The sequence below is a fragment of the Budorcas taxicolor genome, chromosome 1 (assembly GCF_023091745.1).
Source record: "Budorcas taxicolor isolate Tak-1 chromosome 1, Takin1.1, whole genome shotgun sequence".
NCBI classification, from domain to species: domain Eukaryota; kingdom Metazoa; phylum Chordata; class Mammalia; order Artiodactyla; family Bovidae; genus Budorcas; species Budorcas taxicolor.
The window spans coordinates 194,738,678-195,027,035 of NC_068910.1; the positions used below are offsets into that span (position 1 = coordinate 194,738,678).

The following is a 288,358-nucleotide window of genomic DNA, read 5'->3' on the forward strand; positions in this document are numbered from 1 at the left end:
ACTCTGATGCTGGGAGGGATTGGGGACAGGAGGAGAAGGGGACAACAGAGGATGAGGTGGCTGGATGGCATCACGGACTCGATGGACGTGAGTTTGGGTAAACTCCGGGAGTTGGTGATGGACAGGGAGGCCTGGCATGCTGCGATTCATGGGGTCACAAAGAGTCGGACATGACTGAGCAACTGAACTGACTGATACAAACCATAAATAAAATTAAAAGATTAATTAGATGCTAGGAAAATAAGCATGAATAAGCAATTTCTGAGGAATAAAAACTGAAAAATAAAAAGCTTAAAAAGTCCAATCCTACCGGTGCTCAAAGAAATGAAAATAAAATAGAAATTTGATGCCATTTTCTTCACGTTTACATTAAGCAGACATTTTGAAAAAGATGATAACAACCAGGGATGGTCAAAGTATAGGAAATTTACATTTCTTATGCTGGTTCACATTTACTAGCTGGTCACAGGTATTGCATTATTTATTTAATTTTGCCCAATTACTGTTCACTTAGATCATTTCCAATTTTTTTTTTTTTTTTTTTGTCGTATGAATGCAAAGATCATCTTTGTTCATCCATTCTTTGCAACTTCGACAATTTCTTTAGGAAAGGGCCCCTGGAATGGAACTTTTAGGGCAGAGGATTTGAAATCACTTGATGCTGGATCCAAATGGCTTCCCATGAAGGTACAGTATGTTTGGCTTAACAAGGGGAGCTGGGTAAGAGCAGAGCTCAGAGTAGCCCTGGACCTGGAGAAATGAGGGTAACAAGTGGAGTAAGTAGAGCCTGGAGGCTGCCTTGCAGTTGAAGAGCATGGGGCGGGGGTGGAGGGGAGGAACTTGGGGGAGAGAGGCAGACGGGGAGAGGTGGGAGGGCAGAAGTCAGAGGATAGGGTATGAGGTGGAGCCTTTCAGACTGGTCATCCCAGGGAGGACAGTTGATGCCCAGGCCTGCCCCACAAGGGAGGCAGGGGGACCCCATGAGGCAGGTTGGCTTGGATTCCAGCACTTCACTTACTGGGGCAGTCACCCAGCTCCTCCAAGTCTTAAGTGAAGTGAACCAGGCAAAGCACAATGACTGGTAGGTGATCAGTTGCGGTCACCTATGGTCAATAAATGGTGGCTGTAGTTACTAGTCGGCACTCCAGAAGCATTTACTGATTTGATTCTGGAATTTCAGCTAACACTTAAATAAGACATTCCCTGTGCCAGCCATTGGCCTCCCAGGTGGCACAGTGGTAAAGAAGCCACCTGCTAATGCAGGAGACACAGCTTTGATTCCTGGGTCGGGAAGATCCCCTGGCGTAGAAAATGGCAACCCACTCCAGTAATTTTGCCTGTGAAATCTCCTGGACAGAGGAGCCTGGCAGGCTACAGCCTCTGGGTTCCAAAGAGTGGGATATGACTGAGCACGCACACACGTGCCAGCCATTATTCTTAAAGTGTATATATCTAATTCAAACCCAAAATCTGACAACCGAGGAAATCTAGGCACAGAGCAGTTGGGCACCTTGCCAAAGTCATCAGCCAGCAGCACAGCTGGGCCAGACCTGGGCACCCATGCTCATGGCCCCTCCCCATGCCACCCTGCACACCAGTAATATCAGAATCTCAGCAATGCCAACCGCAGAGAAGGAACAGAAGTCTGAATTCCTTAGGGGGTGGGGGGAAGTTGTCGTATTGACTCAGAAAACAGTTGTGGTGCCTGCATCAAGGGCTCCTCCAGCTCACCTTCATGTAGGGTCGAGGTGGGGTCCCAAGCGGCCCCTGGCTGCAGGCTGCTCCCACAGGCTGGAGGCCAGAGGCCCCAGACTGCACGTGGGGCCCCTGGGTCTCACCCATTGTGCTAACTGCTGGCTGGCCAGCCTTGCTCAGGAAGAAAGTCTGGAAAAAGGCAGCAGACAGGCCAGGCGGTGTCCCTGGAAGGAGGCCCAGTGCAGAAGCTCCGGAAAATGACAGTGATCTAGGTTCAAAACGCCTCTGCTGAGTCACTCAGGGGAAGTTGATCTGCAATCAGCTCACTTGGAAGAAGGCGGGGATGTGGGAGATGCAGTGAAAGATTTGCCTCAAACAAGTTAAAATTAAAAGAGGGTGGGGTAGCTGGCGGGACCAACTCATCCTTGGCGTGGAGGGGGTGGAGGGGGTGGTGGTACACAGCACAGTCTTGGGAGCCAGATGGACCCGCAAGCAAGGCCAGGCCCCATCAGCCCCGGCTGTCCCTGGGCCTCGTCTTCTCTTCCTGTAAGACAAGGGCCAGACTACCTACCTCATGGGTGCCCCAGGAGAGTAAACAAGATAATATGCACAAACAGCACAAATAGCTTACTGTAAGGTAGCATCATGAAACATTCGCTGGTAACGAATGCGTGTGGTGCATGTACCCTGTGCGGACCAAGTGATGTGGGTTGGCTGATTCAGGGTTCTCAGCATCACGTGCCAGGAACTCAAGTGCTTGGGCCCCATCCCAGACCTGCTGAGTCAGCTTTAACTAGTCTCCCAAGGGATTATGATGGTTGCTAATGTTTGAGAACTGCCACCTAACTGATAATATTAGTATTGCTGATATAGAACAAGGTGAAAAATTTTATTCTTACTAACAGGGGAGCCACTGTCCTGGTTTACCAGGGACTGTCCTGGGTTTAGCACTCAAAGTCTTACATCCCAAGAAACTCCTCAGTCACAGGCAAACTGGAAGCTTGCTCCGCCCCCATCCCCCATTAACAGTCGGAACCAGGGACTTCCCTGGTGATCCAGTGGTTAAGAATCCACCTTCCAATGCAGGGGATGCAGGTTTGATCCCTGTCTGGGAACTATGATGATTCACATGCCAGCAGGCAACTAAGCCTGCATGCCACAACTAGAAAAAGACCAGGCCACACAATGAAGACCCAGCATAGCACACCTGCCCCGACAAAAACCAAAGAGTTGGAACCATACTGTACCCTAGGAAGGGATTATGCGATTGTGGCAAAAGAAAGCCAACCAGAGGAGGGAATCTGAGGGGCAGGTGCTTAGCTGACTAGTTGCAGGGGGAGGTTGCTGTCAGAGGAGGCGTGGGTGGGATGGCAACTGGGCAAGGTGTGGGGTGAAGGCCAACTGAGAGGCCCTGACAGCCGAGGGGCAATCCTGGGGACCCCAAGTCCTCAGCACAGCTCAGAGGTGGCTACTGAGTGTGGACTTCCTTTGTAGAAACTGAGGCAGAGGCTGACCTTCAGAGGAAGGAGGCTGTGGAGCCTCAGAAACCGAGTCTGCAGCTGCCCTGGGGCTGCTGTAGGCTGGGGACCAGGGACAGGGGAGGGCAGCACAGGTCTGTCTGACTTAGGTTTGAAGGCATAGAAGCCCCTGCTGATATCTGTAAGCATTATTAATCCATTTAATAGACATGCAGCATTAGCACTGTAGCACCAGGCCTGCCCCTGGATCTGGGGTCATACATGTACATCATTGTAGCTTGGACAGACTGGTCAACAAGTTAAGCCAGGCTCTGAGAGGACTTGCTTGGGTGAAGAGAGAATTCTCATAGGCAAGTGTTGGTTTACAAAGGGTTGGGCTCCTCAACCCACTTCCTTCTTTTATTAACCAGTTTTCACTGAGAAACTATATGGTTCAAAGAATCAGCCTAATGCTCCCTGGTGGTACAGTGGTTAAGAATCCACCTGCCAACGCAGAGGACACGAGTTCCATCCCTGGTCTGAGAAGATTCCACATGCCATGGGGCAACTAAGCCCGTGGGGAACAACTACTGAGCCGGTGATGTAGAGCCTGTGCTCTGCCACAGGAGGAGCCACTGCCGGGAGAGGCCCACACCCTGCAGCTAGAGAGTAGCCCTCACTGGCCACAACTAGAGAAAGCCCGCACACAGCCAAAAAAAAAAACAACTTTGCATCCAAATTAAAAAAAAAAATATATATATATATATATATAATTAGCATAAAAATGGAACCCATCTTGTGGTCTCAACCAGGCCATCAACTGAATCCTCTGGCGAGCTTTAAAAACTCTTCATTCCTGGGCTCTGACCCAGGCCAACTGCACCTGATTCTCTGGGGCTGTGGCCTGGGCAGCAAGGATTTTTCCCCCCAAACTCTGGAAGTGATTCTAATACTGATATACAATCCTTTGCAAACCACTGGTTATGAATTCGAGATGACGACACGTCAGGAACCTTTGCTATATGCCTTACATCCCTTCTCTGAACCTGGCTTCCACCCAGGGAGGCTTGCCAAGTGATCTCATGCCATCATGGCATCCTAAGTTTCCTCTCCACTTTGCCAATTCTGCCCAGGAGGTTGGAGCCTGAGCGGCAGGTGGTTTTAACCCCAGTGGGAGGACCTGGATGAGTCATGCGTGGGTCATGCACTTAGTCACTTGGGGGATGGAGAGAAGAGGGGAGGCCACCCCCATCTCAGGATGTTGCGGGGACAATGCAGGGATGTGTGAAGAATGTTGTCAGAGCTGCACAGAAGATGGACCTTCGCTCCTTTCATTTTCTCTCCCTGCTCTTGGTGGCCTTGAAACTAGCAGTCAGAAAAGGAGGTTCAAGGGGCCAGTTCACGTTTTCACTGGGGGGGAAATCCATGACCATCTCCCCTGAAGAATGCATATGTATGCACAATTTTGCATACGGTTTTTGAAAAACGTTTATGATTTGTTTATTTTTGGCCGTGCTGAGTCTCCATTGCTGCTTGGGCTTTTCTCTGGTTGCAGCAAAACAGGGGCTACTCCCTAGTTGCCGTGTGTGGGCTTCTCATAGCAGTGGCTTCTCTCGTGGAGCGCCAGCTCTGGAGTGGGCGGGCTTCAGTAGCTGTGGCGCTGGGCTTAGTTGCCCGGCAGTATGTGGGATCTTTCCAGATCAGGGATTGAACCTGTGTCCCCTGCATTGGCAGGAGGATTATTTACCACTGAGCCACCCAAGAAGTCCCCTGCATATGATTTTGAGGAGGGGTCGAGAGGGGGTCAGCCACCCCACCCATCACCCCACAGAGCCAAGGTGAATAACCCCCATACTAGGGTTGCTGGTGGTCCCTAGAGCCCTTTAAGGGATGCTTGTTCATCAGACAGAGGAGTGAGAGGAGGATCTGGGCAACTTCCCCCAGAAAGTGGGCTGCTGTCCTGCAGATTAGAACCAAACAAGCTGCCATTATGTCCACATGGTAGGAAAGCACGCAAGGCTGGGCCTCAAGTCACAATTTCTGACTCAGTAGGGCTGATACGGGCCTGGGTGACTCGCATTTCTAACAAGTTTCCAGTTGATGCTGAAGCTGCTGGTCTGGGGACCAAATTTTGAGAGCCACTTAGCTGATTATTTTATCTCTGTTCATCAGTCCAGGTATGTGTCCCGTGATTGAGCAGGAAGCTGGTTTGAGTCAGAGTTAATGGTTTCCCTTATCATTGCCAGGATGTATGTTCTACTGAAAGCATCCATCAGTTCTTGGCTGCTAGAACTCAGCTTTCTTACGTTTAAAATTTCACATCAGCATGATAATGCGCTGTTTGCCACAATGTGTGTGTGTGTGTGTGCGTGCACACACACACTGAATCATATCCAATGCTTTGTGACCCCATGGACTGCTAGGCTAGGCTAGGACTCCATGGACCCTGCTAGGCTCCTCTGTCCATGAAGTTTTTCAGGCAAGAATACTGGAATGGCTTGCCATTTCCTTCTCCAGGGGATCTTCCCCACCCAGGAATCAAACCTTTGTCTCTTGTGTTGCCTAGGCTGTTTACCAGCTAAGCCACCAGGGAAGCCCCGGGCACGATGGTGGAACTCTGCAAAGTGAGAGTCCTGTGGGATGAGAGTATCTCTAGCTGGTACAGAACACCCACCTTTAGAGAAAGCTCCGAGAACACTGAGGTTTTGTGTGTTCTCAGCTTGGATTCAGAGCTCTGTACATTGAATGTGGCTGTCTAGATTTTCAGAAGAATGTTTGAGTGTTTGAGAAGCAAACTGGGATCCAATTTGCCTTTGTGTAAAAACTTCCCATAATTAAGGAAACCACCTGCTAGATGTGAGAACACTTCTGAGTTTGCTGCCTGGCCAGGCAGAATCTGAAAGCAGATGAGACTTCTCCTGGGTGGACTGGCTGAGCGGGCTCCCAAGGCACAAGTGCATCCAGCCTGGATTTCATTCCGATGCTGAGTTGATATCCTTTGTAGGGCAGTGATACTCAGATTTTACTGCACATACAAATTACCTGGGGATCTTGTTGAAATGCAGACTTTTTTTAGAGCCTGGATTTACTTATTTTAAAATATTCATTTATTTGGCTGTGTCAGGTCATAGTCGAGGGACACAGGATCTTTTGCTGTGGCACGTGGACTCTCTAGTTTGGAAGATTCAGGCTCTGTAGTTGTGGTGCGCAGGTTTAATAGTTCCAAGCATGTGGGGTTTTAGTTCTGTGACCAGGAATCAATCCCATGTGCCCTGCATTGCAAGGCGGATTCTTAATCACTGAACAACTAGAGTTAAGAATTTTGTCCTGATTTCGATTGAGTAGGAAAGGACTAAAGGAGAACTATCAGAACATCCTTTGCCCTGCTCAGTGCCATATACCCAGTACCCAGCCCAATGCCTGCCATGGGTGGAGTCCAATAAATCTGTGTGGAAGGAATGAATAGGCAGGCAGTCACACCACCCCTCCCCATTCTAGTCAACAGTCTTCTCTGCCTCCAGCCCAGAGGGGACAAGAAGCTTCCTCTAGCCCCCAAGTTAACCTACTTCAGCTTTCATCACCCAAAGAGTACCCAGGAAGGGATTTGGTCTCTACACCCTGGGAAAAAAGACCCAAAGTTTTTTGCCAAGTATCCAACAGTTTCAATCAAAAGAGAAAAGAAGTCACTTTATACAAAAGACAGTAACCTTACAGACTGGGGCAGGGGGCAGTTTCCATGAAAAGCAATGTCAGACAATCCACTTGGTGTCCTATACAAAGAGCATCATTCCTAGGATCTGTACAATGGATGCCCACACTTAGCTTTAGCTTTTGTCTACTTAGGAAGCACACATCATTGTCCCATTCATAGGTGAGGAAGCTAAAGGTTGAAGCAGGTAACTTACTCAAAGGCATATAAAAGTCAGAGGCAGAGCCCGAATGCAGGGCCGTTGGACATCAGGAGGCTGTGCCTCTAAACGAGTGCTCACCTGCCTTCATCCTCTGGCTCCACGCAGGATGGGGACATCACTCATAGCCACCTGTGGTTTCCTCCTCGTGTTAGATTTGCTCTGCAAGAGGGTGTCATTTTGGGCCGGACACTGACCACAAACACTATTCTCGTCGTAACTTTAGGAATATTTGAGTAAGAGGAAACCAGACAGACAAGAGTTCCTCTGCTTTTCTTTATTAATGAGTTGGGATACACAAAGACTTAATAAAAGTTACACAAAAGGCTCAAGCATCATCGAGATCTCCAGGCATCATTCGTTTCACGACAACGGCCACTAGCGTAGACAATGGCTAACACTGTGTGACAGAAGCTGGGCGCTCACGGGCGCTCAGCAATTCAAGTGTCTTTCATTCTAAGTAAACCCGATGTGGAATCCCTACTCCAATGGGGGCTGCAAAGGGAGGGGACCTGTCTCTGGCTCTGGATTGACTGTAACACGTCTGAGGGGCCTCTGAGGGGTCAGAGCTGCCATGTGTTAGTAGGTCTTGTCTCCTGGGGACGGGAGACAGGCCACACTAGGCTCACAGGCACTCTCCACAAGAAGATGGGGGGTGGGGTGGGGCGCACAAAGTCCTAACTGAAGCCATCCAGTGTCCCCTGTGAGGGGCAGTCAGTGGCCATCGCCCCAGGCGTGGAGGTGGGGAGGATGGCTCGGATTGCTGGCCCTCTAAGGGGAGAAAAGGAGCCCTCTCAGTGAGGGGGTGGGGGCAGGATGTCAGAAGGAGATCTGTGAGCGCACAGTGACAAAGGCAGGGGGTGAAGGGATTTCAGAAATGGTGTGCTCCAGGGGGCATGACGGTAGCACAATTCAAATTAAAAACCAGTAGGAACACCAGAGTGTCACCAAAGACGCAAGCCTCATTGGGCTCTGCACTCAGGGAGGAGCATGGCTACTGGTTTTCCGAACCGACCCTGCCAGGTGCCCATGTGCTGGGGGTACCCCTGGGTACACTGTAACTCAGGCCTAGGTGGAAGCCGTCACTGGCCCAAGAGCCCACAGTTCTCTAAAATGCAGAGAACCGTCTTTCAAACGTGTTATTTACCCGTCACAGCTGTGGGGGAAATGAGGTCATGGGAAATGAAGGTGGACTATTAACTCGACAGGGAGGATGCCGAAGGCCATCGTTTACCCAGTTTCTGGCTTCAGCATCGTGGGTTATGTGCTGAGTGCAGGAGAGATGCCCTGGAAGATGGGGCTGGGGTAGGTGGCACTGCCCTAGTTGGGGGAGGGCCCAGAAGCAGCTGGAATCCCCTTGTCTGGTTACATTCACAGCTAAGGGCTTCATTCTAAGTCAACTGGTCTGCTTCCAACAAGACTCCCCAGTGCCACTGGGGAACTGCAGGCTCCGCAGTGGTTAAGGGTGCTGGTGGTGGTCCATGCCTGGGGACGTTTCACAGCAGATGCTGCCCTGTGGGCAAGGCTTCCTGGCCTGCTCCACCACTCTCTCCATCACCGCATCTCCCTCCTTCCTTCATCCCTGTCTTGCCTTTTCCTCATCTTCAGTTTACGGCTGCCACCCAACTGTACCTGGGCTGCTGGATGTGGCCCAGAGGAGCATGGCAGTTGGAAAGGGCCTTGTCCTGTCGGTGTTTACAAGGCCCAATAACATTACAGGGTCTAGGGAAGATCTGAATGCCTGAGCTGAATGTTCTTTGTTATCTTTCCTTTCCAACTCAGAAAAAAAGGGCCATTTAGACAAATCACGAAGGCTAATTTTCCAACAAGTTATTTCGTTCGGCAGCAGAGTCACTCTTTGGCTGTGCCCCCACCCCTTCCCCCACGTTGCTGGTGACCTCGTTGTCAGGACCATAGCATACTTTCAAAACGAAAGAAGAATCCAGGTGTCTCAATGTCCAGCTGGGTGTTCACTTGCTCCAGAGTTTCTTTCTCCAAGTGATGGCCAGGCCACCTGCTAGGGATGTTGTAGTTTGCTTGGTGGCCTGATTTGTAACAGATAGAAAATAAGGTCACTGGCCGACTGCCTCGTCTTCTGACTCTCTCTCGGGGGTGTGCTGCGGCTCCTGCTGCCCCTCCACCCTGCCCCACCCCACCCCACCCCATCTGGCTCATACCAGCAGCACCTGAGAGGCAGGTGGGCATTGTCAAGGAGCTGGGGGCTGGCCCCTTGTAGAAACAGGTGTAGGGGAGCCATGTCACCACCCCAACCTTTCTTTCTCTTCCAATTATAGTAAAGATCCAAGAGGTTAATAAAAGCTTGTGCCAGAAAGGCAACCTGTAACACTAAGTTTGCAAATACTTCAAGGGGTGTTTGCTCATTTATTGGACTGAAGAAGTGAGTCAGTTGACTCAAAGGGAAAATGGCTTCAGGTCTTAGTGCTATTTTAGTAAGAACAGTATTGGATCATTTTTGGTGAAGACTTAGCACAAACTAGAATTTTCCAGATGGAGTCCATGTTAGACGACTTCAGCGTGGAGACCATTCACACCTGCTCAGTGTGTTTGTATGTATCAGAGGCACCAGACAGCGCAGGTGACGGGAGAATGCTCTCTCACAGCTGCTGCAAAGAACACAGAACTTAACCCACAACACGTGAAAAAGAAACGAACACTTTCACAATGCCAGTCAGCTTGCTTAATTTATACATCTCCAGGTTAAGGCGAAGCCCTTTAAAAACTGATGTGCCAGCCCCTCTCCTCAGCAAAATAAAATTTTGTTTCATAATATCTGTATCCTGAACCACAGTAAAGCCTTCTGGGTAAACACATCTCTCTTCTCTCCAGTTTACAGGCTGTGAGTGGGGTCTGTTTCTCTTGAACCTCCAGCCAGGGTCCCTGTGAACTTCCCAGTCTCTCGGTCACTCTCCTTTCATAAGGAGTTGAGTTTTGGCACGGCCGGGAAAATTCAGTTAAAAAGAAACCCACAATATTCCAGACATGATATCGGAGAGGTCTGCTGAAGACTTGAAACTTCAGCAGGCAGTGGGTACAGACCCCTTTAATAAAATAATAGTCCCTAAAATAATTTAAAAATCTACAAAAGACACCCAGGCTCAGACACTGTGGACTAGGGGTGGGGTTGGGGGGAGCTTGATCATGGCTTGTTTTTGTACGTGGAGAAACCCTCCCACATCAAACCCACACTATGGAGTTCAGAGAAACAACATAGCCACCGAGAGAGGAAGGGACCGGACTGCGTCAACACAGGGGCTCGGAGGCTGCTTTGCTCACCGCTGCCTCCTCGTCTCTGGTGAGACACCGGGCCACCTGTGCCCCTCCAGGAAAGCCAGACTCTACCTCATCCCTGCCCACCCTCCCTCTCTCCCTTCCTGTGCAAGTCCTCGGGCCAAGGGTCATGGTTAGAATGGTCTTCGATGCAGTTAGGCAGTGGAGGGTCCCGAGGGCTGGCCAGTTCCCGGTCACTGTGCCCAGGGCCTCGGGCCATCACAATATCACACACTGCAGTTTGTGGGTGCCCGTGGCCCGGTCTCCCCGCCATTTGGTTTTCTTCTTCTTCTTCTGGCTTTTTTCCGGAATCTGCTGCCTTTTGAGAGAAGGAAGGACAGAAAAGCCATGTTACAAAGGGCCTTTGCTTCTCCCTGCCTTCTCCTCCCTTGCTCCTGGTCTGTGACTGGGAGGTCAGCTCTGGTTCTGGATGGGGAGGGGTGGGGGAAGTGGGGTAGGGAGGGGACATCCTGGTCCTGGATGCTGGAGGAAGAAGGCCTGGCCTGGAAAGCATCTCTAAGGCAGGGAAAGTGGGAAGGGAGAGAGGGCAGAGCAAAACCTGCCTCCTACTGGTGAGATTTCCTGATAAGATGCTCCGGCTGCATTTATTTCCATCACATATAATATCAAGCTGTTATATGTCATACAGTGTTGCTCCTACGTCTGTGCTTCATATTTTATTTTTTTAACATTTTTTTTAATGTGGACCATTTAAAAATTCTTTATTGAATTTGTTACAATATTGTTTCTGGCTTACGTTTTGGTTTTTGGCCGAGAGACGTGGGAATCTTAGCTCCCTGACCAGGAATCAAACCCTTGCTCCCTGCATTGGAAGGTTAAGTATTAACCACCGGACCACCAGGGAAGTCCTGTTCATTTTTTCCTATGTCTAAAACCTGTCCTTGGAACTAGGAGGTCCATAACTAAGACATCACCCCCTCCTGATGTGGTAGCATCTCCTAACACCAGGCAAACACCCATGAGAAAATAATTTCATGAGTGCAAGACTCCCAGCTAAAGCATAAGGTGAAGGCTGCCAACCACAGTCCATGCTGGGGAATAATCAGAAAAGGAGGTTTTTGGGTGTGTGTGCATGAGTATGAGGGTGTGCATGCATTGGGGGTGGGGGGCTGAGAGATGGCAGGTCAGGAAGCACATGGTTACAGCCTGCATGTGATTCCACAACTCTGTGCCAGCCCTAGAGGTCCCCAGCACAAGACAACAGGCTAAATGCACGTCGTCTACAAACCACTGATTAGGTGTCTCTGCAGGTTGAGGACTTTGGAAACAGGAAAGACAGAAGATGATGAGACAGCCAAGAGGCTGTCTCCATCATCTAAGCATGAAATGATGAAGCTTTACACCTAACTATGCCAAAGAATGTACAAGAGACCATGGCTGGGGTTTCTGACAATCCTCACAGACCACCAGTGTGTGGGGACTGGTGAGAAGACACGTGTGAAAAGCCTCTCTGACTGCAGCCTAGGAATCGGATGCTGGTCGTTCAGCTAAAATGTGAAGGGGTGCTCTGACATCAGGGAAGAGGGGAGGGCCTACTTTTTACTGAGTTGGCAGCTTTGGTGTCGGGAGAGCCTGGGATTGGGGGGGTGGCAGGGAGGATGGAGGCACTGCCCAAGAGGAGTCTGAGCTGCAGGATGGAGGAGATCCAGGGAGGAGGCTGCGCTGGTACCTTGGGCAGGAGAGCACTTTGTTTGCTTGTGGCTCCATCCATAGGGAGTAGGGGAAGGCACAGGTGGGTGGGGAGGACAGAGAGAGATGGACAGAGGCATAAGAAACCCAGAACAAGGCCCAGAAGAGCCCAGCCCACCTTGGACAAGGTGCTCTGCTTCCGGGTGGCAAGCCTCACTCACCTAATTACTCTAACCAGGTCGTGGAAGGCTTTGTCGACGTTGAGAGGTGGGTCCTTGGCACTGGTTTCTATGTACGGAATCTGGAAGGCAAAGCGAAGTCACTGAGATACACAAAGCCCTTTTCTCTAAAAAATGCAAAATTCTCAGAGTCCCCGAGGAACCCTGCAGAGCCCCCTGGCACCTACAATCTCAAGCCTTGGGTGGCTTCTCACTCTTTATTTACTTACTATTGCTTTATTTAGAAGCTGTGTGGATTTTATTTTTTAAATTAATTTTTATTGGAGTATAGTCACTTCACAATGTTAGTGTCTGCTGTACAGCACAGTGAATCAGCTGTATGTTTACATACAGCCCCTCTGTTTTTGGATTTCCTTCCCATTTAGGTCATGACAGGGCACTGAGCAGAGTTCCCTGTGCGGTACAGTAGGTTCTCATTAGTTATCTCTGGTTTCTCACTCTTTAAAGTTGGAAAGTTTTCCTGACAGCTTTTCTGACTCTCTCTTTGTTCTTGGTTCAGAGATATTTTGGAGCCCCCTAAAAATAGAATGAAAAAGACCTTTTCATACACTTGAAGACTAAAAACTGTTTCATTTCTCATACTGACGTATGTTGTGATTCTATTCACTTTCCTCCCTGAGCTCTCTTTCTGTGCCCTGGAGGATCCTGCCCTCCTTCCCGGGTCCTCCCGAGGGCATGTGGGTGGGAAAGGGGATGGCCCTGGGCAGGACTCTGCACCTTGGTGATTCTGGTGGTCTGTGCAACCCTTCTGGTCTCCAGCAGCCTGCCTGGCCCAGCTCTCTGTTGTGTGCATCTGTGAGCCCAGAGCTCAGTATGTTTACAGAATGCTCGTGTCTGCATGTTTAGGACTGAGGAGTCACCAGCCAGCTGGAGGGTGGCAGTAACTAGGAGACGTGGTTGAAGGGACCTCGTAGGTCCATGCTACCCCAAGCCTTGGGCTGGCACAGCGAGGAAAACAAAGCTTCTATGAAGTCAGGACAGAGACTCCTCCTTTCATAGGGACCCCGTAAAAGCAGGAGGCACACCCCCACTTTCCTAACAAGTGGAGAGAGTGTGGGCTCCAGACAGCATGCACTGGCCTCCCTAGATGAGACGCAGGCAAGCCAGTCATGATTAGACTGAAGAACTCTGGTGTTTTTTGCAACTTTTTCCTGATTACAAAATTAAGACATTTCACTATTAACACACTGGAAAAAAACACAGTGAAGAAAATAAAAATGACCGATAGGTTAAACGCGGGGATAGGGTAAGTCGTCATCTTAGAGGAGGAGCAGGTTGTAAATGATTGCCCAGAACACATCAAAAAGCACCTTCCCACCAACGATCATCACAGGAGATCAGATGTTCACACGCTGCTGTGGTTTTGAGCAGGGGTCTTGCTCTATTGATCCAGACACAAAGAGCAGAGCACAAAGGCCAGGGCTCAGACCTTCAAAATTTCCAAACTTCCATTCAACAAATATTTGAGCCTCTGATAACCCTGAGAGGAAGCTGCCTTCCACTGAAGGCGATTAGGTTGTAGGCTCCTCACTGAGGTGACTGTGGGCTGTTTGGCCTCCCAGGTCTCAGTGTCCCCGACCTTGCTAATCCTCACGTTAACCCACTGAGGTAAGCAAATCAGCTATCTCCGTTTTGCAGCTGGGGAGACTGAGCTCATAGTGGTGATGTATTTGCCCAAGGCCACACAGCAGCCAGTGGAGAGTCAAGATCTGGACCGGGAACGCCTTCCACCTCCTGCCTGGCCTGACATGGACAGGTAGGGGTGCTGAGGTCCACTACAGAGCCTCTTCTAAGCATGGTAGGCACCCCAATAGGTCCCGGGAGCTGGAGTCCTAGTCGATCTTTTGAGGGCAGAACAGCGTTCTCCCCTGTGGACATCCAGGGGTCAGGGACCTACCCGGAGCCTCTTTGCATCCTGTAATCCTGTCAGCTTGCATGTCCCAGGTTCCTAGGGCCAGACCTCTGCTGCCTGCCTACCCCCTCACAAACATGCCAGCTGTAATATCCCCGGTCTCCAGACATGCCACCTTTTTTTCTGGGGGATTTGGCCTCTGCAGAAACACTGATGTGCATTATTTGGGTTCTTAGAATCCTAAGATTTCGTAGTAATAACACTTAAACTAGGGAAAATCATGCAAAAAATGGTAATACTGTTTGGCTCCACTGAAATCGCAGGAAATGCCACCTTCTTACATTGCGTGGGGGTGACCTGCCTTGGTCAGCTCAAGAGGAATTTGCCTTATGAGCTCGAAAATTAGGACAGGCACTAACAAGGTCATGTGGTCTAATGATAAATGAAGTTGCAGCATTTGCTGTAAAAGCAACATTAGCTGAGACACTGGAGACCTGGGTTCCAGTGGGGGTAGGTGGGGGACGCCTTACCAGACCCTGTGTCTCATTCTCTGTTACCTGAAGAATGGGGCTGCTGCTACTCCTGCACTGCCCCCTTCCCTCCATCCTTACCCACCCACCCAGAAGGGGTCTGTGAAAGCCCTCAGCATCAGCTCACTGTGTGGAGCCTGAGTCTATGGGATGGGATAGCTCCTGGCCTCTCTCTGTTCAGGATGTTGGCTGGTAGAGAGGTGGGTGCTTTCTGAGGTCTGAATCTAATTCTAAACCCAGCAGTCAGTTCAGTGCTCACCTGGAGACTTCTGAGCACACCTGTCTTGGTCAATCACTCCCTCTTCTTTGAGGCATGTCCTTTTCTTGGCTCTCAAGACCTCACTCTGGTCCTCACACATCACCGACCACTCTTGCTTTTCCTGCTTCCGCTCATCTCCCCACATGCATGGCACTGCACTGTCCCCAACCTCAATCCCAGGACTCTTGCCCTACCTACAGGGGTTTCATGACTTTTTTCCTCTTGGGTTTCAAGGCACTTTTTTCTTTTTCCATGTATATAAACATATAACTATATATGTACACATAAAATTGAGGTATGATTGACATATAATGCTAATTTCAGGTGTACAACATAATGATTTGGTATTTGTCGTTGTTGTTCAGCCGCTAAGTTGTGTCCAACTCTTTGCCACGCCCATGAGCTGCAGCACACCAGGCCTCCCTGTCTTTCACTATCTCCTAGAGTTTGCTCAAACTCATGTCCATTGGGTCAGTGATGTCATCCAACCATCTCATCCTCTATCACCCCCTTCGACTTCTGCCTTCAATCTTTCCCAGCATCAGGGTCTTTTCAAATGAGTTGGCTCTTCGCATCAGGTGGCCAGAGTATTGGAAGTTCAGCTTTGGCATCAGTCCTTCCAATGAATATTCAAGGTTGATTTCCTTTAGGACTGGTTGGTTTGATCTTATTGTCCAAGGGACTCTCAACAGTCTTCTCCAGCACAATTCAAAAGCATCAATTCTTTGGCACTCATCCTTCTTTATGGTGCAACTCTCACATCCATACATGACTACTGGAAAAGCCATAGCTTTGACTAGACAGAACTTTGTTGGCAAAGTGATCTCTGCTTTTTAACACACTGTCTAGGTTTGTCATAGCTTTCCATCCAAGGAGCGTCTTTTAATTTCATGGCTGCAGTCACTGTCCACAGTGATTTTGGAGCCCCCCAAAAGAAAATCTGTCACTGTTTCCACTGTTTCCCCATCTATTTGCCATGAAGTGATGGGACCAGATGCCATGATCTTTGTTTTTGAATGTTGAGTTTTAAGCCAGCTTTTCACTCTCCTCTTTCACCCTCATCAAGAGGCTCTTTAGTTCCTCTTCGCTTTCTGCCTTTAGGGTTGTGTCATCTGCATATCTGAGGTTATTGATATTTCACCTGGAAATCTAGAGTCCCATGTCTGGTTCTAACTGTTGCTTCTTGAACTGTATACAGGCTTCTCAGGAGCCAGGTAAGGTGGTCTGGATTTCCCATCTCTCTAAGCATTTTCCACAGTTTGTTGTGATCCGCACAGTCAAAGGTTTTAGCGTAGTTTGGAATTCCCTTGTTCAGCCAGGAGTCAGGCCATGTCTCTCCTCACTCAGAACCCGCCAGTGGTCTCCCCCTCACTCTGAGTAAAAGCCCTTAATGCCTTACCCCACTGTACCCCCCTTGCTCCGACCTCACCTCCTGTTACTCACCCGTCCCGTTCCTTCTGCTCTGGCCTCCTTTCACCTCCCTGCTGTTCCTCAAACTCCCACAGCAGGGTCTTTGGACTGCTGGATTATCCCTCTGCTGGAACATTCTTTCCCCAGATATCCAGAGAACCTACTCCCTCATCTCCAGTCAGTCCTGGCTGACATGCACCATCTAGCAAAGCTATCCCTGATCACCTATTTGTAAAAGTGTGCCCCGCCCCCGCACTCCACGTTCCCTCCCTCTCTCCCTAACTTACCTTCCCCCAGAGCATGTTACCTTTGGGCACACTCTAATTTACTTTGTTTACTTATTTTTTAAAAAGCTGGGTTTAAAAAAATTATTTATTTATTTGGCTGCACTGGCTGAATCTTAGTTGCAGCATGTGGGATCTAGTTCCCTAACCAGGGATGGAACCCAGGCCCCCTGCATTGGGAGCTTGGAGTCTTAGCCACTGGACCACCAGGGAATTCCCTGCTTTGTTTATTGACTGTCTTCTGTCACTAGAAGTCAACACCTGAAGCATGGAGTTTTGTATCCCAGGACACAGGACGGTTGAATGAATATGTGAATGAACACAGAAGGCAGAGATAAGCAAAACTAACCCACACTCAACCCTTTCCTCTACTCACAGAGCTAGGCGCACCGGGCAGAGGGAAGTGATAATTCTGTAGACTTCCCGGAAGGCTAGGTGGATGTCTACATAACTGACTAGTGAGGCCAGGACACGGCTGGGCCAATGCAGGGGATGGGTGGGAAGAAGCCCAGTGACCCCACCATCCAGTGGGTAAAGGGGCATCACAAGGAATAGAAAAAAAACCCCCAAAACTTAAAGATGTCTGCGACATGCACTGTGGGCTGGGCCAACCTGGGTTTGATCACTTCCAAGATGAAGACAGTAGCGCCTACCTCCATGTGTGGCAGCCGGGAGTAGATGCTCCCTCAACACAACGCCTGGCACGAGCCGGGCTCAGTGAAGGTGGCTGATCTGACGATTCCGAGCACAGTCAGGTGCTGGCTCAGAGACAGAAGCCAACTCTTTGCATGGCCCAGTGATGAACCTGCCGCGTCAGGGCCAGGGCCCTCCCCAGAGCAGGGCCTCTACTGACTGACAAGGACATGCTTTCTCTCTAGGTTGGCATCTTCTTTCACAAAATATCCCACACTGCACATGCCCCATCTCTATGGAATCCAGCCCATGACCTAGGAGGTCTGCAGGACCGGGACTGCAGGAGTGAGCTGACACTGACATCCCCTGAGCCACCGAGTCCAACACACACACACACACACACACACACACACACACCCCACCTACATTGTGTTTGGTCGCCATTTCTTTTCCTTGCTCCCTGGTGATTTTCCTCAAATGCATCAGATCAACCTTGTTGGCCACGAGGATCATCGGGAATGACTCCCTGGGGAAAAAAGGAACAGCAGCTTGTGAGCTTCCCCTGGTGAAGGCGGGGCACCCTCGCCTCAGGCCTGACCCAGCACACTGCACCTCCCTATGGGCCTGAGGCTGACTTCAGAGCCTTTCCTTCCGCATCTCCAGTGACGGAAGAAGGGCCTGTGGGCTGCTCGCTGCCTTGGTTTGAAGCCTCATGCCTGTTGCAAGGTGAGTGGGGACCCTCCTGGGAACCCCGTGGCTTTACACTGTCTGGGCCAGCGGCTGGGTTCTTGGGCCCACTTCCTCCCATTTCCCAGGCACCGTGACACACGCCTATGCAGGTCATCATGCTGTGGCCATCAGCAATGACTCATGAAGAGTACCAGGGCCAGGGGTGGGCACACAGCTGCCCCTCAACAATGGCAGCTACAGAATCAGGATGGCTCCCAGGAGAGTCAGGAAGGGATCTGGAGGCATGTCTGCCTGAAAGTTTCCAAAGGACACGTGTGGCCACACTCCTGTCCCAAAGTCAATGAAATGCCCATCTCACAGCATCTTTGTCAGCAGTGAGTATTTTCATTAAGAAGTTGTAATTTGATGGGTGAAAAATGGTACTTTATCCTGCTTTCTTGTACTTCTTTGATTAGCAAGAAAGTTGAATATCTTCCCACATCTGTGTCATTTATGTTTTCTCTTTAGAGATTCCTATAGTCAAGGGTTTAACCCACATTTATCTCTTAGAACTTTATGTGTATGTATGTGTACATGTATGTAAGCATCTTTATCTTGAAAAGTTACTAACACTTTGCCTTTAAGATAGGTGTTAACTGGACTTTTCAAATTTACTGAGATTTGTTCAAAACTCCTATTAGTTTGTCCTTTTGTTTTTATACTAACCTCTTTAAGAGCCGATTAACTGAAAAGACCAGTTGGACTTACAAAAATTTCAAATTATTTAACTACTCCACATTATGCTAAGGAAAACATGAGCCTTTAACTGTTGCTATTGTTTAGTTGCTAAGTCCTGTCTGACTGACTCTTTTGTAACCCCACGGACTGTAGCCTGCTAAGGCTCCCTTATCCAGGAGACTTCCCAGGCAAGAATACTGGAGTGGGTTGCCATTTCCTCCTCCAGGGGATCTTCCTGATCCAGGGATTGAACCTGAATCTCCTGCAGTGGCAGGCGGATTCTTTACCATTGAGCCATCTGTTAAGCCCAAGCCTTTAATTAGAGGCTTATAAATCTCACAGTCAAATGTGATTTAACCAATTACAATGTACACTGGAGAGAAAATTCACTTTTCCTTTGGCTGTAATAAAATTTGGTTAAATTGGAGCTGAAAAACAGATGTTATTTATGGTTGCTTGAGTCATCAGTGGGGACAGTTTAGGCAAGATGGGAGGGAGCCAGCCCCTCGAGGCCGTGGATGCATGTCGACCCCTCTGCCATGTAGAAAGGACTAGGGTGGGAGCTGGTGAGAGTTGGAGGAACCAAGGGCTGAATTCAGCTCTGCTCCTTGAACCTCAGCTTTCACCTGAAGACCTGAGAGAGATAGACAGAGCCTACTCTGAGCCAGGCATGGGGTGTCCCAGCCCTCACCTGTCCTTGACGCGCAGGATGAGCTGGTGGAAGCGGTCCACGTGCTCGAAGCTGGCCTTGTCCGTGACCGAGAAGACGATGAGGAAGCCGTCCCCTGTGCGCATGTACTGCTCCCGCATGGCGCTGAACTCCTCCTGTCCAGCCGTGTCCAGAACTGCGGTGGGAGGAGGCCACTCAGGGGCTGGAACCATCCGTCTGGGAGCCCCTGGGGCCTGCAGACCCCCAGGCTACAGCTGCGCCCCCTCGGGGTGGCTTCATGGAGCTGTCTCCACGAGGCCCCCTGGCTGTGCTGTCAGGAACCAGCAGGGCCTCAGGCACCTCAGTGTGAGGCTCTGACTGACTTATTTGTGGACCCACTGATTCTACCCCATTAAGGCTCCCTGGGCCTTAATTCTCTGTCTGAATAAAAAGCCTCATGAAGTCAGTGATCACCTCTGTGGCAGAACTCCTCAGGAGTCCCCAGACCTGGGCCTGGAGCCCTCAGCAGCCCTTACAAGCTGAGTTTATGGGGAAGTCACTGACTCTCTGAGTCCTTGTTTCTTCATTTGTAAAACAGACACAGTGCCTCTACTTGGCAGCCCCTTGGAAGGAGAGGCCTCGGACCAGCCTGCGGGAAGCCCGAAGAGGCATTCCCGGGTGAGAAAGGGTCCCCAGCCCTGTATGCAGGGGACCAGGGGACAGGGCAGCCCCCTGAGAGCCAGGGCCTTTGTCGCCAAGGATGAGGCTGCTGCAGGCCTCCTGGGGTCTGGGAACTGAGGCAGCTGAGGAGACAGAGGCTGGGGGGACCATCTCCCCAAAGGCTCTTCCCCTCACTGTCCCCAACCCCCGCCCCATAAGCCTATTCTTCAGAGATAAAGGTTCTCCCTGATTGTTTCAGAGGTCACAGCCACAGCTGAGGGGGAGGCTCTCTTTAGACCTGCAAGCCCGATAGGCTCCAGGCCCATGGGGGTTGTGAAATTTAAACCCTTCAGTGGCTTGCAAACTTCTGCTACCTGCCACCCCTCCCCATGCCCCCAGCTCTCTACCTCTGACCACACACCTCGCCTCTCCTGGAGGCTGTGCAGCAGTTGGTTACAGATTCTGAAGCCCGATTCTGGGCTGAGTCTGGCTCCTCATTCCCAGAGTGCGACCCTGTACAAATTCACTTCTGCCTCCTATTCCTAAAATGGGGCTGGTCAGGGTTGTCCTGAGTTAATATACTAAGGCCATTAGAGCAGTGCTGACACAAAGAAGTCCCTTAGGAGCGTCTGCTATGAGTATCTATCCTCTCCTGGGGCTCCTTTCCCCAGCCATTCCTCCTCCCTGCTCCTCTTGCCTTGGTGAGCTGATACTGATTCACAGAATACTGCTGCCTCAGCCCTGACTCTCCACCCCCATAGAGGCTCTTCATGGCTCTGTTCTCACTGCCCATTTAAAAGGCCCCTAGCTGGACTGTCAGTTCCCAGAGGCAGGGACCTGGTTCGTGTGTCACCCATCTACTCGGAGCCTGGCATAAACAGCACTCAACAGTAGCTGAGTGAATTAATGAATGTGAAGTCTATTCACTTTCATTCGTTCATGTATTCAAGAAATATCTGAGCATCTACTGTGTGTCTGGCAGTGTTCTAGGCACTATGCATACAGGGGAATGGGACAAAATCCTTGCCCTCATGTGACTTACAATCTAATAGGAAGACAGATAAACAAATGAATGGATGCTGTAATTTCTAGTAAAGATGGGTATATACTAGGAACAGTAGCGCCAGTTGGAGGTATCTGGTGGAAGTTGGTGTCATTTTGGATAGGGAAAGATGGCATCTCTCCTCCTTTAGGAGAAGCTTTTGAGCAGTGACTAAATGATGGGGGTGGGGGAGCCATGTGGCCAATGGCAAGAGCATTCTGGGCTGAGGGAACATGGTGGGGTGGAGGCGTGCAAAGGCAGGCTGGCTGAACTGGGTGGGGAAGTGGAGGGACTGCTGAGTGGAAGATGAGGGGAGGTGGGGCAGGTCAAGGGTGGGTGGGACTGCTGCGTCTGGGTAAGGCTGACTTCATTCACTGCAGAGACTGGGCAAAAGAGAGAGATGATCTATAGGACACTTGAAAAGTTTACCCTGGTTGTTGTGGAAATCCAGACCAAGAGTAGAAGCAGGGGCACTAGGTAGGCAGTTATGCAGTAATCCAGCAAGACAAGACGGAGAGTTGGACTGAAGGTGGGGTGAGGTGGCTGCTGTGAGAGTGGCCAGATTCAGGCCACTATCTAGGACAGAGCCAACAGGGGCAGGGTGTTCTGGAGGGAAACATGAGGATGTGGGGGTGAGAGAGAAGAGCATTGAGGCTGGTGGCTGTTTGGGGGCTGAGCCAAATGAATGGTGGTATCATATCCTAAATGGGGGAAGATGGTGAATAACAGGGTTAGGGGGCGCTTAGTTTCTGACACATTTCAGAACCTCTCAGACATGTATGTGTGACTTCAAACAGGCATTTGGAGACTTAAGTTAGAAAAGCAGAAGAGGGGCAAGAGATACAGACGTAGGAGTTGCCAGTGTGTGGATGGCCAGGAAAGCCAGAGCACAAGCTAGGCAGGACCCCCAGGAATCCACATCCCAGGCAGGACCGCCAGGAATCCACATCCCAGGCAGGACCCCCAGGAATCCACATCCCAGGCAGGACCCCAGGAATCCACATCCCAGGCAGGACCCCCAGGAATCCACATCCCAGGCAGGACCCCAGGAATCTACATCCCAGGCAGGACCCCCAGGAATCCACATCCCAGGCAGGACCCCCAGGAATCCACATCCCAGGCAGGACCCCCAGGAATCCACATCCCAGGCAGACACTGTGGGATCAAGCCTGAGATAGTGACCGTGTCCCCACAGCCCGTACCCCACACATAAGAGCCTGGGTCTCCTCACGTGTGACAGCAGGGCAGGGCTCCTGGGTCTTCAGGTCCCTTAAGTTCTGACATCCTATAATTCTTTGGTTTGGATATTAATAATAAATGAAGGGGTTAAGAAAATAAGATCTACAGCTGAGGACCAGTGAGGGGACTGAGGCACTTTGGGAGGAGGGATAAAGACTGACCTTCACCCAGAGGGAGTGAATCCCACCCAGAACTGCAGTCAACAAAACAGATGCAAATGGCATGGGTTTGACTAAAGTGGGAATGGCAAGGCCTGAACTGAGAAGACATTCAGGTAATATTGTAATTCATGAATGCACAGATTTTGAGGGCATATACTACCTGAAACAAAAGTAGAGATCTGGGATATCTACAAATACCATCATTTGGAATTTAAAAAAAAAATTCAACAGGGAGTTGAAAATCAAAATGGATCCCTCTAGAAAGGAAAAATAGTCATTCCAGACATCAATCGCCTTATAAATTACATTATGCATGCTTTCTAAAAGAATTCCTGGAGGATATACTCCAGCAAAGTGAAAAATAGATCCATGAAAAAGAAAGATGAGTGGTATTATAAATGATGCCAACAGTGGTATGCAAAAGAAACAGCAAAACCTGAGTTAAGTTTCAACACATATTATAATAAATATTATAAAACAATTTGAAGACAATGAAGGACAATTTAGAACTAAAATCTATGATGATCCATATGTGAGGGTAGGGGCTGGGAAAGATAAGTTATCATTAATAAATATTAAAGTTCTTGCCTCATTTGGGAAGGGTCTAAAGATACTGATTACATCCAGATGTTGATATAAAAATGTAAGTGTACACACATATATACAATATATAGAATAATCACCCGAGATAAAACTCAAAACTTCCTAATCATTAGAGGAAAGAAAAACAGGATAAAGTAAATGAGACCAATTCAGTGAAAGGCAAAAATAAACTATACACAGAGTTCCCTGGTGGCTTAGTAGTTAGAATTCTGGATTTTCACTGCCATGGCCTAGGTTCAATCCCTGGTTGGGGAACTGAGAGCCTATAAGCCACACAGTATGGCGAAAAAAAAACCAAAAACAAAAAACTATACACAAATAAAGTTTAAAACGTAGACATGAAATAAGATGGCAGAAATAAATCTACAACAAATGACAGCAAATGGGTTAAATTCACCTCTTAAAAGCAGATACTCAGTGCCAAATCCACTTGTCTGCTGCTGTAAAAGACATGCATAAAACAAAATGGCACAGAAGAAATTAAAAATGAAAGGATAAAAAAGGATATGCCAGTCACACGCACCCACAAAACAGAATTCAAGACTAAGGCATTAAATAGAACAAACCAGAGTATTTATAATGGGAAAAAGTATAGCATCAAAAACTGTCAAAGTCACGAGTCATAAATATGTAAGAATATTGCCTAAATTATATGTATATGTATAAAAAACTGATTTTTTAAAAACAGTAGGAACTGACAGATCCCACAATCATTGTGGGAGAATTGAACAGTCTTTCCTTAGAGACAGAACAAGTCACTCCCAAAATAATGATTTATCATTAAATAACACAATTCAAAAATGTAAACTGAGAGACTGAAAGAACAAACTTTACATCCAAACCGTAAATAAATATTTTCAAACACATGTGAAACAGTCGTAAAAACCGGCTATATATTAGGTCATAAATAAAAATGTCAACAGATTCCAGAAAGCAGAAGTCATATGGAACATCTTTTGCACTATAAGAGCAGAAATGAACATAACATGATTCTAAAAGAAACCATCCACTTGAAAAATCTAAGAAGCTATGGTGCTCTGTGGTGTGGTGGTGGTTTAGTCACGCAGCGGTGTCCGACTCTTGCAACCCCATGGACTGTAGCCCTCCAGACTCCCCTGTCCATGGGATTTTCCAGGCAAGCATACTGCAGTGGGTTGCCATTTCCTTCTCCAAGGGATCTTCACAACCCAAGGATGGAACCTGAGTCTCCTCCATTGCAGGCAGATTCTGAGCCAACAGGGAAGCCCACAGTGCTCTGCAACTCTTCAGTAAAAGAGAAGAGTGAAGCAGAGATCACAGGCAATTTAGAATTGTATAATAAACAGTAATAAGTGGCAGATGGTGACTGCAGCCATGAAATTAAAAGACACTTACTCCTTGGAAGAAAAGTTATGACCAACCTAGACAGCATATTTAAAAGCGGAGACATTACTTTGCCGACTAAGGTCCGTCTAGTCAAGGCTATGGTTTTTCCTGTGGTCATGTATGGATGTGAGAGTTGGACTGTGAAGAAGGCTGAGTGCCGAAGAACGGATGCTTTTGAACTGTGGTGTTGGAGAAGACTCTTGAGAGTCCCTTGGACTGCAAGGAGATCCAGCCAGTCCATTCTGAAGGAGATCAGCCCTGGGATTTCTTTGGAAGGAATGATGCTGAAGCTGAAACTCCAGTACTTTGGTCACCTCATGCGAAGAGTTGACTCATTGGAAAAGACTCTGATGCTGGGAGGGATTGGGGGCAGGAGGAGAAGGGGATGACCGAGGATGAGATGGCTGGATAGCATCACTGACTCAATGGACGTGAATCTGAGTGAACTCCAGAAGTTGGTGATGGACAGGGAGGCCTGGCATGCTGCGATTCATGGGGTCGCAGAGTCGGACACGACTGAGCGACTGAACTGAACTGAACTGAAGTGGTACTCAGAGGAAAATTACAGCTTTAAATGTACTTTTAAAAACAAGGAAGACTGAAAAGTAACTAAGCATTTAAACCAAAAGGCTAAAAAGAAAAAATAAAACCAAAGAAAGAAGAAATTGTCAATAAAAGTAGAAATTAAGAAAATGGGAAGAAGGAAAAAGTAGCTGATATCTAAAAATCAAAAGCCGATTCTTTGAAAACTAATTAAAAAATTTCTTTAGGAATTCTAATCAGAGGAAAAAAAAAGATATTTGGAATGAGAAAAGGCCCCTATCTATGGATATAGATAAATATTTAATTATAAGAGAAAACTATCTACAGTTTTATAGCAATACATTTTCAACTCTTTATTTAACTTAAGAAAATATAAATGCTCAGGAAAATATGTAAAACACAAATAGGCCAATACTTATCAGTGAAACTGAAGAGACAAAACTATTCTGTGAGAAGCACAAAGCTAGTTTTATAATCAACGTGGCTCAGTGGTAAAGAAGCTGTCTGCCAATGCAAGAGATGTGGGTTTGGTTCCTGGTTCAGGAAGATTCCTTGGCGAAGGAAATGGCAACCCATTTCAGTATTCTTGCCTGGAAAATCCAACGGAGAGATGAGTCTGGCTGGCAACAGTCCATGTGGTCACAAAGAGTCAGACACAACAACTAAACAGCAAGAACAATACAGAACTTTCTAGCTCATTGTAACAACCTAGCATAATCCTAATAACCTGGACAGAAATAGCACGTGGGCATGTGGTAACTGCCAGGCCCGGACCACCTTTGGGGAACAGAAGTAGCCTGCGTTATGACCCTATCTATGAGGTACAGCCATCCATTTGCCAGTTACTTTCTGAGCACTGATTTGGTGCTAAACCATTGTGCTGCTTGGTACTTTGGGTGGTTAAAGAATAAGATGCATCTCCTTCTTAGGGTACTTAAGAGGCCAGTTGGGCTGATACTTTAATAATAATACAGGACAGAGCAACAGACTGGTTCCAAATTGGGAAAGGAGTATGTCAAGGCTGCATATTGTCACCCTGCTTATTTAACTTATATACAGAGTACATCATGAGAAATGCCAGACTGGATGAAGCACAAGCTGGAATCAAGATTGCCGGGAGAAATATCAATAATCTCAGATATGTAGATGACACCACCCTTATGGCAGAAAGTGAAGAGGAACTAGAGAGCCTCTTGATAAAAGTGAAAGAGGAGCTTGAAAAAACTGGCCTAAAACTCAACATTCAGAAAACGAAGATCATGCCATCTGGTCCCATCACTTCACGGGAAATTGATGGGGAAACAACGGAAACACTGAGAGACTTTATTTTATCGGGTTCCGAAATCACTGCAGATGGTGAGTGCAGCCATGAAATTAAAGACACTTGCTCTTTGGGAGAAAAGCTATGACCAGCCTAGACAGCATATTAAAAAGCAGAGACATTACTTTGCCAACAAAGGTCTGTTAAGTTAAAGTTAAAGCTATTGTATTTCCAGTAGTCATCTATGGATGTGAGAGTTGGGTCATAAAGAAAGCTGAGCGCCAAAAAATTGATGCTTTTGAACTGCGGTGTAGGAGAAGACTCTTGAGAGTAACTTGGAATGCAAGGAGATCCAACCAGTCCATCCTAAAGGAAATCAGTCCTGAATATTCATTGGAAAGACTGATGCCGAAGCTGAAGCTCCAGTACTTTAGCCACCTGATGCGAAGAACTGAATCTTTGGAAAAGACCCTGATGCTGGAAAAGATTGAAGGCAGGAGGAGAAGAGGACAACAGAAGATGAGATGGTTGGATGACATCACCAACCTGATGGACATGAATTTGAGCAAGCTCACAGAGTTGGTGATGGACAGGGAAGCCTGGCATGCTGCTGTCCATGGAGTCGCAAAGAGTTGGACATGACTGAACTGAACTGGACAGGACAGAAAATGATACATGTTATTGGAGACCTAGAGGAGGGGTGGGTCCCTTCAACTTAGAGGAATAATGGAAAGTTTTAGTGAAGAGAGGGCACTTATTGGAAGAACAGAAACTGACATAAAAAGGCAGAGCCTGGGGAAAGTCCTTCTAGGCAGGGGAACAGCAGAAGCAAGGGCCCAGGGGCTGGAAAGGAAAGCAGTAACGAGGCCGGTGCACTGGGGAAAAGGCTTGTGCTGGAAGACGTGGGAGAAAGGGGACGGAGAGGTCAGCGGCCAGGACCTCGGATTCTAAACTAAGACGTCAGAACTTGGTGGTACTGGGGGAGCTATTGAAGGTTCTGAGAGGGAAGAGATGCAGTCACAGGAGAGTGAAGGAAGCGCTGGTGAGAGGTGGAGGAGGGGCCTGGGCAGAGGCAACCAGGGTGGAAGAGATAGAGGGTGTGTGCTTCAGACAGAGGAAGAGGAATGAACGGGGAGCCCAAGGATATGGAACACAGGGATGGGAGCCAATGGGAGACCGCAGACTAACCTTGGGCCCTAGGAGGGGAGGTCGGGTACAACTACGGAGGACGTGGGGGCTGAGCTGAGCCTTGTCTGGCTTGGGGTCCACCCCTCGCCCACCTCTCCCCCCAACACATCCTGCAAATGCCTGGTCACAGGCCCCTTCTCAGGGGCCCTGCCTCCAAGAAGAAAACAGGCAGCTGTGCTTTAAAAAAAAAAATCATGATTTTGCCTGTATCCCTCATGCCTGATGTCATGAAGGTAGGAGGACTCCTGAGACAGAAAGTATTAGTCACTGTGAGAGCGGTCCTGCCAACGTGTGCATGTGAGAGACAGACAAAGGCAGAGACAGACAGAGGCAGTCAGCCTGGAGAAGGAGCGAAGAGAGAAAGAGAGATTCTGGCAACAGAGCAGGTCAGGGCTGTGCACTCCATCTGCCCTGCTCCAGGCTTCCTACCCGGGGGTGGATGGCCCCGCAGTGTTGCTGAGGAAGATTTAAGTGGACACCCTGGAGCTGCTCTTGGATCTGGTGGACTCTAGAAGCCAAGCCCACATGCTGGCAGGGATGGGGCCCCAGGCAGGCGGGCAGCCAGCATGCAGGCAGCACCAGCCTGGGTCCCTGCTAAGCCCTCCCCTCCTAACCCCTCCCCGGTCCCTCCCTATCCCTCCCCGTTCTCCTCCAGGGCTCCTAGAGGGAGACAAACCCTTGGACAGGGGTCTGGGGGCTCTGACATTGGCCCACAGCCAGGGTACAGTCCAAGCTCTTTGGCTAAAAGTAGTCCTGCCCAGTGTGTTCCAACTGATGTCAAGCACTGCGCTGGGACTTATACACTCATCTGTCCTTGCAGTCCTCTTCATAGCCCTGGAAAGGAGGAATTATTGTCTCCCTAGTACAGATGAGAAAATTGAGGCCCAGGAAGTTAAAGGATCTGCTCAAGGCCACATGCTGGGGAGAAGGTCACCCTGACTCCCCAAGACCCAACTGCCTCAGCTCGTGCAGGCTGTCTGCTTCAACCAGAGGGTGTGGATCCGACCAGCTGTGCCTCAGATCAAGGCCCTTGCCTAGCCATGACCTCTACCAGAATGCCCACACAGGGCTCCCCCAGCAGAGCTGCAGCCCTTCTCCTTTGCTGAGGGCCCTGGCCTCTGATCTCCATCTTTGAACCCTTCCTGTTGCACGTGGCTCTGTTTCCTCCAAGCCTCTGCTCAGGTCCCCACTAGGGTGCAGCCCCAGAGGGTGCGAGTCTGGCTTTCATTTCCCTGGGTCCCCGCAAAGCTTCGGCACCCAATGAAGGCTTAAAAAATATTTGCAGAATGACTGGACAAATCATACACACACTACAGGAAATGCAGTTATTGTGTTTAAACAACCCACGCCAGCTGCAAGGGAAACCGCTAAAAACAGAGTTTTAAAGCCCTATAACTCACCCTTCAGAGTGAAGTAAGTGTTCTGGAATATGAAACAACACAGATAATTTCTAGAGATACCATGCCTCCAAGGACTGACGTCTCTCATCCAAAGGTCCACCTTGGGAGGCGGGAGGGACTGTGTCCAATTTCACAGGGCAGTCAGGCAGGGAAGCCTAGGCTCTGCCTAGGAAAAGACTCCCATTAAAAAATGCCAGTTCGTTGAGGATCAATAGTGATGAGGGTTCCCCTATGGGGTAGGCTGAGTGCCTGGCAGAGGGCTCGATGCATCAACCAGCCACCATGCCCAGGAAAAGGGCTGCTCTTTCCTTCTCCGAAGCACTGGCCCAGTATATTGAGCCAGGCAGCTCTAAGTGGGAGGGAGCTAAAATCCTGTGGCAGGCGCCGGCTGGCTCCTTGGCAATGGGGGAAGATTCCCTCTGGCAGTGGCCCCAGCCTTGACTGGCTGACGTCAGGGGAGACTGCTGGCCACCGGCCCCAGGGAACAGTCGTCCTCGCGACCACACTACTGCGGCTGGGGGCTGGGGGGACGGGGGGAGGTCTTGGGAGACGCTTTCATGAGGCCCATGAGACCCCTGACTTTGTGGGCATGTTGCATGTGAGGGGTCCCTGACTTTGTGGGATTCGAAGAGGAGCCTGGACCTCCCCCCAATCCCGCCTCAATGTCACTCTCAGGGAGGGAAGAGAAGACAGAGGGCAGAGGGTAGCAGGGGACTCACCAGTGTAACCAGGGACCCAGGAGCATCCCAGAGACAGAAGGGGCCCAGGAAGGGAGAGAAACAGGGAGGCGAAGCACTGTCCTGGGACCCCATTTCCATCTCACAACCACAGGGATGTGAGGGGTTTACAGGAGAAGAAACTGAAGCAGGCAAGGTTGCGACTCGCCCAGTTTACTGCTGTAATGAGCAGCAGAGGCAAGATCTGAACACAAGTGTGTCTGGGCCTGGCCTGGCTCTGCTCCTGGCTCTGCCTGTCTCCGTGGCCTGTGAAGATGGGCGGGCCCTAAAGGAGGGGTGAGGACAGAACCCCTGAAGTTTGTGGGCATGGAAGACAAAGGCCTGAGGGCTATGCCTCCTTCCCCATCCCCCCCTGGTTACCCCAAACCCTCTACCTGTTCCACACCTGCCCCTGGGCAGCCCCACAGAGCCAGGAGGAGAGAGCCCGGGTACACTGGCCTAGCTCCCCCACAGCAGTTCCCAGGGCATCCTTAGAGCACCCAATGAATCTAAGAGAGCCCTACCAGTCCGTGCATTCTCCAGCCACTGTTTTCCACTATGTCCTCAGTCCTCAGCTTCCACTGCAGCTGAAGGTCTAGAACAGATCAGCAGGAACGAAACTCCACAAGCTTCCAAACCAACCCGCCTCAGGGACAGCACAAGACTCACCTACTGTGGGTGAAGAAGGTAAAGGGGTACAGCCACTTCTGAAAACAGCTCGGCAGCTTCTCACAATGGTATATGCAGAGTACATCATGAGAAACGCTGGGCTGGAAGAAGCACAAGCTGGAATCAAGATTGCCAGGAGAAATATCAATAACCTCAGATATGCAGATGACACCACCCTTATGGAAGAAAGTGAAGAGGAACTAGAGCCTCTTGATGAAAGTGAAAGAGGAGAGTGAAAAAGCTGGCTGAAAACTCAACGTTCAAAAAGCAAAGATCATGGGATCCAGTCCCATCACTTCATGGCAAATTGATGGGGAAACAGTGAGACACTATTTTCTTGGGCTCCAAAATCACTTTGTATGGTGACTACAACCATTAAATTAAAAGACACTTATGCGTTGGAAAGAAAGCTATGCTCAACCTAGACAGCATATTAACAAGCAGAGACATTACTTTGCTTACAAAGGTCCATATAATCAAAGCTATGGTTTTTCCACTAGTCATGTACAGATGTGAAAGTTGGACCATAAAGCTGAGTGCCAAAGAATTGATGCTTTTGAACTGTGGTGTTGGAGAGAGTCCCTTGGACAGCAAGGAGATCAAACCAGTCAATCCTAAAGGAAATCAACCTTGAATATTCATTGGAGACTAATGCTGAAGCTGAAGCTCCAGTACTTTGGCCACCTGATACAAAGAGCCCACTCATTGGAAAAGATCTTAATGTTGGGAAAGGCTGATGGCAGGAGGAGAAGGGTATGGCAGAGGATGAGATGGTTGGATGGCATCACTGACCCAATACACCTGAGTTTAAGCAAGCTCTGGGACATGGTGAAGGACAGGGAAGTCTGGCCTGCTGCAGGCCACAGGGTTGCAGAGTCAGACACGACTGAGCAACTGAACAACAACAACACAATGTTAAACACAGTCACCACTCGACCCAGCAATTCCACTCTTACAGGTGCGTCCGAGAGAACTGAAAGCACGTGTCCACACAAAAACTTGCACATGACTGTCCACAGAAGCATTCTCCATCATAGTCCCAAAGTGGAAACAACCCAAGCATCCACTGACTGATGAATGCATAAACAAAACGTCATCCCTCCATATACAGCTGACCCTTGAACAGCACAGGTGTGAACTAATGCATTTGAGTCAGTTCTAATGAAGGGATGAAACTGGAGCCTATCATACAAAGTAAAGTAAGTCAGAAAGAGAAACACCAATACAGTATGCTGCTGCTAAGTCACTTCAGTCCTGTCCGACTCTGCGACCCCATAGACGGCAGCCCACGAGGCTCCTCCGTCCCTGGGATTCTCCAGGCAAGAACACTGGAGTGGGTTGCCATTGCCTTCTCCCAATACAGTATATTAATGCATATATACGGAATTTAGAAAGATGGTAACGATGACCCTATATGCAAGATGGCAAAAGAGACATAGATGTAAAAAACAGACTTTGGACTCTGCGGGAGAAGGTGAGGGCGGGATGATTTGAGAGAATAGCATTGAAACATGTATATTACCATATGTAAAACAGACAACCAGTGCAAGTTCAATGTATGAATCAGGGCACTCAAAGCTGATGCTCTGGGGCAACCCAGAGGGATGGAGTGGAGAGGGAGGTGGGAAGGAGCTTTAGGATGGGGGAACACCTGTACACCCATGGTGGATTCATCTTGATGTATGGCAAAAACCACCACAATACTGTAAAGTAATTATCCTCCAATTAAAATAAATAAATTAATGTGTTAGTTTTCTTACTGTTTTTTTTATAACTTTGCCTTCAAAGACTTATATTACCATACAATATGTTTGGCCCCACCCCTCTTTTCTCTCTCTCTCCCTCTCTCTTTCATAATTAAACTGCATATCAGTCTATCATCACAGGTAAGTGATTTTTTTTTTAAATGCAACAGTGTTTCCAATACTGTATTATGAATATGAGTATAATACTACATGTCATAAAAACTGTATAACCCTTCATTAGCGTAAAAACCAGGCTACTGGGAAATAACTGTATCAGTTACACCAGGCTACCAAAAGCACTTATATCGCTGCTTCTCTGTTATCAGTGCATGAATCATTATGTACGTAAGTGCTAAGTCACTTCAGTCGTGTCCGATTCTGTGCGACCGTATGGACTGTAGCCTGCCAGGCTCCTCTGTCCATGGATTCTCCAGGCAAGAATACTGAAGTGGGTTGCTGTGTGCTCCTCATGAATCATTATACCTTTACATGTATTTTTCATATCATCCTTTCATTTTTGGTGTTTAGTGTAGTAATACCTATAATATTGGCAGTGTTTTATATCCTATAAGACAAAATTGATGTAGGTACTGACAGATATAAACAGATGACATAAACTTATGGTATCAATATATACTTATGGCACTGTAAAGTATTTTCTCTTCCGTATGATTTGCTTAATAACATTTTCTTTAGTTCACTTTATTGTAAAAATACAATCTATTCTATATATATATAACATATAAAATACGTGTTAACGACTATTTAAGTTACCAGTAAGACTTTGGTCAACAGTAGGCTATTTAGTAGTTAAGTCTTCAGGGAGCCAAAAGTTATACTTAGATTTTCAACTACATGAGAGGCTGGCACCCCTAACCCCTGTATTGTTCAAGAGCCACCCATATTAGAATATTATTCACACAGAAAAAGGAATGAAATTCTGAGAACATGCTACAACATGGATGAAACTTGAAGTGCTAAGGGACAGGAGCCAGACACAAAGGTCACATATTATATGATTCCATTTATGTGAAATGTCCAGAATAGGCAAATCCATAAACACAGAAAGGAGATGAGAGGTTTGGAAACTGGAAGGTGGGGAGGATGGCTAATAGGGGTGAGGTTTCTGGAGGGTGATGAAAATGTGGATGAGATAGTGATCCAGTGATGGGTGATTTTTTAATCCACCAGAAATTTTGACTGCACACCTTTGTGTATACAATATCAGCCACTGAACCGTGCACTGTAAAAGGGGGGCGGTGGGGCGGATTTTACATGAGAATTACATCTCAATCAAAAAAAACTGTATGGGGGGAAACCCCATTTCCCTCCTCTGCAGCGCATTCTCCACCTGCCTCTCTCACGGTGGATGACTCAGCCCACTCCTGCCCAAGGCCATCCCCTCTCCTCCAGCTACATGCTGGATCCTGTCTCCCGTCCCCTGTGCAAGGACAGGGCACTATTTTGACCCCTCCCCGTCCTGCATCATCCATTTCTCTGTTGGTTCATTTCCATTAGTATGTAAACATGGCATAGTTTCTTTTATCTTAATAAAACAAAAATAAAACCAAAAAATTCAAAGTGAAAAACAACCCTCCCCTTAACCTCACACCTTCCAACGATCGTCCATTTCTCTAGTCCTTTCACAGCCACACTCCTTGACTGGCCTGTCCTCACTGCCTGCCCTTCCTCTCCTCCACCGTCTCTTGAACTCACGGTAATCAGGCCACTCTATCAAAGCTGATCCTGTCAAGTCACCATGATCTCCAGATCACTAAATCCAGCAGACACTTTGTGGTCTTCATCCCACTGGGTCACTCGCCAGCATCTCACACACTTGATGGTTCCGTCCTTTTTGAAGAGTCTCTGCACTTGGCCTTGGTGAGTCACTCTATCCTGCTTCTTCTCTGGTTCTAATCACTCTCCGAACATTGGTGGGTGCCTGCACTCAGTCCTGGGACCCCGTCTCTAACCATGTTCACTTTTTCTCAGAGGTCTCCTGTCTCATGGCTTTACATGGAAGTTCCCAAGTTTCCATCTCCAGCCTGCACACCTCCCCTTACTCCAGACTTGGACCTCTGCCACTGGCTTGACTTCTATTTGCATGCGTGAAAGGCATCTCAGATTTAACACACCCAAAACTAGACTCCTGATTTTTCCATCAAACTTACTTTTCCCAGTCTTTCTAATCTCCTTTAGGTTTTATTTTATTCAAGTATAGTTGATTTATCAGTCTTCCTAATCTTGGCAAACATCACTCTATTCTACCAACTGTCCAGTCTGAAAGCTCTTCTCATTCTCCCCCCACCCATCCCACATACTCCATCAACAAATTCTGTTATTTCCTCCTTAAAATACATCCAGACTCTAACTCCTTCTCACCACCTCCTTTACTGATATCCTATTCTTCCATCAAGAGCTTCTTAACTGGTTTCCCTAGTTCAGTCCTGGTTCCCGTCTGGTCTATTGTCCACCCCACGGCCAGATGAACCTTCTAAACATCAGTCAGACCATGCCTGTCCTCTGCTCAAAACCTCCCATGGTTTATATCCCTTTTAGGTTCTGGAAGTCACTGCCCCCAGCTATCTCCCTGACCTCTCCTCTTAGCCTCTCACTCACCTCCTCTGCACCCTGGCCTCCTATCTATTCCCCAAACACATCCCTGCCTCAGGGCCTTTGCCCCGGATTGTCTATCCAAGATCCTTTCCTCCCAGCGTTTTCCTTCAGGTCTTTGTTCCAATATCACCTCTTCAGGAAGGCCTTCCCTGCTCTGTGTGGATAAGGTAGCAACTTCTTCCGCTCTGTCTATTTCTTCAACCTTGCCTCACTCTCAGCATTCATACCATTTGGCATATTACATATTTGTTTACACTCTGTTTTCCCCATTCTACCAGAAACTTCATGAGACCAGGGACTTGACCTTGCCAACTGCTGCAACCAAAGAGCCCCAGAGAGGGCCAGGCACACAGCAGGTACCCAGAATTGTTCACAGAATGAACTAGTGAACACTCCCACCTACATACGTCTCAGGGGCTGATCCACACATCACTGGAGGGGAGTGATGGCAGGTCCAAGTCAGGGGCACAAGCCTCACTCCGGACCTCCCCAGATGCTGGCAGACAGGTGAGCGACCCCTCATCTGCATGTGTGATGGGACCTATTCTTTTTTCTTCTTTCACCTGGTTGGATGGTGCATTTTATTGCTTGCTTCTTTTTGTTTAAATTAGAGTATAATTGCTTTACAACGTTGTGTCAGTTTCTGCTATACAGCAAGTAGATCAGCTACTTCCCTCCCTCCCTCTTGAGCCTCCCTCTCACCCCACCCCCACTTCACCCCTTTAGGTCAACACAGAGCACAGAGCTGAGCATAAACGTCCCTGGTGGCTCAGACAGTAAAGAATCTGCCTGCAATGCAGGAGACTCGAGTTCGATCCCTAAATCAGGAAGATCCCCTGGAGAAAGGAATGGCAACCCACTCCAGTATTCTTGCCTGGAGAATCCCCATGGACAGAGGAGCCTGGTGAGCTACAGTCCATGTGGTCGCCAAGAGTCGGACGCAACTGAGTAATTAACACTCACATTTCTTTTTTCCCAGGGGACATACATGTCAATGCTAATCTCTCAGTTTGTCCCACCCTCCTCTTCCCCAACAGGACCTATTCTTGAACACATCAGGCCACCCTCTTCAAATGTCACATTAGGGGTCACAAAGAGTCGGACACGACTGAGCAACTGAACTGAACTGAACAATGAAAGCATCACGTGGCTTACTCTGTGCTGTGCTTCACAAGATGTCACATTCCCTCACTCACTCAACAAACAATAACAAAGCATCTGATAGGTACCGCTGGGCTTCCCTGGTAGCTCAGCTGGTAAAGAATCTGCCTGCAATATAGGAGACTCCAGTTCAATTCCGAGATCGGGAAGTTCCCCTGGAGAAGGGATAGGCTACCCACTCCAGTATTCTTGGGCTTCCCTGGTGGCTCAGATGATAAAAATTCCACCTGGAATGCTGGAGACCTGCATCCGATCCCTGGGTTGGGAAGATCCCCTGGAGGAGGGCATGGCAACCCACTCCAATATTCTTGTCTGGAGAATCATATGGACAGAGGAGCTTGGCGGGCTACAGTCTGTTCATAGGGTCACAAAGAGTCAGACATGACTGGGCAACTAAGCACAGCCCAGCACAGAAGGGGCTGCTAGCAGCAGACACACAATGGTGGGCAGTCTCTCTCCTCCAGGAGCTACAGTCTGTAATGTTTCATTTACTCTTGGCAACAACTGTGAGGCTCTATAGAGTTCAGACAGAGACTCCACCAACAAGGGCATGTGGTCTTGGTCCAGAGGGTGTTTGTGCCCGAGGGAAAGAGGAGCCCCCAGTCACTGGACCTGGGCCCTAGTGATAAGAGGCTGACAGTGGCTGCACTGGGAACTGGAGCCAGGAGCGTCACCCGACACAAGGGCAGACAGGAGAAATCTCACAGTGGGCTGGAGCACTCAACCCAGGCCAGTCATGTGACTTTCAACAGTGATCAACGAGAAGTTCCGAAATCAGGGCAGAAGCCAAAATTAACTGCAGGAGGCTAGGGCCTGACTGTGAGTAAAAGGAAACCACCCCCCTGGGGTTCGGGTTGCTGACAAGCAGGGAATGACCCCCACACTGCACTCAGACCTTCATCACTCAGCCCTGCCGAGCAGACTCTAGGTCACTGGCCAATGGCTGGTCCCTCAGCTCCCAGGCTGGCCAGTAGGGCTAAGGTGAGCACAGAGCAAGATATACTTGGCTTTGGGGTCAGAGGGAATGGGGCACTGGTCTCTCTGAGTCTTAGTCCCCGCCCCTGCTGAGGCCTGACCAATCAGAGGGCTGCTGGACGGGTGTGGGAGCAGGAGGTCTGGGAGCACTCCCAGGAGGAGTGCTGGGTGGCAGCAGCAGCAGGTTTCCAGTGGTACCGAAGGATCTTACCACCTACCCACTGGTACAGTTGTACCGGTGCATACTGGCTGAACAGCGTTTGTGCTCACTGGTAAAGTGGAGACACTAATCTCAGTGTAACAGAGTTGCTACAAGGATGAAACAAAGCAATCCCCGCGAAGCGCTTAGCACAGAGTCTGGCCAGGAAGCGCCGGAGCTACTCTACCTGTGGGGGAAATGGTGAAGTGTGGGGTTGGTCAAAAAGTTCACTCCGGTTTTTCCATACAATATTAAGGAAAAACCCAAAGGAATTTTTTGGCCAACCCAATACTTTAGTGCCACTGGAAAACTGCTGCCCCAGTGGCCACCCTGTGTCCCCAAGAGCCCTCCCCTTGGGAACCCAGACTTCCTGCCCTCCTATCTGTCCAGCAGTAGCTGCTAACAGTGCGGAGGGCAGAAGGAGTGACAGTGGCCTGGCCTCAGGGGAAGGAAGGACTTTCTACCACCAGGCACTGCCCCCAGCACCTTGGAGATCATGAGCTCCATGTTACTGGGAGCATTCAAGCAGTGATGGCTGATGGAGGCGAGATAAAGGGTCAGGCAGAGGTCTGCAGGGCTGAATTGCATAATCTCAGGCCTGTGGCCTTGCTCCTTCAGAAAGGAGAAGAAAGAGGGGAATTCCTCCCCCATCACTGCCCACAGGGAAAGGCGGGTGGTGGGGGGGACGGAGTGGGAGTGGAGGAAGGACAGCCAGCTCTGCCTGAACCCCCTCTTAGTGGGGGCCACGGAGAAGAGCCTGCTCTGCAGTTGACCTAAGGACTGCTGAGCACAGAGCCCACCACGCAAAGCCCCGGGCTCAGAATAAACTCTCAGCAAGCATTCTTGTCCTCTCGCTGCCCTACCCACGCCCTCCACCCCGACCTCCCCAGAAAGAATGTGGATTCGAGTGTTCGGGGAAAGGCCAGATCCAGTCCCCTCCGTGAAGACAACAGCACTTGTGTCTGTGGTCTGGGCAGAAGCCAGGGTGGAAACGTCCCAGCTTCTGAGGGAGCGGGAGGGGAGCCGACGCTCTCGCTCTTGGCAGAGACCAAGCCCTTGTTGAGGACAGAGTGGCTGCAAAGCAGGGGCCTGAGAGCCGCCAGGTGGGAAGGGGTGTCCAGAGACCACTGTCCTCTGTCGAAGGGAGACAGATGCCAGCCTCCAGAGGCTGGCAGGGCCGAGGGCGGGGCTGGCGGCCCTGTGGGTGGGCAGAGGATTTGGTCAACATCCTCCCCTGCAGGCCTGAGGCTTGGGCCAGAGGAGGAGGCAGGCTGACAGGACGGGATGTGCTGGGCAGAGTGAGGAGGCCCTGGGCCCGGCTCTGCCTCCAGTGAGGTCTGACCCTGGCGAGTCACTTCTCCATCGCCACCGCACTTTCCTTGGGTGTAAAGTAAAGGGGCTGATACCACACAGCTCAGGAGCCTTCCACCTCCAAGCTAACAAGAAAAGGAGGCAGGCAAGAACTCCACGACAAAGCGAGGGAGAGAATGGACTGGAGCAGATATTTGTGGACCCACATTCACGGCAGCAATGGTCACATCGGCCAGGTGGAAACAACGCAAATGTCCACGCTGGATGCGTGGTTCAGCACAATGTGGCAGACGCAGACAGAAGATTATTCGGTCTTAGAAAGGAAGGGAATTCTGACACATGTCGTACCATAGGTGAACCACTGTATTACTGCGCTCATATGCGGTACCCCAAGTACAGAAAGGACAAGGGGGGTTGCCAAGAGCTAGGAATGGGGAATAGGAGTTGTTGTAAAAGGGCTTCAGCTGGAAGAAATGAAAATGTTCTGAAAATAGATGGTAGTGATGCTGCAGCACAGTATGAATGTACTTAATGTCACAGAGCTGTCCACTGAAATATGATGAAGACTGGCACTCTCATATCTATTTTACAACATACAGACACAAACCCCACAAAGCTCCAGGACTCTGCCTAAGGCTTGGGTCTTTCTGACTGGGGTATGGGGAGTCACACAGCTCCAAGTCACAGACCCCCAAAGAGGGAGCCAGAGACCTGGGAGATGGGGAGGAGAAGCAACCCCACAGCGAGCGGTGGGCCCAGTAACGAGGGGAGATGCTCCCACGGTTGGGCCCTTAACAGCGGAAGGTGAGACAAAGGTCCTGAACACTTGTAGGAAAGAACACAGAGCAGGCTTGCTCCAAAATTAGGGAACCCCTGCAGACACTGAGGAACCTGGCTGCTGGCCCCTGAGGTCATCCATCTCCTGTCTTTTAGATTCTGGGAGGACTCCGGCAATGAGACTCCTTGAAAGAAAACAAGAAATAGGGAAGCCCCCAGGGGGTCCAGGGGTTAGGACTCTTCACCTCTACTACAGTGAACCAGGTTCAATTCTCGGTCAGGGAGCTAAGATCCCACGTGCTCTGTGGAGAGACCAAAAAAAAAAAAAAGAAATATGGAAAATAAGAAATAGGTTTGTGAGTAAGTAGGTAGGGAGCCTGTGAGACTCTTCAGTGTGGAAACCACAGAGAAGGCCCTTGAGCATCGTGAGCATCTTTGCTCTGAGGTTCAGATCAGAACCGGGGCCCCTGGCCCTCTGGAGACCTTGGGGCACGAGCTGCAAGGGCAGGTGCAGCTGTCTGTCAACCCTGATAATCCAGGCCACACCTCGTGCTCTCGGGATTTCAACTCTATTCCCAGAGGCGCAGGGACCAGCTGTGTGAGGTTGGAGAGGTTTTCCCACCCAGCCAGACTGACAGAGAGCAGAGGAGACAAAGGGAGGTTGAGATCGTTGCTGGTTGTGTGACTCTCTCTGCGCTTTATTTTCATAACAGCAGTAGCTACCACAATTATGTTTGTAAGGACGAAAAGCATGTGGCACAGACCTTCCACACAGTAATCGCCTGCAGATATCATTACTGTCTCCTCCTCTTCATCATCACTATCAAGCTGCCATGTTTTCGCTCCTTCTGAATTTGGAAGAGGAGAAACCCCAGAGTTTGGGGCACTTGGCCTGCATCCCAGGCTCAGCAGCTCCCCAGGATGCTATGGCCTCCAGGGAAGCAAGATAGTCAGGGAAAGTCCCATCCATCCCAGGGCTGCAAAGCACTCAGAAGAGTTCAGTCCCAGCAGGGGTCAGAATTATGCCCAAGCCTAAACATAACCAGCGTTTGATGAAAGTTCCCCAAATATGGGACATCCTTTTAAATGCTAGACTAATTAGAACTGAGTTGTAATGTTTTAATCCTTTCTTTTCTTAATAAGACCTGATTGAGTGGAGAACTGTGCTAACCTGGGAATCTAGTATCTACTCCTGAGGCAGGCCTGGGTAGTGTGTGCTCAGTATCTCAGTCATGTCCAGCTCTTTGCGACCCCATGAACTGTAGCCTACCAGGCTCCTCTGTCCATGAGATTCTCCAGGCAAGCATACTGGAGTGGTTTTACCATTTCTTCCTCCAGGGGATCTTTCTGACCCAAGGATCAAACCCATGTTTCCTGGATCTCCTGGATTGGCAGGTGGATTCTTTACCTGCCAATGCTTTACCTGAACCACCTGGGAAGCCCTATAGGCCTGAGTGGGCAATGCCCTAAATCAGGTCTGATTCTGGGGTCAGGATCAGAGGTGCAACCCCTAGGGGAGCCCAGGAGCTTCAGAACACAAGCTCTGCAGATTCACACTTACAAAGTAATGCCGTGGCCATGCTTCCCCCTCCCTGGCTCCACTGCTATAAATGTTATCCCCAAACCTTTCTAAAATCACTCTTAAGGAAAAAAAAAAAATTTAAGAAACAACTTTGGGTAGTCTAATACCCAAAGTTACTTTCTAAAAAGTTAGAGAGGGACTTTCCTGGTGGTACAGTGGATAGGAATCTGCCTGCCAATGCAGGGGACATGGGTTTGATTCCTGGTCTGAGAAGATCCCATATGCTGCAAGGCAACTAAACCCGTGCACCACAGCTATTGAGCCTGTGCTCTAAAGCCTGTGAGCTGCAACTGCTGACGTCTGCGCATAGAGCCCGTGCTCCGCAACGAGAGAAGCCCCTGCAATGAGAAGCCCCTCGCACCACAAGCAGAGAAAAGCCCGCAAGCAGCAACAAAGACCCAGCCCAACAACCACACAGTTAATTAATGGATTTTTAAAAAGCTAGAGAAGATAATATGGCTCTGAAGAGAAATAATATTTATTGAGCTCCATCTACATACCAGGCATGACGTTACTCTCTTACAGGCATTATGCAATGTTTTTCAGAATGTTTTCTGTGGAAATAGACCAAGAATGATGTGCAAAAAATGGTCCCTTGGGAAACCCTAAGGGCAATATATTTTTCCAATATACTTCTAACATGTTTGTATACTGAAGGTTCTTTCAAACCATGTAGTATTGAAACTGTCTATATTTCTTTAACTCAGTATATTCCACAGTGTGGTATCTATTCAAATGGGTGATGCAAGAGATGATTTTAGAAAGCGTGTAAACATAATTTTCAAACTTTACTGGTTACACATATTTATTTTGATGTCAGTTAGCAAATGTATATCGTTAACACATCAAACCTGTGATTGCACATATACTGTTCAGGACTCATTCATTTATTTCACAGACATTCACTGTGGACCTACTCAGTACTCTAGATGCTGAGGATATAGCAGTAAATAAAGTCTCTGCTCTCATAAATTTATATTTTAGTGGGAAGCAACAAAAACTCAAGTAAACAAATAAATATACTGCACATTTATAAACACATGTTCAACAGCAAAAGGTAGAATAAAGAAAAAGAGCTGGGCAGGGGGACAGAAGTGACAGGGGTGGATTGGATACGAGTGTAGAGAAAACCTCTCAGATACAGGGACACTTGAACGGAGATCTAAATGAAGGAGATTGTATCTCTGCAGGAAGAACGTGCTCAGCAGAGAGAACAGCAAACACAAATCCCCAAGGTGGGAATGCACCTGGTACCTGAAGGAACTGTTCTAAGCTCCAGGACTACAGACAAGCTCTGAAGGATGCTTTTTAAAATTAATTAAATTCTTATTCCACAATATCTGCCCTTTTAAAGTATACGTGTCAGTGCTTTTCAGTATGTACACAAAATTGTTCTATTTTTTTTTTTTAGTGATGATTTAGTTTGGGTTCTGACCAAGATGGAGTATGGGCGACCAGATTTACCTTCTTACCTGAAATAACCAAAAAACAGACAAAATATATGAAACTGGATTTCAAGACATCAGACAACAGGCAACAAAGGACAGTGACTACTGAGGGATGGGATACAAAAGAGGGCACCTATGAGCGCCCAGTTCACTGCCCTGAGCACTACCAGGCTGCAGTGCTGAGAGGGGAAACCCAGGGATAAAGAACGTCATTTTATAATATAAAAGGGTCAATTCATCAGGCGAATGTACCCATCCGAAACACTTAGCAATTAACAACAGAGTGTCAAAATACATGCAGCAAGAACTGATCAAACTAAAAGGAAAAAAAATAGACAAATCCACAATTAAACTCTGAAATTCAACACCCCTCTCTCGCTGAGAGGACAAGTAGAGAGAAGATCAATAAGGGTACAGAAAACCTAGAGAACACTACTTACAAATTTGATATAGTTGACATTTACAGAACACCACAACCAACAACAGCAGGATTCTTTTCACGCGCATGTGGAACATTTACCAAGATAGACCATATCCTGAGGCATAAAACGAGCCTCAATAAGCTTTAAAGAATTCAAATAATATACCGTACATTCTCTGACACGGTGAAACTAAAATAGAAATCGATGACAGAAAGATCTTTGGAAAATTCCTAAATAGTCAAAACTAAATAATATACTTCTGAATCACTTATGGGTCAAAGAAGATATCAAAATGGAAATTAAATGGTATTTTTAACCTAATGAAAATGAAAACATAACATATTAAAATTTGTGGGACACAGCTAAATGAGTAGTAGTTAGGGGAAATTTATAACACAAAAATGAATATCTTATTAAGGAAGAAATGTTCAAATCAATGATATCAGCTGCTACTTTAAGAAGTTAGAAACAGTCTAGAAACTCAAACCCAAAGTAGTCAGGCAAAAGGAAACAAAAAACATAAGAGTGGAAATCAATAAAACCACATGGGAAAAATCAGTTGACTAAAAAATTGGTTCTTTGTGAAAATCAATGATACTGATAAATCTCTAGCCAGTCTGATCAGGAAAAAAGACAAAACACAAATTACCTATATCAGAAATGAGAGAGGCAACAGCACTATGGATTATACAGATGATAAAAGGATAATAAGAGAATATTATGAACAACTTGATGCCAATAAAGTTGATAAATTTGATGAATTGATCAAGTTTTTAAAAGACACAAACCACAAAAATTCACTGGAGAAGAAACAGATAACCTGAATAGCCCTATATCTATTTTAAAAATTGAATTTTTAATTTAAAACCTTCCATAAAGAAAACTCCAAGCTCAGATGTCTTCATAGGTGAACACTCCTAAACATTAAAGGAAGAAATAATACCAATATTGTTCAAAGTCTTCCAGAAAATTGAAGAAGAGAGCGTACTTCTGAGATCATTCTAAAAGCCAGCATTACTCAAACATTACAAGAAAACAACAAACCAATGCTGTATATTATCACCCTGCTTATTTAACTTCTATGCAGCATACATCGTGAGAAACGCTGGGCTGGAAGAAGCACAGGCTGGAATCAAGATTGCCGGGAGAAATATCAATAACCTCAGATATGCAGATGACACCACCCTTATGGCAGAAAGTGAAGAGGAACTAAACAGCCTCTTGATGAAAGTGGAAGTAGAGAGTGAAAACGTTGGCTTAAAGCTCAACATTCAGAAAACGAAGATCATGGCATCTGGTCCCATCACTTCATGGGAAATAGATGGGGAAACAGTGGAAACAGTGTCAGGCTTTATTTTTTTGGGCTCCAAAATCACTGCAGATGGTGATTGCACCCATGAAATTAAAAGACGCTTACTCCTTGGAAGAAAAGTTATGATCACTCTAGATAGCATGTTGAAAAGCAGAGACATTACTTTGCTAACAAAGGTCCATCTAGTCAAGGCTATGGTTTTTCCAGTGGTCATGCTTGGATGTAAGAGTTGGACTGTGAAGAAACCTGAGCACCGAAGAATTGATGCTTTTGAACTGTGGTGCTGGAGAAGACTCTTGAGAGTCCCTTGGACTGCAAGGAGATCCAACCAGTCCATTCTGAAGGAGACCAGACCTGGGATTTCTTTGGAAGGAATGATGCTAAAGCTGAAACTCCAGTACTTTGGCCACCTCATGAGAAGAGTTGACTCATTGGAAAAGACTCTGATGCTGGGAGGGATTGGGGGCAGGAGGAGAAAGGGACGACAGAGGATGAGATGGCTGGATGGCATCACTGACTCGATGGACGTGAGTCTGAGTGAACTCTGGGAGTTGGTGATGGACAGGGAGGCCTGGCGTGCTGCAATTCATGGGGTTGCAAAGAGTCGGACACGACTGAGTGACTGAACTGAACTGAACTGAATATCTCTCAAGAATATAGATGCAATAATTCTAAAAAAAAAGTGAGGTTTATCTACAATACAATGTTTTAATGTTAGAAAATTTAATCAATGCAATTTACTATATCACAGACTAAAAAGAAGAACCCCAGATAATATCTCAAGAGACACAGAAAAACCATTTGATATGTGCACATGGACAAATATAACATGTAGTCCTGATAAAAACTCTCATCAAACTAGGAATACAAAGGAACATCCTCAATTCGATAAAGGATAGCTATAAAAACTCTACAGCCAACATCATACTTAATGCTCAAAGACTAAAAGCTTTCTCCTTAAGATCAAAAACAAGACAAATACAACATTAAGTCAATGAAATACAGCAAGAAAAAGAAATAGAAGCCTTCCAGATTGGAAAGAAAGAGGTAAAACTATCTTTTTTCACAGACATGATCATCTCTGCAGAAAATCCAATAGAATCTCCCCAAATCCACTAGCACTAATAAGTAATTAGCAAGGCTGCAGGTTACAATATATAAAATTCTATTGTATCTCTATACACTAGCAACAAACATTAAAAACAAAAACTAGTATCGTTTATAATACAAAGGTAGGTATAGATCTGACAAAATACGTAAAAGAACCTATGCACTTCAAACTACAAAATAACTGATGAGAAAATTAAGGAAGACTTAAATAAATGGAGAGAGATACTGTCTTTATAGATTGGAAGGCTCAGCATTGTTAGGATGTCAGTTCTCCTCAAACTGATCTATAAATTCAACATAATCTCAACCAAAATCCAGAATATTAGAATTTAACTGATTCCAAAATTCATACAGAAATGAGAGAAACTAGGCTATCCAAAACAGCTTGAAAAAGTATATAAAGTTGGAGATTTAACTATACCTGATTCTAAGACTTATTGTAAAGCTATAGTTACCAAGACGGTATGCCACTGGTGTTAAGACAGACAATACATCAAACAAATAGAATACATGGACAATCAATTTTCATCAAAGGTACAAAAATGACAATTTATTGGTGAAAGGACATTCTTTTCAACAAATAGTGCTTGGACAAGTAAGTGCATGTCCACATACCCAAAGATTAACTTTGTCCCATATCACACCACATACAAAAACTATTTCAGATCATAGACCTAAAGGTAATACCTAAAATGATTAAATTTCTAAAAGAAAACATAGGAGAAAACCTTTGTGACCTTGGGTTAGGAAAAGATATCTCAGACACAACACCAGAAGCACAATCCATAGAAGAACAAACTGATAAACTGAACTTCAAAATTAAAAACTCTTGTCTTTGAAAGACACTGTTAAGAGAACAAAAAACAAACCAAAGACTAGAAAAATATTTGCAATTCACATATCTGATAGAGGACTTGTATCCTGGTGGTTTTCAAAGCTCACCTCATCGTATAACACTCTATGGTTAATGGCTCTTTGTTTCAAGACTCAGAACAGTACAAAGTAAGGATCAGTATCACCATCACCTGAAGGGCTTGTTAAAATACGGGTTGCTGGGCCCCAACCTCAGAATTTCTGAATCAGCTGGGCCTGAGGGTTTTCATTTCTGCTAAATTCCCTGCTGGTGAACTGCTACTCCAGACCAACATAGACTAAACTAGAAACACAATGTCAAATGCAAGATTTCCCAGCCTGTCCTAGGGGCAGTTACCAAATAAACTATGCTTATTAAGAAAAAGGTTGATTTACTACTTTTTAATTAGTTAGTGCTCAGTTGTGTCCAACTCTTTGCAGCCCCATACACTGTAGCCTTCCAGGCTCCTCTGTCCATGGGATTTCCCAGGCAAGAATACTGGAGTGGGTTGCCATTTCCTACTTCAGGGGACCTTCCTGACCCAGGGATCAAACCCGGGTCTCTTGTATCTCCTGCACTGGCGGATGGATTCTTTACCACTAGCACCACCTGGAAACTTCTTAATCAGCTAGCGATAGCAATAAATATTAATCAGAGCTTCTGATCAGACAGATATAACAACCATGACATCACTGAGTCGGCATGATTCTAAGCCTTGCCTCTTTGTTGAATACATATTTTGGTTTCTACAAAGCTGTTCAGAATTCACACTGGAAAACACACACAGTCTTACACCAACCACCCCATAACAGCAACATGGAAGAAAACAGCACACCCAGCTGAAGACTGTCAACTTTCCCTAAACCTGTACTAATGCCCCACCCCCATGCAGGCCTGTCAATCTCACCGTCTAAGATGGCCCACTGATTGTCAATCTCTGTATGTTTCAGGTAGGAGTCTTCGATGGTGGGGTCGTAGTCAGGCACAAAGATCTTCTGGAAAAACTGGATGGTGAGGGCGCTCTTGCCCACACCCCCATCTCCCACCACCACCAGCTTGTACGTGGGGAGGTTGTCGCTGGGGACTGCACTCGTTGCCATGTTGCTGGTTGGTCAGACCTGGGGAGGCAAGACATATGGAATGAGGCAGGGGGCTTCCTCCTCTTTGACTTAGGGGAAAATATTCACAGGGTTTCCTTTTTTCTTCTAAAGTAACAAATACTCCCAATTGTACAAATGAAGACCTGCAAAGGAAAGTACCAACCCTGATCCCTCACCCAGAGACTATTACTGTTAAAATGATTTATTCAGTCATTTACTGGAAACCAACTATGTGCCAGGCCTGGCCCTGGGGACCTAATACTAGCAGATGGCATGGAGTCTTTAACCAGCCAAAGGCCATGTCAAACAAGCTATACCACCACTGAATTCTGCACTATGTTCCTGTACAGCTAAACACATGGGCATTGGTCTGAGCAGGGAGGGCATAGAGGTTCACCTTTCACATCGAGTCTGGTCATTGGATTGAAGTGCTGAGAAGGATGGGAGGTTTTCTGAGCTCAATGGAAAGAGGAGCACAAGAGCTTAGCACACCTGAACTCAGAGTCCTGAGCCCTTTCTGACTCTCAGAATTCAGTGATCCTGGTTCCAGTCTCTGTTTCAACTTGCCTTTGATCATGCAGAAAGTCATGTGAGAATCTCATGACATCTGGTCAACCCATCTTTTAGTTGGGGAGGAAAAAAAGGAGGATCAGAGACAAGTTTTACGTTGATGGTATGGAGTCTAGAGAAGGCAGTGGTTCTTAACCAGGGGCAAAATGCAATGCCTGGAGATGTATTTAGATGCCAAAACCAAGTGAGTGCTACTAGCGTCCCATCAGCAGAGGTCAGGGATGCTGCTAAACATCCTATAATGCCCAGGAAATTCCCCCTCCCAGCACATAATTATCCATCCTAAAATGTCCAGAGTGTCAAGGTGACTAGGCAGGGACTGGAAACATGGGACTAAGATTCTAAAAAACAATTGAGCCTGAATAGCTCAGGACTGGCTGTGCAGAGGAGACAGAGAGACACGAAGAGTGGTCTTTGGAAACTGTATCACAAAGTGACAAGGAGGAGAGGTGGGCAGGGAGCATGGAAGGAGCACTCAGGAAAACAGGAGGGAAACTAGGACCTGTCACAGTAAAGGAGGCCCAGAGTTTCCAGAAGGAGGGTGACAGCACCAAGGCGAAACACTGGTGGGGGAAACAGGAGGAGAGTCATCTAAGGAAGAATTTGGGGGTGTTGCCAGAGACCCAAGCTGCTCACTGCAGATGCTGCTGGAGGGAAGCACAAACCACCTGCGGTGGGCCATTCCCGAGTGGCTTCAGGGCTGGTAGAAGGGTGGGGGGTGGCATGCCAGGAGGCAATGCACCACTGTCCTGTTTGCATCTCTGCTGCTTGGGAATGCCACCAATTGAGCCACAGTTTCCTTACCTAATAGATTAAAGGGCTGAGTTTTCACAGTTGTTCTTAGCTCCAAGAGTCCTCCATTCTAGATTTCAACAGAAAGGGTGTTAGACACAAGTGTGGATTGTGAGGCCACCCTGATTTGCATGGGGGTATAGGCAATTGTGCAGTTACTGAAGCTTGATGTTGACATTTAGGATTTCCCTGCAGTGGCGGGGAAGTAGGCAGTTTTATACATTGCGAGTGAGAGTATAAATCTGTCCAAACTGGGCTGAGAGTACACTTGCATAAATATGTCAAAATTTAAAATGGACATATCCTCTTTTAAAGCTATACCACATGTGAGAATGCAGTCCAAGGAAGTAATCAGACAAATGTACAAAGATGTTAAGAACAGGGGTAAAAATGGAAATAACTTAAATACTGGGTAGATGGGTGAAGAGTTAAAAGTTTATCCATACAATGAAATACTAGATAGCCATTAAAAAAGGATGCTATTGACTAGCCTAGAGAAGGTTTACAACATATATTTTTTTTAAAAAGCTGCAAAACAGCAAGTACATATGACTATATTTCCACGAAGTTACCCACCTATGAATCTACATGTCTGTGTGCTTCCAGGCACAGAGAGGACTGGCAGGTAGCTGTCTCTAAGGCAGATTTGGGGCCCTTTTCCAATTTTCTACAATAAGCATGTATTCTATTTGTGTATTAGAAAAGCTGGACAATATTATGAATGTTCAGGCCACCTGGAAATGTGTGATTCCCTGTCCTTTTGAGTGGGAATTTAAGCTCCCCTGGTGCAAGGATAAAAGGACCAGGTGCCAGCTAAGCCCCAGCATCTGGCTCCCTCATCCCCCCAAAAGGTGAGGATAATGGTGGGGATAAGCTGCGGCCTCAACGCACTGAGCTCTCCCACATGACAAAGCTGGTGGTCCCAAAGGGCGAGAGGCGTGTTGAGGGAGACAGAAATGGGGGGCGGGGAGGGTACGGGCTGCTCTCTGTCTTCTCTGCCTCTCGGGGGTCAGGGGAGTCTGATGTCAGCTCCTCACTGCCTCTCCTTAACCACTGACCTAGCCTGAGGAGGGTGGTGACAGATGGGCCAGAGTGAATGTGTCTGCCTGTGAGAGGCTGTTTTTAAAGCTCCCTTCCAAGGAGATATAAACGACTATGCATAAATTAAATAAGCTCCCAGGATACAATGTATAGCATAGGGAATATAGTCAATATTTCACAATAACTTTAAATGGAATATAAACGATAAAAATTTTGAATTATTATGTTGTACACTTACAACTAATATAATATAAATCAACTATACCTCAATTAAAAAAAAAACAGAAAAAAATGAAAGCTATCTTCCCTTCTCGCTGGCAGCAACGTGAATAAAAAATACTAAGCGGGTGGAAAGGTATCAGGAAGGAAAATAGTTTCTCTTGATTTTCTTCTCAAAATAAAACAAGAAATACATCATAAATATGATAGAGGACATGAATCCAATCTTTGAGGCGGCGCTCAAACCACCCACAGCAGAATCACCTGGGGACCTGAAAAAATTGCCCTCTGCCTGCAAGCGAGGCAGCTGGCAGGAAGCAGATGAGGCTGATTTCCTTTCACAGTGCCCTGCACTCAGGGGTTGAGCCCAAGAGATCACAGGGTGGGGGGCAATTCAGAGCTCCCTCCAAACTCAGACTCAATGGAGCAGGGTTAGAATGTATGGTTAACATAAACACTGGACTGGTCCCTCATAGGGGAAAACCCTTCAGCACTTCCCATAGCAGATGGGGATTCATTGGACATTCATGGCTGACCTCTCACACTGCTCTCTCCCAAGCGACTGTGTTTTCCAGTGTACCTGAGGTCATGCGGTGCCCTTTGCCCACCCCACCCCCACTGGGGCCCAGGGAAAAGAGCCCAGGCCCAGGAATCACCTCCCATGGGCGGTGCCCCCTCCAACACATGTCCCGCAGCTCCTGGTGCAGAGGCCCCCACTACTCGTAGAGGACTTAAAGTCCTCTACACTTACTGCACATAACAGGGGAGGGCTGCATCTCATCCTTTCATCACCTGGCCTGGCACAGCATCAGCAAGGACAGTTGTTAGCTAGAGGTACCAGGGCCCATCAATGGCTTTTTAAAAAAAATTTATTTATTTGGCTGCACCAGGTCTTAGTTGCGGCATGTGGGATCTTAGTGCCCTGACTAGGGATCGAACCCGGGGCCCCTGCATTGGGAGCAAGGAGTCTTGGCCACTGGACCACCAGGGAAGTCCAAACAACCATTAGACGACCTATCACACAGTGCCAGCCTCTCCACACAGAGGGCTCAGAGGTGGCTCACTCAGCCACAGGTTGGGACTGTCTCCCTCCCCTCCCAAGCGCGACTGGTCACACAGATAAGACGCTCCTGGAACTAACTGCAAGCCTAGGAGGAAAAGAAGGTTTGCAAGGGTGTGACTGGAGTCCAGAAAACTCCCCAGTCCATAAGGTCTCTTGAGCAGAACCTCCCCTGAAATAATCCCTGACTCAAAGTATGTCTTTGTAAACAGGGAAGGCAGTCAAAATGCCAAGGGGCGTGTACCACCCTCCTACAAAGTCGGCTGATCTCACGTGGTGTGGAGAAAGGTTTCTGAAAGTCACCACAGGGTAAAAGGTTGGTTGGTGGTTAAGTAGCAAACTGCTTCCATTTACAACATCCCTCTCCTCTCCGGCCTATTCAACTAGACAGTATCTTCGACATCACTCTAGAACACTGGTTCTTCACCATTTGGGGGTCATAGATGGCCCCTCGGAGGTGGGAGGGTGAAATAAGGTGGGTCTGGGGCTGCCTTTAAAGTCTCCCCACTGATTTTCCATACCTGATACTCTCCCAACCCACCAGCTGAGTGACCTTGGGTGAGTTCACCTTTCGCAGCCTCAGTTTTTATTAATACTTGTAAGATGGGGTTGGCTAGAGAACCATCTTTTGCAGGATTGCTCTAAGCATGAAATTAAAATGTATGAGAGGAGCCCAGCTTAGAGAAGGTTCTCAGATGTCTGTTCTCTTGCCTTGTTTACTTTGCTCCCAGAAGACAGTCCCACAGACTCCCTCCCTCCACTCTTGGGGCTCAGCAATTCCCAGCCTCCTCCCCCGCCCCCATCAGAGGCCCCACTGCCACCTCAGCTGCCTTGCAGTCGGATTAAATAGGCTTGTGTGGCAACGTCACCCATCATTTAGAACATTGTTTCCATGGGAAATGGCTCTGAGGTTCCAGGCAGCCCACTCCACTCAGAAACCAACTTTTGGAACGGCAGCCACCGGGCAGAGGAGGCGGCTGAATGCTGGCTGCCATGGCAACCACCGCTCCCAGAGCCCCTCCCAGTGCACAGGCAACCCAAATTCTACCTCATATTGGAAACTTCTTCCTAAAAGGCAGTATCACTGTCTGAATGATTTTAGTGACGTGTATATGAAAACTTCAGGCATCTTTCAGCTGAGAAATAAGCTTTTCTGGTGGCTGTCTTTTGCTCCTTTTCTCTCCCCAGAATTAGCACCATCCTGCATGGGTTGAAGTTATTTCCTGAATGGCAGATTCACCTCCCCAGCAACTGGGGAGCTCCATGTGGACAACAGCCACGTCTCCTCAATCCTTTGTTACTCATGCGGCCAGGCAGGGATGTATACCCCTTAGAGTGTATTTGACTACCCAGCCCGCCCTCCCTTGGATCAAGAAGCAGGGCAAGACACCCGCTCTTCTGATAGGGGCAGCCTCGTGGCCCTAGGAGGTGTGTGTGTGTGTGTGTGTGTGTGTGTGTGGGTGGGTGGGTGGGGTGGGCTTAGGTGGACACAGGACCCCTGAATAACCTTTCCACTCAGCAATTTTCAAAGTGTGCTTGGAAGTGGGGGGTGGTTCCTGACACCTCCTGGGAAGTCTTGGGCAAAGACTCTGTTCTTGGGAGAAGGGGGAATTGGAGGGGTGTGTCAGTCATAGCCTTGGACTCTTCAGCCAGGCAGCTTGAATTCCACTCAGTGTCTCTAATATGGACTGCCTGTGTGACCGGGAGCAAGTTTCTTAATTTCCAGGAGCCTCAGTTTCCCCATCTAAAAAATAGAACAGAACCCTCGAGAATGTGTAATTACAGTCCCAGTGGAAAAAAAACCGGGGGTGGGGGTCCCCGAGTAAGGGCATATTTGCACTGATGTGGCAAGTAGCCGGGCCCCTGGGCTCCCTCCAGTGTGGTAGGCCCCAGTGATCTGGACCTTGCCCACCCCGTCCTGAAGGTGCCCGTACCGCAGAGGGCTGCTGGAGGACCCAACATAGTAATGAATGCCTAGGACAGCGGTGGGCCCCAGCAGCCCCTCAGAACAGCAGTGCCCAGTGGCTATTATCCCTCACCAAATCTGCCCCCTCCTCCCTAAGTTCCCAGTTTCTAGGGCTTCTACAGAGCTTATTTCCCAAAAGAATAGTCCAGAACACTGCCCATTTTTCCAAGTGGACACATGGTAAAAGAAGACTTTGGCCGCAGACACTGTCAAGGGGCTCACTGGGCTTCCTGGCCTCTCCATGCACCCCACCCCGCCAGCACCACTTCCAAAGTAGTGTCATGTAGTCCTGGCCAGAATAAGAGGCGCCAGGAGAAGCCTCACAGCAGTAACAACCCCCACCATTTAGAGGGCATCGACTGGGTATGGATCAGACGCCAAAGGCCAGGCTTGGCGCCATCATGCCACACTGCCTAGAATTCTTCTGGTTATTTTTGCAGCATCACAGTACATTTCTTGGACTGTCTTTGTGATTCATAACCCAAAGGGCACTCTTCACCCTCCCTGACCACAAGAACTGTGGTAGTGCTCATCCCAGAGCCTCCCCCAAAGATGCTACCAACTTAATTGAAGGTTTAGTTTCATTGCTTTTTGCTTCTCTGTTTCTAGACTAATCATTTTAAAGATTCCTTCCTCAACTGATCAGGTGAACTGCAAGTTGTCTGGTAAATAAAGCTGGAAGATGGAGACACATTCATTATTAATGCAGCTCTTGGGAGAGTGAATGGACTGTCATTCACATTGAGTGGAATCAGCCTGGGGAAGTTAATCTCATCTCTGTGATGTCTGGGTGTGCCCAGTGCAGGGGGATGAGGACACACTGCGGAGGAGGACCCAACCCATGTGGAGGAAACAGCTCTGCATTCCAGGAGCTGCCCTTCCCTTCTGCACAATTCCCAGAAACGGGCAGCTTCCCCGGGGGCTGCTGATTTGCAGGCAGTGCATAAATGATGTGCAGACCCGCCAGGGGTCTAGGCCACTTGGCATCCCTAAGGCTCCATTCTCACCTCGAGGAGACTTTGCTCCATCCTTTGTCTCCCACCTTGGCTATTCCCAGGCCAGCACTGTCACTGCATCACTCAGGCCCTCCAGGAAGCTACTGGTGCACTCAGCTCACTTAATCATTAAGACTTAACCACCTATGGCTGATTTATGTTGATATACGGCAGAAACTGACACTATAATATTGTAAAGAAATTCTCTTCCAGTTAAAAGTAAACAAGTTTAGGATTAAAAAAAAGATGACCACCAACCCAACTGTGTGTGTTGTTTTATGCTGGACAGGACCTTAAATATTATCAGGTCTAGATGGTGAGTCTATGGCATGGGTGCCCCTCCTTCCCAGAGCCAAGGCAGATATTGAAGTCCATTGTGCTCCTCCTCCCTGCTCAGTCTTACAACCCTTTTCAATGCAGCGCCCTTGGCAGCCAGAACCAGACAACTGGTCCAGAGATGAAACTTGTTTGCCATCCCAGATGGAACCCAGTCGTGTTTGACTCTTTGTGACCCCATGGACCATAGCCTGCCAGGCTCCTCTGTCCATGGAATTCTCCAGGCCAGAATACTGAAGTGGGTAGCTGTTTCCTTCTTCAGGGGATCTTCCCAACCCAGGGATCGAACCCAGGTTCTCACATTGCAGGCAGATTCTTTACTGTCCAAGCCACCAGGGAAGCTGCACTACTCTTCAGGTTCCCTCCAAAACATCCCACGGACTGGCCATCCTGTTCCACGGGAGGGGCTCAGGACCTTTAGGGGGAGCCTGCCTGGCTTTCTCTGGGGAACTCTGCTAATGGATCAGCCCCTGCTTTCCTACTCCATCAAATCCAAGTTCCTCTGCCAGGATCACACCTGGACTGCAGCAGCAGAGCAGAAATACTAGACCAGAAGTCCAGAGATCCAGGCAAAAGCCACTGCTTAAAGTCAGGTGAGGAAAACAACGCCCTTGACCTTCCTCATGAACCCCAAGTACGATGTGCTTCCTTATATGACAGCATTAACACTTGGGCCTTACTTGCTAGTCTGTGGGTGCCTCCTGACTGAGCCTGAGAGCTTAGCCATTTACAACCAGCACTATGAGTCCCAGAGTAGGTGTGCAGGAACGACCTGTTGTAATGATTATAACAGCGGCCCTGTTAAAAATAACAGGAACATTTAACTAATGTAAGCGATGTGTCTGAGACTTTTGGAAGAGTTTACTAAATTAACTTATTTAATTCTCATAACAACCCTATGAGGTATAACTTAATTGCCCCCATTTTACAGTTGAAGAAACTGAGACACAAAGAAGTAAAATAACATTTCTCTCTCTCTCTTCTTTTGCCATGCCCCGTGGCTTGTGGGATCTTAGTTCCCTGACTGGGGACTGAACCTGGGGCCCTCAGCAATGAGAATGTGGAGTCCTAACCACCGGACTGTCAGGAAATTCCCAAACGTCTTTTAGGTCATCAGCTAGAAAGCAACAGTGACAGGATCTGAAACCACGCATTATGGCTCCAGAGCCTGTGGCCAGCCCATCAGGCTAGGCATCCTCTCGTGATAGGCAGGATATTGCAGGGACAGAGTCAGGCCAGGCCAGAGAGAGAAGATCCAGAAGCGCTGGGAAGAGGTCAGCAGGGAGCCGGGGAGGTGGTGTTAGAGTCAGGGCGACCTCCATGACTAGACTGCTGCCCCCAGAGGAGCAGCTTAGCCCGTCTGCACCCAAGAGTCATCAGGGCAAATGCTAGTCTCCGGGAACAGACACGCCATCCCCTCCGCCATCCCCTATCCTGACTGTGACCAAGCAGGACACAGGGCTGGTACTGACAGGTACTCCTGTTTTGAGGATCAGAGAGGAAGCTGAGGGATCAAGTGGCTGCTCAGTGTCGTGGGAGCACCAGGGCTCTGAGACCTCATTTTCTAGCACCCTGGTTGGGACCCTCTCCACTGTGCTTGTCCCTGCCTCAGTCCATCTCTTGTGGTCTTACACACCGGTTGCTCCTTGTCCAGCTTGGGGCTGCACCTCACTTAAAACCCCTCACCAAGGAGCCTGAGCTAGGAATCACACATTTGCAAATTTTGACAAGTTACATTCTGTACCTCGGTTTTCTCTTCTGTAAAAGTGGAGACGGCAGCGTTTGACTTGTGGGGCTCTGGCTCACAGACAGTGTTCAATAAACATCAGGTAGTTACCATCATCTCTCTACCACAATGCCAAAAATTGATGCCTTCAAACTGTGGTGCTGGAGGAGACTCCTGAAAGTCCCTTGGACAGCAAGGAGATCAAACCAATCAATCTTAAGGGAGATCAACCCTGGATATTCACTGGAAGGACTGAAGCTACAGCTCCAGTATTCTGGTCATCTGATGAGAACAGACGACTCATTGGAAAAGTCCCTGATGCTGGGGAAGATTGAGGGCAGAAGGAGAAGGGGGCATCAGAGGATGAGATGGCTGGATGATTCAATGAATGTGAACTTGGACAAACTCCGGGAGATGGTGATGGAGAGGGAGGCCTGGTGTGCTACAGTCCATGGGGTTGCAATGAGTCACCCACGGCTGGGCTATTGAACAACAACAAAGTTACCATCATCAGCATCCTTCAAAATTCATCCGAAGTCCCTCCTCCTGCAGGAAGCCCTCCTGCCTCCCCAGAGTCCTTCCTGAGCTCATGCCCTGCTAACCGGCTGGTTCCACAGATGACGACTCATCAGAACTCAGCCCCTCGCCAGTCCCTCCTTGGGGCACTCTCACACCCATCTGCCAGCTGGTCTCAACACCCCATTCTCCTTGTTGGGGGGAGAGGGCAGTCTCCTGTAGCGATGCTGTAAGACATCAAGCCCCCACATGCTGCTGACCCAACAATGGAGATTTAAGCTCCTCAAAGACATTTCCCCAAATATTCAGGAGATGCTTGTTCACTGAAGAGACCACAGCAAATATCAAATTACTGGGAACTCGGCATGAGACACAGTTTCTCCCTCTTTAAATCCAGAGGTGCTCTCCATCATAAAATGTAGCCCTGCTCTGGGTTACTACTGGCTTGGCAGATTTATCCTTGGAAAGAAAAGCCTATTAGGGACACACGACAAGAGAAAGGGCCCAGAGGAGAATGAGCCAGGAGTAAAGTTGACAGACCACCAGTGCACACAGAGGCTCAGATCCGGGAGGCATGCATGTCCAGTCAGTGCTCCCAGAGCCTGAGATGAATGAGCCCCCACCCCTGGCCTCAGGGTCAAGGGGTGTGCGGGGGGAGGGGCAGACAGAGGGTTACAATACAAGAGGCTAATGAGTAGGCACACAGGGAGAGCAGGAGGGTACCATGCCCAGCCTGTGGGCACTGCAGAAGGCTTCCTGGTAGAAGCAATCCCAAAATGGGGTCTTGTAGGCCAAGTAAGTATCAGCTAAGGTGAGTGATGGAGACAAGCATATCCTAGGTGAGGACCAGAAGATGCAAAGGAGTAAAGCACAGAGGTGTGAAAAACCAAGCAGGTGCCAAGTTCTGCAAACAACACACTGTGACTGGACTGCGGGATGTGTCCTGTGTGCCATGGCGGTAGGGTGGGGGTGGGGTGGGAAGGCGGCAGTGAGGAGCACCTGCTGCTCCCTGACAACCTGGAATGTCAGTCTTTGTATCCTGAGCACTAAGCACAGAATCTGGCACGTGGTGGCTGCCCATCAGCACTGAATGATGAAGGAACAAGTGCAGGGCCGTGGGGCGAGGTAGGGGGAGCACAGGAGGCCGGGAGGCCCTGGGTGGGACTCTCCCCTCCCCACAGGGTGCCATGTAGGCTCTCTGGAAGGCTGCCCAGTCTGGTGGGCCCACAGCCCTTTCTGATGACCACAGTGATGTTTACCCAGCAGAAAAGCCCAGTGGAGACTGGATAAGTTGTGTGAGAACTAAGGGCTCCAGAGGCTCCGAGGAGAGGGGAAGCAGATGGACGGGGCTGCAGGGTCAGGTGGGAGCAGGAAGGTCACATAGGCAGAGCTGACATGGCCACAAAGGTCTCAAGGCAGAGCTGCAAGGGGTGGCATTTGGTCTCCCCACTTAGCAGCGAGGAGCAGCGTCAGGGATACCAAGGCATGTGCCCTTGGGCACAGCTGGAAGAGGGCCAAGCTGGGATTTGGCACCAAGACTGACAACTAAAAACTAAAATTCTGCCCCACTCCCCACCCAGCTACACTAGGGGAGGGTGGTCTGAGAGGCTCTCAGGACCAAGGGATTAACGAGGGCTTCAGGGTCTCAGGTCCACACTGCCCTTCAGAACCACATGCTCTGTTAGCACCCCTGGGTCATGGGGTGCTGCCACCGGCCACTTGGCCCTCACAGACCCATGTCCTCATGGGTTGGGGTCCCACCAACCCCCCGCCCCTTCTGTCCCCACATCCCACCGCCACAGGGAGGGTGGAGCTGAACCCAGTCCAGGGGTGAGGGCCAGGGCTGCCGCCCTACCTCAAGAGGCAGCGAGGAATTTAAATTCTTATTCTCAGGGACCTCCTTGGTGGCCCAGTGGTTAAGAATCCAACGTGCAATACAGGGGACGTGGGTTCGATCCTTGGTCAGGTAACTGAGATCCCACATGCCGTGGAGCAACTAAGCCCTCAACTCCAAGTGAGTCCATGTTCCGCGATGAAAGATCCTGCATTGTAGAACTAAGACCCGATGCAGCCAAAGAAAGAAAGAAATACTTGTCGTTGTTGTTCTTATTCTCAGTCCTGGAGGCCTCTCCGTTTCCCTCAGTTCAGTTCAGTTCAGTTCAGTCGCTCAGTCATGTCCGACTCTTTGCGACCCCATGAATCGCAGCACGCCAGGCCTCCCTGTCCATCATCAACTCCCAGAGTTCACTCAGACTCACGCCCATCGAGTCAGTGATGCCTGCTGCCGCTGCTGCTGCTAAGTCATTTCAGTGTGTCCGACTCTGTGCAACCCCATAGATGGCAGCCCTCTAGGCTCCTCTGTCCCTAGGATTCTCCAGGCAAGAATACTGGAGTGGGTTGCCATAGCACAGGGCAGTTCCACCAACGGCTGAGGAGGAGAGTTTCTCAGCCTTAGAGAGGCATCTGTGTGCGCACTGGGAAAGTCAGGCTGGGTGTCACCCCACTGCAGAGGGCTGACTTCTGGGCTCCCAAAGTGAGGCCCTCAGACTCCCCAAAGCCTGGCAGGTTGCTCCCATTCTGATTCAGCTGCCCTCTCAGGCCACGCCTGGAGCAAGGGCTCCTGTGAGCCCCCCTCATCTTCACATCTCCTCCTGGGAGGCCTTGGCTCAACCCCCACAGGCCCCTTCTCCCACCCTCTGCCCTGGCCCTCTGTCCTCTGCCTCCCCCATCTGCTCCAACATCCCTTTACCTTGCTTGAATCCCAGGCCAAGGCCTGATGGCACGTCCCCCTCAGTGGCTGGCTCTGCCTTGTCGCCTGGGACCCCTCCACCAGTGCTGGCCTCCCCAACTCCAGCGCTGTCCCCCACCGACTCCAGTGCTGTCATCCCTCACCTAATCCCAGGCACAGTGCTCCTGGAAAACCCGCCATGGGAGCTGGAAACTCCTCCCACAGGCCCACCTGAACTGCCCCAGCATCTGCGTCCTTAGGGACAGAGGCGGTGCCAACCTGTCAGGGAGTCTGCAAATGAATGCTATCTGCCTGCACTGCCTTTTTACCTTCCCTGCCTGTGAAAACATTCCCTCTGAGGAACAGCCACCCTGTCCCCCAGCCTCCCAAAGCCACCCCTTCCTCCCCGGCCTCTCTCACTCCCCAGGTCACCTTCCACTGAGCCACCTTGCCTGTGATGACCTGGAGTGCTGGCCAGGTGGCAGCCAGAGGGCTTTGCAGCCACTATTCCATTAGACTCATCACGGCCACCTCGCTGACAGGGCTCTGTCCAGCCCCTGAGGTCCCCGAGATTGTCTAGGCCACGCATCTCCATCTGCAAGTGACCACGAGCCCCCTTCTCGGCTGCACGGCCACACTCACTCTTCTCCCTTCAAGTCAACGAGCCAGGAGTTGTTTTATTATCACATCTCCCCTGCTAGAGTGGGGCTGGGGAGCTATAGGCTGGACCTCATATTCCTCATCTCAAGGTCACTATCTTTCTCTTGAGTGGGGTGTGTGCTCACCAGGGCACAACTTCACAGGCTGTCCCTCAGGGATGACCCAGCCTAGAGCTGCTGCCTCCCAGAGCCCAGGGCCTCCCACCAGCCCAGGAGGCAAGTGGCCCAGGAGAAGGGCAGGCATGGTGACAGCAAAGGGAAGGCCTTGGTGCAGGGAGCAGGCCTCCCTTTGTGTCAGCAGCCCCTTGCCACTGACATGGATGCTCCTTATCAGGGGTGAATTGTTAAACTCCACCCTCCCACATCCTGGCTGATCCACCATCTGAACTGCTTTATCCCACGGTAGCAGAAAGAGGAGCTCGGGAGACAAATGGATACCCCAAACTCACATGTAGGTAGAGGCGAGGTGGATAAATGGGAGAAGGGGACAGAGACAGGCAAGGGCGAGCAGTGGGGCCTGGGGTAAAGAGGAGACCTCTGGCAGCCTTCACCAGCTGACGGTTACGACAGCAGCATGTCTGCAACAGGGTTACCAGAGAGTCCAGATTTTTTAAGAGTAGCCACATATCTGAATTTTTATGTGAAACTAATTTTTTTTTAATGTTGGCTTCCCAGGTGGTGCTAGTGGTAAAGAACCCACCTCCTAATGCAGGAGATGTAAGAGAGTGATGAGGATTTGATTACTATCCACTCCAGTACTATTGCCTAGAAAATCCCATGGACAGAGGAGCCTGGTAGGGTACAGTCCATGGGGTCACAAGGAGTTGGACATGACTGAGCGACTTCACTTACTCACTTACTTACTTACTTCCGGAAGTTCCCTGGGAGGAGGAAATAGCAACCCACTCCAGTATCTGGCCTGGAGAATCTCATGGACAGAGTAGCCTGGCAGGCTATAGTCCAAAGGGTTGCAAAGAGCTAGACAATGACTGAAGTGACTTAGCACACATGCATCAATTAAAAAGTTGTATACACTATACAAGACCAACAAATCACCCTCCTGGGGGACCCCAGGCCATAAGGGCACCTGCTGCTACCCTGGCCACCCTGAGCATGCCAGCACTGAGTGGTGCGGCCACTCCAAGGCAGATAACCTTTTGCACAGCCTTGGCCTGGCCTGGCTTTTGGCCTTGACTTTGGTGTGAGGTTAAAGGAAGGGCTTCCCTGGTAGTTCAGCTGGTTAAGAATCCGCCCTCAATGCAGGAGATTCTAGTTCTATTCCTGGATGGGGAAGATTCCCTGGAGAAGGGACAGGCTACCCATACCAGTATTCTTGGGCTTCCCTGGTGGCTCAGATGGTAAAGAATATGCCTTCAATGAGGGAGACCTGGGTCCGACCCCTGGGTTGTGAAGATCCCCTGAAGGAGTAGATGGCAACCCACTCCAGTATTCTTGGCTGCAGAATTCCCATAGACAGAGGACCCTGGTGGGGGCTACAGGTCATGGGGTTGCAAAGAGTTGGATAGGACTGAGTGACTAAGCACAGATTAAAGGAAGTGACCTTCACACCAAGGAGCAGCAGTAGGGGCTGGGTGCTCAGCTCAGAGACTCTCCAGTCTGGCCATCTTTAGCTGGGAAGGGCAGGTGGGGGGGGTGGTGGTGGTGCACGCAACCACCCCAAATCCTGGCAGAGCCTGAGGAGGAGGAGGGCAGAGAGGCACATTCAAAATTGACTATTGCTTTGATTTCCTTCCATCATGTACATACAAAATGTTAAACACCATAAATGAAAAATGTGAAAAATTTTATGTTCAACCAAAAATGAGAAAGAAACAGGATTGAGGCCCATCCCTGAGGTGAGGAGAGGCAATCCAACCCCCATTCTAGATGAGTGAGCACACTGTAGAGAAAAGGGCTGGAGCAAAACAAAGGGGAGACTTTCTGAACGCGAGGCGGGCATGGCAATGAGCGCCCTGGGGAGGTGGCATGGGGGTGGCGTTCCTGGGCAAAGGGAAAGGCCAGGGAGGCAGGACGGGGGGAGGGTCCAGCTCCCTGAGTCTGAAGGCCTAAACTTGGCTGGAGGTGAGGAAGACGGACTTCTCAAGGACCCTGCCAAACTCTGGAAGGGCAGGAGACCACTTTTCAATCTCTTTCCCCAGACCTAAAGAGCAGGTGCATCTTCCCTGCCCTCCTGGCCTGGCTGGACCGCAAGCCCGGGATGGACGGAGAGCAAACGGCAGAGTGGGCAGGCCCGCTCAGTTCCCAAGCAGCAGGGGCCACCTAGAAGCCTCCATTGGCTGGGGGTGCTGGCTGCCTACCTCTCTTTCTTCTACATATGGCACTTTTATAGAAGGTTGTGAATCAAAGCATCTGCCCCCTTGGCTACGTGTGCGAACTTGGCTGGTGCAAACTCACTTCAGTTGTGTCTGACTCTTTGCGACCCTATGGACTGGAGGCCGCCAGTTTCCTCTGTCCATGGGATTCTCCAGGCAAGAATACTGGAGTGCGCTGCCATTTCCTTCTCCAGGGGATTTTCCCAGCCCAGGGATCAAACCCACATCTCTTATGCCTCCTGCCCTGGCAGGTGGTTCTTTACCACTAGGAAGCCCTGCTTCGTGTGTGACCTTAGGCAAATCGCTCCACCCATGAGCGCCTCAGCCTTCTCACCTGTTAACAACAGTATCCACCTCACAGGGTTGTTCTGAGGATGGAATGAGCCAATATGCGTGAATGCTTAGAACAGCACCTGGCACGTGAGGTGTTCATTTATTACTGTCGTCATCATCATCGTTGTCATCACTATGTTGTGGGAACTCTTGCCAGGGTCCCCTCCACCGAATTGCGCAGAAGGGTGCCTGGGGCATTCAGGGCTGCTCTCCAGGCTGCCCTGAAGCACTCAGGATGGGGCTGGAGGGGAACCAAGGGGCTGCCTTTGGATCACCTCCTTCGGCCTGCAAGCAGCGAGACCTCGGCCACCCAGTGGGATGCAAGACCACCGCTCCTGCTGCAAGTGCAAGCCAGGGCTCAACAAGGAAGCACATTTTATTCCTGATGACCCAAGGAATGACCACGACCCGTGGGTGGCTTATTCTGGGGTGCAGAGAAAGGCAGAAACCACAGCACCTCATCCCATCCGACAAGGACGAGCACAGGAGGTAAAGCTGGAGGCAGAGCAGGTGTTAGAGACACAGGAGTGAGTCCAGCGGGCCCGGTTTGGAATCCTGGCTGTGCCACCTACTAGCTGTGTGACCCTTGACAAATTAATGTATAAATCTCTCTGTACAAAACTATCACTGTTGGATGGGTAGCAGTAACCAGATGGAGCAGAAGCAGGCTGAGTCCTGTGGCCAGGGCTGTTCATCACGTCCTGACCAAGTGCCAAGCACTCACCTACCTTTTCTGACCAGCACCTCAGACAAGCTGAGGTCACTGCTCTGCCTCCCAAGACACCCGGTTGTCAGTCTTGTCAGCACTCTGCATGCTGCACTCATGGCTTCATTGTTTATGATGCAGTGTGTATCCCCATTAGACTGTCAGTTCCAGGAGGACAGGGCCCATGCTCCGTTTTATCCTCCATTGTATCTCTGGAGCCCAGCACACATGTTACACTGAGAAGATGCTCAACAAATATACTGACCTACCTCAGTTCTAATCCTCACAGCTACTAATAGTTAGAACAGTTAGAACAGTGCACACTGTTCTAACACAAAGAAAAAAAGATTAACATTTGTGTTTGCTCTGGTCATTGGGAAAGAAAGCCTGGCGGAAGACTTTGACTGGGTTCAGAACAGTGATGACAACAATCCCACAGCTCCTGCTGTGGTTCTGCAGAAGGTCACGGTGTAGGTCTGGGGTGCAGGTGCACACCTCTTGCTCAAACAAGCTCTTTAATGGCTCTTTTCACCAGTAAAAGGGTAGGATCCCAGCCTAGTCTCCATGTCATCACTTCTCTGTAGTCAAGAATAATGGCACGGAAATGCAAAAGATCCCAATTAGACACAGCAATCTTGAGAAAGAAGAATGGAGCTGGAGGAATCAACAGTCCTGATTTCAGTCCATACAGCAAAGCTACAGTCATCGAGACAGTATGATATTGGCACAAAAACAGAAATAGAGACCAAGGGAATACAACAGAAAGCCCAGAGATAAACCCACACGCCTATGGGCACCTTATCTTTGACAGAGGAGGTAAGACAACACAATGGAGAAAAGATGACTGGGAAAACTGGGACAGCCACGTGTAAAAGAATGAAATTAGAACACTTCCTAACACCATACACAAAGAAAACTCAAAATGGATTAAAAACCTAAATGCTAAAACCAGAAACTATAAAACTCTTAGAGGAAAACATAGGCAGAAACTTTTTGACATAAATCACAGAAAGATCCTCTATGATCCACCTCCTAGAGTAATGGAAATAAAAATAAAAACAAACAAATGGGACCTAATTAAACTTAAAAGCTTTTGAACAGCAAAGGAAACTATAAACAAGATGAAAAGACAACCCTTAGAATGGGAGAAAATAATTACAAATGAAACAACTGGCAAAGGATTAATCTCTAAAATATACAAGCAGTTCATGCAGCTCAACATCAGAGAAACAAACAACCCAATCAAAAAAAGGGCAGAAGACCTAAACAGACATTTCTCTACAGAAGACATCCAGATGGCCAGTAAACATGTGAAAAAATACACAACATCACTCATCATTAGACAAATGTAAATCAAAACTATAACTAGGTATCACCTCATACCTGTCACCATGGCGATCATCAAAAAAATCTACCAACAATAAATGCTGGAGAGGATGTGGAGAAAAAGAAACCCTCTGGCACTGGTAGTGGGAATGTAAATTGATACAGCCACTATGGAGAACAGTACGGAGATTTCTTAGGAGTTTTATTCTTAGAAATAAAACTACCATATGACCTAGCAATCCCACTACTGGGCATATACCCATAATTGAAAAAGATACATGTAACCCAGTGTTCATTGCAGCACTATTTATAATAGCTAGAACATGGAAGCAACCTAGATGTCCATTAACAGATGAATGGATAAAGAAGCTGTGGTCTATATATACAATGGAATATTACACAGCCATAAAAACGAACAAATTTTTTTAAAAAAGAAACAAATTTGAGTCAGTTCTAGTGAGGTGGATGAACCTAGAGCCTGTTATACAGAGTGAAGTAAGTCAGAAGGAGAAAAACAAATATCATATATTAATGCATATATATGGAATCTAGAAAAATGGTACTGATGAACCTGTTTCTCAGACATAGAAAACAGACTTATGGACACAACAAGGCAAGGAGAGAGTGGGAAGAATTGAGAGAGTAGCACTGAAACAGATACATTACCATGTGTAAAACTGATGCTTTTAAACTGTGGTGCTGGAGAAACTCTTGAGAGTCCCTTGGACTGCAAGGAGATGAAACCAGTCAGTCCTAAAGGAAATCAACCTGAATATTCATTGGAAGGACTGATGCTGAAGCTGAAGCTCCAATACTCTGGCCACCTGATGTGAAGAACTGACTCATTGGGAAAGAGCTTGATGCTGGGAAAGATGGAAGGCAGGAGGAGAAGGGGATGACAGAGGATGAGATGGTTGGATGGCATCACTGACTTGATGGACATGAGTTTGAGCAAGCTGTGGGAGTTGGTAAAGGACAGGAAAGCCTGGCATGCTGTAGTCCATGGGGTCACAAAGAGTGGGGGAAGAGGTCTGGCGCTGTTTTAACTTCTGCTCCATTCTGAGCGATGGGCCCTTTCTCATAGGCCCTCGGTGACAGCCTGTTACACACAACAGCCTTGGCACGGTGGGGCTTAGCGAGTAAGAAAGTCACACCTAGGGCACCCATGCAAAGTGTGGCGGCTGACTCTGGAGCCCAGATGGCCAGCGGGCCTGGTCCCCGCCCTGCAATCCCCAGAAATACTGCAGATGGGAAGTGTTTCCATCAATGAACGGGTAATCTTCAAAGAAAAATAAATGATACTCTCAGAGAGCTTCCACAGGGAGGAAATCTTTGTGGAAAACGAAGAACTATTGGGGAGGGCATCTCCCCACTTCCACATCTGTGGGATGAGAGCTTGCCCAGCCTAACTGGATTAAACAAGAAAGGAGGGCGGTGTGGCCAGGACATGTAAGTCGCAGCAGCCCCGTCCCTCTATCAGACATGGCAAAGGAGGGCCGAGCAGGTGGGGACTTGCCCAAGGTCACACAGAGGACAGGGAGGGGGGAGAGAGTCAGCAGGGGGGCCTGTGGCCCAGGACCCTCCCCACTCTCCTGTGGGTCCTCTGAGGACGGGAGTGAGGACTAAGGGGCCCTGAGCCCCCCTGAGGCCAGTTGCTGGCGGCCCCAGACCCTGCCTGGGCCCTCTCCTCCTTCCTTCCACACAGGGGCTCTCCCACCCTCCACCCAGCTCTCCTATCCACACACACCAGCCCCAAGTAGGAAAAAAGCCCCTGTTAAGTGCTTATGAGAATGGTTATTTTGTGGAAGCGCCAAGTGACCTGCTCCCGCTCTCCCTTTTCCATCCCTCTAGCCGCCCTCAGTTTGAGCCCAGAAGTAAAACAAAGGCTTTGTTTCTTTATTTTGATTTCCTCTTTAAAATCTCAAACATGCAGGAAACACCCACCCAGCCCCAGATAAGCGGAAAGGAGCCCCGTGGGCGGGCAGGGCGGGGGTCACCGAGTCTTAGCACCCCAGGAGCACCAGCAGGGCAAGGAGGTGGTGGTGGGGGCCACGGGGGGGGGGGCTGACTTCCTCTTCTAGAAGAGAATGGGTGTGAGTGAGCCTGTGTGCGGAGCCTAGGCCTTCCTGACTCTGACGCCAGGGGAATCTCAACCTGAGAAATGCGGGTTGGGAGGGACCACTCAGAAGACATATCTCATAGAAGTTATTTTTTTTTTAACATATGCCCCCAAGGCTTTGGGACAGTGGTTCCACCCTTTTCCATCATCTCCGGTTACAATAAAGCAGGCATTGAAAGAACATGATGGATGCTATTTTGGGCTGCCAAGCCTCCTTGTGAGAGAATGGTACTCCCCAAAAGAGATGCGTTTGCCTCTGCCTCTCCCTTGGGACCTCCATTCCCAGTAAAATCAAAATACAAAGGAGTGAGTTTGGGGTCATCTAAAAGGTGGAATTTTCAAGGTGTGTTAAAAGTTCTAACAGCTAAAAAAGAAGAAAAAACAGAACTGAATTAAAACAAATTTTGCCCTTGAAATGAATATATAATGCTTCGGGGAGGCAAGAACCTGTCCCCAGGTCCCCCCAGAATGTTCAGCTCTAAGGGGAAGATGGGTCTCCCCAGCTCTAGCACATCTTTGGCTATCTCCACACAGCACCACATGCTTACAAACACTTTTACTTTTAATCTGGGTAGTTAGGATTCAAGCGACATCCTAACATAGAGTATGTATAGCAGATTCTTTGAAAACAATTTTTTTTTAAACTTATGGTTTCTGCCATACATCAACATGAATCAGCCATAGATATACATATGACTCTCCCTCTTGAACCTCCCTCCCTCCTCCCACCCCACCCCATTCCTCTAGGTTGTCACAGAGCACAAGTGTGAATTACCTGCATCATACAGCAAATTCCCAATGGCTATCTATTTTACATATGGTAATATATATGTCTCCATGCTACTCTTTCCCTTCTCTTCCCCCCACTGGGTCTACAAGTCTGTTTTCTATATCTGAGTCTCCACTGCTGCCCTGCAAACAGGTTCATCAGTACCATCTTTTTAGATTCTACATATATGCATTAACATATGATATTTGTTTTTCTCTTTCTGACTTACTTCTTAGGCTCTAACTTCATCCACCTCATTCATTAGAACTGACTCAAATGCATTCCTTTTTATGGCTGAGTAACAAATGGCAACCCGCTTCAGTGTTCTTGCCTGGAGAATCCCAGGGACAGGGGAGCCTGGTGGGCTGCCATCTATGGGGTCGCACAGAGTCGGACACGACTGAAGTGACTTAGCAACATACCCTGAGAAGACCATAACTGAAAAAGATGCGTGTATCCCAATGTTCATTGCAGCAGTTTTTACAATAGCTAGAACATGGAAGCAACCCAGAGGGCCATCAACAGATGAATAGATAAATTTGTGGTACATATATATAATGAAATATTATTTAGCAGATTCTTTTTAAACCAAAACTTTTCTTTAAAAAGTAGGCCATCAACAGAATATGTATGTGTATTCTAGCATAAACAAATAGTTATCAGGTTTAGAACAGACTTAACTGCCTTTATTGGCACAGCCTCTGACTATTTCTATTGCAAAAGAAACCCCAACAAAGCAGATCCTTCTGAGGTCTTTGGGGTCCTGGCCTTTGCCAGCTTCTTCAGCATCTCCATCGAGTCAAGGGAAAGGATGTAGACAGTGTTATCCTTTGTTGGCAACTCAGGGACAGAAAACATTTCAACTCATTCTCACCACTTAGTAAAGAAAAGCTGGGGACCACCTCAGGCTCCTGTGTTCTATCACAAAACTAATTGAAATCTCTGTCCCCAACGGTGACTCCTTGAAAAGCCAATCTGCTTGGGAAATGCAAGGCTTTTCCAGAAGGTTTTTAAATCTTTCCTGCACAGCTTTACAAGTGGTGCTTTGCTAACTGTCTTAACTCAAGCCTGAACTACATGCAAATAGGCCATGTCAGGTTCCAGCTCAGTCAGCTGGGGTGGAAGAAGGAGCCTGCAGAGTTGGGTGAGAAACCATCTCCTGTTGTCATGGAGAGCTGCCCCCTCTGCAGCTGGAATGCTTGGCAGAGAGGAGGACCCAGGACCAGGCACACGGGAGCCTTGTTTCCAGGAGAGGGAGGGCTGGCAAGGCTGCGATGGTGTTGTTCAGTTGCTCATTCGTATCTGACTCTTCGTGACCCCATGAACTGGAACACGCCAGGCTTCCTGTCCTTCACTATCTCCCTGAGTTTGCTCAAACTCATGTCCGCTGAAACTGTGATGCCATCCAACTATCTCATCCTCTGTTGCCCCTTTCTCCTCCTGCCTTCAATCTTTCCCAGCATCAGGCTCTTTTCCCAAGGCCATGTCAGGGTACCATATCAGACTCCACCTTCCTTCCTTCAAAGCAGTCCTGCACTTTAGAACATAAAATGCTCAAGGTTTTGAAGATGAGCAGCTTAACAAATTGTCATCTAATTAGAAAAAGAAAATTGTTTTTTTTCCTCCCTTTTCCAAATATTTACATTTACTATCTGAATCACAGTTTGGTTTGGGCAGCTGTGACTAAATGATGTGCCACAGTCTGGCCTGAAACCACGATGGTCAAGGCAGGTGTGTATGTGGGTGGAGGAACTTTTTGAAAGAGGTTAAATCCCAAGATGCACACTTATCTCTCCTCAGTGTGAGTTCAGGCAGCAAAAAGATCTACTGACAACCTCGATGGAGAACCAGGTGGTTATTCATTGAATTTGCTGGAGACGTGGAGCTAAGGGAGCCAAGGCGTGGAAACTTGGGAGCGGGGCTCTGAAAGTCAGTCGGAGGCTGAGGGCAGGCCCAGCCAGCCAGGTCTCCTGAGCAGGGGACATGCTGAAGCCCTGCCAGCGTGGAATGGATCAAGGGCAGACAAAAGGGTCCCATCTGCTCAACTGGGGTAATGGATACATGGTGTTTGTTATATATCATCCTTTGTATTTTTATATCTTTGAAAATTACAAAATATGTCAAGTGCGCAAATGATGCAGGGCTTCCTGGTTGACCAGAGGATTAATGGAAATTAGGGGAAAACTGCCACCATCTAGGGCCCCTCTGCCTCTCTTGTCAACCAGCCGCACGCGCACCTCCACGGTTGCTGTCGCTTCACAGCATCCCTGTGTGTGAACTGCTCTGTCCCCTCTCCCCATGAGGCCTCTACTCCACTCCAGCACTGACTATATCTGGCCAGACCCCCATGAGCCATGCCCCACGAGCACTGAGAGAGAAGGGGGGTGTCATCAGAATGACCAAAGTCATCTATCAGTTCTGGGAGCAGCACTGTGTTACAGGTGGAGCATGCCCTCCGGGACCAAACAGACCTTGGTGAGACTCCTTCCAGGCTCTGCTCCTCTCAGCCCATGGCCGTGGGGGTGACTACCACTCTGAGTTCCTGTTTGCACATCTGTAAAGGGCCAACAGCAAAACTGTTGTGAGGCTTAGAGATGGCCAATGCAGAGCCTCTAGTCCAGTCCAGCCCAGAGAGAGGGTGGACATCCAGAGAGACTATCTCCAAGCCACGTCATCTGAAGAGCAGTTGGAGAATGCAAGGCCGCTCGTGCTGGAGAAAAGCTTGACTGTCAAGGTTCATGAGGCACAGATCCAGTGGGATAGGTTAAGGTGAGAAAGGAAAGAACTTTGCAAGGATGAGTGAATCCCAGTGGGTAAACTGATTTAAGGGGCAGCAACCTCCCTGCCTCTAGAAGGGCCCAGGTAAGATCTGCTCCTCAAAGCCTGCACAAATTTTCCCAGCCTCTTCTCAAGGGCCCATCTGGGCCAAAATGTCTACTACTGAACTATTACTGGCTTAATCTTTACCTTAAAAATCAGCATAGTTTTTAACTTAAAATCCTTACTTAGCCTTAATCTGAGCAAAACAGCCATTAAAAAAATAGGTTTGATGTCATACCTTTATTTTTAAAATATACATAATAAGTATGTACGTAACTATTAAAATATGTCCTGCCTAAAAACCATTTACCTCACCACTATGAGAAATATGCTCTCCTAGATCTGAATTGAGACTAAATATGCTCCAGGGGCCCCTTCCTGGTCTGTGATTCTGTTATCTAAAGGCTGCCTGAATACTGATCATGCTCTTAGTTCTTACCGCCCTTTCTGGTTTCCCAAGCATGTTCTCATCTGTGTATTTCATCTAATCCCCATGACAACCCTGAGGGTGAGCTAGAGAAGTCACAGATGGAGCCTGAGCCCCTACAGCGCAGGATACTCCCAAGGCTCTATGGATAGGGTCACAGAGGGCCCGAATCGGAGCTGAGGACTTCCATCCCCTGCCACCTCCTTCTATTACCACATGCTGAACAGCCAAATCCCTTCCTGTACTCTCCAAAATCTCATTAGGAACACAGCCCACATCCAAATCACGATGTTTATCCATCTAGGTGGCCAGATGCCAACTCTGTAGATGAAAATGTGCCCCTCTGAGCAAGTTGTCTTATAACCAATGGTAACCCACATTGTCATTTGGCCACCTGGCCATCAGCAGTTTCCACTGACTAAAGCTATCAAAAATACTAAAGGAAAGACTTCCCTGGTGGTCCAGTGGCTGAGATTCCACTCTTCCAACACAGGGGACCCAAGTTCAATCCCTGGTGAGGGAACTAGATCCCACATGCTGCAACTAAGAGTTCATACACCACGACTAAAGATCCTGCATGCCACAGCGAAGACGCAACACAGCCAAATAAATGAATATTTTAAAAAACATGAAAGGACAATGATAGGGACATTTAAAAGCTAAATACACACTGCTACTTCATGACTCCTACAATGGATGTAGGAGATGACTGCAGATGAGTGCAGAAAGCTGTCTTGGATCATGCCAGCGGGCAACAGACCCTGGGCTCGGTGGTGAGGCTCAGTAGATGGCCAGGGGTGGGGAGTTGGAACACGCAGCACCAGCCTTGTTATGACAGCAAGAATGTTACCTGGAAGACTAGAGATGGGCACCAAGGGATGCACGGCAGACACCAAGGCGTGCAGTGCAGATGTCCCCCTGGCCTTGACAACGTCCTCTGTTGTCTGAACAGGGGATGGCAGCACTATGCTCTCAGAGTTCCACAAGACAGATCTGCTGGCTGATTGCATGGACTTCCTCTCATGGCTGAGAATTATGCCCGTCCAGCTCCGCTACGACAGCCTGCTGGCCTGGCTGGGAGGTCAGAGCCTCAGAGCAGGTCCTCAGTGAACAGTAGTGAAGCAGGGGATCTAGCCTGGGATCCAGGGCTCATTATCAGAGATACACAAATCTCCCAAACTGTATGCCTAACTTCATACATCCAAGCAATGTTTCTCTGGGCGTCTCACTGGCATATTAAAGAAGTAGTGGCCCAAGAAGGTAAAAACCATTGCTCTGAACACTCAGCCTTCTTGGCTGCCTGTCCTATGCAAGAACTTGCTGGAAATGGCATTAATATCCCATCCCTGTATAGAGACTTCACCAGAGTTGAGAGCATCTTTGGGAGATCTAAACTCTGCTTAATCCACTACTACTTGGGTTTTGTTATTTGCAGTCAGAAGCATCCTTCTTTTCTCCCATCCCCAGATAAAGGTAACTGTACCTTCTAGCTAGTCAGATACCTGCCCCAGGCCTGGCAGGTGTGGAGCCTTTGGAACTCAATGCACACTTTTTGGATGCCTAAGAACATCCCAACTTTGCACAAGAATGTGTTCCTATATAGTTCACATGCTTGTGTTTTGTGCAAACTACATGATATTCATGAGCAGGTATGTTTCCAAGTGCTTCCAGGGAGGCATACTCCCTATGGTGCATTTCATTAGGAGACAGTGATGACACCAGTTGTGAAATATAAAATAGAGGTCATATTTCCCCATGAAATTACTTGATCCAGCAGGCTGGTCAACTTGTGAATCGAGCTGATATTAAACCCAGACACTCCAGGAACTGGTTCAGTCCATCAGAGCCCAGAAGTCTTCCCTGGTTCCACATGATCACTCAAGCTCAGGAGCCAACCCCAGGGATAATGGACTTGTCTCTCTCTAAGCAACTCAGATCAACAGAAAGTGTGAAATACCTGTGGTTAGAGCTAATAAAAGTTATACCTGTCACAAAGATATCTTAGGCAGGTGAAAACATAAGTGGTGGCAAATACACACAGAGCTGGCAGCCCTGGACAACTGTCACTTGCCTCACCAGTGTTCAGCGGAGGGCCTTGACCACCCCCCGTCCCATAAGGAAACGCTGAAGTAGGCGGGTAAGGGGCAGTTTCTGCTAGAGCTCCTGGCTTACACAACACCCACCCCACCCCCATAGAGGCTGGCAGACCCTGTAGCTTCCAAAACTCCAGAGCATCAAAGCTTCAAACCTCCTGACCTAGCAGAGAAAGGACAAACTACACCCTAATCCACAGACAGAGAAGCTAACTAGCTGCTAGGAATGAGAAGAGACTGAGGGTCAAAATCATGACCCAAAACATTTTCAGTCCCCTAGTCAACAGGGAAATGCGATTTATAGGAAATTGGGAGATTTACAAAAATGTTAGCCAGCTCAAGTTTCTTTCCTGGGATGAGAAGCAGGAGCAACTCTTAAGAACTGTCATGGTGAAAATGCTTTGTTTGCTGCAAAGTCCCTGACACGTGTCAGTTATTAATACCAGCAGCTCACCACCCCACACTTGAACCAACCAGTGAATGGCAACGGAGTCAAAGCCTAACACAGGCTGCACCCGGAGCCATGAAGCCAGGGCAGCCAGACCCTCCCCAGAGGGGCTGGAGAGCTAAGGGTCTACATGGACCCTAGATAGGATCCTGGGCAAGTTACTGACTCTTTCTAGCCCCTGTACCTCATCTGCATGGGGGTAATGAGAAGACCCTTCTGGAGTCTCGTCAAATGATGAGCAAGCATATACACGTCAAGTGCCTGGTCTGTGAAAGCCCTGCTGGCAGCTATTATTACAGTGGAGCTTCGGGGCTTTTTGGTCAGATTTCTTCATCATTCCTGCTGTGAGGAAGGTCACTCTTTTGAGGCTACAGATCTGAGCCTTGTCAGTTACCCTCTCTGGTCAGGTCCAGGACACAGTGTGAGTCTTGGAGGGACAAGAACCATTCTAGTCCAAAGAGGTTTACTAGGAGTAGGGGCTGGGTGGGAAAGGAGGGACAATCCCAGAGCGCAGGGATCAGGGCCCATATGAAGTGGCCCTTGTCTGCCTCTCCAGACTGGCCTCTGGCCCCAGCCAGCACAGACCTCAGCGCCAGCCACAGTCTATCTGGGTGTCCAGTGCCCATGCTCTGCCGGGCATCACCTCCTTTAGGAGGCCTTCCCTGACCGTCCACGCTGTCTGTTCCCAGAGCCCCTGTGCTCCCCTGATCCCAGAACCGACACACAGGGCTCACTTTGCACTCCTACCTTCCCCGCGGCACAGGATCTGGCATTGTGCCCCACACGCAGTGGGAGCCCCTGCAGGTCCCATTCAATGAATGAGCCGGGGCCCTGGTGGTGACCAGAGCCCCAAGCCCTGTGGCGCCGCAAAAGACTGTTAACGCAGCAGTCTGCTTTTTATCATTCAGACAAATTTGACAACTCTCTCAACAGATCCCTGCCCTCGTTAACGCCCCTCTAAAAATATAAAGAGCCACCACCAACCCTTCCCCATCCCACTCGAGACCCGCCGCCCACTCCCCGCGGCTTCTCGCCAGAGGAAAAAGGAACCCAAAGGCGGTTACCATGAAAGGGGCTTTTTAGGTGGTGAGCAGGCCCATCTCACTGGGGTCCCGATCGTCGCCGACTTCTCGATCGCACACAGTTACGCTGGAGCCTGAGATGGGGGCAAAAGGCCAGTCCCCAAGCGCAGTCCTCCGGCCCGGCCCGGGGCGGCCACACCTCCCGCCCGGAACAAAGCGCCCGGCCGGTCCCCTCCCTCCCAGCCCGCCCCGACCTCTCACCGCGCACTCTAGCCCAGCTTGGCTCCGGCCTCAGGCCACCTCCTCCATGCCCGCGCCAACCAGAAGACAACGCCGCGCCCTCCGGGCCCCGAGGCGGCCGGACTGACGGCTTTGGGCCCGCGGCCTGCCGGCCGCTTCGGCCGGTCCCCGCCCCGGCGCCTCCTTAAAGCGACCGCGCAGCCCGCGCGCGCCCCAGCCTAGCGCCTGGCGAGCCGCGCATTCCTTATATTGCAACAGCGCCTGCTAAAAATAGAGCGCCGCCTCCGTAGGCGCTGGGGGGGCCGGGCCCGGCGCTGCGACCCTGCCACCCCCGCGGGCCCCAGACTCCCAGGACGCGCGGCTCACGAGGTTTATGCCACCTGCGCCGAGCTCCCGGGACCCAGCAGGGCACGCGTACCGGGCCTCCCGCGCGGTCCCGCGCACTTACCCGGGTCCGACCACTGGCGCCCGGGAGGTGGCTTTAAGGTGGACGCCGAGTGGGAATTCGCCCGGGCCTCTTTAAGAGCCTCTGCGCTCCAGCCTTTAAATCTCCGCTCCCGCCCGGCCAACTTCGGAGCCTACAGACGCCTCCCCTGTCCTAGGCGATCCCAGGCCGCCACCTTAACCGCATTCCCTTCGAATCCCGCGCCGTGTTTCTTCCTAGATCCAGTCCCCAGCGTCGCTTCCCGAAGGCCCTCTCGGTGCCGGTTCTTGAGCCTAAAGTTCGTTCAGACGGAGGCGACGGACGGGGACAGGCGACACTCGCGATCCATTTCATTTTTTCAGTTCCGCTGACTCCTCTCCATCGGCATCATTTTCCCCTGATTTTAAAAACTGAGATAGAATTCACACACCAAAAAATTCCAGCTTTTAAAGTGGGCAATAGAGTAGTTTTTAATATATTCACAAAGTTGTGCAACCATCACTATTACCTAGTTCCAGATCATTTTCATAACACTACCTCCCCTTTAAAAAAAAAAAAGAAGAAGAAAAAAAACCATTTACAGTTACTCCCCATTCCCTCCTCCTACCGGCTGCTGGAAACCACTAATCTACTTTCTGTCTCTATGGATTTGCCTACTCAGGACATTTCATGAAAGTGGAATCATGCATGCGGTCTTTTGTGACCCAGCTTCCTTCACTTCACAGGATTTTTTCAAGGTTCATTAACGTTGCAGCATGTAGCAATGCTTCATTCCCTTTTGTGATTGAATAGATTGGGCTGTGTGGACACACTACAGTTTATCTTTGACCAGCTGATGGACAGTTAGATGGTTCGTACTTTGAGGCTATTATGAATAAAACTGCTATGAACATTCATGTACAAGTCTTTGTATGAACTTATATTTTCATTTCTCTTGGGTATATACCTAGGAGTAGAATTGTGGACCATATGCTATGTTTGACATTTGGAGGAACCCCCAAACTGGTTTCCAAAGCAGCTGCTATTTTACATTCGACCAACCGTATATGAGTGTTCCACATCTTCACATCCTCACCAACAATTGTTATCATCTGTCTTTTTGATTATAGCCATCCTAGTAGTGGCGATGGCGAAGTGGTATCTCACTGTAGTTTTGATTACCAGTGTCCTTTTAATGTCCCGTTAATGTCGACCATTTTTAAAGCCTTTATTGAATTTGTTACCATATTGCTTCTGTTTTATGTTTTTATTTTATTTTTGTTCTTAAGGCATGTGAGATCTTAGCTCCCCAACCAGGGATCGAACCCACACCATCTGCATTGGAAGGTGAAGTCTTAACCACTGGACCACCAGTGAAGTCTCCTATCAGTATCGTTTTTGAGGATGTTCTTTTTGTAGACAGACCTTAATGATAACTTGGAACCAGCTTTACACATCTGATAAACCCATCTGGAACCCATCCTCTTATTATTTTCAAAGCTTCACCCACCACCCCAGGCCTTTGCTATCCTGAGTCCTTCATGCTGTACTGTGGCACAGGGTTTCAGTTGGCACCCAGGTACCCAAGCCACCATTTATTTGGAAAACTCAGCAGTGGCCACAGGACTGGAAAAGGTCAGTTTTCATTCCAATCCCAAAGAAAGGCAATGCCAAAGAATGCTCAAACTATCGCACAATTGCACTTATCTCACACTCTAGTAAAGTAATGCTCAAAATTCTCCAAGCCAGGCTTCAGCAGTATGTGAACCGTGAACTTCCAGATGTTCAAGCTGGTTTTAGAAAAAGCAGAGGAACCAGAGATCAAATTGCCAACATCCGCTGGATCATGGAAAAAGCAAGAGAGTTCCAGAAAAACATATATTTCTGCCTTTGACTGTGTGGATCACAATAAACTATGGAAAATTCTGAAAGAGATGGGAATACCAGACCACTTGACCTGCCTCTTGAGAAACCTATATGCAAGTCAGGAAGCAACAGTTAGAACTGGACATGGAACAACAGACTGGTTCCAAATAGGAAAAGGAGTGAGTCAAGGCTGTAGATTGTCACCCTGCTTATTTAACTTCTATGCAGAGTACATCATGAGAAACGCTGGGCTGGAAGAAGCACAAGCTGGAATCAAGATTGCCGGGAGAAATATCAATAACCTCAGATATGCAGATGACACCACCCTTATGGCAGAAAGTGAAGAGGAACTAAAAAGCTTCTTGATGAAAGTGAAAGAGGAGAGTGAAAATGTTGCCTTAAAGCTCAACATTCAGAAAACGAAGGTCATGGCATCTGGTCCTATCACTTCATGGCAAATAGATGGGGAAGTGGAAACAGTGTCAGAATTTATTTTTTTGGGCTCCAAAATCACTGCAGATGGTGACTGCAGCCATGAAATTAAAAGACGCTTACTCCTTGGAAGAAAAGTTATGACCAACCTAGACAGCATATTGAAAAGCAGAGACATTACTTTGCCAACAAAGGTCCGTCTAGTCAAGGCTATGGTTTTTCCTGTGGTCATGTATGGATGTGAGAGTTGGACTGTGAAGAAAGCTGAGCACCGAAGAATTGATGCTTTTGAACTGTGGTGTTGGAGAAGACTCTTGAGAGTCCCTTGGACTGCAAGGAGATCCAACCGGTCCATTCTGAAGGATATCAGTCCTAGGGTTTCTTTGGAGGGAATGATGCTGAAGCTGAAACTCCAGTACTTTGGCCACCTCATGGGAAGAGTTGACTCATTGGAAAAGACTCTGATGCTGGGAGGGTTTGGGGGCTGGAGGAGAAGGGGACGACAGAGGATGAGATGGCTGGATGACATCACTGACTCGATGGACGTGAGTCTGAGTGAACTCTGGGAGTTGGTGATGGACAGGGAGGCATGGCGTGCTGCGATTCATGGGATTGCAAAGAGTCGGACACGACTGAGCAACTGAACTGAACTGAACTGATTGTGTCCCCTGCACCCACCCCCACCTGCTGTCCTGAAGGCCCTGTGGATCCCCCGAGTCCCCATGGTAGTGGGGGAGGGTTTGAATGCCATCAAGACTATTGCGTCTTGGGAGGGAATGAAAGACCCAATTGAGGAGGGGGCTTGAGGGACAGCTCTTCATCTTGACAGTCTAGTCTTGCCCTGGGACCTGCCTCTTCCCCTGCCCCTTCCATTTACCACAGGCCTTGGAGACCTGGGTTCGATCCCTGGGTTGGGAAGATCCCCTGGAGAAGGAAATGGCAACCCACGCCAGTATTCTTGCCTGGAGAATCCCATGGACGGAGGAGCCTGGTGGGCTACAGTCCATGGGGTCGCAAAGTGTTGGACATGACTGAGCGACTTCACTTCACTTCACTTCACTTTTGGGGGAGAAGGCACGGGTCTGTGTGTCCTGGTTTGCAAAGCAGTCAAAGGTTTGTCTTTTTAAATATTTTTTATATTTAAATATTTATTTTATTTATATTTCTTTATTTGGTTGCATGAGGTCTTAGTCACAGCACGTGGGATCTTTGATCTTTGTGGAGGCAGGTGAACTCTTAGTTGCAGTGTGTGGGATCTAGTTCCCTGACCAGGGATCAAAACTGGGCCCCCTGCGATGGGAATGTGGAGTCTTAGCCACTGGACCACCAGGAAAGTCCCTCAAAGGTTTGTCTTTATACCACTTTCATACACAAATCTTTAATAACCTGTTTCCCTTTAAAATGGAACCTAACCAGTTAGTACTAACACACAAGTACCTGGATTTCTCTAAGGGTGAGATTAGACACTACAGGTTGGCACTGGAGTCCCACTACAGGGCACTTGTCCCACTTGGGCTGCCTCCTCTGCTTTTTGAGCCTGGAAATAAAGCAAACAGCTGCTAGCAAATAGGAACTTTAAAGAACAAGGTCACTGAGCAGAAAAGTCAGGCCTGGGGTTGATGGTTCGTTCATTCATTCAGTAAATACTGTCAGTATACCTACTATGTGGGTTTCCCTGGTGGCTCAGACAGGTCTCCTGCAATGTGGGAGACCTGGGTTTGATCCCTGGCTGGGGAAGATCCCCTGGAGGAGGGCATGGCAATCCACTTCAGTATTCTTGCCTAGAGAATCCCTATGGACAGAGAGCCCTACAGGCTACAGTCCATGGGGTCACAAAGAGTCAGACACGACTGAGCGACTAATCACTGCATAGCATAGCACCTACTATGTGCCAGTGCAATGCATAATCCTACCTCCAAGTGCCAGCAGAGCAGGAAATGGTGTGGAGTTGAGAGGCATGGGGGCTGATGGAGCCCAGAGGAGGGGTAAGCACCATGGGCAGATTTTCTGTGAGAGGTGATGATGAAACCCGGGCTTGATGGACAAAGACCAATCAGCTAGGCTGAGAAGGGAGGGAGAAAACCTTATAGACTGAGGTATGGCTGAGTTGAAGTCTTTGCCTCAACTCCAGCAGAACCCTATGGCTGATCAAGTATGGTTGGGGCATGATAGAAGGCTAGGCTCATGGCCAAGAACCCAGGCAGGGTTAAAAGCCCACGTTTCAGGCACTGAGGTCTAAGGCCAGCCATGGGGCCAGGAGATAGTTCCTGAAATAGGACAGAGATCAGAGCTGTGACCCAGAGTAGAACTTCCCTGCTCAGCGACAAGAGCAAACATGCCTGATGGGCTGCAGTGCATCCCATGTTTGCCTCTGCCTGAGCCTTGCTGAGTGCCAGGCCTCACAGCAGACCCACACTGGTGTCTTGGGGTTCAGGAAGCAAACCTGGAGGAGGAGGGCTTCAGATTTCAGGACCTGGAGTCAGCCAAGTAAGTCACTGTGCACAACCTTCCTCCAGAACTCTGCCCAGAGCAGCCCCTGGGCGTTCTGGCAGCACTGGGCTCTGGAGCACACAGCGTGCCTCACACGGGCACAGAGACGACTTGCACACCTCCTAGGGCCCGGGGCAGAAGGTCTTACCTGCCCTGCTTTAGACATAAGAAGACCACAAGCCCAATCCCTCCCAGTCAGTGGACTGAGCATCAGGGCCTTCTGCCCACAGAGCCTCCACTCTTTCTCCGGTGTCTGGTGGCCTTGGTGGCAGATCAGTTGGTCAGGTGTGTGTGTGTGTGTGTGTGTGTGTGTGTGTGTGTGTGTGTGTGTATGTGTGTGTGTGTGTGTTTGGAAAGCAGGGCAGAGGTGAAGAAAACACCAGCACTCATCCCAGCCCTAGTCCCTTCTGGCCTATGGCCCAAATTAATCTCTTGCTGATCCTGGAGCACCAATCATGGCTTAGTAGAAGAGCTTCACCGCACCCTCAGGCCTGTTCTTCCCCTTAGCTGACCTTTCTTCTCTGCCAAGTACAAGGCCTTTCTTCCCCTGGGCCGCCCGTGATCTGGCGCCAATAGCTGCACAGAGTCTTCTCTCAGGGTTGCCATGGTCTTTCCCAAGCCAGGTTCAGCCATCTCTCATCTTTAGCATTCTCTGCCACCTGCTCTACACCTGCCACACCTGCCTCAGCCCCATTTGGGGAGGCCTCCCAAGGTTTTCTTCTTTGATGCCTATGCTTACTGATGCTTGCTGTCCATCCTTTGCATGGACTCCCTCTTGCTTTCTGGGGCCAGAAGAGCAGCTTGCGATCAGTCAACTTCCCACTCAAGGCCAAACTTCTCCCCAAAGTTGTCCACACTCAACTAACATTTGTTTCTGATCATTTATTTTTCTTCCCTTGGTGCTTCCTCTACTTAAAGTCCAGCGATTTAAAAACATTTTGGCCTGCAACCCATAGGAACAAAGAGGTTTGACATTGCAAACCAGAAGAGACACAGACACATGAAACCAAAATTTTCTGAAACAGTACTTACTGTTACTATGTGCCAGGCACTCTGATCTATTCCATTCTGTTTGGTGAGAAAATGCTAGTGAGAGCTACTGAATTGATTTCATGCTCCACAAATGGGTTGTGACCTATGGTTTGAAAATCACTGAACCACGTTTAGACTCCTGGAGCCTCAGGGTAGTAACATGATAAAAGTAGTCAAAAAAGAAAATTCTACACCAAGATTTTGAAACACATGCTGGGGACAATAATCTGAAAAAGGTTCTGAGTTTCTGCTTTGGAAGCACAGGGTCCCAACCACTGGATCACCAGGGAAGTCCAACACACAAATTGTAGAATGGCACAGGGCAGAAGGAGAGCTAGCTAGCTCTCCGGCCTCTACTTGTAAGAGTGATAACCCCATGCAGGAAGGCATCACCCTCAGGTGATTTCCTCTTCTAGGCAGGATGTGTAGGTTGTGGCAGGCCAGTTCTCCAGCAACAAAATTAGATGAGGCTCTCCAGCAGTGCCCTCTCCCCTCCCCAAGGACATTTGCTAACTGGGGATACCAGCTGATGATCACTCTTTGCCCAGAAAGAAGACTTCTAATGGAATAAAGAGAAAGTTTTTAGGGGCCACATGGTATTAGAATGACAAACTGGAAACAGGGTGCCTTAAAAACATGACCAATTTTCTCCACATGACATTGGCTGAGTTCCGGGCCTGAGAATGCATTTAAAAGACTGAAATCTTCCAAAGTACCGCAGTGCTTAGAAAATAAAGCTTTCCCAAGAAGGAACGGCCCGCCTCAAAACCAAGCCCAGTTCCACCTCCTCCTGAGATTTGCCAGATTTTGAAACTCCATGGGGACAGCGTCCAGACAGCTGGGTTGGGATTTTTTTTTTTTTTCTTAAAGAGAATGTCTTTTTTGAAAAATGTATTTATTTATCTGTTTGGCTGCGTCAGGTCTTAGCTGTGGCACGAGGGCTCTTTTGCCGGGGTGCACAGGCTCTGTGGTTGTGGCACAGGCTTAGTTGCCCCAAAGCATGTGGGATCCCAGTTACCCAATCAGGAATCAAACCCACACCTCCCGCACTGCAAGACAGATGCTTAACCACGGGACCACCTGAGAAGTCCCAGGGTTGGGAACTTCTGAAGGGTAGAGCTGACTCTTTACAGCCTTCCATCTTAGGAGACAGATCTTCAAGGCCCTCAATCAAAAACCACACATGAGAAGTAGGGGTAAACCAGGGATAGGGTGAGTCTTGCAAAACCTAAAACCCAGTCACAACCTAGCTCGATCCTTCCATGGATTGAGATGATCATGCCTAAACCTCACCTGCTTAAGAGAGGAAAGAGGGTACACTCAATGACCTAATCTGGGGTCTCTCTACCTCTTACATACAATAAGAGTCTGTGTATAGGAAAACTGGGGGCTTCCCCAGTGGCTCAGTTGGGAAAAAAAAAGAATCTGCCTGCAACACTGGAGACCCAGGTTCGATCCCTGGTAGGGAAGATCCCCTGGAGAAGGAAATGGCAACCCACTCCAGCATTCTTGCCCAGAAAATTGCATGGACAGAGGAGCTGGGCAGGCTACAATCTGTGGGATTGCAAAGAGCTGGACATGACTGAGTGATTAACTTTCACTTTTTTTTTTCCATAGGAAAACATAACTAGTCCCGTGAAGAGGCATGAATATATAATTGATAAACAACAGAAAAAAAGATAGACAAAAGACACACAAATCATTCAGATATTGGAGTCAGTAGCCAGAACTTTATAATAATGAATGGAAGACATTGTTTATAATAATAATAATAATAATAATAATAATAATAATAATAAAACAAAAAAAATAAAAAATAAAATGCAAAAAAAAAAAAATGAATGGAAGAACTGGAACTCTCACGCACTGCTGGTGGAAGTGTAAAATCCATGTATCTGCCAGAGCGCACTAAGGATACAGAAACTACACAGTACTTTGGACAGGAAATTTTACTGTGAAGAATTATTCAGGGGCTTCCTTGGTGGCTCAGCGGTGAAGAATCTGCCTGCCAATGCAGGAGACACAGGTTCGATCCCTGATGGGGGAAGATCCCACATGCTGCAGTGCAGCTAAGCCCCTGCACCACAACTTTTGAGCCTGTGCCCTAGAGCCCAGGAGCTGCAGCTACTGAGGGCACGTGCTACATCTACTGACGCCAGTGTGCCTGAGCCTGTGTTGTGCAATAAGATAAGCCACTGCAGTGAGAAGGCCATGAACTGCAACTAGGGAGAGAGTAGCTCCCGCTCTCCACATCTAGAGAAAAGCCTTCACAGCAATGAAGACCCAGCCCCCAAAATAAATAATACATTTTAATGTAAAAAATTATTAAGCATTAGAGGAGACTGTCTACTAAGGAGAAAAGATAACCCTAAAGAATATAGTTATAGCAGATGTCAGGAGTAGACTCTAGAGCTGAGGCAGAGAACCCAAAGGAGGCACAAAGCTGTATGAGTCCCAGTCCTCACCTTCTACCCCAGGGCTGAGAATCTCCACTGTTGGAGACTACGTAGCCATGACCCATGGGATGACGAAGAACGGCCCATCTCAAAAACAAGGCAGGCCCTTTGCTGAAGGTCCATGCAAATGGAATTTACTGGAAAGCATTTTCCTCTTGATGCTGAGGGAAGTCATCCATGGAAGGGAGTCACACTGTGGAAACTGCTGGAAAATTTCCCACAGGAATAATACATTGGAAAGTCAACCTCTGGGGGCTTGAAGGAAGCTGCACATGGAGATATGCTTCGTGTTTCTGACTGCCACACGCTGCAGGAACCTGTCAAGGAAGACATCAGAACCAGAAGAGAAGCCTCTTTCTCCCATGGTGGCTACCATTGCTCCCTACTGACAAACCTTGACGCTGTACCGGATGGCAAAGGAGAAATGCTGGTAGGACCCAGCTCCGTTAGAACAGGGCAGGTAACTGAGACTGGACCTGGAGGTAATAAATTGATAACTGACAAAACTGGCTTTGCAAAACTATTTAGTAGACTCTACTAAAACTAAACATACAGCTACCTTTGGACTCAAATTTTTTATTAATACTCCTAGGTATATATCTAAAGACAAATTAGTATATTCACCAAAAGACACATTTAAGAATATTTATAGCAGTTTTAGTCATAATAGCCCCCAAACTGGAGACAATCCAAATGTTTATTAACTACAGGATGAATAAATAAATCATAGTTTATTCATATAATGGAATATTCTACTGCAATAACTAAGAATAATACACAAACAGAAATGAATCTCACAGACATCATATTAAGTGAAAGAAGTCAGACGCAAAAGATAAAATATACCAAGTCCAGTAAAAAGTAAAACTAGTTGATGGTGATTAGAATCAGAATAGTGGTTTTCTCTTGGGGGAGAGGAATGAGAACTGCATGGGTGGAAAAGAAATGCTGGAAATGTTATGTATCTCGATCTGGGTGGTGGTTACAAGGATATACACTAACATGAAAGTTCAACAAGCTGAGCATGAATGATTAGTACACCTTTCACAAACTCTGGGAGACAGTGAAGGTTAGAGGGGCCTTGTGTGCTTCAGCCCACGGGGGATGTGAAGCGTCAGGCGCAACTTAGTGACTAAACAATAAGAACACTTTTCACATTTCACTGTATGTGTGTTACACAGTCATCCCCCAGTATACACAGGGGATTGGTTCTAGGACTTGATATAGATACCCAAATCCATGGATAATCCAAGCTCCATCGTCGGCCCTCCAATATCTGTTGGTTTCACATCCGTGGATTTAACGAACTTCTGGATATGTGTTAAGTCTGAAATTCACAGTAGGTGGAACCCACAGCAACCAAGGGCCAACTGTATATTTATTGAAAATAATTCATGTATAAGTAGACCAGTATTGTTCAGATCCATGCTTTTCAAGCGTAAACTATACTTTAAAAACTCATAATATCTCCACTTAGATTAATATATTGAGTAATGTAGAGGAAAAGGTATTAACAAAATAGATGGATAAAAATGCCACCAGATAAGTGGAATCTACCAAAAAAAAAAAAATCCAAAGCAATAAAAATCAAATGAGCTCTCTAGAACTTAAAAAGTATGAGAACTGAAACCAAGAAGTCATTGGATAAGTTTAATAGCAGATTGAACACTGTTGAGCACAAAATGAATGAACTTGAAGACAAGTCAAAAGAATACATTGAAGCTAAAGCACAGGGGGGAAAATGGAGAGAAAAAGAGAAACTAGCATGAGAAAGATATGTGGGGCATATTCACATGTCTAACATTCCTATCACCCGAGTTTCCAGAATGAGAGGAGAGAGAGAAAATGGAACAGAAGCAATATGGGTTTCCCCCACTATCCGAAAGTAGAGCAAATCTTTCATAAGCTGAAATGGTATAAAATGAAATATCAGTTACTTTGATGCTAATGGATGCACAAAATAAACTGAGATAAAGCAGAGATGCTCATAGACACTGTTCAAAGCTATGGTGCCTTGACGCTGAGATGTTGGGTGTAGTTCCTGGGAAAGGAGCTTGGCATTGCCATTTTTGCTGCCTGTGTAACAGCTCCCTGAAAACAAATGCTGAACGTTATTTTCAATTTTTTGCCTTTTTCCTTAAAAGTGAAAACCCTCTATGGATTTCTTTCTGTTAGTAAAAACATATACTTATGTAGTCTTTCATACAAGCAAAGTGGCTTAAAGTGAACTTTCAAAAAGTGGGAATACCTGTATTCAGGAAGACATTGGGAGAGAATTTTCCAAAACCAGTGAAAGACATAAATCCGTAGATTCAAGGAGTTTGATGAATTCCCAAAAGGAATTCATGTAGTTAAGTGCAAAGAAAACTACAGGCAGGCTCATCATAGTTATTGCTGACAGAAGAGTGAAAAATAAAATTTTAAGCATCAGACATTGAAAAAACCCTTTGATGAACATTTCCTGGCAGCTGATTAGAAGCTGAGCTTGAGTGAAAGCCATTCCCTGCCATGTGAACAACGTGGCCAGCTTCTCAACAGGAGTCAACCCCGATGTCATTCTGCAGTTCAGAGCCTGGGACCAGCATCCCAAGCACCACTTCTAAATAATTCCCAGCCCCAGCTTGCAAAATGGTAGGTAAATGATCATACTTTGTAGCCACATGTTCTCATGTCTTAGGATTTGAAGTATCCTTAGGATTTGAAGTACACCAAGTCAGAAAAGGGGAAATTGCCCTGATTTTGAAACGGAAAATACAAGATTGGCTTATTTCAATTTAGCCCAATTTTCTGAAATCCAGTAGCATCACCCCCTGTCAACAAAGAAGAATTTTAGATCTCTGATGGTTAAGATTTTGAAACACTTTTACATTAAAATAAATATGGATATGATAGCATCCTCAAATACACAAATCTTTGAGATAAATATTTGCAAAGTTTAGAGAATTCAGAGGCCATTTAGAATTAAGACTTTAGATGTTCACACAATTTTTATCATTATTTTTTGGCCCTGAGGCATGTGGGATCTTAGCTCCCCAACCAGGGATTAAACCCATGCCCCCTGCTTTGGAAGCGTGGAGTCCCAACCACTGGGAAGTCCAACACACATATTTTAGAATGGCACACAGCAGAAAGAGAGCTAGCTAGCTCTCTGGCCTCTACTTATAAGGGGAGTAATCCCACTCAGGAAGGCATCACCCTCATAACCCAATTATCTCCTAAAGCTTCACCTTCAAATACCACCCCATTAGGATTAGGATTTCAACATATGCGTTTTGTCAGTCAGTCAGTCAGTCAGTTCAGTCACTCAGTTGTGTCCGACTCTTTGCAACCCCATGAATAGAAGCACGCCAGGCCTCCCTGTCCATCACCAACTCCCGGAGTCCACCCAAACCCACGTCCATTGAGTCGGTGATGCCATCCAACCACCTCATTTTCTGTCATTTCCTTCTCCTCCTGCCCTCAATCTTCCCCAGCATCAGGGTCTTTTCCAATGAGTCAGCTCTTCACATCATGTGGCCAAAGTATTGGAGTTTCAGCTTCAACATCAGTCCTTTCAATGAACACCCAGGACTGATCTTCTTTAGGATAGACTGGTTGGATCTCCTTGCCGTCCAAGGGACTCTCAAGAGTCTTCTCCAACACCACAGTTCAAAAGCATCAATTCCTTGGCGCTCAGCTTTCTTTATAGTCCATCTCTCACATCCATACATGACCACAGGAAAAACCCTAGCCTTGACTACACAGACCTTTGTTGGCAAAGCAATGTCTCTGCTTTTTAATATGCTGTCTAGGTTGGTCATAACTTTTCTTCCAAGGAGTAAGCGTCTTTTAATTTCATGGCTGCAGTCGCCATCTGCAGTGATTTTGGAGCCCGGAAAAATAGTCAGCCACTGTTTCCATTGTTTCCCCATCTATTTGCCATGAAGTGATGGGACCAGATGCCATGATCTTAGTTTTCTAAATGTTGAGCTTTAAGCCAACTTTTTCACTCTCCTCTTTCACCTTCATCAAGAGACTCTTTAGTTCTTCTTCACTTTCTGCTGTAAGGGTGGTGTCATCTGCATATCTGAGGTTATTGATATTTCTCCCGGCAATCTTAATTCTAGCTTGTGCTTCCTCCAGCCCAGTGTTTCTCATGATGTACTCTGCATAGAAGTTAAATAAGCGGGGTGACAATATATTTGGAACTAGTCTGTTGTTCCATGTCCAGTTCTAACTGTTGCTTCCTGACCTGCATATAGGTTTCTCAAGAGGCAGGTCAGGTGGTCTGGTAGTCCCATCTCTTTCAGAATTTTCCACAGTTCATTTTGATCCACACAGTCAAAGGCTTTGGCATAGTCAATAAAGCAGAAATAGATGTTTTTTCTGGAACTCTCTTGCTTTTTCGATAATCCAGTGGATGTTGGCAATTTGATCTCTGGTTCCTCTGTCTTTTCTAAAACCAGCTTGAACATCAGGGAGTTCACAGTTCACATATTGCTGAAGCCTGGCTTGGAGAATTTTAAGCATCACTACTAGCATGTGAGATGAGTGCAATTGTGCAGTAGTTTGAGCATTCTTTGGCATTGCCTTTCTTTGGAATTGGAATGAAAACTGACCTTTTCCAGTCCTGTGGCCACTGCTGAGTTTTCCAAATTTGCTGGCATATTGAGTGCAGCACTTTCACAGCATCCTCTTTCAGGATTTGAAATAGCTCAACTGGAATTCCATCACCTCCACTAGCTTTGTTTGTAGTGATGCTTCCTAAGGCCCACTTGACTTCACATTCCAGGATGTCTGGCTCTAGGTGAGTGATCACACCATCGTGATTATCCGGGTCGTAAAGATCTTTTTTGTACAGTTCTTCTGTGTATTCTTGCCACCTCTTCTTAATTATCTTCTGCTTCTGTTAGATCCCTACCATTTCTGTCCTTTATTGAGCCCATCTTTGCATGAAATGTTCCCTTGGTATCTCTAATTTTCTTGAATAGATCTCTAGTCTTTCCCATTCTATTGTTTTCCTCTATTTCTTTGCGTTGATTGCTGAGGAAGGCTTTTTTATCTCTCCTTGCTATTCTTTGGAACTCTGCATTCAGATGGGTATATCTTTCATTTTTTCCTTTGCTTTTTGCGTCCCTTCTTTTGAAGGGACACAAAAATTCAGTCCATAATACTATACAAATATAACAATCAAGTCAGAGAAGTACTAGTGGTGTTCTTGTTATTGAGTCAGTAAGTCATGTCTGACTCTTTGTGACCCCATGGTCTACAGCACACCAAGCTTCCCTGTCCTTCACTATTTCCTGGAGTTTGCTCAAATTCATATCTTTTGAGTTGGTGATTGTATCTAACCATCTCATTCTCTGCGGCTCCCTTCACCTTTTGCCCTTCAATCTTTCCCAGCATCAGGGTCTTTCCCAATGAGTTGGCTTTTTGCATCAGGTAGCCAAAATATTGGAGCTTTAGCTCCAGCACCAGTCCTTCAGTGAATATTCAGAGTTGATTTCCTTTAACATTGATTGGTTTGATCTCCTTGCAGTCCAAAGGACTCTCAAGAGGCTTCTCTAACACCACAGTTCAAAAGCATCAATTCTTCGGTGCTCAGCTTTCTTTATGGTCCAACTTTCACATCCATACATGACTACTGGAAAAACCATAGCTTTGACTATATGGCCATTTGTTGGCAAAGTGATGTTTCTGCTTTTTAATATGCTGTCTAGTTTGGCCATAGCTTTTCTTCCAAGGAGCAAGCATCTTTTAATTTCATGGCTGCAGTCACCATCTGCAGTGATTTTGGAGCCCTAGAAAATAAAATCTCTCATTACTTCCACTTTTTCTCCTTCTATTTGCCATGAAGGGATGGGACTGGATGCCATGATCTTAGTTTTTTGAATGTTGAGTTTTAAGCCAGCTTTTTCATTCTCCTCTTTCACCCTTATCAAGGGACTCTTTAGTTCCTCTTCATTTTTTGCCATTAGAGTGGTGACATCTGCATATCTGAGGCTGTTGATATCTGTCCCAGCAACCTTGATCCCAGCTTGTGATTCATCCAGCGTGTCATTTCACATGATGTACTCTACATATAAGTTAAATAATTGGGGTTACAATATACAGTCTTGACGTACTCCTTTCCCAATTTTGAACCAGTCTGCTGTTCCATCTCTGGTTCTAACTGTTGCTTTTCGACCTGCATACAGGTTTCTCGGGAGACAGGTAAGGTGGTCTGGTCTTCCCATTCCTTTGAGAATTTTTCACAATTTGCTGTGATCCACACAGTCAAAGGCTTTAGCATAGTCAATGAAGCAGAAGTAAATGTTTTTCTGGAATTCCTTTGTTTTGTCCATGATCCTATTAACACCAGGATACACAAATATAGTGGAATAGACTAGAGAGCCTGAAACTCACACCTAACCACCAGTTGATATTTGACAAAGGTGCCAAATGGAGTAAAGAAAAGTTTTTCAACAAATGGTGCTCACACAATCAGAGGTCTGTATGGGAAAAAGGACATGAGCTGTACCTCACATCCCCCACAAAAATGAACTTCACACAGTACAACCATACTGTGGAATGGAGCCATTAAAAAGGAACAGAATATTGATACATGCAACAGCTGTAGGAAATTATGCTGAGTGACAAAAGGCCAATCTCAAAAGCTACATACCATGTGATATGACTTAGATATCATAAAAATTTTTATTTTTTATTGGGATATAGTTGATGAACAATATTGTGTTAGTTTCAGGTGTACAGCAAAGTGATTCCGTTATGCATGTAATCCATTCTTTTTCAGATTCTTTTCCCATTTAGATTATTACAGAGTACTGAGCAGGGTTCCCAGTGCTATACTAGATAATTTTTAAATGACAAAATTTTAGAAAAGGAAGGCAGAATACTGGTTGCCAAAGGTTAGGGACTAGGAGGAGAGATCCAGAAGGGAGGTGGGTGAGGTTATAAAGGGTAACACAAAGGATTCTTGCATTCAGAATCTTGACTATGGCAGTGGGTGTGCGTGCGTGCTAAGTTGCTTCAGTTGTGTCTGAATTTTTGCTACCCCATGGACTGCTACCTGCCAGACTTCTCTGTCCCTGGGAGAATACTGTCCAGGCAGGAATACTGGAGTGGGTTGCTGTGCCCTCCTTCAGGGGATATTCCTGACCCAGGGATTGAACTTACGTCTCTTAGTCTATCTGCATTGGCAGGCATTTTTTTTGTTTGTTTGTTTGTTTTACTGTTAGTGCCACCTGAAAAGTCCCCATGGTGGTGGCTACATGAACCTAAACATGAAAACATTTTATAGAACCTAATACACACATAAATGAGTACAACTAAAACTAGGGAAACCTGAGTGAGATGTGTGGATTGTATTGATGTCAATATCCTGGTTGTGATATTATAATTATACAAAATATTACCATTGGGGTAAACTTGTCACAATATACAAAGATTTTCTCAGGGTGGTTTTTACAACTGTATGAATTTACAGTTATCTCAACAAAAATTTCCATGAAAAAGTGAGTTTGAGATGGCTCATAAGCCTACATATAAATTTTAAATAACTCCTTTTATTATAATTAAAAAATAACTTCTTGGGACTAGGCAGATTCCTTAGGAAAAGATTGCTTAGGGCAAAGAAAACAATAAACAATTTTAAAAAATCTCCTCAAAAATTTAAAATTTATGGTCATTAAATCCAACCTGGTAAAACATCAATCTGGTGGCTAGGGTCAGAGTGTGGAGAATTCTACACCCAATACTTCATCACTTAGGTTGCAAAGTTACCAGGCTGATTGAGGAAAATTAATCAGAGAGCTCCATCTGGGGGCAGGGGAGGGAGCAGCCACTGTGATCCTTGACTGGGAAACTGCCTTTAGAAGGTGATACTTGAACAATACCAATAATGGCTTTGCTGTCAAGAAATTTTAAAGGACATTGTCTCTCTTCACAACATCCCCGAATGGGAGGTGTTATACTCCTTCTTTTAAAGACAAGGAAACCAAGGCTGAGGAAGTTGAAGTGACTTACCCAAGCTCATATGGGCAGTAGGTGGCAGGTTCAGGGTCCCATCCAAGCCTATGAGACTCGAAAGTTCCCAGTTCTAAGACGTCTGGCTGCCTTCCTCAGAGCAACTTACAGTAAGGAGATGCTGGTACTCATGGAGAAAGAAAACAATATCTGGGAGCAGAGATATTTGTCAGCCTAGACAAAAAATGTACATTCTTGTCTAACATGGAAAACTGGAAGTTGTCTGGGGAAAAAAATTTGCTGTGGTTTGTGATTTGCTCTTAAGGCAAGTAGGTTCATTCTTCTTTTACACAGTCACATCACAGTTCTGAAATGTTTTAATAGAGAAAATGCTCCTGGTGCTCAATTGGGATCACAGAAAGGATTTCCCTTGAGGAAACCACCACCCTGTGGCAATGATCATAACTTGCAGGACCAAGAAAGGTTTCTGTTTGTTTCCTGTCTTCCATACTCCAAAATGCAGTGGCAACACTTCAAGTTGGAAATTTTTGCATTAAACAAAACAAACAAGCCAGAAAAGTACCTTCCTTAGGAGAGGCTTAAATAAAAGAGATATCAATGAAAAAGATAGCTTTTGAGCAAAGCAATCAAATCACTGACCCATGTTATAAAATACGACAAAGATGGAAATTTCTTTAAAACAAGATACTAAAAGTTGGGGTGATCCATTTGGAGAAAAAAACTGAAGAGGTTCCATATTGTCTGAACTGTACACTTTTGAAAGTAAAAAATGGCTGCTATTAGTAATTACAGAGGACAGCAGGTATAAGGCCAGGGTGTGAATACACATGGCTCCCCTAAATTGTTTGTGTGGTTTAGCCTGGCAAAGTTGTGACTACATTTTATAGAGGCTGTGTGGTAAGAAATCTAACCCTTTTAAAGTGAATAAAAAGTCTTTATCTCTCAGTGTGCTGGCAGGAGGAGTTTCATAACTGATCTGAATTTTATTTTTGGAACTAAGATCTAAGGGAGATTTCAAACTGTTTAAGAGCTTGAGTAACCACCACCATGTAGCCCAAAATAAGAAAAACACACAAGCCATCACTTGCACCTAGTAAACCCAGTTTGTAATGTTGTGTTTAACAGATACCATTGTACAGATATAACACAGACTATTCACTCATCTATGGAAGGATATCTTGGTTGCTTTTAGTTTTTGGTGATTATGAATCAGCTGCTATAAACATTTATGTGCAGGTTTTTGTGTCCACCTGTTTTCAAATCAGTTGAGTAAGTATGTGTATGTGCTAAGTCGCTGCAGTCGTGTCCAGCTCTGGGGCTTTATGGATTGCAGCCCACCAGACTCCTTTGCCTATGGGATTCAGGCAAGAATACAGGAGTGGGTTGCATGCCCTCCTCCAGGGGATCTTCCTGACCCAGGGATCTAACCCGTGTCTCTTCTGTCTCTTGCACTGGCAGGCAGGTTCTTTACCACTAGCGCCACCTGGGAAGCCCTGAGTAAGTATAAAGGAGTTGGCTGCTCAGTTGTGTCCGACTCTTTGCGACCCCACGGACTGTAGCCCGCCTGGCTCCTCTGTCTATGGAATCCTCCAAGCAAGAATACTGGAGTGGGTTACCATTTCCCTCTCCAGGGGATCTTCCTGACCCACAGATCAAACCAGGGTCTCCTGCATTAGAGGCAGATTCTTAATGGTCTGAGCCACCAGGGAAGCCAGTTTTAAAGTACATCTATTTTTTCTTTCGTGGTTCATTCTTTTCATGTTGTGTCTAAAGTTATTGCCAGACCAAGATCACCTAGATTTTGCCTATGTTTTCTTCTAGAAATTTTATGATTTTCCATTTTATGTCTATGATTAATTTTGAGTCTTTTTTTTGTGAAAAATGTAAAGTCTATGTCCAATTTTTTTTTTTTTTGCAAATGGATGTCCGATTATTCCAGCACCAGTTTTTGAAAAAACTTATTTTTCTACATTGATTTTCCTTTGCTCCCTTGTCCAAGATTGGTTGACTACATTTGTATAGGTCTATTTCTACACTTTTTATTTTACTCCATTAATGTATGTATCTATCCTTTCACTAAAATATTGTCTTACTTATTGTGAGTTAATGGTAAGTCTTGTAGTCTTGTATCAGTTCTCCAACTTTGTTAATCTTCACTGTTGTGTTGACTATTTGGACCTCTTATCTCTTCATATAAACTCTAGAATCAGTTTGTTGATATCCACAAAATTGCTTGCTGATGTTTTGATTGGAATTGTGTTTAATCCGTAGGTCAGATCTTAACAATATTGATTCTTCCTATCCACAAACATCCTATCCAGACAGCATATTAAAAAACAGAGACATTACTTTGCCAACAAAGGTTCCTCTAGTCAAAGCTATGGTTTTTCCAGTAGTCATGTATGGATATGAGAGTTGGACTATAAAGAAAGCTGAGCACTGAAGAATTGATGCTTTTGAACTGTGGTGTTGGAGAAGACTCTTGAGAGTAACTTGGACTGCAAGGAGATCCAACAAGTCCATCCTAAAGGAAATGAGTCCTGAATATTCATTGGAAGGACTGAGGCTGAAGCTGAAACTCCAATACTTTGGCCACCTGATGCGAAGAGCTGATTCATTTGAAAAAATCCTGATGCTGGGAAAGATTGAAGGCAGGGGGAGAAGGGGACGACAGAGGATGAGACGGTTGTATGGCATCACCGACTCAATGGACATGAGTTTGAGTAAACTCCAGGAGTTGGTGATGGACAGGGAGGCCTGGCATACTGCAGTCCATGGGGTTGCAAAGAGTTGGACACGACTGAGTGACTGAACTGAACTGACATGCTGTTACTATATTCAACTATATTCATTCTCAGCTGCCTGCTGGATCTGCTCATTCCTAAAGATGTGGTGTTAAAGTCTTCAGTTATAATAGCGGTAGTGGTTTAGTTGCTAAGTCATGTCCAACTCTTGCGACCCCATGAACAGAGGAGCCTGGCAGGCCACAGTCCATGGGATTCTCCAGGTAAGAATGCTGGAATGGGTTGCCATTTCCTTCTCCAGGGGATCTTCCCAACCCAGGAATTAAACCCGGGTCTCCTGCATTGAAGGCGGATTCTTTACCAACTGAGCTACAAGGGAAGCCTTCAATTTGGGTTTATTTAGTTTTTCTTTGCAGTTTAGTCAGTTTTTGCCTCAGGTATTTGGATGCTTTGCTGTTAGGTGCATACACAAGTATTGTTATGTCTTCGGAGAAATGATCCCTTAAGCATTACATAATATCTTCTCTTTATCCCTGATAAATTTCCTTGCTCTGAAATCTGCTTTGCCTGAAATTAGTATAGTGACTCCAGCTTTCTTTTGATTACTGTAGCATGCCATAGTTTCTCCACCCTTTTACTTCTGTCTTTAAAAACAAGTAAAAAAAAACAAAACAAAACTCTTTTAAACCTGTGCTTTATATTTAAAGTGGATTTCTTGAAGACAACATATAGTTGGGCCTTGTTTTTTTAATCTCCTGGCAATTTCTTTTAATTGATGTAGATCATTCACACCATGTTTATAATTGCTTCTATTTTCTCCACTTGACTTTCATACTTCATTTTGAATTTGTAATTTTGTATTCTTTATCTTGAAGGAAACCTCTTCAGATCTGTCAAAACCTTGGAGCCACCCCTGCCCAGTATGTATTCAGTAGCAATAGAAAAGCTGCATGTCAGGCCTGGTGGGACAGAAGGGATGCAGGAATGCAGGGTGCAGCTCTACAGTACATGATGCACCAGATCTGTGCTTGGTGGGTGCAAAAGACCCAGAGAGGACAAACTCTTCAGCCAATGAGGGTTTCTACTGTCCAGTCCTGACAGCAAGAGGCGGGACACCCTCCTGCCTTTGCGCTAGCCCAGAGTGGGCGTGGCTTATGTGTACTCGGGTTCATTTCTTGGCCGCCTTAGTACCCCCTCCACCCCGCCCGCGCTGTGTTGCCATGACGACCGTGGCTGGGTCGCAGCAAGCTGTGTTGGAAACTCTCGCTGCAGGTTGAGGACCCGGTACCTGTTTGCAGGGGCTCAGTTTCCCATTAATAAATGGGAACAGTAGGGATGGCAGGGTTCTGCAGGCTTTTTCCGTCCAAATTCCTTGGCAGGCATTCCAGGGCCTGATGGGCTGCGTGGCCCGGCGCCCCTACTCGGGCCTCCGCGCGCGCCCCTCTGCCAGCTCCGGGCGGGGAAGGGACTCCGCATGTCCACAGAAAACCTTCTGGCGAGCCAAGAGCCCTCGGGCTTAAGCTCAGCTTTCTCTGTGGGGTGTTCACTTTGGATCACTGCGTTTATTTGCTGCCATTCACAATTAACTTGAAGGAGTGGAGTTGGGGAGGTGGGCGCTTTATCTGAAGGAGGCTCTAGGCTTGCAGATCTACTCAATGTTTTGTCGTGAGGCTGCGGCCAGAATGAACCCTCAGTAACAGAGCTTCTGTCTTCTTTGTAGAGCCATGGGCAGCAAGAAAAAGGAAATTGCCCTGCAGGTAAGTCTCAAGGCGAACTTGGCTTCCAGCACTTGATTGGGGTGGAATGGAGGAGGGGTGGGGGAGGATGGTCTGGAATGGGAAGTGCAGTATAAAAATGACTTCCCTGGTGGTCCAGTGGTCAAGACTCTGCGCTTCTATTGCCGGGGGTACGGGTTCTATCCCTGGTGTGGAAACTAAGATCTCATAAGCTGCACAGTGTGAGCAAAAAATTAAAATTAAAATATACTATTAAAATGTGGCATATAACAATGTTCACAAATTTGAATATTGTACCCTTCTGCCTTAAAGGAATAAAAGCTTATCTTGACCTCTAATGATGACAATTTTTTGTGTGTGCACATAAATATAAACATTAGGAGGGCATGGCAACCCACTCCAGTATTCTTGCCTGGAGAATCCCATGGACAGAGGAGCCTGGAGGGCTACAGTCCCTAGGATTGCACGGAGTCGGACATGACTGAAGCGACTTAGCAGCAGCAGCAGGCATGCAAATATAAGCATATAATCATAAACTTGGATAAAAGCTGCTTATCTTTATAATGCTTATGCAACCATGAACCTGAAACATGAATTAAAATAAAACAAAAAATAGCAAGAAGATATGAATCAGTATAATTCAATCTGACATATATTTTGTTGAGGTATAATTATGACTTGCTGAGAGAATATAAGTTCTTAGAGTCTGGGCATATGTCTGTAACTGTGCCCTTTCTGAAGACCCACTTCTCCCATCACTTCTTTCTTGAAATCATTTGCTTATTCAAAGAATGTTTTGATATTTTATGCACTATAATTTCCTTATAGAGTGCTTTACTTTGTTTGCACCTGTGACAAGGGAATTAATAAGACAATGACTACTACTGTCCTGGCCCTGGCCCAATAAGTAGTGGTTGATTCTAAAGTGACGGTTAAAAAAAAAAAATGCAGGCATGGAAGGGGATGGATGTGGGATAGAAGGCTTTATTATCATAATGTAACGTGGGTGCCTTTTAAAGTAAACTTTAAAATTTTTCATGGTCAGGCTCTAGGCACCTTTCAGTAGATGGGCAGTGGTCTCCAGGCATCTGATTTCTCCTTTATTGTTCTCTGTGGCATCAGCACTTTACATGTGAATTTGCATGTGCTTTTTAAAAAGAAGAAAGCAGTATCAGGCTAAGGATAGTATGCAGGGGGGCTGGATGGGCAGGGAAGGGAAGAGTTTTGGTCTGGAAGTCGAAGATTTAATGCAGTTCTTGACTCTTTTGGGACTTTGGATAAATCACATAACTGCTCTGGGCTAGAGCTCACCCATCTGTGGAAGGAGCATGTTGGGTGAATTATCCCTAAGGGCCTTCCAGCACTGAGATTTTAGTACTTTAGAGTTATGAGACTTTTTCTGTGTCTGTAAATCAATTCTAAGCACCTGGTCCTATCATTTATTGCTGTGAACAATGTCCTCAACCTCTCTGAGCCTCCTTGTTCTTTGTGTAAACAGGAGGGATGATACATACCTGGCAGAGCTGTGGTGATGAGACTCCTGTAGATATGTCCAGGCTTGTGGCTCTAAGCATTTTGCTCCATATGATTGTCTCTTCATGTGTCTGTGTCTGATATTCCCTTTGTAGAGTAATAACATTTGTTATCAATGTTTTTCATGCATATTCCCCAGAGCTCTGAGTTCATTGTGGTGCTCAAAGGAAGTGCTCCCATCTGCTGAGGCAGGGGGTGGGGGGTCGCTATGCACTGAGGCCTCTGTGTAAGCATTGCTTCTCTACCTGGTCAACTCCTTGAAAACAGTGTTCTGGAGTCTGCCAACCAGGAACCCTGTCCTCTCCCTAGGTGAGACTATTTAGGGTTCCTCAGTTGACCCAATATCCCAGCAATATAACTCCTAGGTATTTACTTACTGAAGACGGATGAAAGGGTGAACGCAAAAGATTTAACAAGAATGTTCCTAAGTCTTTATTCATAAGAGCCCCAAATCATCTATCAAGCAGAAAGTGATGTTGTCATACAATGGAACGTGCTCAGGAATAAAAGTGAACAAACGACTGAGATACAATTACACAGATGAACGCCCCAAATCCGCTGAGCAAAAGAGACCAGCACGAAACAGGACATGCTGTGCTGTTTCATTCATATGAAGTTTTAGAATCAGTGAAATTAATTTGTTATGACAGAGAGCAGGTTAGTGTTTACCTGGGGAGAGGAGTAGGGAGTGAGTGGGAGGAGACCAGAGGGAACTTTCTGGGGAGCTGGAATGTTCTGTATTGTGAGAGAAGTGTGGTTACCTGGGTACATGCATTTGTTAAAACTCACTCATGTGTAACAGTTCAGTTTTGTATGTCTCACTATGTATAATTCATACCTCCATAAATGTATACAAAGACAAAAAAGCAAAAACAAATGAATACCTCCTTGTACATAAATTCAGATAAATGTCAAAATTTAGTGTTGCGTAAAAACCAAATTGCAAACGGAGATCTTCAATATGATACTATTTATGTACACAAAACAATTTTACATATAGTTTTGGCAAAGTAACAAGTAAAAATTATTTTTTAATTAAAAAAATTTTTTTTTAATTTTTGGCTGCACTGGGTCTTCATTGTGGCGTGCAGGCTCTTCTCTAGTTGCTGCCCGTGGGAGGCTTCTCCAGTTCAGAGCATGGGCTCTAGCGTGCACCGTCTCAGCGGCTGCCCCACATGGGCTGCCTGGGCTTAACTGCTCTGAAGCATGTGGGATCTTAGTTTCCTGACCAGGGATCAAAGCCGTGTCTCCTACAGTGGAAGGCGAATTCCTAACTACTGGACCACCAAGGAAGTCCCAACAGTTTTTAAAATGAGATTTTTCTTAGGATAGTGGTTATTCTTGGGGTTGGAGGCAGGAGAGAGAGGAGAAAAGAAGACTGGGCAAAGAGGGCAGCTTGAGCTGTATTTGTCAGTATTTCATTGAGAAAGAGATGGAGAGAGAAGAGAGAGACCTGACTGATAGATATTAGTAGGTAACCTAGAGCAAACGCACCAAATTGCTTCCCCATGGGCACCTGCAGTAATACAGCGTCTGTTCCTCTCTGATGCTAGGTCAACGTCAGCACCCAAGAACTTTGGGAGGAAATGCTCTGCTCCAAAGGACTAACTGGTAATTTAAGATGATTTTTTAGACCCATTCTTTTCAAAATTCCTAAATGGCATATTGAACCATGGAGGGAAAACCTGCAAAGAGTATCATTTCCCTATAACCTTGAGTTTCATAAATAAAGAAGAAGGTAATTCTTTTGTGTGTATGTACATATCTGGTTTCAACATCTGTTAGTCCAATTCAGGAAACTAGTCAGTACTGCCGGATAGCAGGGTTCCCTTGTTTTAAAGCTGATTGTCATGCTCAGGGCATATTTGGTGTAAAAATTACTTGAGGCACAAAAGGGGAAGGTATTGAAAGGAACAGAGGATCTCTTGGAACTCGAGGGCTGGACTGAGAGCCAGGTAGCTCAAGAGAGTGGAACCAGGGGCTGCACAGTCACTAGGAAACAGCACAGCCTCCTGGTCCCCTACCCTCCTTGTATCAATATCTATCGCTGAGTAACAATTTACCCTAAAACTTAGCAGTCTATAGCACTCAACATTTATTATCCCACAGTTTCTGTGGACCCAGAATCCAGGGGTTGCTTAGGTGGGTGCCTTTGGCTTGGGGTCTCTCACCAGGCTGCAGCTAAGGAGTCAGACCGAGAATGTCAAGGCTCAACTTAGAGTTTAACTTACTTCCAAACTTGGTCATGTGGCTTTGGCAGATCTTCAAAGGTCATTTCCAAGTCCATTCCTGTGACCATTGGCAGGATGTAGGTCCTTACTGGCTGTTGGCCAGAGACATCCATTTCTTGCCATCAATTTCTCCATAAGGCTACTCACAACATGGTAGCTTCTTCCCCCCAGCCCCTCCACCCAAAGCAGGGTTCAGGGAGAGAGGAAAAGAGAGAGCGAGCAAGTACGCAAGAGAGGTGAAAGTCACAGTCTTCGTGTAACCTAATCTCAAAAGTAACATCCCATCACGTTTGCCCCGTTTGTTTGTTAGAAGCTCTGGGTCGAGCCTGCACTCAAGGGCAGAGGCCCACACAAAGATGTGAATCCTGGGAGACAGGGCCCACTGATGGCATCTTAGAGGGTGCCCATCACAGCTGCTCCCCACTCTTTCTTTCTCTACTTTTTTTCTTCTAGAAGGGCTCTATTTTTCTGTCTGGTCAGTTCTTTCTATCAATGCACCTGCTCTGTCAACTTGTATCTGCTCTCATCTCTCTCCTTCGCTGCCCCCCACACCATGACTTTAGCACTCAAACCCCCTCCCCCAGCCCTCTCTCAAGACTCAATTTGTCTCTACAGCCTTGTCACCCACTGTACTCTGGGGTGTGTCCTGGCCTCCAGCCTGTTTCCAGCACATGCCACTAGTTTCCCCTCTTCCTCACTCATATCCATGTTGTTCCTACTACCTGGAGTCTCATGGTCCCCCAACAAACTGTAGAAATCTTTCTCCTTCTCAGGCAGCTCTAAAGCAGCCTCCTTGGATGAAAACTTTACTGAACCTCTATGTGGTCACTTCCACCTGGTGTCTCTAGGGCACCTGGGGTGGACTCTGTCTCAGCCTTCCAGCAAACAGCCAGCCTTGTGTGGCCCCTGTGTGGCTGGGGATTCCATGCCTGCACCCAGCCTCTAGACACAGGGCCAATGTCTTTTCATCTCTATCTGGAGCACACATGTCCCGGCCTGGGCTGAGTGGGTACTTAATGAATGTGGTTGCGTTGATCCAGGATGGGATGTGAGTCTGGCCACTCTCTATTACTTGAGGGGCTACAAAGCTTTGTTGATGGTGCCAGTTCTTAACTATTTTGTCCATACTGTTTGTCTGTGCAATCAGAACACGGCTCCTGGATAAAACTTCTATATCTTTAATAACAAACTCATAAGAAAGTGAATTTCTTACTACTCATAAGTAAGAAAACCACAAACTCATCGTGTTTTGAGGATTTGCCATGTTCCAGGTACCCTATGTGACCATAGCTGCCATCTATGGAGCGTGGAATTGTTGAGCCCAGGACTAAGCGCGACATGAGGAAATCGTGCGGACTGAAGGCAGCAGGGGCTCATCTGCCTCGTTCATCATGCAGTCTCAGGAAGACATGAATCTTTCTAGAGCCAGCAGAGATTTGTGCCCAAAGTCAACCACCATCTTGGAACTCTGGTTGGCTCTCTTCCATCTGCCTTCAAACATGCAGAAGTCTATTCAGGTTTGCACACATACACACACCTCCCTTTTCACTTCTCTGCCATTTCTTCCCTCACTTCTCTGCTTCCTGCCATTCGATCTCTTCATATAGTGTCTCCCCAGTCCCCAGTCCCTTCTCCCCCTTAACCATGGGCAAGTGTGCCTTGTCCCCACCACTCCTCAGAGAGCCAGGGAGTGCGAGAGGAGATGGGAAGTTGGTACAAATGACTGGGCTGACCTATCAATGGAAATCCTGCATACAGATTGGTAGCTAACTGCGTCCCAGTTTTTTTTTTTTTTTTCACCTGCCAGAGCTTGAACCTGTTCTCCTTGGTGGGCTTGGATACACGGTCATCTGAGTCTTCCAGGACTTTTTCCCAGTATGACCCAAATGCCTTTCTCTCCCATTACTGGGGTCTACTGAAATTGCTCAACTGTGAAGCTGTTGTCCTTAAAGAAGCCCAGAGCTTCATCTTCCGCCTGGATGCTAAGGACCAAATCCCTCTCTCTTGCCCCTGCTGATGTCTAACTGCCTTTGGGACCATTTGGCTTAGACTCTCTGGTTGCTACTGGAAATGAGCATATCTGGAATCTAGTGCACTTCCCTCCCTCCCCAAACGCTCTCTCCCTGCCTTCACTCGGTTCTTTTCCTCTGCTGGGCTCAATGGTGGGTCTTCCTCACACCCGCAGGACTGTCACCCCCCTCCCCCCAGTCTTTCCACTTCCTTTTCAAAGTCTCAGGGATTCTTCCATTCCTTCCATCCCTCCCTTGACACTGCCACCCCTGTGTCTGGCTTCTCGATCCCTCCCAAACCCAGTCTGATTCTATCTCTGTAAAACTATGTAGCTTGGCCGAACTGACTCATACTCTTGAATTTGTGCATCTTCATTCTTAGAGTCATTGGAAAAGCATGAACTATGGCATCAGACAAACCTCAGTCCAAAACTTGGTTCTACTCCTTGAGAATTTTTATTTTGTTTTAACTTGGGTTGGTTATTTCATTTCTAATTCTATGGTAGGATAAAAATACCTATGTTGCTGGATTTTTTTGAGAGAAAAGCCAAGTGCAGATGGCTTAGTAAATATTAACTCTCCTTTCTAAAAACTTACTGTGAGTCCTCATTGTCTAGTAAATCAGGATGGAGCTCCTCAAACCCACATTCCTTTCTTGTCCAGTGGTCTCTGTCACCACTTCCCACAGCCCAACCCCAGTGGCCCCTGTACACCCCTACCATGCTTCCCATCATGGGCTCCCTCTCTGCCCATCCAAGCCTGGCATTTCCACAGTGTCCAATGCAAGTCACCCCTCCACTGGGTAACCTCTTCCCAACTCCTACGGTACAGTGTTAGTGCTGCCAGAGTCTATGCTAACTTCAGTCATGATAATTTAGGGAATTCCTTGGCAGTCCAGTGGCTAGAACTTGGTGCTTTCACTGCCAAGGACCTGGGTTCAACCTCTGGTCAGGGAATTAAGATCCTGTAAGCCATACCAGTCCATTCTGAAGGAGATCAGTCCTGGGATTTCTTTAGAAGGAATGATGCTAAAGCTGAAACTCCAGTGCTTTGGCCACCTCATGTGAAGAGTTGACTTATTGGAAAAGACTTTGATGCTGGGAAGGATTGGAGGCAGGAGGAGAAGGGGACAACAGAGGATGAGATGGCTGGATGGGATCACTGACTCGATGGATGTGAATCTGAGTGAACTTTGGGAGATGGTGATGGACAGGGAGGCCTGGCGTGCTGCGATTCATGGGGTCGCAAAGAGTTGGACACGACTGAGCGACTGAACTGAACTGAAGCCATATGGCACAGCCAAAAAAGGGGGGAAAAGATATTCTATACCATGCTTTATTAATAAATGTTCTCATATGATGTGAAAAATTGAAATGTGAACCTTCAAAAAGTAAAATCACAAATTGCTTGCTATTAAAACTGGCAGAGCTGAGAGTTTATAAGCAGTGTCCACACTCCCTCCCCATGACCAAGCACGCCTGCTGCTGAACAGAAATGCCCTGCTGTGTGGATCAGGCATGAACTCTGACTGCTGAGGTCTTCATGAAGACATCCTTTCTCTAAAATGTGACCATCAGGACGTCACCATCTAGCACTTATTCACGGTGTCTGACTGGGCTGGGTGGGTCCTGTGTGTGTCCGCTGCACACGTGTTGGCTTTGTTGCTTAGCTTCTCGCAGGCCTCGAGGTCTAGTGCCGTCAGACAAGCAGGTCCTTCATATCCAGTTCCTGCCACACTCCAGAGACCAGGACCAAGGCAGAAACAAGCACCCCAGTTTCCACCTAGGTCTCTCTTAGGTTCACTTTCTGGGAGAACAATGTTGATTTGATAGAGTAGGTAAAATCCCCCTTTACCCAAAGCAAGTGGCTTTTAACTTGTCAGGAGGAAAGGTTAATGCTGTATTTAGTAGCTAAGAGTTGATTGTATGCTGACAGGTCACCTACTATCCCTCTCAAAAGGGATACTTTCAGTCTAATTCCAATAGTTACAGAGGGCCTCTCTGTGCTATGCCTGAAAATTCCTTGTGGTAAAGGATGCATGTTAAGTAAGTGATTTTCACTCTACTCACTTCATTGAGTTTAGAATTTGGAACACTGAGTTCATAAGGGAAGCTGTGTTTCCACTCTCACTCCTGCTCTGCTGGGAGAATACATCCTCTTAACCAGCAAATGGGGCTTCCCTTGTAGCTCAGTTGGTAAAGAATCTGTCCGCAATGTTAAGAGACCTGTGTTCAGTCCCTAGGTTGGGAATATACCCTGGAGAAGGAAATGGCAACCCACTCCATTATTCTTGCCTGGGAAATCCCATAGACAGAAGAGCCTGGAGGCCTACAGTCCATGAGGTCGCAGGAGTTGGACATGACTTAACGACTGAACCGCTAAAGCACCACAGCAAATAAAGATGGCCATCGGAGTGGGTGGGAATGTGCTGGTATCAATTTTGCCTGACATGGCCGGGCGCTCCGGTTTCTTGGTTCCCCGCAGTTGTTGACATCTACCAAGGCTGGTGTGGCCCCTGCAAGCCCGTGGTGAGCCTCTTCCAGAAGATGAGGGTGGAGGTCGGCCCAGACCTTCTGCATTTTGCATCAGTAAGATCCTCTCTCAGCAGAATGTCAAACAACGATTGCAAAAAAACTTAAACATTGAAAAACAGGAACAGGAAGCCTGAGGGGCCTTTTGCAGATCATGAAGAGAGTATTCGTTGTGGAGTTTCTGCTGATGCCAGTTTCTCGGGCGAGGAGGTTTCCTGCCTTCCCGCCTCTCACAGTCCTGGTGGGCTTGGCCACCCCTGATGCTGGAGCAGGGACTACTTGGCCACTCTGAGGCCAGTGCTCCTCCTTCTTGTCTCCTGGACACTGTGAAGCCTGGAGTCTCACTTCCAGAGCACAGGGTTTAAGATCTCTATCCTTGCTCCTTAAAGAGGACTTTCAGCAAAAGTTTCCTTGGGTCATTGGATGGAGATGGGAATCATTTCCGGAGATGCGTATAGGAGACGCGGGATGAGCTGCAAGGGGTGAGGCTCAGCCAGTAAACACGGGAGCGACGCTCCCTCGCGATAACTCTGGAGAAGCTGGGCTTCCGGGGCTTGCCCTGCTCTGGGGAGCCGGTGGTGAGGCTTTGGTGGAGGAGCGCAGGAGGGGCCTGATGGTGGGCTTTATCCAACCTGGAGGCAGAGCTCAAGGACCCTCCTGTGTCCCAGCCACTAGGAGCAGACGTGGGATGGTAGCGGAAGAGCTCCCTTGATCTGGAGAAGGAGAAGCTGTCATTTCCTCCTTATTTTATTCCTCAAAAAACTACACTGGCAACACTTTTTACCCATATGCTGACAGGACACTTGTTAAGGTTCAGATGAAAAGACATTAGAAGGAGCAGCATGAGAGAGAAAAGCCAGGGCTCCACCTGGGGAGGGCATCACTCGTGTGTGTGTGTGTGTGCGTGTGTGCGTGTGTGTGCGTGTGAGTGAGATGTGTAATGGATGTGTGTGATGTGTGTGGTGTGTTAAGTGTAACATATGTGTGTTATGTAGTAATGTTATGTAGTAGTGTGTGTGTTATGTGTAATGTATATGTGTGATGTGTGTGTGATATGTGTGTATGGTGTGTTATGTGTAATCTATGTGTGTAGTATAGTATGTGACTTATGTGTAATGTGTGTGTGTGATGTGATATGTGTGTTATGTGTACTGTGTGCGGTGTGGTGTGTAATGTGTGTGTGTGGTATGGTGTGTGTGGGTATATAATGTATGTGTGTGCATGTGTGTGGTGTGTTATGTGTATGTAGTGCATGTTGTGTGGTGTGGTGTATGTGTTACGTGTAATGTATGTATGTGCTGTGTGTGTAGGTGGTATATGGTGTGTAGTATTGGGGGTGTGGTGTGATGTAGTGTGTGTGTGTGCGTGGAATGGGGATGAAGTGTGTGTGTGTGTTGTATGTAGGGGGGATGTGGTATGTGTGTGTGTTTTGTGAGTTGAGGAGTATGTGTGTATGTGATGTCTGTGTGTGGTGAGAGTGTTGTGTGTGTATATGTGGTATGTGGTGTGGGGATGAGGTGTAGGTGTGTGTGTGTATGTGGTATGGGGATAAGGGGTATGTGTGTGTAATGTCTGTGCATGGTGAGTGTGGTGTGTGTGTGTGTGTATGTAGCATGGGGATGAGGTATGTGTGTGTGTGGTATGTGAGGATGTGGTGTGTGTGGGATGTGAGGGTGTGTGGTGTATGTGTGTTGTGTGGGATGAGGGTTATGTGTGTTTGTGGCGTCTGTGTGTGTGTATGTGGTATGGGGGTGAAGGTGTGTGTGTGTGGTATGTGAGGGTGTGTAGTGTGTGTGGTATTTGGGGGGGGTGTGTGTTGTGTGGGATGAGGGGTATGTGTGTGATGTCTGTGTGTGGTAAGTGTGATGTGTGTGTGTGTGTGTATGTATGTGATATGGGGATGAGGTGTATGTGTGTGTGTGTGGTATGTGAGGGTGTGTGGTGTGTGTGGTATGTGGAGGGGTATTGTGTGTGTGTTGTGTGGGATGAGGGGTATGTGTGTTTGTGGTGTGTGTGTGTATGTATGTGATATGGGGATGAGGTGTGTGTGTGTGTGTGTGGTATGTGAGGGTGTGTGGTGTGTGTGGTATGTGGAGGGGTGGTGTGTGTGTGTTGTGTGGGATGAGGGGTATATGTGTTTGTGAAGTCTTTATGTGGTGAGTGTGGTGTGTGTGTGTGTGTGGTGTGTGAAGGTGTGTGGTGTGTGTGTGCTGTGTGGGATGGGGGGTATGTGTGTTTGTGGTGTGTGTGTGTATGTATGTGATATGGGGATGAGGTATGTGTGTGTGTGTGTGTGGTATGTGAGGGTGTGTGGTGTGTGTGGTATGTGGAGGGGTGGTGTGTGTGTGTTGTGTGGGATGAGGGGTATATGTGTTTGTGAAGTCTTTATGTGGTGAGTGTGGTGTGTGTGTATGTGGTATGGGGATGAGGTGCGTGTGTGTGTGTGGTGTGTGAAGGTGTGTGGTGTGTGTGTGCTGTGTGGGATGGGGGGTATGTGTGTTTGTGGTGTCTGTGTGTGTATGTGGTATGTGATGGGGGGGGGATGAAGGCTGTGTGTGTGTGTGAGATGCGTGTGTGAGATGTGTGTCCCACGCGGCTCTCCCATCACCCTGCTGACCATCCGTCTCCTTTAGGCAGAGGCAGACTGTCTTGATGTGCTCGAAAGATACCGAGGGAGGTGTGAGCCAACCTTTCTGTTTTATGCCGTGAGTACCTTTACAGTCGGGGATGGTCCCACAGCTGCACCCCTCAGGGTTCAGAAGGACACCTCTCACCAAGAGCCCACACTATTCCCAGCAAGAGGTGCCGGCTTCTCCTGACTTTATTGTTTGGCCGAGGACCAATGCCCTCAATCACGGCACTACTCGCGGGCAGAACCCTGAGGAGTCACTCTGGGCTGCAGGCCTCCTGAGGGCTGGACTCGGGACAGAGGACGATCCCCTCGGATGCCTGTGCGCCTTCTAGCTGTGAGCACTCTTGACCCAAGTCTCACTCCCGGCACAGGGTTTGGCGAGTCCCACTGTGCTCCACAGAGGGAACATGAATGCTCCACAACATGAACGCTCCTGTATTTACCTTTGCTTCATCATTAAATGTGAAGATATGCTGACATAAAGTTGGAAATGAGAAGGTCGATGCATGACAACCAGTGGTTTAGCATTTGCAGAACTGCCCGGCTGCCTTCAGCTGTGACATCCACGTGGGGCTCCTGGCCCCCGAGGGTCTACCATCTCACATCTGGCTCCTGGCTTTAGGTCACCTGCCAGGCCCTGAAGACAACGGGTTGATTTTCTCCTCCTGACTCAGTGCAGTGCTCCGTCACACAGTCAGGGAAACGGGTCTGCTCACCAGGGCCGGGGTTGTTTAGCTTGGAAACCTTCAGGCTCCTGCCCTTGGCAGCAAGTCTCACAAGTTGGAAGCTTCTGGTGAAACATCATTTGAGCTTTGGCCTTCAGGAGGGAGATTGAAGTTATTCGATGGAACCTGGTCGGGGGGATGGGGAGCGGGAGATGCTGAGATGGACATGCCCCCAGCCACATGGCGTCAGAGCTCAGTGGCAGAAAAGGCATCATTACCGCAGTGGTTTGCTTGCCTGACCCTGGAACATGCAGATTAAAGCATCAGTTATAATGGCCATGTGGGGACATGTGGCAGCTTGTCACCATCGTCATGCAGTGGTGGTCCCCTGAGGGTGGGATGGACACAGAAGGAGGACCCAGTGTATGTGATGGTCTGTGAGTGACAGGCAGGGAGACTTTTGAAGAATTAAAGATGGGAAGCTGCAGTTCCCTGCAAACAGCACCTCCACTGTGAGGTTCTCCCTGATCACCCCAGATGGAGTTGGGATTTGACTCTTGCCCCAAATCCCAAGCACCCTTATTAATGCAATGGCCTTATCCTGTTGTAGTTGTTTCTCTGACACCACTGTCTCCCTCCCCACTCCACACCCAAGTCACTGAGGGTGGTGTCTGTGTCTTTCCATGTTTCGGGTTTATGTTCTGTGCCTCTGTCTTGGTGTTGGGCATAGTAAGTGCTCAGCTGATACTTGTTGGATGAAGGAGCCACAGAGAGGCCACACTTAGTGACTCACAACCTATGGCCCTGGTCCTCCCCCACCTAACTCCCCGCTGCCCTGAAGGAAGTTTTGAAGGGAGGGGAGCATGGGGAGGGGGCAGAGAAGTGACTGGAGTCCATGGGTGTGGGGTCCATGGATCTTGACCTTGGGCACACTCCCAAAGCCCTTGGACACTCGCTAGCTCTTGAAAGAGGTTGCTGTCATGTGATCTGAACAGGACCTCTGTGCTATGTTCCAGGGAGGAGAGCTGGTGGCAGTGGTGAGAGGAGCGAATGCCCCACTGCTGGAGAAAACCATCCGCGAGCAGCTGGAGGCAGAAAAGAGGGTGTTGGCTGAAGGCAGAGAACGGAGGGTGGTAAGTGGCCAGGCCAGCAGGTCCCTCCCCTGCCCCGCCAGTGTCCTCCCTATCCCTGGAAAGCTTCAGTAAATGCCCACCTGCTCAGGGGATGTGCAAAGCCCACTAGGAAGTCTTTGAGGAAGTCATCCTCTTCATCCAGAACACTTTAGTGTCTCATCTATTTCTCGCTCATCCCCACTTCATCTCCCAACAGGGGCTTCTGTAACCCTGACAGCGAATTCAGAAATGAAAATGACGTTATGGGTCCAGGAGTGGGTTGGAGGAGTCAGCCTCAGGGGAACATCTCTCCTGATGACCTGCCCTTCCCTCTCATTCCTGGGTTTTATTTGTGACCCCAGGGGGTTCATTTCTTTAACTAGAAAGGGGTCATTACTTTGAGAAATAGGATCAGTAAGCACTAGTTGTGATTTAGGTACAGTATTTTCAGGATAACATGGACTGTGAGTTTTTCATAAAGAATCGGCAGCCTTTGAAAACTGACACCCCTTAGTTAGAAAGAAGTATTTCCTGGTGCTCTGAGTGGCTGCCACAGGAGCCTTAACGTTGTGCAGTATCCAGTGTTCAAGTTTTCACACTCAATTCCAAAGAGCAAAGCTCCGTTCAATTCCAAAGAGCAAAGCTCCGTTCTCATAGAATGGATTGGAATCAAATCATATATTTCCCCCAGAAAACTGGCAAATTTTCCCCAAGAAAGAAAACACTTGTGCCTCCTCCACAGATAAATGATCTATCTTTACTACTTCCCCACACAGTGTAGCCGGTTGCTTTCTAAATGTTTGTATTTCAGTTCTTTGTTTGTCTGCTTGTCAATTCTCTATTTCATCTTTCTTCTTCCTTAGTTTCTATTTGATGCTCATGGAAACAGGCAGGCTCTAAACCTTAAGCTCAGCATGGATTTAATTGCTCTCACCCTCTACCACCATCCAGTTACTCAAATGGACCTTGAAAAGTTTCCTAGACTGATAATCTTGACCCTCTTCTTTTGCTCTGCATTTGGAACCTTTACTTTCTTGGCTTCCGTTGGTTGTTGAAGGTCTTTGTGGAATTTTAATCAGCTGTCTACTTTCTGTCTGTGACCACTTTGTACTAGATTAAAGATGAAGCTCTTTCTGATGAAGATGAATGCTTTTCTCATGAAAAGAATGATGGTGATGATGAGGACCTGGGTGAGTACAGAACCAACAAGCAAGCAAAAGGCAGTGCAGACTCGGACTTGATGTGTTTCTTAGAAAATATATGAGTAGTAAGTTGATTGAATAATCTGAACTCTGGGAAAATAACCCATAAAACATTTCATCTCCAATCACCTGACTTCAAGCATACTGTGTTAATCTCCCTCCTGTGCTTTAATTGCATCTTGAGTGTCTTTCTGATCATGTTCAACTATAACAAGTGTGACTTTCATGACAATTACTGAGCATCAGGAAAGGCTTTCTTAGTAAACTGGAGGGGAATGACACTAATAAGGTAAAGTAATGAGGTGCTGGGGTTTCCTTAGTCCTTATTTGAGTTAAGAACTTGAGTTTCTTTAACCATTTTTCTCAAGTGTGAGAAAGTCAGCTGTACTGAACCCCTTCCCTCCCCACAGCCCCGTACCCTCTTCCTCTTAGTCCTCAAGTATCAACTCATGGATTTTACACTCCTGAGCATCACTGTTCTTCCTGAGGCTTCAATATGCGAACATCTTGACCTGACAGTGGGAAGAGAAGCTAAAAGTTAGAGAAGTTGTTGCTGGCAAGGTAGCTCCTGATGGTCCCTGAGACACCAGAGGAAACCAGGATGTGGCTCAGGAACCAAGCAAGAGAGAGGAGGAAGTTCTGATTACTGCCGGAACGAGAAAAACTGCTATTTATGTGTGGATGACGAGGACTGTCTGAGATAGATTCTAATAAGGGATGTGGTGCAGTTTAGGAGAGCAAGAAACTTCAAGTGTGAAAGAGAAGTCAGCGATTTGGCTTCTGCAGGAAACATTCGTTGTCTCGTTTACGGATTATCTCTTCTTCTCGTCCCCATTATTTTCTCCTAAATCCGGTCTCTCCACTTGGGAAACTACACGGCGCCTGCCCTGCCCTTAGCCTCCCACTCTCCCAGCTCAGCTTCCTGGTCCACACTCCTTGGGCCGCCCTCTCCTCTGTCTCTGCCCATCTGCTCCTCCCAGGGCCCCAGTGACCTTCTTGGGGCCAAATCCAGCAGGCAGTTGCCAGTCAGAGCCTATGGTGTCCTGCTGCAGGCGTGGCTGCCGTCCATAGCGTCTTCCTACTCAAAACCCTCTTCTTGAGACTTCCTTGGTGGTCCAGTAGTTAAGATTTCACCTTCCAGTGCAAGGGGGATGGGTTCAATCCCTGGTTGGGGAACTAAGATGCCCCATGTGCTAAGTCACTTCAGTCATGTCCAAATCGTTGTGAGCTTATGGATTGTAGCTCGCCAGGCTCCTCTGTCCAGGAGACTCTTCAGGCAAGAATAGTGGAGAGGGCTGCCTCCTCCAGGGAATCTTCCGAACCCAGGGGTTGAACCCACATCTCATATGTCTCCTGTGCTGGCAGGTGTGTTCTTTACCACGTGTCACCTGGGAAGCCCTGAGATCCCACATTCCTTGTGGCCCAAAACAGAAGCAATATTGTAACAAATTCAGCAAAGACTTTAAAAATGGTCTGCATAAAAACCCCACAAAAACAAAAGTACCCCTCTTCTTGTCTGATGTCGGAGACATCTCAACCTTTCTCATTTTCTTCTCATTTTCTCTGGCTTGTCCATAGCCTCCCCTTCCTCAGCTTCTTTTCTTTTGCTCTCTCTTCAGACTGGAGTTCTTGGGCTCCTGCTCTGGCCTCTTCTCTTCTCACCTTATACCTCTGTGTGGTCTCTTTAATTGGTCAATTCATAAGGGGATTTAAAGTCCAAGGATTCATAGGATGTTAGAAATAGTGCTCATGGAAGGATGAACCGATTGGCTGCTTAACATGATCAACACTTTTCCAGCCCATATTTTTTAGATTTTCAGAGTCAACACAACTGATGTGAAAGCTGAAAAGAGAAAATAGGCCATGGGGGATATAGTCTGTGGACAGCGTGCAGAGCTCACCAAGGCCAAGTCCATACACATGGGAATCTGACAGGGATGGGTTTGTGCACAGATGTGGGTTCCTCCGAGGCGTCTGTGGGCCTGAGCAGTGGACGGAGGCCATGCGGCATCTCCCTCATCACCACAGCTGCTTGACCGGTGGACACAGCCACCCAGTAGCCTGGCCAGTGAGCTCTGACTGGTGCCTGGGCTCCAAACAACAAAGCGGCTGATTCTCAGGAGAATGGGACAGAGACAGAGGAGTCTGGTAGAACGTGCCAGCCCTGAGCGGACTTGGGGCCTGGGGCAGCCACCACTGACCACATGCTAGAAAGTCAGAAAGACACACCGAGAGGAGAACACAGTAGATTGCAGTTAGAGACCAAGAATCATTGCGGGGGGAGGGGGGGGTGTTGCACAGGAAGGGACGAGAGGGTCGTGGCCTGCTTCGCTTCTGTTCCAGCTCTGTCCCCTCTCCAGGCTGACTTGGTTGTGTCTGGGTTTTGCTCCTGAGTCGTATTTGATTTCCCTCTCCACCTCCCATCCTCGCCTCCTTCCCCACACTCTCCCTCCCAGTTTGTGTCCCTTGCAGCCAGGCTGGGGGTGGGGTCTGGAGCAAGACTCCTGCATTCACTGGAGTCCAGGTCTGCAGAAGCTCAGTCAAGAGGCTGGGGGAGGGAGGCGGGGGCTGTGTGGAGCTGCACGGTCCCTGTGGAGAGCATCCTGAGAGCCTCCTGCGAGTCCAGGGTCTGACAGCACCATCCCCGGCTTGTTGCAGTGTCATCAGAGAAGGCCTGCACCTTGGCCATCATTAAACCAGATGCGGTGGTCCATGGGAAGACAGATGAGATTATCATGAAGGTAAGAGAGACAACAGGAGACTTCTGAGTTGGGAAGATCCCCTGGAGGAGGGCATGGCAACCCACTCCATTATTCTTGCCTGGAGAATCCCCATGGACAGAGGAGCCTGGTGGGCTACAGTTCATGGGGTCGCACAGAGTCAGACATGACGGAAAGACCTAGCCCAGCAGCAAGAGAGACAACATTTCCCTTACAGACTGTACTTGTGTCTTCTCTGCTGGAAAAACAGGGCTGGGGCATAGTGTAGCAGTGTCCTAGGGGGAAGAGGCATCTAAGGAGTTTAATTAAAATTCCAATGAAGGAAGTCACAATATTTCTTTATTTGTTTTTGTCTGTGCTGGGTCTCTGTTGCTGTGTGAGGGCTTTTCTCTAGTTGCAGCACATGGGGGCTATTCTTTGTTTCCGTGCCTGGGTTTCTCACTGGGGTGGCTTCTCTTGTTGTGGAGCACAGGCTCAGTACTTGTGGTGCGTGGGTTTGGTTGTCCTGTGCCATGTGGGATCCTCCCAGACCAGGGATCGAACTCATATCCATGCATTGGCAGGTGGATTTCTTAAACACCAGGAAAGTCCTAAATTACAATTTTTAAATTGAATCAGGTCAGATATGATGAGAATGAAGGTCTCCACTGCTTTTAATGTTGTTTTTCCATCACCTTTTACTTTCAATACATTGAAATGTGAATTCGTGCTTGCTTTCAGTTCAGTTCAGTCGTTCAGTCATGTCTGACTCTTTTAAACCCCATGGACGGTAGCATGCCAGGCTTCTGTGTCCATTACCAACTCCCAAACCTTGCTCAAACTCATGTCCCTTGAGTCAGTGATGCCATACAACCATCTCATCCTCCGTCGTCCCCTTCTCCTCCTGCTTTCAATCTTTCCCACCATCAGGGTCTTTTCACATGAGTCAGTTCTTCACATCAGGTGGCCAAAGTATTGGAGTTTCAGCTTCAGCATCAGACCTTCCAATGAATATTCAGGACTAATTTTCTTTAGGATTGACTGGTTTGATCTCCTTTCAATCCAAGGGACTCTCAAGAGTCTTCTCCAATATCACACTTCAAAAGCATCAATTCTTTGGCACTCAGCTTTCTTAATAGTCCAACTCTCACACATCACTACTGGGAAAACAATAGCTTTGACTAGATGGACCTTTGTTGGCAAAGTAATGTCTCTGCTTTTTAATATGCTGTCTAGGTTGATCATAGCTTTTCTTCCAAGGAGCAAGTGTCTTTTAATTTCATGGCTGCAGTCACCATCTGCAGTGATTTTGGAGCCCCCCAAAATAAGGTCCGTCACTGTTTCCATTGTTTTTCCATCTATTTGCCATGAAGTGATGGGATCGGATGCCATGATCTTAGTTTTCTGAATGTTGAGTTTTAAGCCAACTTTTTCACTCTCCTCTTTCACTTTCATCAAGAGGTTCTTTAGTTCTTCTTCGCTTTCTGCCATAACGGTGGTGTCATCTGCATATCTGAGGTTATTGATATTTCTCCTGGCAATCTTGATTCCAGCTTGTGCTTCATCCAGGCTGGCATTTCACAGGCACCCCACTCCAGTACTCTTGCCTGGAAAATCCCATGGATGGAGGAGCCTGGAAGGCTGCAGTCCATGGGGTCGCCGAGGGTTGGACATGACTGAGCGACTTCACTTTCACTTTTCACTTTCCTGCATTAGAGAAGGAAATGGCAACCCACTCCAGTGTTCTTGGCTGGAGAATCCCAGGGACGGGGGAGCCTGGTGGGCTGCCGTCTGTGGGGTCGCACAGAGTCAGACACAACTGAAGTGACTTAGCACTCTGCATGTAAGTTAAATAAGCAGGTTGACAATATGCAACCTTGATGTACTCCTTTCCCGGTTTGGAACCAGTCTGTTGTTCCATGTCCAGTTCTGACTGTTGCTTCTTGACCTGCATACAGATTTCTCAGGAGGCAGGTAAGGTGTTCGGGTATTCCCATCTCTTTAAGAATTTTCCACAGTTTGCTGTGATTCAAAGGTTTTGGCATAATCAGTAAAGCAGAAGTAGATGTTTTCTGGGAACTCTCTTCCTTTTTCAGTGATCCAATGGATGTTGGCAATTTGATCTCTGGTTCCTCTGCCTTTTCTAAATCCAGCTTGAACTTCTGGAAGTTCATGGTTCATGTATTGTTGAAGCCTGACTTGGAGAATTTTGAGCATTACTTTGCTAGCGTGTGAGATGAGTGCAATTGTGTGGTACTTTGAACACTCTTTGGCCTTGCCTTTCTTTGGGATTGGAACGAAAACTGACCTTTTCCAGTCCTGTGGCCACTGCTGAGTTTTCCAAATTTGCTGGTATATTGAGTGCAGCACTTTCACAGAATCATCTTTTAGGATTTGAAATAGCTCGACTGAAATTTCATCACCTCCACTAGCTTTGCTCATAGTGATGCTTTCTAAGGCCCACAGGACTTCACATTCCAGGATGTCTGGCTCTTTACCATATATATGTGTGTGTATCTCCTACAGATCCAGGAAGCTGGGTTTGACATTTTAACGAATGAAGAGAGAACCATGACAGAAGCAGAAATGCGACTTTTCTACCAACACAGAGCTGGAGAGGTCGGTTTTCCAGTTTCCACTTATCCAACATGCTTTCATTTCTTTCTCCTCCTCCAATATTATGTTTTAAATTGATATTAGTTTGGGAGAAACTAGACTTTTATGAAGAACAAGATTATGAACAGCAAGTGGGCCATGGAATTACTCTCAGCATAATGATTACAGGCTGTGTCAGGGAGATGTTGCTTGGTATGCTCCCAACGACTAGAGTTTGACTCTAACTTAAGTAATGAAGTAAGGAATTTATTGGGGGGATTCTCTGTGACTCCCAGAACTGAAGAAAGAAGGCTGAAGGAGTTGCAGGAGAAGGTGTGGGGACAAGAAGAACCAAGGCAGGGGTATGGATTTCTGAAACAAAACTGCACAGGGAGTCACTTCAGGTGCCCCTGTTGGCGGATAGATTCAACCACTTTTCATCTGTTTCTGCTTCTGACTCATCCACCTGGGAGACAGGGTCTCCTAGCCTGGGCCCCACCTCTCAGGTGTGGAGGGTGTGTGGGGAGGGGTGGATAGGCATTGTGGTTGTCGGCCAGACTAGGACTGAGTGAAATGGGGAAGGGCTGCTCCCCAAAGGAAGCTTGAGTGCTGCTACTTGAAGAAGAAGGAAAGGTTGCGACATGCTCAGCTGTATCCCCTGGTTTCCATGTATGTGGTGGTCTTCTAAATGCTGTCTAACTTCTTATAATTTCATGCTCAACCCCAGCATGTCATTTCAGAGCCTCATCTTCCTGCCTTTAACTTATATTTGGGTTCTCTGTGTCTTTGGGTACCACTTCCCCTTCCTGGGATCTTCCAGGGCATGCTGGCTGGTGGGGAGGCAGCTCATGGGCCCTCTCCCATCCTGTGGGTGGGATGGGCCCCTGGGGCCCCTGGCCTAATTCACTCCCTTCCCTCCCTGTGCTAGGACACATTTGAGAAGCTGGTATATCACATGTGCAGTGGACCAAGCCACCTCCTGATCCTTACCAGGACTGAGGGCACCGAGGACGTGGTCACTGCCTGGCGAACCCTCATGGGGCCCTGTGACCCTCATGTAGCAAGGAGGGAGCAGCCTGACAGGTAATGTCAGCAGCAATGGTCCTTCATGCATCTCAACACCTGCATCCGAGGAAGCTGAGAGCCCTGCTAGGGCTTCAGCCCAGAATTGTGGGTAACACAGAAGGCACTCTGATGGCCACGAAGCTCCCTCTGTTATATGCTGGGGAGTCCCTGCCCTTTGTTATGTATTTGAGGAGACCCTGACGTCCTCTCCCTCTGATCCCATCCCAGCCCTTCAGAGGTTGCCTCCTTGCTGCCTCTTCCCCTTTCTGAAGGCTGCTGTGCGTCCAGTCCTCACTGTTCTGTCTGTAGCAGAGGGTTTGTGGTCCCAGAGCCATCTGAAACCCTGACCCAGGAAGTACAGATTCCAGGGCTACACCCAGGCCTGCTGAGTCAGAGACTCTGAGTGGGGCCTAAGAATCAGCAGTGTGGACTCAGCCCCCCCACCTCTCATCCCCTACTCCATACCCAAGGTGTCCTGAAGTCCCCTAGAGTCTGAGCACCCTGTTCTGCACACAGCACTAGGCTGCCTTGGTCGGCTCCCTGGCCCCGTGTGAATGTTTAGCCTGATGCCACCACTGCCAAATCCACTGTCTTGCCTTTGAAGCTGAGAGAGGCCCTGCCAACAAGAAAGACATTAGCAAGAGACTAACTGCAGTTGTACTTTATAGTTGTGGGGAGCTGGGAACACTCATGTTTGAGGCAGCCGGGGCTGATGAAAGAGCCCAGAGTTCAGATCTTAGGTTTTCTGAGCCTCAGTTCTCTCATCTATAAAATGGGGTTGTGAGCACCTATCTTGGGAGGCTGTTAGAGTGCTGTGGTTAGAATCTCTCTTCTTCCTCTTGCTAACTGTGTGGTCTTGGGTCATCTGTGCTTTAATCCGTCTGTCTTAATATCCTCATCTGGAAAATGGGAACTGCAATGGGAAAGGACCTGCCTCAGATTGAGAGAGAGAAAGAGGGAACTTGGAACACTGTTTGAGATAAAGGAAATCTTAGCAGTATTAGTATTATTTTAGGGAACCTTGAGGGATTAACTATGCCAATTTGTATCAAGCCTTCAGCAGGGTGCTTGCCTAGCCCCCAGTAGTAACGACTACAAAATGACAGCTCCTGGGCTCACACCATGACTCATGCATATTTACCCCCTTTTAAAAATGTTTACTTGGCTGCATCAGGTCTTAGTTGCCACACGTAGGCTCCGGAGCACAAAGGCTTCAGTAGTTGTGGCACATGGGCTCTTGAGTTGCGGCACATGGGTTTAGTGACTCCATGGCGTGTGGGATCTTAGTTCCAAAATCAGGGGTCAAACCCACACCCCCTGCATTGCAAGGCGGGTTCATCATCAGTGGACCACCAGGGAAGTCCTGACTCATGCACATTTAAACTGGGGGTCATGATGGTCTCCCTAGTCTCCCTCACAGGGTTGCTGCACAAATGAAACAAGGTCAGAACACCGCTGGTTACCATCACTCTTGATGCTGTTCCTGGCATTTCCAGCCGAGAAAGCCACGTCACAGAAATGCTGCCTGTTGATGGGTAGCTAGTGGCTACGTTGCCAGAGATCAAAATATTCTTTTCAAATGAGACTGTTCTTTCTTGTACATTTTGGATACTGCTAGTCTCCGGGCTCAGTATGGCACGGAAATGCCCTTTAATGCAGTCCATGGAAGCTGGGATTCAGAAGACGCCTGTCGGGAACTGGCCCTGCTCTTCCCCAGTTTTCGGTTTTCAGACCAGATTCCAGAATCCGCCCCTCTGGGTAAGTCATCCAGGCAGATCTGGTCTGTATTTAATCCCCAGTGGGGATGGTTGGTGTGTGTGTGTGTGTGTGTGTGTGTGTGTGTGTGTATTTAATCCCCAGTGGGGATGGTTGGTGTGTGTGTGTGTGTGTGTGTGTGTATTTAATCCCCAGTGGGGATGGTTGGGGTGTGTGTGTGTGTGGTTGGTGTGTGTGTGTGTGTGCCTGTGGTTTGGGGGTGGGGGTGTTGGTTACTGATAGTAACTATGTGGTAACCACCTTCAGGAAAACCGGGCCCCTTAGGAAACTTTAGCAACTGTCCTGCTGTTTTATTTTCAGAGTAACAGTGTTGCTTCTTAATACATTACATTTTTTGCTGCATATTTCACTTTGAAGCCAAACTCTTTTTGCAAAGTTACTTTGCATTCTCCCCTGGAAACCACAGGAAAATGTAACTAACCTTCCAGAAGCCAATTTCCAAGGCAGAGGCCAGACAGTCACTGGGTCACTTCCTCTGAGCTCCGCAGGCCCCACCAAGCCTTTGATGGGGTTGCCGAGAAATATAGGGTTATACAGAAGTACCCTCTGCCTGGAGCTGCTGTGGCTTTCGTATCCCTCAGCCCGCACATTTGGGAAAAGTGTGATGGGCTTTTTTGGAGGTACCCCTTCCAAATCCGGGTGATAAAGCCACGGGGCTCAGAGCACATGTGATCTGCCCCACTCCATGAGTGGGAAAATAAGGCCCCTGCTGCCCCTGCCGAGTTGCACATCTCTGTTTGAGCCTGAGGTGAGGCGGAAGGGGCCGGGAGTGAACATGCTGGGAAAAGCAAAGGACGTGAAGGTGGCCTTCTTGGGAGAGGGCTGCCTGCAGATCTGAAATGGTAATAACCTCTGTATGCCTGCACGTTAGGGGTTTTCACCCAAATACTTCCCTAAATGTTTATGTTCATCATGGTCTCCTCAAGATCCACATCCAGCCAGGTAAGAGTACGTGATCACAAGGCAAGGAAGGGAAGGGTGAGAGCTGACCCCTGCTGGCTCTTGTTTAATCCTGGCGCGGCCTGCTGCTGGCTGAGGGACAACTGGGAGTGAGATGGAGTTTAGGGAGGAACTCTCACTCTGGTGTGGGTGGTACTGGGAAGACCAGCTTGCCTCTAGAGACCTACCCTCACAGGGAGCCCACCATGTGTGGTCAGGGGACCTCCCCATCCGTTTGGGGTAGTGACTGGAACAAGTAGGTATGACTCTGGGGAAGGAAGAAAGGCAACTGGCTGGGCAACACCGTGGGGAGAGCTGGGAGAGTGTGAGCCTGACCTCCCGTGATAATGAGCTGAAGGGTCTGGGCCTGGATCCCACCTGGGATAAGTGCACAGCTTCCCGTGGGGGTGACCGGAAGTGGCCTGGTTGGGGTGTGAGTGTTCTGCCCCTTTTCTGACATATGTGTTGCAGCCTCTCAGCCGTCAGGAGCAGAGTGTGCTTTCCGTGTACCCAGCACTTTTTCTGGGCCCTGGAGACAGAGAGTCTTGGGTCTGAATCCTGCCACTGCTATTTATTAGCAGAATAGCCTTGGGAGAGTTACTCTTTTGGACCTCAGTTGCCTCATCTGTGAGATGGAGATGATGAGACCTGTTATAGCCCCATAATCATCATCTTTCTCAGAGGGTTCTTGTGACACTCATAGCCTGGGGCCTGACACAAGTGCTCAGCCAGTGTCACTTCCTTTCCTAATTCTTCCCTAGTCCCTGACCCACATACTAGGACCTCTTTGCTGCTCTGTTCACCCTGACCCCTAGCTTCACTGTCTACCTTTCTGCTGTTCTCTGGTGGACAGCCTGTGGGTGGGGGTGCAGGACTGGGCTGTTGTAAGACCTACAAAATGCCTGTCATCCCACAGACCGTGAGGCTGAAGGAGCGGAGGGCCCCGGCAAAATGCTGTGCTCCCTGGAGGATATGGATGAGGCAGCCCATGACCAGGGTGAGGCCACAAGCTGAAGTCAGAACGCTTATATCTGCTGCACATAAGGAAACTTCCAGAACTGGAACTTCCTCTCTTGAGTACCAATACTTTCTTGATTTAGCTATCCTTCATGAATAAAAATAATGGTATCCACTTTCCTGCCTTACTAAACAGTATGAATGTGGAATATGTACTTTTGGGGGGCCATCCTTGACATTTTAGAAAATAAATGGACATCAGTCATTGAACTCTGCCGTGACACGATGTCATCTCAGGGTATACTTACTGAGCTAGAGGACAGTGTCTCCCCAGGAATAAATCTACATTATGGATGAAATGATTTTATTTTTTAGACAAAATTTTTAAAAAATATTTATTTGCTGCGCCGGGTCTTATTTGCAGCACTTGGGAGCTTCAGTCTTCACTCTGCCATGCAGCATCTTTAATTGCGGTTCTTACTTGCAGCAGACGGGATCTAGTTCCCTAAGCAGGGACTGAACCCAGGCCCCCTGCATTGGGAATGAAGTCTTAGCCGGTGGACCACCAGGGAAGTCCCACGGATGAAACAATGTTAGCGCTTAACTTGGTAGCAGTGAACTTGAAATCAGTGCAACAGGACTGGACGTGACACTTTCAGGGCTTATGGGGGCAGATATAAATCAGCTTTAATTCAGGCCATGGTTACAACGGGCAGTCCTGGAATAAGCTGATTCACCATCTGTGGTTCTCCATGAATCAGAACATGTTCACAAAACAGTGCTTGGGGGTTATATTTGGAACCAGGGTTCAACTAATTTTCTTAATGTCCCTCTCTCCTCATTTCTTGGGTTTCTGATTTTGGCTAAAGCTGAATTGTATTTTATTAAAAAAAATTTTTTTTGTTTGGCTGCACCATGGGCCTGTAGGATCTTGGCTCCCCAACCAGGGATCAAACCCCAGCAGTGAAAGCTCCAAATCCATGGGGCCACCAGGGAATCACCAAGACTAATTTTAAAACCTGAGAGCTCCTCGTGGTGGCACCAGCTTTCACTCAATTGCCTGGTTTAGTTGTTCCTTCATGGGTCACAGGAGCTGTTCAGTAACTATCACTACTCCTGTGAGTAGCAACATCCCAGCTACTCCTTCTTACCGGTTTGTTCTTTGGTTTATTGTAAATGCACTGAACCTGGGCTTACTCTTTCCTCTCTGACTTGGGAAAAGGCTGTGTTCTTCTACACCATGAGGTAAATGGCTGGTTTTCTCATGAGGTGGCTTTGTGCTTATGACCTGAAGAAGCTCTCTAAATGGACAGTCTGTGTCCACAAACTGTCTTTTATGGGCACACTACTCTGTCCTTCAGTCTGTAGCATGAGCCCTTCAGGGCTGGGGCCGGGGACACAAGGAAGAATCAGGCTATAGAGGTTGGGATCAAGGCCTGTGACACTGGGTTCAATTCAGTTCAGCCGCTCAGTCGTGTCTGACTCTTTGTGACCCCGTGGACTGCAGCATGCCAGGCCTCATTGTCCATCACCAACTCCTGGGGTTTATTCAAACTCATGTCCATTGAGTCAGTGATGCCATCCAACCATCTCATCCTCTGTCATCTCCTCCCACCTTCAATCTTTCCTAGCATCAGGGTCTTTTCTAGTGAGTCAGTTCTTCCCATCAGGTGGCCAAAGTACTAGAGTTTCAACTTCAGCATCAGTTCTTCCAATGAATAGTCAGGACTGATTTCCTTTAGGATAGACTGGTTGGATCTCACTGTAGTTCAAGAGACTCTCCAGAGTTTTCTCCAACACCAGAATTCAAAAGCATCAATTCTTCAGGACTCAGCTTTCTTTATAATCCAACTCTCACATCCATACATGACTACTGGAAAAACCATAGCTTTGACTAGATGGACCTTTGTTGGTAAAGTAACATCTCTGCTTTATAATATGCTGTCTAGGTTGATCATAGCTTTCCTTCCAACAAGCAAGTGTCTTTTAGTTTCATGGCTGCAAGTCACCATCTGCAGTGATTTTGGAGCCCCCCAAAAATAAAGTCTGCCATTGTTTCCACTGTTTCTCCATCTATTTGCCACGAAGTGATGGGACCAGATGCCATGATCTTTGTTTTCTGAATGTTGAGCTTTAAACCAACTTTTTCACTCTCCTCTTTCACTTTCATCAAGAGGTTCTTTAGTTCTTCTTTGCTTTCTTCCATAAGGGTGGTGTCATCTGCATATCTGAGGTTATTGATATTTCTCTCAGCAATCTTGATTCCAGCTAGTGCTTCAATTCAGCCTGGGATTTCACATGATGTACTCTGCATACAATTTATATAAGCAGGGTGACAATATACAGCCTTGATGTACTCCTTTCCCGATTTGGAACCAGTCTGCTGTTCCATGTCCAGTTCTGACTGTTGCTTCTTGACCTGCATACAGATTTCTCAGGAGGCAGGTAAGGTAGTCTGGTATTCCCATCTCTTGAAGAATTTTCCACAGTTTGCTGTGATTCACACAGTCAAAGGTTTTGGCATAATCCGTAAAGCAGATGTTTTTCTGGAACTCTCTTGCTTTTTTGATGATCCAATGGATGTTGGCAATATGATCTCTGGTTTCTCTGCATTTTCTAAATCCAGCTTGAACTTCTGGAAGTTCTTGGTTCACATGCTGTTGAAGCCTGGCTTGGAGAATTTTGAGCATTCCTTTGCTAGCATGTGAGATGAGTGCAATTGTGCAGTAGTTTGCACATTCTTTGGCCTTGCCTTTCTTTGGGACTGGAATGAAAACTGACCTTTTCCAGTCCTGTGGCCACTGCTGAGCTTCCCAAATTTGCTGGTATATTGAGTGTAGCACTTTCACAGCATCATCTTTTAGGATTTGAAATAGCTCAACTTAAGTTCCATCACCTCCACTAGCTTTGTTCGTAGTGATGCTTTCTAAGGCCCACTTGACTTCGCATTCCAGTATGTCTGGCTCTAGGTGAGTGATCACACCATTATAGTTACCTGGGTCAGGAAGATCTTTTTTGTATAGTTCTGTATATTCTTGCCACCTCTTCTTAATATCTTCTGCTTCTGTTAGGTCCATACCATTTCTGTCCTTTATTGTGCCCATCTTTACATGAAATGTTCCCTTGGTATCTCTAATTTTCTTGAAAAGCTCTCTAGTCTTTCCTATTCGATTGTTTTCCTCTATTTCTTTGCATTGATCTCTGAGGAAGGCTTTCTTATCTCTCCCTGCTATTCTTTGGAACTCTGCATTCAGATGGGAATATCTTTCCTTTTCTCCTTTGCCTTTAGCTTCTCTTCTCAGCTATATGTAAGGCCTCCTCAGAGAACCATTTTGCCTTTTTACATTTCTTTTTCTTGAGGATGGTCTTGATCCCTGCCTCCTGTACAATGTCACGAACCTCTGTCCATAGTTCTTCAGGCACTCTATCAGATCTAATGGCTTGAATCTATTTATCACTTCCACTGTATAATCGTAAGGGATTTGATTTATGTCATACCTGAATGGTCTGGTAGTTTTCCCTACTTTCAACTTAAGTGTGCATTTGGCAATAAGGAGTTCATGATCTGAGCCACAGTCAGCTCCTGGTCTTGTTTTTGCTTACTATATAGAGCTTCTCCATCTTTGGCTGCAAAGAATATAATCAATCTGTATTGACCATCTGGTGATGTACATGCGTAGAATCTTGGTGTTTCCCATGACCTTGGGTCACCTCTGGATGGAAAGTTGCCTGCCCGTCATACTCAACACCATCAGTACAAGCCCCGTGAGAACACTCAGTGGAGCCCTCCCTGACAGACTCTGTCAGAAAAGTTGACTCCGCCAAGGCAGATCCCCCCAGACACAGAGCCCACCAAGGGGCTCTGTTCTGACCTTTGTGAGTGGTCTCAAGATGGGGCAGCTCTGTTGGTTTGGGCTCATCTCTGAGCTGGCTCCAGAGCCCCACACTTGGTCTTCCACACCATGGGTGTTGTTTAGCTCTGAATGAGTTGCTTGGGGTACACCCAGTTGACAGCTATCTGGTCTCCCCAGAAGCTGGGATGCCAAGCTTCCATCCCTGGAGAGAGGTGAGGTGAGAAATGGAGTGACCCAGGCCTCTGAAAGCAGGGGAGAGAAGAGCAGGAGGAGGGACTGGCCTGTGTGTGTCGGTGTCTGTGATGATCCTTCAGCCTTCCTAGGATGCGGCCGGGATGGCAGGGCTGGGATGGGGAAAGCAGGAGGACGCAGGTGACACGGCTGGGGTAGGAGGTGTGGTGACACACCCCTTCCATTACAAGGGTGCTTCTTTTATCAGAGTCCAGAAGGTTCCTGGCAGAAGGAATGAGGGTGGGGTGAAGAGAGAGGAAGAGAAGCTCCTGAAAGTGGTGGAAATGTCTGCTCACCAACAGAGGAGGGAACTCCTTGGTAGACACCCCGGGCCTGCGGGGTGGGCACTGTTTTAGGCCTTAAGGCTTCTCCTGGGTGTGAGCACCCGACACGGTGGAGGGCAGGCCTAGCCCCACTAAGTCAAGGAGGTGGCCTGTCTGTCTCAGGCCCTCCACTCAGCCAGGGGGCTGACTGTCCAGCAGAGCCAAGGCCAAGGCCAGGTGCTGAAGGGATAGAGGGAGGAAGGCACTTGGAGGGCCATAGCATGGCTCCCTCAGCTTGCCCTGAAGCCAGGTCAAGACCAAAACCCTCCTCAGGCTGGGAATGGACACATGCCTCCTGCCCAGCACCCAAGGAGGTCAGTGCCAGGGGCAGGTCCGGGGCAGCACTAGCCCCACCCCAGGTGGCAAGGTCCCGGGACTTCTCTGTCAGCTCTCCAGCAGGATCAGTGGTCAGTCCCTGCTTTCCCAAGCCTTGCCTCCAAGCTCCCCCTGTGGCCGGGGAATCGCCTCCCCCACCAACCACCTCACCATCTTCCCCTCACGCTCTAGGGCAGGCATCCTTGGCTTTCCCTCAGACTGTAGTGAGGCCAAGAGACAGGTGGCATGTCCCTACGTTTCAGACACGGGGAAGGTGGCGCACTGGAAATGCAGGACATTTGTGCAGGTGGTCATCTGCTAAGCTCCGGGCTTGAGTCCAGCGGGCGCTGGCGGGGGAGTGGCATACAGAAAGAGAAGAGGAGAGGACGGAGGGGGAGCCCTGGAGTGGGCACCTGTCAGCGGGAAAGGGGGCTTCAGATGGCTGCAGAGGCTCCCGGAAGCCACAGTTACCCTAGGGCACTAGCTCATCTCTGAAATGCAGTCACTTCCCAGCCTCTCAATCATCAAGAATCTCGGGTTTTGCAAGTCAGTCCACATCATCGTCTAATGTTTCCTACTGTTCTAGATATTTGGAAAACAGACTCCTTTTTAGAAGTTGCCATGCTTTTTTCTTGGCTTTTATTAGCATGTGTTAAAATCATATTATCCAAACACTACCAGAAGAACACGTATTGTTCTGCATAAAGTGCTTAAGGAAAAAAAATGCAACTTATTAAATTGGACATTCTTTTCTAGTTCATAAATTTTGGGTTACAATCAGGGCACAAAAGGAGAAACAGAATGCAGTATTAGAGCGAGAAGCTTAGTTAAGAACTTGGGTGGAGACACAAGCCCACGTTCCATTCCCCCCACTTCCTTGCAGACAGAACACTGCATCTGCATAAAGCAGCCAACAGCTTTGTTTTAATAAATACATTTTCCTTCATTCAACTCAGAAAAGTTAATTATCATAAAGCACTTTTCCTCTGACCATCTGTTTATAGCCACAGGCAAGATTTATCCACAGAGTTTAAGTGTCAAAGTGTCATTTCATTGGGCTTTCAGCTTTCTAATGCTATCTGGGTTCAAGATTGTCTCAGCAATTCATTATTGGTTTATTTATATTTACCTGGTACTTAAAAATACCAACTCTATAGTGTTTTGTGTTACAAATGCCAACCAAGGATATTTTCTCAGTACTAGAAATGTCAGTGAGTGGGCCTAAATAAGGCTTTTACCCCCAGAACACTCCATTTTCTTTAAACTGGCTTCTGCACATAAGCACTCTGATGGTTGCACAAAACCCAAGTTCCTGTTGGGACAGATTTTAAAATCAGTAATGTTCTGAAAGAAAAAATACAACTTGGAAATCTCTGTGTTTGAATCTTGGGTGGTCATGTTGAGAACAGAAAAAATAAATGGCATTAAATACATTTTAAAAACATTCATTTGCAATCAAACATATTTAAATCTTCCAAGGAAGGAGCAGGTTGGTGATGGAGTGGCTGCACCACCGGCAGCTCCATCAGGAATGGCAGGCAGGTTTGGGAGCCCATCGGGTGCACAAACTCAGGGCAAGCTTCTGAGCATAGACCCTGCTTCCTGGCAACGGTGCCTCTGAACTTCTTATAGCCAAGGGAAAAGGAAGGTTGGTTGTACCTTCAAACAGTCAGGAGTAATCATGTTGAGTTCACCTTGAAGCTGACCCAGAAGTTGGAGCAGGTACCAAGCTAAAGGCTGCCAAACGGCAAAGCAGTCCTGACTGGAAAAAGCGGTCATCTTCGGTCCTCCCAAGGGGACCCCCTTCCCTTCTCTCAAACTTCAGTGCTTTGGGCTTCGTGCAGGAAAAGATCTTAGCCATATCATTTACTAAAATTTCCATCTCACTTTACAAAAACACACTGAATAGCAGTCCTGAGTGACAAGTATATAGGATTTGCTGAGTACAGCCAAGAGAAAAACAGCTTTCTAAACTATTCTGTTCTCTGCTTCTTCCTACAGATGCGTCTGTAGGACATTCTTTAGTTTCACAGTGATATATGCTGTTTCAGGAAGCACAAGGTGATTGGACTTTGTTTCCAGGAAGTGGTGCCCTACTTCAGCTGGAGCACAAGCTTCCATGACTGGATCTAAATCCTGCCATCTACTGCTACACCAGGGACAGGGTTTCGGGCAGCTGGGAGGCTCTTGGCGCCCAGTTCCTGCCAAGCGTAGTCCACCAGTCATGGCTGGGTTTCCACTATCAGTAGTTACATTTCCCTTTGATATCTGTATTTGTCGCCTCCACTCCAACCTGTCCATCTGACTTGGAAGCCTGAGAGCTTATTGAATTAGTCTGAAAAGAGGCTCTGTACCTGCTGATATTGACGGCAGTAAGATGCTAGCTTACTATTTTGCACAGCACCATATATCATGCCTGTTACTCAGGCCAACTATAGCCAACCTTTTCTTTTTAATTTTTTTTCTTTTTTCTTTTTTATAAAGAAAATCTATGTAAGTTGAGGTTCAGAAATGCATATATTTTTTTACTTACAAATATTCATCTGACCAAAATTCAACATAAACTTTATGGAACACTTAACAATTGTTTTGTTTTTAAAATAACATTTCATTCAAACTGTATATAATTCAGTAATTTTTTTTTTATACAGCAAGCAATGCTTAAACCCTGGAAAATCTGTAGAAAAGAGATTTTCACACAAAATAAGAAAAGAAAACTTTGAGGTATCCCTCACACACACATATTCATTCATCCTGACCTTCATCCACACACGCACACACACACACACATCTGTGTGTGTGCAGACACACATCCATTCTCACTCACAAAGTGGCTGCAGCATAGGCAAAAAACTGTAGGTCCAAAGGAAAATAACTGATTGTTCTAATAAAGAGTCCAGGTAGCTCAGAAAGAAACAAAACAAAACACAACAGTCCTCTGAGGAAATTACTACCTCAAAAAAATGTTCTCAAGATGAATTTGAGATCTAAGCCTACCAAACTGCTTTTGCAAAACAGCTCCCTGCAGTCCAAGGTGACTTGTGCAAATAGAAGGAATCAAATGAGGCTAGTTCCTGTACTTCCTTTAACAAGGATGTGGGATGCCCACAGGTGCCCGGGGTGTTCTCATCACGCCAGGTACTGCTGCAGCGCCGTCTTTGCCCTGGAATCACAGAGTTCCTGTTAGCCACCATGTCAGAAGTGTAATCAAGGCTCAAAGATGGCAGCTGGGAAAGTAAAAAAAAAATAGGTTCCCCCAAGGGAACTGGGGTGAGCCCAGCAGAGCACCTACTATATAAGGGACAGAGATCTGTGGTCAGCACACACTGCAAACTCATGCTGGCTACATCCCCTTCCTGTAGACCTGCTCTTGTCCTTACAGCTGCTGCAACTCATGAACATTCTATAGTTCTCCTTTGTCAAACCTGACCTAGGCAGGAGTGAGTAGGTGCTGATTAGAAAGTGCATAGGAGGGGCCAAGAGCTCATGGGATGAGGCTGTCGCATGGCTCAAACCTGAGGGAGGTAGGTTACGATTTTATCCTGTCCTTCACATCATGCCTGATGTGGGTTGTTATGGTGACTGGGGAAGGTAGCTAGATGAAGAGGAAACTGTGCAATGTAGGCCATGTCTTAACCTGTCCCGATCCTTGCAGAAGTGCCTTCCTTTGACCTGGGACTGAGAAGGCCTCCTTTACTCTCCCATCACGTGCCTGGTCAAGGCTGCAACTGTGGAAGTCAGGTTTTAGCAATGGTCTTTTTCCCCTTCTAAATTATGGGAAGAAAAGGCTAAAATTTTCTGTTACTATTAGCTATATAGCAAAGCAGACAAGGCATGCAAAGAGCTGGACTCAAGCACAGTTTCTTTGGTGTAGTAATGGATACAATCTATAGTCTTAAAAGGAATCAGCTCAGGGATACTCCTGCAATTATTTAAGCCTCTATAAAGATGATCATTGCAAGCAGTCCAATCCATTAGAACAGAAAGCTCCATAAAAACCGTTCCAAGTTATGAGCGAGTTGGGTTCTATGAGGTCGTTTTCCTAGGAAACAGTTTCTGAATAATGCCATAGGCTACCTCTCATTGGCCATAACTTCACAAATTCGAGGCCCTCTGAGCCTGGGGTGGAGAGGTCTAGTTGGCAATAACTCCACATCTGTTAAGTGTCTGAAAGTCAAAAGGTCACACAGCCTTGAAGACAGAAAGAACCTTAGAGATGTTGCTGTTAGATCATAAACTGTGCCATGGTGGGAATGTCTACGTGAGGGTCTTGATCAAAATTCTGCATTACTCTTTAAAACTCCCAATCAGACTCCTTGTGGATCTTTCTAAGGGTTTGGCTATGTTTGATTATATTGGACCTCAGAGACTGTGCCCCTGTGATCTTTCTGCTACCCATTACTATCTCAGGAGTCCTTCCAATGGATGGTTTTAAGGCAAGGTCACCTTTCCTTAAACGGACTGAGGTAGAGTAGCTTGGACCTTGATTCCTTTCATGGGGTCTAAGAAATGCTGAAGACATATGTACCACGCAGGTTTTGGGAAACAATACTAGACTGGTCTAAGTAATGTTAGGCCAGAGCTTAAACCTACCCCACTTCATGCTGGTGAGGTCTCTTTTCAGGTCGTTCCAGAGAGGGTTTTAAGCAGAACTATTTTAATTTCTGAACAAACACAAGAAAAGACCCTTGGAACAGCCTGGCTCTTGGCCAGAAGAGATGGCTGACAGAGTCTGCTACTGCTGCTGTGGAGGCGGAGGTTCCCACTCTCAAGGTGGAGCTCAAATCCTGCGTTAGTGCCTTCGACGGGACACTCATCTGAGCAGCAGCTTGGGGATCTGTTTTCCTTAACCCACTGGATACCAAGCTTCAGGGAGGCAAGAGCCCAACTCTGTGTGCTCTATCTGGCCTAGCCATTTACTCGAGGAGCCCTTAAACAAGTGCCTCTTCCCTTCCCTGGAGCAGATAAGCAAGCTGACAGCAAGGCACAGTGTGGTGTGTTCTCTAGGTGCTATGGGAGAACAGAGGGGCCCCTAGCAAAGTCTGGGGACCAGGGTGCAGAATGGATCTGGCAAGACTTTTCCACAGAGGTGACAACCTGATTTGAAGGATGGATGGTCACTGTCCAAGAGTTCTCTACCTTTGCTTTCAGGACACTATGTGCCCAGGTCTCTGTCTCTCCCAGTGGTTGTTCTTTCTGACCTTTTGCTGGACCTTTTTCATTCTCTTCTAAATGCTGGGGTGGATGTGCGGTATCCCAGTCCATAGTCCTTAGCCCTTCTGTCTTCTCTCCTCTTGTTTATTCTCCCTAGGTGACTCCAGGCAGCTCCATGGTTGATATCCTATCCCAATTCATATCTTCAGCCCCTCTCCTGAGTCCCTTGGATGGCTAATAGCATCCAAAAGCTGGCACACCAAATGACAACTCTTGATTCTCCAAGACTTGATTATCCTTCTCTTCTCTTCTTCTTGGCATCTTGGCAAATGATCATCTTGGTAGACCTCTCTTCAGCTGCTCAGGCTGACACTCGAGGCATTTTCCTTTCCTCTCTTTAATATCCTACATCGGATCCATGAGCAAATCTGTTGGCTCTGCCTTTATAGTAAATCTTCAATCCAACCACTCCTCAATACTCCCACCACTGCCTCCCTCCCTCCTCACCTAACACAACTAGAACAGCCTCGACTGGCCTCCTTGCTCCCATCCCTGCGCTACTGCCAACCACTCTCTACAGAGCCACCAGAACCATATCAGATACTATCTCTTCCGTTCAAAACCCTCCAATGACCTCCTATTAAACTCTACATAAAAGCCAAAATTCATGCCACAGCCTACAAGGCTCTTACTGCCTCCCTGCGTCTACTTCTTCTCACTCTCCCGCCCACTTATTTTTCCCTAGTCCACTGGTCTTCTTGCTGTTTCTTGAATGTTCAAGCTCATTCCTGCCTCAGGACCTTGACCCCCCTGTCCCTTCTGTCTGGAATACTATTCTAATCATCTGCTGGGCAGACCCTCTCATTTCACGGAGGTCTTAGATCAAATGTCACATCCTCAGAGAAGCTTTTCTGACTAATTTATATGACAAGAAACTTTCTTACTTTCCATCCCCTCATCTTGGTTATACCTTCAGTACCTCTCATTATCTGTGATCACATTACATATTCATTTGCTTATTGTCTGTCTTCTGTATTAGAACATTAGATCCACGAGGGCAAGGACTTCATCAATTTTATTCACCCTTTTATCTTTGATGCCTAAAGCAATGCTTGGCAGAGGTCAGTATTAAAAAAAAAAAAAAAGTACTTGTTGAATGAATGGTAAGTCAGAGGAGAGAGGCCTGGGATGGCAAATCTGGTGGAACAGAATGTGTAAACACATGAAGGTGTGATCCTGTAAGAGGGCAGGTGTGGCTGCAGCACAGAGTAGGCATGGGGGCATGGGGATATGAGGAAGGCAGGGCCAGACCATGGAGCACTCTGAGACCTGCTCAAGAGTCTGCAGGATGAAAGTGAGCTGGAACGTGGAGGCTGTATTAATAAGTGTTCACAGCCAGGAAAAACATTCTTGGCTATCTAGAGGTTAGAGGGGTCTCAGACTGTGACTCTCTCCTCCTCTAGTAAATGGTGAGCTCACTAAGGACAGGGACTCCCTACTGGTCACAGCTGCAGTCCCAGCAGTTAGGCTGGGCTGGCACAAGGCAGGCACTTAGTGTGGTTCTGAGCTAATGAATGCTTTTATAATTGGCCCTCATTTCTGCTCTCCAAAAGGCCACATGCTTTTCTATTCTAAAGATCAAGAGACTGAAAGGGAATGGCCTCAGGATCCTTTCCAGATTCCCATTATGGTGGTCCAGGCTCACATTCATTCACAGTGAGATGAAAATCTTTAATAATCTGCCAATTATTGGTTTATCTCTTACTCAGGTGTCACACAGCTGGCTCACAGATTACTAAAAAGGGAAGCCAAGGGTCTAACAAACTTAGAGTTTGACCCTGTGGCTTACTAAGCAATTTAAACTCTTTCATCAAAGAATTCAACATACCCCAAAGCAAAGACCTTTAACTTTGATACTCACTTGTCACAAAGATTTGAATCTGGTGACTGACTCAGTTTGTGTAGAATATCTACGATGCCCATGTCTCGTAATTTATCCTGGCGTTCTTGTGAGCCTGAGAGATGAAAGCTAGCAGGTTACTGGGAATATTACCCAGGCCATTGCTCTCTTTAATGTGCAGCCAACAGTCTGGAGCCTTATCCGTGTTCTTGCCCCCTCCATCCCCCCAAAACTGGCTCCCCCCAGTGTAACCCAATCTCCTTGTGCCGGGATTCTCCAACAGTGTTCTAACTGGTCTCTTGGACCCTGCTCCCTCGGTTCTGCTGCTAGAACAGTTTCTCCACAGACCACAGGGCCAAGGCCAGAGTCTTCAGCTGGGCACAAGGCCCTGTCATCAGGCCTCATCTTCATCATTTTTTTCTGGACAGACTTAGCCAGGCTCTTTCTACTCCAAACCAGTCTCTTTTCCCAACCCCTCTCTTCCCTCCCACTCTTCTCTGATTTCCCAGCACTTCCTGCTGCCTCTCAGACCATGGCACCTCTAATTCCACACTGCTTTGTCCTGTCTTCCAACTAGATTAGGATCTTCTTGAGGGCAGCTTGTTTCCCTGGCACCTGGGCCGGCATGTGGTCTCTTGGCCCGCACACTGAACCCAGCTCCTCCTCTTTCTGCTTTGTTCTGGACCCACTGCAAAGTGCAATTCCTCCAGATTCTCTCCTCCTCACTGAGGAGCCCAGAGTGACTCACTCATGCACTGACCTCCTTGAGACTCAGTGAACCAGAATCTCCAGGGGTGGTGCCCAGAAATCTGCATTTTACAAAGTCCCTCAGGTGATGCTCATGCAGCCAATCCAACACTGAGGCCCACTGCGCTCCTCACTACCTTGGCTGTTCATTGGAATCACATGGGGAATTTAAAAAACCTCTTGTGAGATTCTGATTTAATTGGCTGATTCTAATGCAGTCAAGGTGGAGCACTATAGAGGCCTGCTCACACACATCGCCTCCCCAGGCACGGTGTAGCTCTCCCTTCTCACCAACCACCCTCTTCTCCATTAAGCTTACCTGCCTGTGGTCCTTCTATGTGCTCCCCATGCACACAGTGAAAGGTCAACCCTCCCGCCCACCCTCACCTTTCATCTTCTTCAAGTGCATCTCACCATCCTCCTTCTCAGCTCTCTCAAGGGCAAGGGCTTCTCTAGGGTCTCCTCCAATCCCCACGCTCAGTACTCTGGAACAGTGCTGACTCCAAGGTGGGGACAACATGTTAGCTAGGCCAGCAGATTCTCATTCATACCTAGGAGACTTTGTTGGGTGCTTGGGGCCCAATGAGTAGTGCCTCTACCCAGGATTTTGAGGCAGCTGATGCCATTCCTGTTTGACACCTTCTTCTCCATAATTTTTTTCAGAACAAATCTCACCAATCTCTTACCTTCCTCGTCATTCCATACGAGGTTTGATATACAAAACATAGCGGCAAGCTGCAATTTGACATGTGAATGACCCTATTTGATGCAGAAACAGAAAAAAAAAAAAAGGATACTCTCATTTGAGGTAATTTTTTGTAACATAACACAGACAATTCCAATAGCCTAAGAGTCTGAAGCAGGGGCCTCAAATCCAAATGTCTTGAGGGGTACAAAGTTAGTGCTAATGGGTGAACAGGTTGGGCTAAAGACAACAAAGAGTGGTGGGAAATCTGGTACACCGGGGAGGAAGGCTTGCCAGGACTCCACACTCAAATTTTAGAGACCCTCTGGCTGGCCAAACAAAACACCTCAAGGGCCACAGGTGCAGTCTGCAAAACTCAACCCATACACATAGGAACACTGGCCTAGGACAAGTCTATGCTTTTGACTATTCTCTGTCTACATCAGGAAGTGTTCAGGGCCAATAAACTGGATGGATGTGCACTTAGTATTTATCTCTTTGGCTACTGAATATCTGATACAAATTGCTCCTGTTTCTTTAGCAACAGCATAAAAAACTTGACTGAGTCTCTACGATTCTTAAGGAGTCTCCTTATTCTTCTAAAACACACTCTCATTGATTTCTCTTAATAATGTACTGAAAGTACAACCATTTTTGCTTAAGTTATTATTTATCCGTATAGAGTGCTTTTTCTTAGATGAAAGAGGACCCTAAACATCTTTACAGATGATTTTTTTGGCTGCACCATGTGGTATGTGGGATGTTAGTTCCTGACTGGAGGTCAAATCTGTACCCTGCAGTGGACGCATGGAGTCCTAACCACTGGACCGCCAGGGAAGTTCATATAGATGATTTTTCAATTGGTCAATTTAAAAAATAAAGTTCTCAGTACACTTAAATAACTCATGCATATCTGGGAAATACAATGACACAATATATGCTCAACAGTTTCTTGAAGGCCGGGATGGACTCTTCTTGCCACGTAAAACTGTATCTAAACTAAGCAGAGACAAAGGACATGGTTTCCTTCATTAGAATTCTATGGCTGGTGATTCTTTTTCCCTCCTACCTGCCAAGGCTTTTACAGAGCTGTCCAGTTTGGGCTCCACTAAGACAAAACAGAATAAAACGCACCATCTACTCCCAGCATCAGGCCATGAATGAGTATTTGTTGAATAAACAAGCTTATTTATATTGCAACATGTAAGTATTTACATCCAGCATTCACTCAATGAATTTTTTTTGAGAAAACAAACTGCTTGATAGAGAAAACTGAAGGGTGAAGTTTTCACTAATTTTAAGTGAAACGTACAGAAAAGATCTCTTTAAAGGAGGCAATACTTATGCAGAGGAAGAATAACAAACAGGAAGATGCCAAGTATACAAAGATCAAGAGGCACCAAGAAGAAGGAAAAGCTCCTGAAAGGGTTTGCGGTAAGAAAAAATTGTAAAGCTACGCATATTGAGAAGGAAAAGCAGAGTAAAATGTGGAGAAGCAGGCATGGCTAACTGTGGGCCCCTGTAGGCCAGAGGAAGGATGGATTTCACTGAGTCGACAGGAAGCCCTGAAGGATTTAAGCAGTGGAGGGACAACATCTGATTTACATTTTTAGAAGATCATCCAGGCTGAAGGGATCAGAATGACAGTGTAGAGGTGTCTAGGAGGTTATCATGGTCAATAGGGCACAAGAGGGTGATGAGGGTTATGGTGACAGAAAAAAGTCAACAGCATACGGACCAGTCTTGGGGAAGGCTAACAGGACCTACTGACAAACTGGATTAATGAGGTAAAGGAGCTGGAGAAATCAAGATTGACTCCTAGAGGTGAGCAACAGGGTAGATGGCAGAGCCACTATACTGAGACAGAAAAGGTCAGGAGAGGGAAATTTAGGTTTAGGGGAGATACTTAAGAACTGATATTTAAGCATCAATGTCAAGAAGCTTCACACAGCCACATGGAGATGCGGAGGACACAGGAGGATATGTGAGTCCAGAGCTCTGAAGAGAGGTCTAGGCTGGAGGTATACCCTCCATGTGGCCCTTGGATCTTGCTCCCCTCATGAAGAAAACAACCAGCATTTGTAAAACTGTAGACACCATCGGAGTAGCTTCTTGTCAAGGCTTTTGAAGGCCATGTTGATGTGTTTTGCATTGCTTGGTATCAATGTAAATACTATAATGACTATAATACTATGATGACAGTGTAAAAACTATAATGACTAATTTATCAGAACTGACTACTGAACTGGAGCCCAGAAACCAAACAAAGAACAGAGATGACAGTCAAAGCCATGGGAGTGGATGAGGTTCCCTAAACCAATGGCTCTCCACTCTGGTTAAACAAAAGAACCACCTGGAAGTTGGTTAAAAAAAAACACTGATGCCCAGGCTATACCCCAGAACTATTAACTCAGAATCTCATGAGGAAAGGGGCCAAACAACAGTCTTCGCAAGCTCCCTCTGCTATGCAACAGAGGCACTGAACCATCAATCTCAGGACCATAAGAGGAAGAGAAGAGAACAGGGTCCAGGGCTAAGAAGGGAGGCATAATGTCATGGAAGCCAGGGGAAAAGAATGTTCCCAGGAGGAGGAAACAGCCAGCTGAGTTGAAATCTGCTGTGAATGAGGTAAGATGAGGAAAGAAAACTAGCCTTTGGACTTGGCATCGTGGAGTCAATGGTGACATTAACCAGAACAGTTTGAGTTGAACAATGGGGGCGGAGGCCAGATGAAGTGGGCTAGGTAGTGAATTTAGAGGTGAGGAAGGCGGGAGCACATTCAGAAGATGCTCTTGAGAAGTCTGGCTCTGAACAGCAACAGAGAGACAGGTGTCCTCGATGGGCGTGGGAAGTCCAGAGAAACCTTTAACAGATTACGGCAATCCTACGTGGATCTGGTTTTGGAAAGGTAGTGGAGTTTCTGGTTGAAGTTGTACTTTTCTATTCATCAAATACTTACCAAGCATATACTTAAAGGCTAGGCACTGTACAAGGTGACAGACATACAACTGTACACAGAACTGACATAATCCTTGCCCTCGTGAAGCTTATGCTCGCTAGGTTCACTAACAACCAACTATAAGGGGTGATAATTGAGCTAAGTGCTCCGAAGGGAATAGGATGCAGTAACAAAGAATAACCTGCGCAGACAAGAGTGCAGGAGGAAGTGTCAGCTGAGCTAAGATCCAACAGGTGAGGAGGAACCCCATGAAGGAATGGAGAGAAGAGTGCTCCAGGCAGAGGGGCAGGCATGTGTGTGATGGTCCCGAGGCAGGAAAGAACATGCATGGCCTCTCTGAAGAACAAAAAGTTCACTAGTGTGAACACAGGTATGAGGAGAAAGAAAGGAGCCGGGGGCACAGATGAGCCAGGTCATGCAGGGCTTCACGGGCAGCAAAGGGTGGGCGGAGGATGGATTTTATTCAAGGTGTAACAGGCAACCACTGAAGGACTTTAGCTTCTATTTCCTTCATAAAACAAAAGGTGAGGTCACCCCTAGGAGTGAGGAGGGAAAGAGAAGGTGAGGTCTAAAGAATGAGAAGGTAAGAGCCTATTCTTGTGGAGAATGGAGGTGCCAGCACGCTGGAGAAGCAGAGGGGGACACTGAGCAGTGCTGAGTGCACACGCAGGTGGGCATTTAACAAGAAACCAGTCCGTCTGGTTTTGCGCCTTTCTCTATAGTTGTTAACACTGTCATGCAGGCAAAGAGAAGACAGGTTCATCCACAGTTAGGGTTTCCCTAGGAGACACTGACAGAATGAAGAGAGGAAGCATGTCTAACGTCCAGATTTTGGCAAGGGGCAGTTTCTGGTGATGACAAGATCCCGGGTAAGGCTTTGGCAGTACATAGCTGAGGTGTCTACAGGTAGGTAGCAGATTATGATTGAAAGCAAACTGGTCAAAGAGTAAGAGCCAGAGGTACCAGAGACTAGAGGGTTCATCTGCACAGGACTGAAGCTTTGAGAGGGAAGATAGGATTAGGGGCGCTGAGAGAAGGCCAAGGGCCTAAGTTCTTCACTGCGTAAGAAGGGTGCAATCAGATGACAGGGTGAAAAATGGGGTGACGAGTGGCAACACTGCCCAGTGGTACAAGCCTCAAGGGATTAGTGTTGTTTCAGTTTTCAGGATGGAAGAGGATATCTGGAATTGGTTACAGAGGAGTCTATTCTTTAATTTCTGCACAATTTGTTTTGAGCTAGCAGCACTACCTGTCCTTGCCTTCTAATGTGCAGCTAGTGGAGTCATGCAAGGCACAAAGGCCTACCATATAATACTTGATTTTCTGCAGGATGTCATCATTGGTCATAATAAGTTCTTTTGCTGTTGTCCCATCTGCTATGTTGGCTAAGATGCACAGTGTCTGAAAAAGAACAAAGGGCGGGAGGTCAGGAAAGTTCTGAAGTCCCCAGACTCAAGCTCCTTCAAGAACCTGGGCAATTTCCCACCTGCAGTACATGTTCCCGATTCTCACACGTTCCCCTCTGAATGCCTTGATTTCTTATCCCCTAACGTCGCTGCCCAAAAAAGTAACCACACCTAAGAAAAGTCTGCCTTAGGTAGACAAGAACCCAAATGCTTCAGAGGCTTCTTTCTGGGCGTAAGCCATCACTGCCAGGCAAAGGCAACCATGGCCATGTTATCACAAAAACCAAAGGGTAAATGTAGTTTATTATTATTTTCTTGAAAATTTCATTTTTAAGAGGCAATCTTACTACTAACCCATAAGGTTTCTTCAAAGTGGTAGTCTCTTGAGGAGAAGCTTCGTAGGTGTTATAACTCCCCCTACCCCTCCTCCTAGATGCTGCTTGTTTCCAAGCCCATGACCTTCTAGATAAAGACCTGACCCTGTCCATTAGCCTCATGAGATGAGGACCTCTTGACTTTTTGGAACCCTACCAGAAGGAACAGAAAGGGAAGCAAAATGTGTGCAGGAGCTGGTGCAGGTTGGCCTAATGTGGAGGGTGGAGGGAGCCTGTGCCAGCTGGCACTCTTGAGGACAGTGCCCACCCTGGTACTGGAAAAAGAGCCTGCTCTTGTCAGCTGTTACATCCTCACAGCCAGACCAGCAGGTGGCAGGGATTAAGGTAAAGGTGAAGAGCCTGTGGCAGGGATAGTGAGCCAGTGCCAGCCCCAGCTATTCCACAAATACTGGCCGAGCACCTGTCATGTGCCTGAACTCTGCCCACTCTACTGAGCAACAGGCTGAGATAGGAACAGGACATACTCCCTAACTCCAAAGGCAAACACACAGTTACATTTCACTGTGGTGCAACTGAGGTGAAAACAGAACTGAGAAAGCACCAAGTCCATCTGTGTGATAACACAAGGGCAGGGAAGGGCCAGGGAAGGGTTTCTTGGAGGAAGTGACACCAAGTCCACGAGCACAGTAAGGAATCACTCAAAGAAAAGCGATTAGAGGTGGGCATGGGATTTGAATTCAAATATATTTTCTCCAATTTTAACCTTTTCCTTTGCTAGACTTTAGTTAGTTAAACTTACAGGTTATAGCTAATTGAGGAGGATGTTTTCTTCCTATGGCCCGGACCCCCAAATATCTTAAAGGGTATATGGTCTTATTTTTCCTGGGTCAATACCACCACAGTGTGTAGACTGTTAAGGAGTGAGTACTGAGGTTGTCCCTAGGACACAGGGAACAGCGAATGGACCATTTATGATCCAAGGCACTGGGGGACTCTTATTCCAGGGTGCTCAAATCATATAAGGAGACCCTGATATGACCCACAAGTGGGAGAGAGATGACCTGAGGAAGAAGTCAGATTCAGTGACCTGGTACATGGTGAGCCTGTCAGAAGTGTTGACAGGCACAACACCCTTGAATTTTTCAGGACTGAGGAGACAGCAAAGAGGAAAAACAGGACAAGAATTCAGATTCACCTAGGGAAGAACTACCTCTCTCTTCCCTACTAGGACAAGGGATAGAAGGGAGGATTTCAGGAAACAACCCTCAGAATAGACTAGGCCAGCAAGATAGGCAAGTGATTCCCCTTCTTGCAGGTTAGAATACACCCACGCATCCTCAGGCTTGTCCAGCATGGCATAGTGAGCTACAGTTCTGCTCTCAAGCCCACACACTCCTACTGAGTATTCTGATGGAGACAAGAAACCAAATCTTAAAAGAGACTAATTTAGTTCTTGGGCCAAGCCAATTTAACACATGAGCTAGGGAGCAGAGAGAAAAGCAACACACACACACACACACGCTTTCATGTGAACAACTGGAAATCAATGACACAGAGTAATAATTGGCAAATTATGGCCTGTAGGCTGACTCCAACCCAACCCAATACCTGTTTTGGTAAATCAAGTTTTACTGGAAGACAGCCACATCTACTTGCTTACATATTGTTTATACCTGATTTCAGGTTACAACATCGCAGTTAAGAAGTTGCTACAGAGACTGTATAGCCTGCCAACTTAAAATATTTACCTTGCCCTTTGTAGAAACAGTGTGCTAAACCCCTGAAATGGATAATGCAGTTTTAGGATGATGCTCAATAGGAGTGGTTAGAACGGAACACTTCTTGTGTTCCTGTTTTAAGGACAGATAGATATGTTCACTATCTTGATCACAATGATTGTTTCATGCCACATACATATGTCAACTTATCACACTGTATGCTTTAAATATATGTACCTTATTGTATATTCATATACCTCAATAAAATAGAAAAAGAGAATGTATCTTTGATTCTTTTGAGAAGAATTACACTTCTACCTAAAAAGCAGGCAGTTTAAGCCTCCCCATAGTCACCCACACTTCCCATTACCCAAACCTGTGTGAGCGGGTATCACTGGATTCTACCAAAACACCTTATTGTTGTTGGTCTTTTCTTTTGCCCCTATCCGAATCTTGCCTCACCTTTCTACCTTGCTTCGCTTTTCAAGTTAGTGGAATTCTATGTGAGCTGTCTTTACAGACAAATTTCTATGCTCTCCATGTAGAATAGTTTATTTTGACCACTGTGTCTTCTTCATTGTGTTCTAGAAATGAATCTCATTTACCCTAACTTCAGCGATGCCTACAAGATCATAGTTTTTCTGTGTTCAAATTTTGTTCATCAAAAAACATAGTTGTTCACTACTGAATTTCAATAAGAATCACCTAAAATGTTTGTCTAAAATCACTTTGTCAAATCTATCACCTTCTTTGCTCACAAATTCCAACAAAGCTCCCAAGTCCTACTACTCTTGCCTCCTGGACTGCTCTGCTGAAGCCTGATGAATTGCTTTAACTCAGGAACACAGAGGGTAAGGAAGTGGGCCCTGCAGTTAGACTTTGGGTCCAACTCTCCACAGATGATCTTGGGCAAGTTTCTTCCATACATGTAAGTGTACAGCTCAATGAACTGTGAAATGCACACACCCATAGAGCCAACATTTAAGTCAGAAAGTTGAACATTACCATTATCTCAGATCTTGTGTTAAAAATATGTGTGCAGGTGACTTTTTCCTTTATGACAAAATGTCATATATACTATGTTAAAAATCTTGTAATACACCCCAGGAACTAGAGAAGAAAAGTAATTCCCAAACTGTTCCCTAATGAACATCCTTATTGAACATCCTTATTGAAATTCAGCCTCTGTACTTTTATGTCTATCCTAAACTTGCTCTATTGAAACACAACAGAAAGAAGGGGTATGGGATAGAAATAAGGAAGAGGGATGTATGAGAGTAAAGAAATAGAAGATGTCTTCAGCATAAAGGGTTTTTCATCAGGAAGTTGCAGGAATTGGGTTCAGATCATAGTGATAAGGAGGGCTAGAAATGTGAACCCTGGGAAAAGGATTCACTCTAAGATGGTCAGAGGTGTCCATCCCCATACTGACAGAGTATATATAGTGCATGACACAGAGGGTAAAACTACAGACTCTGCTCGTGTCTTCTTCCATTCCAGGAGGAAGAATTCTTGAAAAGAGTTTCAGGGATGGTGGAGGGCCTTTTCCTTCAGACCCTTCCTGTGTCTATAGCACTTCTGAACTCAGCACCGTCTTTTGCAACAGAGTGACTCAGGAGGTTCCTAACTACCATTCCTCTTGGTACTCACACTCAAAAGATATTCCTCAAAAAAAGAAAAAGGGAACACATACCTGCTCTTTGACTTCAATGTTATGCTCCCCTTCCAAAATAAGGGTGACAGCTTGCATAATTTGCTTTCCATGAGTACTCATTATTTTATCTATGTGCTGCAAAACAATAGGAAATCCACAATTATCATCTGGAGAACAAAGAAAAAGACAATAGGAAAGAACAGAAGGCTTCCAAAAGTTACACAATACAGTGCAGTACACAATTGCTTCAAAGAGAACACCATGAGTACAGGACCAGAGGCCACAGAACCATGTTTACAAGTATGTTGTTGCTGTTTAGTCATTAAGTTGTGTCCAACTCTTTGCAACCTCATGGACTGCAGCATTCCAGGCTTCTCTGTCCTCCACTATCTCCCAGTTTGCTCAAATTCAAGTCAATTTATTGCATGCTGCTGATGTATTGTGGTTGGTTTTTTTTTTTAATTAAAAAAAATTGAAGGTTTGTGGTAACCGTGTAGAGCAAGTCTATCGGTGCCATTTTTCCAACAGCATTATTTTTAAATTAGACCATGTTAAAAACACATTTTCCTCTTAAGACGTAATGCTTTTTACATGCTTAACAGACTATAGTGCAGTGTAAATGTAACCTTTATGTGCACTGGAAAATCAAAAAAGTTCTTGTGACTTGTTTTATTGCAGTGGTCTGGAAACCAAAACCAGCAGCATCTCCAAGGTGTGCCTGTATTATGTTGTGAAGCTATATTTTGCCTTCAATTTTTTGCTGTTGATGACTTCAAGATGAAGATAGCAGAGACTTGGCCTGACAATATAGAACTGCAATCACTGAGGATTCTTGAGGCCAAAGATACTAAATAGAAAGGAAGCTAAAAAATGGATGGGGAAGGAGGAGAAGCCAGGGACCTGGAAAATAGGGTGTAGATTTACTAATACTCTTTTGGGGCACAAATGTACAGAAAGCACTCTGAACACAAGTGATACACGCAGAAGGGAACCAGCCATGTTTCTTTACTTGCTTGAAGGCCACTGACCCTGCTGCTTAGGGAACATTAGAGAACAGCAAGAAAGACCTCACAACAAGGCTCAGCCTCTCCTGCTCTGACATATGCCCACTGCTCTCCAGGCTGACACCTCTAGAGGTCAGTCCAGTCAATGTGGGCAAGGAGATGGCACTGAGGAGTCTCTCAAGGGACAGAAGCTCAGGCCCCAGAGAGAAGTGATTTAGGCAGATGAGAAAACCCATTCTGGCTGGCAAACCAAGTCAGAATAAAGCAACAGAGGCAGGCTCCCTGCTTCTAGCACGTAGGACCAAGAAGGGGAGACAGGACAGGCAGTGCAGGAGTGGAGGCCACATGATGAAGCAGCTCCAGAACGCCTAGGAAGGTGACAGGTCTAAATATTAGCTCCTGGCTTCTCTGACAAGGGGCACGCCTTCGATCATAAGTTCTGGGCAGATGTTGATGGGAGCAGAGAGGCAGGGCAGCGCTCTGTAATATATATGCCAGGCTAGTTAATTTGGAAACTGGGGTGGTTTTACTTACAGGGCGAGTAGAGAGTAGGTTTCTAAGAAGTCCCAATGTCTTCATCAGCACATTCAAATCTGAATCTGATAATAACCGGAAGAGCTGTTCAGTACTCAAGCTTCGCAAAATATCTGCTTTTATTTTTTGTTCAGCCTGAAATGCCATATTCTGGAAGGATTAAAGAAGTTCCAAGAATCACATCTACATTTACTTTATTAAATTATATTTTAATGGTAATTCTGATAATTTTCAAAGTATAAACAGAATCTGCAGGAAATCCTTAAGGATAAGTCACATTATTTTTCTAATTCTTGTTTATCACCTATAATTCTGTCTGTCAAGAGAAAAGTTAACTGTCACTCCTATACATACTCCTCAATGAGAAATACGACCACTTTCTGACATGGCATTTTCATGTCTTAAGATTTCTCAAATAAATACAAAATCTACTATTATAATTTTTAAAATTTCATTTATTTAGTTCAATTTATTTAAACTGTAAAAACAAAACAGTTCACCCATTTCTCCCACCCCCACCCCCACCTCTGGAACCACCAATCTGTTCTCTGTATCTATGAGCTTGGTTATTATTTTTGAGAACACCCTTCTGGCTATCAAGTTGCTGTCTGTGTACTTCAATAACAAAACGACTGCTAACGACTATACTGTGACAAGCACTTTGAGAAAGACTTCAAGCTGCTCCTCTATTATGCGTGAAAATAAACAGCAGGTTTTGTTAACTTTACTGGCACAAACCACCTACTGCATTCACAGATCTCTGTTACTGCTGATATGGTTGGCCATACCATGCAGGAGGTTCTCGGGGGTGGAGATGTACCCAAGACCAGCAGCCCCAGATGGCCAGGAGCTATTTTGCTCCTTTTTCTCCTTTCTGGACATATTATAGATTATCCTAGCTTAACCTGAGGCTATAACAACAAGTCTGAAGGAAAAAAAAAAAAAGGCAAATTCCAAATAATTCATAAATCAACTTCTGGTTTAAAAATCACTTGTAAACTAGAGACTTAATATAATATGTGGTTATTGCCCTCCAGGAACTTTTTGAAATTAAGGATCTAAGACATATGAAAGATGAAATTCCAAATACAGGCAACATGTCAGAGCAAAAAGAGTACTGGGTTAGGTGTCAAGAAACCCAGGCCAAAGAGAATTCCAAGGTTTTATATTCTGTGAAAGAGAACATAACAACTGGTAATAAGGAGATTGATGAGAGTAAGACAGTTAATATGAATTTGAAGAGTGGGGTAAGTTTAGTTTTCAGAATTAAAACTGTACTTGTCAGAGAGCCCTCAAATGAAGTCCCATTAGCCATTGAAGTGACAACCTGGGAAACAGGGAACAATTCTATCTGGATATGCATATTCCAAAGCAATCTCTTCTGTGAGGGGAGCTGAAACCATAAGAGCAGATGAAGTCCCTGAAACTATAGTGTAAAGGGAAGTGGAAACCGGGAAATGAAACTTGGGGGAATGTCTCCTGAGAAAAAGCTTGAAAACGAGGCTGAGTACAAAGTGAGGGGGAAAAAAATTCCTGGGAGTTTCAAGAAAAAGAAGTCCAAAAGCTGTTAGGTTAAGAAGAAAAAGAACTGAATCTGATACACTCAGTGCTTTCCTGAAAGACAATTATTTCCATCCCAAAATTTGGGTGAAAAGACAGCAGACACAACACAGTACCAGAGGATGAACATGGGCCGGGGACAGGCCCAGAACCTGTTTCTAGCATGTATTAGCTGTGAGGCCTAAGATGATTCATTTACCCTCTAAATTCTATTTCTCAATTGTAAGGTGGATCTATACCAATACAATGTAAAATAAAAATAACAGATAGCAAATATAAACTCTTAGGTTAGTTTCTGGCATACTGGATTGAATTATAACTGCTATAATTATGTTTAAAAAATTCATGTAGAATTATGCTTTATTTTCAATTCAATAGATTTATTTGAAAAAATTTTAAGGAAAAATGGTTTTCTGACTTCATAGTTACACAGTTTTAGAACTCAGATTATTACAAGTTATTCACTAGAAACTGCTAAGAAATGATTGAGCATGTACACCCTAACTCTCTTACCTTGTGCAAACTGTTCAACCACTCTGCTTAGTTTTCTCATCTGTAAAATACGTATACTCTAGCTTACTTCACAAAGACGTTTTAAAGGAGACACAAAACCACCCTGTAAAGTACGTAGCTCTACACAGGTATCAATGAGTTCATGATGAGGAAAACTTTTTCCCCCAAATTCTCCTTTTCATAATAAATAGGAGAACCAAGGAACACAGTGGCCAAGAAACTTGCTTATATTCAAATCTGAAAGGTGAATGAAATCTTTTAGGTCTTAAGTCTTTAGAAAACTGAGCCACAAGAGTTAAGATTTTTAAAAAAGAAAATTTCAGACATTTCAAATAAAACATTCTTTAGTTTTAACTTCAGTAACTGCTTTCTCCTCTTTGTGAAACATACCATTAAAGCCCAAATTCCATTCACTCGTAAAGCAGGATTTTCACTTTGGGTTAGTCCACAAAGTAGCTCTACAGCTCCTGATTCTAAAATTGGCTGTGATTGGAAAGGAGAAAAAACAGTTTTAAAGTCAGGTTTGTAAATGAAGTGTATATAATATACACAGCCTGGCACTCTGCCTACGACTTCTTTCCTCCTCTTACCAATTCCAAGCAACCTTCACAAGGCAGGGAGTGAGGTGGCTACAAAAATCACCTTGAGAAGGGTAAGTGTAGGGACAATGACTCTCACAGATCCGAAAGCCAAAGCAAAGCCTGTCGTCTCCCTGTTCCCTAGTCCTGAAACTCAGGAGACACCCTACTTCTGTGTGCGCTCCCTCTTGCCCTCCTGACCTGTCACCTAGCTCCACTCTCTCCCCGCCCTCCTCTGAGACAGCCACTCCCTGCTCTGTTGCAGCATGTGTCCCAGTGCTCTGCACAAACTGTGACTATGACGCGACACGGCTGGTTTAGAACAGAACTAACTTCCTTCCCAACTGTTAATCTTACTCATCAATGTGCTGCAGAATTCAGCTTTTGGAATTACTTTCAGGACTACCTATCAGTTATACAAGCAAAATAGTCTTGTACTTTTATAGTCAACTATAGGTATCAATATTCAGTCAAATATTTTAGGTATTAAATGTGATACATTTTATACCTAAAATAGCATGTGTTAGTCTGACAACTTGCTTTATTTATGATATTTGGCTGAAAATAGGTTTTGATAGTTTCTAAAAAATTCAAACCTTAGAGGACTGATTTACCATCACCAACGAATGCTTGAAAGGTCTATTTTTGAACTGGGTTCTAGAAATGTCTTAAGCAATTCAGACTTGCATACCAAGACAAAGGTCAGTGCCTTTCAAGATGACATTTTTGTAGAAAAATACACTTTACTAGTACAAGCTGTACAGTTAAAAAAAACTTTTTATTTTAAAATAAGTTTAAACTTATAAGGTAGAAAGACCAATTTAAGGAACTTCCATATATTCTTTTCCCACACTCACCAATTTTTAACATGCTGCTATATTTGTTTTATCATTATGTCTCGCATTCTACACACCCATATTCACATTATTTATCCTTTTTCTGAACCATTTAAAAGTAGAATGAAAACATCATGCCACTTTACCCTGAATACCTCAATGAGTATTTCCTAAGAACAAGGATATTCTCTTAGATAACCATAGAACAGTTACCAAATTCAGAAAAACTGACAGTAAAACAGCACTTTTATTGAAACTAGTCCATATTCCAATTGTGTCAACTAGCCCAATAAATGCTTATACCATTTCCTTCCCTTCCAGTTAGGAATCCAGTTTCCTTTTAATACTAAAAAATTAATCATGTTAATGACTCTACACCAGAGCTCACCTACCTTCCTTTCTAGCTACACCCTAAATATTCTGAAGGTAGCTGTTCAGGATGATTAAAAGTGTCACACTGACTGCAACCACATCATCCTCAGCAGAGACAGGCGCTCTGGTGTCCTATCCTGCCTCCCCTTCTTTCAGAACAACTACCAGTCTCTCCCACTTTGTCCCAAGATTTCCGCTTGCTGAATGACAGTCTCTGAACCACCACTTCATTACTAATGTCTTCCTAAATACCAGTCGAAAGCCTGAAGTATTACAGTGCAGAAAAGAACTTCACCAAAATGGGACACTAAATGCATTTAATAACGGATGGTGTCCAAACCTAGCTCATGACTAGGCAGACCAGAGATATTTTAACACTGTAAAACTAATTCTATCAGGTAACCTCTTCCCTTTATTAAAGTTTATTTCCATTTTCTCTATCATAAAAACAATTTATAAAATGCATATAAGGGGGAAAAAAATCCCAAATGTAAACCCTCCCCAAATAAGTACCATTAACATTAAAAAGATTACTTTTCAAAATAAAGCTTAAAAAAAAATTACTTTTCAGTGCCAGCAGTTATCTCCATGCAATGCCATGTAATCTTGGTTTACAAAATTGGGTCTTAATTTATTCTTTAGTAAATATAATTTGAAAACAGTCTATTACTTGTGTAATTATTTTCTATATTTACAATTTTAGACAGTTCAGATTGACTATAAGCTATAATATCTTTAAAATAAACTGCATATGCCAGGCAGAGAAGGGATAACAGAGAATGACAACTATATTTTAAAATTAATTTAATGCCCCCCAACACCCAACATCCAAACAATTCAGAAGTAGTGTTAAATCCCAAGCCTCAAATTTGAATGTCAACTACAGTGAAAATTATTTAACTAAGCTCTAGACTGGGCAGAAGTCATCTAGGAAGAGAAAATCAACACTAACCTCTTTGCTTGGAGAGAATTCAAGAAGGAGATTACATAGCATGGACGATGCTACTACTAGGATTTCATCTGGTGCATTTTGTAAAACCTATGGAATTAAAAAAAAGGATACTATTAACAGTTTGCAATCGTGCAGGTGAGATCATCAGAATAAATGAGAACAAAAACAATTTATCTTTTAATCTGATTTCTCATCTTGGAGAGAGAGGAAAGATCCACCTGACACTGAGTGAGACTTCACCTAGTGCTGTCCTTATGACTGACTAGGGCCCTCAGGTCTGTCTTGCTGGACAACTACAGCTCATTGCTACATGGAAAAGGAGATAGACACGAGTCAGGGATGGGGTGCTCTATGCAAAAAGTCTGAAGACCAGAGAACTGCTCTGAGGCAAGTTAACCCAATTGATTCCACCACATCAGGCATTTATGAAACCACAGAACTGCCCGAGGGCCTGAGCCTTTCCATTGCTTCTGGAAGGACCCATCTGAACAGGAATGTGGATAGATCAAACTACGACATAGGAAGAGCAAGGTGAAGAATTGGTTCTCAGGACTGGAATCACATAGTCCTGGTTCCAACCGTCACTCCTCCACTTCTTAGACGTGTGAACTTAAGCACATTTCTTAACCTCTCTGAGACTTCACAACACTTCCTTGATGGGAATATTTAAGATTAAATGTCATCTGCTGAATAAGGGAAGTGGCATAGCATGGAAATAAGAATGCAGAATGCCTGAATGCAAATTTCAGTTCAACTACTTATTAAGTTTATGAATTTCTTGCCTGTAAAATGAGGATAATAACAGAGTCTGCTTCAGGGATTTGTATGAAAATTAATACATAAAAAGATTTTTAGAGCAGAAACTATCACACAGTAATGGCTACACAAAAATAAGGTTTTAAAAAAGGTAACTCCTTGCCATAATTGCTATCAGGCACAATATCAGACTCATACAAGTTATACAGCAAACTATCATGGACTCCTGCTGAACTTAGAGAAGACAACACAGCCTGATGACAAAGGTTAATTGCCATTAGTTATTATCAGAACCCCTTCTTTCTAGATTCAAAGAGAGAAGGCTTCATAAGCACCACCAGTTATATGCCATATCCACTTCAAAGAAATCCTTTGCACTTGGAATCAGACCAGAATCAGGCTTATGACCCCAAAAGGAATCCTAGGAGTTCTAATTACACAAAATGGAAATGGATCATTAAAAAAAAGAAAAAATTCAGAGAGTTAAATGATTATCTGCTTTCTTCAGCTAAATCAAGTCTGAAGTTCCCATGTTAAGAACAAACAAGAATTACAAAATCAAAGCAATTCTCCTAAAATACTGTGTTTTAAGTCTCCTGTGAATTGTTAGCTGGGTGATAAAGATCAAATCTCATATACTATGGCTGGCCAATCTCTGTGTTTGCCATAATCTACTCTAAGACTCTGTTCACACTTCCTTTCCCTTGCCATGTCCTTCCTACATCTCTATCCATGCTTTAAAGTCATCTTCTTCCAGAAGCCTTCCTGAAGCCCTTCCAAAAAGAAGTCATTCTATATTCCTGAGTTCACTGCTATTGTCTGTGAGCTCCCTTAGGGCCCGTATTACTGTCCACTATTCAAATTCTTTGTGCAGCCCTGCCAATCTTCTTTCCTACTTACAAACTAAAGCTTTTTGAAAGAATAATCTATAATATCTATAGTTTAATTTATCCAGGCCTAAGTGGCACTGCACAAAGTGGGCACTCAAAGAATGCTTATGAATTAAGAGAAATAATGATTTTCTAAAATTATACTACTTAGAATCATTGAAATAAGTGAATGTCAAACAAGGCTTTAAAAAGTTGCTTTGTTTCTGGTCTATGTGTTCAGGAATTTACAATAATGTGAATTCAGGGTAGTGTATTTTGGGAGGAAGGGACATTCTGGGTCTTGTTAAGAAAAAAAAAAAACTTTCAACATGTGTAGTTTTAAAAAAAAGAACCAGTAATAAATAGTTACTACTTGTTTCACAAAGTTGCTTTACTTTTATGATTCATTTTAAAAATATATTATTTGTTTTACAGATATTCATGTGCTTTTACCAGGTTTTATTCTCAAATTAGATACCACTAAATGATAAAACAGAAGACATGCTAGAAAAATTCAAGAAATTCTTGAGAGCATTTACTCAGTACAGTATCAGATATAACACATGAAATTTAGAAGCTGACATCCAACACTGACCAAATAGAATTTCACCAAAATAATAATCCACAAATGAAAGTTTTAGTTAAAACTGAATGCCTACTCTTCTATAGTTTGCTAAGTTACTTCAGTCGTATCCGACTCTGTGCGACCCCATGGACTGCAGCCACCCAGGTTCCTCCATCCATGGGATTTTCCAGGCAAGAGTACTGGAGTGGGTTGCCTTCTCCTGTAACTGCATAGTGATACACCAATTCAACTTACTGCTATGGGGGAAAAACACCATTTAATGAGACATGAAGACAAAGCACAAACCTGACTAAGGGCACACACGCTGTGGACCACAGCACAACTATGACCAGAGCAAGTGGGGGGACGGGCGAGGGGAGAAGGATGGGTAAACTACAGCCTTGGGGGCTGGGTGGGGGGGCAGTCTGGATTGACGACGACTAAGCAGACAACAGGATGAGACAGGAAATCAAAACCAATGATGAAAGCAGACACACCGTCAGAGAACTCCAACAGCAAGGAAAACATACGGAACTGTTCCTTAACAAATACTCAGAAAGAAATCAAGCATGAAACCACAGAGAAATCGTCAAAGAATTTTAAATATCAACTAATTAGCCGATGATGCAAATTATAAAAACTGTGTCAAAAGACCACAAAATGGACTAGTTACCACTTCACAGGCCGCTAAAATGATTCACGGTTAATTTAATTATAAGCTGACTAACAATGCAGCTAACATGAAATGGGTTGTAACAGAAAAAAGTGATAATACAAGTCCAGTTACAAAGCTGAGTGTTGTACACGTGATTTCATGGGGTAAATAGCAATGCACTCACAAAACCCAAGCTAAACACGCAAGAAAGCTGGAACGTGTGCTTTAGAGCTGCACACTCGGTCACCAAAAGCCCTAGGTCGTCATCCCATTTTTAGACTCAGAAAAGTGAGGCAGCCCGATGTCTTCCCTGGGGCCCTGGGCTTTTAACCTGGTTTCACATGCTAATCAACATTTAAAAACACAGTTTGCTAATCAACATTTAAAAACACAGACAAGAAAAACGGGGAAAAGAATCAATAGACATGCAAGCAATCTCTGAACTAAGAAAAACCTAAAAGTACCTGAAATAAATCACTCATTTATTTTCAGGCTTTTAATACTATACTTTAAATGTGCAAAAATAGTAATAGTTTGATGGTAATTATACCCACATGTACCCAAGTGCACAAATCCTTTTAGACTGCTCACCCAACTTGTGCCCAGGCAGAACTAGTCAGAAACCACTTCTGATTCATATGATAGAGGGGTACTGAGCTGAGTAATCAGAAAATGGCTCCAGAGAAAATATCTGGAAGTTATTTTGGGAAATAGGAGAGCACTTTAAAAAAATCTTGAATGGACAGAATCAATAAACTAAGATGAAGCTGCTACAAAAAAGGTACAATCTAAGAACAAGGAAGAGTGGCAACAGTAAACTCCCTTTCCTGGGGAAGGCACTGGCCCAACCCTTCCAGTTGGTGCCCACCTTCCACCCGGTACCCACCATGCACCCTCCACTGCAGTCCTGAAGGCGTGCTCAGTCCTCCTTCACACACCACACGTAATGTTTCTGCTCTTCAGGCTGTTTCTCTCTAGGTAATCCTCCTGCCTTCCTTCTGCCTTCAAAGTCACTTTAGAATCTGACAGAAGCCTCCCCCAACTATTCTGACTAACTCTACCACACAGAAGCCTCTACTGTTACCGAGGCTTTAAGCTGAGGGCAAGAGCTCTGTAGTACAAATTTTTGGTAGACTTACTGTGCCTGGAGGCTTTCACAGTAGGTACTAAAAAGCAAAACAAAAAGCCAAAAACTTAGACAAAAAAATGTGCAGATCAAATGCAAAGTATACAGTTGCTTAAAAAAAAGAAAAGAAAAAAGATGGTGAGACCACAGTGACTTGTGGTTCTGTAATGTATGAGGGATAACATTATTAGCAGAAATCTGATGCATATTCTAAATCTCAATTCAGATAATTCTTTGACCTAAACCACCCTTTTTTGTGTGTGTACCCTCAAAGGAAAGACCTTTAGGTCTTAACAAAGAAGTCTTTCTGGAGTGGAGAGGCAGGAAGTAACAACTTTTAAAAAATATTAAGGGAGTGCCAAAGGACTAAGAACAGGTTATATCTGTAAATGTCTGATTCCTTTCTTTTTTAATAAACAAAAATCACAAAGATGACTCTGGATATAAGTCTAAAAAGTAACTGAAGTTTTATTTAATGAAAGAAAGCCAGGTGTGTACTTCCCTTGTCATACATGAGATGCTGACCTCAGAAACACAGTCTGCGTGTTCTAAAGAGGCTTAGAACATCAGATCTGAGGAGATAAATGTTCACAATGCTTTAACATAAAAATCAGACACACTCTTAGATCAGGGAGAGCTGTCAGCTACCTTGCCCACAGTGGGTCTGCGGGAATAGGTGTGGACTTGATGTTTTCTTCTTACCTTCATTAAAGGTTTCCACACAGCATGATCCTGGAAACTGGTTCGAAGCTGCTGCACAGATCTAGATAAACTGTGCAAACATCTACAAAGAATAATCAAAATTAGCTTCACAAGAAGCCAAAACTTTTCCTTTTAAAACACACTGCTGGGCATTGCACAATTACTAATATACATTTCAAGTTTATCTACACACATCGTTAATTCAACTACTTCAGGACTTCATGGGCTTTTCAAGCTAGCTTCTCTGTTAAATAGTGTTACACACTGTACGAATTCACCTGAGAATACGGTCAAGTAACATTTGGATTCTGTGCTTACTCGGTGAAGGTCCGGAAAGGAAAAAGGTTAAACACATGGCAAAGGATTTTTATTCAGGCCATTTAAAGCTCATACCTGACGGCAGCTAACCGCACCTTGACACTAGACTCAGACAAGCCAGTCACAATTCGGTCCATCATATTTTCAGTCTCAATGATCTGGAGAAAAAGGTTAATGCTGCATAAATAACAACACGAAGATGACAAACTTCACTGCTTGTAAATGCAAGTATGTTAATGTCCATTTTACGTTTAATGTTGTTTTTAGCAAGAGTTTTGGCCTCTGGAACAATCACTTTGCAGTGGGGGCAGACAGCTGATCAGAAAGGTGTGACTACCCCACCAAGGAACTGCCAGGCGGAATCGTAGGCGTAAAGGGCAGATTACGTTTTCTTTATTTTTAAAGACACTTAAAACAATAATTACATGTGATAAATAGTGTGGAGGCGTTGCATAAATAGTTTTGAGAAAAAGCAAGATATAACTGAACTACCACTGGGCAGCTTCCTGCCAGAGTGAATTTTTTGAAAAATCATGGTCCACACTCAGTCCTTAAAAAATCTGTGGGTTTCTGACAGAGCCATCCTGTGGCCACTCTCTTACCAAGCAAACTGAAACTAAGATAAATATTTAGAAAAGTAATCTTTACCAACTTTCATTGTAGCATTAAGTCCTGCTACTTGTAATCATTACAGTCATGAAGCTTTATTATTTTTTAAATTTAGAAAAAAGACAGCCTATGATTTTCCAATGTAGAGGCACAAAATAGTATGTGGAAGAAATTAATTTGTGTGGTCCTATGAAAAAGCAGCATAGTAGAAAAAGAGCTAATGCAATCATAACACAAATATTAACAAAAACAACTACTATTTGTTGAGCACTTCTATGTGGCAGGCATTGTGCTAATAAGTATGTTACATTCTGAGAATTAAGCCTTTTGTAGGCACTATTATTCCCCATCAGCACATTAGGAAATTGAGGAGTCTAGATAACTGAGAGTTTGCCTAGCATCACAGAGCTGAGATAGGAATCCAGGCATCAGACTCTGGAGCCCTCATGCGCAGCCACACTTGTAATACTGCCATGGTCAGAGAAGGGGTGGGTCTGAGCTCGTCAGGTAGCTCCCAGTGCAGGCAACACGACTGGAGTCATTACTTTCACCCGGGAGAACACCCGGCTGGGGAAACATGTGCAAAGATCACCTGTGGAGTTTAATAAATTCCCAGGTCAATTAAATCACATTCTCTGCACTGGGACCAAGCACCCATATGTTTTTAGAAAGCTCCTTGGTTAGAGTCTAGTGTGCAGCAAGGTTGAGGGTCACTGACCTAGACTAAAATGAGAGGCGTTAGAAGCCTGACTTCAGAAGAGGACAGGGTGGGAAATCTCAGGATGTTCAAGCCAAACGGGAAGAGAAGAAAACAGAATTGAAATGAACGGTGCCTAGGAGAAAGACCATCAACTATTAAGGACAGGCAACCACACTGCAGTCATAGGGCAGGAGGAATGCTCATTTTAAAAAAGAAAAAAAAAGTAATGATTTGCAGGTTCCAAAGTGGCTGATGAAAACATACATGTTGATCTATTTCTCACCCTAGACCAAACCTCATCTCAGCCTTACCTTTGTGCACATCCGCCTCTGTCCTCACTGTCATCTCCAGCCCCTGAACACCACCCTTCTCACTGTCTACTGATCAACCTAACCCTCATATATCTTCTCTTTGACCTGGATGTCATGCTCAGATACTCCACATAGTAGACTCCTTTCCACTATCCTCCCACCACTCAGTTCTGCTTCAGATCCCCAAATGCTGACTATTTACAATAGCCAGGACACAGAAGCAACCTAGATGTTCACAGAAAGATGAATGGATAAAGAAGATATGGTACATATACACAATGGAATATTACTCAGCCATAAAAAGGAACAAATTTGAGTCAGTGGTAGTGAGGTGGATGAGCCTAGAGCCTGTTAGACAGAGTGAAGTAAATCAGAAAGACAAAAACAAATATTGTATATTAACACATAAATATGGAATCTAGAAAAATGGTACTGATGAAAACTATTTGCAGGGAAGCAATGGAGACGCAGATGTAGAGAAAAGGCTTGCGTACATAGCAAGGAAAGGAGTGGGTGGGACGAATGGAAAAAGTAACACTGACATATCCACTCTATTATGTGTAAAACAGATTACTAGTGGGAAGCTGCTGCACAGCACAGGGACCCCAGCCTGGCACTCTGTGATGACTGAGAGGGGTGGAAAGCGGGGAGGAGAGAGAGGCTCAGGAGGCAGGCGACTTATGGATACTTAATGGCTGATTCTTGCTGTTGTATGGCAGAAACCAACAACACTGTAAAGTAATTTTCCTCCAATTAAAAAAAATAAATAAATAACCCTGCTGATATTAGAACAGAAAAACTACCAACCCTGCCTGCCTGGTCCCAGGGCACGCCACCCTGCTCACTGTGGGCCCACGAGCCTCGCACTCTGCTGCAGGAGATACCATTTTTCTCACGATGTTTATCTCCTCCTTCTAGTGCTTCTTATCTCCCTACACCCTCAGTCCCTCTGTGCTCATCTCATTCTCCAAGGACACTGCTTTCTTTCTGGGACACAAGTTGCCTCAACTTCCCTCTTCTCATTAACATGTCTCCATACTTTTCTTCACTCCTGTTGAGGCTGGGTACTTCCAGCTCAAAGCCCTTCTTGCTTCTCCACTCTTCTTGAATCTTTACTCTGCTCTACCCCACTGAGTCCCCTTCCTCTGTCTGCCCCACCTTCCATCCCCACTTCTATTTAAAAGACATAAGTGCCCAAACTTGAGACTTTTCATCCTTTCCCTTCCTTAAATGGACATGCATCCCAAAGCTCTGTTCATCCTCAATCTACATAAATGAAAAGGCTGTGACTTTGAAATCAGCTCGATATGGATACTTCTTTTTCCTGAACTCTAGCTTCATATTCCTAACTGCCTGCTCAATCCAAACTTAACTTCCATGAAGTCTAACCCCTTATGTCCCACACTGAGTTTATCTTCCCTCCTAAATGTGCTCTTTCTCCATGTCTGTCTGTCTGTCACTCTGTTAAAGGTGTTATTATTCTCCCCATTACCCAGGCGCTACATTTGTTAATTCTGATTTCATCTCTTCCTGAAAACCCAATCAAGTGATTTTGCACTCTACACCTTTTATTCCTTCTCTTACTGATCTCACTCCAATAAACTTGTTTTAGGACCTTATTATTATTTCTTTGGGATTACAGCCTTTCCCAAGTTATCTAATCTTCCGTGCTACAGCAACTGTCAAAGACTGCTTGACTAACAGGTTCCTTCAATCAAGCACTAGCCATTGTTCTTGAAAAAGGCAAGGCCAAACCATGGGCCTTTGGCACTGGAAGGAAATCAAAAGTTGGGGCAAAAATCTGGGCACTGAATAGCTAGATGCAGAAGTCTGAAAGCTCCTTCTCCATGACTTGGGAAATAATTCCTACTTAAGAATAAGAAGGGATAACTTGGGAGAAACAGTTCCCTGTATTGAGTGTAATCACATTACCAGAAAATAAAGTGTTGAGGGCTGGGGAAGGCGCAGGGGCAGGGATACCTGATTAAGCTCCCAGACCTGAGAAATACTATTAGACTGGCTCTGCTGCTTAAGAAACCTGGGCACAGTAAATACAGATGTGTAAGAGGCTCCTGGACAATATTTACTGGCCACATCCCAGCAAAGATGGAAATCTGCCAAGGCACAGGACAGGTGTAGCAATCACGTAGACATACAGATCCATTCCTGCATCTGAGCAACTCGCTTGACCTCTCTGGGCCTTCAGGAAAACAAGGGGATACAGCAATAATTATTTTAACTCCAATTCTTTGCAGTCACGGAAATAAAAATCATGTAAGTCTGTCTGGGCAAAACTGCCATGATGTTCAGAAATGACATGGGGAGCCAGGTTGGTTAGAAGAAAATGGAGATAGTGCAGGACAGGGGGACAAAATCAGGGAGCAGGCAAGGAAGGGCAAACAGGACACAGCTCCTATTTACATGCCCGCATTTATCTATTCAGCAAATATCTGTGTGCTCCCTGAGTGCTAGGCATGGTTTTAAAACTTGAAGATACATTGATGGAGGAGAGAGAACCCTTGTTCCCAATAAACTTACAGTGTTGAATAAGCAAGTGTAATCCACTCTTTAATGAGTGCTATGGCACTTGAATCTATGTCAGTAAGAGCACTTTAGGAATGACACAAGTCATGGGGCTAAGGCAAACAGAGCGAAACAAGTGCAAAAGATAAGTAGGAAAAACGCCCATTCTCATGAACAAGAGTTCTATTATCAACTGGGAGTAGACATTAATTCGAGAAGATGTTCTGGCTCAGACCAGGGAACACTGGGGAACTGTGCTAGTGGTCAGTCACTGAAGTACAGAGTGGGGCTTTGAACTTTCTTTCAAGTTTCCTGGGGGCTGTGGTGGCTAACACTTCGGGGATAGAGGGGAGCTATAAGGCAGATGGAAAACCTCACTCCTCATTTAGGATATCAAGTAGCAGAACTATCTGGAAGTATATTCCCTTCAGACTATTGGTCATAGTCTATCAACATGTCTGCAGTAGGAGGCCCAGATTTGTAACTAAATTCATCATAGCGGAACCCTGCTAGGGTTCCAGAAAGCACACTACTTAAGTGTCTGATCTACCTTTTCCATTAAGGTATCAGTCGGGGAGCAAGTTGGTAAAAATGATGCAAAGTCAGAATGCGAATGAATCTAGGTTTCAAACCCCAGAGTGCCCCGAGAGGCTACATGAATGAGCAACAGGATCTAACTGCAACTGTAGCCTTGAGCATACTGAGACATCTACGCAGGAATAAAAGGAGCACTGTAGTGAATACACTAACCAAAATGAGGATTAAAATGTGATTCAGTTCAGTTCAGTCGCTCAGTCGTGTCCAACTCTGCAACCCCATGGACTGCGGCACACCAGGCTTCCCTGTCCATCACCAACTCCCGGAGCTTGCTTAAACACATGTCCATTGAGTCAGTGATGCCATACAACCATCTCAACCTCTGTCATCTTCTTCTCCTCCCACCTTCAATCTTTCCCAGCATCAGGGTCTTTTCCAGTGAGTCAGTTCTTTGCATCAGGTGGCCAAAGTATTGCAGTTTCAACTTCAGCATCAGTCCTTTCAATGAATATTCAGGACTCATTTCCTTTAGGATCGACTGGTTGGATCTCCTTGCTATCCAAGGGACTCTCAAGAGTCTTCAACACCACAATTCAAAAGCAGCAATTCTTTAGCACTCAGCTTTCTTTATAGTCCCAACTCTCACATCCATACATGACTACTGGAAAAACCATAGCTTTCACTAGACGGATCTTTGTTGCCAAAGTAATGTCTCTGCTTTTTAACATGCTATCTAGGTTGGTCATAACTTTCCTTCCAAAGAGTAAGTGTCTTTTAATTTCATGGCTGCAGTCACCATCTGCAGTGATTTTGGAGTCCAAGAAAATAAAGTCTATCACTGTTTCCATTGCTTCCCCATCTATTTGCCATGAAGTGATAGGACCGGATGCCACGATCTTAGCTTTCTGAATGTTGAGTTTAAAGCCGGCTTTTTTTACTCTCCTCTTTCACTTTCATCAAGAGGCTCTTTAGTTCTTCTTCACTTTCTGCCGTAAGGATGGTGTCATCTGTGTATTTGAGGTTACTGATATTTCTCCCAGCAATCTTGATTCCAGCTTGGGCTTTATCCAGCCTGGCATTTCTCATGATGTACTCTGCATGTAAGTTAAATAAGCAGGGTGACAATATACAGCCTTGATGTACTCCTTTCCCAATTTGGAACCAGTCTGTTGTTCCATGCCTGGGTCTAACTGTTGCTTCTTGGAGATAGGAAAAAGTGCGGAATCAAATCCAGAGGAATAATTTTCAGGTCACCTGGGAAGAAGCTTGCAGTGGCCACTGCCATAGTAGCTCTCTGGCCCACGTGAAGGTCTAACAGAGCACTGGATAGCTTCTCAGATGTGGGGCTGGAAAGCCAAATACAACAAAACACATTCTCCAAGGTGTCTTTCAACGACCCTAGTACTGTGCTGTCAAGTTGATAATGATGGACAGCCAGTCCTAGTCCCTGCAAAGGATCTTTAGGTCTTTCCAGGTATAAGAGCAATGCTAAGTGGGGTCTGAAGTTGTTCTGCCTCATGGTTCTTGGAGATTCCTCACCATAGCTCAGCAAATATGCCCTGTGGCATAGCTTGTTGAATCTGTTCTAAGAGAGAGATACACAGACATTGCATCTGGCCAGGAGGAATATTATTTAATGGACTGAATCCTCAGAGTGGAGTCATCTCTCTTTCCCTGCTCTTCAAGGGGACTGGTTTGTACATTTAACTACAGAATTAAAGCATATAAAAAATGCTGTACCCTAAACTGACCACATTTGAGGTCAGTGGGCTAGGTGCTATGTACCCTCTGCTGGTGTCTTCATCACTACGTGCTTTTGGTAAGCTTTTTGTCTCTGACACTGGAGCTCTCGTAGGGGCAGATGAAGATCTACTGGAATAGCATGTGAGACCCCTGTTTTGGGACAGGAGATCCCTATTGCCTGGGGGAGAGAAGGGGTCAGCCTAGAGGGTCAGGGGGAAAATGTAGAACCCAGGTTATCCTAAGGCAGAGGTGCATGGCATACAAGGGAATATTACCAAGTTAAAGGTGAAAGTGAAAGTCGCTCAGTCGTCAGACTCTTTGCAACCCCACATGGCCTTGGCTTAAAAGGGAATTCCCCAGCCCTCCATGAGCTCTAGTGGATCTATAACTTAGCTGTGGCCAAGTCATAAACCACCTCTTTCTCAGAAAACTGAAGAACTGAAGAGTCAGAGAGCTAAAAACAAAACAAGACACAGCTACTCTTCCAGCAAGACCCAGGATGAAGCATTTGCCAAGTACTACAAACTTCAGAGTGGACTTTGAACTTGATGAAATCAGATGAAGACGTGGAAATGGAAACCAGGCAGATTCTTAGCAGTGTCACCAAACTTCTTGGACAATTCAAAGCAGGTGGGCTCAGTTATTTATGCTAATGTGCACAATGGCCAGATAAACACAAGTTAATTCCAAATGGGCTTCTGCGAAAGGTTCCTAGAAAGAGTTCCAACAGAGGATAACAAAACAGAACTGTCCAGAAAGAGCGAAGACTTGGAATCAAACTTTTAAGTCAGAAGACACTGCCGTCTAAGATGGTAAAGTATCAAATCCAGAAAGTCTAGTTAAGGCAGCAAGGACTAAGCAGTCAAGCAGACTGTAGCACAAGGAGGTCAGGGAGAAAAAGTAGGTCTGGCAAGGGAAAAGGATCTACAAGAGCCCTGAATCTGTTATGTCAACACTTCAGTCTCACAAGTGTCAGTCTCAGGGCGCACACTTGGGCCTTCCTACTTGGGGCCATTTACATAAGGTCCAGCCCCTCATCTAAGTTATCTTTTTAAAAGATGAGCCCTGTGAACACAAGATCAGGTGACAGTGCAGTTGACTGGCTTTGGAAATGAGGTAAAGGCTGGGAGGATGAAAAGGGGTTAAGAGGTAACAAAGTAAACACTGGGATGAGGTAAGTACAGCCAGCTGATCTGGCAGACTGAGTAGCATTTGCAGCGGACTGGAGAGGGATCTATTCCTACAAGTAGAAAATCAAACTTGTCCTAGGTTTTAGGATGTGAGCATACTGATTTTGCCACAGAATACTTAACTAAAGGATATGCTGCCATGCATATCATGGAAATGCTCGAGCACTTAATATTTATAACTCCTGAGTACATCTTCATGCCATTACTCCTTTTTAAAAACAAAGCAAAACAAACAAAATCCCCCAACAGTACATGGCCCTCCATGAATCAAGCAAGGGCAGCTGCAATGCTAGCTCTTAAACGGGTTCAGCTGGAAACCCGACCCTCTTACTGCATTCCCATGGCATTAATGGCAGCAGACACAACTTTCTGAAAGAACTAAATGAACTTATGGCTGTTAATTTTTACTTGAATAATGTTCAAATCTACACAGGTTTTGGAAATAAACTCTGTAAAGGTTTTAAAATCTACAGAGGCCTTAGAAATAAATTTCTTTATTGACAATGAGGTCTTCAAAGTTCAGAAAGATTAAGTCACTGATTCAGGTTCTCTAGGCAAATTTGGGGCAGAGCTGACAAGTCAACTCCACCCGATTTTTCCGGCTTCTAGTTTGAGGTCCTTTCTGCTCACTGTGCTTAAGGATGAGATATTTGCTTAGCCTCAGTTATGAGGTTGAGGCCTGAGTTTGAAAATTAGGAATGAAGAGAACTTAAAAGTCTTCAGGGTTGTAGGAACTACAGATTACCTATTGACATCCTAGGCCAATGAAGATTAGTATATACTATACAAGGCAAGAGAGGGCATTGTTAATAAGATAGACAAAGATAACAGAAAAGGTCCAATTCACACCTACATGAAAGAAAAATGACAAGTCATTCAGCCTGGGTTGGGAGTATAAATGCCAAAGGTCAGAGAGGTTGCAAGTCAATGAAGAAAAGTTGAGAGAACACTGTGAAGAAACCAGAAGAGTGAGTTCCACTGACTGTGAAATTCAATTCCCTTATAATCTGCTCTCCATTCTAGAATCAGGACCCAGCTTCAGCAGATACCAACTAAACAGACCAATATTCTACTGTTCTTAGGCTGCAAGCCCTACGTGCTCTGGATGAGACCTGCAGGTTTTCCCCAACGACAGCCTATTCTGTCATATTTTTGCCACTGTTCCATACAAGATTTCCTGACATTTTCCTCTGCTGTTGCTGCTGCTAAGTCGCTCCAGTCGTGTCCGACTCTGTGCAAACCCATAGACGGCAGCCCACCAGGCTCCACCGTCCCTGGGATTCTCCAGGCAAGAACACTGGAGTGGGTTGCCATTTCCTTCTCTAATGCGTGAAAGTGAAAAGTGAAAGCGAAGTCACTCAGTCGTGTCAGACTCTTAACAACCCCATGGACCACAGCCTACCAGGCTCCTCCATCCATGGGATTTTCCAGGCAAGAGTACTGGAGTGGGTTGCCACTGCCTTCTCCGACATTTTCCTCTAGCAAATATTTAAAGAAGAAAGGGTAATTTTTTACCGGAGACTTTTTTTTTCCTCTAAAATATACACAGTTTCTCTAAAGACAGATTACTGATCAAAACATTATATCCTGGAGTCTCAGTAAACATTTTACAAGGCATTTCTTCCCTTCTCTCAGTCTTCCATGGCTCATTTCCACATTCATACCAAACTTCTCTAACCCCACAATCTTGGGAGACAGGGGGTTGGGGGAAATAGTATACGTCCTCTCAGCCAGAGAAACTGAAAACCAAACATCATAAGAGTTGATCTGCAGGGCCTCCTTTTGGTCCTTTCTCTTGAAGGCACTGAACTAAATTAACATCTAAGCTCTCCTGCAGGTCCAAGCCTGGGAGCAGTATCACTGCCTTAGGAGTGGAGGACAAAGAGGAGGGGTTTCTTAGGGTGGGCCTTCTGTATTTCATTCTTGCTTTTAAGCCTCTTTAAGTGGCATTTTGTAATTTCTACCTCTGGACCTTTTTATCTTCTTAAAATGAAAGTAGCTCAGTCATGTCCGACTCTTTGTGACCCCATAGATTGTAGCCCACAAGGCTCCAGTGTCCACGGAATTCTCTGGGCAAGAATACTGGAGTGGGTAGCTGTTCCATTTTCCAAGGGATCTTCCCAACCCAGGGACTGAACCCAGGTCTCCCATACTGCAGGCAGATTCTTTACCGTCTGAGCCACCAGTGAAGCCCAAGAATACTGGAATGGATAACCTATCCCTTCTCTGGGGAATCTTCCTGACCCAGCAATTGAACCAGGGTCTCCTGCATTGCAGGCGGATTCTTAACAGCTGTGAAACTTCATTTATGGTAAGTGTTTAAAAGAAACACTCAAAAGTTCTAAACTTTTCTACACTGTAGAGAAAAAAATAGGAGAACTCTCTTGGCCCAAACTGTCCTTTTCTTGAAACCAAAAATATAAATACAGCATGTGAGAAATACTTGTAACATCTAAAAACTGATCAACACTTCCTCAGTCAAAAACATATTTCTCTACACATAAGAGTTCAATTTTAAAAGTTCAACCACTAGCTTTATGGCAGAACAAAACCTAAACAGCTGCTGAGTTACACTTTTGTTTTAGCACACAGACAAAACCATTATAAGTGACTATTCAAACAACAGAACTAGAAACTTCCCCTCCCTCTCCTACTGGGTTTCAGGGGTTTGAATGATGTGCTGCCCCAAGAACCATGCAACACAATGGCTCGCTCAGCCCCTGCTCCTCAGCACAAAGCTGTGCACGCAACAGTCTTAAATATCCTACAGGTTGGCTGCCTGACTTCTGATGTCCAGACATACACAATTTACTCAATAAATACAAGCATAGTTATCTATCAAGTACTGTGTTTATGGAGCTTACATTCTAGTTATGAACATTACAGCTTGATAAGAGAGAACTACTAAAAGATTTCAAAATGCTGCCTCAAGTTCAAATCTATTCCATAAGGAAGCTGTCTACAAAATAAAATTCTGAGATGACATCATTAACTCTGGATGCTTCCTTTCCAGAATATTAATTTACAGTGTAGTCATATCAAGATAGTGGCCTTAGAAACTAACAGCTTCAATGGATGCAGAAGGAAAACAGATATGGAGATATTTTATTTCTTAATATCTTAGAAGGAAAAGATGACAATGTTTTTAAGTAAACTTCTTTATAATATATAAATGGACTTCAACTACAGTCTTATTTTAATCATATCTAGGTGGATCACAGCAAAAGTGGCTTTCAATGTAGATGAGACTTTTTACACACACATGAGGCGCTAGAATTACTACACAGCAATTTAGTGTCTCATTCCTTAACTGCTTTAAGTTGTAGGCTACCACAAGCTACATATGAGTCTAGTGCTTTATTCTTGGGAATACAGGACGAAGTATATCATAAATGCCAGATGAATAAATGGATGTGATTAATGCATCTCATTATTCACTCTGTACCAAAAACTATGTGAGAGAAAAAACACATTTCCTGAATCTTATACTTTGCAACCACTTAATACAGATGATCAAGTTTTCTGAATTCACAGCACTTTTTTTTCAGACTATCACATATCTCCCAGTGAAATTTCTTGCCATTTCATGATTTGGCTCTAGTGGGCATTTAACTTTAGATGAGTAAAGTAATGAAGTGGTTAACAGCAATGGCTTTGGAGTGAGAGAGACTGGAACACAATTTAGGGGCTACCACTTATTGGCTGGATGGTCTTGGTCAAACCACTTGTTTCCTGATCTGTAATAGCTGACCTTACAAGGCTGTATAAGGTTTAAGGGAGATAATGTGCTAATGCACCTTTATCAGCACAATGCCCAGCACACAGTAAGTGCTCAATAAACGTTAATTCTGCTAAGTTTGGTTTCCCAACAGATTATCTCTTGATGTAAATATCTGAATTACATGATTTTTACATGCCCCATACCACCGTGCTACAGTCTATGGTGTCACAGAGTCAGACACGACTAGGTGACTGAACACCACCACCTAACACAATGCTTCATATGTAGTAAAGGCTAAACAGATATTTACTTAATAATGGAACTGGATGGATCTTAATTTTTCTCTTTGACAAGGTGAAAAATCTTATTCTGACAACTCTGCTGATCAACACACAGAATCTAAGGTTTCCTACCATAACCAAAAGCTGTAACTACCATCCAATTTGTCTGCTATCTGCCACATGCCAAAATCACTCAAACAAGGGAAACAGCACGTAGGACAGCAGCCAGTGGCAATGTCATACTGTCAACACTTGACACTGCCTCTCTTTCAGGAAGTCAGACAACTCATCTCCAAGTCCCCCCGCCTCCCCTCTGGTTTTGGTAGGGCCCCATTTCTTTCTACAGTCCAGTATGAAGAGACAAATGAGAAATACAGTTTTTCATCAAACTGGTTTATGGGTGTTTCTATTTAGCTATGCAGTTTTAGCACAGGGCAGGAAAAGTTTTTCTGCAAAGGGCCAAACAGTAAACTTTTAGGCTTCCTGGGCCATGTGATTGTGCAAAATAGCTACAGGCAATGCATAAACAAGTCAGCATGGCTATATTCCAATAAAATTCGATAGATATTTCATCAATTATACCTCAATAAAGCTGAAAAAAGATACAGAGGAAGAAAAACTTTATGGACACAAATTAGAATTTAATTTACTTTTCATGTCAGGAAATATTACTCTTCTTTTGGTTTTCTTCTTCCAACCATTTAAAAATGCAAAAACCATTTTTAGCTCACAGGCTACAGAATTATTACACAGGTGACAAGTACCCACAGGATACAGTTTGCCAACTCCTGTGCTAGCATCAGTACAGGGAAGTATGTAGCGCTGATTCTGGTTCTTCATCACAAACTCAATCTTCTCAAGGTCTACTTCTCCACAAATATTTCACCATCCCAAACAACTGATTCATTTCTAGATAGAACATTCTTGAAAATCCAACCAAATCACTAATTTTAGCTCTACACAGACCATAATATAATATGGTCTTTAATATATACCATATTTTAGCCAATTTCTTGGTTTATTAGACATCTGTCTTAATTATATTATAAACAACTAATGAAACAACCAGTTTGTACTTCTTATTGAAAAAAAGAACAAGAACTTTAATTCAATGATTTATGCCACTACAATGCCACAAAAACAGTATAACTCTCAATTTTATGTCTCCATTTAATGAAACTCTAAACTATAAGTTCATTATTGTATAAATACCTCTATTCTGTATATAGCATTATCGCTCCCAGGTTTGCTTCTTTCAGTATGTTGAAGGCCAAGGGTCTTAATACTGTGGGCAAGTGGCAAAACCTGGTCCTGTCATGGTGAACTCTTTAAAAATACTTACCATCATGAATCAATGCTGCAGAGTTCATTTAAAATTCTTTAGCAGATTAGCTTTCAGATGATAACTAACAATTTAACCACAGATTAAATCAAGTAATTCTGAATTCTGAATGATTTGTTGTTATTCAGTAGCAGAACCAAGTCCTGAAGGGTGCTATTTCTGTGGTACCGTCGAAAACCTTCAAAATGTTCAAGGCATTTGTTTCAACATGTAGACTAAGGCTTAGAAAGAATTCTCTGCATCTGCCTGATTTCATGGCAGAGACAAATACATAATTTTGACAGTATACCTTTTAGATAACCATTTAGAATTAATGAACTTCACAAAATATTTAAAAATGTAAATTCATGGTACAATTATACTGTTACACAGAAGACCAATAATAAAATAAAATAAAGCTACAACAAATGATTTAAAAAGATCAAAGTGAAGCACTTATTAAATTTTTGAGATATTAAAAAGATAGTAAGAAAAGCTGGCCTAAATTTACAAATGTATTTTAAAATCATATAACTTCAAAAACACAGAAGATTTACATTTGTTCAAAATTTGAACATGTGCATTTGGGATATGGATTCAGAAGAATGATGATTCTTTGGAGAAATGACATCTATGGCAATCATAGACAGTAATAATTAATACTTAGATAAAGTTAGATAGAATTTGGCCTCCTTACTTTGCTCAAGACATCTACTACCAATGCTTTTAACCAATTATTGATTTAGATTGTAAATTCTATTTCATTCCAAGAAAAACAAAAGTGTTTTTGTGCTTCAGAGGGCATGATATAGCAACAAAAAAGTTTTGAAAATGAGTATTTTAAATATAGTTTAAAATATAAGAGTAGGAAGACAACTTATTAATAAAAGATAAACTAAGGAAAGACCTATGCTTCTGAATTATAAATATTCTTTTTACTAAACAAATAACTAGTAGTCTTGGAAATTTATAGCACAAAAGGAGTCTTCACTATAAACCTTTTTATTTATGCCCCAATATCATTCAATTTTTTTTCCTAATACACTTAAAAATATATTTATCTTTAATCTTCCAATAAAATTATTCATGGAACGTATTCTAACAAATGCTTCCATTGATTGAGCACCTACACACACCATGCTAGATATTTCAAATACATTGTATCTCAAACTAAAATGTCCCTGAAGATAAAACTTCCTCTGCTAGGAAAAAGAGGGTATAAGAGAAAGTCTCAATCTTCTTTTTGCTTTCCTTTCCTCATTTTTCTCTGCCTATACTTCTCAAAAACACTGTCCAAGAAAAAAGATTGTTCAGTTTAAAAAGAAAATATATCTCACTCTTGGCTACCTTCTTCACATGTGTTATGTAAAAACCACTGTGACTAGTCTTTTTCCCCTTAACAAAGAACAGAAACTTAAGATTTCATGTTTTTGATTCCTGAAGATAGAACGGGCGTTTAGAAAACATCAAAATATTAAATTATTCATTTCCAAGCTGATTCAAGGATAGGTCCACTGATATCACCATGTCCACTTTAATTGGTTCCAAGTAATTCTTTGAGCCCCTTGCAAATTCTTACTGGGATTTCCTTACTTTTCTCTGACTTACTAAGGTTTTATTATAAATTCTGAATATTAAGGCTGTGTCTTTACTTCTCTATCACACCTGCTGTTTTCCTCCTCTCTCCACCCATCTAACATTATTTATACAATGTAGGAAGTTCAATCAATCTATGTAGAATTAAATTACTGACCCTCATTAATTATGATTTTCATAAAAATCTGACATTCATTAATTGGGAATTATTTCATCCAGTTGTATATCACTTTACAGAATAGGTTGATTTCTAAGAGTTGGGCTAATTTCTATAAACCAAATCATACTTCTATCCCTAGGGGAAAAATTGTGCAGATTCACATTTGTGAGTGCTATACATCTTTAAAAATCACACACTTAGAAAGGAAAAAACTGAGAAATGGTAAAAAATTATTTCAAAACTAAACAAGTACCATATCATAAAACATGTTCTCTTTGATCTGTATCAAAGTAAGTAGAAGACATGCCCTTGGAATTGTCTGTCTCTTGAAAATAGAGAATTCCTATATCCCCTCTATGCTAAGTATAGTGAAACCCCTGTCTATATGATCAGATGTAGGTTTTCTCTATTTTAAATCTCCTCTCTTCACATATCTGTAGAATTGCTAGTAAAGTTATGAAAGTTCTTAATGCAGAGAGGTCCATTTATAATACAATTAACAGTGCTTAACAATCCAACTTTGCAATATGGTTCGATTATCTGCTTGTTTTTTTTCTTCCCATTCATCCATTTATTCTTCAAATACTAGTTAAGTGTCAACTATGCACTCAATAGTATTGCAGATGCTGGGAATAAAGTGAGGAACAAAATATTTTAAAAAATTCCTGCCCTCGTGGGGCTTACAGTCTAGTTCCTTAAAGGGGATCTCCAGCTAAAATAAAAGTACTCAAAATCCAAGAGGAAAGCTTTCTGAAAGGCTCCATTAGTCTGATATCTCAAAGGAGCAAAGGCTACAATAAGTATTACATTAACATTTGTAACATGTTTTATTTTTATCAAAAATAAAAATAACATCTAGTTAAGTTTATTAATTTCCTTACATTTTAATTTATTCATAATTAATATATTCCTAATTTTCCTCAATTTACACTTCCTAGCTATTTCTGATAAATTCTATAGCCTCCTTGAAGAAAGAGAGACAATCCTTTTAAATTTCCAACCTAACTGATGATCAATAGATACCAGTCAAGAGACGGTCTTCAAAAAAGCAGTTCTTTGTTATAAAACAATGGACTTCACAATTACAGGACTGTTTGCCACTGCTGGTTCTGCATGACTGGGGTTTTGATTGGGATACCAGTACTTGAAATAATTTGTTAGTTTTCTAACTTCTTTGTTACCATCCCATTAACTGAACTTATACTTCTTAGTCAGCGTTACTATGTGGTAAAGGTTATCAGTAGAAACTAGACTTTCCCCATGGCAAAGACTATCTGGCATCTTACCTAATTTTTACCTGGCACAGTTGTCAGCGCAGGCACTGCTATTGTGCTCTGGACCCTTCTTTTACCGAACTCTCAACTCCTACTCTGCCCTTGCTTTCAAAATTGTGAATTATCTAAGTTTAATATGGCCAGGCCACCTCTGTTGTCAAGCTGAGTGGTCCTTCATCTTTTCTTGGGCTTCTTCTCCCTCTTCACGTCACAGCTAATGGTAATGTTTTCCACTTTCACAGCAGGACTCTTTCCACCCTCTTTCACTGACAGGACACCACAGGAAATCAGGAAATTTGTAGGTATGCCACAGAGTGATAAAGGATGCCAAGCTAGGAATAAGGATATCAACTTTGTTCTGCACAGGATACCGAAAGATCCAGAAGTATTAAAGGAAATGTCACTCTGCATATGATTTCTGCATTTTCATTTCTATATTTCTCTCTCTATATATATTCATTTAACAATATTCACTGAGTGCTTATGAGGTTCTGGGACTGTTACACAGTTAGTTACTTTTAATGGGAACACACCAACACTGCTTCAAAGCAGGACTGGTACATCTCTGACCTATAGGTCATAATCAGTCTTCAGCTTAATTTTGTGTGGCCCAGAGAGAAGGTATCAAGAAATGAAATCACAGCAGGCCTTAAGAAGTCTTTAGAAGCAGTAAGATAGAGGCAGCCATAATTCCATGAAGAAAGGAGGCCTGTATCTTTCTCCTTTACTTCTGTGTATACCTCTCACAGTCTCTAGTTCTCTGTTCTTCATTCTGCCTCATTTCCTTAACTGGTCATAAAAAGGCAATGGGATATATGTTACTTCCTATATTTATTGAATCACATTCCTATCTTCAATTTAAAGGGCAGACCAATTGAACATCTCTTATTTGTATCCTGGAGCAAACATAAAGCCTTTTCGTTGCTTTTGTTTGGGGTGAGGGAAAAGGAGGGGGTGGAAATAGGTCTACAGTCCTTGAAATCTCTTTCAGAGATTATTACCCACTCATTAACTCAGTAAACTAAAATTCCATCTTGGCACGTACGAAAATTGCATTAAAAAATAAAACAATAATAAACATTGTACTTCAAGAATCTACACCAAAAAATGAGATACAATCAAAGTTCATTAAGGCATAAGTGTAAAAAGTAAATAAATATTTCATAGAGAAACTAAATAAAAATCTATCCAAATAATTATTTCAACAAAAAATAGAATAGAAATAAATGCATTCAAAGGAAGAGTTATCATTTATCATTTTTTACACTGAAAATAAGAATTCTCCACTAGGAACTGTTTTCATGCAGATTTTATCACAAAATTATTTTATATTTTTCAGTTTACAATTTCTCTCTTCAGTAGTTGCTATGAACTGTAAATTATTCACTTGATTCCACAGAAATTAAATATCTTCCTAAAAACTCTATAGAATCCCCATTACATCAGCATACCACAGTATCTTTTCTTCAGCACACACAAAAAAAACTATAATAATTATAACTTATTCTTTATTTGTCATCTTTCTACAGAAATTATCAGGATTTAGCCTTACCAGGAAATTATACACATTATAAATACAACTTTAGACTACTAATCACCAGACTCTTATATTGTATTTCTAGAACACGATATCACAAATTAAAGTCATTAATTCCAAAACAATAGTTTATTAACAAAAAAGTACAAAGAAGTACAAATGGACATCCTATTTCCCCCTCATTACGGTCCATCTATCTACCTCCCTTTCAGTCCATGGCATGGCCTTCTTGAGCTAAAAGAATGGGTAAAATACTTTTCTTTCCATTGGGCTCTACTAAACCATCCCCAAACAAATCATTATGTATTTAAGTTACACAGTCCACGTCAATTTTTAAAATGTTTTATCTATATGAATCGCCATAAAATCCTCTCCCCTTGGCAATATACCATGTTCCTAAACTGAATGAAACATATGAACATCAATATCCATAAATCATGCTTAGACAGAGGGAATATCGTATCACTAGTATGTCTGCCTTGAAGTAACAGTTTACAAATTAAAGCTTAGAGGTGTTGAAAAGGATTTTCATAGATATTTACTAAAACATATCAAGTCAAAAACATCTTGTTAACTGAACTAAATTGAGGTACATGGAAAACATTCAGCTTAGTTGTGTTTTCTGCAGATTTTAAATCAGTTACTTACATATCTAATCTTACTGCTATTAATTTCAATTTTCTCCAACTGTGGTCCAATTTATTTTAATAAACCTACAGTTAATTCCATACTTCTCTCTCTACAAGCCCAAAGTACCTCTCTAAATCATGTTAAAGTCCCAACACTTGTGATTTCTCTCTCCGGGCTCCTTAAAATACCAATACAGGATGGGAAGATTTAGTAAACTGCCACATTTTGCTTTCTGCTATGGTTCATCAGGACAGAACATATGAATTAATTTATTGATGTTCCTAAAGTCTTGTGTATAATTTATTAGATTATACATTTTTGTGTGTAGTAAGCTCCAGCCTTTTGGTCTGCGGGAGAGAGCCAGATCAGAGCTTACAATACTTGACTCCCTGCTTAGAACTATTCTCATGAAGAACATGAGCTCAGTGTTGGACTAGACTGCAATAACATAAGGTGCTATACCAGTGATACATTTTTTGGGAGCTGGAAAATTCAGATGACCACTCACTAAACATAAAATCATTATTCCATAAAGATTTTATTCACATCAAACTTGCACAGTAGCAAAAAAAATCAAAACATAACTAAGCCACATATCAAAGAACAATATACAATAGAGATATGAATTTCTCAATGGCATTGGAAAGGATTTCCATAAATAACATTTACAATTCTAGTGTTAGGTCTTTCAAGGTATCTGAAGCTTCACAGTGCTAGAATTGATTTTTATCAGAACACATGCAAAAATGTGCAACATAATAATCCATATTAATGACACAAAAAAGCACGCCGGTTATTTGTCATTCCAGCACGGCCATGCCACTCTATGTTCTAAAAAAAAAAAAAACAACCCCCCAAATCCGGGTCCCATTCATTCTTCAATTATGCCTTTAGTCACTCTGTTTTATTATATTCAAACAGTCACTGTTAGTGCTCTTCACCACGACTTTCAGGTTGACGTCACTCCCTGCCTGCTGGCTGTCAGGACTGGGGGACGCCCCTCTCCCAGACTCACCTTCTTCCGGATGTCTTCATCGTTTGCTCCGAGAGAGGCATAGAGCTTGAATGCAGCCTGGCGAAGTTCATGAGCATGCTTTAAGTCATGATCAAGCTACAGGAGGAAAAAAAGATGTGTTCCAACCCAGTCCACAAATTAAATTTTCAATAAAACAAATAGAGTTGAAGAAAAAAAGAATGCTTAACAGCTACTAACATATTGATGCTGGTTATTTTGGGGTTTGGCTCACATATGACTAAGACCTTGCTGGGTCTGTGTCAGGAAGACCCGAAATTCTTGCAGTTTGCTTCTGTCTAAAATGTGATAACACTGGTATATGAAAAACCTTTGTGATCTTTGAGCCCTAAAAATTCAGTGTTTCTTTAGTGGCACTGATGCTTGCTTGCAGCAGTTGGTTTTTTTTGGCCATGGCATGTGGAATCTTAGTTCCCCAGCCAGAGATTGAATCTGTGCCCCCAGCAATGGAAGCGTGGAGTTCTAACCACTGGAGCACCAGGGAATTCCCCACCAGCTCTTTGAAACACTCTCACAAACATGGCATACTCAGGCCTTTCCAGCCCTAGAATACAGCTGATAACTTGAGTGCTGCTGAATCTTTGAGAAGGTTTTCCCAAACATTAATAGTGCTAGCCAAATTTCAGCATTTAAAAAGCATTTTAGAAGCAGGAAAATCTTTGTAAAAATACTTAATAAACAACAGAAAACAGTAATCATTACTATCTGTCTATTACAGCTATCTGAGAGTTGTTTTCAGGAGACTTTTTTGGGATAAATTTATTAAAATTACTGGTATGAAATAATTAATGCTGTCTTTCACATGCATAACTGGCTTTCTCAGTTATCAGTTCTTCCAAATACCTGATTTATCACCAAACTACCAAAAAGATAAAAAAGAAGTATGTTCTTAGGACACTTTCAGTGACTAAATACAAACCAGTAAATTTATAAGGCATATCAATAAATAATTTCACAACTAAGAGATATAACTTACTCATCCAAATGATGGCAACTTTTTCCAAATAAGTTGCCTTGGAAAACTTCACCCTTATGCAAAGATGTAGGTGTTGTTCATAATATTCTGAAACCCTCTTTTGAAAATTCCTAAAGAACTGAATGGCATACTAGCAAGAAAACCTTGACAATAACATATTTTCATCAACTAAGAGAGTTTTAACTGTCACTGGTGTGTGAAGTTGGAGAAACCCAGCTGGGTAATGTCATTTAGAGTAACAACAACAAAAACTCCAGAGTAAAAAAAACCTGAAACTCAGATGGGGTGGTTCTAAAGGCAATTCTTAAGTGTAGCTCCAAAAATATCTTGATCAAAGCAGGCACAGATGGTTTATGGGAGGAATCTCCCAATACACAATATTCATTTTGATGTGTAAGTTCTAAAATATGTGTTCTTATGTCTTAACTACTTTCCAGTCATAACTCAGTAGAATACTAACTTGGACTTAAGCAAAGTATCGTGAAAATCACACATTATTAACATGCAAAAAGTCCCTTTTCGGTCTAGTATCCACACTTCTATGTCAGAAACCACTGTATCAAAAATAAAGATGACAAAACAAACTAATATTCAAGTTTAGGAGATTTTTAAAAGTCATTATTATCCCAGTTTTACTGTGATGGGAGAACCCTAGGAGAAGGGATAATCTATATACCAGTTAAATGTTTTGCATATATATAGGCTAGAAGTTCTTATAACTGTTTCTTCACTCTCATATCCATCAAAGTGTTCTATTTGCCTTGCTGGGATGGTCAACTAAAGGGGTTCATGAGGCTATAGTTAGGACTTGCTCATATATCTTTGTACTGGGAAGTACTGTGTTAGTTTGAGCAAGTAGTCAGAGGGAAAACAGACAAGGCAAGATGGTTCAATACAACATATCACTTCTACTAGAAAAACAATACTATTGAAGGAAATGAAAGTGAAAGTAACTCAGTCATGTCCAATTCTTTGTGACCCCATGGATTATACAGTCCATAGAATTCTCCAAGCCAGAATACTGGAGTGGGTAGCCTTTTCCTTCTCCAGGGGATCATCCCAACCCAGGGATCGAACCCAGGCCTGCCATATTGCAGGTGGATTCTTTACCAGCTGAGCCATGAGGGAAGCCCAAGAATACTGGAGTGGGTAGCCTATCCCTTTTCCAGCGGATCTTCCTGACCCAGGAATCAAACTGGGGTCTCCTGCATTGCAGGTGAATTCTTTATCAACCGAGCTATCCTGAAGGAAGGGTAGGCACAAAACTTTAATATATAAAGGGCAGAGTACATTAATACAAATATCAATGAAAGTTATTCTAGGCCCTTTCTGAGACAGAGAAAGGTATACCCTTAATAGTTTGTTTTATTTTTAGTGTTAAATGCCAAAAGAATAGTTGCCTACCAGATGAAGTTTTTTGGAACCCAAGGGCAGGGGAGAGGTCAAAAGAATAGTTTTTAAAATTTACCACTGGGACCAGCAGCATTAAAAACATAGTCACATATGTGAAACAGTACTGGTTACCATTTAAGAGGCAATGCTCTCTCTACTGTGACCTCCTTAAATAAACTTTCTCTAACAGAATGTTTATCTCTCATGCTTAGAGAAATGCATATGACAAACAGGTTGAGAAAAACAAAGCCAAAAAGAATATCTACCATTCTAAGGAACTGATAGTTTGAGAAAAAGTTAGCACAATTTGGTCCTTGATGCTTTCAAACTAGAGGTTAGGTGGTGCTTTACTGTCAACTACCAGGCCCAAAACACAGTATGAAACTGCAGAAAAGAAAGAGGAGATGGCAAAAATTAGAAGAAAAGATAGGAAAAAACAGTGGCAGAGAGTAAAATAAAGCCACTCAGCCTCTTGGAACAGAAGATTATCTTTGCTCTAAAGAATGAGAATATAGCAACAGAGATGATTCTGGAACCTTGAAAAGGATTAGAGGATGTTGATATAATGTCAATAACCCTAGCTTAGAGACCCTGCTATTTTGGGGTTAGGTGGGAATCAGGGATGAAATTTCTTGATTACCTCCTTACTAAAAAACTTAACAGACTGAATTCAAAAACTCATAAAGCAACATCATGTTTCTTACCGAAAGTAAAAGATTTCTTTACTTAAAAGGGCTTTGAACTGTAATTTATCAAGTGGTTCAAAGTAGTGAACAGTAAGAAAATCTTTTTTAAAATCCCTCTCTTGAGCTGCTGAAAAGGAAAAGAGAACATACCCTTTTAATATCAGTGATGGCACTCACAGAGCTGGGATACTTGAAGTAATCAGCAAGCATGGCAATGAGGTGATCAGTAATGCTAGCAATTCTCTGCAGCTCAACATCTGGTTCAATCAGATAGGCGAGTGTCTCAGCTCCTTCAACTCTCTCCTCTAGTAACCTCTCCTTACTGCACATTCGAACCAAACAAGGCAATGTCTGGAAGGAGTGAAATTAATTATTTGCTTTTTTGGTAAAGGGAAAAGCACGATGGAGATCATATAGTAACTAAATCGACCCAATGGTTTTTACTGGGAGTCATGTTGGTAATCAAATATTTCAATAAAGACTTTCAGAGAATAAAAGGATTTCTTTTGGAATGTAAAAACAAAATTCAGTGCGCATTAATCATTTATACTGGCACACTAAACTCACATATATTCAAAGCACTTTAGGCTTTTGTGATTGATGAGACTGAAGCTTTATCATACAACCTTACAGAAGACATTCAAGAATCCCTAATATATCACTGCTGATGCTTTTGCCCTGTCAATGTATTTATTTACCTAAAATAATTCAGCAGTTTAATTAGGAAAAATTTTGCCTTAGAAAAAGCACACTGTCTTTCCCTTGTGCTCAGCTGCTCAGTCGTGTCTGACTCTTTGTGACCCCATGGACTGCAGTCTGCCAGGCTCCTCTCTTCATGGAATTTTCTGGGCAAGAATACTGGAGTGGGTTGCCATTTCCTACTCCAGAATTTTTTCCTTAATGAGTGTGTTATGGCTGGGATGACTTTCAATTTTTTGTTTAGAGATTACAAAAACAAAATACAGCTTTAAAAATTCAGTGATCTTCCCATTGCTCAGATTCTACCAGTTCTCCTCTAATCCAAGTGAACTGCACCAATCACAATTCCTTGGTTCTCCAAAGAACTCCCTGGAATGACTGTGATATCAGTTTTACTTCTGAGGTCCTTTGAAAATCTTGGCTTGGTAATTAACCTACCTTAAAGATAAAGACAGCGCTACGTCATGTCCAACTTTGGCAATCCCATCAACTGTAGCCTGCCAGGCTCCTCTGTCCATGGGATTCTCCAGGCAAGAATACTGGAGTAGGTTGCCATTTCCTTCTCCAGGGAACTTCCTGATGCAGGAACTGAACCCAGGTCTCCCACATTGCAGGCAGATGCTTTACTGACTGAGCTACGTGGGAAGCCTTACACTCAGTTCAGTTCAGTCGCTCAGTCGTGTCCGCCTCTTTGCAACCCCATGAATCACAGCACGCCAGGCTTCCCTGTCCATACATTAGGTTCTCATTAAAAATATCCCATGTTTATATTTCTAAGGCTGAAGAATTAACTTTAAAGGTTGATATGGATATAGAAACTGAAACATTAGATTATATGAAGCTTTCCTCTACAACCACAGTCAACTATGTTTTGTTCTAAGTTCCTATGATAGCTTTACCACAGAGTTCAGTACTTCATTGTTCACTACTGATCTCTTATCAGGCTGGTTCCATCTTTAAGATACAACCCTAGGCTTCCAAGAAGAAAGCCTTATTCTTATTTTCCTTTGAGTAGTTACCAACATTTATCAATACCATAAATTCATGGATTATTGAATTTGATGCTCACAACTACTATCCAAAGAAGATACTATTAAACAAGTTTATCCATGAGAAAGAAAAGTAGGGATAGAGCAGTTAAGTAAGGATGTGGAAGCCCTCAGTGCTCTATGCAGCACTACCTACTTAGGGGTCCTCAGATCTTATTACATGAACTGTCTGCTTCACCAAAACTAAAGGAAACATTAATCTTCTTAATGGTCTTTTATCCTTGGGTTCATTTTGAACACAGATAATGAGAGATTTCACACTGACAAAATGACACACTATTTACAGCTATTCTGTTCTTTAGAGTTAAGAAGAAGTTTAATGCATTTAATATATTATTATTATTCTCAATAACCCTGTGGGATAGATGAGCAGGAATTATTGCTCTCATTTTCATAATTAGGAATCTGAGGCACCAAAAGAATAAGGGATGTGCCCAAGGCTACCAACCGAGTCACCGGTGGAAGTGCTAAAACCAGAATCCAGGTCTTAGGACTTTTAGGGCTAGTCTTTCATCTGGGCTTTTCAGAGTTCTAGTTGCATCTGACACACCACAATAATGATGATTGCTTTCAAGTGTTTTCTTATTCTTTCTCATTACGCCTTTTTATTATCTGGCATGAGGGTGAAATTAAGTCTTCATCTGAAGAGTTAGCAAACTGCTTGCCTACAAAACTGTGTTGAAAACAATGAAAATCAAGTATTAAAATATATTTTCTATTGAACTTGAATCTTACATATTTTTATAGTATTTACATCCTTCTAATTACCATAAAAGTGAAAAAGTTTGACATGCAAAGATTTACTTTAACTTTCAAAACACATCTAAAACCAATTTTTAAAAACTACAAGTCATCCCGCTGAAGAGCATGATGTTTTAATATTATTTCTTGCTGCATTCAAATGCCGTAGTGATAAATATGTAAAAGGAAAAAAGAATATTAATATTTATAGTCAATGCTTAAATAGCTGGGTAATTTTCACATGTTTTTAGAAAGAATTAATTAGCTCACCTTTAATACAATACAGTTGTCATCTGTCCGAATTGCTCCAGCTCTACACATGTAAGTTAAACTGGAATAAGATGGCAGAAAGTAAGTTTTTGCTAGTATTTTAAAATTAAAAAAAAACAACAACTCTACTTGCTTTTAAGATATTACAGAGGAGAAAAAAGACACCTACTCTTACTTATCATGAGGGAGAAGGTTTTGACACTTTCTTACCTGAGACTCTGTTAATTAAACAAAACTACCTGATATATGCAGACAGTAAGCCAGATATTTTTAAAATACCTACAAAATTGTTTCAAAATTAAATGGCCAAATGAGTGGATAAACATTAAAGCAAGGTGTTGGGCACACTTGAGGCCTTTATACTTTTCTCTATACTTTTTATGTTTGAAATTTTCCGTAACAAAAAGGAAAAAATTTTTAAGTAAAATATAAATTCAACAAAGTATCTAAGTTTAAATGAGGTTATATTGGGATATTTCAAATCTAATAACAGTAGAATTATCACAGAAGTATTTAACTTGTAATACTTACAGCTATCCCTAAGATATTAACTAACTAGTCAGATGTTAACAGTAGTGGCTTTGAGAATTAGTTAATGATTTGGTTCTTTTGAAAAACAATTTACCTTCACAATTATATCTGACTTTGAATAAGAACAAAATTACTTTCTCCTCTCTAAGCAAGTACTGAACATTAAGCACTTAATGAATTTCCATTTTGAATTAGATTCCTTTTCAGGAGGGCAAAAAATAAAATAAAATACCCCATGTTATGGCTTTGAGGGAAAGCTTCAAACAAATCAGTAAAATTTCATACTTATATTGTAGTAGTTAAATTCTTTATTACTGTTATCATTATCTTAAGATTTGTTACTGCATTGTTTTTTGAAGCCAGTTCCATGAGACCATTACCTTACTAACAAAAAGGCAAATGCTGCTTTGAAGACGAAAAGCAGATGAACAAAAAATACAAACCACATAAACAAATAGAAAACAGAAAATTCATGATGCAAGGATGATTCACTGAAAATTCCTCATCTGGGCCAAAATATTAGAGTCATAGCTTCTTAAATATTGTAACTAAACCATTCACTTAGCACAGAACCCTACACAACAGATATTAACTCTATCTGGCAATGAATTGATAATTACAGAATTAACATGTATTGAATGCTTACAAGAGCCAGGAACTGTGCTAATAAGAACTTTAAATAACTATTTTATAAATGGTCTCTATGAGGAATCTTTGTTTTGTTTTTCTAAAGAGGAAGAAGTCCCATTCTCTGAAATCATCCCTTGGTTATCAACTTCAACTAACTCTGTTTCTTTATATTCTCCTGACAATACTTAGCATAATCTGTGTTGGTTAAATCTGATCTAATTCTGTATTATTTTAACTGAAATACAAGGAGAAGGGAATGTACTGAAGTAATTTTCTGTAGGCAGTCTTAGATGTTATGAGAGTTCTTGTTCTGCCTGCAAACTGAGTACAAAACTCATAACCATTTAAGAAGATGACAATCCCATGAGAGTCAAACTTCAAAATCCCCAGACAAGATGCGGACTGAGAGTGAGCTGACTAGGCCGTCCACAGCAGACAGGTAAAGTGCTGTCTCTCTCCCCACAGTAGACAGGTAAAGCTGTGTCTTTCTCCCACACCATCTTCACTTTTACCATTTTGCCGATGTCAGCTGCATCTCAATGGGCTTATCCCTCTGTAACATCTTCACAAAAATCTGTGGTAACAACTCTCCATCAACCAAAACTAGAAATAAAACAAGTAACAAGGAGTAAGGAATTTTTTAAATCTACAAAGTTCATAAATTAAATCATGTAGGTGCCACTGAAAGTTCCAGCCTACCATTTACCAGGGTCATCGATACCTGGGGGTTTTCAAAAGCTAAAACTGAGAAGCATTTCAGTGCTTGCATTCGAACCTATAAAAATAAACAAAGCATTTATTTTAATTTTGCAAATATGAATTTTAATCTCGAAGATTCTAAACCCTTCTGAAGAAATAACTATTTAAACCTGCTTAGAGTATTAAAGGAAGGGTTTTAGAGAGTAAAAATAAGACTTGTATATCTGAAGAGTACAGTAAATTAGAATTAATTATAAAAAGTTAAAATTAATTTTGAAATAATGGAAAAGAAAGAACAGGAAAGAAGTAGCAACTAAAACTGAACTAGATAAATTCCAATCATATTTAAAAGAATGCTGTAAAAAATACAATGTTGATAAGGCAAAGGGAACTTAATAACAATAAATAACTAATTGCTTTTCAAGTGAGACATTTCTTCTTCCCAAATTGCAAACCAGAGAACTGAAGAGAAGACCAAAAAAAGTACTCTTATAGTTGTGTATGGCATGGGAAGTGGGGGAAGAGAACAGGAAAGAAAGTTATAAAAAAGTTCAAAAAAGGACTAATTCAACTTCAGAAATACTTATCAATTGTGTTTTGTTGTTTTTGTTTGGTTGCTAAGACGTGTCCGACTCTTTGCGACCCCATGGACAGTAGCCTGATAGGCTCCTCTGTCCATGGGTTTTCCCAGATAAGAATACTGGAATGGATTGCCATTTCCTCTCCAGGGGATCTTCCCAACTCAGGGATCAAACTTGTATCTTCTGCATTAGCAGGTGGTCTCTTTACCACTGAGCCATCAGGGAAGCCTGTATGAATTATGCTGCTGCTGCTGCTAAGTCGCTTCAGTCACGTCGGACTCTGCGTGAGCCCATAGACAGCAGCCCACCAGGCTCTCCTGTCCCTAGGATTCTCCAGGCAAGAACACTGGAGTGGGTTGCCATTTCCTTCTCCAAGGCATGAAAGTGAAAAGTGAAAGTGAAGTCACTCAGTCGTGTCCCACTCTTAGCCACCCCATGGACTGCAGCCCAACAGGCTCCTCCATCCATGGGATTTTCCAGGCAAGAGTACTGGAGTGGGTGGCCATTTCCTTCTCCATGAATTATGCTACTATACCTCAAAACTAGGTAATTGGTCTGGGATGACACCAAGGCTCAAATTCTTGACCATACACAACATAGTTTATTAAGTTGTTAGTTTTCATTCTTTCTGTTCAGTTTTCACCAAATGACCTAATCCTTACTTCTGAGTAAGGTTCTTCTGTGGAGCCCAAGAGTGGCAGCATAGGTAGCTGGGATGTGAGGAAGCCCTGTCCCTCATCTGGGTGATACTCTGCAGCACAAGCACAAGCCCACAGGTGGAACCTAGAATATGTTCATGACACTTTGTCAGTGGAGCAAACCTTGGCGAGAGTAGTTATCATAATCTTTTTCCTTCTACAACCTGTAACTTGTCATAGTAGATAAGGAAGTCTAGTGTGGAAAAAAGAAAGAAATGGAGGAAGAACTAGGGGAATTAATGAAGCTAGAGGATGGAAAAGAAGAGCAGTAGATCACGACCCTAGCAACTGTCTGTTGATGTGCAAGTGCTGACTGGTCTCAGCCTACAATGCTCTGTGCAAAGCAGAGGAAGCAGTTCTAGCATATACTTCTTCCCCTTGCCTCTAGCTAGTTTCAAGCTGGTTCCAGTCCCCATTCCTATCCTTGTGAGATCTTCACCAAGATCTATTAATAACTTTGGATGTCTGGGGTAGGGAAAACATACATATTAGCAGGCCATACCTGCAATAAAGCTAAGGACCACAACAGCAGACTAGGATCAGCATAAATGGATAGAAGACAAGAATGACTGCTTCTCTGCTCTAAAAGAAATTCCTACCATACTTAGTTCTAATGTGACACAAGAAAGACAATGTCCCAATATTTGCTACAACTTACCAGTGGGACAATACTGAAATGATCGAAGTTTTAACTAAATGCCTGATAGAATATCATGATACTGCTTACCTGTATATAAAATATAGTAAAGAAATTAAATTAACACACCTGAAAACCCTTGATTTTTTTAACTCAAAATACAAAATAGAACACATTTTAAATGTTGATGTATATGTGGGTATATGCTATAAGTTTTGGAGAAGGAAACAGCAACCCACTTCGGTATGCCTGCCTGGGAAATCCCACAGATAGAGGAGCCTGGTAGGCTACAGCCCATAGCGTTGCAAGAGTTGGACATGACTTAGCAGTTAAACTACTAACACCATGCTGGAAGTTTGAGTCAATTGTGGTTAAATAAAGATTTCAAATAGGAAGTCAATCCAAAGTCTTTCCTGATCTAGCAAGCGAGCCCCTGCTCCTACATACTTCAAGGTACATGCAACTTTGGCACTGACACCATACCAAAAGAGATTACTAATGATCACAAGTAAAAATCAAATCGCAATTTATACCACAACCATATCCTAAAAAAAAAAAAAAAAAGGAAAAGCAAGGTAGATTGTTTTTAAAAGTATTCTATAGGGAAAAACAATGCCTCACAACATTATACTGATAAAATACGATTCTTGATCACAATATCTATCAAAGAAACAACAAAATATGTGGGCCTCTTTCCCGACCAAGACTCTAAAAACCAAAAATAAAATATAAAAATCAGGCCATAATTTTTAACATCTTACTTTGTAAGATACTGAGGTTAGTAGGTGAGCAATATTCTGAACTGCACCATGGTTAAATAAAATTGTTTGATGATCTGGACCCTGTAAGAAAAGAGAAAATATATTAAGAAGAGTAATAATTCATTCCAATAATACATTTACTTAAAAGGGGAAAATCACATTCATTGCAATGTAGAATTTTCAGTTCTACATTTGTATAAACCCATACCCAAAGAGCAGGGTAGACACTGTTTTTAGTCCTGCAAAGGGCTGTCACAGTTTACCTCTCATCTCAGTTCTCTAGAATGGCTCGCTGGCCCCTTACCTCCCCAGAATAAGGAAGGGGGCACAGAATATTCTGATATTGGCCCTCATCATCACAGCAATAGAAGCACTCCAAATTTTGCATTTCACTTGTTTACCCTTATCCCCTATGCCCAAGGAGACAGTGTAGTCATTCTTACAACTTAAGACTGATGACTTAGTCAGAGGAAGTCTAAAACTAATCAGCTGCAAGAGAAACTAGACCAGAGCCCAAGGTACCTCAACACATCAGGGAGGTCTGAGCAGTGGATGGTGGGAAACAACACTCTGTAACTGGGAAGTAAACATGTTTTAGTTCTCTTTCTCTCTCACTTCTTTTAAAATTACTACTTCTTAGAGTTAGTAGGCGAAGAAATAGGAACATTCAGGTATTTTATTCTTTACCTGAAGAATAAAATACCTGTTTTCTACTAATCAATTTACCGAAGATCTTCAAAGTGGCTAAAGGTTAATGCAAGGCTTCGATTTTCCCAGTACTTAATTCATTTCTTTTATATCCCACCCATCCACTCAAATAATGAAAAGTCAATTAAAGCCAAGACAAGGATGGTATTTCATGTTTATCATTATTTAGGAGATAAAAGTGTAGCATCAAAAAGTAGGCTATCTGTCTGGATTCAACAGAAGAAACCAGTTCCTAGTGTAGAAAAAGAGCTCTCAAACCGCTTCTCCAATTCACTGTTTAGCTAATAACGATCTTACAGATGCTCATTCTTTCTTAGACCAAAATATCCATCATTTGAACTGGAAAGATGAGCATTTTCTTACCTCCAAGTAGTAAAAGAGCCATATTGTATTTTATAGGCTCCTAAATATTTTATCTATTATTAAGAGTACTTAAAAAAAAAAAACAGCAATTTCTCTCTTAATTTCCACACACTTAAAAAACTGAAGTTTAATTGATCCTATACATTTTCTAACTTCTAATCACTACATAATATTCCACAGTTTACTCATGCAAACCCCCATTACATATTTTAAGTAGTTTCTAATGTCACACTATTATAAACAATGTTTTGTTGAATATTAGTAAAGTGGCATCTCAGTGCAGATCCTTAGGGTATGAGGACAAATTCCCAGAGTACAACTTCTTGATATTATTTATCAGTATATATCCACTCAGAACAGTACAAACTTGCTTTTATAATAACTGAAAATACTGACATTCCCAGCGCACAGGCTTGAAGTATATTCTTTTCCTACCTCATTCTCACTCATGCATCTGCAGTTACAATTATAGGTACTCCTTATTGGGTACCTGCTACATGTGGGGCCCTGCTCTAAATGCTCTCTATTTGAATTGACTCATTTGAAACATGGTCTCTGGCTTATTCATTACAAGGGTAGTGGTGGAGACTATGATGGGGAAGCCAAGGAAAAGAAGGGTCTTCTAAGAATTTGATCCATTTTTTTCTTATCTATTAATAAAACATAACTAGAATAAATTATGAAGATAAGCCTCAGTTAGCCTTGGCTTACAAATTTTAACACGCTGACTTATATACAGGTAATGTTCAACAGAACAGCCAAGTGGGCAGGGGGCTGCTTTTACTCCCTGTACTTCACTGCTCTCCCATTGTATTCAGCCAAGCTGTTCCCGCTTTCAGGTGACCTAATACTAATAGATTATTTTATACTCTTCAAGACATTTTACATATATACAAACAAATACCCAAATATATTCTTTCCTCTATTTTAACACAAATGGCGAACTAATACTATATATTTATATATAAAAAATACTATATATAAATACTTGTATAGTTGCTAAGTTGTGTCTGACTCTTTTGTGACTCCATGGACTGTAGCCTGCCAGACTCCTCTGTCTATGGGATTTCCCAGGCAAGAAAACTGGAATGGTTGCCATTTCCTTCTCCAGGGGACCTTCTCAACCCAGAGATTGAACCTGTGATGCCTACATTGGCAGGTGGATTCTTTACCACTGAGCCACCGGGGAGGCCTGATATAAATACTACATATATTCACATATAGTTAAACATTTAGATTGTTTTCAGTCTTGGAGTTATGTTTAGAAATTATGGTGAAACACAAAGCAATTCTCTCTACATACCGTTCTCCATCATTTACAAGATATTGTACCTTTTAATTCCTCACATTCTTTGTCCAAATGGCAGTAAATATGTTACAAAAGAACCTCTTCCTTCTCTCTGTGGTTGTAGACAGGATTGTGTAAAAACAACTACAATGAAGGAATTAGTGGCTGAGCCAACTAAAGACGAGGAACTATTGTTCTCTTCTTATTAAGTCTCTCTTGAATCTCTCCAAATCAACCTGCATGAACCTGGAGTTAGTGAAGCAGTCTCCTCAGGGTAGGAAGTACATAAGCCCTCATGTTCCTAAACTAAACAACAAATAATTGCTCTCAAAATCTGAATAACTGCTTAGGAAGTGGCAACAACTTAGAAGTTAGGATTTCAATCAATATTATTACCACCCTTCTTTTGCTTCTTAATAAATCAAGGAGAGAATTTCAAAACTTTAATGATAACTTTAAAGCTCAGAACACAAATGTTTTAGAAACCTCTTTCTTTATCTCCCCTGTCCAAAGTATGTAAATTTATTTCATATTGATACTACTATATGCAAATTTGTAGATCAGTCTTAAAATGCTATTACAAATTTTACTTCCGGCTTGTATGTAAACAATACAAAATAAAGAAAAAACTTGTAATTAGTGACGATACAGAGATCATCAGATCAGTTGTTTTCAAAGACACATGTTGTTGGTGTATCAGTAGGGAAATCAATATTGGATTTTAGTCTATTACTATTGACACTGCTACATGGGTTTATATATGCTACAATGTTTCCTGAAGTTTAGTTATATTTAACTACCTAAACTGATGGATAATCATGAACAGAGCTAGCAAATGCTACTTATCAGTCTAAAAGAAAGCTGAGTTCTGTTAGTGGCATGAGGGTGCTTGTAAATTATAAAAATGTCTTGCATACAGGGTATTTGCTGCAGCACTGACTGCACAAGACTGGAAACAAGCTAAATGCCCAATGGTAGAAAAAAAGGTGAATAAATTATTGTACATCTATACAATAAAATACTATTCATCTGTTTTTTTAAAAAAGAAAGAGGAAGCTCCTTATGTACTGATATGGAATATCCCTCAAAATGTTAAGTAAAAAATGCAAGGTACAGAACAGTATGTATGGTCTGTTACTATTTATGTCAAAAAAAAAAAAGAGGAGAAATTATATACATACATAGGTCTGCTTATATGTGTACAGATTAGCTCCAGGAGGACATACCAAGAAGGCACATCTCCTGAGGGCATACAAGTGTTTATATTATAGAGAACATTATCCTGGTTCTTACTTTACAGCAGTGTGAGAAGATCTGACAGATATACTCCTGGGTGTAGCGGGACCTGCTAAGCAGCGCCATGAGGTGCGGTATCACCGTGGCATCCTGGAGTGAAAGGGAAGAAGAGCAGAGCAACAGGGAACTCAGACTCGGTGAGTGTCTTTAACACTGATTTCCAAGGACAGGTAAGCATGTAAGCCTCTTATCTTAATGACAGTAAATCAAGTCTGTTTAAGGAACATAGCAACACAAAAGCAACATGTAATCAAAACTGTTTAGGCAAAGGAAAAGGAAAGGGGCTTCAATTTTCATGCTTGATAATAAAATACAAGAACAGGAAATTCTCAATTTCTCTCCCATAAACATCCCCACAATAAAACAAGATCATTTCAATAAGACTTGACATAATCTATTCCAAAACCAAAATGTGACATAATTAACAAGATAAATACTTACTATATAGCTTATAAGGAGGAATTACTGTATTAAAATAAAAGTTCACAATTTTGAAGTCTGAGATGTTTTGGTAAGTATCAGTAACAGATTAACATTTCTAATAACTGTAGTGAGCTAATTTCAGTCTTCACAAGACAAGACAGTTTATATAAAAGCAGCTTCTCACTTACAGCCCACTCTCTGCCCACTACTGACACTTCACAGCATACATGATGGTACAGAAGAAAGAAGAATCCACCCAATCTGCCTCAGGGCTCTCAAAAAATCTCCTCTTTCATGATTTAAACACTGAGAGGATATCTGGCCCAAACCACAGATGGAAAAGGAGACTTAGCTCGAGTGCCCTAGTCAGTGCTGTCATAAGTCCTACAGCAATGCTCTTCAGATACAAACGCGCACTGCATGTAGGTTCTCAGGGGATACTTTGTATGTACAGACTGATTCTGTAGGTCTGAAGTACGACTTATGATTTGGCATTCTATCAAACTCCCAACTAATGGTTGATGTTGCTAGTCCACAGACCACACTTTGACAAAAGACAACAGAGGGCAAGGAAGGAAACTTAAAAGAATACCACTGTTGGGATAAACAAGGTTTGGGGTTTCCCTAATGCCCAAGATACATAAAAGCTAAGTAGGAAAATAGTAGGCTATTTTTCTAGAAGATGCCTACAAATAGAATCTTTTCCCCTTGCTTGTTATAACCCTGTGTTATCATAAGCAGTTTAAACACAAAATGAGGGAATTTCCTGGCAGTCCAGTGGTTATGACTCAGGGTGTTCACTACTGTGGGCCCAACATTCAATCCCTGGCCAGGGAACTAAGATACTGCAAGCTGCTGTGTTACATATCTGCAGTTTCTGGTTGATTAAACAAGGCAAAGTACAGTTACATAATTTCCCCCAAAGTCATTCATCTTATAAACAATTTCAAACTAGACATTCTGCCCTCTTCAACAGGATTCTGTGCTCCTTAGTTTAGTGCCTGAGTTGCTATGGCAGCTGGTCTCTATACAATCCTACCCACAGATGTCAGTTAGTTACACTGAAATACTACTCTCTGTCATTATCCCACCCAGCATTTTTTAGAGTCTCCACGGTCTCTGAGGCATAAAATTGTTTCATAATTTAGGTATCCTATGAAAGTCCCTTAAGTCCCTGTGTCTGAATTTTTCTTGCAAAAAGAAGCTAAGTTGGTATATAGCAGCATTCTCCAAATTATGCACCACAATCCATTAGTAGATCATGAAATTGATTTAGAGAGAGAGAAGGAAGGAGCTGAATAAGTTGACCAGGGTCAATTCCTTCCCCAAAACTGGGCTGAGGGTTGGGAAAAAACTTCTAGGGTAAAGAAGATGAGTGATTGGCTTAATTTCTTTGTAAAAATGACAATCGGAAATCCTTAAGTAAACAGACTGATACTCAGATGGAGAGTTCTATATAGAATGCTGTGAGAATGCTTCCTCAATTTAGAAATGCTTACAGTAAACCAGTGGTTCTCAGAAAGTGGACCAGTTCTCATGGACCAGTAGCATCTGGTTTACCAGATACTAAAGTTTACCAGTTACTGGCAAACTTGTTAGAAATGCATATTCTCAGGCCCCATCCCACACTGACTGAATTAGAAACTCTGGAGGTAGGGTCCAGGATTCTGTGTTTAATACGCTCTCCAGGTAATTTCGGTCCCTGCTCAAGTTTGAGAACCATTGTGTTAAATGGTCTATGGATTTATGAGCCATGGTTCCCCAAAGAATGTTACACAAATCCTTGAGGTATAAAATCAAGATGCTTCATAATTTAGCTCCCTGCTGTGTGAGATGACCCACAAGCCTCATTTACAGACCTTAGGCATCATTACAGGCCAGAGGAGCAAGTGTCTAATATAGGAAAAACAAACTCTGGAGGCACATGACATGTCCCTCTCCCTGCCTGCTTTGCCTGTGCCTCTTGACTACTTATATTTTTGAAGTATTTGTAAAACATGACCCTGGACAAGATCTCCAATACATATGTGTCCACTTTGAAACTATGATTCTGCATTTCAGTTCAGAGAATCACAACCAGCATTTTTTAAAATGAAAAAGGATAAAATAGAAGTCAGAAGGCACCACATTTTATGCAATTGTTTTGTGAAGACTATCTCAAGATATTCCCACCACCACTCTGCGCCCCCACCTCCCACCCCCCACACACAGTGTGGCCATGGAAAATATAATTCTACTGTGAACTGCGGATAAGAGAGTTTAAAAAATACTAGCCTTGATAATTTTATTAAGAAAGCCCCAGAGAAGCAACAGATAAAAATACACTCTAATAATCCCTGAAGTTTCTGAAAACCAATGAATGACTCTGAAGATCTTTAGATTCTCTCACATGTATTCTCTGATCCTAGCCTGGTAAGGAGGCCTCTAACAAGTGCTTTCGGTTCACCTTTTCAGCTGAAATGAACAATGATTCCCTTCCTGCATTAAACTATTCTGTCCACTGTCCTGCATATTCTCTTTTTCAAAGAAGTGCCCTAGAACAGCTTCTTTTCTCTACACTTCTTGAAATCTTATCCATTATTCAAGATCAGGTCAAATTCTACCTTCTCCATAAAGCCTCCTCTACCAGATTTAACCTATAGTGAGTGCATTAAATGTGTTTCCTTTTAAGAAATGAAGAAAGGTCTTTACAAAACAAAAAACAACAAAAAACCCCAGCTTATAAATTTCTCAAGGTCTGGGACTATCTTTCACTGCTTTACAAAGCCTAGAACATTTGATATTTGCAAATTAGCAATTCAAATATTTCTTGAGACTTTTCTATAACATAGTTATCACAGCTAAGATCAGTTATGAGATGCTAAGCTAAGTAAATCAGAAGTATGCTGTTAGTAAAAATGTAACTTGATGATTGAAAAACACCTAAAACTCACTGTATACAGTAGTTCCTCTGGAGTGACGGGACTGGTGAAGATGGTGCGCAGGCATCGGAGGCAAGCTTCAATGAACTTCAGGTCTGGGGACAGTAGTCCTGTTAAGAGAAAACAGATTTGAGACTCATGCTTTCAACTTATATTTAAAACGCTGCAAACTGATTCTACTTTTTACCTGTATAAAAATGACTTCCTTACATACCTTGCAGTAAGGCAGGGATAATATGGCAATCTAGTAGAGACTTAACATTGTTTTCAGTACCCATAGCAAGACTTCCCAATACCACTGCACATTCAGTTTTCAATTCTGTGCTTGAGGTTTCTTGCTGAAGCAAGTACAATAATCTAAAAAGAAAGAACTTGATAAACAGAAGAGACTAAAAAACTTAAAAGTAAACATTAGCTAAAAGTAATGTTACAGAAAAGGCTACCAATACATCCCACACACTGAAAATATGGTAGGTGAGTTTACAGGCTGCTAGGAAATGGTCATATCTTTATATAAGCTGTTAATTTAATAAAGGAATATCGGCAGCAGGGAGAACCAAAAGAGATTTTCTTCTTTGTGAACAACAGAATTATCATACAATCTTAGTGTATCAGAACTTCAAAATCTGAGAGTTGTCTCCAAGCGATGTCCTGTGGAAACAGCCAGCACGACAGTCCACATTATCTGACACTTCAAGATATGAAGATTCCCAAAGCCAAGTGCTGGTGGATCTTAAGGACCCTGAATATCCACTACTACAGTTCAGAGATCACAGACATCTAGCCTAGAGGGAATACTCAGAGTCCTTGTGCAGCTCTTCAAACAAGGGAAGTTCTCTTCTTTCTCTAATTCTCCTATTTGGGGCATCAAAAGATCCTATTCTATTCTAGGCTAGCCTGTCAAAAACTACTCCCCAAATTCCAATTGTCTACAACATATGACTATCTCCTTTATGTTCTCAGGTACATCCTTCATGCTCCCTAAAGCATATTTATATATACTGAGCACTAGTCCCCTAAGAAAGGCTGCTGACAGCTTTATAGTTACCAGCGGTTGATTATAATAAAAAAACCATTAAACAATCCTACATTAAAAGACAGGAAAGAAAAAAGAGAAGAGAGAAAAGCAAGACATTTAAAAATTCTGAATGAAAAATTTGTAACTGCACATAAAACGTAATTCTGGGTAGCAAAGGCAAAGAAGCAGTTAAACAATTGTCACTGTCTGCCAAAAAGAAGAAGACATGAAACTTTCTATGTTAATTTAAAAGCCAGCAAATTCTAAAAAGCAGGGTCAAAAAATAAATTTTTTTTTTAATTTCAAAAAAGGTTTTGAGAATCCTAAGAAATCATTATCCCATCATATAAAAGTTGCCAGAGCTCTGAGGAGACCGGGAAGAATCAGGATGGTGTACATTGCTTATTTACCCAACGTGTCCTTTTATGGCAGGGTCAATGATCTTCCCAAACCTCTAAAAAGTATTCATATATTCCACTCCTTGGTATCTTAATTTTTTTAAAGAGATGCTTCATATACTTCAAAGCATTTATTAAAAAAAAAAAAAGTAGGACAGACAATACAGAAAAAAGATGGGTCTTATGACTGAGAATGAGAACACATCTGAAACTTCATATGAACAGCAGAAAAGGGGATGGCAGCAAACTTACCTTGGAACAGCTCCTAAAACAATGAGGTTGGCTTTCTGCTTGTTGTTTCCAATTACAGCATTTTTCATGTCTCTGAATTCAAGGAAAAGAGAAAAGGGTAAGATGTGTTGAGATACTAATTTATCTTTATTTTACAGCATCTTGGATTGTCAAGTACGGATGTTAAGTGACAAAGTAAAACCCTGACACTTCTCCGCTTGGAGTGCTAAAGAGACGGGACAGAGACAGGGCTGTGCAACCAGGGGCTATGAAACAGGAGGGCAGCAGTGGAGGGGGGAGTGAGAGACAGCCTGAGAATCAGCAAAAGACTTTCAATACAAAGAAAGCCGAGTTCTTCAAAAAAAGACCACCGATCCTTTGAATAATAAGAAATACAGGCCATCTTCTCATGCATAGCTCTGGGAGTAGGCAGTAAAAGCAGCCAGCCCAAGGAATAGACCTGACCTTGTTTCAGGGACCATGACTTTACTTTCCTCTTTTTCTGACTTCCTTGGACTGAATATTTCTGTGATTCCATTTTATCTCCTTTATTGTCTGACTAGCTGTACCTCTTTGGGTTTTGTTTTGTTGTTTTGTAGTGGTAGATTTACAGTTTACAATATGTACCTTTTAACTTATCACAGTCTTCAAGGTATAGTGTCCTACTTCATGTGAACTGTAAGAGCCTTGCAAACATACTTCCATCTTCCCATTCATTCTTTGACCTGCTGTTATACATCTTTAAACTAGTTAGAAACAACATGATATATTGCACTATTTTTTTGGGGGGGCTGCATCATGAGGTTTGTGGGATTTTAGTTTCCCCACCAGGGATTGGACCCCTGCAGTGAAAGTACAGAGTCCTAACCACTGGGCAGCCAGGGAATTTTCTATATTGTACAATTTTTGCTTAAACAGTCACTTTTAAGGAGATTAAAAAATACAAAAACATCTTTTATTTAAAATTTAAAGATATTTACTTATTTGGCTGCACCAGGTCTTAGTTGTGGCATGTGAGATCAAGTTCCCTGAACAGGTGTTGAACCGCAGCCCCCCTGCATTGGGAGCAGGGAGTCTTAGCCACTGGACCACCAGGGAAGTCCCAGAAAATATCTTTTATATTTCCCATTTATTCACCAGTATTTTTTACTCTTGCTACACTCAGATCTCCATTTCTCTGGGAGTGAAACTCTTTTCCACAATAAGAGTATCTCTATCAATGACCAGTTGGTTCACAAACACATGGTTGTTCTCAAAGGACAGGCAGAGAAAAAATAAATAGCTCAAAATAAGCCCAGTACTTGGGAGAAGGAAATGGCAACCCACTCCAGTATTCTTGCCTAGAGAATCCTGTGGATGGAGGAGCCTGGTGGGCTGCTGTCCATTAGGTCGCACAGAGTCGGACACGACTGAAGCGACTTAGCAGCAGCAGCAGCAAGCCCAGTACTAATAAAATGTTTAATAAAAAAAAAAAAAACTTAAGGTAATTGGTCAGTAGTGCTATCTTAATATAAAAACACTATGGTTCTCAAACCTTCTTCTTCTTGTGGAAGAAGGCATCAGAGCCTCCCAGGGACATTTCAGATGTTTATGAAGATGTCTGAAAATTTCTGGCCATAGTTTTAAAACAGAAAGCAGTTTTTGCACAATCTTCAAGAAAACTGTATTTTTCAGTATTGTACCTGCTTTGTAAATAAAAGGGAGATTATACTTTTTATTAAAAGTTACTTCATTTTGGAAAATCAAATAAGTGGCACTCGTGGTAGATGGGGTCATCAATACCATACCAATATCAGCCCACAGTTTCAGCTCTTGCTTTCATACCTCATTAAGTTTTCTAACAGGTTCATGCTTAAGCACTAACATATTGAAACATTATAAGTTATCTTTCTTTCATATGCCAAAATACATTCCCCTAGTTACTTGCTGAGCCTCTCTCCTAACTTCTCTTAGGTGGCAGAGCTCTACAACATAGAAATTTTTTGTCAACCATTGAAGTTATACTCCTAAAAAAGTCCTGTAATTGGCAAACTATGATCTTATAGAAAAACAGGATAGAAAACCAGGGGGAAGGGTTGGGGGGTGGAGGTGGAGAGGGAGTTATTAAAATCAATGACTTCATGTTATTGTCAGCTTGTGTTTCCAACACCAACCAATTTCATTAGCATTAAAAACCCTGGTAACGATAATACCCCTCTCCTTAATTATCTTTTTTGATTATTACAGGAAAGTGCTGTTATGATGTAGTGGTCTGCTGAAAGCTGATCCTCCCCATAAGAATAGCATTTTCACAAGTCTTGAGCCAAACACTGTACTTGTTAGGGTTCTTCCTTTAGCTCAGTGCTTGAGGGCCTTCTCTCTCTCTTTCTCTCTCTCTCTCTCTCTAGAATATCCCTCAGATCTTCCATATGATTTATAGCGGATAAGCAGGAGTATTTTGTTCATTTGTTTGCTCATGAGGACTAAATTGAATGAAGCTTACTATGGTTTTAACCAAGCTCTGATATATGATTTTAAAATTCATGTGATATCGAAGCTTCACTGAGCAAAACACAATTAATGAGAGACTGTACATCTAGGCTCCTGCCTCCTTACACATGCCTGCTGTTTTCTTAGAGACTGACTTCCCAACTGTCGGCTTATAGACTCTAACCTAGCAGTCTGTCATTTTCCTTCTTCTTCTCTTCTCTTAATGTGTTCTGCCTATACTAACGCAGCACATTCATGCATCCAGGAGCTTACTGAAAGTTTATTTTTGCCAGGTGCCATTCTAGAGGCTTTCTATTATGGAATTTCTAATTCTAACGTTTTCCCAGATTTCTCCCCATTCTTCCTAACCTGAGCAGAAATGAGTGACCCTAACCTTATAAATACAACCCAAATATCTGAAACCATGCCAGAGTAAATGTTTTTACAGACAAAAGCAAACAAAACTCCTCCAAAACCAATTTTCCAATTTTCTTACTAGTTTGAAAAATGGACATGACGGAGGCAGCTGGTAGTTATAAAGTAACTGCAGACTAAAGAGAACACAATTAATAAAAGGTACCAATGGGGCTTCTGTGGTAGTCCAGTGGTTGAGACTCTGCCAGCCAATACAGCAGACACGGGTTCGACGCCTGGTCTGGGAAGATCCCACATGCCATGGGGCAACCAAGCCCATGTGCCACAACTACTGAAGCCTCTGCACCTAGAGCCTGTGGTCAGCAACAACAGAAGCCACTGCAATGAGAAGCCCACGCACTGCAATGAAGAGCAGTCTCCGTTCACCACAATTAGGGAAAGCCCAAGTGCAGCAATGAAGACTCAGTATAGCCAAAAAATGAATAAACAAATTTAAAAATAATTAAATGGACCAATGTCTAAAGAAAACAATTCTTGCTCTGGCTCTAACAAGTAAAATATTATCTATACTAAAGAAGAGATGTTAACGCCCTGCAAATAAATTCTATTTAGTTGTTAATATAAAAGGATAGCAGAAGATCATTTCTATGAAAGAGTTAAAAACTGCAAGAGACAATAATCAACACATATACTCATTTTTAGCAGACCTAAGTACAGTGATAGATTCAATTTCAGAGCCGGCCAAATGAAGCTTCTTTCAGTTTCCGGAGTGTAGCTATTCTCTCTCTCATTTCCTTATCATCCCCTCCCTTATATCATTCCTTGGCTACCTTTACTCATCTTTCAGGTCTGAGCTTATATGTCAGTGTCATCCTCCAGGAAGCATGCCCTGACAACTCCCAGGTCTGGGTAGGTATCCTTTCTAGTGCTCTTTATCATAGCACACTCATTACTTTTTTCCTCTTCAGGGGCAAGAAACCAGTATGATCTGGAAATATCAGAAGTTACTATTAATGGATCACAAAACATACCATATAGAAACCCGTATTTTTGTAAACTAGAAACACAATTATAAAGATGGGAGCACAACAAAACTATGCAAAACTTATACATTGCTTTGAAGTTTACAAAGCATTCCATACCTATTATTTAATCATCACAACCTTAAGTAATATTAACCTGATTTTACAGATGAGGAAGCTAAGACTCAGGTCTGGGGCACTTCTCAGAGCCCCATAATAAATAACAGAGCCATCAATCCATGTCTTTTATGCCAAGTGTTTTTTCCATCACCTCCAGCATATCAGGCATTCAGAACAAATTGACTGAAAAGATAAAAGAATTCAGTAAATGTATTTCTTTTTTCTCCTGTCCTTCAATTTATATAAAATAAAAGCCTATCTTTTAGTCAAAAACATCCTTTTCCTAGTAGATCAAAAAAATATAATCTCATGTCCACTAGTCTTTAATACTGATGGTAGGAGGGGAACGTCCTGCTTATACACTACTGAAATTCAATGATTTTTTTTTTTTTTTTTTTGGCTCAGCACTGTGCAAGGCTCTATGAAGGATACAAAAGCATCACATAATGAGATGTCTGACCTGAAGAGTTTACAATCTTCTTGAGGAGACAAAAGTAACACTAACAACTAATCACTAAGGCAGTGACGTTTTATAAACAGTGTGCTTAGAGGGTTGAGAAAAGGAGATAAGACAAGCTTAACAGGTTTTTAGGCAATGGTAGGAACTAAGATGAACTAGCCTAGGAAATGGCTAGGATTTAGGTAAGTGGATGAGGAGGGCAAAAGGGATCATATTGGAAATGGAATATGGCATATTTCCGGGGCAGTACTAGGACCAGCACTGAAAAGGAGATTCCCTTTAAGGTGGGAACATTAAGCCTGGAACAAAGTTAGAAAAGTGACAGGGAGAAGAGACAAACTAAAGGGAGATGAATTAAAGAGAAATCATGTTCTTGATCAGAAAAAGGACATGAAGGAAGCAATGACAAAGGAGGATAAGCTGAATGTGGAACAGATTGGAATACAATAATTCTAGAGTCAAGAGTGGCAACTAAATGGCTGATGCCCTTCCTTTGTGGCCCCAAAATCCCCTGTGCTTATCACTATCACAGCATTCACTAATCAGACTGTAGTGAACTATCTCTTTAGCTATCTGGTTCCTGCATTAGACATTCCCCAGAGCAGTGACTACAGGCACAATGCACAATGCCTACCTAGCACCTGCCTGGCACTCAAAGCTTGTTACAGAAATTACTCCACCCAGGTATCCGGTTATATGAGACTGACTAAGTAGCAGCCACAGGAATCATTAATAGAGAGGACATTTTATGGAAGCAGTTAACAAGATGATGTTATAAGCAGAGAGAAAGTGACATATGACATGTCTTAAATGACTACTTCAGGTCTGGGTGCCTGGGTGCAGGGAACACAGGAAGCTTGGAGAATAATTCTCTTAGCAAGACAAGGATCTATCTTGACTTTATACATATTGAATTATCTTTGAAGATAAGAATATCCAGATAGAAAAGCTAAAATGTAAGCCTTGGGGACAGTCTACTCTTTGAGGATGGAAGAAAAGGAGCCAATATTAAGATGTTATAGAAATGCATTTGTCAGGGAACATTTTCAGCTAACATCTAGCTAAAATCTTAAATTTGCCCACTAATAAGTAGACTCAAAATGTGGCCACTTTTACATGGAGGCTAATCTTTCAAATTCCTTTCTTTGCTCTTTCGGTGAATAATTTTTAGTGTGGTAGAGAAAAAGATCCTGAATATGAAAGAAACATATATAATGCCTACCATAGCATACATGTAAACCAGAGTATTATGATTTGCGATCAAAACCAAGAAAGTAAAACCACATGTTGCCATTAAAATAGTAGAAAAAGCAAAATAATAATAATAATAATTGGAATCTAGACCCGTTGGAAAAACAAAGTCTAAGTCAATCAAGTATGAGCATATTTATTCCTAAAAAGTTAAAATAGCATAAATTTTAACTGAAAACCTAATTAGCATCTAAAAATAGAAAATTATCTTTAAAATCATTGAAGGCTAAAGCCAAAAATTAAAGATCAATGATGTCATTTTCATTCTGAACCAGTATGACTTTTCACTTACCTGAAAGTAGCTCTTATTTGGAATATGTACATTCATTCTGGATCTAATTAGTGTGAAATAGCCAAAAAGTACAGTAGATATGGAAAACTACAATCTCAGTATAAAGTCTGACCAATTTATGAAAACTAACTTTTTACAAGACATAAAGAAAAAAATACGTATTTGTGGGTAGCTACAATAAGGTAACAGGGTAAACACGTTAAAAAAATTATTTGGACTTGGAAAATTACAAACATACTCACTGTTCTGACCCTGTAAGAATAATTGCTATGATGTTCTTTCTGGAGAATGTAACATCCAAATATCCAAGTACAACAAGCATTCTAATAACCAACATGGTTAAGGAATGAGAGTCTTCATATTCCAATTAGAATCACCATTACCATATGTAAACTGTCAATTTTTAAAAGATTAGATAATGATGATCTATTATTCAAACTAAAGTTTTTTTAATATAAGGCTTTGATTCAGCAGACAATTGAGACTTATAGTGAACTTCAAGTCAAGGCATTTATCATGCAGCTACTGTACGTATAAACTGAAGAAAATAAGAACTGACAGTAATTTAATTCATTCTTATAAACAAATTACTCTGAGGTGTATATTTTTGTAATGTAAGGAGTATCAGCTACATTTTTGATTTGTATAAACACTAGTTCAGAAATTAGGAGCTGTATTTAACTCTGTCTTGTCAATATATGGTCACAAATCACCTTACATTCTCCAAAGATGAAAAGTGCAATGTAATAACTGCACTAATAAATGCCAAAATATTTTTACAGAACATTAATAAACTTTTTAATATATATAATCATGCCAAAGAACATAAAAAATGTGTTAGAACATTATGAATATGCAAGCATACAGTTAAGTGGCTTATAAATATGAAAAGATATATATACACATATGCGTACAAATATTCCACTATTTTTTATGTACAAAGTTAAGATAACATACGTATATAAACAGCTTAAATATCTGAACATAAAACTATGTCAATTTGTTCTCATAATGTCTGGAAAATCTTGCTACTCTTTTAACCAGACTAAACTGTCTCAGGATACAAAGTTTTAAACAAGTAACTCTCAGGAATCACTCCATTTCATTTGGTATTAAGGGCATCTTCACTTGTGTTTTTACCTGTACCTGTTTACCTTTAAAAGTTAACTTTTAACTGTTAAGATTAACTAACAGGATATTTCTTTTGAATTATCCTAAAACTTATCCTTTAACTTGAAATTTCCAAAAACCAGAGTCTTCATTTTTATGGCAGCTCGTATTTTTAGCTCATGCAAGAAAATGGAAAGTGTCTATATTCTACTGAAACCAGAGGTATATATTTCCCTGAAACCAGAAAATGACGTATGGAAAAATCATTACCAAATGATTTCAGTACATTAAAACACTTCAGAAGACACTTTTTAAAAACAGATACTTGGTGAAACCCACACAATTCTACAGTATCCATGACTGCCTGCCTTAGTTTATCAGAAAGAGTTTGATTATCTAGTTATCTAGTTCTCTACTTTGATTCAACTTTGAAACTATAAAGCTAGCCACATTTGCTTATACTATCTTTTGCCTTTCAACACAGGGAATATCAACATAAGGCCACATGGGGATACCTATTTTTTTCATGGAGAATCACTAATGTAAAAAGATTCAGGTGCTCTAACTTAGGTATGTCAAAAAGCACAATGTTTAAGCAGCTTTGACCTAAGATCTACAAAAATATTTCAACAACTGCAACTATGAGATTTAACATGGTTGAGCTAACACCAGAGTAACTCCACCAAAAATATCTGTAACTGTTTTAAGTCACACACAGATCACCACACAGACGAAGCTCAAAATCTGCAATACAATGTAGCTTATCTGATGTACCTACTCTCTGTTGTAGTTGCAAAGGCTATACATTTATGGCCTACACAGTAGACCCCCTGTTCTCTCTGACGCCTATCTTATTCCACAACTACTCAGTTATGCATTTGAAACCTTGCTTTTCAGGATCTAATTCTGTTTTCAAAGCTTTAATATACCGTCGTTGGTGGTCTAGTGGTTAAGATTCAGTGCTCTCAACCTTTAATATAATAGGACCATTCAAATATATGCTAAATACTGCACTATTAACAACAACAAAAAAGTTGTTCTACGATAAATCCTCAGTCATCACTAACTAGATAAAATGGTCCTTCACAACACAGGTTATCTACAAAGTTCCCTCCGTTTACAGGTAGGGCTATGGCTCTAACTCAAATGAGTAAATTAGCTACTGGTCATGATGAAAAGTTATAATTCATCTTTAATTTCTTCAATTTTGTTTTTCCCACTAGCGAAAAATCAGATAAATATTGCCAGAAAAATGACAGAACTCTTATAGCTAAAGCTAGTCAATTCTTTTATGTCTTTCTCATTGGATATTTTAGATTCAAAGCAGATTACTTCAGCCTCTGTTCTTTTCCTTCTCTAAAATTAGAAATCTACCTTTGGTTGTTTACGATCTGTGGCCATCTCCCTTCTACCTGCTTATTTTGGTCTAGTAATAGTCTCTGTATGAATGACTCAACAGTGGCTGTGTGATGTGTATTAAAAAAAAAGAACTGGTCAACTCTCTATTCCTAAACATCATTTTGGTTCCCTCTTTTTGTCTATCAATACTGTATTATTCTTATATTAGATAAGGTTGCTTACAAATGAATAAAATGTTAAAAATGTGATTCACTTTTCATTCTCTTGACTATGCACAATTAATTTTCAGGCAGTAACAAAGTTCAGGCAAGAATTAAGTCAGAAAACATAACTTTTTCTCTCTGGGGTAAAGAAAGCTTTATCAAATCGTACTACACACACCTCTAGAAGGCCATAAAATAGATTTTAAAACTATAGGCAGCAATCATGTTTACTGGAAAATGTTATCACTCACATTTTCTCATCTGAATCAAAAATTCTAGCTCCTCTCCCTCTTCTTTCAGTGGGAACTGTTTTATCTCTTTGATATTTTTTAAATTTTTCTTTCTCTTCTTTGAAAAGAATCATCTTACTTTTGAAGTTGTTTTAAATTAGGGCTGATAACTACTAACCACTGAAGTGCCAATTTGTGGGTATCCACAACATACCAGGTACTGAATTTATATTTCTGACTCAATCCTTAACAACTTGGCAAGATGGGCAGTATTACCCTCCCTTTACAGATGATAAAGTTGAGGCTCAAGGAAATGAGATACTTTGCCCAAGCTTTACACTAGGAAAGGACTCTACTAGGAAATATCAGAGGCAGGTATTTAACTTACAGTTGTCCAGCTTGAAAGCCCATATTCTTTCCACTCCACTATCCATTCCTTCCCCAAAACCTTTCTTATCTTCTTAGCTGACAGCCAAGTGCCTAAGACTTGACAGTTTCTTAAGAGGCACTAAGTTTATCAAACTATATGTTAGTTGGTTTGCAATAATACACTCTTCCCAGTGTTTTTTATGCTTTATTTGATATTTTATCACCTTTCAAGAAGCTATGGTATTTTTGGGTAAATGAGAAATTTCTAACAGTGACAATTAACACTTGAATTAGCTACATATATCAGACACAACTCAAGATACAAGTCTTTCATGAAGAACCCTTAACTGAGAAATTTACCTTTTCTCCTAAACAACCATAGTAGCAGAAATAATAAAAACAACAATAACATCTTCTATCATTTACTGAACACTTAATGAATTTGACATTTCCAACTGAACTGTTTATTGAGGAATCTTAAGTGATATCTAGGATTATCAATTGGCTTTGTATGGGGGGAGTGTCTGCTTGTCTAAGAAAGCATCTCAATTTGACCTATCCCTTCAACTAATTTGTGTGTGTTCAGTTCAGTTCAGTCGCTCAGTCGTGTCCGACTCTGCGACCCCATGAGCCACAGCACGCCAGGCCTCCCCGTCCATCACCAACTCCCAGAGTTCACTCAGACTCACATCCATCGAGTCAGTGATGCCATCCAGCCATCTCATCCTCTGTTGTCCCCTTCTCCTCCTGCCCCCAATCGCTCCCAGCATCAGAGTCTTTTCCAATGAGTCAACTCTTCGCATGAGGTGGCCAAAGTACTGGAGTTTCAGCTTCAGCATCATTCCTTCCAAAGAAATCCCAGGGCTGATCTCCTTCAGAATGGACTGGCTAGATCTCCTTGCAGGCCAAGGGACTCTCAAGAGTCTTCTCCAACACCACAGTTCAAAAGCATCAATTCTTCGGTGCTCAGCCTTCTTCACAGTCCAATTCTCACATCCATACATGACCACAGGAAAAACCATAGCCTTGACTAGACAGACCTTAGTCAGCAAAGTAATGTCTCTGCTTTTGAATATGCTATCTAGGTTGGTCATAACTTTCCTTCCAAGGAGTAAGCATCTTTTAATTTCATGGCTGCAATCACCATCTACAGTGATTTTGGAGCCCAAAAAATAAAGTATGACACTGTTTCCACTGTTTCCCCATCTATTTCCCATGAAGTGATGGGACCGGATGCCATGATCTTCGTTTTCTGAATGTTGAGCTTTAAGCCAACTTTTTCACTCTCCTCTTTCACTTCCATCAAGAGGCTTTTTAGTTCCTCTTCACTTTCTGCCATAAGGGTGGCGTCATCTGCATATCTGAGGTTATTGATATTTCTCCCAGCAATCTTGATTCTAGCTTGTGTTTCTTCCAGTCCAGCATTTCTCATGATGTACTCTGCGTGTAAGTTAAATAAGCAGCGTGACAATATACAGCCTTGATGTACTCCTTTTCCTATTTGAAACCATGGAACCAGTTGTTCCATGTCCAGTTTTAACTGTTGCTTCCTGACCTGCATACAGGTTTCTCAAGAGGCAGATCAGGTGGGCTGGTATTCCCATCTCGTTCAGAATTTTCCAGTTTATTGTGATCCACACAGTCAAAGGCTTGGGCTTTGGCATAGTCAATAAAGCAGAAATAGATGTTTTTCCATGATCCAGGAGATGTTGGCAATTTGATCTCTGGTTCCTCTGCCTTTTCTAAAACCAGCTTGAACATTAGGAAGTTCACGGTTCACATATTGCTGAAGCCTGGCTTGGAGAATTTTGAGCATTACTTTACTAGCATGTGAGATGAGTGCAATTGTGTGGTAGTTTGAGCATTCTTTGGCATTGCCTTTCTTTGGGATTGGAATGAAAACTGACCTTTTCCAGTCCTGTGGCCACTGCTGAGTTTTCCAAATTTGCTGGCATATCGAGTGCAGCACTTTCACAGCATCATCTTGCAGGATTTGAAATTTGTGTGTACAGGTACAACCAAACTGATTTAACAGATGGATTTAATACCACTTGCCCTGGTATTAATCAAACTAGACTTACAGGGGTTGATTAAATCATTATTAAGTCTCCCAGCCTGGTTAAGAAGATAAAGGCAAAGTTAACATAATGAGAAAACAAGAAATACCATCTCCTGTCTCTGTAAACTGAGAAGACATGAAAAGAAGGTGTCAAGTATCCCACATGGGTCTCCATTCAGCTCCTCTTCACTTTTCCTTCTAGCTCAGTTTGAATAGTTAAGCAGCCTTGCTTGTTTATCTTGTCTCTACTTTAGAAATAAACCACTTTCCCCAAGACATCCCTTATATACAGCCTTTTTTGGAAAGTGGGGGGTGAGCATTGAATAAGAATTAACAGTCAGTAGAAACTTCCATAAACAAAGCATCCTAGTCGTGCCAAGGTTGAGCAAGAGATAAGCTAAAGATGCTATTTTGCTGATCACACTAACAGGGCAAGAAGAAGAAAGGGACAAATGAGTGCCTCACTGCTATCTCAAATGTATCTCATCCTGATATTTTTGGGGTCCTCCTTCCCCAGGACACAGCTCACTCCTATGGATGCTCTGTGTTTCCCAACCCAATGAGTTGTCTTAGGCTAGACCTTCAATGCGAGAGACCTAGGTTTGATCCCTGGGTTGGGAAGAATCTCTGGAGAAGGAAAAGGCTACCCACTTCAGTATTCTGGCCTGGAGAATTCCATGGACTATATAATCCTTGGGGTCGCAAAGAGTCAGACACAACTGAGCGACTTTCATTTTCACTTTTTCTTTCTTAGAAGTGGTGTGATAAGAGCATAAAAACCTGCTCTTAGGAGCGAGAATTCTTTCAATCATTTGCAATCTTTACTGCACTTGTACCACTTAATTATTTTTCAGTATAATCACCTCAGATATATTGCTTAAAAATGTTTCCTCTCATTAAACATGAGGCAATTCTGGAGAAAAGAAGGACATTAAGGTTATCAAGAGTTTATTTAAATTTTCTAACACAGCTTTCTAAATCCTGATATTTAAAACATCACTAGGAAATCCAAACTTTAGAGACCGTCAATGAGTTAACCAAAAACAAAACAAAACCACCTCTAACCCCAATGACCTATTCTCCCAGCCTTTTCAAATGATAAAAGATCACCAATTCTACTCTCTTGCTTTTGCTGGATATTAAAGTAACAAAAGCCTTTTCCAAACTAAACATTTTTTAAAATGTAAAGCAAATATTCTACAAAAAAATGAAGCTAACCATGTCAGTTAACTACCCAACAGACAATTCTTTTCAGTATCATATTAAAGTCATGAATGTCAAGGGGTCTTTCCAAAACAGAAAAGTTATAACCCTATATTTTCAGAATTATAATACTTATCAGATTCAAACATAAAACAAACAAGATTTTTTGATAGACTCTTAAATACATACTACTTACATGACACCTTGTAGAACTTTCTGGGGATCAGGGTCAAATAGCCTGTCAACATAGTGGCGACTGCTAGCTGTTACTTCCTAGAAAGTGGGGGGAAAAATTATGACATCTGAAGCCATGCAAATCACAAATTCACAGTATCACCTATAACATCAAATAGCTATATAATCTAACTTAAAGCAGAAGCATTCACATTTTTATATATACTTATCATATTAAATCAATCTGAGAAAATCTTGTGACAAGATAAAAAATAAGATGAGCAAGAAAGAGATACCCAGTTCTTACTAACATAACTAGACAGAGGAACCTTTGTAGTGAGCACTGCAAGCTTTGCTAACAGAACTGGGCCTAAGTATTAAGAAGCAAGCTAAGTTTCTTAACTAAGTGCTGGATGTCACCTACATATGAAAAAAGATAGGAATGCTGTTTCTGTTTATATCCACTAAAGGGAGGGAAAATCTGATCTCAGAAGGAAAAATGGGAAAGGACTTCATGAACAGTTTATGAAGGGTAGTCTCGGTGCAAGAGGAAGACCCTCAGAGCGACACGGAGGAGCTCTACTGCTAAGAAGCAGACATAAGTAAAAAATAAAAACTAATATAAAGGAGTTGTTGTCACACTTTCTGTGAGGAAAAACAAAATTAAAAATTAGGGTGATTTATCAGGTCCAAATGAGTTACCCAGTCTGAACTGGCTAAAGCTGACCAGAAGAGGGAGGAATTAGAATATGAAGAACAAGGGAGACACTTACCTCCTTTTATTTGTATTTTGGGGTTTGCTCTATTATGTTATTTCCTGTAATACTTATTTGGGGGGTATACTTATTTTTATATTTAATTTTCAACGCTTAACATCATTTAAAACAAAGAACATATGTTTAAGAACCAGAGAGAAAGAACTTTTATCCCTTGCTGTTTCTTTCTGATGCCTGCTGGAATATGCTGCTCATATACTATCAACCATTAGCAATAAGTTTTTATAGAGAGGAAGAAATACTTTTCCAGTTCATCCAGAATCCCTGATCAGAAAAGAGTTAACTGCCAAGACACAGTGTCAGCTTAAAATTCTGAGTCTCTGAAAATAACTCTGGAAAAAATTTCAGGCAATATAGTTAAGCTAAAAATCAAAGTGTATTTTCATATTATGGGTTTGCAACAAAAATATCCTTGTAGGCAACGCAAACACCTATTTTTAATACATACTCCATTTATAAAGAACAAACTGGCAGCAATAAGACACACTGATGAAAATTCTTATGCCTGACAGGTAACATAAAGCACGTGCTAACGGGTCTGGTTTCCTCAAAATAATATACCCAAGAGCAAAATCCAGGATAAAACTGAAAACAGCACTCCCATAATACAGATATGTCTTCTCACTTCATCTGAGCGCATGTGCTTTCCTGACTTTCCAATAATGCTAAGTCCGTATTCCCTGCTTTGTAAGGACTGATCTTTGATTTTACTGTTTGTCTCCACAGCTCTATATCTCTTGCCTCTCAATGTGGTTTTTAAAAACGTACTTGGGTTTAAAACCTTTATTTTAAATAACAAATTTCTCCCATTAACAACAAGTCTACTTCTCTGTACTAATTCTCTGTACATTCATTTAATAAACACTGCCTATCTATTAATAAGATATGCAAGGTACAGAGGAAAGCATTAAAGTTAAAAAAAAAAAGTAAGGGATGGTCTCTCCCTCAAGAATTCATATTCTATTGTAACTATGTTTACATGTTTATATTCCCTATTAGAATATAAAACAGAAGTATACACAAATAAAGGTAAGCACTTAGGAGAGTATTAATAAACTGGGAGAATCAGTGAAGACTTCTTAGAGGAGTTGGTTTTAGAAGATGAGTAACAGTGCACAAGAATAGATAAGGAAAGAATCAGGGTCACAACCACAGCCATAAAGCGAGTGAAGCCAACACACAAATACCATCAGCAAGGATTCCAGTTGCCGGCACTGAAAGCGAAGGGTAGACGGTAGGGAGGGAACTGCAGACTAGAAAGCACAGAAGGTTCATCAATATGCAGCCAATAAGTGAAACGCCACACTGCCTCTGGGTCAAAGCTCTATGCTAGGTGCCAAAGAGATGCAAGAGGAAGCTAAGGCAGAATTGTACAGAGCTTACACCTACAAAGGGGCCAGTCATATGTACAAAAATGGAACCTGTGAGTTGCCTACATAGTAGCAAGCTAGAGGATCTAGTCGGTTGTCCAAAGTGATTTTATTCTATGCTTCCGCTTAACATATTCATTTAGTTGTTTGTATGGGACATTTCTCCTATTTCACTGCTTTCCTTTGTCGATCAAGCCATCTCTCCACTTTCAGCCCTCTTCTCTTGTCTTTCAAAAGGCAGCCTGGAGGGACTCCCCTGGTGGTCCAGTGGCTAAGACTCTTGAGCTGTCTCAATGCTGGGACCCTGAGTTTGATCCCTGATTGGGGAACTAGATCCCACATGCCACAACTAATGCCCTGCACAGCCAAATAAATAAATAAAAATAAATATTAAAAAAAAAAAGGCAGCTTGAAAATAAAAGACTTTGAGAGAGAAGGCGATTGGTACAGATACTAAATAGGTGCTCAGAGAAAAGGTGACACTTGAGAAAAGCGGTGAGAAAGGTCAAGGAGTAAGTCATGCAGCTATCTTGGAGCCAAGCTTGTTAAGCAAAGAGAACAACAAATGCAAAGGCTCTGAAATGGGAAGCGTCTAAGGGGATCAAAGAACAGGAGGCTGTGACAGCTGGGGCAGAATGAGCAAAGGAGAAAACAGTAGGAGATGAGTTCAGAAAGAGGGGCCAGATGGTGAAGAGCTGCGGTGTCCAATATGATAGCCGCTAGCCTCATATGGCTATTGGACATTTGAAATGTGGCTAGAAGTTGAATTTAAAATTTTTAAATTTTAATTAATTAAAATTAAATATTTAAAAACCAATGCTAGATTCAATTATTAGAAAACTTTTAAGACTGTTTAGAAATACTTGGGTATGTAAATCTACTTTCAACTGTATTTCATGAAACCTAAATACCAATCAAGTATTTCCAAGCAAAATACAAATCAAGTATTTCCAACCAAACTTTGGCATCAAAATTGTGTACAATACATACCAGATTTTTGAAGACTTGATATAAAAAAGTAAAACAATTTCATTAACAATTTCCTACATTAACTGTATGTTCAAATAATATTCTGTATATAGGTTTAAATTAGATTTAACATTTAAATTAACTTCATCTGTTTTCTTTTTATTTTTACAGCATGGTTGCTAGAAAATTTAAAATTATGTATGTGGCTTGCATTATTTTTCCACTGGACAACACTGGTATAGAGTCTGGTTGGTCACCATAAGAATTTTTATTTTTATAGTATGATTTGGGAAGCCATTAGACATGAACTGACTTGCCTTAAAAGGACTGCTCTAGTTGCAACTATAGAAACAGACAAATATGTGGACTGGGCTAGGGAACAAAGCAGGGAGACTAGGCAGGAGGCTATTTCAGTAACCAGAAGTGCTATTCTTTCAGAGAGATGAAGGAAGCCTGGACTAGGGCAAGAGTTTTGGAGGTAGTAAGAGTCACTCAGATTCCAGATAAATGTTAAAGTTGAAATGACTATCAAATTGGATATGCTGTTGGAATAGATGAGGGATGTGAAAGAATAGAGGAGCTAAGGATAATACTTAAAGTTTCTGCCTGAGCATCCAGAAAGACTGAGCTGCCAGTTACTGCGATGGGGAAGACTGTGGGAGATGCAACTCTGAGGGAGAAGATCAAAGTTCAGTTTTTGTTAGAACTGAAAATTTTATTAGCCTTCCAAGTGAGAATGTCAAGTTACAGGTGAATATATGTCGAGAGGTTAGGAGAGACCTATTGAGTGGGAGATACAAATTAGGGAGATGAGTATAAACAGGAGCAGTATAAACAGGATAAATTCACTTAGGATAAAGCAGAGCCCGAAGACTGAACTCTGAAGCACCTGAACAAGCAGCCAGTGGGATGGGAAGAAGCCTAAGAGGCCAGATAAGGTAATGTTTTAAGGGAGTAATCAATTATGCCAAATGCTATGGATGTGTAGCACAAGATAATAACTAAGACCTAAATGTTGGGTTGATGAGCTGACTGTGGCTCAGATCATCAGCTTCTCATAGCAAGACTCAGGCTTAAACTAAAGAGAGTGGGGAAAACCACTAGGCCAGTCAGATACAACTTAAATCAAGTCCCCTATGAATATGCAGTGGAGAAGACAAATAGACTCAAGGGATGAGAGTAAACAGGTGCCTGAAGAACTGCGGATGGAGGTCCATAACACTGTACAGGAGGCAGCCAACAAAACCAACCCAAAGAAAAAAGAAAGGCAAGAAGGCAAAGTGGTCATCTGAGGAGGCCTTACAGATAGCTGAAGAAGGAGGAGAAGCAAAGAGCAAGGGAGGAAGGGAAAGGTACACCCAACTAAACGCAGAGTTCCAAAGAACAGCAAGGAGAGACAAGAAGGCCTTCTTCAACGAACAGCACGTAAAAACAGAGGGAAACAACAGAAACGGGGAGACAAGAGGTCTCTTCAGGAAAACTGGAGGTATCAAGGGAACATTTTGCCCAGAGATGGGCACAATAAAGGACAGAAACGGTAGAGATCTAGTAGACGCTGACGAGATCAAGAAGAGATGGTAAGAATACACAGAACTGTACAAAAAAAAAATCACACTGAACCAGATAACTATGATGGTGTGGTTAGTCACCCAGAGCCAGACATCCAGGAGCGTGAAGTCAAATGGGCCTTAGGAAGCACTGCTGTTAATAAAGCTAGTGGATGTGATGGAATTCCAATGGAGCTATTCAAAACCCTACAGGATGATGCTATCAAAGTGCTGCACTCAATATGTCAGCGAATCTGGAAGACCCAACAGTGGTCACAGGACTGGAAAAGGTCAATCATCACCCAAATTCCCAAGAAGAGTAGCCCTAAAGAATGTGCTAACCATCAAGCAATTGCACTCATCTCCCATGCCAGTAAGGTCATGCTGAAAATCCTGCATCCTAGGCTTCAGCACTAAGTGAACCAAGAACTTCCAGATGTCCAAACTGGGTTTAAAAAAGGAAGAGGAACCAGAGATCAATTGCCAACATTCACTGGATCACAGAGAAAGCTAGGGAATTCCAGAAAACCATCTACTTGTTTCATCAATGATGCTAAAGCCTTTGACTGTGTCGATGATAACAACTTCAGAAAGCTCTTAAAGAGATGGGAATACCAGACCACCTTACCTGTCTCCTGAGAAACCTGTAAGTGCATCAAGAAGCAACAGTTAGAACTCTGAACAGAACAACTGACTGGTTCAGGACTGAGAAAGGAGTACAACAAGGCTGTCCGCTGTCATCCTGTTTATTTAACCTATATGCTGCATACATCATGAGACATGCCAGGCTGGATAAGTTACAAGCTGGAATCGAGATACGTGGGAGAAACATCAATAACCTCAGATATGCAGATGATACAACTCCAAATGGCAGAAGGCGAAGAGGAACTAAAGAGCCTCTTGATGAGGGTGAAGGAGGAGAATGAAAGAGTCTGCTTAAAACCAAATATTAAAAAAACTAAGATCGTGGCATCTGGCCCCATTACTTCCTGGCAAAAAGAAGGGGAAAAGGTAGAAAGCAGTGACAGATTTCCTCTTTTGGGCTCTAAAATCACTGCAGATCGTGACTGCAGCCATGAAATTAGAGATGATTGCTTCTCAGCAGGAAAGTTATGACAAACCCAGACAGTGTATTGAAAAAGAGACATTACTCTGCTGACAAAGGTCCGTATAATCAAGGCTATGGTCTTCCCAGTGGTCACACACGGTTGTGAGAACTGGACTGTGAAGAAGGCAGAGTGCCAAAGAATTGATGAATTCAAACTCTGGTGCTAGAGAAGACTCCTGAGAGTCCCCTGGACAAGGAGATCAAACCAGTCAATCTTAAGGGAAATCAACCCTGAGTACTCATTGGAAGGACTGATGCTGGAGCTGAAGCTCCAGTATTCTGGTCACCTGATGCAAACAGCTGACTCACTGGAAAAGTCCCTGACCCTGGGAAAGACTGATGGCAGAAGAAGAAGAGGGCATCAGAGGATGAGATGGCTGGACGGCATCACTGATGCAATGGACATGAACTTGGGCAAACTTCAGGAGATGGTGAGGGACAGGCAGACCTGGCGTGCTGCAGTCCTTGGGGTAGCAAAGAGTCAGACACGACTGGGCAACTGAACAACAATAACAAAAGTTGGATTCAGGAACGTGGAGATCATCAGTGATCTTGACAACAACAGTATGTGCGAGTGGTGGGGCCAAAGCTTGCTTGGGGAGGGTTAAGAGAGAATGGGTAAAGAGGAATTAGAGAAAGTAAATACAGACAACTCTTTCAAGGAGTTTCACTGTAAAGGAAAGAGAAGAGAGAAGTAGTTAGAGAGAGAGGTGAAGTCAGAAGTTTTTTTTTTTTTTTAAGATGGAATAAATTAAAGCATATTTATTTATTGAGGGAATTGTTTTTATATAAAGAAAAACATGCTGCATTGGGGTAGGGGAAGAACTTCTGGAACAATGTTCATCAATAATTGAGAAGAAAGTGGATTTACTGACCAAGTAGAGCATGGAAAGTACAATAGCCAGAGGCAATTAATTAGGTGGATATGGTGGTGAAAGCTTGTGGACATTCTCTCCAATTATCTCTACTTTTTTAAAGTTAAAACGGTGGGGATGGATGTGAGGGTGGGTGAAGAAAAAGACGAGAATAAGACACTGTATGGGCCAGAAAATATATCAGCTCTGCCAGGCAGCACTTAACCTTCCTGAGGCTCATGATTATGAATTTAAAGTGAGACCAGTCAGCATGGCTGTGTTTTTCTCCAACTACATTTAAATATACAGAAGTAGGCATGAATAAGAGAGCTGGGTTTAACCAGAGCTGGAATTTCACCAGGCAAGGATGACAAAGCCAGAGGAAGAGGTCAGCTGAGTTGAGAGTATATATGCAAGGTTGTGATTATGGCAGGCCTACTGAAGACCAGTGAAAGAGTTGTAGAATTAATAGAATGCAGGTAACAAGGGAATTGAAGAAGGGTTGCAGGTGTTCGGGTAGTAGGAGGAATGGTTAGGGAGGACAGAAGGTGGTGGCCAGGATGTGAAAAATTGAGATTATGAAGGGATTTTAGTTCGTGAAGGGATTTAGTTATTACATGAAGGTCAAGGTCTAGGAAAAAACCATGAGGACAAATACCTCAAAGTAGAACAGAGGATATGATCACTGGAGAAGTCTAGAATTTTAGAAAAATTGTCTATACAGGTAGTGAAATTTGCATAAATTACACAAGCTAGGAGCTCAAATCTTAAAAGAAAGGAGGGGGAATGATCCAGAAGATCTATGCTCATACTCAGTCACTCAGCTGTGTCTGACTCTTTGCAACCCCATGGCCTGTAGCCCACCAGCCTCCTCTGTCCATGGAATTTTCCAGGCAAGAATACTGGAGGGGCTAACCATTCCCTTCTCCAAGGGATCTTCCCAACCCAGGGATGAAACCCACATCTCCTGTGTCTCCTACATGGGCAGGAGGATTCTTTAGCACTGTGCCACCCGGGAAGCCGGGGGATCTATCGATGACTACAACCAGGTAGAGTCTGATGAGATGCAGAGCTGGAACGTTCAGAAAAAGGGAAGAGAGGGGCTGAAAAGATCCATGAGAACAATTCTCTCCTGTACCTCCTAGAGATATGAGGGACATGGGAAGGAAAAGAGCCACCAGCTGAGAAGACTGCAGGAGAAAACTGAGGAAAGGGATGTCAACCAGTGAAAAGCTCAGTTTCAATCTAAACAGAAAGATGAGGGAAATGTTTGGAGAAGAGGCTGAGGATAAGGGAAATCCCATGAAAGAAGGAGAGAGGCAAGGAATCTGGCTAGAAAAGTAAATGGACAGAGATACACGGGCAAGAGGAAGGACCCTAGAGTCCTGGGCTTCTTGTGGAGGTTAATGTAAACAGAGAATAAGAGTTTAATCTTGACAACCTGGAGGGAAGGATGAGTGAGGCTGTGATACTGGGTTAGGCAGGGGTGAAGAGAACTTGGGGGCTCTTTCATTCTTGCCAACAACAGCGTGGATTTTGGTGAGGGACAGTTTCATCTGGGCACTTATTTACTTCTGAAATATGAAAAGCACTAGAGTTCCTTCCTCACTCCTGCCCATAGAGGCCAAAAGGCCAGGAGAGTTTCTGATGATCTGTCCTTTCAAAAAGTGGCTTCATCCTCACTTCAAAACACCAATACCCTTTCAACTGTAGTTATAGCTTTCAGGAGCTGGAAGGGATTATACACAGTGATGCTCCATCCTCCCCACCAAGAGAGCAGATGTGCCAAGGAGCCAGCTGAAGCTCAGGGTACAGTCTGTGCCCATGAGGGAGAGCAATGCTAGTCAGGGTCACACTACAACCTCTGCCTTTTGGCACAAGGCTTCAAACAAATGACCTAGTAAACCCTCAAAACTTAGCTCTAAACTCCTTTTACCCATTCAAAGCTCCAGAAGCCACCGCAAGTGTATTAAAAACCTGTTCCATTTCTATGCTTAATAGCACCCCACCAGATTATGTGAATATGTATACAGATCCCTCCAAGTGGAAAGTTTATATATGCCAAATCTGTGAATTAGTGTTAATTCTAAGTAGAGCTGAATGTACATATGTATGAACAGGTACTAAACATTAAAGAAAGATGAGACGCTTGAAGCAAATTTCTTTTTGAAGGAAGACAAAAACAAGTAAGTTGTATTCCACTGTGGAGAACTACTATGTGGAAGCAATTTCCCTTTTATTAGGTGATAGGCAGTCTCTGAGATAGCCCCAGTGATCCCACCTTCTCAAATTCAAGTCCTGTGTGATGTCTCCCCTTGAGTGAAGACTGGTCATAGTGACTTGATTCTAGTAAGAAAGCAGCGGAAGTGATATAATGTCATTGCAGATCTCTCCCTCTCTGTGTATCCATGTCTGTGTCTGTCTGTCCCTCCCTCTGTCAAAAGCCAGCTGCCTTGTTGCAAGCTGCCCCATGGAGAGGTCCACATGGCATGGAACTAACGGGAGCACCTGGCCAAGAGCCAGCAAGGAACTGAGGCCCTCAGTTCAACAGCCCATGTGGAACTAAATCCTGCCAAAAACCCTGTGAGTGAGCTTGGAAGTGCATGCCCCCTCAATTCAGTCTTCAGGTGAGAAGAGGTGCTCCTGTTGACACCCTGACTGCAGCCTCACAAGGAACTCTGGGGCAGAGGCACCAGCTAAGCCACATCTGAATCCTGACCTACAGAAACTGAGATAACAAATGTTTTAAGCAGATTTTGTTACATAACAATAAATGAATAGACAATGAATAGACCTTCAAATTTACCATCCAAACCAGGATAAATTTTAGGACTGAAAGACAGCACTATTAATACTTGTCACAGATAACACACATAAATGAAGAGTTTTGGAGACAAACCAGGCTATATGCTCCCCCTACCTTTTATTCCTCTTTAGTAGCACAAAAGAGGAAAATCTTAATGATAGCTCTGAAAACTGGTCAGACATGCTGAAAAGGCACACTAGAACATTTTCTACTTGCCCTTCTGAATAAACTACCCATGGCTGGGGTGAATAAAACCCTAACTTTAGGGGAAAAAAAAATTCTTTGGGAAAGGTCTTGAATACTAAACTACTAAGTCCTACACTTGAATGGGATTTAACTCAAAGATTAGAAGTAAATGTGTTCAACTGAAGTTTTAAAACCTGAAATGAAACAATGGGTTTATTAGACAATGAACAGTGAGAATTTAAGTGTTAATTAGAAAGTTATCAATTTCATTTCATTAAAATTTTGCTCTATGTATATTTCATTAAAATAGTATGTTCTTTATTTCTACCATATTCAGGCATTGAGTGGTAGAAAAGAAAACATGATCCGGCATTAGAAGATGGGTTTGAAACCTAGTTCTACTACTTCATGACTCAGGGCAAAAACAAAATTTTGAGACTGCTGTCTTCAAGTATAAAATGGTGATGTCACCGCATAGTTCAGAGTATGGAGCAAATGAGATAATACATTTGCAGGTATTATAGGAAAAACCCCTGTAAATGATCCATACAAATACTGATTTCAGGAAAATTATATTTTTGAATTAAAAAATATATTTTTTTAAAGTGTAACAAATGCTCTTCTCGGGTATTGATATTCATATTAATGGTTAAAGCTTAATTATTCAGACAGATCAGCTTCCCTGGTGGCTCAGATGGTAAAGAATCTGCCTGCAAAGTGGGAGACCTGGGTTCAATTTCTGGGTTGGGAAAATCCCCTGCAGGAGGGCATGGTAACCCACTCTAGTCTTCTTGCCTGGAGAATCCCCATGGACAGAGGAGCCTGGCAGGCTACAATCCATGGGCTCTCAAAGAGTGAGACACGACTGAGTGACCAAGCACAGCACATTCAGACAGATACCTGTCTTCACCTGATGACGGCCTTATTCTCGGAGCAAACTAAGCACTTAGCGAGAAATAAATATGCATTTGAGCGCTGAACTTAAAATTCTAATCTTTCATTACTTGAGATTTTTTAAAAACTTAAAAATGTAGAAAAGAATCATTAAAAGCAATCATTAGTGCACTTTTTATTACTAACTTTCATTATAACTGCAGGTATAACAACAGACTCAGAAAATATTTGATCACATAGGTCAAGGAGTAATCTTTTTTTTTCTGGCCATGGTGCACAGCATGCAGGATCTTAGTTCCCCAAACAGAAATCAAACCCACACGCGCTGCAGTGCAGTGCAGAGTCTTAACCACTGGGGAAGTTCCAAGGAGTAATCTTCCTAGTGTTCTTGCTCCCATACAACCAACCCAGAAAGAAAAGGTAGACAGAATACAAATATTTTTATAATACCTGACACTTGTTTAGCAAGTTATAGTTTACAAAGCATTTTCATATCTATTTTCTCATTTAATTCATGTGTTCTTTAGAAACTAAAATATTCTAACTCTCAATGGGGAATTCTGACCCCTAAGAAATGAATTTTAAACTGGTTATTGCCAATCAAACTTTAATATGTCAATTATTCCAAAAACTACTAGGAACTTCAAGATAAATTATTCATAATGTTGATCATTCAGCACTGTCAGGGAAAACCTTGGTTTAGGGGAGAGATGAAAGGAACACAACCCCAAAAATAGAATGTCTGAGCTCTACAAAGATTCATTTAAAGCCTATTTCATGCTGAAATTCAACATGTGAACATCTTTAATTTACCAGGTGCTGGTAACAGAGATAAGATACAGTCCCTTACCCTCAGGGCATTCAGCACAGAAAGGAAACAGGTAAGGAAGTTACAGCTGTTATTTCTACCAGAGGGTAAGTATAACCATAAAAATGAACACAAAATAAAAAGAAAGTTGAAGATATAATTAACTGAAATACAGAAGTTAGAGGTGGAATGGGAGATGGTATCTAAGCAGCAGGATGATTAATCTGAAAGACTAATATTATTGTTAGAAAGAAAAAAAGACAAGGACTCGAGGTAGAGAGCACAGCACATGCAAAAAAGTTCTGAAGCAACGTGGTGTGTTTGAGAAACGCAATTTAGTACTACCGTGATTACAGTATACACTCGGGACTACAAAAGAAAAGCTTAAGTTGTACTCTTAAATTCAGTCAACAGTTAAACAACTACACAGCCTAGGCAATGACCAAAAAAAGCCCACCTTTGCAGAATTGACATTTCAGCAAGGAGAGCATGATAAAAAGCAATAAATATAATAAATGAATGATGCCAGATATTAGAGGGCTATACATGCTATGGGGGAAGTGTTTAACAGCACATTTTATTTCCATCTCCTTATACTATACACTGCATAAGCTGGGGGAAGGGAGGAGTGCAGAGGAGAAAGAGGAAGGCATACTATTACACACACATCACCAGAGAACCCCATACCCTCAGCATCTCAGTGGTTCTCAACATGGACAGCACTACCGCCTAAAATACGTTCTGTAAATTTATGGAAGTGATTTGGGACTGTCAAAACGACAGTAGATGCTACTAACATCTAGTGGGCAAGGACCAAGGATGCTACATGTCCTGTGAGTGGGACAATAGGCCCACATTCCAAAAGACTTTCCATTATAGAGTCATGTAGCAAAATAAACTTTATTTTAATATCCTGAGCCTAGACTCTAACTCCATTTTACATACAAACACAATATATGTTCAGCATCATTTTACTATAACATTTTCCAAAAACGCAATTCCCAAAAGAATATAGAAGAGGTTGGACTTGAACTCTGTCTTGTTAGGTACTTTACCAAAAGTACCTTTTGTTTCAGAAAGTCACATCAAAATCAATATCACTTATTATATTTAAGTAACCATCACATCATACCTACATCAATCTGTCCTACAACAGTCATATTTATAGCTAAACTAACCTTACTTGCAAATATATCACCTCTTTATTTGGCTTCCTGGGTAGCTCAGCTCGTAAAGAATCCACCTGCAATGCAGGAGACCCCAGCTAGATTCCCAGGTCAGGAAGTTCTAGAGAAGGGATAGGCTACCCACTCCAGTGTTCTTGGGCTTCCCTGGTGGTTCAGACAGTAAAGAATCCACCTGCAAATGCGGGAGACCTGGGTTCAATCCCTGGGTCAGGAAGATCCCCCGAAGGTGGACATGGCAACCCACTCCAGTATTCTTGCCTGGAGAATCCCATGGACAGAGGAGACTGGTGGGCTGCAGTCCATGGGGTCACAAAGAGTCAGACATGACTGAGAACAGCACAGCACTACTTTATTACTTCTCTCCAGTACCTGAGTATTTACTCACTTAAATGGCATAGTTTCCTACTCTTTCTCCCTTAACACAGCTGAGGCATCATGCCAACCCTTAAAAATTTACATGGAAGAACAGTTACCAGTGAATTTCACTTCAGGAGAGCCAAAGAGGTGCTTCTAAAGAAGCCAATGGTACCCCACTCCAGTACTCTTGCCTGGAGAATCCCATGGATGGAGAAGCCTGGTAGGCTACCATCCATCGGGTCGCTAAGAGTTGGACATGACTGAGTGACTTCACTTTCACTTTTCATTTTCATACATTGGAGAAGGAAATGGCAACCCACTCCAGTGTTCTTGCCTGGAAAATCCCAGGGACAGAGGAGCCTGGTTGGCTGCAGTCCATGGGGTCGCTAAGAGTCGGACACGACTGAGCGACTTCACTTTCACAAATGTTTTAAAAGTTGAGAACCACTAAATGAAACAGCTCTTAAAATTCCAGTCAACTGTGAGCTTCAGAACGTCTTCTCCATCCCAATTTAAAGCCAAGATTTGATTTTCTGATGTCTCCAAAACTCTCAGTCCAAACAAATGCTTCCCAATTTTCTCAACTCCCAAATAACTGTACTGCTTAGATCAGTCACAGATCCACAATTATTCATTTTAAAGTCCAAGAACACTTGACGTGTTTGTGCAATCATGTGTGCTAAGTCCCTTCACTCTTGTCCGACTCTTTGCGACCCTATGGACTGTAGCCGGCCAGGCTCATCTGTCCATGGGATTCTCCAGGGAAGAATCCTGGAGTGGGTTGCCATGTCCTCTTTCGGGGGATCTTCTTGACCCAGGGATCGAACCAGTGTCTCTTAGGTCTCCTGCACTGGCAAGTGGGTTCTTTACCACTAGCACCACCTGGGAAGTCCCTGATGTGTTTGTATATCGTCACTAAAGAGATTCGGGCTGTCACAATCCAGAACATCAGAAATCTGACACTTTGAAATTTTACTCAACTGTGCTTTACTGTCAAATCATATGTCGCCCCTTCCCCATGTTCTAACTGTGTTCTGGTGACAATAAAGTCACAATATCCTAAATACTGCCTCATTGCTACTTGAAGAGTTCTAGTGAGACTATATTTCTCTGCCATAGAGTTAATTTCACCATTAAAGAAAACTATCTGCTGGAGAATTTTTTTCCCTAATATTGACGGGATAAAATCTACCTCCCTCTGGAATGATACAAAAAAGGATAATATCAACAGTTCAGTTCAGTTCAGTCGCTCAGTCGTGTACAACTCTTTGCGACCCCATGGACTGCAGCACACCAGGCCTCCCTGTCTTTCACCAACTCCCAGAGTTTACTCAAACTCATGTCCATCAAGTCGATGATACCATCCAGCCATTTCATCCTCTGTTGTCCCCTTCTCCTCCCCTCTTTAATCTTTCCCAGCATCAGGATCTTTTCAAATGAGTCAGTTCTTCGAATCAGGTGGCCAAAGTATTGGAGTTTCAGCTCTGATCAATAAAGACTGACCTTTTCCTTGCAGCTATCATACCCTCCTGCGTATTAAAAAATTCCCATCTGCTTCCAAAAGGAAGAAAAATTAGAAGAAAATGCCTAGGTAAACTCAAAATTTCGTAGATATTTTGGTTTTTCTTTTACTTTTCTGTATTCTAGTAAACTTTTAGCCTGATTAGGACTTCATCAGATTCGCATTCAATTTTTGCAGACCTATCACATAGTATTTTTTAAACTACTTTTATCTTTACTTTTTAAAAAGTTATGGGATTCATTCTTTGGTGATTCTAGAGGTTTGAAGCATCCTCCCTCCCAAAATTCACCAAAGGCCTTCTTTTCTGCAGTCTCTAGCAACTTCCAAAGTTTATAAACTGGCACTTGAGTCTGGCCAGATCCCATCTGCACAGAATATAACATATGTATGACAGCCAAAATTCCTAGAATATAATCTGTTTCAATCTCATAAACGCAATCATGAAAATACTTAAATATGTAATCGTTAACTTAACCTACCTGGATAAGAGGCAGCCTGACCTCTTAGTAAATGATTAAGACTGAAAATAAGTAGCAAATAAGTCAGTACTCACAGAAAGTCTGAAAATAAAATACTAAAATGTAAGGTAGTGCACACAAAATACTTTTCTAATTACGTGTTTGGAAACCTGACTCTGACACTTCATGTTGCTGCTGCTGCTGCTGCTGAGTCGCTTCAGTCGTGTCCGACTCTGTGCGACCCCATAGACGGCAGCCCGCCAGGCTCCCCCGTCCCTGGGATTCTCCAGGCAAGAACACTGGAGTGGGTTGCCATTTCCTTCTCCAGTGCATGAAAGTGAAAAGTGAAAGGGAAGTTGCTCAGTCCTGTCTGACTCTTCGTGACCCCATGGACTGCAGCCCACCAAGCTCCTCCATCCATGGGACTTTCCAGGCAAGAGTACTGGAGTGGGGTGCCATTGCCTGACAGTGGACAGGTCAACCTCTCTGGTTTTCAGTTTTCCCAATAAGAAAGTGACTAGGACAAACTAAAGACTGTCTGCAAGCTTCTTTCATACCAAGATTCCATAATTTTACTCACACAAAGAGGACTTTTTTCACAACAGAAAGATCGAGGACAGTTTAAAAGAAATATGAAGAACAGCCTCTACTTTTTCTGCAGTGAGTTTCTAATATTATAAAATATTATTACAGCTCTTGCATACAGTATAAAAATGTTTCAAGTATGCTTAGGTGGTCTGAAGAACTGGAAGCAATTTAATATGCACACTGCAATGTTTATCTTTTTAAAGTATGGTACAAATCACAAACAGCTATTTGAGTCTCAGTTCAGTTCAGTCGCTCAGTCGTGTCCGACTCTGTGACCCCATGGACTGCAGCACGCCAGGCTTCCCTATCTATCACCAACTCCTGGAGCTTACTCAAACTCATGTGCATTGAGTCTGTGATGCCACCCAACCATCTCATCCTCTGTTGTCTCCTTCTCCTCCCACCTTCAATCTTTCCCAGCATCAGGGTCTTTTCTAGTGAGTCAGTTCTTTGCATCAGGTGGCCAAAGTACTGGAGTTTCAGCTTCAGCATCAGTCCTTCCAATGAATATTCAGGACTGATTTCCTTAGGATGAACTGGTTGGATCTCCATGCAGTCCAAAGAGTCTTCTCCAACACCACAGTTCAAAAGCATCAATTCTTCAGCACTCAGCTTTCCTTATATATTTGAGTCTAGATGATTTTCAAGATTCCTTCTCACTATTAAATTTTATTCATTTACTCTTCAATGTAGACAAAAATGTCTGAAGACTGAGGGCCAAGAAGAGATCCCTCTAGATAGAATACATGAATCATGTAAGGATTTATGGTTCCAAACAGGAGAATCTGGAACTCCAAGGGAGCAAGAACCTTCTCATTGGAATGACAAGGGTTGTGAGGAGTTTTACAGAGATTGAGATATCCTCTGGGTTGGCAAAGGTTTATTTAGATGCCTTCTAAAATGTTAACATAGCCCAGGAAATCCACTAGGTGCACTGAAATGCCTACTTCTCAATCCTGACATAACAGAGTGAGGCTACTCAGACATGGATGCGATATTGTCCTTGACCGTAACAATAGTTTTAATTATTCTTCAAAACTGCAGTCATGTAATGACTTAGAAATCCAGGGCACTGTCTTTCATGGTACACCTCAGAGGTGACACAGTCCAGATAGGCTACCTGCCGCCTTATTCAAAAAAGAAGGGGGGAGAAAAGGCTTTGTTTCAGAGTTTTAGAGGCAGTAAATACCCTTGCCTCGGAGCTATCCATGGTGCTTGACCCACACTCAGTCTGTCTCTTCCAGCAACTGGTGCGTTAACTTTTTGATCATAGTACCACTCAGGATCTGCCTGACCATCATCCACACTGAGGTCTGTGACTACTGTGCCAATATCATGGGCCACTTGTAATTTCAATCTATTCCACTTTGCCTGTGTCCAGATGTTACTTTGTCCTACTGAAATTTCTCACCTAGCTCTGTCTCCCAGGTCTGCTACAGCATCTGCTACAACAAAGTCCTTTCTGTAGATACAGTACACCTTGGGGAAGATCACTGGTATATTCTGGGAAAAAGATTATAGTTCTTCAGAGCCAAGTCTCCCACATGGTACCTTACATGACTTTTAAAACCCTTGTGTTATAATTTGTTACCATTCTAAAATTATTTTAAATGAGTTTTAAATTTTGTGATATGTTTTTCTGACTGACTGGAATGAATAAAGAATAGGAACTGTTAACTCAAGATTTATGTGTGGGTTTCAGGGAATTCATGAGCCTCTTCAAATTATGTGATTCTTTAGGCAGATGCATGTTTTCTGGGGAAGATGGTGTTGAGTCTCTTAAACCGAAAAGGCTAAGATCAACAGATCAATGTAGTGATGATTCCCAATAATAATCATCTCCCCATGTTTAAGCATTAGACCTTTATGTATGCTCCATCACTCAATCATGTCCAACTCTTCATGACCCCATGAGCTGTAGCCTGACAAGCTCATCTGTCCACAAGATTTTCCCAGAAAGAATACTGGACTTTGTTGCCATGTTCTTCTCCAGGGAATCTTTTCAACCCAGGGATCAAACCCGTGTCTCCTGCATCGCCTGCACTGGCAGGCAGATTCTTTACCAATGTGCCACCTGGAAAGCCCATTAGACCTTTATATCTGTAGTTTAATAAATAATGGGTTAACCAAAATGTTCATTCAGATTTTCCATTCCTGAGTGAACTTTTTGGTCAGCCTAGTATATCCAATCCATTCTTTCTTCCAGTTCCTGGCAAAAAGCTCCTGAAACTCTTGAAAAATTTCCTGCATTATATGAGTACCTTTACTTATTCATAAGGAATACTTTTCAAGAGCTTATGCTAATCAATGATCAGGCTGGGGCCCTAGATAGCCTCAAGTTGGGACTGGTTACCAAAAATACCAAGTGATTAGAGGGCTGGAACTTTCAGTCCCAGCCACCAACCTCTGGAAAATGGAAGAGAGGGAGGCTGGACATTAAAGCTCTATATACATTCCTGAATAAAATGTGATAAGTTTCCAGGTAGGTGAATGGATCCACAGGCCAGGAAGATTTTGCACCCCAGTTCCACAGGGACAGAAGTTTCTGAACTTGAAACCTTTCTAGATCTTGACCTATGTACCTCTTCACCTGGCTATTCATCTATCCTTTAGAATAAACTGGTAAACATAAGTAAATGTTTTGCTGAGTTTTGTGACCCATTCTGACAAATAACTGAATCCAAGAAGGGAGTAGTACAATCCCTTGCTTTATATCTGGTCAGTCAGAGGACAGGAGAACCATGTGGACTTGGAACTGCTGTCTGAAGCAGGGACAGTCTTGCAGGACTTAACCTGTGGAATCTGATACTGTTTCCAAGTAAACTGTATCAGAATTAGGCTAAACTGTAGGGCACCCAGCTGATATCCACAGAGGACTGGAGAAAACTGCTTGGTGCTGTGGAAAACATTCCAGAATATCCAACTGCCTATTGGACGCCTCTAAATGAATTTCCAGAAAACACTTCAAACACAGCATGTCCAAAATGAAACTCGTTTTTCTTCCTTGTTCCTCTAACACAGGCGTCCCTGGTGGCTCAGCTGGTAACGAATCTGCCTACAATGCAGGAGACCCTGGTTCGATTTCCTGGGTTGGGAGGATCCACTGGAAAAGGGATAGGCTACTCACTCCAGTATTCTTGGGCTTCCCTGGTGACTCAGCTGGCAAAGAATTTGCCTGCAATGTGGGAGACCTGGTTTGATCTCTGGGTTGGGAAGATTCCCTGGAGAAGGAACAACCTACTCCAGTATTCTGGCCTGGAGAATTCCATGGACTGTATAGTCTATGGGGTCACAAAGAGTCGGACCAGACTGAGAGAGTTTCACTTTCCTCTAACATGTTCTGCTTCTAATCCTCACCATCTTGGTAGAGGATACCACCTAGATATAAAGCTAAAAATCTTGCCAGTCATACTTGATCATGATTATGACTCTTTCCTTTTCTTCATTCCCCTTATTCAATCAGTCATGTCTTACAACTTATTGAAAGCTTAATAAATTCTTCCTGAAACAAAAGAATCGTGTACTCTGTAATCATTTTGCACGTGGTAAAGACTTCCAAATGTTAATAGATTCTACAGGCTGGAATCTGAACTTTTCATTTTTAATAGAAAGCACAACTCTGTCTCATCATTCCCCTCCTGCAATAACTTTATGACTATACCAGAGAATGCAGATAATTCTTTATTCTTCTGAGTTTATGAAATGAGATCAAAACAGTTTTCTTTTACCGAAGTGACAAGTGGGAGCTGTTTCTGCAAAACAGCTCTTATTTGGAATACTTTTTATTCCCATCTAAACAGTCCTAAGGATCACAGCACTACTGCTCAGTGAGGGTAGCTGTTCTCCAATTTCCAGAAAATAACAGAAATTCTCCTTTGTCAATAATTCCATACCTTTACTTAGAAGCCAACACGATACACAGCATTGCAAAACAACTGTCAAAAATCAAAAAACTAAAAATCAAAGTAACTGATATTCCTGGCTCTTGGCACTACTTTAAAAATTCTTGATGAGAATGGGAGGAAATAAGGGTAGATCTCCAAGTGAAACTGGAAGACCCTACCTAATTCTTGGTAAAGCATAAATGACTTCTTGGCCATTTGATGTCTGAATTCAGGTGGCAATCTTTCCTTAAAAAGATAGCAAGATGTCCAGAAACATGCAATGAGCATCTTCTGTTCTTCACACATTCCCATTAAAGATTAGGAAGTTTATACTGATTTTCTTTTAGCACCAACTCCTAACATATTTTGTGTTCACTGGTGTTTTGTAAACAAAGAGAAAACTTTAAAATGCTCTTATGAGATTTTACTTTGCATTTACTACTAAAAACCAAGAGAGACCAAATTCATACTTAGAGGATGCGAGTGAAGTCGCTCAGTCGTGTCCGACTCTTTGCGACCCCATGAACTGCAGCCTGATCAGGTTCCTCCGTCCATGGGATTTTCTAGGTAAGAATACTGGAGTGGGTTGCCATTTCCTTCTCAAGGAGATCTTCCCGACCCAGGGATTGAATCCAGGTCTCCCACATCGTAGGCAGACGCTTTACCGTCTGAGCCACCAGGGAAGATCTTCACAGAAAAGAACAACTTTTTAAAACTCCTGTCAGTTGTCCATGTAAGAAAGTAAATCACTATGCACTTTAAGACCAACAAATGTTTATAATCGTCAAGAACAGAACAAAATCAAGGAATATCCAGACTTGGAATATCCTATACCGTTCAAATAGCTGCTTGTCAAATAGGCATAATGGCACTGGAAAAAGAATGTAAGGAAGGCCTTAGCTGTCTCTGCAGCCTACAGTATGATTCAAAGGTATTTTATCATTTTGTCTCTCAAACCATTACAAAGTGACCAAAGTGTAATCATCCTCTTGACAGGGTCTTTCAAAAAGCATAAATTTTCATTTTAAGTCCAGTTATCAATTTAAAAAAAAACGGATCACGCTTTTGATGTTATATCTAAGAATTTGTTGCCAAACCCAAGGTTCTGGAAATTTTCTCTTTATTCTAGAAGTTTTATATTTTACAATTAAATCTATGATCCATTTTTAATTAATTTCTGGTGTGAAATTGAGATAAAAGTTCATTTTCTAAACTATGTTTAAGAGGATGAAAAGACAAGCTACACACTGGGAGAAAACATTTTTGAAGTACCTATCTGACCAAGGACTCACATCTAGAATATACAAAGAACTTTCAAAACCTTACAATCAAAAACCAAACAGTCCAATTAGAAAGTGGGCAAAAGGACATGAAAAAATACTTCACTAAAATATTTTATTCATATTTCAATAAAATATGAATGGCAAGTAATGAAAATATTTTGACATTACTGTTACAGAAATGTATATTAAGACCATGATGAGATATCACTGTATGTCTATTAGAACAGCTAAAATAAAAGCTAATGATAAAGAAACCGTATCTTTCCTATATTACTGGTGGGAGTGTAAAATAGTACAGTCACTCTGGAAAAGTTTGTCAGTTTCTTTAAGAACTAAACATACATTGATCACAGAACCTAAAATTGCACTACTGGGCATTTATCTCAGAGATACAAAAAGTTATGTCCACAGAAAAGCCTGTACCTGTTTGTTCATAGCAGGCTTTAACAGCCAAAAACTACAAACAACTGAAATTTCTAATAGGAAAACAGTTAAGCAAACTGTCTTTCAGACATCCATATTATAAATCCATATCATGGGATGCTGCTGCTGCTGCTGTTGCTAAGTCGCTTCAGTCATGTCCGACTCTGTGCGACCCCATAGACGGCAGCCCACCAGGCTCCTCTGTCCCTGGGATTCTCCAGGCAAGAACACTGGAGTTGGTTGCCATTTCCTTCTCCAATGAATGAAAGTGAAAAGTGAAAGTGAAGTCGCTCAGTCGTGTCCGACTCTTCGCGACCCTGTGGACTGCAGCCTACCAAGCTCCTCCATCATGGGATTTTCCAGGCAAGAGTACTGGAGTAGGGTGTCATTGCCTTCTTTGTATCATGGGATACTACTCAGCAATTAAAAGGAAGAAACTATTGACACATCTACAACAGCTTAGATGGATCTCCAGGGCATTACACTGAATGACAAAAGCCAATCTCAAAAGGTCAAAATCACAAAATCACAAATCTCAAAATGACAAAATCATAGAGATGGAGAAGAGATTAATAATTGTTGCCCAGGGTTAGAGATACCAGGTGTGACTGTAAAAAAGTAGCATGAGGGAGATCTTGACTGTGTTGTTACACAAATATACACATGTGATATGATAGAGAGGTACATATTTACACCAATAAGTTATGTGGTTTTGATATTATACAATAGTTAAATAAAACGTGACCAAAAGGGGGAACTGGGCATAGTATACATAACAATCTCTTTGTACTACCTTCACAACTTCCTGTGAATCCGTAGCTATCTCAAAATAAAAACTTTTAAAAAAATGCAATCAATGTAAAATCACCCAAAAGTTTGGGAAAATGTATAAATGTGTTGAAAACAGTGATGTTGTAATGCTAAATGCAAACCAAAGACGGATAGGGTGATCATGGCTATGACCAAGAAAGACACCTGGAGATTTCCTCCAATTCCTCCAAATACACAGTTCAATCAAATATTTATTGAGAATCTAGCATACAAAAAACACAGTGTTATAAAGAGTGAAAGTGTGTTAGTGGCTCAGTTGTGTCCAACTCTGCCACCACATTGACTGTAGCCCGCCAGGTTCCTCTGTCCAGGTTCTCCAGGCAAGAATACTGGAGAGCCATGCCCTCCTCCAGGGGATCTTCCTTACCCAGGGATCAAACCTGGGTGTCCGGCACTGCCGTCAGATTCTTCACCGTCTGAGACACCAGGGAAGCTCTATAAAGAGTAGCTAGATTAAAAAGAAGGAAAGGTCCAGCATTTACCTCTGAATTACTTTACTCTCTAAGAAGATAAAACAGAATTAATTACTAAAAGCCTCAGGGCCTCTGCAACACAAGTTTCCTTTGCCTGGAATCAGTTCAGTTCAGTTGCTTAGTCATGTCCGACTTTTTACAACCCTGTGGACTGCAGCACACCAGGCCTCCCTGTCCATCACCAACTCCCGGAGCTTACTCAAACTCATGTCCACCGAGTGGGTGATGCCATCCAACCATCTCATCCTCTGTCACCCTCTTCTCTTCCTGCCTTCACTCTTTCTGAGCATCAGGGTCTTTTCTAATGGGTCAGTTATTTGCATCACGTGGCCAAAGTACTGGAGTTTCAGCTTCAGCATCAGTCCTTCCAATGAATATTCAGGACTCATTTCCTTTAGGATTGACTGGTTTGATCTCCTTGCTGTCCAAGGGACTCTCAAGAGTTTCTCCAACACCACAGTTCAAAAGCATCAATTCTTCGGCACTCAGCTTTCTTTATAGTCCAACTCGCACACCCATACATGACTACTGGAAAAACCATAGCTTTGACTAGATGACCTTTGTTGGCAAAGTAATGTCTGTGCTTTTTAATATGCTGTCTCGGTTGGTCATAGCTTTTCTTCCAAGAAACAAGTGTCTTTTAATTTCATGGCTGCAGTCACCATCTGCAGTGATTTTGGAGCCCAAGAAAATAAAATTTGTCACTGTTTCCATTGTTTCCCCATCTATCTGTCATGAAGTGGTGGGACCGGCTGCCATGATCTTAGTTTTGTGAATGTTGAGCTTTAAGCCAACGTTTCACTCTCCTCTTTCTCTTTCATCAAGACCCTCTAGCTCTTCTGTGCTTTCTGCCATAAAATGAAACTCACTCAGTTGTGTCTGACATTTTATGACTCCATGGACTATACAGCCTATGGCATTCTCCAGGCCAGAATACTGGAGTGGGTAGTCTTTCCCTTCTCCAGGGGATCTTCCCAACCCAGGGATCGAACCCAGGGATCCAGCATTGCAGGTGGATTCTTTACCAGCTGAGCCACAAAGGAAGCCTAAGGATACTGGAGTGGGTAGCCTATCCCTTCTCCAGCAGATCTTCCCAACCCACGAATTGAACCGGGGTCTCCTGCATTGCAGGCGGATTCTTTACCAACTGAGCTATCAGGGAGATGATGTCATCTACGTATCTGAGGTTATTGATATTTCTCCTGGCAATCTTGATTCCAGCTTGATTTCAATCTTGATTTCAGCTGGATTCCAGCTTGCCTGGAATGCTCTTGTTTTTCTAGTTAGTTCTTACTTGTCCTTGAACTATTAGCTCATTGTCACTTCTTCAGGGAAACCTTTCCTAGCTCACTGACCTCTATATTTGAACACATTCCTCTATTACATGCTGGTACAGCATCCTACATTTTTCATTCATAACACTAATCATCGTTCACAAAGACCTCTGTGACATTTTGATCTGTGACATCTCTTTCCCCCACTAGACTAATCTCCAAGAAGGCAGAGACAGTCTGTGCAGTTCACCACTGTATTCTCAAACCCAATGCCATGCTTGGCAAATGACAGAAGCTCAAAATATGTTACATATGAAGCTAGAATTCATGTGTGCAAATGAGCAGGCAGACAAGGGCTACTGGGGTTTGTAAGAATCCGAGATCACTCTAACTTGAGAAAGCTAGTTTATATAGGATAAGAGGTTCGTGCAGAGGGTAAAGAATCTTACATCCAAAGCTGAATAGGAATGCATCCTTTCATCAACAGGAATCCAGTGAAGAATTGAAACAAGGAAACTGTGTGTCCTGTCTGCTGTATAGGAAAACTAATGTGGAGAACTGGACTACTAGGGGCAGTAAAAACTATTAGAGGCAGTAAAATAAACTGCAAGGAACTGTGGTGATGCAGGCATAAAATGCTAAGGTCCTGAAAAAGAAGACGGTCATAGGAACAGACAGATGTGAGAAACACTGAGAATGAAGAGCCAAAAGAACTTAACGACTGATTAGTTCCAGGGGCGTGAAAGAGCTGAGAGTCAAAGATGATTCAAGTGGTTTAATGGTGGGTGATCCATGAAAGACAGTACCATTAACAGAAAAGGGAAGTCAGGACCAAGTTCTCTTAGAAGAAGGAATGTGCTTTGTTGGAAGTGATGGCTAACACCCACACAACTGAAGACATGAGACCAGATGGAGAACAGTCAAGGCTTACCATGCAGATGTGTGACTCGACTACAGTTAACGTTTTAGAATGTATGAAATCTCTCAGAAAGGTTGTGGTTAGTCGCTCAGTTATGTCTGACTCTTTGTGACCCCAGGCTCCTCTGTCTATGGAATTCTCCAGGGAAGAATATTGGAGTGGGTTGCCATTCCCTCCTCCAGGGGATCTTTCCAACCCAGGGATTGAACCCGGGTCTCACGCATTGCAGGTAGATTTCTTTACCATCTGAGCCACCAGAGAGAAGATATAAAGGGCCTTGAATGGAAATTCTCTAAACCATTTGATCTGCCCCTGGTGTGAATTATGTTTTTCAAGCTATGGAGTCATTCAGACCAGTGAGTTCCCTGAGGGTATGCTGAGCTCAATCGTGCATTCCCTAAAGCATACGTTAAAGAGTGTTGTACACAGCTGGTACAAAATAAGTAGCCTATTAAAGGGGTCAATTAATTTTCAAGATAATTTTTGATTATTAATTCCTGTTCCATCTGCATTTTGTATTTCAAAAAGTGGTGCCCTAGGTAGAACTTTGAAAGATCCAGGCTTCAGTTGAAATTATTATAATCAATAAGGCTTGACAGTTTAAATCATTTATCCAAAGCTCTGATTTCCCAAGGCTCCAGAACTGATGAACTGAAAGACCAGACCCTGAGACTCTGAAAACCTTAAAAAAAAAAAAAAAAAACAGGTGGTTGGAGGTGGAGAGGAAGAAAGGCCCAATGAGACTGGGGCTAAAGCAAATCCCCACTAGAAGTACAGAACACTCTTCAAGAAGTTTTTGCACAAAGTTTAATAGGAAATATTACTAAGGGAGTGAAAACAAAAAAAAAAAATCAACTGTACCCTATACGAATTGACAATGTACAAAAATAAAGACGCTTCAAGCGAAGTTTAGGATAAACGAGAATAATTAAAGGGAATTGAGAAAAGTGACTTAAAAACAACAGCATAATGATGGAAAAGTCATTGGCCTGTTCTCCCATAAAATGTTCCTAGGTGTCAGTCAGAGGTGTGGTAACTGAATCTAAATTCAATGCTTAGGTGAACATTATTTCCCCAGTCACAGTTTAAAAATTTTTAAAAAGGATTACTAAAATGGATCAGAGAAAAGATTTCTGTACAGCTCCCCTCCCTCCAAAAAAATTATCAAGGTGGAATATACCACAATTCTGCAACTGCAACAATGCTCTAACCGCAGCAATGCTCTAAACGCGAATTGTTGCAAATGTGCTAAGTGCTAACTGCTAAGATAGGTGAGTGTGTTTGTGGGAGAAGTCACCGAAGAGAAAAGAAACCAGTTGAAGCCACAGACTCACCGAACCTGACAAGTCACCTACAATCCAGCCACCCTCTCAACATCGGACTCTCCTCCACGACAAGTCTAAAAGATGGTCAACCAGTCTTTGCCGGCTGGTTTCCAACTACAACAAATGGGCCTCTGGTAAACTGACTTTCCTCAGTTGCACAGCTTTCATTTGTTGCAAAACCCTTCTAAGGTACCTTTTAGTAACTTTCATCCCTGGTCCTGGTTCTCTCAAGAGCAACAAAGTAAACGGTGAAAGTCGCGTTCTGGTTTTATTTTTAAACTTCAACAAGCAAACTAGGTTTGCTTTCTGGCATGTCAATACATTCCTTTTTTTTTTTTTTTTAACGTTTCACTCCCCTTGAAGGAAAGAGGAATGCCAAGCACAGGTTCCTTCAGACTCACAGGGCTGAGACCTCCACAGCAGAGCGGAGAAAGGGAGCTTAAATAACTACACACACTAGGAGACGTTGCAACTGATATGAAATACCCGTTGCCAAGAAGCAAGCAGCTCCAGCCCGTGACCGGGTGCTGGGAAGCGATAGAAGCCACACAGATCTGGCGTGGTAGCCCCAAGTCTGTGGGGGCCAAGGACCCTCTATCTCTTTTTGCCACAGCGGCCGGGGGGAGGGGTGGCTAAGTGGGCACTCATCCCCAGCTCAGCGGCAAGCCCGGCGCCTCACGGAGCAGAGTGCTCGGCCCCGGGGAACCGGCATCGCTAAGAGGAGGGCTCGGTGAAACTGGCAAAGCCCAAGCCGCGCCGCTGGGCCAGCTGCCCGTATGCCCAACCAGCCCGCCCGCCGGACGCCGTCCTGAGAACCGGCACCGGTGAGCGCTCCGGCAGTTGGAGACGTCTCGGGCTCGGCTGGGATCCAGTCTGTCCCGCCCGCCCACCCTCTCTCACTCCCCGGCCCAGAGCTGAGCCAGAGGCCACCCCAAGGGGTGGTGCCCAAGAGGCAGACGGCGTTGGTGGTGAATGGAGCCGGCTGGGCCCGAGCTCCCGCGCGGGCAAGCGAGCGGCTGCGGCGGGTCACTCACCGAGAGGACGCTCATGCGGATTGGGGTCTCCAACAGGCACGCCATCTTGAGCCTTCCCACCCGGCTGCAGCCGGCGCCGGCGCGGGGGCCGGCACTTTCGACAGCCGACTACTGGGCCAACCACAGGTACCTCTCCAGAAAGTCAGGCAGGTAGACGAGAACAGACCACCCTCTAGACACCGCTGAACTATGGCCAAAGCCCGCAGAGGGACGAGCAAGGGGAAACCGCGCCAGGGGCCTCCTTACGAATCGTCCTCTCGGAAACGGCAGCTACTCTCAGCCTGGGTTAGAGGTGGGAGCGGGCAGCAGTTCCCGCATGCGCAAAGAAGATCTGCCGGCCCCACCTGCGGCTCGCGGAGGGAGGAGCGTCAGGGGCGGAGTCTCGCTACAAGCTTCTTAGACTGATTCGTTACAATTTCTTGAGTTCCAGTTCTTATTATTCCAAAAGACTGGTGTGTGGACCCACCTACATAATTTGAAGTTCGCTTTCGCATTCATTATCTCACTCCTTCTTTGCACCAAACTCCTAGCGTCGTTATTATCTCCGTCTTACAGAAGGAGAAACTGTGATCCCAGAGCCAAGTGTTTTGCCACCAGTAAGAGTGTTTCACGATCCGATGCTGTTTCAGCATTATCCGACTCTTTTATTCTAGTGTAAAGAATAGATACTCTAGAGCCAGAACGCCTGAGTTTAATCCTTGCTGTTTCACAGAGCTGCATTACCTGGGCATCTCCTATGCTTCAGTTTCCTCCTGTGTCAAATAAAGGGTTAGAAGAATGGAAAATGTAAAGCTCTTATAACATGCCTGAGACATAGAAAGCGCTGTATATGTGTTAGCGTTTCTCGAGCCGCTGAGTCAAGTAGGAAAAAAAAAGGGGGGGGGGGGGGCAAGAATCTGATTAATTCACACTACTGCTCTGATCGTTGAAGCTAAATAAAAATATGCTTCTAATTCTAATTTCTGACTGACGAGTTCAGCTCTCTCATTCCATTTGTGTGGTTGTGTATATATGTGAACAAAGCTGCTCTGGATTTGGCTGAACAGGTTTCAACTTCATGCTGTTCGCAACCAGCGAGGTTTTCATAGGATGATTGCAATGAACCTATTATATATTACTCGTCCTTATGCCATTGGCCACCTCATGCGAAGAGTTGACTCACTGGAAAAGACTCTGATGCTGGGAGGGATTAGGGGCAGGAGGAAAAGGGGACGACAGAGGATGAGATGGCTGGATGACATCACCGACTCGATGGATGTGAGTCTGAGTGAACTCCGGGAGATGGTGATGGACAGGGAGGCCTGGCGTGCTGCGATTCATGGGGTCGCAAAGAGTCGGACACGACTGAGCGACTGAACTGAACTGAACTGATGCCATTGCTGAAGACACTCCCTAATGCAGGCTGATATTACCTCTCCCCTGGACTAGGCTATTAGCCTTCCGATGGAGGTGGTAGCTCTAGTGTAGCTTTCACTTTGCTCCTCACTGTTTTCCTATCTTCTCCCTGTGTTTGGTTTCCAAATTTATTGTGGTGAATTCTTGCTTGTGGGCCAGTGTTCTCTCACTGTTGACCTTCCAGAAAGCAGGGATTTCATTTTAGGTTTTCTTCCTACAGCAACACTATTCCCCAAATTTCATTACCCTGCATACCACCCACACAGTGTTTGCCAATCTGCACCCAGGTATTATTCCCTCAATGTTTTTCTTTAAAACCAATTTCAACTCATTAATTTCAGCCTCATCCTAAACCATAAAGCTCTGAAAAGTCAAGTATATTTTTAGTCTAGTACACATTAACATGCTGGGAAGGATTGGGGGCAGGAGGAGAAGGGGACGACCGAGGATGAGATGGCTGGATGGCATCACGGACTTGATGGACATGAGTCTGAGTGAACTCCGGGAGATGGTGATGGACAGGGAGGCCTGGCATGCTGCGATTCACGGGGTCGCAAAGAGTCAGACATGACTGAGCGACTGAACTGAACTGAACACATTAACATAATAACTACAAAAATGTTTAAATGTCCATCCATGTATCACCTAGGATCATATCATATACCACTACAAACCACAAAAGAGCAGAGCATAGCCCTTGTACAGAGCGTGCCTGCTAAGCTACTTCAGTTGTGTCCGACTGTTTGCGACCCTATGGACTGTAAGCCGCCAGGCTGCTCTGTCCACAGGATTCTCCAGGCAATAATACTGGAATGGGTTGCCATGTCCTCCTGCAGGAGATCTTCCCGACCCAGGGATTCAACCAGTGTCTCCTGCACCTCCTGCATTGGCAGGCAGGTTCTTTACCACTAGCAACACCTGGGAAGCCCTATACAGAGCATACAAAGGTATCAACTCAAATTTTAGTTGTCATTTGCATGGTATACAGTTGTTGCTGTATATTTGATTCACATTTCATTAATTAGCTCATCTGTTAATTATACTGACTCTTTCTTCCTTCTTGTCTCACTCTTGCTGATCCATCAATTCTGTTCTGTGGAAACACTTTCCAAATAAACTACCCCATGTCTTGATGCATAATCCTGTTCTTGCCTCTAACATAGCATCTCCAACAACAGACTGTAACTTTGAGGTAATGTTCTACTTTTTGGTCTCCCTGTTATACACTTCAGAGCAGGCACTAGGAATTTTATCATAGACTAGTCATTTAGTGGCTTCCCTGGTGACTCAGTGGTAAATAATCTGCCTGTAATGCAAGAGATGTGGGTTGGATTCCTGGGTTGGGAAGATATCCTGGGGATGAGAATGGCAACCCACTCTAGTATTCTATGCTGGGAAATCCTGTGGACAGAGGAGCCTGGTGGGCTATAGCCCGTGGGGTGGCAAAAGAGTCAGGCACGACTGAGTGATTAAACAACAACAAAGTCATTTAGTAAATGCTTGTTGAATGAATTGTTGGCTTAGTTTGCATTCATATTATATCCAACTCTTTGTGAACCCATGGACTGTAGCCACCAGGTTCCTCTGTCCATGGAATTCTCCAGGCAAGAAAACTGGAGTGGGTTGCCATGCCCTCCTCCTCCAGGTGGCTTAGTTTGGGCATTCCCAAAGGTAGATCTTGGGGACAATGATTTGGGTGCAGCTAGTTTATTTAGAAAGTGTTTCCGTGGAACAGAATTGATGGATCAGCAAGAGTGAGACAAGAAAGAAGAAAAAGTCGGTATGAGGGTCCATTGTTGAAGTCACTGCTTATTCCTTAAGGACCCCTGAGAAACATACAGCATGCCCCCAATCCTGGATAGCCATCATGAGGCTGGAGCATTAATTCCCCATGCCCATCCTGTATTGGTTGAGGGTTTCCCACAGCTTTTAATTCTCTACCCTCCTGGATTGTACTTCTGCAGAGAACAGAAAGGGCTTCCCTAACCTGATGTAGAAAAGCAGAATGTGCAGGCTTACATTTGGGGTAGAATGCAGAGAACATCTCCCTGGTGGGTCAGCCGTAAAGAATCCACCTGCAGTGCAGGAGATGAAGGAGTCATAGGTTTGATCCCTCGGTCAGGGAGCTCCTCTGGAGGAGGGCCTGACAACCCACTCCAGTATTCTTGCCTGGAGAATCCCACGGACAGAGGAGGCTGGTGGGCTATAGTCACAAAGAGTTGGACATGACTGAAGCAACTGAGCATGCATGCATTTAGATAGCATGCATCTAAACTTGCAATAGAACCTTCATTACAGCTGTGGCTAAAATCAAAGCATCCAGGCTTTTTTGTTTTATTTCCAGAATATGACACTGCTGTTTTACAGGAAGAAAGTATTGATTAGCAAAGCCCTAAACTCTGGGATCAGGCATCCCATTTCTAGTCCAAATTTTGCTAATAAATAATCTTAAGCGAGAGGAGAAGGGGATGACAGAGGATGAGATGGTTGGATGGCATCACCGACTCAATGGACATGAGTTTGAGTAAGCTCTGGGAATTGGTGATGGACAGGGAAGCCTGGCATGCTGCAGTCCGCAGGGTCATAGTCAGACATGACTAAGCAATTGAACTGAGCTGAACTGAATTTTAAGTACATCCTTCAAACCTAAATAATGAGTAGAAATTGAGGAGTAATTTAAAAAATTTGTTTCAGCGTCCATGGAACAGCAACAACAAAACACAGACTCTTCAACAAACAGGAATGAAATTTCACCCCATCCTTCCCTTTCTCAGAGCAGTACTAATTTATCAAAAAAATCACAACCAAGTATGAGTTTAATAAAGAAAAAGTAGGAATACACAACAGAAAATAAGGGAGGCTCAGCTGGTAAAGCATCCTTCTGCAATGCAGGAGACCCTGGTTTGATTCCTGGGTCAGGAAGTTCCCCTGGAGAAGGGATAGGCTACCCACTCCAGTATTCTTGGGTTTCCCGGGTGACTCAGATGGTAAAGAATCTGCTTGCAATGTGGTTTGATCTTTGGGTTGGGAAGATACCCTGGAGGAGGGCATGGCAACGCACTCCAGTATTCTTGCCTGGAGAATCCCCCAGGGACAGAGAAACTTGGTGGGCTACAGTCCATGGGGTCAGAAAGAGTTGGACATGACTGAGTAACTAAGAACAGCACAGCAGGAAAGAAATCTGAAAAGTATTTATAAACGTCTAAAGGGAATTGCCAGGGTAGAGAAATAAAACCATACTTTTGAAAGTAGAAGCATACCAATGTGAAAGAAAAAAAAAAAAGGAAAGCTTACGGTGTAGAAAGAGCTTTCCTCATAGCTCAGCTGGTAAAGAATCTGCCTGCAATCCAGGAGACCTGGGTTCATTCCCGGGTTGGAAGATCCCCTGGAGAAGGAAATGGCAACCCACTCTGGTATTCTTACCTGGAGAATCCCATGGACAGAGGAGCCTGGCAGGCTACAGTCCATGGGCTGCAAGAGTTGGACATGACTTAGTGACTAAACAAAAAAGGAATGATCCCAAAAGGAATTTAGAGGACCCTTTAAAAGATTTGAAAATAGAAGCTCTTTCTTAAATCAATTAAAAAGAAAAAAATGAACTAACAGTGGTACAGAGGAGATATAGTGTGGTTCAACGGACACTAACTGTGGCTTTACTTTGCACACATTGTCCTAGGGATTCAAAGTGAATAAAGAAGTAGCTCCTGCCTTCAAGCAGACAGGAAAAAGAGTGAGTCTCTGAGAGGTTCAATACTTTGCTCTCTAATACATAGTCCTCTGGGACCCAATAGGACTCTCCCACATGGGATTACAGAGCAGTTAAGCAAGCAACCAATTGAAGAAAATCTACAAGAGCTTTGCAATGAGAAATAATGCATCCATAATTCAGGTGCTTGGAGGATGTAAGGTATGTATACACATAAAGCAGAATTAGTACGATATTCAAAAAGTCTCTTAATAGAAACAACAGTAGAAAAAAAAGAAAGTACACTTTTTGTTTTTTATGTATTTGGTTGTGCTGGGTCTTAGTTGTGGCATGTGGAATCTTTTAGGTCTGGCCCGTGGGATCTTGTGTCCTAGCCACAGACTGAATGCAGGCCCCCTGCACTGGGAGCGCAGTCTTAGCCACTGGACAATCAGGGAAGTCCACAAAATGCACTTTTTATAACTAGGTAACTGCTATGGCTGAATTTCAACTTACAAATATAGAAGAAATGATGAATTTGAAAACCACTCTTTTGACAACCATAGGAGTTATAATTGAGGCAAGAATCAATAATGAATGCTCAGACTAATTGGGAGAAATATGATGAAAAACAGAACCTCCCCACAAGTTACTAATGATATTAGGTAAACCTGATGGATGGGCTTCCCTGGTGGCTCAGACAGTAAAGAGTCTGCCTGCAGTGCGGGAGACCTGGGCTCAATCGCTGGGTTGGGAAGATCCCCTGGAGAAGGAGATGGCAACCCACTCCAGTACTCTTGCCTGGAAAGTTCCATGGACTGAGGAACCTGGTAGGCTACCGTCTGTGGGGTTGCAAAGAGTTGGACACGACTGAGTAACTTTACTTTCAAACTTGATGGATACCACTTTATTATAGTGATTATAATGAATAATACCACTAGTGGGATAAATAGACATCCCATGGTATTATTCACTGAAAGGGATATAACATCAGTTCTGTGATATTCCTGCCAACATCAGACAAACCTTGAGGGACGTACAATAAAATAACACATCTATATCCTTCAAAACTGTCATGAAAGACAAGAAAAGCTGAAAAACTGTTATAGGTTAAAGGAAACTAAAGTGACATGACACTTACTAAATGCAATTTGTGTTCTAGGATTGAATCCTGAAAAAATAAAATTCCTCTCTTGCTACATAGCACATAAACTGGGACACTGGCTAAGTGGGAACAAATTCTGTGGATGAGGTATCATTGTTAATGTACTGATTTTGATAACTGTACTGTTATGAAGAAAATATCTTTGTTCTTAGGAAACACAGAATGAAGAATTTCAGTGTAAAAACGGAGTCACTGTGGGTTAAGCAACTGTTTTTTCTTTAATAATGAGAAAAGAACTCATTTAGAGAATAATAATCACAAGACCAAGGATCCTGGAAATTAATTCAATCAACAAAATGTACTTACTAGGTACCTACTATGTGTCAGGAACTGTGGTCAGGGTGGTAATACAATTAACAAGAGAAACATATTCCCTGTTATCACAGAGCTTTCAAAAAGGGAAAGAGAGGAACTTCTCTGGCGGTCCAGTGGTTAGGACTCTGCTTCCACTTTCCACTGCAGGGGACATGAGTTCAGTCTTACGGAACTAATAGCACACTTGTGGCACTGTGGGACTAGTGAAACAGTGTGGGGCTAAGAGAGGGTCTGCGAGGAAACCTCATCAGGACTGAAGTCATAAGAAGTCCTTCTGGTAGAGGTGGCTCCCAAGCTCTGACCTAAAGGGTCAACAGAAACAGACCAGGCAAAGCTCTGTGTGCTGCTCCACACAGAGCTTGGCTTTTCCATAAATATTTGTCTAATGAAACCGTTAAGACACCACTTCTCTGCATTTAGCTGTGGAAACACTGACAGATCTTCCAAGATCAATGGTAGGATGAGGACCTCAATTGTTTATAGGAAAAGAGACACTATAAAACCAACAGGGCTTCAGATGGCTTACCATCTTCTGGATTACTGGGGACTCCAAATTCAGACTTAAATTTAAGAAAGTGGGGAAAACTACTAGACCATTCAGGTATGACCTAAATCAAATCCCTTATGACTACACAGTGGAAGTGAGAAATAGATTTAAGGGACTAGATCTGATAGAGTGCCTGATGAACTATGGACGGAGGTTTGTGACATTGTACAGGAGACAGGGATCAAGACCATCCCGAAGAAAAAGAAATGCAAAAAAGCAAAATGGCTGTGTGAGGAGGCCTTACAAATAGCTGTGAGAAGAAGAGAAGCGAAAAACAAAGGAGAAAAGGAACGATATACCCATTTGAATGCAGAGTTCCAAAGAATAGCAGGGAGAGATAAGAAAGCCTTCTTCAGTGATCAATGCAAAGAAATAGAGGAAAACAACAGAATGGGAAAGACTAGAGATCTCTTCAAGAAAATTAGAGATACCAAGGGAACATTTCATGCAAAGATGGGCTCAATAAAGGACAGAAATGGTATGGCCCTAACAGAAGCAGAAGATATTAAGAAGAGGTGGCAAGAATACACAGAACTATACAAAAAAGATCTTCCTGACCCAGATAATCACGATGGTGTGATCACTCACCTAGAGCCAGACATCCTGGAATGTGAAGTCAAGTGGGCCTTAGGAAGTATCACTACGAACAAAGCTAGTGGAGGTGATGGAATTCCAGTTGAGCTATTTCAAATCCTAAAGGATGATGCTGTGAAAGTGCTACACTCAATATGTCAGCAAATTTGGAAAACTCAGCAGTGGCCACAGGACTGGAAAAGGTCAGTTTTCATTCCAATCCCAAAGAAAGGCAATGCCAAAGAGTGCTCAAATTGCTGCACAATTGCACTCATTTCACACGCTAGTAAAGTAATGCTCAAAATTCTCCAAGCCAGTCTTCAGCAATACGTGAACTGTGAACTTCCAGATGTTCAAGCTGGTTTTAGAAAAGGCAGAGGAACCAGAGATCAAATTGCCAACATCTGCTGGATCATGGAAGAAGCAAGAAAGTTCCAGAAAAACATGTATTTCTGCTTTATTGACTATGCCAAAGCCTTTGACTGTGTGGATCACAATAAACTGTGGAAAATTCTGAAAGAGATGGGTATAGCAGACTGCCTGACCTGCCTCTTGAGAAACCTGTATACAGGTCAGGAAGTAACAGTTAGAACTGGACATGGAACAACAGACTTGTCCCAAATAGGAAAAGGAGTATGTCAAGGCTGTATATTGTCACCCTGCTTATTTAACTTATATGCAGAGTACATCATGAGAAATGCTGGGCTGGAGGAAGCACAAGCTGGAATCAAGATTGCTGGGAGAAATATCAATCACCTCAGATATGCAGATGACACCACCCTTATGGTAGAAAGTGAAGAAGAACTAAAGAGCCTCTTGATGAAAGTGAAAGAGGCGAGTGAAAAAGTTGACTTAAAGCTCAACATTCAGAAAACTGAGATCATGGCATCCAGTCCCATTACTTCATGGCAAAAAGATGGGGAAACAGTGGCTGACTTTATTTTTCTGGGCTCCAAAATCACTGGGGATGGTGATTGCAGCCATGAAATTAAAAGACACTTGCTCCTTGGAAGGAAAGTTATGACCAAGCTAAACAGCATATTAAAAAGCAGAGACATTACTTTGCCAACAAAGGTCTGTCTAGTCAAGGCTATGGTTTTTCCTGTGGTCATGTATGGATGTGAGAGTTGGACTGTCAAGAAAGCTGAGCACAGAAGAATTGATGCTTTTGAACTGTGGTGTTGGAGAAGACTCTTGAGAGTCCCTTGGACTGCAAGATCTAACCAGTCCATCCTAAAGGAGATTAGTCCTGGGTGTTCATTGGAAGGACTAATGTTGAAGCTGAAACTCCAATACTTTGGCCACCTAGTGCAGAGAGCTGACTCATTTGAAAAAACCCTGATGCTGAGAAAGATTGAGGGCAGGAGGAGAAGGGGACGACAGAGGATGAGATGGTTGGATGGCATCACCAACACAATGGACATGGGTTTGGGTGGACTCTGGGAGTTGGTGATGGACAGGGAGGCCTGGTGTACTGAGGTTCGTGGGGTTGCAAAGAGTCGGACATGACTAAGTGACTGAAGTGAAACGAAAAGACACCTACACCCCCACCCCAAGCAATAATGAGCATAGTAGGCAAATGAGTTTGAAAATGGAGATGTAAAGGTGACAAGTTAGGCAAAGTAAATCCAATCTTCACCATTTACAAGACAGGAATGGAATCTGGAAGTCATCAAACCTATAAACAAGAGATACTGCTAGCTTTAAATAAAAAAGTCTGATGAAATCAGGAAGTCTGATGGAATGTCTGACAGGTTAAAAATGCAGAGCCTAGAGCCGCCACAGAACTCTTTTTATTAATATATCTCGGTGATGCTTGCCTCTCTAGTTTTCCCACCGCAGACTTGCTCACCTGTTTCTTGCAGTTAGCGTACTGCCATCAGGTGTAGTAGGTGCCACACCCACCTAGTTCAATTACAAGATACAGATAGCAGGGACGGATGTTTTATCTCAATGTATAACATTTTATTTATAAACTGACTAGAAGACTCATTGCCCAGATAGCTCCAGAGCTCATTCCCTTATTTCATGAAGCTCAATGTCACCCTATCAACATAGTCTTGCAGAACCACCCTATATTCATTAAGTGCCCTACACCTACCACAACATTTCCGATTCCCTCACTCTGTTCTAAATCATCCATCTGTTAAATGCAGTTCTTTCCTGTGTCATTTGTTTTTATTCAACTCTTATTTGGCTGGATTTCATTGTCAAGTCATATTTTTTCAAGAGGGGCTCATGGGTATTGTCTCCTTGGAGGCCTTTCATGGCTGAAAATATCTTGCTTGGGTTGCCTTTTACTTGAATGATATCTATGCTGGTATAACATACAAGAATACAGAACCCATTTTAGGTATTTTAAGCAAAAAGATTACAAAACTGTTGGGTTAACAGGGAGGGAATAGTTTACTCCAGATCAGGAACAGCAAGAAGTTTACCATCACTAAATGAGCTCAGGGTGCTGAGCTGCCACAACTGTTGCCAGAGCCAGAAGAGAAAAGAAATGGTTTTTACTTTTCTACTTTCTAACTTTACACAAATGTTTCTCATTTGCAAAACCTAATCCAGACTTCAGCTGGTAAGGGACTGTAAGAAATGTAGTTTCTTAGCCTCTAGCCCCTGCAACACATGAATGGGCAGATACATATATTTCTAAATATTTCAGTGTGTGTTTTCTAAAAACAAGGGAATCCTTTATGTACCCATAGTAAAATGATCAAGAGCAGGAAATTAACACTGATACCGTGCTATCTACTTTACCGATTTTATTCAGATTTTGCAATTATCCTAATAATGCATTTTTATAGCAGCACATAGCATTCAGTTCTCACAAATCTTCAGTATCCTTTAATTTTTAATCTTTCTCAGTCTGTCCTTGTATTTCACAACAACCATATTAAAAATAAAAGACAGGCCAGGTAGTTTAATATTTTTTGTCAATTTCAATTTATCTCCTATCTTTCAAGATTAGATTCAGGTTATGCATTTTTTTCAGGAATACCACAGAAATAAGGTAAGTCATCTCAGGAGGCACATGATGTGGATTTGTCCATTCCTAATGAGATTAACTTTGACCACTCTATTAAGTGGTGTCTGCAAGGTTTCTCTAGTGCAAAATCCCTATTTGTCTCTTTGTTTAAAAAAAAAAGTATCTTTTGGAAAGATACTTTGAGATCATATAAGTGAAGTGAAATTCACTCAGTCCTGTCTGACTCTTTGTGACCCCATGGATTGTAACCTGTCAGGCTTCTCTGTCAATGGAATTCTCCAGCCAAGAATAAATGAGTGGGTTTCCATTTCCTTCTCCAATAATTGAGATCATATAAATAGCTTCAAATAATAGCTGTGTTGAGACTATATAAGTATCCTCTGTGTGTGAGTATGTGCGTGTGTGCGCAGTCACTTCAGTCGTGTCTGACTCTTTGCGACCTCATGGATGGTAGCGCCCCAGGCTCTTCTGTCCATGGAATCCTCCAGGCAAGAATACTGGAGTGGGTTGCCATGTCCTCCTCCAGGGGATCTTCCCGACCTAGGCATTGAACCCAGGTCTCCTGTGTATCCTGGACTGCAGGTGGATTCTTTACTGCTGAGTTACCAGGGAAGCCCTATAAATATCCTATTACTCTTCAAAGTTTTTCCCAGTTGTTTTAACATTCATATGAGAGTTGGACTGTGAAGAAAGCTAAGTGCCGAAGAATTGATGCTTTTGAACTGTGGTGTTGGAAAACACTCTTGAGAGTCCCTTGGACTGCAAGGAGATCCAACCAGCCCATTCTGAAGGAGATCAGCCCTGGGTGTTCTTTGGAGGGAATGATGCTAAAGCTGAAACTCCAGTACTTTGGCCACCTCATGGGAAGAGTTGACTCATTGGAAAAGCCTCTGATGCTGGGAGGGATCAGGGGCAGGAAGAGAAGGGGACGACAGAGGATGAGATGGCTGGATGGCATCACTGACTCGATGGACGTGAGTCTGAGTGAACTCCGGGAGTTGGTGATGGACAGGGAGGCCTGGCGTGCTGCGATTCATGGGTCGCAAAGAGTCGGACACGACTGAGCAACTGAACTGAACTGAACTGAACTGAAAATTCTTACTTGAAACAGTGATGATGATGGTAAATGGTAATTTTTAACTCCAACTTTCCTTCTATACTTATCAATCAGCATTCTTATGTAAATGTGAGCTCTCTTTTCCTACTTACTTGTTTATTCACTTACTTCTGCCAGGATGAAATAGTGTATTCTTACTTTATTTAACGGGCTAATGTCTGTTTCTACAATTATGCATTTTGATGCTGAAATTGTTTCAGATTTGGCTTGTAAGAAAGCCTTCAGTCAACGACATTTTGGTGTTTCAGATTCTTTGAGTACTTCCTGTTTTCATTTTCTATTTGTCTCTTTATTTTTTAAATTATGAAAGTATGATAACACATTTACAGGAGACTTGGAAAATACAGAACAGAGTTACATACAGTTCCACTATATATTACAATTATTTTTTAAGTAGATAAATTAAGACTTTTAGTCAGAATTTCACTATCAAACTCTTAAAAACTAATAGAATGAATATAAAGAAAAGTAGGATACAGTAGGCCTAAAAAGCACAATTAGGTGAAAATACAATTTTCATACAACAGTAGGATACAAATTCTATTCAAGTTCCCATAGACTATAAAATAGGGGACATATCCAGGGACATAAAACAAGGTGCAAAAATTTCGTGGTTTAAAGGTATTGAAATCCTAGAGTCTGTTCTCTTATCACTGTGGAATTATGTTAGAAATTAATATCAAAAGATATTTGAAAATAACACATATTTTCAAGGAGCACACCTTTGTTTTATGGCACAAGATGATACAGGCTCATGTTGTACTTTCTCTGCCTTGGAATCAACCACTTCAACAAGCAGACTTGATTTAGAGGAGAAAGGTCTGATTGTATCTATGAAGTTTTTAATTAATATCTGCTCAGCTTTACCCTAGATTAGGCTTTTTTTTTTTTTTTTTTAGCATGCTTCCATAGTTCACATGTGGTTTCTTTTTTCGTCTTGCTCATCATTGAGTATCGGCTTCCCTGGTGGCTCAGAGGCAAAGAATATACCTGCCAAGCAGGGGACACAGGTTCAATCCTTGAGCCAGGAAGATCCCCTGGAGAAGGAAATGGCAACCCACTCCAGTTCTTGCCTGGGAAATTGCATGAACAGAGAAGCCTGGTGGGCTACAGTCCACTGAGTCACAAAAGAATGGGCATGACTTAGTGGCTAAACAAAATGAGTACCTCTGTCTAGATACTGTCTTTACTCTAACAGAATCAGTATTCTTGACTGGAGAATTCTCCTGGTGGGCTACAGTCCATGGTGTCGCAAAGAGTCAGACACAACTGAGGGACTAATATATATCTGCCACATTACGCAGAGATTCCATTCCTGGCCATAATCCAAGGAGAAAAAGTGCTATGTCCACCAAAAGATTTTACAAAAATGTGCATGGTGGCTTTATTCATAACAGCCCAAGTTAGAAACAATCCAAATTTCCTTCATCAGAAAAATAGATCCATGAACTGTGGTATGTTCACACAATGGAATGCTACACAGTAATATGAAACAGCATACTACGGCTATATCTATCCATAGTAAAGATGATACCAAACCAAACTTGGGTCTGCTTGCCCATTGCTAGTCAAGCCAAATCTATTGGTTGTGATGAAGGAAAGAACAGCAATTACTGCAGGACGCCAAGCTGGGAGTCCAGATAGCTAGTGCTCAAAAGATCTGAACTCCCTGATGGCTTTCAGGGAAAGATTTTTAAAGACAGGATGAGGGAGAGGGTTGTGGGGTGCATGATTAGCTCGTGGACATTCTGACTGGTTGGTGGTGAAGCAATCAGGAGACATATCATCAACCTTCTGGTTCCAACCAGCCTGAGGTCTCTGTGCTAGTGGGCAGCATACAGTTAACTTTTTCCACCCAGGGTTTCAGTATCTGTAAAATAGTTCAAAGGATATGGCTGAAGATAGTATCTATAATAGTTCTTGGGGAACTAAAGGTCCTTGACTTTGTTTAACAGCTAAACAATTATTATTTTGTCTTGTTTGATTGCTTCCCTTTGCTTCCACATTTTCTCACTTTAATTAAATGTATTCTTTGGATTTTGGGGTAGACCTAGGAGGCTAGCCTCTCTACAAACAAGGTGTAGGTGGAGGACATTATGGGGGTTGGGGGTGGTGTGGTGGTGGTGTGGTCCTCTGCCCTAGGAAGACCCCATAGTGTCCTCCTGCTCGGTTATATAAGATTCATGAACGGATTTCACAGATATTAAGTGAAAGAAGCCAGACTTAAAAGAATACATAATATACACTGACATTCCTATGAAATTTAAAAACAAGTAAAGCTGATGCATCATGTTAGAGGTTAGAATAGAGTCTTAACTACTGGATCACCAGAGAAGTTCGATTAGATTAATTTCTTGATTAAATGTGCCATAAGGGCTTTATTTGTTTACTAGTCTCTGCCTTGGGAAGATCCCCTGGAAAAGGGATAGGCTACCCACTCCAGTATTCTTGGGCTTCGCTTGTGGCTCAGACGGTAAAGAATCCGCCTGCAATGCAAGAAAACCCGGGTTTGATCTCAGGAAATTCGATCCTTTTCTTGATTAAATTTGCCATAAGGGTTTTATTTGTTTACCTGTTTCTGCCTTGGCCACTAATTCATCAATTGTCAGTCTGGTCCTTTTCCCTCCTGGATGTTTTCGAGACATTCTTCGCTTTCACTGAGTTTGCTGTCTAGTTATGCAAACAACTGGTAGGAAAATGAAGAGTCCCCGGCCCCCTTTAAAAAAAAAACAAAAACAAAAAACCTGATAATTTTAGAAACTCTTCGAAGAGATAATTTCAAAATCGTCAGTGGGTTTTTAAGTTTCATTTTAAATTTGTTTTATTTTGTAGTGTCTTTTAGAAACCTTTTAATTTCTAATCATTTTCAGGCAACTATCTTTGCCGTGAGGGGTACACCCTAAGTTTGGTTTCATATTATCAAACTACACTATTTTCGGGAATGTTTATTTTACTATTCTGGTTTTAATTTCTAGCATCTGTCAATCTGTTCGGACTCAAAAACCCGCCGAGACAGGCAAAACCCGAGTCTATTTGAAAGTTCCCTGGAATCCCCGAGTGGATCTTGCCCGTCCGATCCCTTTCTCGCGAGATTTGAAAACCGGAAGTGAATTATATTACTGGAGAGTCAATTGCAGGAGGCGGCATGTCAGGAAAGGCGGGCGGCTGCTGATCTCAGTCTGGTCTTCGCTGTCTGTCCTGGGCTGGTTCTGGTTAAGGGGTGGCGGGCAGCGCTCCCCTCTACGGACCGGCAGGATGCGCGTGGCTGTGGCCGGCTGCTGCCACGGCGAGCTGGACAAGATCTATGAGACGCTGGCGCTGGCGGAGCGGCGTGGCCCGGGGCGGATAGACATTCTGCTCTGCTGCGGCGACTTCCAGGCAGTGCGCAACGAGGCCGACCTGCGCTGCATGGCCGTGCCGCCCAAGTACCGCCACATGCAAACCTTCTACAGGTGAGGGACGCGGCCCTGCCCGCGGTAGGAGGTGTGGGGCAGCCTGCGGTGGGGGCTGGGTTCCAATCCCGTCTGCCTACCACTGACCAGCTGTCTCAGTTCTCGTTTCTCGCCTTTGTTCACGCTGTGTATCTATGAACTGGCGCTTAGTAAATGTCACTTTTCTTCTTTCCATTGGTCTGTTTTATTTGTTTCGAAAGGGATCTTAGTGTGAGAGGGACACCTGGAGAAAGAAACTGACAGGTTCTTCTACCTCACTGCTTGATAAGACTCTGAGACTTGTTCATTTAATGATCCAAGACTTTTTATTGGATCCTTGCTGTGTGCTAGTCCTCGTTCAGGGCTTGCCCGATGGCTCAGACGGTAAAGAATCTGCTCGCAATGCAGGAGACCTGGGTTCGATCTCTGGGTTGGGAAGATCTCTTGGAGGAGGGCATGGCAGTTCACTCCTTTATTGCCTGGAGAATTCCATGGACAGAGGATCCTGGCGGGCTACAGTCCATGGGGTCACAAAGAGTCGGACACGACTGAGGACTAAACACCACGCACAGCGCAGTCCTCATTCTAGAAACTAAGGTTTTAGCAGTGAACCGACAAAAGTTTTTGACCTCACTGAACATACTTTGGCTTGAAACCCAAAGTGGCAGCTCTTCATTCTTAAGGAAAAGGATGGGGAATTCGTTTAGAAAGAGCTTTTAAAGTTTTTATGATGAGCTCAGATTTTTTTCCTTGAGATCATTTTGATTTTCTGCTGTGACTAATTGTATAGGCGTGCCCACTTGCTTTTCTCTGTGTCTCTTTTCTGCAATACCAATTGACAACTTTTGACCTTATGTTCTAGGTATTACTCTGGGGAGAAAAAGGCCCCAGTTCTCACGATTTTCATTGGGGGAAACCATGAAGCCTCAAATCATTTGCAAGAGTTACCCTACGGTGGCTGGGTAGCACCAAACATTTATTATTTAGGTATGTGTTTATGGTTAATTTCTTGGTCTGATGGCATGGAAGAGCCTGCCAGGATTTGTATATCAGTTGATTAGCATCTTGAGATGTGTGGTGTTTGGGGACTCTCTTGATTTAAATAGTTAATTATGAAAATTTAACTAAAATAATTCACATAAGTAGGCAATCTTGAGAATATGCCCATGCATCATTTAGTGCTTTAAGCAATACTTAATGTAACTGCAAAGAGCTTCCACACTATTTGCATTCTTTTTTTTTCCTATTCCTCTTATTAAATTAAAGAAATAAACTTTTAATAATGGAAATTGTTAAACATTCATAAAATAGAGACTAGTATAGTGAATCTCTGTACCTATTAACCAGCTTTAACAACGATTATCATACTGTGTTCCTTCTTTTAACCCACTCCCCACTAAACTCTTTTGTGGGAGGAGGTGATTGTGGTATTTTAAAGCAAATCTTAGCCATCAGATTATTTCACCTGTAAATACTTTAGCACATATTTTTAAGTGATGAAGACTTAAAAATACCACTACTACGTACCAGGATTTTACCAATTATCTATTATTATCTGTTACCTAGTTTATGTTCATATTACCCTGATTATCACAAAGAAGTCTGTTTTACAGTTGACTTATTCACATAGGATCCAAACAAGTTCTGTGCATTTTATTTGATTGTCATGATTCTGAAATCTCATAACTGTCCCTTGTCACTTTCTGCCGCCTCCCCGTCCCCCCCCCCCCCCCTCACCCCACCCCTGCTGCCCCATGCTATTTATTTGTTGAAGAAAATGGGGAATTTATCTGGCAGTAAGACTTTCCTGCTTTCTAGGTTTAGCTGACTGGATTCCCTCGTGTTGTTTAGCACTTCTTTTATCCTGTGTGTTCCCTGTAATTTGTTTCAGGTTTATAACATATAAATCCATCATAGAACATTTTTCCCTATTTCCCCCACCCTCTCCCCATATTCCATTAGGTACCAAGCTTCCCAGGTGACTCAGTGGTAAAGAATCTGCCTGCCAATGCAGGAGACACGAATATGATCCCTGGGTAGGAAAGACCCCTTGGAGAAGGAAATGACAACCCACTCCAGTATTCTTGCCTGGAAAATCATATGGACAGAGGAGCCTGGAAGGCTGCACAGTCCATGGGGTCACAAAGCAGTCGAACAGGACTTAATGACTGCTGCTGCTGCTAAGTCACTTCAGTTGTGTCTGACTCTGTGCGATCCCATAGATGGCAGCCCACCAGGCTGCTCTGTCCCTGGAATTCTCCAGGCAACAATACTGGAGTGGATTGCCATTTCCTTCTCCAATGCGTGAAAGTGAAGTTGTTCAGTAATGTCCGACTCTTCGAGACCGCATGGACTGTAGCCTACCAGGCTCCTTTGTCCATGGGATTTTCCAGGCAAGAGTACTGGAGTGACTACACAACAAAACAGTTTCCCTCTTCACACATCCTGTCTCATTTGTTCCTCCCTCTCCGCTCAGTCTCTTGCCTGATTTGCTTCTAGTCCCCTCTCCCTAGTCCACCTTATATATAGATATACATATATATTTTTTTAATTTTATTTTTTTACTTTGCAATACTGTATTGGTTTTGCCCTCCATTGACATGAATCTGCCACAGGTGTACATGAATTCCCAACCCTGAACCCCCCTCCCAACACCCTCCCCATATCATCCCTCTGGGTCATCCCAGTGCACCAGCCCCAAGCATCCTGTATCCTGTATCGAACCTAGACTAGCAATTTGTTTCTTACATGGTAGTATACATGTTTCAATGCCATTCTCCCAAATCATCCCACCCTCTCCCTCTCCCACAGAGTCCAAAAGTCTGTTCTTTACATTTGTGTCTCTTTTGCTGTCTCACATACGGGGTCATCATTGCCATCTTTCTAAATTCCATATATATGTGTTAGTATACTGTATTGGTGTTTTTCTTTCTGGCTTACTTCACTCTGTATAATCAGCTCCAGTTTCATCCACCTCATTAGAACTGATTCAAATGTATTCTTTTTAATGGCTGAGTAATACTCCATTAAAAATATGGAACGCTTCACAAATTGCGTGTCATCCTTGTGCAGGGGCCATGCTAATCTTCTCTGTATCGTTCCAATTTTAGTATATGTGCTGCTGAAGCGAGCACCACCTTATATATTGTTGGCATATTTCTATGCAAAAGGGTAACCTCATCATGATACTTAATTTTCACATAATTTTAGGACTGAATGGTATTCTTGACCTCTAAACTGTTAAGTTAGTAATGAGATTGCTTTTTCCTACAGTAATTTTATTTAATTGTGTAATTTTTCAGGTTTGGCAGGAGTAGTAAAATACCGAGGAGTAAGGATTGGTGGAATCTCTGGTATCTTTAAATCTCATGACTATCGAAAAGGTAATATTATCCTTTTTTAAAAAAAACACAACAGAAGACATTATATTCTTTTTTAAAAAATTGAAGTATACTTGACTTACATTGTTACATTAATTTCAGGTGTACAGCAAAATGGGTATTGTTATTCTGAAAATTGTTTTAATTTCTTCTTATTTATTTTTAGTATTATTTTAAAGTTTTTATTTTATTTTTGGCTGCACTAGTCTTTGTTGTGGTGGGAGGATGTCTCTAGTTTCATTGTGGGGGCTTCTCTAGTTGTGGCTTGTCGGCTTAGTGGCCTCATGGCTGTGAGGTCTTAGTTCCCCAACCAGGGATCAAACCTATGTCTCCTGCTTTGGAAGGTGGATTCTTAACCACTGGACCGCTAGGGTGGTCCCCTGAGAATTGTTTTTAAACTTTAGAACTTATATGCCACAGAGTAACTTAAACAGAGTATATAGTTTGACTTTTTCATTGAATTTCTTCTATGAATCTGCTGCTAAGTCGCTTCAGTTGTGTCCGACTCTGTGCGACCCCATAGACGGCAGCCCACCAGGCTCCCCCATCCCTGGGATTCTCCAGGCAAGAACACTGGAGTGGGTTGCCATTTCCTTCTCTAATGCATGAAAGTGAAAAGTGAAAGTGAAGTCGCTCAGTCGTGTCCGACTCTTAGCGACCCCGTGGACTGCAGCCTACCAGGCTCCTCCGCCCATGGGATTTTCCAGGCAAGGGTACTGGAGTGGGTTGCCATTGCCTTCTCGGTCTTCTATGAATAGATTTGTTAAATTTATAAAATATTATATACATATGAAAACATACAGAACATTAGAATGTATCATCTGTGTATCCACCATTTAGTTTTATTTGGTATTTTGCCATTTTTAGTTTTGATTTTTAAGAAAAAAAGTGCAGATACAATCAAAATTCATTGTTTGTCTGTCCTCAATCCCATCTCTCCCTTTTTTTCCTTTCTTACTTCACCAGGCAGTCACTATTCTGAATTTGTTTTTTATCATTCACTTGACTATTTTATGTCATTACCATATCAGTTAATAGCTTTAAACATTGTATTATATAGAATGCTTTAAACTTCATTATAAGTGTATCATTTTACATATATTTTTCTGCCACATGTTTGTTTATATGTTTTTGAAATCCATGTTGATACATATAACTGTATTCATTTTAACTTGTGAATAGTATTCCATTGTATAAGTATACCACACTGAATCTGAATGAATCATACCTTGATTTTAAAGAAATAGCTTGGATTCCCATTGATGTTAAACTTTCATGAATTAAATTGGCAATTATCCTCAGTATAACTGTTAAATTCAAGTCTGTTCCTTGCTGCCCTGCTCCCTGTTGTGAACTGTTGGAACAGGTCTACAAAAATAGGCCTCCTCATATGTAGCAGGTGTAGATGCAAATAGAAACCACTCTTTGGAGGATAATTGGTAATATCTGTGGAAATTATACAAGTATTTTGACTAAGGAATTCTACTTCTAGGAATTTATCTACAGATATAGTCCACAAGTACAAAATGATATAAACAAATTTATTTATTTCAGTCTTCTTTGTAATAGCAAAAGATGGGAACTGGTTAAGTATATCATGATTTAGGGACTTATTTGGCGATCCAGTAGTTAAGACTCCAAGCTTCCACTGCAGGGGGGTTAGGTTTAATCCCTGGTCAGGGACCTAAGATCCCACATGCCATATGCCAAATTCCCCATCCATCCTTCCCTCAGTCTTTCGCCTTCCCTTATACCTTTCAGATGGTATCTTTCAAATCTTAAACTATGTGAATAAGCAGTGTATTCCAAAATTAAATATAATTTAATTTTAAAAATCAGAAGCCCCTCTAGTCATTTAGATTTATACTTTGTAATTACTTATTAGAAAATACCAGCATTTTGAGAGCAGGGTTTTTCAAATAAAATTTTTAAGAACCAAAAGTATTGACAAACGTCAGTTTTGGAGAAGTATATGTATGTATTTATATTTTCAGTATTTAAAGGAGTTGAATACAACTTCTCTTCTTTAAGGTCATTTTGAGTGCCCCCCTTATAATGCAGCTACAATAAGGAGTATATATCATGTGAGAAATATTGAAGTCTACAAATTAAAACAGGTATGTAAAAACTATACTATGGCAGACTTGAAAAAATGTAAAGAAATTGTGTACCAGAATGTATTTTGATCAGTTTAGTCTACTACTTCCAAGAAGAGCTTAATTCTGTGTTTCTAAAATTTGGATCTTGAGTTGGTTTTAGGAGGTTTCCAGATGAACATTTATAAATTTTTAATGGCTATACATTTATTTTAGTGATTAATAATATATTTGATCCATGATTTTCAGCTACTATTTCTTAAGGTAAAGCTAAAGAATACATATTGGAAAAAAGTGATAGTTTACAGAAAGTATTACTTGTTTATTTTAAATAGTGATATTAAATAGAAAATAATAGAGATAATAGAGGATATGGGAAAATCATGAAGGTGATATTGAAACACTGGCTTAATTGGAGAATGGGTGAAACTAGGTTTTTGTTTGTGATCCCATTCAGTGCCTGGGCTTCCCCTGTGGCTCAGCTGGTAAAGAATCTGCCTGCAATTCGGGAGACCTGGGTTGGGAGGATCCCCTGGAGAAGGGAAAGGCTACCCACTCCAGTATTCTGGCCTGGAGAACTCCATGGAATGTGTAGCCCATGGGGTCACAGAGTTGGACATGACTGAGCGATTTTCACTTTCACTTTTCAGTGCTTAACTGGGCTAGCAATTTTCATCTGTGACAGTTCATATAAATGTCACTCAGATTCTGTGAGATAGATAGTACTCAACTTTGTCACACTAAGGGTGAGAGGCCAAGGCTCAGTTAGGTAAAAGTCACCTGCCGGAGATTTCCCGCACTGTTCAGTGGTAGAGTCTGCCAGGCTGAACTGAGCCTGGCAGTCTAATCAAAGTGTGTCTCTACTGAGCTGCTTTGCCATAGAAAATAAGGATCATTTATGAGGTAGAGAGAAAGTTATTTCTCTTTGCTTTAATGAGTGAGTAGCTCAGTATTTCTGTAACTTCATTAAACAAAGTGTCCCTAGGATGAATTACACTGAAATCTAGAGAACTCCGTGGGTAAGTGGTGTGGTAGCTGAAGGAAGGCAGGGAATTCTTTTTGTTTAATCTCTTTTTAATAGCTTGCTTTCTTTTCTTTTTCTGTTAAAGCTGAAGCAGCCTATGGACATATTCTTATCTCATGATTGGCCAAGAAGTATCTATCATTATGGAAACAAGAAGCAACTTCTTAAGACTAAATCTTTTTTCCGACAAGAAGTGGAAAATAACACACTAGGAAGTCCCGCTGCCTCCGAGCTTTTAGAGCACTTAAAACCTACTTACTGGTTTTCCGCCCACCTCCACGTAAAGTTTGCAGCCTTGATGCAGCACCAGGTAGGAACCAAAATGTTTATTCTTTGATTTAATAAACGCTTACTGAACATCTATGGGCACCATGGGCACAGTTGGGAAGTTAGCGAAAGAAATCAAAGATAAGTTTCCTTTTGTGAGTAACTCAGCATCCAATCGGGAGAAGGGACAAGCAGTCAGTTATTGAATAGTGTAGTAAGTCTGTGACAAAAGTGCTAGTGTACTGTGGGAACACCTAAACCAGGCCATGGTGAGATGGGGATGTGGACAGAGAGATGAAGGGATAGAGGAGGTTTTATAAAGAAATTGATGTTGCCAGGAAGAAGCAGGTTATCAGGGTAATCTAGGCCAAGGGGCCAGTGTGTGCACAGGCTGTAAGTCTGAGAGTGTGGTGTCTTTGGGGAAGCGTAGTTGGTCTCTGGGGCTGAGGCACAGGGAGAGAGAAAGCTGGAGAAAGATCATAGCTGCCTTCCAGCCATGCTCTGGAGTTTGGGAAAGTTGGGAGATAATGACATCAGAGTTTCATTTCAGAAGCATCAGTTTGGCAACAGTTTTGTGTGTGGGTTGGAGTAATGTAAAGTGGGAGAGACAGAGGGGGCTATGTAAGTAAAAGATGAGGTTCTAACCTATGGCAAAGAGGGAACACAGAACGAAGCAGGCTCAGAGAGATTTTGGAAACGTAATCATCAGGATTTAGCGACAGAGGGAGGAGAACTCCTGGAGTGCTCCTTGAGTAGCTGCATAGCTGATTGTGCTTGATGGCAGGTAGATAATATAGACTTTGTTGCTGCTAAGTCACTTCAGTCGTGTCCGACTCTGTGCGACCCCATAGACGGCAGCCCACCAGGCTCCCCTGTCCCTGGGATTCTCTAGGCAAGAGCACTGGAGTGGGTTGCCATTTCCTTCTCCAAGGCATGAAAGTGAAAAGTAAAAGTGAAGTCGCTCAGTCGTGTCTGACTCCTAGCGACCCCATGGACTGCAGCCCACCAGGCTCCTCCGTCCATGGGATTTTCCAGGCAAGAGTACTGGAGTGGGGTGCCGTTGCTAGGCTATTATGGAAATACATGGTTCTTCCTTTTACCTCCAATTCTGACTTAATTCTGACTCTCCCATAAAGTATTCCCTAGGGAAAATGTTTAGAAAATGCTGGGTTAACAGAGATACCTTCTCAGAAGCTTCTCTAGAATTTCTGAGCATCTTTGTTATTTCTTTGGCTGCACTGGGTCTTAGTTGCAACATGTGGGATTGCGCGTGGCACTTGGGCGTCTCTCTAGCTATGGTGCATGGGCCCCAGAGCGTGCTCTCAGGCTCAGTAGTTGCAGCGTGGGCTTAGTTGGCCCATGCATGTGGGAGCTTATTGCCCTAACCCTAACCCCTGTGTCCCCTGCATTGGAAGGTGGATTTTTAACCACTGGACCACCTGGGAAGTCAACCTGAGAGTCTTTAATGTCCTAATGGGCATCACCTTTCTCCAGGATCGGGGATGGGGGTGTGTAGCGCTTCCTGAACTTACTGGACCAAATCCTCTTCAGTGGTAGAGGTGTACTTCAGTGATGGTCCTCAAACACAGTCTGGAAGGTTCTGTCTGAAAACATGCCTGTGGGCCCTCTCTGATTCTCATTCTCCAGCTTCACTGAGGGAAGGAGGTGAGGTGACCTCTTTCATTTTCCTTTGGGCTGTTGCCAGCGTGATTATCCTCACCTCCAAGTCTTCTGTTTCTGTCAGTCACCTGCCCCGCATCACTGTTAATCTCTTCTGGGCTTGTGACTTTCTTGGACTGTTACTGAAGCACCTGACTTGATACTCCACCCCCGCCCCCACCTGCCCAACTCAGTCTTCTGGTGTCAACCTCAGGAGCTTGTGTCTCTGAATTAAAGCTATGTTTGATCCCCTTTTTCTTGGCACCTCTGACTTCACCAGTCTTCTGTTTGAGCTCTTTAACCAACACCAGAGATCACCTTTCCTCAGAACCGCCCTGCTTCCCGATCTGCCCGTGGTCTCTGTGCCTCCCACCGCCGAATCAAAACTCTCAGCAGGGCGTCCAAGAGCTTGCTTCACTGCTGTTCTTAGTGAGTCACTTTTTACTTCTTCCAGTGTGACTTTCATCTTTGTGATCCCCCATGTTGCTTTCTGCCAGTTCACTTTTTAAAAAGAGCTTTATTGGATTTTTATTTCCATATCAAAAAATTCACCTGTTTTAAGTGTAGAATTCAGTGATTCTTAGTAAATTTCCAGAGTTGTGCAAACATCATATATAATCCAATTTTAGAACATTTCCATCACCCCAAAAGATCCTTTGTGCCTCTTTGATGTCAATCTGTGTTCCTGCCCTCAGCCCCAGCCAACCACTTCTTTTTATCTCTGTAGATTTACCTTTTCTGAACATTTCATATAAGTGGAATCATGAAATAAATAGTCTTTGGTTTCTGATTTCTCTCTTTTACTTGCTTTGAGGATCATTCTTGTAGCGTGTGTCACTATTTCTTTCATTTTTATTGGTGAATATCTACTTTGGTGTTATGTCTAAGAATCTTTGCCTAACCCAGGGTTACAAAAATTTTTTCCTATTAATTCTACAAGTTTTATGGTTTTAGCTCTGCCAGTTTACTTTTAAACCCATCTCTTGTCTGGTCTTTAACCTTTGTGTTATACGCTTTGGTTTGTGTGTATTATTTGCTTTAACATTATCATTACCACCATTACTTTCTGCTGTGACGACTATAAGGACTTTTTCTCCTTTTGGCTGTGCTGGGTCTTCGTTGCTTTGCCTGCTGCTGCTGCTGCTAAATCGCTTCAGTCATGACCGACCCTGTGCGACCCGAGAGACAGCAGCCCACCAGGCTCCCCCGTCCCTGAGATTCTCCAGGCAAGAACACTGGAGTGGGTTGCCATTTCCTTCTCCAATGCATGAAAGTGAAAAGTGAAAGTGAAGTCGCTCAGTCCTGTCCGACTCCTAGTGATCCCTACCAGGCTCCTCCATCCATGGGATTTTCCAGGCAAGAGTGCTGGAGTGGGGTGCCATTGCCTTCTCCTTGTTGCTTTGCCTGGACTTCTCTAAATGCGGTGCACAGCTTTAGTTGCAGTGTGTGGGCTCAGTAATTGTAGCACCCCGGCTTAGCTACTCTGTGGCATCTGGGATCTTCCTGGACCAGGAATCAAACCTGTGTCCCCAGCACTGACAGGCAGACTCTTAACCACTGGACCACCAGGGAAGTCCTCTTGTAAAGAAATTGAAACCCAGAGAATTTAAGTGCCTTGCTTACCATTGTACAAGTAGAAATAGAGCTAACTTGTTTTGGAAAAGTAACAGTTGTTCCTTTAGCACACAACTTAGAGGTATGGGTAATAAAGATTATTTCTGTCCTATTCAATGTATGACTTGCCTGAGATGATTTTTTTTTAAAATTTTTAATTGGAGGATAATTGCTTCACAATGTTGTGTTGGTTTCTGCCATAATGAATATGAATCAGCCATAGGTATACATATGACCTCTCCCTCCCCACCCCACCCACCTGAGGTGATGTTTTAACATTCTTTATTAAATCATGGTTCATATTTTCTAGACCATGGATAAAGGACAGTCAGCCAAAGCAACCAAATTTCTAGCCTTGGACAAGTGCTTACCACACAGAGACTTTCTTCAGGTAAAGAGAAAATGAAATAACTTTGCCATGTAGTTTGCTCTTCCAATGATTAAAAAAAAATTACTAACTATTCTTTCAGAATTCATTGTTGCTTTTTGTAATTTATATATTCTGAGATTTCTCTGGGAATGTTTAAGTTACATTAATGTTTTTACGCTACTGAATTAAATTCCTAAACTGTATTGTTATATTGACATTCCTAGAATATAAGAATAGGTATGTATTTCTTAAAATTACCGATTTCTTCCTGTAGGTAATAGAAGTAGAACATGACCCCAGTGCTCCTGATTCCTTGGAATATGATGCTGAATGGCTCACTGTTCTCAGGGCTACTGATGATCTTATTAATGTGACTGAGCGCCTGTGGAATATGCCTGAGAATAATGGCCTGCATGCAAGGTAGGTCTGGTCTTATTTAGGATTTGCTGTCTCCAATGTATGCACAGTTTTTGTCTCCTCCACCTTGTTATAATTTTTTTAATCAAAGGAGTTATTGTTAAACGACTATCAGAACAATTCAGAGTTTACCGACAGGTATGAAAACTGCATGTTTTCCATCTAAGAAATCCAAGAAAATGGACTGCTGAGCACCAGCTGTAATAAGTGTATAAGTACATCAGACTGTAAGATGGTGGAGATTTGGTTTGCACATTAAAATAATTTGTACTTGTTTTAGGGCATGAGTTAAGGTCAGCTTTTTCTAAAAATTGTTTTAATTTCAAAAATGGCCCTTTGCTAAGTTAACTATAATTTTATTAATTTTAAAATGTGGTTAATTTTTAAATTATTTCACCTGCAGTCCATAGTTAGATCTCATTATTTATTGCTGAGGTCGATAAAATGTAAAAAGCTATTGTTTTGGACTTTTTAGATGGGATTACAGTGCGACAAAAGAAGCTATTAACGAAGTACTGGAGAAATTGAATCATGACCTCAAAATTCCAAATAACTTTAGTATAACAGCTGCTTGTTATGACCCTAGCAAGCCGCAGACACAGATGCAGTTGGTTCATAGGATCAATCCTCAGACGACTGAATTTTGTGCCCAACTTGGCATCACAGACATTAACGTCAGGCTTCAGAAGGCCAAGGAAGACCAGCACTTGTGTGGTGACTGTGAAGGGCTGGATGACGTGGAGGGTAATGACTCTGGAGAAGACCCTAGTGAATATAACACAGACACATCTGCCCTGTCCTCTGTTAATCCAGATGAGATCATGTTAGATGAAGAAGAGGAGTATGATGATAGTTTTGTAAGTGCACACAGTGACATGAATACACCGTCTGTAGAACCGTCTTCTGATCAAGCTTCTGACTTTTCTGCAAGCTTCTCTGACATCAGGATCTTGCCAAGTTCCATGACTGTATCTTCTGATGATACTTCGGGTTCCCCAGTGTGCAAGGAGGGGAATTCTGGTGACCCTGTGGAGGTGGGGGATGGAAAGGACTTAACCACGGTGCCATTGAAGAGGCTGAGTGGTGAACATGAACCTGAACAAAGAAAGAAAATCAAGAGAAGGAATCAAGCCATCTATGCTGCAGTGGATGATAATGATACAGCCTGAGACAGTTTACTTGTCTTAGTATTATATGTAGATACATGATTTTTAAGACTATATTTTTAGAATTGGATCTTTGACTCAAGACTTAAGTTTGTAATAATGAAGTTACATAAGAAAATTTTAGTTAGGTATAGACTTTATCTTTAGAACTTTGTATATTTCAGATGAAAAATATATTAAAATTTCATATATTTACTTGATTGAGTACCCCTTTTTCTGAGAACTTATTCACTTTAATTTTTTTTGAGCAAGCACTTACTGAACACATACTTTGTACCAGGTACTATTCTATAAGATGGCACTACAAGGATGAGTAAGACAAGGATTCTTGCCTTCAGAGAGTTACTACCACTATAAGTATTTTGGTGTATAAAATATGGCATATTTATATATTTTTTTACAGAGTTAAGTCATTATTGTATCTATACTTATATGTGCTCTCTTTTCATTTGTTATAAATATTTTCTCTGGTCAGCTCTTCAGTTCAGTTCAGTCACTCAGTTGTGTCTGACTCTTTGTGACCCCATGAACTGCAGCACGCTAGGCCTCCTTCTCCATCACCAACTCCTGGAGTTTACTCAAACTCATGTCCATTAAGTCGATGATGCCATCCAACCATCTCATTCTCTGTCATCCCTTTCTCTTCCTGCTTTCCATCTTTCCCAGCATCAGGGTCTTTTCAAATGAGTCAGTTCTTCACATCAGGTGGCCAAAGTATTGGAGTTTCAGCTTCAACATCAGTCCTTCCAATGAACACTCAGGACCGATTTGCTTAAGGATGGACTGGTTGGATCTTCTTGTAGTCCAAGGGACTCTGAAGAGTCTTCTCCAACACCACACTTCAAAAGCATCAATTCATTGGCACTCAGCTTTCTTTATAGTCCAACTCTCACATCCATACATGACTACTGGAAAAACCATAGCTTTGACTAGATGGACTTTTGTTGGCAAAGTAATGTCTCTGCTTTTTAATATGCTGTCTGGGTTGGTCATAACTTTTCTTCCAAGGAGTAAGCGTCTTTTAATTTCGTGGCTGCTGTCACCATCTGCAGTGATTTTGGAGCCCCCCAAAATAAAGTCTTCCACTGTTTCCCCATTAATGTCTCAAATATAATTGAAAATGAAGAGGGTAGATAAGATTTCAGGAAGTAAGTACTCAACATTGGCAAACATTAAATCATATACTTATTTGTTGAGATTAAACCTGTTGACATTTACATATTATATTTAACTTTAATTTTAATGTAACTAAGCTCATGTGCTACAACTATTGAGCTTATGCTTTAGAGCCTGGGAGCCGCAACTACTGAAGCCTGTGTGTCCTAGAGCCCATGCTCTGCAACAAGAGAAGCCACCACACTGAGAAGCCCTTGCACTGTAACTATAGAGTAGCTCCCACTCTCCACAACTAGAGAAAAAAGCCTCCCCAACAAAGATCTCACAGCCAAAAATAAAATTGAGAAAACATTTTTGTAATAACCTATAAAGGAATTTTAAATAGAATATATATATATATGTATGTACATATATGAAGTGAAATGAAAATCACTCAGTTGTGTCTGACTCTTTGTGACCCCATGGACTATACAGTCCATGGAATTCTCCAGGCCAGAATACTGGAGTTGATAGCTTTTCCCTTCTCCAGGGGATCTTCCCAACCCAGGGATCAAACCCAGGTCTCCTGCATTGCAGACAGATTCTTTACCAGCTGAACCACAAGGGAAACATATACATATATATACACACACACATACATATATATATATATGCAAAACTGAATCACTGTGTTGTATACCTGAAACTAACATGACATTGTAAATCAACTACTTGAATTTAAAAAATTGAAAAATGTATGATCTAACACCACATTTAAAAAGACAAAAGTTATTAGTAGGGATCAAGTTGCATCAGTGCTGCCTCTCATGCTACATAACAGGTTACTAATATTAAAGAGTGTATAAAGATCCATGTGGAGAAGCCGCATTCTGTTCTGTCTCTGGTTAGAATGCCTGGGCCACCAGAGGATATTGTCACCCAGCCCTTGGGTCAGAACTCATGGAACCCAAAGGCTGTTCCAGGATCCCATCCTCCCACAGCAGTTGAAATTCAGGAGCTAATCTAGGAGAATGTGCTGGCATTTGGCTTCCGTCTTGTTAACATCTGACTTGAAAAATGTCTTAGACTTTGGGGGTTTTATCTTTATTGCTTTCCATCTTCTTGTTTACTTTCTTTTTTGAGTTGAATAATTCACTGATTTTAATTCTCACATAAAATATTTAAAAACTATGGATTTTCCCCATCACTGATTTAATTGAATTTCCATAAACTCTGACAATTATTCTTTTTCAGAAATTTTTAATAAAGTTTAAAGCAGAAAGTAATTAGATGTAAAATAATTAATAGAGTTGATAAGTGCTCTTTCTCAAGAAAAAAAAAAAAAAGATAATCCCTAGCTTACCCAATCAAGAAAGAGTAAGCACACATACCAAAAGAATAAATAAAAGGGAGAAATGGCCACTGAAACAGGATACTCAAACTAATAGGATTACTCTACACAGCTTGGTACAAGTGAATTTGATAAGTAAATGATTAATTTTGTAGGAAAATAGAATTTACTGAAATCCTAGTAAAGGCAGAAAGTGAAAATAATTTCTGGAGAAGGAATAGAGTTATCAAGGGACTACTTGTTATATGGTTTCAGGAGAAACTACCAAATCTTTTAAAGACTGGGAAACCCCTAACATTATGTAAAGTGTTCCAAAATATAGAAAATGAAGGAAAATTCAGTTTCTTTTCATGAAGCTAATGTAACATTGATACCTAAATCTGACAAAGATTGCACAAAAATACTACAAACCAATCTTACATATGAATATCGAATCCTAAGTAAAGTCCTAAATAAAATATTAATAAACAGAATCTATAGCACATTTTTAAGATACAGCATGACTGATACAAAGATGGTTCAATATTAGGAAGTCTGTTCATAGATTTACACAATAATATTAATAGATCTAAGGACAAATATGATCATGGATGATGAAAAGGCCTTTGACAAAGGTGAACACTGATTTTTTAAAAAGTAAAATCTAGCATCTTGTTTAACAGGGAAATACTATAAGCATTCCCATCAAAGGAAAGTAACAAAATCAAGGAATAAGATACCTACTATCTCCATTACATTATAATATTTGTGAAAAGAGCAAAACAGATAGAACAATGAGGGGAATCAGAATTGCAAAGGCAAAAACATCTTTATATGGATGACCTGAATGTTTCCATGGAATAGCAAAACATCAGAATATCAAAACTAAATATATCAACATCACTAAAGTAATATGTAAATAAAGCAGTACAGCAAAGTAAACAGATAAAATTAACATGCAAATCAACGGTTTTCACATACGAAATTACTAATGAGTGGCATGGTATAAGCAAAACAATAAAAAGAAACACTTAATGAGAAATGTGCAAAGCCTACAATGAAACACTTAAAATGTACCCCCAAAATGCAAAAGTTGACTTGAATACAAAACCATCTCTTATTCTTGGATAGATAATACTATAAAGATGCCAATTCTCAATACATAAATTTAGCATTAGTTAGAAATCAATACATGCTTTTTTGTTTGCTTTTCTGGAGCTAGACAAGTTGATTTTAAAGTGCATATGGATAAATAAGTTAAAATAGCAAAATCCCACCCCTCAAAGAGTAATGGACCTATCCTGCCCACATCAGTTATTAAAACATACCATAAAGCCTCTATATTAATTAAACAACACGGTGCTATTCCCTTAGTGGACAGGCCAGTGGAACAGAAAGACAAGAAATAGGCCCAAACACATATAAGAGTTTAATATATTATTCAAGTGGCATCTCAAATCAGTGAGGAAAAAGATGACATTTTAAATAAATAAGAATGGATCTCTGGATATCCACTTGGAAAGAAACATTTTTTTTTTAATATAGCGAAGTTCGATCCCAAAATATGAGATAAATGTAAAGAATCAAACCATAAAAATATCAGATGAAAACATGGGTACAATTTCTTATAGTCTGGAACTGAGGAAAACCTTTGTAACTCTGAATCCAGAAACAAAGACTGACAGATGTGACTATATACAAAAATAGACACCTTTCTCATGGCGAACAAAACACTATAAACAATGGTAAATGACAAGAATGGAAGAACATATTTACAGCTCATAGCACAGATAAAGAGCTCATCTTTGCAAAGTACAAATAACTCTATATAGACCCAGTAATTACACTTGTAGGATAGGTCAGCCTAAAGATGTAGTTCAGTCTCTAAGTTGTGTCTGACTCTTTGTGACCCCGTGAACTGTAACCCACCATGCTCCTTTGTCCATGGGCTTCCCAGACAAGAATACTTGAGTGGGTTGCCATTCTGTCTCCAAAATAAAAGGAAGCATAAGCACAGGAGTATTCATTGTAGCATTATTTGTAATAACAAACTATTGGAAACAGTCTAAATGTTCACCAGGAGAGGACTGATTGAACAAATACCCAATGGAGTAATACACAGGTTTAAAAAAGAATGTGACTCTATTGAGATGATCATATGGTTTTTATTCTTCAACTTGTTGATATACTGTATTACACACTGATTTGCAAATACTGAAAAATCTTTGCATCCCTGGGGATGAATCTCACTTGATCATGGTGTATGATCCTTTTAATGTGTTGTTGGACTCGGTTTGCTAGTATTTTGTTGAGGATTTTTGCATCTATATAATGGATACAGAGCCTTCCCTGGTGGCTCAGATGGTAAAGAATCAATGTGGTACACATACAGTAAAGTATTACTCAGCCATTAAAAGGAATGAAATAATGCCATTTGCACCAACATGGATGGACCTAGAGACTGTCATACTGAATGAAGTGAAAAGTGAAAGTTGCTCAGTCACATTAATCTGACTCTTCCTGACCCCATGGACTATACAGTCCATGGAATTCTCCAGGCCAGAATACTGGAGTGGGAAGGTGTTCCCTTCTCCAGGAGATCTTCCCAACCCAGGGATTGAAACCAGGCCTCCTGCACTGCAGGCAGATTCTTTTACCAACTGAGCCACCAGGGAAGCCCAAGAATACTGGAGTAGGTAGCCTATCCCTTCTCCAGAGGATCTTCCCTACCCAGGAATGGAACCAGGGTCTCCTGAATTGCAAGTGGATTGTTCACCAGCTGAGCTACAGGGAAGCCCCACTAAGTGAAATAAGCCAAAGAGAAATACTGCATCGCTTATATAGAAAAGGTAAAATAATGATATAAATGAACTTATTTACAAAACAGAAACAGACTCACAGACTTAGAGAATGAATTTATGGTTGGAGGGAGGGGGTAGTAATTAGGGAGTTTGAGATTGACATGTGATTCTGTGTGTGCTTAGTCACTAAAGTTGTGTCCGACTCATTGTGACTCCTTGAACTGTATCCCACCAGGCTCCTCTGTCCATAAAGTTTTCACAGCAAGAATACTGGAGCAGGTTGCCATTTCTTTCTCCAGAGGATCTTGCTAATGCAGGGATCAAACCCACATCTCCTGCATTGGCAGGTGAGTTTTTTACCACTGATCTACCACGGAAGCCTGAGACTGACATATACACAGTGTTGTATTTAAAATAAATAATCAACAAGGACCTACTGTATAGCACAGGGGACTCTGCTTCATATTATATAACAACCTAAATGGGAAGAGAATTTGAAAAGTAGATACATGTATATGTATAACTGAATCAGTTTGCTGTACACCTGAAACTAACACAACATTGATAATCAATTATTCTCCAATGTAAAATAAAAAGTTTAAAAAATCTGTTTCACTAATAGAAGTTTGAGAGAGTAGTACAAAAAATGTGGAATACAAAAACATGCACACAAATGTTTATAGCAACATTATTCATGATAGCCAGAAGTAGAGATCACCCAAATGTCCATCAACTGATGAATGAATACAGAAAGTACACATTGACACAATGGAATATTATTCACCAATAAAGAGGAATGAAGTACTGATATATGCTACAACATGGGTGAAACTTGAAAACATTGTGATAAATGAAAGAAACCAGATACGAGAAGAATTGTTAACTGATTTCCATTTATATGAGATGTCCTCAATAGACAAATCCATAGAAACAGAAAGTAGATTATTGGTTGCCTAGTACTTGGGGCGGAGAAGGCAACGGCACCCCCCTCCAGTACTCTTGCCTGGAAAATCCCATGGATGGAGGAACCTGGTAGGCTGCGGTCCATGGGGTCGCTAAGAGTCAGACATGACTGAGCAACTTCACTTTCACTTTTCACTTTCATGCATTGGACAAGGAAATGGCAACCCACTCCAGTGTTCTTGCCTGGAGAATCCCAGGGATGGGGGAGCCTGGTGGCTGTCGTCTATGGGGTCGCACAGGGTCGGACATGACTGAAGCGACTTAGCAGCAGCAGCAGTACTTGGGGAATGGAGTCTGTAATAATGAGGAATAGCTGCTAATGGATATATATTTCTTTCTGGGGTGACAGAAGTGTTCTAAAATTAGATTATGGTAACAGTTACACAACTCTGTGAATATACTGTGAATATAAAAACAACTGAATTGTACACTAAAAAAAGGGAGATTCATGAACTGATACAGAGTAAATTTTAGGTTATATTAAGTTTAAAAAAAAATCAATGTAGAGAGCAGTGTATATTTTCTGTATGAGAAGGAAAATTTCACTCCCTTGCTTTCTTGTTTCTCTTTTAGGTTTAAATTTGTAAAACATTTACATATCTCAAAAGTCAAAACTTTTTTAAAAATTGAAATGTAGTTGATTTACAATATTCTGTTAGTTTCAGGTGTATAGCAAAGTGATTTGTATATATATATATTTTTCAGATTATTTTCCGTTGTAGGTTGTTATAAGATACTGAATATAGTTTCCTGTGCTATACAGTAAATCCTTGTTATTTATTTTACATATAGTCATGTGTAACTGTTAATCCTATACTCTTAATTTATCCCTCCCCCTCCTTCCTTTTCCCTTTGGTAAACATAAATTTGTTTTCTGTATCTGTGAGTTTGTTTCTGTTTTGTCAATAAATTACTTTGTATTATTTTTTAGATTCCACTTATAAGTAGTATCGTATAACATTTGTCATTCTCTGTCTGACTTACTTCACTTGGTATGATATTCTCTAGGTCCATCTGCTTATTGCAAATGGCAGTATTTCATTCTTTTTCTGTGGCTGAGTAATATTCCATTATATATATATGTATATATACACCACATCTTCTTTATCCATTCATCTGTTGATGGACCCTTAGGGTGCATCCATGTCCTGGCTATTGTAAATAGTGATGTTATGAGCATTGGGGTGCATATATCTTTTTGAATTGAAGCTTTCATCTTTTCTGGATATATGCCCAGGAGTGGAATTGCTGGATAATATGTGGCTGTTTTTAGTTTTTTAAGAAACCTTCATACTGTCTTCCATAGTGACTGCACCAATTTGTATTCTCACCAACAATATAGGAGGGTTCCCTTTTCTCCACACCCTCTCCAGCATTTATTACTGATAGACTTTGATAATGGCCATTCTGACCAGTGCAAGGTGACACCTTAATGTAGTTGTCAAATTTTATTTAAAAGGTGTACTCAGAGATGTCTTCCTTCAGTCCTGAGCCTCTTTACCCTGTTACTCCCTCCCCAACTCTGTTTTTTTTTTTCTTTCCCAGCTCTTTTTGTTAGTTTCTGTTTAATCCTAGTGTCTGAAATGGTGATATTGCAGGTAGATCTTTAAAGTGGTAGACACCCAAAACTTGTACGTTGTGGAGACCACTGATTTATGGCCTGCAAGCATCACTTCCTCTTTCTGGTAGTAGCACCACACGTTATTTCTTTGGGGATCACCACTACTGCACTGGTGCCCTGCCCTCACCTGTCTGAAGGCAGTCATGTGACTCCAGTTACACAAGTTGGATGCTCCCTCCTTGGAATATGGCTCTTGATTAGAGAGATAAAAGGAAGAAAATAGTTGTTCCCATGGCAGTACCCAGACAATACTCTGGAGCAGTTTCTACTATCTGCTCCACACCCTCAGAATTGCTCTTTTCTTAACCTAGTGTTTCAGCTTTCCTTTCATCTTCTAATCCAACCCCCTATTTGATCTTCTTCCACTAAATTCTCCACTTATTTAATTTAGTCAGTATGACTTTTGGTGCTTGCAATGCAAATATCCTGACTGATACATATGCTCTTGGGTGTTAATGGGGTTGTAACTGGAATAGGCAAAGAAAAAGCGAAATAAGAAAAGTCAGGTCATCTATTATGCGTTTCTTTATCAACATATGCCATTTATTTATTTATTCATTCAAGAAATATTTATTGAGATAAATATATCCCAGTCACTACACCTGGTTATAACTCCAGCTTTCATGGTGCTTTAAGTACAATGAGGGAATTTAACATTAATTAAATAATCACATCAATAACTGAGTTCCAACTATGGCAGTGTTACAAATGAGAGGAACACGGTACCATAAGAGCAAATCAAAAGGACAGATATATTCACGGTATAATATAAATGACCAAGGTCTTGGTTGAAGCTATAAAATAAGGAAGGTTGTATAACATGGGGAATATAGTCAATATTTTATAATGACTGTAAATGGAAAGTAACCTTTAGAAATTATATAAAAATAAAGAAGGCTTTGCCATATAACAAAAGATAAGCAAATGAATGTATATTTTTGCTTTAAGTAGATATAAAATAATAGATGTATCTTTAAAAAAGAAAAAATATATAAAATTTTGAAAGGAAACGTCATTATTTTCAGACCATCTATAGCTAGATCATCTACATACAGAAAGAAAAAAAGCAAAATAGAAAGATTTATAGAAGTGAACAAGTCAATGAAAGTTGCTAGTTCAAAGAAAACTTTAAAAATCATAGCATTTAAAAAAACTTTTTTTGGCTATGTGGCATGTGGGACCCCACTTCTCCAGTTGTGCTCCCTGCGTTGGGAGCATGGAGTCTTAACCACCAGACCGCCAGTATTTATTTTCTAAAACAGCAATAATCAGTAAGCAAAAGTGATACACAGATATAACAGCACAGCAACAAGAAAAGTGAAAACACTAATGAGAAACAGTTTATCAAAATTGCACAAGGCTTCAGTAGGGAAAAACTGAAAACTGTTTTAAAGTAAGTAAGATTTAAATGAATAAGAGAATGGTCTAGGATTCCAGATGTGATAGCTTAACATTGTAAAGATGTCAATTTTTGCTATATCAACAGCTACCAATTATCCCAAACCACTGGGAGAAAATATTGACTCCATTCTGGGAATTTAACAAATGCTGGCAAATTAAATTTTAATATAAATTATTGTACTGAAATTATAAATAAGATTCAGAATCAGCTCCTAACAGTATATAAAACTATGGTAACAAGAAAGAATGCTGTGAATTATTGATGTGACCATTATTTTTATTTTTAATGTATAAAACGTGAAGAGGAAAGGTTCAGTTCAGTCCAGTTCAGTCGTTCAGTTGTATCTGACTCTCTGCGACCCCATGGACTGCAGCATGCCAGGCTTCTCTGTCCATCGCCAACTCCCGGAGTTTACTCAAACTCATGTCCATTGAGTCGGTGATGCCATCCAACCATCTCATCCTCTGTCGTCCCCTTCTCCTCCCACCTTCAATCTTTCCCGGCATTAGGGTCTTTTCAAATTAGCCGGTTCTTTGCATCAGATGGCCAAAGTATTGGAGTTTCAGCTTCAATATCAGTCCTTCCAAAGAATATTCAGGACTCATTTCCTTTTGGATTGACAGGTTGGATTTCCTTGCAGTCCAAGGGATCCTCAAGAGTCTTCTCCAACACCACACTTCAAAAGCATCAATTCATTGGCACTCAGCTTTTTTTATAGTCCAACTCTCACATCCATACATGATTACTGGAAAAACCATAGCTTTGACTAGATGGACCTTTGTGGGCCAAGTAATGTCTCTGCTTTTGAATATGCTGTCTAGACTGGTCATAACTTTTCTTCCAAGGAGTAAGCATCTCTTAATTTCATGGCTGCAGTCACCATCTGCAGTGATTTTGGAGCCCCCCAAAATAGAGTCTGTCACTGTTTCGATTGTTTCCCCATCTATTTGCCATGAAGTCATGAGGCAAGATGCCATGATCTTAGTTTTCTGAATGTTGAGTTTTAAGCCAGCTTTTCTACTCTCCTCTTTCACTTTCAACAAGAGGCTCTTGAGTTCCTCTTCACTTTCTGCCATAAGGGCAGTGTCATCTGCATATCTGAGGTTATTGATATTTCTCCCGGCAATCTTGCTTGCAGCTTGTGCTTCATCCAGTTCAGCATTTTGCTGATGTACTCTGCATATAAGTTAAATAAGCAGGGTGACACTATACAGCCTTGACGTAGTCCTTTCCCAATTTGGAACCAGTCTGTTGAGGCAAGGTTAGGGAAGAATATCAAAGGATTCCAAAGCATTTCAGTTGCTTTCCTTTGTCCACTTTGGACTTCTCTACCTATTGACTTACTGAATCCAAGATAGGAAGTTCCTGATGATTTCCTGAATTCTTCACTAGTAGTTGTATCAAACTTTTGAACCCTCATCATAAAATCTGTTCATCACTCTGTTGGGATACTCAATTGCTCTTACTCAAACTTTTTTTGGGGGAATTGCTTGTATATTTATATAGAACTGAATTCCAATAGTACTAGGTGCATATGATGAAAAATCTCTTTGTGTCTCTATTTCCGAGTAATTTGATTGCTTTGTTTTCTTCTAAGAATGATAGTGGTTCTCTTCTTTACCATGTTTTTTAAATCACTTAAAGTATGTATCTTGGAGATGATTCCATGTCTATATATAAAATGTTTTCCTTGTTTTTTTTATGGAAGCTCATTATTCCATTGTATGTGTGTGTGCTCAGTTGTGTCTGACTCTGTGACACCATGGACTGTAGCCCACCAGGCTCCTCTGTCCATGGGATTTCTCAGGCAAGAATACTGAAGTGGTTTGCCATTTCCTCCTCCAATTCCATTGTATGCTGCTGCTGCTTCTGAGGCTGCTATGTCGCTTCAGTCGTGTCCGACTCTGTGCGACCCCGTAGACGGCAGCCCACCAGGCTCCCCTGTCCCTGGGATTCTCAAGGCAAGAACACTGGAGTGGGTTGCCATTTCCTTCTCCAATGCATGAAAGTAAAAAGAGAAAGTGAAGTCACTCAGTCCTGTCTGACTCTTCGCGACCCTATGGATGCATCTAAATTTACGAAAGTGTTTTGCTCGGTCGTGTCTGACTCTTTGCGACCCCATGGACTCTAGCCTGTCAGGCTCCTCTGTCCATGGAATTCTCTGGGCAAGAATACTGGAGTGGATTGCCAACTCCTTCTCCAGGGGATCTTCCCAACCCAGGGATTGAGCCCTGGTCTCCTGCATTGCAGGCAGATTCTTTACTGCCTGAGCGACTATGTCATTTGATGGACATTAAGTTTTTCACAACCCTTTGAACATAAACTCAACAAAAATGAAAACATGTCATTTCTCTCAGGTGCACCTAGATCTCTAGGACAAATTCCTGGAAATAGAATTCCTGGACGTATATTGGTTTATAATTTTGATAAGTAGAGCTTGACTGTCCTCTGCTGAAGCTATACAGATTTATGCTCCCAGCAATTTGTGAGTGACTGTTTCTCCACACCTTTCCCAATGTTATTAAACTTAATAGGCATTGAGAGATGAAAAACGGTATCTCAGGGCAGCTTTTAATTATCTTATGAGTAAGACTGTCTTCATATATTGCAATCTATTTGGATTTCTCTTACTGTAGACTTCCTGGTCATAGTTTTTCCCTAATTTTCTACTGAATTGAAGTTTAATTTCTTACTTATTTATAAAATTTTTATACAACAGGCCATTTTAAACTTTCCTATTTGATTATCTCTGACTTACTATTAAGGAGTTTGTAATCACTGTAGGGTCTGTAGTTCTTTTTATAAAATAAAATTATAAAATGAAATAAAACAGAATCAGAATACCTCATAAGACAATATGTTGTTACTGAATTATTGTTAGGTGAAGACCCTTGTAAGTATAATCCAGGACACTCAGGTGACTAGAACCTTGCCATTTACCACAGGAGCTCCATTCCATGTCTCAATTCTGATCTCAATACCCTTCCTTCTTCCAAAAGTATCCATTATCCTGCCTTTTATAGTAATCACTCTCTTGTGTTTCTTTGTAGTTTTTCATCTGTGAGCAATCCTAGATACTACAGTTTTGTCCATTCAAAAATTATGTGTTTAAGGGGCTTTCAATCTTCAGGACTTCAGTCTATTTTTTCTTTTATTTACAATATTTCAGATGAAAAATCTATGCCTTTGATGTGTAGTTTCCCCCAGTGTGGATTTGGTTTTTGGTGCGGTTCACCATACTCCCCTATCTGTTTTTCCTGCAAATTGGCAGCTGAAGCCAGATGCTTTATCAGACTTAGGGGAAATTCCTTTGAAAAGACCATAGGTGGTGCTGTGTTCCTTCATCAGCAGGTACACATAACTGGTTTTCATTCTTTTTGTGATATTAGCAGTGTTTCATGCCCAGTGTGTAGATCCAGTCATTTATTGGGGGTTGAAAAAAGTGATATTCTAATTCAATAATGTATTTTTCATTTATTAGTTGGAATATCTTTTCTAACAATGCTATCTGTATAGCCAATAACCAACAGTGCAATTTTATATGGGAAATATAGGATGAATATTTTATTCTTTCTCTTAAAAGTCTTCACATAGTGAATAGATTCTCTATCACAATCTAAAGTAGAAGTAGAAGCAGTAGACTTTATTTTATTGGGCTCCAAAATCACTGAGGACAGTGACTGTAGCCATGAAATTAAAAAACACTTGCTCCTTGGAAGGAAAGCTATGACAAACCTGGACAGTGTATTAAAAAGTAGAGACATCACTTTATTGCCAAAGGACTGTATAGTCAAAGCTATTTCCAGTAGTCATATATGAATGTGAGAGCTGGGCCATAGAAAAGACTGAATGCCTTTTCTATGAAAGAATTGATGCTTTCAAATTGAGGTGCTGGAGGAGACTCTTGAGAGGCCCTTGGTCTGCAAGGAGATCAAACCAGTCAATCCTAAAGGAATTAACTCTGAATATTCATTGGCAGGACTGATGCCGAAGTTGAAACTCAGATACTCCGGCCACCTGATGGGAAGAGCCGACTCATTGGAAAATACCCTAATGTTATGAATGATTGAGGGCAGAAAAAGAAGAGGGGCACAGAGAATTAGATGGTTAGAGAGCACCACTGACTCAATGGACATGAGTTTGAGCAAACTCTGGGAGACAGTGAAGTACAGGGAAGCCTGGTGTGCTGCGGTCCATGGATCCGCAAAGAGTTGGACATGACTTAGAGATGAACAACAATAACACAATCCAAAACTGGTCAATAAGTTTTTAAAACCTATGGGTCAAAACATATTGAGTTTCAATCAGTCTCATTTATGCCTTGTAAATCAAAGAGTATCCTATTTCTGTTAGAAGAAACCCTATCACTGAATCATCTTGCATGACTCCTTGCTATCTGGTATGAAAATATATTTCAGACTTACCTTATACGTTTTTCTGCCTCAGGCATGAAATAAATCATTTTCCCCCAGAAGTCCTAGTTTCTCTTGGTGAGACATTATATTTCAAGACCATAATCTGAGCACAAGAATAGTTACTTACAGTTGAATTGGTCATTGTTTCTAGGTCTCTTAAATGGACAGAGCTAGGAAAAGTGTATACACACACACACACACACACACACATCAAAACACCTCACACATTCACACTGATACTTCCAATTCAAAGTCAAGGATTGCAGGATGTTTCCCTTAACCTTTTGGATGTAGGGTTTTTTCTCTTGTTAGTTTGATTTTCTAATGCCACTCCCTTCTGGCCTATAAAGTCTCTGCTGAAAAGTCAGCTTGTTGGAGTTTCCATGTATATTGTTGTTGCTGTTCAGTAGCTCAGTAATGTCTGACTCTTGGCAACCTGGTAGACTGCAGCACACTCCAGGCTTCCCTGTCCTTCACCATCTCTTGGAGCTTGTTCAAACTCATGTCCATTAAGTTGGTGGTGCCATCCAACCATCTCATCCTCTGTTGTTGTCCCTTTCTCCTCCTGCTTTCAATATTTCCCAGAATCAAGATCTTTTCTAATGAGTCGGCCCTATGCATCAGGTGGCCAAAGTATTGGAGCTTCAGCTTCAGCATCAGTTCTTCCAAAGAGTATTTAGGATTGATTTCCTTTAAGATTGACTGGTTTGATCTTGCTTTCCAAGGGACTCTCAAGAGTCTTCTCCAACAGCACAGTTCAAAAGCATCAATTCTTCAGTGCTCAGCTTTCTTTATGGTCCAGCTCTCGCATCCATACATGACTACTGGAAAAACCATAGCTTTGACTATACAGAACTTTGTCAGCAAAGTAATGTTTCTGCTTTTTAATATGCTGTCTAGGTTTGTCATAGCTTTTCTTCCAAGGAGCAAGCGCCTTTTAATTTCATGGTTACAGTCATCATCTGCAGTGATTTTAGAGCCCCCAAAATAGAGTCTGTCACTGTTTCCACTGTTTCCCCACCTATTTGCCATGAACTGATGGGACCAGATGCCATGATCTTAGTTTTTGGAATGTTGAGTTTTACACCAGCTTTTCCACTCTCCTCTTTCACTTTCATCAAGAGGCTCTTTAGTTCCTCATCACTTTCTGCCATAAGGGTGGTGTCATCTGCATATCTGAGGTTATTGATATTTCTCCCGGCAGTCTTGATTGCAGCTTGTGCTTCATCCAGCCTGGCATTTCTCTTCATGTACTCTGCATATAAGTTAAATAAGCAGGGTGACAATATACAGCCTTAACATACTCCTTTCCCAATTTGGAACCAGTCGTTTTCCCATGTCCAGTTTTAACTGTTGATTCTTGACCTGCATACAGGTTTTGCAGGAGGCAGGTCAGGTGGTCTGGTATTCCCATCTCTTTTAAGAATTTTCTACAAATATGTTGTGATCCACACAATCAAAGGCTTTACCATAGTCAATGATGCAGAAGTAGATGTTTTTCTGGCATCATCTTGCTTTTTTAATGATCCAATGGATGTTGGCAATTTGACCTCTGGTTCCTCTGCCTTTTCTAAATCCAGTTTGTACATCTAGAAGTTCTCAGTTCATGTACTGTTGAAGCCTAGCTTGAAGGATTTTGAGAATGATCTTGCTAGCATTTTTTAAAAATTCTTTTTTCTCTTCTCCTTGATTGATTCCCATTACTCTGTCTTCCAGTTCACTGATCTATTCCTCTTTATCATCTAACCTAGTGTTGATTCCCTGCAGTGTATTTTTTATTTCAGTTACTTTTCTCTTCAAACCTATCTGGCTCTTCTTTGTGTTTCTTAACTCTTTGTTAAGCTTCTCACTGTGTTCAGCAAGTTGTCTCCTGAGCATCTTTATGGTCATGACCTTTAATGCTTTATTGGTTAGACTGCTTATCTCCAGTTTGCTTAGTCCTTCTTCTGGGGTTTTGTTTTGTTTCTTCATCTGGAACATATTCCTTTGTCTTCTTAGAGAAATATATAAGAATGTCTCCTCATTTTGCCAAATTTTCTGTGCTTTTTTCCTATGTATTAGATAGGTTGGTTATGCTTACTGATCTTGGAGAAGTGGTCTTATTAGGAGACTTCCTAGGGGATCCAGCAGCACACTCCACTATATGCTCTAGGAGTGCCAGCTCTTGGGCTGAGTGAGCCCTTCTGCTGTGATTAGGCTGACTAATGTGGGTGCACTGGTAGGTGGGGCTGGGTCCTGTTATGTCTGATTGTGTGGCCCAAGATATCCCAGGCTGGTACTGGCCTTCTACGGGGTAGGCTGGGTCCTACATAATCTGGGGGTGGGGTAGTACCAGGGCTGGCCCACTGGTGTGCAGGGTTGGGCCCTTCTGCTGTGATTGGGCTGACTAATGTGGGTGCACTGGTAGGTGGGGCTGGGTCCTGTTATGTCTGATTGTGTGGCCCAAGATATCCCAGGCTGGTACTGGCCTTCTACGGCATAGGCTGGGTCCTGCATAATCTGGGGGTGGGGTAGTACCAGGGCTGGCCCACTGGTATGCAGAGTTGGGCCCTGTGTGGCTGGCCACAGACCCTGGGGTTCTGGGATTGGAGCTTACCTGCTGGGAGATGGGCCAGAACCTGGGACATCTGGCTGGGGCCCTGAGTGGACTGGCACTGATGCTGGCCCACTGATCAGAAGGGCTTGGTCTTGGATGGCTGGGGAGGTCCAGGACTGCTTCTGGGCTGCTGGTGAACAGGTAGGCCCCCAGCACTCACAGGCTAGAGGGAGGACTCCAGTATGGATCTTGCTATAAACTGTGTTCTAGCTGTGTCCCACCAGCATCCATGTCCCCAAGGGGAGTCCTGGTTGCCTCCTGTCTCTCCAGGAGGATATCCAAGACCAGCAAGTCAGTCTGACTGAGTGCTGTTTCAAGCTACTGCCTCTGTGCTGATTCTTAGAGTGTGAGATCTGTGTGCAGTTTAAGAATGGAGTCTCTGTTTCCCACAGACCTCTGGCTCTCCCAAACAGAAGTCCCACTGGCCTTCCAAGCTAGATGTTCTGCAAATCATCTTCCTGGTGCAGGACCTCCTAGCCGGGAAGCCTGATTGAGGCTTGGACCCCTCCCTTGGGGAAAACCCTTCATATTTTGGTTATCTTCTTGTGGATTGCCTTCCCAGGAGTGTGGGTCTTGACTATACTCCATTTCATCTCTGTTACCTGACTCACTGTGTTTCTTCTTTATATCTTTAGTTGTGGAAATTTTCTTAAAAATAGATGTCTAAAATAATTTTTTCAAAGATTTACTTATTTATTTTTTGGCTGTGATGAGTCTTCCTTGCTGCATGCAAGCTTTCTCTAGTTGCAGGGAATGGGGTTTACTCACTAGTTGCAGTGCATGGGCTTCTCATTACAGCGGTCTCTCTTCTTGCAGAGCACAGGCTCTAGGGTATGCAGGCGCATAGTTGCAGCGCATAGTCTCAGTAGTTGCAACTTGTGGGGCTCTAGAGCGCAGGCTTGGTAATTCTGGTGCGGCACGTGGGATCTTCCAGGACCCAAGGATTGAACAGGGTGTCCCTTCCATTGCAAGACGGATTCTTATCCACTGGACCACCAGGGAAGCCCCGACCATCTCTTCTGTTAGTTTCCATGTCATTCTCAACAATAGTTCCTCTGTACATAGTTGCGATGTTTGCGTGCCTGCGGGAAGGGTTGAGCTCAGGGTCCTCTTTCTCTGCCATCTTGGCCATCTCCTCTGCTCCATCCTCTCAGGTCTTGCTTTTAGAATTTGTTAGGCAGAAAAAAAAATCTGTTTGGCAACATCAGAGCTGTGTTTAGTGTAAGGCTAATTTTCCCCCCCAGTACTGAGACAAGGGCATTCTGAGTTTTCTACCCCATACCCTATGAATTATCAGGTTTCTCAGCCTGACTGGTGGGCCTGGGTGCTATTTCTGGCCCTGTGTGAGTGCCACCTACTCTTCTTCTGATCCCTTTTGGTGGTTCTTTCCTCAGCCTCAGATGGTTATCTCACACACCTGCTCTGATTATTGCTTTGCTGAATTCTCAAGCATAACCCTGTCTGTAGGTCACTGGAATTTTTGCTCTGTGACTCTCTCTTCTCTAGTACTCTGCTTACCTCAGGCTTTTGGACTCTCAGCTCTCTTTTTTTCTCCCGAGTACAAAATGTGGGTTCTACCTGGGCGCCCACTCTCTGCGCTGAGGCTAGAAATTCTCAGGAAGCTGGGTTAACCAGAAGGCTTACCTTGTTTGTTTCCCATCAATCAGGGATTATTGTCCTTTATTGCCTGATGCTCAGCATCTTGAAAATCCCTGTTTCATATGTTCTACATTTTGTTTGTTTCAGGTGGGAAGATACCTGGTTCCTTTATTCTGCCTCTGGAAGTGGAATTCCTTATCCTGTATCTGTTTGATTGTTCCATTCATATCAGTATCTCCTCTGTGTGAGGCTCTATGTTGAAGAGAAAGCTCACAGAGCTATGTCACCCACTTCAGATCTTACTGGAAGCCCTCATCCTTGCCCTCATCCCCTGTTTTTATTTATTTATTTGGCTGTGGCAGGTCTTAGCTGAGGCATGTGGGGTCTAGTTCCCTGAGTAGGGATTGAAACTGGGCCCCGTATATCAGGAATGTGGAGTCTTAGCCACTGGACCACCAGGGAAGTCCCGCCTCACCTACTATTGTACTGGATAAAACACCTCCCTGTTTCAGTGTGGCCACACTTTCCAGCAAATATCAATTGGATACTTTGATTTTCCCCTCCTCTCAGGTTTGGCTGCTTCTCTCTGCTTCCTCTAGTACAGAAGCTGAAACCATGGAGCTCTTCGGGCTATTGGTGATTTGTCACCATCCACTTGTATTTTGGGATTTAAGGAGATACCTTGTCACCTAGTTTTGCTGTAAATGTTGTCTGTGGGATTTTTGACTTTATAATTTCGTTGTTCTGCCTGTTTTTACATAGAGATTTGGATTTAGATTTTATACTGCTGCTATTATCATTTTCCCAGAATCCTGCCGAAATCCCTCAAGAGAAATTTATGTTTTTATCATGTCATGTACTTCTTTTAGACCACTGCTTTTCACTAATAGTTCACCAATGTTTTCTTCTCTTACATAATTTAAATTCTTCTGCAAATTCTACCCCCGCCCCAAGAAGGTATGGTTGCTTGCTCTTTTTTCTCCTTTTCTGCCCCCTCCTCTTTTCTGTTTCATTTCCTCCAAGAATATGTTCCATCCAGTCACAACTTTTTTGCATGTTTCTTAACTCTTCATTTCCATCAGTTTATTCTAAGGACAAGTTTCACCATCATCCTTCCAGCTATTTTGTGCTGCCAGTGCAGCTTTTCCAAAGGCTTGCGGGGATATCAGAAAAGGGAGTACTTCTTCAATGCCTACCACAGATAAAAAAAAAAGCCAATAGAATTTAACAAGTACAGTTATAGGAACAGAAGAATCAGACCAGTGGAACAAAAGGGAAAACTCAAAGACAGGTGTGCACATATGTATATGGGGACATAATATGGTGACTTGCTACATGACAGCACTGATATCACCACCCAATAGAGAAAGTGCATCTCTACTGCAGATGATGTTGGAGAAACTAGTTCACTACATGGAGAAAAAAGAACAATCAATCTTTATATGCTACCACATACAAATGTACGTTCCAGGTGGATGAATAAACTTAATGTGAACTATGACATAACAAAAAAAATTTAAATGTGGGAAAATATCTTTGTCACTTAGGAGCATGGGAGGTTTTCTTTAATAGGATTCCCCAAAAGCAAATCATTCAACAAAATATAACTGCTGTATTTATTGCATCAAGATGAGAATATCTGTTAAATAGAGGACATCAAAGACAAATTAATCCAGATGACATTTTGGGAAAAGAGAATTACAGTGTTTAAAACAACACAAAACTAATATCTAGATTCTACAAGGGATTTGGAGATTTATAAGAAGAAGGCAGAGCGAAAACAAATGACAGAAAAACCAGCAAAGCATATGGAAAAGCAATTTATAGAAGAGGAAAACAAATATGTGTGGAGGTACTCAAATTCATTAGTTATCAGAGAAGTGCAATTTACAGCAATGGTGAGGTACCTCATAGAATGCTGGTATACTGATGACAATCTAACGATTGGTTACCAGCCTAGAACTAGCATGATGGGCACATGAAAGGGCACACTAATAGAATGGATATGGTAGCAAAGATAGAGGCCATATATTGTCCAATAATATAGACTCCCACTTCCCAAGATTAATCCAACTTGTCAGCAACAGAGATCACCACCGAGTCCTTGGTTTGGCATTATTTCTTGAGACCAGCTGGCTACTTGGTGCCCAGTTGGTTGACAACATCAGGCCCTTTCCATTGGAAATGCTAATGTTTCATTGTCATAGGAATGAATAGTCCAGGTATGAGTTTGCCTTTCCTGTCGGTCGGCTTCAGCTACAACATTTGGGGTTATGTACTGCGTGTTCCACAGGCATGGGATCTCATATAGCATAGCATTTGAAAAAGGGACTCACTCTGCAGTTATGGAGGTGCAGGAGTGGCTCCAGTATAATGGAATCTACTGGTTGTATCATATTTTGCACCACCCAGGGATGGTTTTCTGAAAAGACATTCTTAAAGGTGCAGTTGAAGTGCTGGCTTGGAGAAAACACTGAGAGAATTGAATATTACCTTTCAGTACACAGCATATTCATGTCAATTCAGAGACTTGTGTATGATGCTCTGTTCCTAATAGAAAGAGTAGATGGATCTGGGAATCAAGGGCTGTAAATAGGAGTGGCTCCACTGACCACCACTCTGAATGGCCTCATTAGAGGATTTTGTGCTTCTGGCCCTGTAAATCTGGACTCTTCAGTGTTATAGGTTCTGGTCCCCAATAAAGCAGATTCTTGCCAGGTGATACAGCAAGTGTCTCATTGAATTACAAACTGCTGCAAGGGCACGTTGGACTTCTCATGTCCAGGGACCAGCAAGTAAAGGGAGCAGTTACCCTGGTGAAGGTAATTGACTCTAATCCGAAGGAGGAGGTCGGGCTACTTTTATATAATGGTACCAGGGAAGAATATGTACTGAACTCAGGAGATTCAGTTTGGGGCTTCCTGGTATTCCCTGACCCCACGATAAATTAACAGGCATGTGCAGCATCCCTGACCTGAGGAAGAGTATGACTATGAAAGGCTCAGGCACTTCAGGGAAGTAAGTTCCACAACCAGCTAAATTATGAAGAAGTGATCTCTGAGGGTGAAGCAATGGACATTAGAGGAGGGAGAGGATGAGTCGCAGCCCTGAGATCAACTTCAGCTACAGTGACAGGGCCTGTAGGGCACTCCTCTAACCTGCTGCTTGTTAGTTCCCCTCAGTAAGAGAGGTCCGTGGGAACCATGGAAACACTGCTCCCCAAAACTATCTGGAAAAGTAAATGCGTGCATCTCAAGGGCTGCACTGTGGCAGTCGTGAGACTGTGCCTCATGGCTCTCCAACTGGAGGGGGCATAAGTGACCAACAGCCCCAGCTACTGCACTATGAAATATATCACTGAGTTGTGCTGAGGCCACTCTTTCCACAGGCTTTTCCCAGAAGTCACTGCGTGTGGCAAGAATACTGAGGTAGACTCATTCCCGGGAGACACAAGACTCCTCTAGTGGCTGACTTTGGTTTGAGGACTCTGATGACTTTGCTGAGCTTTCCTTAAACAAGGACAGCCTTGGGCACGACAACCTAGGACAATTCCACTCCAGCTTCTCTCAGACTTGCCCTGTGATTTGACAGCTCTCCCAGCTGTACACATCTCCCTTCCTATTCTCATGCTGGTATTTCTCCTAATGCAATCTTTGCACAGTTAACCTCATCTCATCTCAGTCTCATCTCATCTTGTGGTCTGCTTCTGTATCAACTTGGGATTTGCCCCTGCTCCCAATAGGATGGTGATGGCCCCTGAGCAGAGGGGAAGCACTGCCTCACACCTGGTTCTGGCCCTACTCCCTCCATCTCCTGCCCTACCTCCTACCAAGGTGATAGCTGCCAGCACACCCTGAGGAGAGATGTGACTCCTGCTCACATCAAATCTAGCTGATGTGACTCTTGTTCACATCAAATCTCCTGTTCACATCGAGGACAGGGAAGCCTCGCGTGCATGGGGTCACAAAGAGTTGGGCACAACATAGCGACTGAACAACAACACACAGATTGCATAGGAATGCCCCCAAAGAATACCCCTTCAAGGATACCCCTGCAATTGGTGACTGTTTCACCTAAATTCATAGAGACAGAAAAAGTTAAGCAAAATGAAAATACAGGGGAACTGATCTCAACTGAATGAGCAAGAGAAACTGCTTAAAAAATAATGAAACAGAAATAAACAATTTATAAGATAAAGAAATCAAAGCACTAGTAATAAGAAAGCTAACTGAATTATGGAAAAGAACAGATGGAAACAGTGAGAATTTTAATAAGGAACTAGAAAATATAAAAAGGCATGAATTAGGACTGAAGAATACAATAGCTGAAGTGAAAAGCACACTAGAAAGAAGGAATAGCTGACTACGTGATAGCGAAGAACACACAAGTGATTTGGAAATCTTCCAAATCTGGTTGGAAATCATCCAACCAGAATAGCAAACAACAACAACAACAAACAAACAAATAAAAATAGCTATTTTAGAGGTCTCTAGGATAACATCAAGTATACCAACTATTGCATTGTAGAGGTCCTAGAAGGAAAAGAGAGAGAAGGGGGTCAAAAATGTGTTGCAGGAAATTATCGCTGTAAACTTCTCCAATTCAAAGAAGGAAACAGCTATCCAGGTATCATAGGAAGCACAGAGGGTCCCAAACAAGATGAATCCAAACAGAACCATACCAATAAAGTCATAATTAGAATGGCAAAAGTTAGAGAGAAATCTAAAGGCAGCAAGAGAAAAACAGAGTCATGTAAGAGGGAATCCCCAGAAGGCTATCACAGCTGATTTCTATGCAGAAACTTCACAAGTAGAAGGAAGTGGCATGATATAGTCAAAGTGCTGAAAGGGAAAAATCTGCAACCTAGGATGCCCTACCCAGGAAGATTATCATGAGAATGGAAGGAGAGACAGTTTCTCAGACAAGCCCAAAGGAAAAGAGTTCATCAGTCCTAAATCTACCCTAAAATAAATGTTAAAGAGTCTTCACTAAATGGAAAAGAAGTAAGAAGTAGTAGGAAAGGGGAAAATCCCTGTAGAAAAGGGTAATACATAGTTAGGGTTGAGGCTCAACCACTTAAAAGAGCCAGTGTGAAAATCAAAAGACAAAAAATGGTTACGGTAACTATAACTACAATAAGCAGTTAAGGGATAAACACAAAGATGTAAAATATGACATCAAAACACAAAATGGGGAGGGGAGTAAAAAGGGTAGAACCTACAGAATGTGTTTGAACTTAATGACTATAGTTAAAGCAAACAGATATAGTTATAGGCCAACGTATATGAACCCTATGGTAACTACAAATTAAAAATGTGTAATAGATACAGAGAAACTTAAAGGAGAGAAACACAAGTATACTACTAAAGAAAATCATCAAGCCACAAGGGAAGAAACAAACAAATGAAAAAGACATAAAGCATAGAACTACAAAGACAATCAGAAACTGTTGAGGTCCTTTAATGGACCAGAACCTGGTGGTCCGAAGTCAACGATAAGAAAGTAGAGGAGAGAGAAAGAGGCTGATATTCCTTGGTTTACGCAGAAAACCAATAAAGTCCTGACACGGGGCTTGCTCTGTTCACGAAGGCCTCAGGCGCCCTCTCAATGGGATGAAGGTGCAGAGCACCTTCTCGAGAGGGTCTAGAAGCCTGGGCAGAAAAGTGAACCCAGAGGGCCTCTGCGCTCCAAAGAAATAGCCTGAGAGAGAGAGGAAGAGAAAGCAAGACATGGGGACCAAAGCTCTGATGGAGCAAAGGTATTTTAATCAACATGGTATGGGCATATATACTGTCTTACAAGGTAGTTATTCTTCAGCAAAGATAAAGATTAAAATTCCAGACTTACAAAACATAGGTGATCCATATCAAAGAGAGAGAGAGTTGTAAAGAATCACTTTTACCATATGGCTCATAAGAAGGAAGAGGGTACTTTTCACCGTACTGAAAAACTAACGAAGGAAATGCCTGGATTCCTCAGCCCCGGGAGAGGCTTGCCTCTCCTCTTAATTCCTGAATGTTTAGGAATTAATAAGGAACAGAGAATTCCTGACAGATTCAAAACAGCACACAGGAAGCCTCCTGTTAAATGCTTCCTGACAATTCCCCCTATTTTATTATAGTTGTAAAATGAAATTTGATTTGTTTCCAGTTGTAGGCACTATGATTAAATGAATCAAGAGTAACACAAAATTGAAGTAATCTGGGAGCAAGTCCAGCCATGGGACCTTCTTCCCAGGGTCCTTGGAGATTTACTGGTAACCACAAAGGTTTTGACTGTGTTGATCACAATAAACTGTGGAAAATTCTGAAAGAGATGGGAATACCAGATCACCTAACCTGCCTCTTGAGAAATCTGTATGCAGGCGAGGAAGCAACAGTTAGAACTGGACATGGAACAACAGACTGGTTCCAAATAGGAAAAGGAGTACGTCAAGGCTGTATATTGTCACCCTGCTTATTTAACTTATATGCAGAGTACATCATGAGAAACGCTGGGCTGGAAGAGACACAAGCTGGAATCAAGATTGCTGGGAGAAATATCAATAACCTCAGATATGCAGATGACACCACCCTTATGGCAGAAAGTGAAGAAGAACCAAAAAGCCTCTTGATGAAAGTAAAAGAGGAGAGTGAAAAAGTTGGCTTCAAGCTCAACATTCAGAAAACGAAGATCATGGCATCCAGTCCCATCACTTCATGGGAAATAGATGGGGAAACAGGGGAAACAGTGTCAGACTTTATTTTTGGGGGCTGCAAAATCACTGCAGATGGTGATTGCCACCATGAAATTAAAAGACACTTACTCCTTGGAAGAAAAGTTATGACCAACCTAGATAGCATATTCAAAAGCAGAGACATTACTTTGCCGACTAAGGTCCGTCTAGTCAAGGCTATGGTTTTTCCTGTGGTCATGTATGGATGTGAGAGTTGGACTGTGAAGAAGGCTGAGCACCGAAGAATTGATGCTTTTGAACTGTGGTATTGGAGAAGATTCTTGAGAGTCCCTTGGACTGCAAGGAGATCCAACCAGTCCATTCTGAAGGAGATCAGCCCTGGGATTTCTTTGGAACGAATGATGCTAAAGCTGAAGCTCCAGTACTTTGGCCACCTCATGCAAAGAGTTGACTCATTGGAGAAGACTCTGATGCTGGGAGGGATTGGGGGCAGGAGGAGAAGGGGACGACTGAGGATGAAATGGCTGGATGGCATCACTGACTCGATGGATGCAACTCTGAGTGAACTCCGGGAGCTGGTGATGGACAGGGAGGCCTGGCATGCTGCGATTCATGGGGTCACAAAGAGTCAGACACGACTGAGCGACTGAACTGAACTGAACTGAACTGAACAAATTACGTCAAGATCGAAGAATCAAAAGGGAATCATTTCTTAAAGAGAGAGAGGAATTAAGACATGTATATAGTTTACAATTAATACAAGTTACAGAATGTAAAGTCTTATTAAATGGTAAATTTCCTATGGCTATAACAAAAGGAAGTGGGACATAGGCCTTATAAAATATGACTGATTGTAGAAATAGTTACTATGACCGTGACTGGTCCCCGTAAAATGTCCGGTCCAAGTTCCAAGTTTTTCGGTGCTCACAGCAAGTTTCCAAATGTCCCATTGTTCAGGCCCACTCTGTTTATTGAGGATGCTCCTAGGATGAGGTGGGGCTAATACACCGTCAAGCCACCCAAGAAGTCCTTTGTCGTAGTAATGTTCCATCATAGTGTCAGTGACCTTCCATATCACACACAATGTTGTTAATATCATCTGAGCAGTCAGATAACCACATACCATGGGGTCCCCAATCAACAATTGTATGATTAGCCACAAACATTAATTTTCTTGATTTGGTTTGACATTTGTCCCAATGAACAGGAGTATATGTAAAGTTTTTGTAAGTAAACCTTTTGCATAATGTTCTTTGTTCTTTCCCTAACTCTTTCCCTAAAGTCTCAGTAGTATAAACATGGTTCACAGACAAAGAAAGGGCAGTAAATGGTCTAAGCATCGTCCGAAAGTCCTTTCTGGGAGGCAGGGTGAAAGCCCAAGTTTGTCGGCTGACATTTATGCTCAATTCTGCTGGCCCATGCACAAGGGAAGGACTTCATAGCCTAAAGAAATGTTAGTTTTCCCTCCTCCTCAGGGTGTGAGGGCCCTTTCCAGGGAGGGAGCATATGGGTGGAGTCATTGGTTGATAAGATCAGTCTTTTCTTTGTCCATTCTATGACCTACAATACAGGGGGTTGGGTATTAGTCAGAGCTCGAGCAGGGTGCGAGGGTGGGTACAGGTCAAAAGACTGAGCATTGCCAGGAAAATGTATTCGGGACTCTGAGGAATTCCTTGTTGAGAGATCAAATTTTCAGCTCGATTAGTAAGGGTTTTTATTTGCCCCCAAGTGGGGGGATCATAGGGGTGATGCTGCCGAGGGCGGTGCTTCCTGGAGATCTTTAGAGCTGCCATGGCCCATTTTGGAATTTCTTCCTCCTGGGGTCCTTGTTGTTCCATCTCCATTTTGAAGGCCGGGGGCCCCCTTGGGTCGAATCTTCGGAAGAGGAAGCCATGTGAGTTTGTTGGATCCATCTGGGGAAATACAAGCATACTCCCTTCCCTGTAAGATTAGTTTCCCAGATTTCCATTGTTTCATTAACCTGTCATGGTACCAAGTGGGCAGAGGAAGAGAAGTGTCCTTCAATTCCTTGAAATGCCTTTCTGCTCTCGGTAAGATATCTCCCTGTGGTAAATTTAAAAAATTTAAAACAAATAAAGCTGTATTCACAATAGTTATAGGTTTAGAAAATATCTTATGTTGGAATCTAGTAGAGTCTGCTTTAGATAAGGGAGATAGTAGTGTTCCTGTGTATTCCCCCTTTTAAAATTTTTTTATTTGCAACTTTAGTGTGTGATGTGCTCGTTCGACTAAGCCTTGTGCCTGTGGATTATAAGGAATACCTGTAATATGTTTAATAGAAAAAGATTGTAAAAATTGTTTAAAGTGTCTAGAAATATAGGCAGGGCCATTGTCTGTTTTTATAGAACTAGGAGTTCCCATTACAGCAAAACAAGCTAATAAGTGAGTTATAACATATTGTGTAGCCTCACCATGAAGAGGTGTGGCCCAAATAAAAGAAGAATTAGTGTCAGTACAGACATGCAAGAAAGAAGATGGAGAGGGTTCAGGGCAATGAGTTACATCCATTTGCCATAGTTCATTAGGTTGCAAACCACGAGGATTAATACCTTGTGCGATGGGTCAAAGATGTAGGGATCTACAAGTACAGCAATTACTAATAATTTCTTTACCCTGGCGGTATGGGATTTTCCATAGCTGGTGTAGGGAGCCAGCACTGTTATGTAACAGAGCATGCTGTTCCTCTGGAGTAGCAAAGGAAATCAGTTTATCAGCTTGCTCATTACCATAAGTCATTGGGCCAGGAAGACTAGAATGTGCTCGAATATAGGTAACATAAAAGGGAGAATTGCGGTTTCTAACAACAGATTGTAGTTCGGAAAAGAGTTGTTGAATAACAGGTTGATTGGAGTTTATGGTGGAGGTTTCTATGTTTTTTAATACAAAAACAGAATATATAGAGTCAGAGACTATATTAATGGGGTGAAAGTGAAAGTGAAGTCGCTCAGTCGTGTCCGACTCTTTGTGACCCCACGGACTGTAGCCTGTCAGGCTTCTCCGTCCATGGGATTTTCCAGGCAAGAGTGCTGGAGTGGATTGCCATTTCCTTCTCCAGGGGACCTTCCCGACCCAGGAATCGAACCCGAGTCTCCCGCATTGCAGGCGGACGCTTTACCAGGGGAGCCATTAATGGGGTGAGGATGTAGGCAAATAAGTTGAATAAGAGCATATAATTCATTTTGTTGAGCAGAATGAAATTTAGTATAAAAGACTTTATATTCCTTAAGAGACCAGAATGAAGCTTTGGTGTTTTTAGTCCCATCTATATAAAAAACCTCAGCCTGTGGTATAGGCTGTGAGCTGATAACGCGAGAAATAATAAATTCAGTATTTCTGAAGAAATTCCACAGCTTACCAGAGGATAATGAAACGAAATTTCTCCAAAATATTCCAGAAAAGCTATTTGGAAATCGGTAGAAGTTTGTAAAGCATTCTCAAATTGAGATTTATTGATAAGTATTACAATTTTATGAGGATCTGAGCCAATTAGAGTTTTAGTCCTATTTCTTCCATTGATAATGATTAGAGCAATTAAATTAAGGGACGGTGTAAGTGACTTTATTCCCCTAAAACGGGTATAGATCCATTCTTTTGGGTGTTCTTACTGGGCAAGAAGTCCTGTGGGAGAATGAGGAGAGGGGAGTATAAACAATTCCAGAGGTAAATCTAGTTTGATGTGAGTAAGAAATTGTTTTTGTAATTTACTTTGCACCAAATAGAGTTCCTCTTCTGTCTCTTGAGAAAGTGAACAAGGGCTATTTAAATTAAGGCCTCCTTTTAAAGTGTTAAATAAGTTATTCAGTTGATAACTAGCAATGCCTAAAGAAGGGCTTCCCTCCTGGCTCAGAGGTTAAATCATCTGCCTCCAATGCAGGAGATAGATCCCTGGGTCGGGAAGATCCCCTGGAAAAGGAAATGGTAACCCACTCCAGGATTCTTGCCTGGAGAATCCCATGGATGGAGAAGCCTGGTAGGCTACAGTCCATGGGGTTGCAAAGAGTCAGATATGACTGAGTGAATTCACTTTCAAAGAAGGTCTAATCTAGTTAATATCACCTAAGAGCTTTTGAAAATCATTTAAGGTTGATAATTTATCAGTATGGATCTGAGTTAGTTGGGGAGTAATACATTGTCTGTTAACAACAAACCCCAAGTAATGGTAAGGTGTAGAGGCTTGAATTTTTTCAGGGGCAATGATTAATCCGGAGTTTTTTAAGCATGGTTGAGCTGTATCAAACATGTGTTGAGTTTCTAAGATAGATGGAGCCGAAAACATAAATCAACCATATAGTGAATAACAAGTAAGTTAAGAAATTGCTTTCTCACAGGCTCAAGGGCTTTGGCTACATGGTACTGACACATGGTGGGAGAATTCATCATCCCTTGTGGCAGTACAGTACATTGGTACCGTTTATGAGGTCCAATATGATTAGGATAAGGGAGAGGGAAAGTGAATCTCTCTTGGTCTAAAGGGTGTAAAGGTATATCAAAAAAGCAATCTTGTAAATCAATAATAATAATAAGCCAATTTTGAGGAATAGTGGTAGGCAATGGGATTCCTGGTTGTAATGTACACATAGGTTTCATAGATGCATTAACTTTTCTAAGGTCTGTTCAGTTCAGTTCAGTCACTCAGTCGTGTCTGACTCTTTGCAACCCCATGAATCGCAGCCTGCCAGGCCTCCCTGTCCATCACCAGCTCCCGGAGTTCACTCAAACTCATGTCCATTGAGTCAGTGATACCATCCAACCATCTTATCCTCTGTCATCCCCTTCTCCTCCAGCCCTCAATCTTTTCCAGCATCAGGGTCTTTTCAAATGAGTCAGCTCTGCATATCAGGTGTCCAATGTATTGGAATTTCAGCTTCAACATCAGTCCTTCTAATGAATATTCAGGACTGATTTCCTTTAGGATGGACTGGTTGGATCTCCCTGCAGTCCAAGGGACTCTCAAGAGTCTTCTCCAACACCACACTTCAAAAGCATCAATTCGCTGGCACTCAGCTTTCTTTATAGTCCAGCTCTCACATCCATACGTGACTACTGGAAAAACCATAGCTTTGACTAGACGGACCTTTGTAGGCAAAGTAATGTCTCTGCTTTTTAATATGCTGTCTAGGTTGGTGATAGCTTTTCTTCCAAGGAGCAAGCGAGTAATTTCATGGCTGCTGTCACCATCTGCAGTGATTTTGGAGCCCCCCAAAATAAAGTCTGCCCCTGTTTCCACTGTTTCTCCATCTATTTGCCATGAATTGATGGGACTGGATGCCATGATCTTTAATAAAATATCTAGGAATAAACTTAACCAAGGAGGTGAAAGATCTATACTCTGAAAACTATAAAACACTGAAGAAGGAAATCAAAGATAATAAGAAGAAATAGAAAGGTATCCTGTAGGACGCCGCCCGCTTCCCGGCCGCCCCTCAGCCGCACCTCCGCCCCGCTGCGCCTCGGCCCGTGGCCTCCTACCCGTACCGCCCGGGCCCCGGCGCCAGCCCTGCTGGGGGCGCCGCGCTGTCGGACCAGAGCTTCCTGTGGAACGTCTTCCAGAGGGTTGCTAAGGACAGGAGCGGTGTGATATCTGACAACGAGCTTCAGCAAGCACTGTCCAATGGCACCTGGACTCCATTTAACCCAGTGACTGTCTGATCGATCATATCCATGTTTGACAGAGAGAACAAGGCCAGCGTGAACTTCAGTGAGTTCACTGGCGTCTGGAAGTACATCACGGACTGGCAGAACGTCTTCCGTACCTACAACAGGGACAACTCGGGCATGATCGACAAGAACGAGCTCAAGCAAGCCCTCTCAGGTTTCGGGTACCGGCTCTCTGATCAGTTTCACGACATCCTCATTCGGAAGTTCGACCGACAAGGCCGGGGGCAGATCGCCTTCGACGACTTCATCCAGGGCTGCATCGTGCTGCAGAGGTTGACAGATATATTCAGACGCTACGATACAGACCAGGACGGCTGGATCCAAGTGTCATATGAACAGTATCTGTCCATGGTCTTCAGCATCGTATGACCCTGCCTTTCTGCAAACACCCGCATGACTTACGGGAAAAAAGACTGAAAATGCCAAATCTCCTACCTTTAATGAAACAAGCACCAGTGCAGTTAGACACTGCTCTTTCTTTAGACTTTGTATAACTACTGTTTGGGGACCCAACTGTATATATGTGGATAAGCTGGTTAACGTTTCCCAGTTGTAACAATAGTTATATCTTTCCTCAGATACAGACATTTGATATGAGGCTGTTTAATTGTGCCATGAGGTAACATATAATAATGTTTCAGGTATTCTGCTTGCAAAAAACTTATCATGTGCTTTTTCAGACAGCTCTAGCTCTGGAGTGGAAATGCTTCATTAGCCAATAGGAACTTTAAATAATATGGAACTTGCACAGAAGGCCACTCACGTGCCTTACTTTTTAAAGGGGGTTTACTGTATTCACTTGAACATGCAGCATAAGCAATAAAGTACACGTATCCTTGTGAAAAAAAAAAAAAAAAAAAGAAAGGTATCCTGTACTCCCGGAATGGAAGAATTAATATTGTGAAAATGTCCATACTACCCAAAGCAATCTACAGGTTTAATATGATCTCTATCAAAAGAAGAAAGTTTTCAAAGTTTTAATCCTAAAATTTATATGAAACCACAAAAACCCCTGAAACGTCAAAGCAATTTTGAGAAAAAAGGACAAAGCTGGTGGTATCATACTACCTTATTTCAGACTATACTACAAAGCTACATTAATCAAAACAGCATGGTACTGGCACAAAAACAGATTAAATGGAATAGAATAGAGAGCTCAGAAATCAGCCTACACATCCACGCTCAATTGATCTACAATAACAGAGGCAAGAATATAAAAAAGAGAAAAGACAGTCTCCTCAATAAGTCATGCTGGGAAAACTGGACAGCTACACATGAAAGAATGTAATTAGAACATTTCTTCACACTACATACAAAAATAAACTCAAAGTGCATTAAAAATCTAAATGTAAAACCTGAAACCACAAAACTCCTGGAAGAAAACATAGGCAGAACACTCTTTGACATAAATTGTAGCAATATTATTCTGGATCTGTCTCCTAAGGCAAAAGAAATAAAAGCAAAAATAAATAAATGGGACCAATCAGACTTAAAAGCTTTTGCATAGCAAAGGAAACCACCAAGAAAAAAAAGACAACATACTAAATGGGGGGAAATATTTGCAAATATTATGATCTATAAGG

The 288,358-nt window shown here is 43.4% G+C and overlaps 5 protein-coding genes and 1 non-coding gene across 15 annotated transcripts; 3 read left to right on the plus strand and 3 right to left on the minus strand.

Moving 5' to 3' along the window:
- Nucleotides 1–9,276: 9,276 nt before the first annotated feature.
- MRAS (muscle RAS oncogene homolog) lies at nucleotides 9,277–74,511 on the minus strand. Of its 7 annotated transcripts, none has more exons than XM_052637342.1 (7): nucleotides 73,766–73,911; nucleotides 48,094–48,151; nucleotides 46,527–46,737; nucleotides 19,304–19,457; nucleotides 17,632–17,731; nucleotides 12,220–12,299; nucleotides 9,277–10,667 (listed from the first exon to the last, which is right to left on the minus strand). In XM_052637342.1, exons 3-7 carry the CDS (start codon nucleotides 46,717–46,719, stop codon nucleotides 10,568–10,570), a joined length of 627 nt encoding a protein of 208 aa, XP_052493302.1. In that variant the 5' UTR covers nucleotides 46,720–46,737; nucleotides 48,094–48,151; nucleotides 73,766–73,911; the 3' UTR covers nucleotides 9,277–10,567. The 7 variants fall into 7 exon arrangements, with proteins under 7 accessions (XP_052493302.1, XP_052493324.1, XP_052493310.1 ...); XM_052637334.1 differs by lacking the exon at nucleotides 48,094–48,151 and adding an exon at nucleotides 73,985–74,120 and having other exon boundaries at nucleotides 9,278–10,667; nucleotides 73,766–73,857; XM_052637364.1 differs by lacking the exons at nucleotides 48,094–48,151; nucleotides 73,766–73,911 and adding an exon at nucleotides 74,412–74,511.
- A 20,564-nt stretch (nucleotides 74,512–95,075) lies between these two features.
- On the plus strand, nucleotides 95,076–119,090 carry NME9 (NME/NM23 family member 9). Its single transcript, XM_052646899.1, has 11 exons — nucleotides 95,076–95,108; nucleotides 98,174–98,231; nucleotides 103,345–103,448; nucleotides 106,025–106,096; nucleotides 107,705–107,821; nucleotides 108,915–108,990; nucleotides 111,661–111,743; nucleotides 114,228–114,320; nucleotides 115,225–115,379; nucleotides 116,980–117,119; nucleotides 118,993–119,090. The coding sequence occupies exons 1-11, from the start codon at nucleotides 95,076–95,078 to the stop codon at nucleotides 119,088–119,090; spliced, it is 1,029 nt and encodes a 342-aa protein (XP_052502859.1).
- A 7,342-nt stretch (nucleotides 119,091–126,432) lies between these two features.
- On the minus strand, nucleotides 126,433–229,647 carry ARMC8 (armadillo repeat containing 8). Of its 4 annotated transcripts, XM_052649452.1 has the most exons (23): nucleotides 229,389–229,647; nucleotides 202,535–202,611; nucleotides 189,838–189,909; nucleotides 188,384–188,526; nucleotides 188,182–188,279; nucleotides 184,823–184,915; nucleotides 181,171–181,251; nucleotides 178,494–178,569; nucleotides 178,307–178,397; nucleotides 176,634–176,694; nucleotides 174,025–174,225; nucleotides 170,803–170,898; nucleotides 151,730–151,812; nucleotides 151,337–151,418; nucleotides 146,664–146,750; nucleotides 144,316–144,408; nucleotides 141,853–142,002; nucleotides 140,354–140,449; nucleotides 136,507–136,602; nucleotides 132,244–132,316; nucleotides 130,832–130,925; nucleotides 127,834–127,923; nucleotides 126,433–126,919 (listed from the first exon to the last, which is right to left on the minus strand). In XM_052649452.1, exons 1-23 carry the CDS (start codon nucleotides 229,431–229,433, stop codon nucleotides 126,886–126,888), a joined length of 2,112 nt encoding a protein of 703 aa, XP_052505412.1. In that variant the 5' UTR covers nucleotides 229,434–229,647; the 3' UTR covers nucleotides 126,433–126,885. The 4 variants fall into 4 exon arrangements, with proteins under 4 accessions (XP_052505412.1, XP_052505551.1, XP_052505483.1 ...); XM_052649591.1 differs by lacking the exon at nucleotides 174,025–174,225; XM_052649523.1 differs by lacking the exon at nucleotides 127,834–127,923.
- Nucleotides 229,648–244,341: 14,694 nt separating this feature from the next.
- DBR1 (debranching RNA lariats 1) lies at nucleotides 244,342–256,668 on the plus strand. Its single transcript, XM_052645961.1, has 8 exons — nucleotides 244,342–244,626; nucleotides 245,468–245,592; nucleotides 247,908–247,988; nucleotides 250,017–250,102; nucleotides 251,191–251,415; nucleotides 254,956–255,036; nucleotides 255,290–255,435; nucleotides 255,908–256,668. Exons 1-8 carry the CDS (start codon nucleotides 244,430–244,432, stop codon nucleotides 256,599–256,601), a joined length of 1,635 nt encoding a protein of 544 aa, XP_052501921.1. The 5' UTR covers nucleotides 244,342–244,429; the 3' UTR covers nucleotides 256,602–256,668.
- LOC128057840 (U6 spliceosomal RNA) lies at nucleotides 247,634–247,739 on the minus strand. The gene has a single exon (XR_008200340.1). It is a non-coding gene; the product is annotated as a U6 spliceosomal RNA (small nuclear RNA).
- Nucleotides 256,669–286,664: 29,996 nt separating the features above from the next.
- Nucleotides 286,665–287,192, plus strand: LOC128053580 (programmed cell death protein 6-like). Its single transcript, XM_052646098.1, has one exon. It carries the CDS (start codon nucleotides 286,779–286,781, stop codon nucleotides 287,142–287,144), a length of 366 nt encoding a protein of 121 aa, XP_052502058.1. The 5' UTR covers nucleotides 286,665–286,778; the 3' UTR covers nucleotides 287,145–287,192.
- The last annotated feature ends 1,166 nt before the right edge of the window (nucleotides 287,193–288,358 follow it).

Coding starts and splice junctions, on each gene's coding strand:
- ARMC8 (XM_052649452.1), bottom strand. CDS start 229,433: ATGGCGTGCCTGTTGGAGACCCCAATCCGCATGAGCGTCCTCTCG. Junction 184,916..188,181: donor CAGAGGAACTACTGTATACA/GTGAGTTTTAGG, acceptor CTTTCACTCCAG/GATGCCACGGTGATACCGCA. Junction 151,813..170,802: donor ATGAAGACATCCGGAAGAAG/GTGAGTCTGGGA, acceptor CTTTTTCTCCAG/ATCATTGAGACTGAAAATAT.
- MRAS (XM_052637364.1), bottom strand. CDS start 46,719: ATGGCAACGAGTGCAGTCCCCAGCGACAACCTCCCCACGTACAAGCTG. Junction 12,300..17,631: donor AAATGGCGACCAAACACAAT/GTAGGTGGGGTG, acceptor TTTGCCTTCCAG/ATTCCGTACATAGAAACCAG. Junction 10,668..12,219: donor GACCTGGTTAGAGTAATTAG/GTGAGTGAGGCT, acceptor TTCTCTCAAAAG/GCAGCAGATTCCGGAAAAAA.
- LOC128053580 (XM_052646098.1), top strand. CDS start 286,779: ATGTTTGACAGAGAGAACAAGGCCAGCGTGAACTTCAGTGAGTTCACT.
- DBR1 (XM_052645961.1), top strand. CDS start 244,430: ATGCGCGTGGCTGTGGCCGGCTGCTGCCACGGCGAGCTGGACAAGATC. Junction 250,103..251,190: donor AAGTCTACAAATTAAAACAG/GTATGTAAAAAC, acceptor TTTCTGTTAAAG/CTGAAGCAGCCTATGGACAT. Junction 255,436..255,907: donor AATAATGGCCTGCATGCAAG/GTAGGTCTGGTC, acceptor TGGACTTTTTAG/ATGGGATTACAGTGCGACAA.
- NME9 (XM_052646899.1), top strand. CDS start 95,076: ATGGGCAGCAAGAAAAAGGAAATTGCCCTGCAG. Junction 107,822..108,914: donor AAGGCAGAGAACGGAGGGTG/GTAAGTGGCCAG, acceptor ACTTTGTACTAG/ATTAAAGATGAAGCTCTTTC. Junction 108,991..111,660: donor TGGTGATGATGAGGACCTGG/GTGAGTACAGAA, acceptor GGCTTGTTGCAG/TGTCATCAGAGAAGGCCTGC.